Genomic DNA, 288358 nt, shown 5'->3' with positions numbered 1-288358 from the left:
TTGAGATTTACTGCTAATGTAAAGTGCCCCTATAAATAAAATGCATTATTATTATTAAAAATATATTATGGATAAATGTTTTTGTACATTTTATGGAAGTATGTATTTTAAACATTTATTTTAGTATTTTATGGTCACTAAACAATAAGCCTACAGAATTTCATTTTGTTAATAAAAAATGAACAGTTAACACCTGTGGTCTATAGTTTAATTATAAAAATACAGTGGACCCTTGACTTACGAACTCAATTTGTTCGCGACGGCTGGTTGTAACTCAAGTTGGTTGTAAGTCAAGACTATTTTTCCCATAAGAAATAATGGAAATACCCTTAATGTATTCCGAACCATCTACAGCAACACTTACTTAACTTTTTTTAATAGAAAAGGGTTATATAATGTGCATAATTTACCAAAAACACCAATAATTTTTCTAATGTACTAACCAAAAAGTTATAAAAAGTGCCTAGTCTACCAGAAACAATTTCATACTGTACTCACCATTTAAGTTGACATCTTTGGCTTGCAGGGAGGAAGGAGGAGGAGAATGAAATGGAAGGTGGTTATTATTTGGAAGGAGTTTCCTTATACAAATATTTTCTTTGTAAAATTGTCGAGATAGTGGATTTCGACATGCTGTACATATTAGCAAGATTGGTCACACGAACGCTACTCTCATATTTCCACACAATTTCCTTCTTCGTTTCGATTTGTGATTGCTTTCTTTACCTTAGTTACCTTCGCTTCCTTCCTTGGCAATTATCGAAATAAATTATATAAATAACTGCACTGACCGAAATTACGTCCACAAACACGTGTATCTGGGCTCCGACTGACGCTTACAAACACTCTCGGATGTTTGTTTACAATCGCACAAGCGGATACACGTGACCGCATTTGGGTCGTAACGCAAGATGTTGGTCGTAATTCAAAACAAAAATTTTGGTCGTAAAGCAAGTTGTTCGCATGTCAGGCCGGTCGTATATCAAGGGACGACTGTACACTTTAAAGTAGGACATAAAATACTGTTTTTCTGGTTATGCAGAAGATTAGTATAGAAAAAAATTTTAAAGGGTTAGATGGATATTGGACTCAGCTGATCAAGTACCATGAAATTGGTGTTGATCTTAAAAAGAAAAACCCTGATCAAAACATCCTTAGTTGAAGCGTCTTCTTCTTTCACATTAGTCAAATACAAAGATGAACTGCTTGCTTTCATGCTGCATACCACACCATATAAAATTGTATCTTTATTGCATCAAATATTTTTACAAAAGTCTTATCATATTTTGGCACTGTTAATAGTGTGTTTTCACTTTTTAGTTAAACTGAAATACTGTAGTTGCCTCGCTCTCTATGGGTTCATTCATTGCCTTAGTAAATCTTATTCTTTTAATTGCAGGTACACAGGACATTACTTCATAACAACTCTGCTTTATTCATTTTTCCTTGGCTGTTTTGGCGTGGATCGTTTCTGTTTGGGTCACACTGGAACAGCAGTTGGGAAGCTTCTTACACTAGGAGGCCTGGGAATCTGGTGGTTTGTGGATCTAATATTGTTGATCACAGGTGGGCTGATACCCAGTGATGGCAGTAATTGGTGCACATTCTATTAAACAAAAACTGAGCAGTTTGTTTCAGAATGAACCAATGGTTGAGGTGAGAAGTTTCCAAAATAGGTGACTAATATGAGGATGCACTATAGCCAGCATTAAAGACAACACACTGTTGAAATATAGCTGGTTGTACCCTAGTGGACCTGCATGCTGCTGAAAAAAATGGGAGAAAATTTTAAAAGTATTGTGTTGTCATGATGATGAAATTGTTGACCTTGAAAATAAACAGTTCGTCATCATTTGGCACACTTAACATCCCTATGCAGGAGGTATATAATTTTTCTTTCATTGTTTTACCTTGAGTATCGTCTTTTTCCAGCCTAATTTATAACTGATCATGTAATATTGCAGTCTGGGGTATAAGCAAAGGCCCTGTAGCCAAAGGCTCTACAGTTCATTAAACCAAAAGTACATGTCTCGCTGTACCCCTAGGGTACACAGTTGGCCTCTCTGTAATATATTAAGCTTGAAGTGTAAAAAAATCTTACATCTTTGTACATTGAAAAGTAAAACCTAATGCTTTCACAACAGTTTTGTGCCTTTGTACATATCTAGCAATAATGGTATTTCTCTTCAGTACTCTTTCAAAATCTGTATACAGTATATTATGTAATTGGTCTGCTTGTGCTCTTCTCTGCCAGGACACAGTTTTTACAGCACTTCTTAGTATCCCTTACCAGATCACTATCTTAGTGTTGTATCATTTAGGTTTTATTCCTTTTTTCCCATTAATTTGTCAAACGAAGTTTTGTTTGGGCATTTTTCAATTAGCAAACTGTTTTTATTAATCATTGTTCCCAATGTAACTAAATGAGCATAGTAATGGTGCTTTCAGAGCAACAAAAACCAGAGGCCTTTTCTTTTTGGCTGAAATGAAGGGATGGAAGCTTATGGATATTTATATTATAAGATAGAACCAATCTCTCTGTTTGAATTTTTTTTTTGTTTTTAGTGAATATTTTTTTCTTCATATATGTAAAGTGGTTATTTCTGCTGCAAGGAGTGGAATGAGATTTACATTGTTACTTTTTAGTCCTGTTTTGTTGTCTGTCTATAATTTTATTGAATATGCACAAGCAACTCCCCTTGTTTGTAAAAATAAATGACTTCTCAAAAGAAAAATCTTTGCTATTTTTAATCTTGTGTTTGGGGTGGCATTACTACACTAGTAACTTATCAACGGCTGCTGGAACTAAGGTTTGCTTGAAGACTCTCTGTGAGGTAATATGTTTCTAGACCTGGGTCAGTGTTCAATAGGATCAAGAAGTATGTTAAGGAAGCTTGGCATTTGGATGTGCAACTTGTTTGAACTTTCTATAAAAATACAATTTACACATGAGAGAAGAGAGACTATTCACTTCATTAAGCATTTTTGAAAATGATAGCTACAGTGAGTTCCATCCAAGGATTATTATTTTAAGATGTAAAGGTTTCTGCATCACATACGTGCCTTGAGAGTTCTGTTTTATATACTGTATCCGTTTTTGTGAAATAGTGCCTGGCTTGTTGTTCCCCTTAACGTGTACTGGTTTCATCGTGTACAGGATTCAGTATTTAACTGAAAGAACTTAGTTGGAAACGTTTTTTTATAATTTTGAAGATCTGGACTCCATTATTAAAAGTTATTCATCAGTAGTAAATATAAAGAAGGTGGGAACACCCTACATTGACCTTTTTCAGATGCAACTCGGGTAAATGTCATTTCTCTCTTTTTTAGTAAATTAGATTCAAAAGGTTGGTTGCTGCAGTTTAAGGTGGCCACTACTTAAGTTGGTGTGTACTTTTTTTGCATAGAACTTAATACTAAGACACTTTAGCATGCTAAAGTTCTTATGAAGTACAGCGTGTATTATGGTTGGAAGCTTCTGTTTCACTGGGAAAAGATACTGAAATCTTATCCTTCCATAGTAACAACACTAGTTTTTTATTTTTTTTAAACTAAAGTAGGACATTGTGAATTTAGATTTATGGCAACACATTAAAGCATGGCTGAAAAATATTTGCAAAGCTGAGTATAAAGTTTCTATTAAGGGAAATTCTAAATGTAGATAAAGTATAAGATAGAAGTATTTATAAAGCTTGTGTTTTTAGCATGTGACTTCATTTTTGAACGATGAATGATAATGAGCAGAAAAAATATCCATCGTGAGGTAAGGATAGAATAGGAAGACTTTATTATCCCAGTGAAAAAAAATATCAGAAGGCCTGCTTACATATAAATGTTATAAAAGTACAAAATGCTTCTCTGACCCGAGTTTCAAATGTGAGACAAACGTACAACTGACTCTTAAGATACTGTTATAGTGAAGCTAGAATCTTAACAATTTAAACACTGATATTTTTAGTATACAGTATTGGTAATCATTAGGTAGATAAGGCAATTGTAGAAATCAGCAGTTGAATTTGTTTTTATTTTTTCCGTCTTGGACTAAATGTTCAGGTCTGTGTTTAACACCTTTTTAAACTTCAGAGTCTCTTCCAAATGCACTGAATCGTGTGCTCTGAAAACACTCAGGCTTGAATTTTAGAGAATTTTGTTTTTGTGAATTTCCATTTTAAGAAATTTACTTAAAAATCTCATCATTTTACAGCCAGAGGGAATGGGAAGAACAAAAATATCTTCTGTTTTATTACATTCATCTTAACCTCTAATGTACTGCAGAAAATAAGCAACTTTAAAGGATGCATTTCTTTCTATGGTAACATTTCAAAAAACTGTATTAAAGTCCACATTTAGTTTGCAGATTTTTTGGACAGAGTTGCATACAAAATGCTAGTTTTATGAGCAGGTATGCCTTCATCACTCAATCAGGCACCCATATACAAAAAAATCAATGTTTTCAAGTCCTTGCCTTCCTTTATTCATTTATATTGAAAGCAGTCGGCTCCTCAAAGCTCCTCCTGGGCCATAACTGCTGGGCTGTCAGTGTTTTAATGATTAATCCACGTAAGGAGTTTGGTAGAAAAATGTCAATTATAAACTTTATTTTTCATGTAATACTAGATGTTTACAAGTAGAATACATGTGCTTTTCTTTTGAAGTTCTTTGCTTCCTTCTGATGCACAATGTTTCTTTCACTACCAACTCCATTTGGTCACCATATCTGTTACTATATTGTGTGTGACAAATATTTGAGGCACTAGCATGATTAACAAGGCAAAAGAATTGCTTTTAATCTATCTCGTCTGGGACAACTGTGAGTATAACGTCCTCATTCCCACGTCGCACCACCACAGCTAGAGTGCTGTCTGACTGCACTGCTTCACTGACATCTTCTGTAGTGGTAACAGGCTGGCTGTTGATGCTGATAATGACATCATGGTCCTTCATGCCAGCACTGTAAAGTGAAAACAAAAATGGTTATGGTTTCAAAATGCACAATGAATCTAGGAATTGTGTTCTCAGCTATTTTTATTGAAACTTCAACAGATGGCACACTTGTTTTCATCCTTTCCTCCTTTTTCACAACTTGGACCAGTGTGCTTCAAGGTGAAGGGTGCCACTTCTGCTTGAAGCACTATTCAGATTTATGTCTACAGTTGACTAACTCAGATAATAAGACAGTGTCCCCTGTCTTAGGGGTTTGCACATTTAACATAACTGCTCCCCCACTGTTTTATGATTTTTTTTTTTTAATCAAACCAAAGAATCTCTCTCTCTTTGGAAGGAAGTGCACCTCTCTGACATGCAGCTTATGAATTTCTTTATCTGATAAGTCAATGCATGTGAAGTGACACTCTTGCATAGCATCCAATTACTTACCAAAATTTTGTGCTTATGTGCACCCAAGGAACTAATGTTAAAATGTCATCTCCATTCTTTATAACCCAGTGTCATTACTAGCTTCCGGCACTATGCATCAGCTCTGCCTTACTGTGGTTTTAGTTTCCTTAAGTAGGCCCCTTACTGCATAGTGTAAGGCACATATTAAAAGGCTGGGTGACGCTTGCACTCCAAGGGACACTCTACTGTCAGACGTTAGCAATAGAAGACCACCTATAAATGAGTTAATGTTGGACTCCACAGTAAGGCCTGCAACCATCTTAGAGTTAACTGATTGCTAACTCTCAGCAGTTACTTAATTTGTGCTGACAATGAGACAATCGCCTCTTTTGCTAGCATAGTTCTACTCTTTGAGGTGTGAAACCTCAAACAAGACTGACGCCCTGGTGCTACCAGAAAGGAAATTATGTAGTTTCCTGCCAAATGAGAGGGTAGGGTTGTGAATGCACTATGGGTATGTCATTTCATAGTAGGGTCAAAAATGTCTTGATCCAGTACTATTAATTTACAGGGTATAGTATCATTTATGAGAAAACACTTAATAATTTTAGTTTTAGCAAGGTAGTATATATTGCAATGACAGAGTGGAACCGAATTAGATTCTATAAGGAAGAATGCTCGAGTATGATGAGCTGGACAAAGCCAGAGCCAGCCAGGGCACTGGATGAATACCAATAACTAGTACCAATAATTCTATAACTAGTTATAGACAAGAGTGTCCCTCCGTGACCATGAATTCTATATCATATTAAAGTGGTATCTTTAAGGGATGGTTGTCTGCTAGTCCATAAGAAGCTAGACAGCAGTGTTTGGTAGGGGACTCAAAAGGCAACAATACGATAATAAAATTAAAATGAGGACAATCCAAATCTGCCACAAACCACACATTTTTCACTTGGCAGTGTTTCAAGACAAAGTCTCCTCAGAAGAAGCTGCCATGGATTAATTTGACTTAAGTTCCAAAAAATAATACTTTATTTTATCAAAAAGTTTCGAACATAGATTTGTATTTGGTTAAGATAATGCATGGAAAATTAAGTATCATCCTGTATTATCTTAACTTAAAATGCTCATAAATACCTAACAAAAATAAACATACTACACATTTTTTATCTTGATAAGCTAAAATGCACTCTGCTCTGTGCACTTAATGCCCTAAGACATTACTCACTTCTCATTTGAAGCAGACTCGTATATAACTTCTCTCTTACAAGATGTGCTATGAATAAAAAAAAAAACACTTGCACTTACCAGGATATGTAAATCCACCAAAGGAATTCATTATTTATCTCTTTTATAATCAAAGACATTTTACTTATCGATTAAGCCTCTGTGTTCCTCTTACAACGCATCACTACTTTTTAAACCATGTTACACTTCTGCACCACTTTTACATTTATGGTTAGCCACAGTCAGCTATTGTAGCTATAGTCTTCCACCAATATACTGCCAACTCTTAAATGAAAAGTTTCTGTCCATGTCTATTCATAATTGAGGTGAAGTGAACTGGTACTATATAGCCTTCATTGTAGTTTAATGCCTAGTCAGAACCAGGATGGCAGGCTGCATGGGGTGCTATAAAACATGTTTACCACCTGTTCTGTCAAAACAGTAAATACAGTCTCTGAAAGGAACTACATACATTGCCCAATCACCAACATAGTATCACCATCAGACAAATGTCATGCAACAGAAGTATTTATTCCAGAGACACAAAATTAGGTGGAGAGTAACACAAATGACAAAAGTTAACATAAGCCAGCCACCCCAGCCGAGCAGGCGTCCGCAGATAACTTGGTCATAATATGTATGGACTTCTACTATGTCAATAGTTACCTGACCCTTGGGTCTTAGGACTGTAGGGACATTTGGATAAGTAGTGGGGGTTCTAGGAGTATGGAGTTCTAATGGGTGTTTTATGATCCAGAAAGTCATTCTAGAGACTGCCAAGGAAGTGGTCTCTGGTTGGCGCTTAAAAGCATGTTCTCTGTGGTCCTGTAATGAGCTTGGGCATTAGGAAGTGAGATAAGACAAGGATTTAACTGTTGGTAGAAAGTAAGAACAGTGGATTGTGGAAAGAGGACCAGGATGTGAAGTGAGAGTTGAACCAGTCACCCAATCTATTACACAAAGTGCCTGACCTGTGTTAGACAGAAACATAAACAGAGAGGTTTATTTTACTCTTTTGCCATTTTGTCTCTTCATGCCACTACCACTTTCATTTCAGGTTCTGGCATGGCTCAAAGTCACCCCCTCTGAATCAGAGCACACATACAGTATGTACAAAAGCAAATTTACATTTTTGCTGAAACTAAAAAGCAAGGTTATCAGCAGTAGGAAGAAACTGAAGCTGTAAAAGGAGTCCTTGCACTAAAGTAACTCCAGGATTCAAACCTGAGATGTAAAAGATGAAAAAGAACAATGGCACTCCACAAGACTTGTGCACTCTCACCCAGGCATCCTCACCTTGCAGCAGCAGTCCCTGGAATTACTTCAAATACATAAATGCCAGAGGTCACATCTGGAAAATCCTTATCACGATCCTTTAGTTCTCTGATTAAGCTGAAAGCAACAAAAATGGATAAAAGAAACTACAGGTCATAAGATTATATTTATTGTGGCTTTCCCTTCTTTTAAGGCCATTATTCAAACATCTACAACCTTCATATGTGTGTTTTTCTGTTTGTTTGAGAATATAACATTTATTAAATATGTAACCACATGATGTTTTAAAATCAGATAAACCACTGAAAACTCCCAGTCAGACAGTCTACCTAATCCAGGTGGGCTGATTACAACACATTCCTTTCTCCCACAGGCATTGTGAGGTAGCAGGGGTCTGTTACAGACCTGGCTCAGTCAGACTTGAATGTAAGAAGCAGACCTCATGGTGCTTGTAATGATGTTATTTCAGGACTTCATAACACATCAGCAATTCCATATAAAACCATTTATTAACTTGGTAAATTTGTTACCTCTGCATTTGGACTTTTTTAAATAGTGTAGAAATAATGCAGCTTTATTTAACAGAAGTCCATTAACAGACTGGAACACCATTGGGGTTTCAAATATTGTACCTGAAAATTTCCTCTCTTCAGTTTATTAAATGCAGAGGTTGCATTCTTCGTAATAAAATGGGCCTTATGTGTTGGAGTGTAACAAGTGCCTAATTCCTTTTCTTTCAACCAAATATTAGTATATAATGTATGTGTTAATCTGAAACTGGTAATTGAAAGTAAATATAGAAAAACTGAGTTTGTTCAGGTGTGAAATGAAACACTAAGGGCCACCAGGATAACAAAAATGGTGCAGTGATTGCAGACCATTATTCTTCACACAATCTGCAGCATCTCATGTTCGTAGATGTCCAGCAACTGCACTAAATGTTCTGTTAATTGAAGGAGCTATAAGGGGTAGCTCAGCACCAGAATTGGGCTATAAGGAATAAAGAGATGTCACTAAGTATGAAGTTGTATAAATCGAAAAACAAAGACAATAATATTATTGCCAAAGATGATTAAGGCCATAACTTTCTGATAGCCAGAAGTTATCTGTTCCACATTAAAAGTTTTAAGCTAAGCTGTCATTGCACCAGAAATGTATTGCAAATACCAAAAAATGGACTTGGTGTGTGTGTGTGTCCAATCATAAATGGGTGACTCTTCCATGGCTGGTTCTTGCTTTATTTCTGTTAATTCTGAGATCAGTTCAGGCTTTCTCTGACCTTAAAGTGTTTTAATTCATTCATTAAAAAGATTTTTGGGAGGACTGGCTCCCAGTGCTCCACTGACATCTCCCATATTTCCACCACTGCTTTACAAGTGTTTTAAGAAAAAGGAAAAGCATCTTTCTTTGAGAGAATAAAGTAAGTGTTATACCTACATATTCAATATATACTGTCAGAAATATTCCATGTGCCCTAATGTTTGTGAAATCTATGCGTCTTCAACATATCCTACTGCATATTGCTCATTTCATTCTCTGTAGAGTATGCTAATATGTCTGTTTTTTGTTTTTATTTATTAGTATCCTCTGTGTAAAGTGATTACTTCTGTCTGTGTTTAGTTAGCACAAAGATGGCATTTCCTATTGTGACCACACAATCAATCAGTTGGAAGTCGAAAGTTGAACAGTCAGGACTTACTGCGTTCTAAAGATGTTACACTCTAAAGATCTATGTACACAGCTGCACAGCTATAGTGGTTTTTCTGCTTCAGGTCTTGAACATTTTTAAGATATATGCATTCTTAAAGAAGAGAGAGTCTGTTTTTGCAATTACATCTCCTTACCAATGGCATAAATACTATTTGCCGTGCTAGACTACAGCAAGTAAAGCTTTTACAATAACACTCATCCCCAGAGACAATAACAACTATATAACTCAGAAGCACTTCAGAAGTTAGTCACTGGGAAATAAAAGAGCTGCTGCACATATTAGCGTTACCCGGAGGAGCAAAACAGATTCATATTAATTTTTGTTTTACTTTGGAGAAAGCTGAAGCATCCTCACACCCATGTATCTCTTTTTTGAAAGAGTCTTTCCTACAAAAGAAAAAGAAAAGCATGTTATGGAACTGAAATATGCATGCCATCACATTTCCAACATTTGGTTTGATCATATTTTTCATTCATGACTTGGCAGCTCTCTAACTCGGCTCACCTTTGATTTGCCTGTCATAAGATTCAGCCAGGAACTGTCGGATCTTATCCGCTGGGATTGCAAATGATATACCAGCTGTTACTTTCAAGGTATTGATACCAATGACTTCACCATCCTTCAAAATTAAAGCAAAAAGGCATATTATATTGTTGGATTCATATTCTTCTCACTAGAATCAAAGATGAAACAGTTATAGTAAAGAAGTTGTCTTGGTCTGGAAGGAAAAACAGGAAGCTGATGCATATGGTTCATATCAAAATTCAGGGTTCAAAGACCATGTGTGGCAAACTTACACAAGAATCTGTGCCACAAATTCCATGAAATCCCCAACTCCATGACTCTGAAGTTGGACTGTCTTAAGAGTATTACAATATAGCAAGACATACAAATTTCAAGTTCAGGGAGAAGCCTTTAAAGAAATGTTGAGTCAGTGCTTTAGTTTTCAAGTTCCAGAAAAGGTCACAAAACTTCTCAGATTTCTAATGAGGTTACTGTAGGCTAAAAACGTATTAATTCACTGTAACTATTTTTTAAGAGTTTCACTTAACTGGAAAGTATTTTTACTGACTTGTACTATTCATTACCAGCTAGCTGTTGACAGCTAGTAATACTGTATTTTCTTCTTGTGAGACATTCACCCTAATGTTGGTAAATTGACCATTGCATTACAAGCTGGTGAAGCTGGAGCTTATCTTGGCAGAAATATGCAGAAGGTAGGAATCCATGGAGGATGGCTCATCAGCTCACCTATACAACCAGTTTTGGGCTGTGAGGGAAAGAAGAGAATTCAGGAATGACTCGTACCAATGTGTGCAGAAGGTTCACCCTAAAGTGACTGGGTGGGTGACTGAACTCAGCTCCCTGAAGCTGTCAGTGAGCAGCACTAACCGCTGCAACCTTATCTGAAGCAGCATTTGTAATATACAGAGACACTGTCTGTTTTCCTAACAGAAGACTGTAACGTAACATTTTGTAATAGGACTAAAAGCAATGTAGCAACAGAAAATGTAATATTCCTTTTAATACTTGGTTCAGTTTATCCAAAATAATTTTAAAGGCAAAATGAGGGATGTGCCACTGCTCTAAAATTGCAAAAACAATTGTTAAAAGACACTTTCTCCAACTGTGTTACAATTGTTAAAAAAGTAGAATGGCTTGAAAATAGGCATCAGCCAAATATTGTATGTAATAATAATAATAATAAGTGTTCTATGAAAAGCCTCTCATTTTTCATTTTTTGTTTTAGCATAAACAGAATTGCAAGTCAGTTGGCTGTAAAGCACATGAGTTAAGGGATGGTGGGTAAATACACTGTCAAAAAACACATGAAAGGTACTTAAATTACTTTTTGCAGAAGAAACATTCCTTTTGATGCCTACATCAAAGGCCAAAATAAATTAGCCAATTTTAACAACATTTGGTACAAAACATATGTTGCATAACATATTTGTAGAAAAATTAGCATCTGAGTTTGGTTTTAGTGTTGTTATTCACAACACACTAAGGACCTCAGACTCCTTGGAATTTTATGTCTGCCACCAGTTTTAGAATGAACATTTATGCCTTTTATTGAACAGGCCCAGCTTACAACAGGTTGAGACATTCCTGTAAATCATCTTGCACATACTGTATGAAGTATGTTTTGTGAATAAATTGTTTCTGCCATTCAAATGTTAACATAATTTTGACTCACCCTGTAGTGCCTTCACTAAGATGTAAAGTGTGTGAAGCCCTGTGTGATTACTGGCTGAGATGTACAAGAGGGCACACTTGGCTGACTGGCATTTCCTTGTAAATGCCTAAGCATGTCATTTTCTGGTAATATTGCTGTAGCTGTGCCATGTGATTGGGAGCTAGTAATAAAGAATGATTATTGATAGGATTAAAACCATGACTCGAACTAACGCATCTGTTTTTGTAAGCCACTGAGGTGATGTTATGACAGTGTGTTTTTGATCATCATCCAGCTGAAACACAAAGTTCTTCCAAAGGTATAGCTTTCTGGCAGAAGGACTAAGGTTTTGATCCAGCCTTTCTTGGTACAGTATTGTGCCAAACTTACAACAGCCCTCACTAGACTGCCAACCCGTGTTACTGAAACACATCCCTAAAGCATGATACTATCTCCACTATTCTTTACAAACGGATGGTGTGACATGGCTTTCTTTACAATATTTGATAACATATTAAATACTGATTTACCTTTTTCTGCCATATAATTGATAAATAAAGCCTGCACTACAAGAAGACACAGTATTTTACTTTATCTACATCTTCTCCAGCTGTCTCACTGAGTTTTAATGCTCTCTTTTAACACTAGAGAGCGTGATTGTAATCCTCTCCATATCTTCCCACAGGAAAGGTGTAACAATTTCCTACCACTAGATGGTGCTGTTTTACTGAATATGTCACTGACACCCCTAAAGAGCTCAGTCGCATATTTTTCTTCCTTTTCAATTTGACTTTGAATCATTTTAATATCCTTTGTTCAAATGCATTGACATTGAACAACTATTAACAGTGTTTTACTCTTATGTAGGGCACAGTCATTTATACCAGGACAATTTAGAGTTTCTAATCCAACTCTACTGTATGTCTTGGGGATGTCTGAGCAATCCAGCATTTTCAGAAAAAAAATTACATGGGCATAGGGAGTACATTAACTAGGGAGATTTTAGATCTGGCGATCACTAATAAAATGATAAGTGTAATATGTATTTGATTGAACCTGGATAATTAGATATATGAATACAAGATAGAACAGATTTAATGTATGCCTCATTTTGAGACACTTGCTCTCTTGTATATGATGGAGCACATACACATCAACCAAAAAAAGTTGTTTTTGTAAAACACCAATCACAAATATCTAAAAAAAAAAGGTGTGATTTGATTATTATGGGTTAGATGTACTCTTACAACATTTGAATCCACCATGTATTTGTTATTTACTTGTAACTGTTCCAACAACATAAAATGCAGACCATTTTTCTAAACATTTTGAGCGATGATGATTAGGACATAATCAAAGAATTAAATTAGTCTGCCTTAAAACATTAAAAATGAAAAATGTGTGTTAATGATTTGTGTGGGAAAATGGGTAAATGGTACACTTTATGAACAAATGGGTCTATTAATTTTCTGAAAACAATATTCCATTAAGAGGTCATAGCCTACAGTCCATCTCCGCAGCCTTTCTTTTAATACAGGGACCATCCATTGATGGGATGTCAATCCACCTTCAGGCATAATATGTTGTCAACATGGCAAATTAGCATTACCTATTAATTTAACATGTAGATCTCTAAGGAACGAAAGAAAACTAAGGTACCTAAGGTAAAAAACAGGCAGTCAAGTCAGATGAAACTCCATGCACTTAATGAAAACCCCATGGATCACATCCTGAACCCGTGAGGAATAAGACAACAATACTAATCATTGGACCACCTTAAACTTAATTATAAATAAATAAAAGTATGGCTCTGCCATTCAAATTCCATTCTGACTTCATGGAGAAAACACATGACTGACATAGTGTATGGTATAAATAAAATAAGCATTTCATTAATTACCGGCAATATTTTGTTTTGGCACTAATGAAACTGTTATCTAAAACGGAGTCTTTTTAAATACAATCACAAGATTGGCTGGTAGTGGTTTACATTTATTTTAGCCAATAAAGTCAACCACATTTTTTTGCTGTACTCATTTTTTCATTATAGTTTCTTCACCTCCTTAGCTTAAATGTATAGGTGCTATTTTTTCACTCTATGAATTTAAAGGCCTTCACCCTCAATAAAACTTCAGATCAGGATTTTTTTCCATGCCTGTATCATAATAAGTGTTGGATAGGCTCTTCATATACTCTTACAAGTGGTGATGGTGATAGTTTACCTGGAAGGTTCAAAGACCTTTGAACTGAGCAATTTCTGTGGAAGTTTACTATTATATAACACACTAAATGCATTTCTCAAAAGTATCTGCACACATACATTTATAAAACAATTTAATTCAAAACTAACTGTAGGCTGTTTCTGCTTTTCACACTCAATATTACAAGTCACAAAAAATATACAGTATATCTAAAAGTAATGCTAAATAGTTTGACCATGTCTACAATAAATTTTGTATTTTGTATACATATGCATGCTCAAATGCTTGGCATCAAACACTTTTACAAATTTCATTTACCTTTCCTTTCATTCACTTTCTAAATCCGTTTCCTCCATTACAAGTTTGAGGTGCATAGACACATCTACGCAAGGCAGAATCCAACTCTCAAATGTCCATTACTACATTTTCTTAATACAATTATAGAGTCATAGCAGGTCACAGCCTACTCAAGCAGCGTTAAAGACAGGGTAGTTCTCAACTATGGACAGGAAACTAGTCAATCTCACTTGAACTGCATCCCAAAAACCTTTCAGTTTAGGCTAGTTGGCCACTCTAAAGTGGCCTTGTATTAGCACGTTTACCAAGATAGGCTGTTGTCACAATTAGTGAAGTAGTGTTGATCAATCAATAAATGAATGAATCAGTTATACTGAAAGAATAACTTTGGGAAAAGCAGTGAAATGCATAATATGATACCCAATCAAAAGCAATGCAAAAATATATTTTAAATCCATAAAAAAACTTCATTTGAACCACACTGAAGTCTCCACGTTTAGGAAGAGTAGTGTTAAAGCTTTGTTGATTTCAAGCTAGTATGCTTGAAGAGAGTGAGCACTGGCTTTTACTTGACAATGTACCACTGTATACTGCTCATGAGATAAAAACGAAATACTCTGTTCAAAGTGAAACAGATAAAAACAAGTACTATTCTTGATAAAAACTGCCTGCAGAACAACTTTGAGGAAATACTATAAATACTTAATATTTTTTATTTGTAAATATTTTCTATTTCCATTTTCAGGGTCCTTTGTCTCAGAGTCACAAGGATCAGAGAATACTGTAGCAACAACAGCCAAATGGCAGGTTTACAACTAGGCGAAATACTCACATGGTTTATCTGTAAACTATGCAATGCAGCAAGCAGAGAAATGCCACCTTAACATGAAAGAAACCTGCAAACTTTGCTAAACTTGTTAAGATCAGTAACTGTAAGGCAACATGAAACATAGCCACGCCACAAATCTGTCGTACTAACTGTAACTGCACAAATTTTAACTATAAAAAGTAAAACATAGTTATAAAATACTATTTATTTTAAGACTAAAACTCTTCCTACATTCATATGCTAGAGCTCCATTCTGACCTTGCCCTTTTCCATTTCTTCACAATGCCAACACCATAACAAAACAGCCAACTGTCATTTGCACTCATAAAAAATAATGTCAATCAGTTAATAAATTCTACACAAGAGATCTGATTAAATGTTTGTATTCTGGGTCATTTTAAGCAGTCGATAAGACAAACGCGAAAAATTCTAACAGCCTGCTGTTCCAACTGTTTATAACTGGTCACACAGCTGTTATCTCAGAGTAGCAAGCAAAAAGTAGTTGCAGTAAATGAGGAAACAATACATTTCTGGATATTTTTGTCATCTTCAAAATCTTGCAAATTTTTACACTGCACACTGTGTAAAGGCAGATTTGTAAATAAGTTTCTGAAGTGCTTGATGGTCATGAACACCTTCAGAGGTGCTAGAATGTATGCATTTCTTCATATTAAAAAGTGTTAATGGAGCACAATATTCCTAAGATTTAGAGGGCATTTGTGCTGACAGCCAGTCAGAACCAAGAATATTCATCAACCAAAAACAAAGGTCCTGTTACCACAGGTGTTTCACACTCTTCAGCGTTTACTGTATCTTTGGTCTTGTTTTCTACAGGGGCATGTAGTTTTAGACATCACTTTGGTTTTTTTTTTTGCAAGTTCTGATATATGTGGAGTACTGTATGTCTCTAGATCATTGGACAGCTGAGGAATTTTTGTATTGGTTTTTAATGGTTTTCAAAAATACTGCTAAAGTGCTAAAGACTGCAGAGGTACCAATAAATCCTCTTTTATAATTATCACAGTACCATGACAAGATATGACTACATAATCAAAATTAAATGCAGTATATGCTGACAAACCAATGTACACAGTTTTGATGCACTCTGAGCAGATGTTGTGCATCTTTAAAATTCTGCCATCCCATGCATTCAGCCTATAAAAATATCATACTAGGTATGCCGTCCAATCACTTTGTTTTGTCTCTTACTGGCATGTGTACAACATCACTTCCAGCAATGGGTACAAGGCAAAAGACAACCTAGATGGGGCACCTGTCCATCTCTGGGCACAGTCGAACATATTGTTTAGCTTAACATTAGAAAGCTTACTCAGATATGGCTGGTCTAGGTATAAAACACAAATGCTTGAACCTGTAGTGTAGTAGTACTAGCCACTGTGCCACAACAGAAGAACAACAAATGTATATGTAGAGTATTAGAAATAGAATTTGTGAAATGTTCTTCACTGACATCCATCCATCCATCCATTATCCAACCCGCTATATCCTAACTACAGGGTCACGGGGGTCTGCTGGAGCCAATCCCAGCCAACACAGGGCACAAGGCAGGAAACAAACCCTGGGCAGGGTGCCAGCCCACCGCAGGGCGCACACACACACACACACACACACACACACACACACTAGGGCCAGTTTAGAATCGCCAATGCACCTAACCTGCATGTCTTTGGACTGTAGGAGGAAACTGGAGTACCCGGGGGAAACCCATGCAGACACAGGGAGAACATGCAAACTCCACGCAGGGAGTTTCACTGATATGAGTTTCTAAAATACAGTTACTAATCACATAGAGTACAACATGTAAAATGTGAAAGAACAGTGTCAGATTTTGTATTTAAAAAAATACTGAATACTGCATAATGATTTCAACAGCTGAGACATAGTGAAACTGAGCATTTGGTATTTTCAGCAAGAATTTCCTTGGAGTAAATTAGGAACAATGTTCCTCAAGTTAAAACAAAGGACTTCAACTTTTATGATTTTTCTTTTGCTTCTGCCTTTTATGATCGCCACTATGAGATCCTACGGACTAAAGCCCTGACCAGAGATGGTGTCTGCCTACATACTTAAAACAGCTGGGATAGGCTCTGGCCCCTCACCTCTTTGACTCTGAATTGAATAGATCAGGCAGCTTCAAGAATGTTATACTCTGTTAAAATCTAAAATCTGGAGACAAGCTACAGGACAGACACTATGTCCACTGTGGAAGATTCACATACCCATGGCAGTATTCCTCTTCCACCTTTGACATGAAGCCACCTATAATGGCAAAGGTTAGATAGTACTTGAATTCATAAGAGCAACTAACTGCAAGTTGGGTTGGACAAAATAATTTTCTTTGCTATTATCAAAGGAGCAATGGTCACAGGGTAGAACAAAATAAGTTGCCAGAAATAATAATAAAATAAATAAAGGGAGCAAATAAGGTCTAGGTCAGGAAGCAAGCAGAAGGTCAGAAATCCAAAGAAGGCTGGAGCCCAAGCAAAACTGAAAGATATGAGCAGAAGTTATAAATGAAGTTAAAATCAGTAATTTCAAATATGAAGCAAAATGGGGAACTTGAAATGCTCACAGGAATTCAAAGCTGAGTAACATTTGTGAGACTTAGTGCCTATTTGAAGAGACCAAGCAGAAAGTCTCATTCCTCATTCATCACTTGATTGTCTCATTTGTATTGCCAGGCAACTGTGAACGAAAGGAGGGGAAAGAGAAATCACACGTGGAAGCCAGTGCATAAAACGTATTGGTGAAGAGAATGTAGTAAAAGGCATATTAATAAGCGTGGTCAACGATATGGCTTGACACCCAAGGTCCTGACTAGTTAAAAGGGTAAATAATCTGGAATGGTAGGTGAAAAGATTTAAGTTATTCTTACAGGTGATCATGAAGAAAGTCGGTAAGGGAATGCCTAATCTAAACAGAATGTGAACACAATATATTTGAGTAAATTAAATATTGTAGCTGGCTGTGATGCCCAGATTGCCTGCAGCTGGCACACTCCTAATGAACCCAGGTCATATCCAAGGATAGAGTAGTGCAGTAAGGACACATAACAACTGTGGTGCAAAGTGCACATTGTGCATTTATTCTGTAAGAAAAAAATTAAGGTCCAAATACTGCAGTACTTCTTCATAAATAAACAATACACAAAATCCAGTGCAAGGTGAGGAAGTTAAAATTCAGTTAAAATTACACAAAACAGAACCAGAATCACCTTTATATTTTGTCCAGTGCTCTCTTTCTTGTTTCACTCCATTCACCCATCAGCAGGTATACTCAGTGGGGCTGAGATTCTGGTGAAAGTGGTCCTCTTCAACTCCTGTTCCATACACCATCCCTCAGCGTCCAACAGGACAAGCTGAGCCTGACTATATCTTCCCTACTCTTCAGCATCTGCTGGATCCCTAGGAGCCACTCCTCAACTCCAGTCCCGGTAATGATCCCTCAGCGTCCAGCAGGACACGCTGAGCCTGACTCCATTTTCCTTATGCCTTGACATCCATGGGATTCCTAGGTGCCCCTCAATCACTCCTGCTCTTGACAGTGCAACATAAGTGATCTGGTCCACCCCAGGAGTGCCTCTCACTCAGCTACCCTTCAGGGTTTCTCCTGACCACTTTGTCGCCTTTTCTTGTCACTGACTCACAACCAATTCTGTCCTTTCTCTTTACCAAACTTTCTTGGTTTCTCAACATCCGCTTTTCTATTCATTCCCCCTTCTATCCTGATCATTTTTTTTTCTAATAGTGGATAAAGAACTCCTCAGATTTAGTCCTGGCTACATGTGGCTACACATTTTTCTTCCAAGCCATCTTCTATTTCCTCAATTAGAAGCCAATTATTGCTTTTAAAACAATTGTTGCTCAAGCAGCATGTCTGTGCTTCATTTTTTTCTAAACTAATTTTTAAGATTCCCAACCCTGAACTGCTTTTTCCAATGGCCTCTTGTTGCTTTAACCATCTTCCAATGTAAAATTACATATAAATGACATAGGAGAAAGCAGTTCACCATCTGTCTTAATCCCATTTACACTTGTGTCTGTTCATCATGAAGTATGCAAATTAATAAAATATTTGGACAGAAATGGAAGAACAAAAAGTGAAGAACAGAGAATTACTAATCAGCTCCAGTCTACAAATCATTTGGATGATATTATGAAAAGTGAAAACACAAAGAAAACTTAAAAGTTACATAAGTTTTGTTATCAGCAAGAATTGGTTTCTGATTAGGCAGCTTGGAAACAATCAATTCAGCCACTGGGGCCCTCCAGGACTGAAAGTGAGGTATCATGGAGTATAACATGTTTGGTATCTGAATGAAAACTTAAAGAAATAAAATACTGTAATGCTCCTTCCTAAAAACAAAGACATATTTTCATTGAAAAACTAAATTGCAGCTATTCTAGCTTTACTGCTGTCTTTTTCATAGTGATGGAATGAAAGCATTACATTTATAAAACACAACTGGGGTCCACTCAACATGTTAGGAAACTTTCTGTTAACTGTAACTTTTTGAAGAATTTTCCTTGCTGGGTTTGTTGTTTTTGTTCATACTATCAGTCAACCAGTGTGCACTTGATCTCAGGCTGACAGCACATCTTTCTTACATCACTTGTAGATGTTTGTATTTTAGGTCCATTGTGGTTTATTTGTGTGAACAGTAATTTGTCTTTATCATTTGCAATAAATTTATTGTGGTGACCTCTGCAGTTGTCCTCAGCATGGGCTATTGACAAAGATTTTCTCTGTTAAGTTTGTAACCACTTATTTATCCAAGTCCGATATCTTGTAGTTGTTTTTAAAAACCATTGTCACACAGAGATGAGTAGAGGGTATTCTTAGTGATTTTGTATTAATGGTAAATCCAGGTTCCAAAAGTTGAAGACCTGTAGTGTCACTTCTGCTTCCACATACAGTCAACCTTTTCTAGTGTGTAAACCACCTAAAGGCCATAACTACCTCTACTCCTCAGTCTGATGAATGGTCTTGTGCCTGGAAAGACATCTCATAACCTTTGCTATTGTTGTGATTTTTGTTTTTCTGCAAATTATATGGGGATTACCAGCTGATGAGCAAAATGTTTTATCTCTGTGTTGCTTTATATTTTACAGTGGCATAGCAGGCAGGGGCAGCACAGTGGCAGCATTGCTGCCTCGCAGTTAGGAGACCTGGGTTTGCTTCCCGGGTCCTCCCTGCGTGGAGTTTGCATGTTCTCCCCGTGTCTGCGTGGGTTTCCTCCGGGTGCTCTGGTTTACTCCCACAGTCCAAAGTCATGCAGGTTAGGTGCATTGCCGATCCTAAATTGTCCCTAGTGTGTGCTTGGTGTGTGGGTCTGTGTGTGTGCCCTGTGGTGGGCTGGCGACCTGCCCAGGGTTTGTTTCCTGCCTTGCACCCTGTGTTTGCTGGGATTGGCTCCAGCAGACCCTGTAGTTAGGATATAGCAAGTTGGATAATGGATGGACGGATAGCTGGCAGGATTTGGATCAGAAATGTCTGAGCTAACTGACCTCACCACGGTAGTCATAGCACTCATGGAACAACTGCAGACATACGGGTACAAGTTGGAAACCAACGGACTGACTTTGCAGAAGCAGAACCAAGATGAACTGCTCAGGAGGTACTATGGGGAGAAAGAGCTCTTGGCCTGTCACATGTCACATATTAATTCTATTAGACCTCAGTGCAGCATTTGACACTTGTCAGACATGACATTCTACTGTCCAGAATGGAGAACATGCTGGGTATCTCTGGCACTGCCTTCCAGTGGTTCAAGTCCTATCTGACTGATAGGCAAGAGTTTGTTAGTTTTGGCAACAGCAGATCCAGCTCAGCGCCAGTCACACAAGGATTTCCTCAGGGCTCTATCCTCGGCCCTCTTCTCTTCTGTATTTATATGCTTCCCCTTGGCCATATTATTCGTAGCTTTGGACTGGATTATCATTTTTATGCAGACGATACTCAACTTTATTTCAATGTTAAAAGTGGAACTTCATCAGAGCTTTCTTGGCTCACAACCTGCCTCAGTGAAATTAATACCTGGATGGAGCAGAATTCTTTAAAATTAAACTACAACAAAACTGACTTCCTGCAAATTGGAACTAAAGTGCAACTTAATAAAATGAGCTCCTTCCCAGTCCATCTTGGCGGTGATCTCATCAGACCTGCCTCTACTGCAATGAATCTTGGTGTCATTTTTGATTCTTCCCTTTCTTATTCCGCCCACATAAACCACATTAAGAAACTTTCTTACTTTCACCTCCGTAACATATCCCATGTTCGCTCCTTCCTCTCCTTTTCTAATGCTCAGAAACTGAAACTTGTCCATGCTTTTATCACATCCCCTATCGATTATTGTAACTCGCTGCTGGCAGGTGCCCCTTCTAATCTTATATCACAGCTCCAGCTTATTCAAAACTCGGCTGCAAGAGTCCTTACTCGAACCAGCAGCAGCGAGCACATAACACCCATCCTGCTCCGCCTTCACTGGCTTCTTGTGTCTTACAGAATCAAATATAAAATCCTACTAATAACCTATAAAGCCTTAAATGACCTTGCGCCAAATTACATCAGTGACCTTCTCCATCACTATGTGCCTGTCCGCCCACTAAGGTCCTCTGATTCTGGCAATCTTGTAGTGCCCCTCACTAATCTACACTCCATGGGTGACAGGGCCTTCAGCTGTATAGCGCCCAGACTCTGGAATGACCTACCGAAATTAATCAGGCCAGCTGGTTCCATGAATTCTTTTAAAAAACAACTCAAAACTCATCTGTTCAAGAAGGCTTTTAGCTGTACCTGACTTTATTACCCTTCTTTCAGTTAACCTCTATGTCATGTTGCTCATGTAACCTGTGTGTGTGTGTGTGCTAGACCATCAATTATGTTGTCTGTTAGGCTTTTTCTCTGAATTTACTGTCTTAATTTTCTTTATTTATTTATCTGGTTTGTATAATGCTTTATACTGTATACCCTGCCGTTCTATCTTAAACTCTGTGAAGTGCCTTGAGCATGGGAAAGGCGCTATATAAATAAAATGTATTATTATTATTATTATGTACTGATACCGTTACGGCCTAAGGATGACATCAAGGTCTTCCTGATACAGTGGAACCTTGGTTTGCGAGTGTTTTGCAAGACGATCTAAAATTTTTAATAAATTTTGACTTGATAAACGAGCGAGGTCTTGCAATACGAGTAGTACATATATGCTTTGCCTGCCGAGCATCACGTGATCACAACTGAACTGATGGTTCTTCTCTCTCTCATCTCGCTTCAGGATTGTGAGCAATCGTCTCTCATTCTCGGGCTCAGTCAGCGTGCCTCACTCATATAGTCAACATCTGTACGAGCGTATACTGTTCACTATATTATTGTGACCACGTGTGTGTGTTGTAACGTGTGAGTCCCTGTCTTACGCCCCAAAACACGAAGCTGAGCCTCAGTACTTTAGCGACACCAGCTTTATTCAGCTTGAAACAGGAACAGCACGGTTATTTATTGTAGCAGGATTTACCACTCTCCTGTACACAGACACAGCAGTCAGGCAAGGTTAGTGGCCAAGTAATACTGTGCCCTGCGCATTTATAATGTTCCTTGTATCACCCATCAATGGTAAGCACTTATAGCAAGTCCGCAATCTTTTCAGATTCGCTTTTACGGCGAACTGCTACAGCACTGGGAGCCTGCGGTTGCTTCGGGATGCTCATCCGCGTTGGGTGGAATCCCATAAGAGTTTAGAAACTCACTCACACCATCCATGATTCTTTTCAAAGGTAAAGTGCAAGTTAATTTGTTTTATGTATTTTTACTTTATATTTTGTATTAATCATTTTTATATGAATAGTTTTGGGTTGTGGAATGAATCATCTGAGTTTCCATTATTTCTTATGGGGAAATTCGCTTTGGGGCAACATGGTGGTGCAGTGGGTAGCGCAGCTGCCTCGCAGTAAGGAGACCTGGGTTCGCTTCCCGGGTCCTCCCTGCATGGAGTATGCATGTTCTCCCTGTGTCTGCGTGGGTTTCCTCCGGGTGCTCCGGTTTCCTCCCACAGTCCAAAGACATGCAGGTTAGGTGCACTGGCAATCCTAAATTGTCCCTAGTGTGTGCTTGTTATATGGGTGTGTGTGTGTGCACGCCCTGCGGTGGACTGACGCCCTGCCCGGGGTTTGTTTCCTGCCTTGCGCCCTGTGTTGGCTGAAATTGGCTCCAGCAGACCCCCATGACCCAGTAGTTGGGATATAGTGAGTTGGATAATGGATGGATGGAAATTCGCTTTGATATACGAGTGCTTTGGATTGCGAGCACGTTTCCGGAACAAATTATGCTCGCAAACCGAGGTTCCACTGTATTTGAGTAAACCATGGTTAAACACTACTAAAACATGAGAAAGTGTACTAAGACTTTGATGAACTCGCTGTGGCTGATTACAAACAGCTGAAGAACAAAGTATTTATCAGATATGGAGCCACGGTGGATCAACAAGAACACAACTCACATGACTTAGAAATTCGATTTTGAGCAGTCTTCAAGAGCCCAAGCATTTGACCTCTGGGGTAAGTTATCTCGATGGTCGAAGCCCTGAGGTGTACACTGCAGAAAAAGTCATCAAGATTGTCACCTGGAGTCTTCTGGAGACTCTTGCCTGAAAGGTGTACAAACAAAGGCGGAAAAACATGGACGGCTTAGTGGAGCCCCTAGTGACCATGCTTACTGAAATCCATAGAGATAAACTCAAAGACCTCTGAAGATCCCAGCTCTCTAACATGCCAATCGTACCGAGCTGACAAGACAGGAACATGAACTTAGGTCAAGATCGAAAGAAACATCCCCTCATCCATCATGCTATTACAAGTGTGGAGAACTGGGACAAATTGTACCACACTGCCTGTGACTTAGCACGCTGATGGACTGTGGATTGACCAAAGGAGTGATGTACTGTGTTATGGCTGTCAGCAACCCGCTCACGCTTCTGTGCATGGGTACAGATGTTGTTAATGGCTATAGAGTTACTGCTTTGATAAGATCCTGGCAGCAAAAAGTTTTCTGCAAAAGTGAACCCCTGGAGAGACCAGTCTTGTTTGTATCCAAGGGGGAACCCGATGGTATAGGTCCACCTCATTGTCATTATGTATTTAAAGGACACCTGGAAAAGGGCAGTGGCTATGATTCACGGTTCTTCATATTTGGTCATCCTTGGGCAGGACTGGTCAGACAAAAAATTTGGAAGAAATCAGTTTTTACCTATTGAAAACACAGGCCTCGCTATAGAAGAGGATTCCCCACCTCAGAATGCCCACACACCATGTCTTAATGTAAAGTGCGAAGTTGATGATATCCTGGCATCAACATCAACAACAACATTTATTTATATAGCACATTTTCATACAAAAAAGTAGCTCAAAGTGCTTTACATAATGAAGAAAAGAAAAATACAAGACAAAGTAAGAAATTAAAATATGACAACATTAGTTAACATAGAGTAAGAGTAAGGTCCGATGGCCAGGGAGGGCAGAAAAAACAAAAAAAAACTCCAGACGACTGGAGAAAAAAATAAAATCGGAACCTTCCAGTCACTACTGACTCTTTAACTCAGTTACACTTCAATTTAAGCTACTGCCAGCCATATTTATAAGAGAGCAGATCAATGATAAATCCTTTAAGTCTATACTACTAGCTCTATGTCACAGGGGCCATATTTCATAATTGAAAACGAAACCACTACACAGGTGGCCGAACATGAAAGTGAGGTCAAGAAGCTTCTATTTGTCTCGTGGACCTTCCGTTGGGAGGTTTGTGAGCTAGGACACTTCCACCTCTTAGGTGTCCATCTTTGAACTGACTAAATGGTAGAAAGAATCAAGCTTAGATTCTGTTGGCCACAGATCAATGAGAAGGTCCATCACTTTTGTATATCCTGCCTGGATTCTTAACTTCAACAGATTCCTTAGAAAGACCATGCTTCTTTTATTCCACTGTCCTTAATTGACATATCTTTTGAGTGGATCGGCACTGACAGCATCAGGCTGTTTGAACCTTCAGCTAGTGGACATAAATATATTCTGGTCCTCGTAGACAATGCTACACAGTATCGTGAGGCCATCCCAGGAAGGCTAATTCTAAAAACTCCTAAGCATATTTGCACAGGTAGGCATTCCTAAGTAAGTCTTGGCTGAGCAAGGAGTGTTTTTTACCTCAGATACATTCAGAGAAGTTGCTAAATTACTTAAGTCAAAACATTTGAAAACCTTGGTTTATCCTTTTATTCATTCTCAAACTGATGGATTAGAAGAGAAACCCTCAAAGAACTATTGAGAAAAGTAGTTATTGATGATGGGAGAGACTGGGATCAGCTCCTCCCTTTAGTCCTCTTTGCGAGCTTAGAAGTTGTAGAAAGAATGGAGTCCCCTCTTAGTTCCAACTTCACTCTGTCCTTTTCTGCCTCTTTTAAGAGACTTTAGTAACAATTTGATGCCTTGCCAGAAACAGGAGCTTGAAAAAGCTATCCTGTCTGTTAAAACTGCAGTTGATGATGAACAAGGTCAGACTGACTTTATTGCGGATGATGTTATTACTGAGCCAGGAGTGATTGTCACAGATCCCACCCAACGCTTCACAGAGGTAAAGAAAGCAGAAATGGAACTTGAAATTAATTGAATGCTACAGCTTGATGTGACTGACAAAGGTTTTTGTTCCTGGTCTAATCCAAATGTATTAAGCTAGACAGGAGTTGGCAGTTTTCCGGCGATTTCTGTTGACTTAACCAAGTCTTTCATTTTGATGTTCACCCCATGCAGTGATTGGACAAAGTCCTCACGCAGTTGGGCAAGGCTTGCTTCCTAATCACACTGAAAATTATGAAAATGTACAGGCAAATCCCCTTAATGGAAAAAAACATGCTTGGGACCCTTAGTGGTCACTGCCATTATCATATCTTTCCATCAAGTTTACATGGGGTTCCGACTACATTCCATCATCTGGTAGATAAATTCCTCTGACCCATAATGCCTACATTACTGCCTACCTGGATGACACCTTCATCATCTATTCCAGCACTTGGAAGGAACACATATTTTGCATGCGACAGCAGTCTTCCACACACTTTGTGACCTGAGCTTTGGATTAATCTGAAAAAAAGCTTTTTCGGATTGAAGGAAGTCAATTAATTGGACTACGTAGTGAAGCCACAGTGTTCTAAGGTTACTGCTATATTTAACTGGACGCCGTTCACAAACCAAGTGGCAAACTCAAGCTTTCATGGGTCTCGTTGGGTACTACTGTTGGTTTGTGCCTCACTTCTCTGAAAGATTAACTCTGAATACAGTAACAAATGTGCTCCGAATATGGTGACATGGGATTCTCAAGCTAACTTGACAGCAGCCCTTATGTCAGCATCACTTCTAATCTCTCTTGATGTCTCTTTGCCTTCTTTCCTTCAGACAAAGGCTGAGCCAAAGTATTGATGGTGTTGACCACCCCGTGTTGTACCTGAGCCAGAAACTGCTTGAATGCAAGACCAGGTATAAGGATGTGGAATGGGAAGTTTTGGCAATCAAATAGGCTATTCAGTAGCTAAGGTACTACCTGCTGGGGAGACAGTTCACCTTTGTAATGGACCATGTACCCTTGCAGTGGATGGAATTGCACAAGGAGTTCAATCCTCGGATAACCTGGTGGTTCTTGGACCTTTAGTCTTATAAGCATTGTTGGGGTTCCCAGGACACCAATGCCAATGCCCTTTCTCATTTTTGCAACCTCTCGGTTCAGGTCTCCCAATTTGATGGGTCTTGTTTCATTTCTACTCTAATTACCAATTTCTAATTATCAGAATGTTTCTGGAAAAGAATTATAATCTGTCAGTCTCTTAACTTTTTACAGTCTTTTTCAGACCATTATATTGAAAAGTTCCTTATAATGAAAAGGAACTGTTTAAGCATTTATTCTTTGTCTGCCCAGGTATTTCTCCGTCATTGTTAGACGACAATTGGTTAAGATAAAAATAATTCATTAATCGTTCAATATACTCCATTAGTCTTTATCTCACATAGTATGGTGTGCAACATTACAAGAGGAAGTAAAACAAAGTAACATATTAAACAGACTGAATACATTCGTGTGTAGGAAAAGTTATAACTGTAGTAGCCTTCATTCTAAAGTTAAAAAAAAGTAAAATGATGACTACTTCTAACTTCTGTGATGGCAAGCAAAGAACAACAGGCTATCCTTTTACAATCATATGTTTCAATATGGCAAAAGAAGCTTCTAAATAAATTGTTTAGAATGAAAACCAGTAACCAAAAGTATTTCAAGTGAGGAATACTGGCATAGTTCCCTGAAAAAATCTTTCATCATTAGGCATCTAGCCTTTAGTAAACATGAGATTTGTGTGAGTCTCTGACCAGCTTTAGTTTAAAAGACATATTGAACAACTTTTTTTTTCCTTTGGTATATGACTTGCTTTTGACACAATGCCATCAGAGTTTTATTTTCTGATGTTTGCACTTTGAAAAAAATGTAACTGTTGAACTGTGTTAAATGAACTTGGTTATCTCTCAATTAATCAAACTTATATAATACAGTATCTCAATCAATTTTATATAATGTTTTAAAGGCAAACAAAATAATGGCATTTGTAAACTGGAATACAATACAATATTAACATCCCTTAACTTTGAAACTGTAAATCACCAGGAATGTTAACAAGACAGAACAAAACTAAAAATCTGTGCACTCAGCAGTTAAAAGAAAAAAACTCACCAGGTTTACGAGGGGCCCTCCAGAATTTCCGTACTGAAATGAAAATGTTACATGTTAAGTGCGCAAATCACTCTGTGTGATGTAAACGTTCTCACAGTAATGAAATACTGCACATAAAAATAGTTTAAATGTTTATACATGCTGTGGGGAAACCTGCAGTTGTTGTGGAATTTAAAGTAGTTATTGAAAATAAGGAAAATTACTATTTTTATTAACAGTATTGCTTGTCTTTATCTGGATATTATGTGGATGAGTTTTAATTTGCCTACTTTCAGCTCTGGTGAAGCTGTCTCATAACTTGGGAGAACTTAAGCAAGCTTCACATTGTTTTTAGATTTTCATTTTGAAAAGCTTTTTACTTGTATTAAATTGAGATATGCAGACAACACTGTGGGCTCACATTAATGATGGCATCCGTCTGGATGTACTCCATGTCCGAGTCCTTCAGCCCCAACTCTTTGCCGCCCCGCTGAGTTGTGCTAACAATGCCTGTTGTAACTGTATTCTGCAGTGAGAAGGGGCTGCCAACGGCTACGACAAATTCTCCAGGGCGCAGGTCAGCTGAACGGCCTAGAAGTAGAACAGGCAGGGGACTCTTGACAGAAAGGAAAGAAAAAAAGAAAACAACATAATTACAAAGTTTGTAATCCAATGTGAAAAGAGAAGAAATTGATAAATGGTTTAATTTGATTCACATCTGCATTTAACCTGTCTATCTATTGTAGGGTTGTAGGAAAGCTTACCTTGGCTCTACTGATAAAAGACAAGAAACACTCCTAAGTTGACTACCAACTTATCATCATGCACACTTACACTCACAATGTAATAGACCAGTTTATAGTTACCAAATAACCAACTATGCATGTCTTTAGAAGAAAATACATATGGAAATAGCCAAATTTCAGTGACCAAGCCATGTGTCCCAAAAGATTTGAGGCCACAGTATAACAATATGCTTTGCTTCTGTGGTTTTCGGATTCAGGGTTGTTTAAGTGGTTATATGTTCATTAATGGCGGCCAGTTCCCCTTACTTATACATGGAACTCTTCCACACTGTGTTTTCCTAAATTGCTTAATAAAGTACATTTTAACTCACCAAAAATCTGCTTGTCAGTACCTGCCATTTATTAGTTCAATCATCAAGAGTAATTTATTGACAGCAGGCATCTTTCCCTGCAGTCATCATTTACCAGTTTTCATGGGCAGCTTAGATACCCTTCTACAGTCTGTTGACAGTTTTATTATCTTAGAGCAGTGTCTCTAAGTGTCTCTTAATTCTGGGATTGTCAGAAAGCTTGAACATGTTTAAGTAGTTAGGATTTTTTTTTAAATATTTGTGAAAATACACTCAGGAAACGTTAAGTTAGGCTTTCAGCTGTCTTTTTAAAATAATGAGCTACATATGTCTCAAGAGTGCTGCAGTGGAACATAGAGCACATCAAGGAGGGACAAAAGTGGTTTGGAATATTCCATAGCAACCCTTCCCTAAACCTGGACAGTCTAGTCAATAATTTATTTTTTCCTTGTCCTACTTTCAGCCAGCAAGTATACAGTACATTACAATTGGAGCAAAGATTTATTCTTGGTTTGACAGCATTTCAGAAGTTTTCATCAAGTTGACCTAATAAAGCAAGCATATGATATCTAACACAAACAAAATCACAAATTGTCTAATATATGGGAAAGTGAGAGATACCAGACAAGAGCTGGATGATTTTTGACCCAGTTAAACCACTAATCAGAATACTCTCGAAAATGTCACACATTAATGGATTTCTGGTCATTAGAGGGCATTTTGCCCTGTTTATCAGCAACTATTTGAGCAGCTAAATTTTGTCACTAACTGAGGATAAATTGAGGAAATGCTCATTATTTCAGGTCTTGTTTATTTGTGACTTCATGTGTGTGGAGGAACCAGAAAATGCTAACTGCATAAAAAGCTTTCATCTGTACCAATCTACCGAAACCAGTGTCAAGAATAACAGTCACTGAAGCATGGAGAGTGTTGTTAAATGTGTTTCTCAGCAACAAAATTAATTGTACCTTAAATAATCAAAATATTCAGTAATTAACAGGAAATTGCTACCCCAACCTTTTAATTTTTAGATGACCCCCTTGGACAGGGTGCAACTCTATCGCAGGACCTACTCATGCATATACCCACACTCACTCAAAATGGGACAAATTGGATTAATCAATTAACCTAATCTGTAAGTATTTGAGTTACAAGAAGAAAACATACAAATGCTGGGAGAATGAGGAAGCTCCAAATAGGTAGTGGCAACTACAGTTATGGGAGCTTGTGGCACAGCCTATAATGCTGCTATGAAACTTGAGGCAGAACTCTTTATCAATCTGATATTTAATACATATATTGGTAGTGCCAAATTGCAGAGGGACATTTACTGGGGCTGCTAAAACAACAAACATCATTACTAAAAATGTGCAAAAACACTAAATTTGTGGGGCTTGTTAGGTTTTTGAAGCCACACAAATTTACATTAGTACAACCAAAATGTGGCAAGCACAGTGAAAGCACACATAGCACATAAATGGTTAGGATGGAACTGGGAAATAGCCCTCCATTATAAGTATGTTACTGCAGATAGCCCAGCCCAGTGCCATGGCTAACTCCAGATGAGCCCTCGGGCATAAGCCATAGCAAACATCTGATTGCATATGTGATGTAACTGAAAACAGCATAACCATAACTGTTTTACTGGAATGCTAAAATAATAGATTGAACCTAAAATTAGTAGTTTCATTTCATAGTTAGAGCCTTAAAGTGCAGACATATAAAAATTACATAGATTTGGAAAATTAAAGCATCAGCAGTTTGTGACATTTTAAATTTGAATTCATTTAACTTGTCTATTACAACCTAGAACTTAGTAACTTTCCGTAAGTGTTATTAAGCAACAAGTATTTTCTACATGTACTGATGTATGTAAATATTAGTTTGAAAACAAAACAGCAGTAAAGAGTTTTTATGAGATGATGTATATAAAAGGATCCTGAATAATTTTAGTATTTATTACTTCTTGATGCACTGATATAATAATATTTGTGGTATTATTTTGTTAGTTTTAATTTAAGCAGTATTACTTTTCAATTACTGAATGCCAGTTAACACATTTGGTACGTGCGCACGTCAAGATACATCAGATAGCCCATGATGACCACATCCTTTTTTTTATCAAATCCCTGCTGAATTCCCCCCAAACGTATAAAGGTTGCAAGACTCTGGAAAAAGGAAATGTCTTGGAATTGAAAGAGAACATATTAAATTTTAGAATGAACCACTCAAAGATATGTACTCTGCCATGCATAGAAAAGTTTTCATCTTCCATCTCTCCCACACGACTTACATCTGTCTCAATTTTTATCAGAGCTATATCCAATTTCTGGTCCACATCTTTGACTTTGGCATTATACTGGGCTCCATTCTTCAACTCCACTTTAATTCTCTGCTTGTTTGAGAGCACATGAGCGTTTGTTACAATCCAGCCCTCCTCAGACACAATAAATCCAGAACCGCTTGACACTGGCACTTCACGGTTGCTGAATGGCAATCTAGGTAAGATAAAGGCAGACTTTAGTCCTGAAATATATGGTACAGGTGGTTAATGTGAATATGTATGTGTATACTCATATATTTCACATATGTAGAAGAAACTAAAGAAATTGGAAGATTAAACTTCTAATTGTTTATTAAGCTACATATTACCTTTGGATTACTTTCGAAAAAATGTAAAAGAGTTGGAATTGCCACTAGCACATTATGTCAATGACTTTGAAGCACATATTTAAAGAAATACTCCACCCTAAAATGATAATTGTTTCTATGTTACTTGACCCCTGTACTTCGTTGTGGTGGCAAAGAATTTTTTTAATTTCATGTTTTCATGCAGAACGGAGAGAAAGATGTTTATGGCTTAATAGAAGCCAATAATGACTGATGCTGTTCAACAGCAAATGATGTGAAATACAGTATGTCCATGAAAAAAAAAAAAAACTTCATGTTACTTGTCACATAATCCACATGTCCATTATGCAGTTGTATGCTCAAAACATGAAAAACACATTTTTTTGCCTAAATTATTTTAAATAGTTAATTCCAGAATTATTAAAAGACATCATAAACAGGAAACCTAAAGTCTCATGAAAGTCACTTTTTTGAATTGAAGACAGAACACTTTACCAAAGAATGATGGGGAGAAGCAGGTCTTCAATTCAAAAAGTCCTTCCCAAGAGGTTTTAGGTTTCCTGTTTACTGCTTCTTACCCAAACCTCACTTTAGGCAATCAGACCTCTCAGGGCATCTGCTTCTTGCTTAAGAGCAGAGACTTAAGTGGGAGATTCAGGACTAAGGATACTAAGAAAATATTAGCAGGGCTGTTTTAATTCACTAAATTAGTACATGAGTAGGGATTATGAAAGCGTACAAAAATACTGGTATGAGCGCAGAAAAGCAATTAAAGTTGCTAAACAGTACAGTGATACACTGGAGAATGGAGCAGGGTCTGCAGATGCTTAAGGATTACAAAGTAAAGCCTAATTGAATTACATACACTTTTTCTTTACAATACAAACTTAATGGATAATATTCCTTCTTTGATTGAGACAAGATAACACACTGTCTCCTTTGGAAATTTCTGCAAAACTCCATCTTTCTCTGTTTATGTGAATGATGTAAGGAATTTTTTTTCTTGAAAAGCAGAACATTATAAAGGCACACCAATCAATAAAACAAATAATAATAACATAACAGATACAATTTACTTCAAACAAAACAAAAGAAAAATAAGGAGAATTTTTAAATGAAACCAATATCCAAAAAGTATTAGGCCTAGATGGACTTCAAAGACACATTTTAAAAACCTATAGTGACCAGTTACCTGGCATTTTCAATAAAAACATTCATATCTCACTGAGCAAATCTGTATTAAAAAAATTATTCCCATGCCAAGGAAATAAAAACGGGACTATCTCAATGACTGCAGACAAGTCCTATGACACATTAAATGGAATATTCAGGATAGGTTTTTCTACCTTCACTCTGTATATTGTCATCATCAGTCTACAAATAATGTCATACACTTCATCCTTCATCTTGACATACTTGCGTAACACGAGCATCTGTGCCAGAATACTGCTTATACACTACACATCAGAATTTAAAACTATTGTACCATCAAGGCCAATCACCAGGCTCTAAGACTTCTAGCCACCCTCGACACTGGGATTTTGAATTTACTAAATGACTGACCTAAGCAACACTTCCTTGACAAAATAATGAGACAGCTTACAGAGATGATGTTTTCTTTCATATTCAGTAATATAAGGAGAACAAATCTCCCTTCATAACAGCAAAAATCAAGTTACAGTTGTTAGAATGCAGGAGGCAGCGTACAGTTCTTTTGACACTGGAAAAGAAGCTATGGAGAGGAAGGGGGAGAGCAGCTTTAAATTATTTTTTTAATATTGTATTGAATTTATTAAAAGCAAGTAACATTCCATACTGTCAAACTTGACAAAACTAAGTTCAAATAAACCCCCAACCATGTGAAAGACAGCAAGGCCAATAGCCAGACTAAAAATTTAAGTGCAGAAAAAAAGGGGGAGAAAATCCTTTTCCCAAGTTTAAATGGTAAATGGTAATTGGTTAAAATGTTATTGATTAGGTCCTGCCAGTTTTTAAAAATTGAACAGATCCTCTAAGTGAAAATTTGATTTTTTTTCCATTTTCAAATAGTATATAACATCAGTTGCCCACTGACTTAAAAGAGGTGAGTTAGGATTCTTCCCATTGAGCAAGATAAATCCACATGCCAATAGTGAAGTAAAGGCAATTACAGTTTGTTTGTCCTTCTCCACTTTAAGCCCATCTGGGAGTACACTAAGCACAGTTGTTAACAGATATGGGGAGATTGTGACACCAAGTCTGTCTGAAAGGCATTTAAAGATTTCGGTCTAGAATGATGTTAATTTGGTGCATGCCCAAAACATATGGCCCAATGAGGCTGGAGCTCGATTGCAATGTTCGCAGGTTATATCATGCCCTGGAAACATTTTGAACAATTTTAAACAAGGCAGATGTGCTCAATAAAAGATTTTAAGTTGAATAATTGTGTGCTTTGTACATAGGGAGCTCGAGTGAATTCTGTGCATGGCTACCTTCCATTCCTTTTCTGAAATGTTGAGTAAGAGATCCTTTTCCCACAGTACTGTGGAATACTTGAAAGGCAGGGACTTTAAAATGTTTTTATATATTGCAGAAATACTGTCTGAGTCCTCGATATTGATAGGTGGGAGGTGAGGAAAATTTGGCAGATTTTGTTTAGCAAAGTTTCAAATTTGAAGGTAGTGGAAGAATTGTGTTGATGGAAAATTAAATTTGGAGTGTAATTGTTCAATGTACATGTACAAATGAATATGTACAAATTTCTAAGCGATTTAATCCCATATGTTTTCCAAACATTAAAAACTGTGTATGTTTGAGAAGGTGTAAAAAGGTGGTTATCATGCAGATATGCCACAAATAAAAGCTGCTCTGTCTTAAAGTACTGCCTACATTGGTTCCATATTATGAGTGAATGAAGCACAATTGGGTTGTTAGTATATTGACAATAACTCATATTTACTGGGGTACAAAGCAAGAAATATAAAGAAGCACTGCAGGATTTTATTTCTATTGTGGACCAAGCCTATGTGTGTTCATCTATTTGTGTCAATGTTTAGGTTTTTATAGCTTGTATATTTTCAGCCCAGTAATAAAACTGAAAGTTAGGTAGAGCCATGCCACCTTCTGCCTTAGGTCTTTGTAGGGTTGCTCTTTGGATGCGTGGATATTTTGAGTTCCAAATAAATGAGGTTATGATTGAATTGAACTTCTTAAAAATGATTTGTTAATGTATATGGGAATGCTTTGAAATAGAAAAAGAAGCTTAGGAAGGATATTCATCTTGACAATGTTAATTCTTCCAGCTAAAGTGAGATGAAGGGTAGACCATCTATGCAAGTCTTGCTTTAGGTTTTCCATGCAGACAGCAAAATTTTGTTGATAAAAAGCTTTATGTTTACTTATGATGTTTACCCCTAGGTATTTAAACTGATCTGAGATGATAAAAGGGAAAGTGTCCAATCTAATATAATGTGCTAGAGAGTTCACTGAAAAGAGCACACTTTTATTAAAATTAATTTTAAGTCCAGAAATCTTTTGAAATTCTACTAGTACTGTAAGGACTGCTGGAACAGTATTTTGTGGATCTGATGTATATAGTACCATATTATCAGAAAATAGTGATATTTTCTGTTCAAGTCCTTCTTTGATAATCCTCTTTATCTCATAAGCATTTCAAAAGTGAACTGCCAGAGGCAGTGGTGATGGGGCATCCTTGTCTAGTACCACGTTCTAGTTTGAAGTAGTCTGCAATAATGTTGTTAATACAAACTGAAGCTTCTGGACTGATCCATGCACATATGTTCGGACCAAACCCAAATGTCTCCAATGTAGTGAAAAGGTAGTCCCATTCAACCATATCAAATGGTTTTTCTGCATCCAATGATAATAATATCGCTGGGGTGTTAGACTTTGTGAGTGAATATATTAAATTAAACAGGCATTGAAGATTGGAAGCTAAGTGTCTGCCTCTAATAAATCCAGCTTGGTCTTGTGATATTACCAAAGGAAGCACTTTATCAATCCTTCTGATAGAAACTTTGGAGGGTATCTTATCATTATTCAGATGTGAGATTGGTTTGTATGATTCACATTATAGTAAGTCCTTATTGTTCTTAAGAAAGACGGTAATTAATGCTTAGCAAAAAGTTTGAGGTACAATTTTATTGTCTCTGGCTTCTGTAAATGTTTGCTAATAAAAAGGGGGCTAACTTAATTGAAATATATTTTTATAAAACTCAGCATGGTAACCATCAAGGCCTGCTGCTTTCCCACTCTGAAGTGAGTTTATAGCATCTAGTAATTGGTTTATCTAATTCCTCTGCACTGAGAGTATCTAGTTGTGGTATCTGTAATGAATCAGTATTCTCTAAATGTGTGTATTATATGTTTATTGTCAATGATTTTGTCTCCGTCTATGTTGGTAATTACTGGTATTGCATTGCGAACTTCCCGTTTGTGGATTTGTTGAGCTAAGATTTTATTAGCCTTCTCTCCATGTTCATAGTAATTGTAAGAGCCAATCTTAGAAAGTTAAAGCTTTGAATTAAACTCATATTAGTGTTTGCTTAATTTCAATAGAATAGAAGTGTCTTTCATAGTCATAGACAATGGTATAGTGTCTTCCCCCTGTAAGTTAGTATGAGATAAAACTTTCTTGCTTTAATTAAGATAAAGTATGCTAATTGAGTCAGTTGTTGTTTAGAATAGGTCCAAGAACACAGAGACTTACTTAAAAGACCCATTTTCAGCTTAGAAATGGGATAGGCATACAGTTTTCTGATCGTTTTGAAATGGTTCAGAAACGTTTTGTGATTTGCAACGATTTGACATATAACAAGATTTAAGCTTTGAACAGAACTTTTCTTAACAAGAACTTTTCTTTTGTTTGCTATTTCAATTTTCTCTTTTTTGTGTTAACTGTTTTACTTTGAATTTTAATAAAAACTTTTCAGATATTTTGTCTGTGGAATCATTTCAGAGTGTCAGGCTTTTGTTGAATCCCATTTTTAATGCTAGAACTGCTAAATTTTGGTAATTTTGGGAAAATGCAGCTACAGTAATAATGTCGTGATTTGTTCCATTTCTCTTGTTGTCAAGAGGTTGAGTTCTGAATGCAAAGCCTGTCTTTTCCTATAAAGTGCTTCATTTGGAAAACTAATGTGTTCTTGATCTTCTTTGGTAATTTCACTGATTAATTCTGATGCTTTCTTGGTTTCAGATTTATTTTTGTGGGAGACATATATAAAAATAATTTAATCTTAAAAAAGTCTTCAGTGTTTCCCAGAGTATTACTGCAGAGACCTCTGAGGATGTATTTTTCTCTAAAAAAAACCTGCTTGGATATAAACTGTGTGCAGTTCTTGTCTGCTAATAAAAGTCGGTTAAGACTCCAGGTGCGAGATGAGTATGTGGGGCATAATGATTTGAGCTCCATGATCAAAGAGGCGTGGTCAGAGGTAACAGTAGCGTTATACTTGCAAGATTTAATCGTGCACAATAAATTGTTATCTATAAAGAGATAATCAGTAACAGTGATGTACTGGTGAGAAGAAGGAATATGCTCTTGAGTTTGGGTTGAGAAATCTCCAGAGGTCTGATAAGTTGTGATCAGTTACAAACTGTGTAATTGTTTTTGCAGTGTTACATGTCATCGCCCCTGTGGCATGAGACCTACCCAGGTCTAGGTTTAAAACACAATGAAAGTCTCCAGCCATTATAATTTTATGAGTGTTCAAATTAGGAATGGATGCAAATACCTATCACATATTGCCCTAAAGAATCAGATACTACATCTGATATTACAAAAGAAATTATTCTATGTATAAGAAATCTCACACCTCTAGTTTTCTTTGTTTATATGAAGTGGAATATTTGGTCAGTCTAATCTCTATGCAACCGAAACTGAATACTATTTTAGCATTTAGACCTGTTTGGTGAGAGAATACTTTCTTTCTTTTTAATTCTTGATTAAGATCTTTAGCATTCCAGCTCACAAAGTTAACTGTTTTTTCATGAAGACATTGCTTCTGAAATTTTGTTGTCATTTTGTAGTCTTACCTTAAGATAAGATAGCTTTGACCTTAATTCAGTTAGTAGTCTTAAATTAAGATTGTACATTGTTATATAAGATAGCTTTAACGTTAATTTCCCATTTTTCCAGGAGTTATTGCCATAAAGTCTATTGTTATGTTGGCACTTACAATTGTAAGGATTAAAAGGATAGGTCAGAAATAGCTCTTTCTCTCGCCACCCAGTCTTAAAATTTTTCAACATCACTGACTACCTGAAAAGGGCACACTGCATGTCAGCCATCAAAAAGGCCCACCAGTGTCTTTACTTCCTGAGATGTACAAGGAAAGCCCAAGTGTCTCAATTTATGCTCACCACCTTCAACAGGTGTACAGTGGAGTACAGTATCAATGGTTGTATAAAATATTGGAATGACATCTGTTCTGTTCAGGACTGCAAAACACTCCAGAGGGCGTTGAAGGTTGCACAGAATATTTATCAGTATTATCAAATTGGTCACCATGTATAGTCATTTTTTTTCTCTCCTCCATCCTAGCAAATGATATTATTTATTTGCAACTATGGTATACAGTAAGTAACTTTGATGTAATTAGTCCATTTTTTTTTGTCTAAAAAAGATACAAAGGTGTTTGAGAAAAAAACATATAGCAACACTTTTGGAAAAAAATCTGTATGTTTTCTTTAAAGGAAAAATTGAAACAAATTTTTATTTTGGCTTTTATGATATTTCTTCCTATGGACCCACCAAATCACTGAGAATAAAAGAATAAGAACAGAGCCTACCTTTAAAGGTCTTTCACCTATTACAGCATTTGTGCCAAATATGTGTGAGAAAAGATAAAACAGCAGCTAATATTCAGTGCTAGCATTGTTATAAAGACAGACAAAAATATTGTTCAATGAAATCAGATGCAGTATTTGAAAAACTCTTAAGACATGGTTCACAGACTACGAAATGTAAATTTTAACTGAAGTATCCATCCATCCATTTTCCAACCCGCTGAATCCAAACACAGGGTCACGGGGGTCTGCTGGAGCCAATCCCAGCCAACACAGGGCACAAGGCAGGAAACAATCCTGGGCAGGGTGCCAACCCACCGCAGTTAACTGAAGTAGATGCTATAAATAGTCTGATGGTAATATAACATTTACTAAACATATTCTCTATTAACTATATATTTACTGAATAATAAATGCGTATAACATATATTAATTGAACTAGATAACTGAGAAAAGACAATGCAAGATACAAAATGGACAGGAAAAGCAATGTAAGGAAGAAGAAAACTTTGTGAAGGAAAGAAGCACAGCTGTCTCCATAGGATTGACAGAACAAAGCAGAGATACACAAAGGGCTAACTTTATAGAAAATATAAGAAAAATGATGCTGAAATTAAACCAGAACAGAAACATCAATCAATATCTACAGAATAGTAAAATAATGAAAAATGAGAGTTCCTTAAATCATATATGTAATAGGGATACAACTCAAAACACAGTATGTAACTGATATTAAAAACAGTCCAGGAGCAAATAAGAACAAGGAAAAATTAGTTACAAGCTAAAAGTAGGGAGTGTCTGAAACGTAGTCAATCAATCTACAAGGCAGGTTTTCAAAATGTTGGAGAAAACACATCAAAAGAAAATTAAGACCAGCATTGAGGGAACATGAAAATCTAATACAATATATTTTAATCTTACTTAAAATCATATAAAGTATCAGCTATTCTATAGCATCACTCAAAAGGATTAAAATAATACACACAAAGGTGCTGCATTGAGGACACTAGATCTATTGCATCATCAATTCTAAAGTTAAGGGGGGGGGCTGAAATATCCCAAGAATTACCCAAGCTTTGCTACAGAAAATTTGCTTTTGTAAAATTAACTTGAAAAGTCCAAAATTGGTGCATTTCAGTCTGTATGTTGCCACAGGCTACTTATAAGCTACTTCACCTATCAACCTAAGCAGTAACCTTCTAGAGCAATGTACTTACAAAATCTGACACAACTTAAATGTAAATAATCATCCTAAAACACCGATCCATGATTCCTATTTGCTGTGCCCTTTCCAAAGACTGCGGTATCACCATCTGATTAATCTACAATGTCAGAGAAAGTCAGAAGCTGAGTAGAAAGCAATTGTAAAGACTGTCACCAATAAATTCATAGATGGCAGTGAACAATGGAGGATGATATTTGCTAACTTTTAATGTATGTTTTTAATGTAAGCTCATTTGAGAGACATTTATATTTTGACTTAATTTAAGCCTTTGGCAATGCATTTAAACCCTGGAGCATACATGGAGTCATGTTGTTATATTGATTTAGTTTTATGTTGCCACCTCTGTGTCTTTTATTATACTCCAGCTGGAGTATTAATAATAATAATAATAATAGTAGTAGTAGTTGGACTATAGTTGTATTTATTGTTCTAGTTTTGGTTTTAAGAAAAATTAAGCACTACAAATTCAAACTTGAAGCAAATAAAGCACATCAATCTTGATATTATTTCAAGCAGCATGAATATTTCCAAGTAGCCTACAATGCAATTTAACCAGTATTCAAAAACTGTGCTCCAGTCTGTATCAAAGATCAATGTTCCCAAATACAGTATGTCAGTTTTTAAAGCTTCATTTAATAAAATCATTACTGCAGATGAGGCTGTTTTATAATTAGCCTTAATGAAGTTGTTCCAAATATAAGGACTGTTAAACCCCTTTGAAGGACTGACTTTAATAGATAAAATTAACTGAACCCTATTTTGCCCAGATCAAGTGCTGTTTGCACTGCTTGTACAAGGCTATTGCATATTCTTTTCAGTTCAACACTTTGGGCAAAGCTGGCAAAGAAAACAAAACATAATAAAAATGTACCTCTAAATTTACAATGTTTCAATGTAAAGTAAATAAGTAAAGGAAAGAATCATTAAGAAAATTTTTTCCTTGATTTGTTAATTCACTGTTTAACACAGGCACTAAACTTATTTTTGATTAAATTTTAAACTGGTTATTAATCCATTTGCAAGTATATAAAGAGCTGACCTTAGACAGATATCTGGAAAATAATTTAAACAGTGCAAGAAATTAATCAAATTTGTTGCAAGGTAAGGGTAGGCTACATGATTAAAAGATGCCCCCACAGAACTGCAGTGTAAATAAAGCCAGACTTTTGATTTCATGTAGAAGCAGAAACCCAGGGATCAAAATGCAAACTATCTTATGGGTTGCATGTTTTTCATTGTAAATGCTGAAAATCGTGAGTGCATCTATTGTACACTTCAGAATGTTTTTTGGCATGGAAGATTTTTTTTTTTAAGTCTAGCATATGGTGGCTAGAAATGCAAGCAGACGCTTGAGTCAAGAATACTCTCATTTCTCCTCTGTTAGCTGCCCATGATAAAAGCTGTGTTGACACTCCTCCCTGGCAGCTGCTTTAGTGACATAAAAGTCTGTTTATTTGATTTTGTTTTGGATGAAGCTTTAATCCAGTTGGCAAGCATTTCAGCTGGGACCATTCTCTCCAAATAGAAACTGCTATTCAGACTCATGGTACCATCTGCTACTTTACTTTTTACTATTCAAAAACTTACAAAAACAGGGTTTTTTAGCCTCAGTATACACAGTGGCCTATAAAAATTATTCAGAATATTACATGTTTAATGCATAAAGAACTTGCTGAAGTACACTTACTTTTGTTGACAACTTTGTTACAAATAAATACATTTCAAAGTCTGTCTTTTGGTCTATGGTTAAAAACAGAAGCTGTCTACAGGAATTTACTAGGCTAACAGTGGCAGACAAGTTGTCAACTATGGGAATGTCTTCTTCACAAGCTAATCAGTATCTAGTTAAATCTTAATGAGAAACAATGATAAGTCACCGAACTAAAAAACACCACTGTGAGCACTGTGTATTAGCACTTGCTGCTTTCTAACTTTCAGCTAAATCTATATACGGCGACCATGAAAAAATGGACAATTACAGCTTCAATGAAAAAAGTGCTTGCATATCCTTCAGCACATGTTGTGATCCACCCTTACCTGCGAAATAGCTCCAGGTGCACCACAGCCAGGGCTATCTTGTCCACTACATCTGCAATAAAGTTGAACCTGTTTCGTAGGCTGTCTGGATTCTGAGGTCCTGGAAATGGGTAAGAGAGTACATGACCTGAATTAGCATGACAATCTGACACAGATTCAATTTAGAGATAAGTAGATAAGTTTAATGGACAGCTAACAGAAATTCAATGGGCTGCTTTGTGCATGGGAGATCGGTTTACATGTCATAGTTAAAATATGTAACAAGAAATATCTGTTCTCTATGTCTGCATTTATCCCAGGACTATTTTCAACAGAGTCATGTTTTTGCCACATAACTATGCAATAATTCTTGTGTGCCTCACATGGATGTAGAAACTAAGTATGTTTCTGGCACATAGGTCCCCTTATTTCGTGATACTGATTAAGAGGCAAACACACAACCAACAATCCATCCTCCCGTTGTCTAAACTGATTATACAATTAAGAGCTGAGCAGCCAGTGCTTAGCCAGGCAGCATTAGATGCAAGGTGGAAATTATTTTTCCACAATTAAGAAGTCCATCACAGAGTGTGGCCACTTGCTCAAACTTACTCATGCAAATGCCAGTTTAGAATTTCTAATCGACCTAACATGCAAGTTTTTGGGATGTAGGAGGAAAATCAGAGCACCCAAATGAAAACTGCACAGACATGGAAAGAACATGCAAATTCCAAGTAATTATGCTAACAGAAAGGGCTGAATAACTCCCGCGACTATACTTGGGCTTCATGAAAGTTACAAATGAATATATTGTGTGAAATAAGAAATGTGGAAAAGACATCCATTTTTTGTATTACCTCTAAGATGATGCACAGCCTCATGTATAAAATTAATATGAGTTGTATTGTGTTTTTGTATGGTCAATTTGAATTAACTTTAAGCACAAAACCTTCAGAACAAAAAATAAATCATTCTTTCAAAAAAAAAAATGGACAAAAATCCAGTTACCAATCCAGGAAGCTACTGTAAATTCCTCCCTACTCATCTGACCAGTTAGTAGATCAAGATTTTACTTGACATATCTAACTAAATCTAGCACTTGACAGACCACTGGTTTTGTCTAATTCAGTAGCTAGTGTCAAATTAAGTCTCAGTTGCAGACAAATCTGAGTGGTGGCTAAAATATTTGCTTTTTCTTTCAGCAATCAAAAGAGTATGTACCTTAGATTCATAGATAGATAGATAGATAGATAGATAGATAGATAGATTGATAGATAGATACTTTATTAATCCCAAGGGGAAATTCACATACACCAGCAGCAGCATATTGATAAAAAAAACAATATTAAATTAAAGAGTGATAAAAATACAGGTATAACAGACAATAACTTTGTATAATGTTAACTTTTACCCCAGAGTGGAATTGAAGAGTCGCATAGTGTGGGGGAGGAACGATCTCCTTAATCTCTCAGTGCAGCAGGACAGTGACAGCAGTCTGTTGCTGAAGCTGCTCCTCTGTCTGGAGATGATACTGTTTAGTGAATGCAGTGGATTCTCCATGATTGACAGGAGCCTGCTCAGTGCCCGTCGCTCTGCCACGGATGTCAAACTGTCCAGCTCCGTGCCTACAATAGAGCCTGCCTTCCTCACCAGTTTGTCCAGGCGTGAGGCGTCCCTCTTCTTTATGTTGCCTCCCCAGCACACCACCACGTACAAGAGGGCGCTTGCCACAACCGTCTGATAGAACATCTGCAGCATCTTATTGCAGATGTTGAAGGATGCCAGCCTTCTAAGGAAGTATAGTTAGCTCTGTCCTCTCTTGCACAGAGCATCAGTATTGGCAGTCCAGTCCAATTTATCATCCAGCTGCACTCCCAGGTATTTATAGGTCTGCACCCTCTGCACACAGTCACCTCTGATGATCACGGGGTCCACGACGGGCCTGGTCCTCCTAAAATCCACCACCAGCTCCTTGGTTTTGCTGGTGTTGAGTTGTAGGTGGTTTGAGTCGCACCATTTAACAAAGTCCTTGATTAGGTTCCTATACTCCTCCTCCTGCCCACTCCTGATGTGGCCCACGATAGCAGTGTCGTCAGCGTACTTTTGCACGTGGCAGGACTCCGAGTTGTATTGGAACGCACTCATTAACGCGCTGTACCTAATAGCAGTAAAAAGCAGTGTAAAGCATACCATTTTTCATATTCAGTCGCAATTAAATGGTGTTTGCCTTCTAAAAATTATTTGCTCTCCTTTATTGCAAAATCCATAGAATTTATAAAATATACATGGAAAGGAATAGCACATCAATGCTTTGATTGCAGGGGCTGCAAACATTAACTTTCAGAGTTTTCCTTTTCAGAATTATGCAAAAGTTTTATTTGTATTATTTCACTTATTTACAGCTTCTTAAAGTTTATTATTAACTCCTTATGGATGTTGATCTCAATTTAAAACATACACTTCTTAATCAGAAGCATTTTTTAAAGATAAGGATAGACAGTAAACATATGGTTTAATCCCAAGGTTGATCTCCTTTTATATGAAGAGGTGCATGTTCCCAATGTGTTCATTTGGAGTACTCTGAGAAACACTTAGTGACAATTAAATATCTAATGTAATTGAGTATCCCTTCTGATCAGCTGGTTTACTATCCAATCCTGGTACCTGGTTCTACTTTGTTCTTTGCATCTACTGCTATTAGAAGACCTTTGGCTCCTCATAATTCTTTAATAATTCTTTGCATTTATATAACGCTTTCTCACTACTTAAAGCGCTCAGCAACTCATGACACTGACCAAAACAAAACAGGCATAGAAAAGGGATTATCTATTGCATTACAGTTTTAACGTTTTCCTAGTTTATTTATACATCCTTCCATTCATTCATCCATTTGCAATAAAAATTTTGCAGATGACTGGAGAAATTTGAACTCAAGACTGGTGAAAGTGATCAGGGTATCCCAACACAAACAGGCACGAGACAAGAACCATTGTTTGACCAGGTATCAGTTCACAACAATGTTGCTGACTAACTCTCATATTTTTTGCATTTTCTGTTTTTAAAGTAACAACTATAACAACTGAGAAGACATGGAAATCGTATGCTATTTATCTGTGGGAATCTTTAGAGGTACTGTACTTCCCCTAACTGCCAGTGGGCAGCAGCATTTCCCTGCTACATTAAGGTTCTAGTACAGACATTTGAGACGAGCCATGTTTGCCAGAGATTCTGTGGCAATGTGGGTGACCCAGTCCAGAAGTGCTTCCTGGTGATCTGCAGAGGCATAAGTAGTACTCCTGAGAATTACCTTCAAAGGGCCTCAAATGTCTCAATCAGAGGAGCTTGGAGTCAGGAGTGGAGCAGAGGCAAGGTCTCACCTGATAAGAATGAGGAGGTCAGTATTTTTGGCACACAGGGAGGTAAGAAAGAATGTGTTTGTTATATTCTGTAGAATATAAGTAAAAAAAAATACAAAAAGGCCCAAAGGGCATAGATCTGTTGCTTTGTACTTTTTCCTCCTATGAAATAATTTATTCTTTGTTATTAAATTTCCCTTCCTAACCATAATCTGGTCTGCACTGGTATCTAATTTGGGCACAATGTTCAGCAAGTCAATTCTTTGACATTGAACATCTTTCATTGGTCTCCTATGCACCATGAAATTAAATAAATTGAATAAGGACTGGTTGATGAACTGCCTTGATTATTAGGGAGGGCTGTAACCATTCCTACTCACACAGGAAGAAAGAAACAAGCCAATTTACAAATCTTTAGTAGGCAAATCTCTCAACCTTCCCCAGTACCATTCTCTATTGCAAACAAGGCAGAATACTGGAGCCAAGTACTGACATAGCAAGCCACATTATATACAGTGCATCCAGAAAGTATTCACAGCGCATCACTTTTTCCACATTTTGTTATGTTACAGGCTTATTCCAAAATGGATTAAATTCATTTTTTTCCTCAGAATTCTACACACAACACCCCATAATGACAACGTGAAAAAAGTTTACTTGAGCTTTTTGCAAATTTATTAAAGATAAAAAAAAACTGAGAAAGCACATGTACATAAGTATTCACAGCCTTTGCGATGAAGTTCAAAATTGAGCTCAGGTGCATCCTGTTTCCCCTGATCATCCTTGAGATGTTTCTGCAGCTTAATTGGAGTCCACCTGTGGTAAATTCAGTTGAATTCAGTTGTGGTAAGTTCAGCTGGCAAACTCCAGGCGGGCTGCCATGTGCCTTTTACTAAGGAGTGGCCAGACGGAAGCCACTCCATAGTAAAAGACACATGGCAGCCCACCTGGAGTTTGCCAAAAGGCACCTGAAGGACTCTCAGACCATGAGAAAGAAAAGTCTCTGGTCTGATGAGACAAAGATTGAACTCTTTGGTGTGAATGCCAGGCGTCACGTTTGGAGGAAACCTGGCACCATCCCTACAGTGAAGCATGGTGGTGACAGCATCATCCATCCATCCATCCATTGTCTCCCGCTTATCCGAGGTCGGGTCGCGGGGGCAGCAGCTTGAGCAGAGATGCCCAGACTTCCCTCTCCCCGGCCACTTCTTCTAGCTCTTCCGGGAGAATCCCAAGGCGTTCCCAGGCTAGTCGAGAGACATAGTCCCTCCAGCGTGTCCTGGGTCTTCCCCGGGGCCTCCTCCCGGTTGGACGTGCCTGGAACACCTCACCAGGGAGGCGTCCAGGAGGCATCCTGATCAGATGCCCGAGCCACCTCATCTGACTCCTCTCGACGCGGAGGAGCAGCGGCTCTACTCTGAGCCCCTCCCGGATGACTGAGCTTCTCACCCTATCTTTAAGGGAAAGCCCAGACACCCTGCGGAGGAAACTCATTTCAGCCGCTTGTATTCACGATCTCGTTCTTTCGGTCACTACCCATAGCTCATGACCATAGGTGAGGGTAGGAACATAGATCGACTGGTAAATTGAGAGCTTCGCCTTGCGGCTCAGCTCCTTTTTCACCACGACAGACCGATGCAACGCCCGCATTACTGCGGATGCCGCACCGATCCGCCTGTTGATCTCACGCTCCATTCTTCCCTCACTCGTGAACAAGACCCCGAGATACTTGAACTCCTCCACTTGGGGCAGGATCTCGCTACCAACCCTGAGAGGGCACTCCACCCTTTTCCGGTTGAGGACCATGAGGTCGGGTGCAGTGTGAGTTGGGTGGTGGCCGAAGGCGGGGACCTTGGCGGTCCGATCCTCGGCTACAGAAACTGGCAGCATCATGCTGATGGGAAAGATGACTGCAGCAATGTACAGAGACATCCTGGATGAAAACCTGCTCCAGAGCGCTCTTGATCTCAGACTGGGGCGACGGTTCATCTTTAAGCAGGACAATGACCCTAAGCACACAGCCAAGATATCAAAGGAGTGGCTTCAGGACAACTCTGTGAATGTCCTTGAGTGGTCCAGCCAGAGCCCAGACTTGACATCTCTGGAGAGATCTTAAAATGGCTGTGCATCGACGCTTCCCATCCAACCTGATGGAGCTTGAGAGGTGCTGCAAAGAGGAATGGGTGAAACTGGCCAAAGATAGGTGTGCCAAGCTTGTGGCATCATATTCAAAAAGACTTGAGGCTGTAATTGCTGCCAAAGGTGCATCAACAAAGTATTGAGCAAAGGCTGTGAATACTTATGTACATGTGATTTCTCAGTTTTTTTATCTTTAATAAATTTGCAAAAACCTCAAGTAAACTTTTTTCACGTTGTCATTATGGGGTGTTGTGTGCAGAATTCTGAGGAAAAAAATGAATTTAATCCATTTTGGAATAAGGCTGTAACATAACAAAAGGTGGAAAAAGTGATGCGCTGTGAATACTTTCTGGATGCACTGTAGCATCACCACTGTTTCCTTCTCTCTCATTTTGTCCCTTAAACAACATTCACTGCACCAAGGGCTGCACTTGCCTATGACACATGTCTTAAGACCTGTAGGAAAAACAGGCTTATGCTTGGGAGGGTCACACATGAAGTACTTTCTGTAGGCTTTTCCTGAGGGCTACAACAGTATTACCTGAAGAATGTGCAGGATGTGTACAGGCACATCGGAAGCCCGAAAGCACAGACCATCTGCTTAGCCTCCTACTTTTCCATGTTTTTCTGTTTTTCAAAATACCAAGTTTTGTATGTAAATTCTGCAGCACTGAAAAAATATCTGCTTGCAACAAAGTGTAGATTACAAGGCTTGCTAGTTTAGTTTTGTTTTATTGTGCATTCAGTCCATCAACCAATGTTCCATTTACCACTTTTCAAGTTAATTCTATCACAAACTACTTTAAAGTAAATACTATTGTGTAATTTATTCCACAGGTGAATTAGATGGCTTAAGGTTGTACAGTGAAAAGCAGTGGCGACTGACCCTGGACAAAGGTGTCTAAGCTACACTCCGTTCCAATTCTGAAATCATTCCATGAGTCAATTTCAGGTTCAGGAATGCCCTCTATAAATATTTTGACAGTGCACCCAGAGCACCCACTAAAAGTCCCAGATACTTCTGTAGTTCTGATACCCAATTTAATATTAAAAACCATAACCTGTATTAATAGCCAGGAGTGGGCAATATGTTCCCTAAAAGAGCAGCTTACTGCTAAACAGTAGTTAGGCTGAGTCCTACATATCTGACAGCTTTATCTGGCAATTGTCTTGTACCCAAAGAGTAGTAACTCCCAGGGAATGATATCTACAGTATTCACAGCTAAAGTACCAGAATTGCAATGTGTAATGTAATTCCTATTATGTCCTTCATTGTAAAATATTGTACTTGTGCCATAGTGAGCTCTAAGTATTAAAACTTTCGCTAAACCAAAAAAAAAGAAAAAAAGAAACACATTATTCAGAACCTTTACCCATTCTGACAGATCCTCTCAAGATCTGTCATACCAAATGAAGACTGTCAGCACACAGTTATTTTCATATCTCTCTAGAAATGTTTGATTTGGTTTTAGTCTAGGATGTGGCTTAGCCACTCTGAGACATTTGCAAAGTTGTCCATATGCCACTCTTATGTTGATTCTGCTTTGTACTTAAGGTTATTATCCTATTGGAAGGTGAACCAGTCTGATGTCCAGAGTGCTCTGGAGCTGGTTTTAGTTAAGGATATATCTGTACTTTGCTCTGTTCAACCCTCTCGCAACTGTGACTAGTCTCCCAATCCCTACTGCTGAAAAACAACCCAGCAGCATGATTTTGCCACCACCATGGTTTACCACTGAAAGGGTTTTGTACAGGTGATGACAGGTGCTTTGTTTCTCTGCTTTAACACCAGACAGTTCAATCTTGGCTTCATCAGACAAGAGAATCATTCACTCGCTTATTTTCGATACATCAATATTTACAAGTAAAAAGCCCGATTACAATAGAAAAACTTTGAAATTTGGTGACATTACACAAAAAAGAAACTTAGCTGATTCTTGTTTTTTATTTGTGGAACATTTTTGTATTTGTTGATATTTATTAATATTATGCTAACCTATATGCTCTTCACTGCGCTGAGAGCATGCTTTTTGCAAATGAAGAACATAGCAGAAGTGATTGATGGGCCACATGAATAAGACCATAACCAATAGGCAGTGTCCTACAAAGAAAAAAAGAGACGTCATCACTTTGTGAAATGGAAACAGAAAGTTTGACAAAGTTCTAAAAAGATGCAAACCTTAAAGGTTAGCAAGCTTTGTTGTTTGCTGTTGATTATCGGCACTCTTAGATGTGTACCAGCTATCATCTTGGTTTTCTGTTCTGCTCTGTTGATGGTGTTGCAAACTCAAAACTAGTAACACTGATCTTAGATAGTGGTGCTTGGATTTCTAATGGGGGAATGCTCCTTGCTCTTCGCTCTTAATATTAATACATCAGTGTAACATATAGGGTTGTCAGCACCTATTTACATCCACTTCAAGCACTGCTTTGTACATACATTCACATCTGTGAACTTCAAATGGGAACTACATACAACTGACAAAAACACAAAAAGAAATATTGTACTTGAGTGAATGGCATTAACAAATGAAAATCTTATACATCTAAAAATAATAATAGGAATATATACTTGAATTTAATAATTATTCCTACTGATGATTCATTTTAATTCAAAGGTATACAACTTCCTGTAAAATTGTGTTTATAATGAACATGAACAAAAGCCAAGTCACTAGGAAAAGAAGAAATGTTTTACCCATGGACAATTTTGTATAGCTGGTCCAAGAGTAAGCAGCTCCAGTGACCTAATAATAATATTATTATTACTTATTATTTGACTGATGCCTTTGTCCAGGGAAAAATACAACATATGAGATACAACTGAATACATTTCTTTTGTTTCTGAATTGGAGTACAGCAGGTGAAACGAGTTGCTCATGGTCACAGAGTGTCAGATACAATAGCAGGATTCGAATCCACAACCTTATAGTTTGAAATCCTAGGTCCAAAGCCTTAACCACTACAACAAACTGCCTGCCAATATTAGCCCTTGGTAAAAAAAAAACAAAAAAAACTACAAATTATATGTGTTTTCTTACTATAAGGAACTTTTATAGTATTTCCACAGCAGGAACTCGGCCATTTGTAGTTCCTGGTACATTTTTTTAGCCCCTACTGCATGGTATGTTATTTTTTGTTCAACCATGAATCATAGTACGTGAGGTTTGGGCAATGAATTGTGCTGATTGGTCGACCACATTTATTTTAAAGTCTGAATTTCATTTACAGCATTAATGAATGTATGTTTGATGAATAACATTAACTTTACCTTTTTTTGCTTATGGCTTATTACTGCCTCAGAATCTTGAATCTCTGCAATCCAACATATTCTCTTTTGCACTCTAGCTTTCCTTTTTTTCAATTCCGTCGACTAATTCCTTAATTCGATTCTTTGAAATAGCAATAAATGCATTTGCAACTAACATACAGCAGAAGAACTATCAACACCTCATTTTCCATTGTTTTGGTGGTACTGCTATGTATTGAAATGATGTCAACAGTTTAACCTGCAATCTTTGCACATCACATATTTTGCATAAAGGTTACAGTTCCCATTGAGCAGTGGGAATGCAACAAACAAATGTGGCCAGGGACCAAAAGAGACCCAGGACCTGCATCATACAGGAATTTATTGTCTCCTGGTTTCACTGAGATGCTAGAAACATTTTTTTGGGGATTTAAGTCCATGCTGATTAGCAGCATGGGGGTTCTAGAATATTGTTTGATAACATATGCATTATGGTCACTAGAGGGTGTTTCGGACCTTCAAACCACACACACAGCCATGTTGGGAACAGTCTGGGGTTCATATTTATATTAAAACCTTTACAGTTTCACAATCACTGTTACAATTACAATTCCAAGGTTCCTCCCCCACTCCTCCCAAGCAAGTTTTTTTCACCACCTTTCAATTCTGACTCCTTGAAGGAGGTGAGGCAGACTCTTTTATGCTGGCCTGGGAGTACTTCTGGTCCCACCACAGTGCCCTCAGGAAGCACTTCTGGGTCAGGAAGAACCTCAATGAAGAGGGGGAGCCCCCAAGAGGGCTGCCTTTCTAAACTCTGCATCTCATGCAACTCCTGGGTTTCCAAACTGGGGCCATGCCAGAGGAGCACTGCCACCTATGATGCTGGGGGATTAATTGTTTTTGACAGGCAGCCTGCCCCAGTCAACCCATTATTTCTTCTCCCTTACTGGGAAAGGGAACAGGAACCATCCTGGCCAATGTGTGCATCTAACCATATCGTCCTTCCATAATGACCCATCAGTCAGGTAAGGAAATACTCCAGCTCAGTCGGGACACAGTCCATCCATTACATCCCACACAGCATGCTTCAGATACCTCGTTCCACCTCATCCCAAAAGTGACCTATTGGTTTGGAGGCCACTTGAGTAAACTAAAGACATGTTGGCAGAATTAGCTTGAGATTATGTGTACTTTGTGACACATCTGCTGGAGATATAATTTTAAAAAAAGGGCAGCCTGTGGCTATAAATGAATGTACATGGTCAGCAACAATGCTTAGGTATTCAAATCGCACAGAGCTGGCATTAATAGGCCTAATTAGTGCAAAGAAAGCACTCCTCACACCACTGTGCTACCACCATGAACTTGTATTGCAAGGCCAAATAGATCTAGGTTTGAGCTGTTTATACCATCTGCATGCTGCAACAGAAAGCAACATTCATCAGATTGGACAATATTTTTCCAAACTTTAATCATTTCATTTTGTTGATCATGTGTCCACTGTAGCCTCATTTTCCTGTTCTTAGCTGCCAGAAGTGGAGCCTAGTATGGTACTCTGCTACAGGCCACACAGCTCAGAATATGATTCTTAATTTGTTCAGAGATGTTACTCTGCACATTGAGTATACAGGACCTATCTTAGAGCTTAAGTAAGTCTAGTCATGCTCCTTTGCCCAAAGAACAGTCAATCACTTTTATTTATCACACTATTCTCTATAAACTACAGAGACAGTACTGCATGAAAAATCTGGGATACAACAGGAGGTACTGTAGGTGACAGGCCCTAGGCTGATGGGCCCAGAGAATGTTACTCTGCTTTTTCGTCCATCTGCTTCCCAGATGGCGCAGGGTGGGATAAACGTTGGTGGGCGGACGAAGTGTGTCCATGGCATGATGGCAGAACAAGCTCTGGATAGAGCAAGGCTCACCTGGGTCTTTTCTTCGGCTCCAGACAACACTCGGAGGACGAGGCCCTGGACGAGCTCCCCGGCGCGCTGATCCTTTGCGGAGGAACAAGGAAACCTCCCGGCAGCAGGTAAGGGGGTGGAGGGGGTGTGTCGATTCCCCGCCGATAAGAGAGCAGAGGCGGTGATGACGAACCTTCACCCCGAACTCAATGAATACCCGAGGGGGCCAGTGTGGGATCCACACAGCCTCGATGGCTCGCGGTCGGCAGGTGAGGACAAGGGCAGCCCGAGTCCACCGCCGACCAACAATACTAACTTTTCATTGACTGTACCGGAGGTGGAAGCCGTCCTCCTACCCCTGCAGTCCATTGCTAAAGTTTTCCAGGTCCTGCAGGAGACGAAGGAGGGTCTAGAGAAGAAGCTCGGTGCGGCGTTGGAGGCCATTACTGAGTGCCTTCAGAAAAAAATGTGGAAAAAGTGATGCGCTGTGAATACTTTCCGGATGCACTGTATGTATATATATATATATATATATATATATATTTATACACTAGCCGTGTAAACCCATGTTGTAAAAAGCACAGGGATTAGAAACTATTGAAATCGTCAGAAAATAAACTGAAATGTAGAGATGTCAGGTAATTGAAAGGAACTACTTTGGGCAACTCTCTCCTAGGATAATTTGATTTGCCAACATGCTCGCATCACTTGTGCATTAGCGGCGAGAGGAAAAGTAAAAGGGATACCGGTTTGCTGATGTTTGTGGCTAAGCGACTTTGTCTTTCTTCTGAGGTTTCGTTTTGTAGACGTGCTTGCCTCACTTATGTATTAGTGGTGGGAGGAAAAGTAAAAGGGATATCGTTTTGCCGATATTAGCGTGCTGGCCTCACTTGTGTTATTAGTGGCTACGCGAGTTATCTGATTCCTCGGAGGCAGAGCCCTTACCCTGGCTCCACCTCTCACTTCCGGGCTGGACAGACACGCACACATCCACGTGTGGATGTTTATATATAAGATATATACATATATATGTATTTTGGATATATAAAAATATATATACTTTTATATTTTATATATACATATATACAAATCCACACTCAACATACACATGAATATATATGTATTGTGGCAGATGGCCAGGACCTGTGCCCGGCTGGGAAGGCCTAGAAGGACCAGGAGAGGACAGCCACCCTGGACCACAAGAGGGCAGCCACCCTGGTCTGTATGGGGGCAACGGGAACCGAGCATGGAAGCTCAACCCTATTGGGGCCCGTGGCCACCACAGAGGGGCGCCCGGAGAATTGGAGAGCCCTGGATGTCAGCACTTCTGCCACACCTGCCAGAACGAATTCAAGGGACACCCAGAGTGCTTCCAGGTGCTCATGCGGCACTTCCGCCACACCAGGAAGTACCGCCAGAAGACCCTCACGGAGCACCTGGAGTACATCCGGGTGGCTATAAAAGAGGCGGCCTCCCTCAAGTTGATGAGCCGGAGTCTGGAGGAAGGAGGCAACGCTTGAGAGGAGAGTTGGAAAGGCGGCAGAAGGAAGTCCAACTGAGAGAGAGAGAGGGACTTTTGAAGGATGTTTGGTGCAGGGGCACTGTGTTGTGTGCGGGACTTACAGTCATGGCCAAAATTATCGTCACCCCTGGAATTTTCCCAGAAAATGCACCATTTCTCCCAGATAATTGTTGCAATTACAAATGTTTTGGTATAAACATGTTTATTTCCTTTATGTGCATTGGAACAACACAAAAAAACAGAGAAAAAAAGCCAAATCTGACATCATTTCACACAAAACTCAAAAACCGGGCTGGACAAAATTATTGGCACCCTCAACTTAATATTTGGTTGCACACCCTTTGGAAAAAATAACTGAAATCAAGTGCTTCCTATAACCATCAACAAGCTTGTTACACTTCTCAACTGGAATTTCCGACCACTCTTCTTTTGCAAACTGCTCAAGGTCTCTCAGATTTGAAGGGTGTCTTCTCCCAACAGCAATTATGAGATCTCTCCATAAGTGTTCAATTGGATTTAGATCCGGACTCATTGCTGGCCACTTCAGAACTCTCCAGTGCTTTGTCTTCAACCATTTCTGGGTGCTTTTAGAGGTATGTTTAGGGTCATTGTCCTGCTGGAACACCCATGACCTCTGACGCAGACCCAGCTTTCTGACACTGGGCCCTACATTGCGTCCCAATATCTTTTGGTAGTCTTCAGATTTCATGATGCCTTGTACACAGTCAAGGCATCTAGTGCCAGAGGCAGCAAAACATCCCCAAAACATCTTAGAACCTCTACCATGTTTGACTGAAGGTACTGTGTTCTTTTCTTCGTAGGCCTCATTCCATTTTCTGTAAACAGTAGAATGATGAGCTTTACCAAAAAGCTCTACCTTGGTCTCATCTGTCCACAAGACGTTCACCCAGAAGGATTTTGGCTTCCTCAAGTAAATTTTGGCAAACTCCAGTCTGGCTTTTTTATGTTTCTGTGTCAGCAGTGGTGGAGTCCTCCTGGCTCTCCTGCCATAGCGTTTCATTTCGTTCAGATGTCGACGGATAGTTCAAGCTGACACTGTTGCACCCTGAATCTGCAGAACAGCTTGAATATGTTTTGAAGTTGATTGGGGCTGTTTATCCACCATTCGGACTATCCTTCGTTGCAGTCTTTTATCAATTTTTCTCTTCCGTCCACGTCTAGGGAGATTAGCTACAGTGCCATGTGTTGTGAACTTCTTGATTATGTTGTGCACAGTGGACAAAGGAACATGAAGATCTCTGGAGATGGACTTGTAGCCTTGAGGTTGTTGATATTTTTCCACAATTTTTGTTCTCAAGTCCTCAGACAATTCTCTGCTCTTCTTTCTGTTCTCCATGCTTAGTGTGGCACACTCAGACACACAACAGAAAGGTTGAGTCAACTTTTCTCCATTTTAACTGGCTTCAGGTGTGATTGCTATATTGACAGCACCTGTTTGTTGCCACAGGTGAGTTCAAACGAGCATCATATGCTTGAAATAAAACGATTTACCCACAATTTTGGAAAGGAGCCAATAATTATGTCCGGCCTATTTTTGGAGTTCTGTGTGACATGATGTCAGATTTGACTTTTTTTCTCTGCTTTTTTGTGTTGTTCCAATGCACATAAAGGAAATAAACATGTGTATACCAAAACATTTGTAATTGCAACAATTTTCTGGGAGAAATGGTGCATTTTCTGGGAAAATTCCAGGGGTGTCGATAATTTCGGTGTGTGTTGTCGTGTGTTGTGGAACATTCTGTGTCCAACTGTCTGTGTCCGGGCCAACCTCCACTATAAATATATATATATATATATATATATATATATATATATATATATATATAGTGGCAGATTGCCGGGGTCATTACCTGGCCGGGATGCCTAAAAGGTCCGGAAGGCGGCAGGAATAGCTTCCGGGCCATGAGGGGGCAACCGCCCTGGAGCAGGAGAGGACCACGGGAGAAGAACAAAAAGCTTTTGGCCTGTTGGGACCCATGGCCACTGCCAGGGGGCGCCTCAAGCCTCGTAGGACTCGAAAATAGTTATTTCCGCCACATTTGGCAAGATGGCAGAGGAACCTGCCAGGGATGCCCGGAGTGCTTCTGGTGCAAAGGGCAGCACTTCTGCCACACCAGGAAGTGCTGCCGGATGGACGTCATCAGACACCTGGAGCACATCCGGGCAGGGATAAAAGGCGCCGCCTTCCTACAGTCTGGGAGCCAGAGTCGGGAGTGGGAGCAGGACGAAACTCCCAGGTGGAGAATAGAGGCGGCCAAGGACTGAGAAACAGATTTATTGGGGTGATTATTGCTGAGTGCATTGTGTGTAGTGTTGGGACTGTGTTTATTAATGTTAAATAAACGTGTGCTTTTTATAAAGATGTGGTTTCTGACTGGTGGTGTCCGGGCAAGTCTCACAATATATACAGTATATATATATATATATATATATATATATATATATATACTGTAATCCCTCGCTATATCACGCTTCGACTTTCGCGGCTTCACTCTATCACGGATTTTATATGTAAGCATATCTAAATATATAACGCGGATTTTTCGCTGCTTCGCGGGTTTCTGCGGACAATGGGTCTTTTTACTTCTGGTACATGCTTCCTCAGTTGGTCTGCCCAGTTGATTTCATACAAGGGACGCTATTGGCGGATGACTGAGAAGCTACCTAATCAGAGCACACAGTTAAAGTTCCTGTGTGCTGATTGGCTCAGCGACGGAGTGCTGCATTAACCAGAAAGTCTCATCTCACTCATTCAGCATTAACGTGCTCCTGCTACTGCTTCAGGGGCCGTGTCCAAGCGCCAACAGAAGATGGAAATGATTGCAGAAAAGGTAAAAGTTTTGGATATGCTGAAGGAAGGGAACAGCTACACCACTGCAGGACACCATTACGGCATCAATGAGTCCACGATTCTTTTTATTTAAAAAGGAGGAAAAGCATATAAGATCTACAGCCGCAGTGTCCTTTAACCAGGGCGCAAAACGAGTTGCAAGTGGATGTGATAAGGCAGTAGTCTGGATGGAATCTGCTTTAGGGATTTGGATTGAAGACTGATGAAAGAAGAATGACGGCAGTGCTACACAGCCGCCTGAAGAGGCTCCTTTAGAAGAGCTGTAACGCTCTCCTTTGTTGTGCAGTAAAATTAAACTCATCGTTATCGGACAAGTCGTCGTGTCATTGTTGGTGAGTAACCATAATTAATTATCTACGTACAGTACTTATTACATGTACATAGTTTAGTGTCACTGTACACACATTTTACTGTATACAATTTTTCTTGCATTGTACGTATTTATTGCTGGTGGCCTGTCTGTCGTAATGGCTGTAACATATGTGATATCGGAGATGCTCGATATCTTTAAAATAATATTTAGGTTTTACTGTATATGAACTGTGTTTACATACATAATTTCAACGAATCTTACCTAATATCTAAGAGAATACAAAGGGTTTATGCTGTATAATTGTGCGGGAAATGTTTATAATAGTGTGGGAGAGTTTATAAGGGCTTAAATATATAAAAATAACCATATGAACATATGGTTTCTACTTCGCGGATTTTCACCTTTCGCGGGGGGTTCTGGAACGCAACCCCTGCGATGGAGAAGGGATTACTGTATATATATATATATATATATATATACATATACTGTATATATACATACATACATACTGTACATACAGTACATACAGTGCATCCGGAAAGTATTCACAGTGCATCACTTTTTCCACATTTTGTTATGTTACAGGCTTATTCCAAAATGATTTAAATTCATTTTTTTCCTCAGAATTCTACACACAACATCCCATAATGACGTGAAAAAAGTTTACTTGAGATTTTGGCAAATTTATTAGAAATAAAAAAATTGAGAAAGCACATGTAAATAAGTATTCACAGCCTTGGCCATTAAGCTCAAAATTGAGCTCAGGTGCATCCTGTTTCCCCTGATCATCTTTGAGATGTTTCTGCAGCTTAATTGGAGTCCACCTATGGTAAATTCAGTTGATTGGACATGATTTGGAAAGGCACACACCTGTCTATATAAGGTCCCACAGTTGACAGTTCATGTCAGAGCACAAACCAAGCATGAAGTCAAAGGAATTGTCTGTAGACCTCCGAGACAGGATTGTCTCGAGGCACAAATCTGGGGAAGGTTACAGAAAAATTTCTGCAGCTTTGAAGGTCCCAATGAGCACAGTGGCCTCCATTATCCGTAAGTGGAAGAAGTTTGAAACCACCAGGACTCTTCCTAGAGCTGGCCGGCCATCTAAACTGAGCGATCGGGGGAGAAGGGAGGTGATCAAGAACCTGATGGTCACTCTGTCAGAGCTCCAGAGGTTCCTCTTTGGAGAGAGCAGAACCTTCCAGAAGGACAACCATCTCTGCAGCAATCCACCAATCAGGTCTGTATGGTAGAGTGGCCAGACGGAAGCCACTCCTTAGTAAAAGGCACATGGCAGCCCACCTGGAGTTTGCCAAAAGGCACTTGAAGGACTCTCAGACCATGAGAAAGAAAATTCTCTGGTCTGATGAGACAAAGATTGAACTCTTTGGTGTGAATGCCAGGCATCACATTTGGAGAAAACCAGGCACTGCTTATCACCAGGCCAATACCATCCCTACAGTGAAGCATGGTGGTGGCAGCATAATGCTGTGGGGATGTTTTTCAATGGCAGGGACTGGGAGACTAGTCAGGATAAAGTGAAAGATGACTGCAGCAATGTACAGAGACATCCTGGATGAAAACCTGCTCCAGAGCGCTCTTGACCTCAGACTGGGGCGACGGTTCATCTTTCAGCAGGACAGCGACCCTAAGCACACAGCCAAGATATCAAAGGAGTGGCTTCAGGACAACTCTGTGAATGTCCTTGAGTGGCCCAGCCAGAGCCCAGACTTGAATCTGATTGAACAACGCTGGAGAGATCTGAAAATGGCTGTGCATCGACGCTTCCCATCCAACCTGATGGAGCTTGAGAGGTGCTGCAAAGATGAATGGGCGAAACTGGCCAAGGATAGGTGTGCCAAGATTGTGGCATCATATTCAAAAAGACTTGAGGCTGTAATTGCTGCCAAAGCTGCATCGACAAAGTATTGAGCAAAGACTGTGAAAACTTAAGTACATGTGATTTCTCAGTTTTTTTATTTTTAATAAATTTGCAAAAATGTCAAGTAAACTTTTTTCACGTTGTCATTATGGGGTGTTGTGTGCAGAATTCTGAGGAAAAAAATGAATTTAATCCATTTTGGAATAAGGCTGTAACATAGCAAAATGTGGAAAAAGTGATGCGCTGTGAATACTTTCCGGATGCACTGTATATATAATATATATATATATATATATATATATATATATATATATATATATATATATATATATATATATACAGTATATGCATTTCATATATATCATTTTTTCATTTCTCTTGTATCATCTTTACCTTTCTGTTATGTTTCCTGTCATCCTTAATGAAGAATAAGAAAAACGTGCGTAACACTACCATGGAACAGGCCAAATTTCTCATCTGTCAAAAAACACTGGAGGTGTCCATTTGATATCTATATATTAGTTTAATATACAAAACTAATGGACAATGTGCTTATTCAGTTGTATTTGTAATTATATTAGATTTATTAGATGCAAAGCATAGTGTTTCAAAATGAAAATACATTTGCCCGTTTCCCTTCAAAATTCTGCTAGTACTTTATGACATTATACCTAACCTCATCATTAATTAAGAAATGTATATTATATACATTATATGCATAATCAGTGTGCAAACTGTCCAGATTTCTTCATCAGTAAAAAAACAAGAACAAATATATATAACATTTTAAGCTGCATTTCTAGATATGTGTTAAAGTATACACTTTAACACTTTGGGTGTACTCTGAATATGATCGAAATTTCTACATTTACTTTATATCAGAATTACTTTGTAGCCCCGTTTTGTGGTTTGTTTACAGCCATACGACATGCGTTTCAGAACAGGTCATCCACCTGAAGCCAAGCATGTTTGGGCCCAGTCAATACCTGGATGGTAGACCAGCTAGGAAAAGCTTAGGTTGCTGCTAGAACAGGTGTTGGTGAGACCAGAAGCGGGCACTTACCTTGTGGTCTGTATTTGAATCCCAATACCCCAGTGCACAGACGGGGGCACTGTGCTATAAATATGGCGCCATCCTATGGATGAGACATAAAACTGAGGTCCTGACTCCCTGTGGTCATTAAAGATCCCTGGGCATCTGTCGAAAAGAGTAGGGTTTATCCCGATGTCATGGCTAAATAGCTCTACATGGTCTAGTGATTCCGGCCCCCTAATCATTCCCTGAATCTAATTGGTTATCTTTTTCTCACTACTTCACTACCTAATAGTTAACAAGTAAGCCCGCGATTCGCTAGCGAATCGGAAATCCAAGAATGGCAATCAGTTTCTGTTCTGTCCGATATCTGGATGGATGACATATCATGGAGGGTTGGGTGTGTCTGGGGAAATGTCATTTAATTACATAAGCATATCTGTACTAACGCGGTTTCGTTTTGTGGAGACGTGATTCCGTTGCCTTTGCTGACACCGACTGCTGACAGAGTGGAGCACAGCAAGTTTAGTGTACAGGTTGTGGTGTTCGTGTGGTAGCCACTGAGTCTGGGAAGCTGCTGCGTTAGAGTCTGTGACCGTTATGTGATCTATATTACTGGCACAGTGGATTAGAGCAAGTGTAGCTCACAGGTTGTGTTGTTTGGGCGCCAACTACTGACTCTGGGAAGCCGCTGCGTTTTGGGAAGCCGCTGCGTTTGACTCTGGGGCGGGCGCCAAGGCGCATTACGTTGTGTCATTTGGGCGCCACCTACTGACTGTGGGAAGCCGCCGCATTTTGGGAAGTTTCTGCGTTTGACTCTGGGGCGGGTGCCGCCACGTTTTGGGATGCCGCTGTGTTTGACTCTGGACTCTGGGGCGGGCGCCAAACTGAATGACCGTTATGTGATCTACATTACTGGCACAGTGGATTAGAGCAAGTCTAGTTTACAGGTGGTGTTGTTTGGGCGCTTACAGGTTGTGTTGTTTGGGAGCCACCTACTGACTCTGGGAATCTGCCGCGTTTTGGGAAGCCGCTGCGTTTGACTGTACAGGTTGTGTTGTTTGGGCGCTCAGAGGTTGTGTTGTTCGGGCGCCACCTACTGACTCTGGGAAGCCACTGCGTTTTAGAAAGCCGCTGCGTTTGACTCTGGACTCTGGGGCAGGCGCCAAGGCCGCAGTGCGCATGCGCCTCGGTGTGTCCGCCGTGCATATATTAACTGTGGTTTAGTAAGATAGATATGTGGTGAGCGTACTGGCACAATAATGGCTGCTGTTGCATCAACCAGGTGGGTGCTGCACATTGATGGTGGTTGAAGTGGTTCCCCTTTGTCTATGCGCTTTGTCTAGTGAGAAAAGCACTATATAAAGTATCAAGTACCTAAACATTTTTCTGAATAAATAACAGAAATGTCTATTGTACCATACAGTTAAAAAAGAAAAAAACTCAACTCTGTAGAGTGGTTAAAAATACAATAAATTGGTATTATATTTACATTAGTGATGCATGAAGATACTGACCACACCCTTTGTATGCCTCTCAGGCAAAAATTTCTAAGAAGACATAACCACATTTTTCTGAAACTTTAACCAGCACTGAGAAATTGTGTTTTACAACCACTAGGCATCACATGTCTTTTACACCCCTTTAACTGTCAAAAGATTGTGCTTTGCACTGCAGCCAACTAGACTTCTTTCACACCCACATTGTACACACTCTTAGCTCACTATAAAGCTTTGAACCCTTGTGGCTGTTGCTTTTCCTTCTGTTAAGTGGTACTCTTAATTATTGCTAAAAGCTCTTTGTTTAAGCCAAATTTCATTCTGTCACTTCTGTTAACAATAAATGAACATGGTTTTTCTTTGCTTCACACAGGAAATCAGATCTGGGATTTGCATAGTTTTATATATAAATATTGTACACACCACAAAACTTCTCCAACATAAAGCACATTCTTGAAAAAAAGTTAAATCGATAACAAACCGAGAATAACCTAATGGTTATTAGGTTATCTTTTATGATCCATGTGTAATTAACTGCTATATTCATTTAGGCTGTCAGTAAGGCAATAGCTCCACTCCTTAAAATCTTCTGAAATACTCAAACTGCTGATGACTCCTACACAAGACGCTACACGCTGGATAGCTTAGGATGACTGACAACTTTAAAATGGTCTCTTACAAGTTAATGTTATCCCATGGCTTGCCACCAGTTAAGCAAATGTATGAACAAGACATACACGATACATGATTTACTTATAGACTTTGCTAGCCCTACTGTACATCTACCTACAAAAAGCTGAGATTAAAAAAAGAAAGCAAAAATGAACTCAAGGCCCTGTCATCTAAAAAAAAAGAAAATATACTGTATGTGGAAGTATTTATTGTGCTGGATATGCATCATTCTTTTTTGAACAGAGTAATAAGTGAGCTTTTTGTATTACTGTATTAGCTTTTTGAATATCATTAAATTAAACAGTATGGCCATTTACTCTGAAAAGCAAAGCATATGAAACTTTAAATGCATTTCCCATAACTTGTCCATGTTAACCTATATTAAACTATGAGTTTAACCAATTCTAGAAAGACCAGTGAGAAAAGTACTTTGGATAGAGAGAAAGAGAGAGAAAGACTAGGTAGGTTTATAGAACTGCCAAAATTTTAACTTTTTATTTCACATTTTATTTAACCTAGTCAGTTCTTCTATTTTGTGAACCCACTGGCTCCATATCAGGTTCAGCAGGAACCTCTCCTGTCTTATTTCATTCCATACATTTTATAAAAGTAGACATGTTGTCTTGAATATACAGTATACAAGTAACAAATCACTGAAGTGCATGCTTCATTGGTGGCTACTTTGACTTCTGCTGCATACCTGGGCAAATACAATAATGCATATTGTAAATGGGCTGTTACATTAAAATAAGTGAGAGGCAGTCATAGGTGTAGAATCTTTAGAAGTCTATTAAAAGAGTGGGTATACATTTTACATACACCTATGCTTTTAAAGACTTGATAAACAGTTTTATGAAATTTGCAAACACAAAACACACAGTGTTGGAAATTTCTGAGATTGATGAGGGCAGAGGGTGAAGCCAAGCCTTCTAATAAAATGAAATGTTCAGATAAAAGCAAGGAACCAAGCTGTTAGACTGGACTTGAGGACCACTATCTTTAATGAGGGTGGGACCTTACTTAGCAGTGCTACTTCATAGTTCCAGAAATCTCGTGTGAAATCTTAGCTTCTATCTGATATTTATGTGCTCCCCTGGCTTGCTTGGGTTTTTACCAGGAGCTCTGGTTTGTTTTTTTCTCTTTTGTAAAAAAAGTACATATGTAAGCATGCTGTCCCATCTGAGATTGTTCCTGTTTTAGTCCTGATGCTGCAGGGATAGACCTCTAACACAGTATTGAAAAAAGTGGGTTCAGGTGGATAAAGGGATGCTTTTCATGAAAAATACAATATGCATATTCTCAGAGTAACATTGGTTAAGTACATGCCACCCTACTTTAAGTAACAATTAAATTCGGTTTCACTATGAACACAAAAATGAAACACTTGTTGATTTTTCCAAAATCCTGTACACTTGTTTTATCTTCTTTATATATTCATGTTGTAAATTTAAGATTATCTTCTCCTCAAACTGAGAATTCAGATAAATAGTTAAACCACCTGTAACAGTTCAGAGTCAGTGGGATGCCTTGCTCTAAAAGGGTTAACCTGTCTGAATTATTCAGGTGCTTGCGTTGTATAGGGTGTGTATGGAATGGCATGTGCAGCTGGCTCTATATGGTCATGTGTTCCCTGCAGCAAACTCTGCATAATTCCCACAGCTCTCACTGGTTAACTGTGACTACTCATAAAGAGGTACACAAGGTCCCATTCTAGTCTTTACTGATATAAACACTTCCAAGTACAGAAAAGGCTAAATTTTAACAGTCAATGTGTTCCATTAATCAAGAAGAGTAAATGACTCCGGTAAATAAAGAAAGAAAAAATAAATGTAGCTCTAAAATCTGTAAATAGAGGATCATGAGTACATTTAAATCTTGACTCTACAAGTGTGCTGAAAGACACTCTACCACAATAAATGAACCCAGCACAGAAAAGATAAAACATTTTTATTCTGGCACAAGCTGTGTTTTATGTTTAACTTTTGTATTTATTTTTGGATTATGAACCAACATAAGTCAAAGAAAGTATTTCAAAGAAAAAGATTGTCTGGAATAAGATCTATACATCATTTTATTTTCAATCCTTTCTTAGACTTTTTTGACCCACTTTGAACTTACAATACTATCGTCACATATTGCATATTGAATACCCACACAAAATACTACATAGAACTTTCAAGATTTTAGATTTGTTAAACAGAACCTGCCCGATTTTCCTCATCTCGTACCCTCCACCATGCTGAAAAAATATTGCTCAATTTCGAGGACTTAGACACCATTTCTGCAATATATAAAATTTTATTAAGAGTCCCTTCCTTTCAAAGATCCAAGAGGACAATGGGAAAAAGATCTCTTAATTAATATATCAGAAAAGGAGTGGAAGGTAGCAATGCAGAGAATTCACTCGAGCTCCATATGCGCAAAGCATAGAATTATTCAACTCAAAATTATATATCGAGCTCACCTATCTCGCTTAAAACTGTCCAAAATGTTTCCAGGGCAAGAGCCAACCTGCGAACGCTGCAACCAAGCTCCTGCCTCACTGGGTCACATATTTTGGGCCTGCACCAAATTAACATCATTTTGGAACAAAATTTTAAGTGCCTTTCAGACAGCCTTGGTGTCACAATCCCTGCTAATCCATTAATAGCTGTGTTTGGTGTTCTTCCAGATAGATTTGAAGTGGAGAAGGACAAGCATGTGATGAATGTGATTGAAGAATGTGATTGCATTCACTACAATTTTGGCACGCAGACTTATTTTGTTAAATTGGAAGAATCCTGACTCTCCTCTTATAAGTCAGTGGGAAACCGATGTTTTATATTATTTGAAATTGGAAAAAATCTAATTCTCAGTTAGAGGATCTATACAGAATTTTTTCAAAACCTGGCAGGATCTAAACAATAATATTTTAGAATAAGAAGAAATAATTATTTCCGCATTTCTTTTCCTTCTCCATTTATCTTTTTTGCCCTATTAAACTCAACAATTTAGGTATGTTTACAAGCCTTAAGTATTACTCCTTTGGCCATGCTATCCTTCTCAGGGGTGGGGTTTGATTTGTTTTCAATCCTATTTTTTGTAAAAATTGATCTATTTGTATGGAATGATTACAATAAAATTAATAAAAAAAAAAAAGATTTTTGATCTGTACTAAAATGGCATTTTTAGGACTGAATTTATCATCTTGTTTCTGTTCGGGTCATAAAGTAACAAAATACTAACTCGATTAATGCTGTGTTGAAGGAGAGTAAACAGACAGATAGTTAAACCATTATGTTTCAGCTCAGTAAAGTGTCCTGGTTGAGACCAGCTGGAAAGTCAATTCAAACTTTACTTATGTAGTGCTTCCATTATAAGTTCTATCACAAACAGTTTTACATTCATGTCACACAACAGTGAACATTAGCAGCAGGGAAAAGAAAACAGAATAGTATGGCACTTTTAAAGTAGGATACAATAATCAAGAAATATAGAATAAAATATAGAAAATGGATTTGAATATGGGGATCTAAACAAGTTGTGTACTGGTTTTCAGGTTCAGTTTAAATCAAGAAATATATTTAAGACTATTAAATACAGACTATTAAACTAGTCTGTTTCAGTGACCTGCTAAATCCCTAGAAAAGAATTGGGTGACAGATTTTTCAAGTTCAGATAAACTTTCACTTGCCTTTTTTTGAAACTCCAATAGTTTACTTTTCCTATAATATATGAAAACTTTTGTCTTATTTTCCTCTCATTTGTATCCAGCTGGCCTTAGTTCACGCTTTTCTACATCACTATCTGCTTATAGTATATTACCAAATTTAAAAGCCTTCACAACTAAAGGCCAACCAATTTCCAGTCAATCAGATATATGAATGTCCAAATGTAACAATTTAGTGTCTAGTATTTCAAAATTGCACATTCTGTAGATTACTGCATTTGTGTTGTGCTATAAAACTCCAAATTAATTCTATACATTTGTCTGCTATATTTGAAAGTAAACTTAATGCACTTTACGTAATCCATAAGTTTTATGTTGTTTGTTTATAGCTGAGGATACATTTAAGTAATCATTTTGATCCCGAATTCATATTTTAGTGCTTATATCCTCTGCTTACAGTACATTCACCTACAAGTGTGTGTGATCTGCAAGTCATTTTGAGCAAAAAAAATGAAAAATTTAAGATCCACTACAAAGGAAGCTAAGTCTGTTGCAAGAACAAATTACAGTACAGCTCTAGTGAACAGTATTGCTTTATTTATTTTATGATTGCTTGTTAACTGTAAAATTTTCTTTTACAAGGCTGTGTGATACATCTTACTGTTGAATACATTCTGAGACCAATTTAGATGTAATTATAATATTATAATTATAATAGATTTATAAGAGTTATTTAAAAGACCTTTTTATCTTATGTGACTTGAAAATCACAGAGGCATGAATACAAATATAAGGATCAAACTATAGGTAAAGTACTACTCTATCACAGTTAGGAGAGTATGTGAAAATATACTGTATGTAAAACCATGTGTAAAATGATGCATTCACTGTACAAGTGGTGCTGACACATTCCTTACACTGCTATTGTGAAATTCACTAGATGTGGTTTCATCAGGGAAGAAAGAGAGCAATTGTTTCCTCAACTCTTAATCTTTGTCTTTGGCCTCTTTTACAAGAGGAACAAAAATATTTTTAACTACTTAAATAATATTCAGTCACAAACAATCAGTCCAAATATACTGCAGTTTAAATCAGCTCTTAAATGTTGCCCTGTAAATAGATGATGCAAAGACGTTTATCTAAAAGTAATGGTAAGCATTCACAAGTTCTCCTCTGGAAAAGTAGTGAAATTCCATTCCTTCATACTTCAATTGATCTTCAATAAAAGCAGTTTAGTGTACTCCATAAATAAGACTTTAACATTGTTTTTGAGTAGAGTGCCATTTTCCGACATAATTGAATTGATGAATCACACTAAGGAGTGACTGAGACATATTTTCCTTATCTAGCTCCAGCTAAACTCAGTGATATGAGTAAAATGTAAACTGTAGGCCTTTTTAACTCCTTGGAACTCTGCTGACCGCTTAGTTTTCTAATTATTTAATACATATACACGAAAATATCACAATTTTGAACTATACACATTTTCATTATTTTCACTGTGCCAATCTACTAGCATTCACATGTTGTGTGCAATAATTTTAATGCTTTAATTATTTCAAAGAATGTAGACAGTACCATGGCAGCAACTGGTTTAGTGACTAAGACTGACTATAAATTTGTTTAAGGTTACACATTTAACTGTAGTAGTTTCAGCTGTCCCCAGTGCCTCATTAGAATACTAAGTAGCATAGGACATGGATGAGGCGTTGAGTCTTTCCTCTTCTTTTATAATATTCCTGCTCAGGAAACAACAAACCCAAAATCTTCGAGTACTTAGTTTCCTTAGGTCACTCTCTGTAGATCTCTTTATCTGTTACTCTATTGTGACATTTAAAATACAGTATTGTATTCAAATTCTATCATGTGTTTTGAGTTTTTAGTTTTTTTGGGGTCTGTATGGGTTTTTGACAGTGTACTCCAAATGTTCTTCCAATTCCTAAAGATGTGTGTGTTAGGTCAACTGGGCATTCTAAATGGGGCTATCACAAGAGATTTTGGGAGTGTGTGCATTGTCATGTAATGGTGCTCAGTCAATGTTTGTTTACACTTAATGCTGTAAGTACAGACTAAAGCCCAAGTAATTTTAAAGTAAGGATGTTTGAGAATGAATGGAAATAGGTGACTGTGAGGTAATAAAAAGCTATACAAGCCCAAAGAAGAATATGCTTAGTAAGATTAACTGCAGAAATAGATAACCCCAAGGGCTGATTTTTTAAAATTTGATCTTATTTATTAGGAACACTACCCAAGACAATTTCTAAAGCATTTTCTCAGAATATTATGCCAACATTGCTTTGAAAGCTCATAAAGTGCCAGTAGGTCAGAATCTAAAGTTGCTAAAAGTAAGAATCATTCCTTTGGGCCCCTTCATCAGACGGCCAGTCAGCATTACTTTTTTATCCCCCTTACATACCAGCTTATTAAGTCAAGCTAAATCTTGTCAAGATGACGGCTGCCTGTGTGAGTGCCGTTTGCCTGCTGACCTTCATTCTTTCTTGATATGTGCTATAGCTCAGGGCAACCTTATCTCTTGAATACTGACAGTGCCCTCAGCAAGCATTTGTGCATTAATAAGCCTCTACTGTATTTTGCTACATCCTAATAGAAAGCACAATTACTCATTACTTTTTAAAGCAGTGGTTCCCAAACTTGGTCCTGAAAACCCACAAACCAGATTCACAATCAGTGATAATAATTGAAAATAACTGATCTTATTTAAATCACTAGCCTTTATCTCTCTTCTCTAATTCTTTATGCAGAAAAGCACATTAGTATGACTTTTACATTTATAAGGCATTTAGAAATATTTCTATTTTTGCTATAACTTTAAACACTTGAGTCTCTTTTGATGTTTCCTACTGTTTTTCTGTGTAGTTTGCTCTCTTCATTGTATCCTAATAATGACTATTAAAAACAAGCAGGGAAACCGCATGAATGGCAACAGGCTGCAACTACTTCAGCGTCAGACACACTAATTAGTAAATAATGGATCAGATAACCAGAACACCTGAAAAAGCTGAATGAAAATCAGGACGAAAATATTGTTAAAAAGTTAAAAAAAATATTATAATAATAATAATAATAATAATAATAAATATCAAACTACACTGGCCACAAAACAAATAAACTGTGAAATAACTGATCACTTAATTAGGCTAAGAATCCAATTAATTCAATTAAAAACTGAAGCTGATTGGAACGAAAACCTTCAGCCACAGTGGGTCCCCAGGAGCAAGTCTGGGAACCACTGTCCTAAAGTGAAGTGGAATGTGCAAAACAGTTTGTTTACAAACTACATACAGAGTGGATCTGATATCGTCAAGTTTTAGTTGTTACTGGAAACACATCAAAGTTGTCATTCTAGGATAGTGACCTTTAACCAATCAGCTTTAAGTTCAGCCTTTGACTTCATGAAGCAGAAACTGTATGAAAAGTCATGCAAAAACCCTAAATTGTACAAAAAAGACCCTTCCTTTTTCATTTCCAAAATGAATAAAAATCTGTTATTATTTAAATTCTGAAGGTAAGCAGATTTTTGTGAAATCATGTGCCTTCAAGAATACAGTCTCTGATCTATGATATTACAGGTTAGCTTTAAACCTGATTGCTTGAATGTGCATGCCTATTCTGGAATGAAAATGTTGATGTTATTCATGGAAAAAACAAAAAAAAACCATATCAGATCGACCATACACATAGCATAGCAACAGCCATTTAAAAAAAGTGCTTGTCTTCTCATCTGAAAATATTCAACTACATGTTTATCTGTATGAACTACATTCTATTTCTTCAAATCACCAAGCCACTGCATGCTAGAATCAGATAAAACAAAAGGTGTTTTGTCATGTCAGGTACACATAGGGGGGTGTTCTGACACTAAAAGGAATCATGCAACTAAAACAGGACCATGGCTCAGTGATTCTTTACTTGTACCACAATGGGGCCAACCATCAAAGTAATCTGAATTTAGACAAGGCCAAGATAATTTAAATTGTCAAAAAGTACTAAGACAAGTCTTGTGATAAATGTATTTTATGATCTGCCAAAACATGATCCTTTTCCTTTCTTTCTTTTTTAACTTTGAATGTATGGAATATGACATAAATTAACCTGACAGATTTTTACACTGTTCTCTACATCAATGACTTCTTTACCATTAAAGATTGTTGTGCCCAGTGTGTAAAATACCCAATAGTTATCAGGAGGTTGTGCTAGTCCTCCAGTGTATTATGATGGTGCCTTTTATTACATTTATTTGAGTCTACTGCCCAAGATAAAATTAATTTTGACATCTTGTTAGACATTTTCGGACACCAATCAATAATACAATATATTTTGTGATCAGAATCATCTCTGCCATTTTGGAGATAGTTGTGTTGTCAGTCACTTCGATGATGTGATCTGTCTCCTCCTGATGTATCATGGGAAACACTGTAACAGCAATGACCATGCAACTATCCCCAAAATGGTGGCAAAAATGTAAGTACTATATTATATACTTTTCAGAGAAGCCTCTGAGAAAATGTCAAAATAAATTTTATCTTTGACAGGAGAAGTAAAAAATGTAATAAAATGTGCATTAATAATGTGCATTAGCGCTGCTGCCTCGCAGTTAGGAAACCTGGATTCGCTTCCTGGGTCCTCCCTGCGTGGAGTCTGCATTTTCTCCCTGTGTCTGCGTGGGTTTCCTCCGGGCGCTCCTGTTTCCTCCCACAGTCCAAAGACATGCAGGTTAGGTGGATTGGCGATTCTAAATTGGCCCTAGTGTGTGCTTGGTGTGTCCTGTGGTGGGTTGGCACCCTGCCCGGGATTGGTTCCTGCCTTGTGCCCTGTGTTGGCTAGGATTGGCTCCAGCAGACCCCCTTGACCCTGTGTTCAGATTCAGCGGGTTGGAAAATGGATGGATGGATGGATAATGTGCATTAATAGTGTTGGTTGTAAACTGTAATCTTTGATACTATTAAACAGATAATAAATTAGCCATTAAGAATCAGTTATGATATGCATATCCTAAGTAGACAAATCATTATCATTCATTGATATGCAGTCTGCAATCTAAAACTATGACTACTTTACTACTGATCCGCATCAATTTGAGCTCTTACTTTTCATCAGACACATGCACTTAGATATTGTGAATGCAACCTTAAAATGGTTATTTCATCATGTAGATTAAGGTACTTGTGTGCTGTGAATTAATTTGCCACCCTTCCACAGACCAGTACTGCAGCTCAACTTAGAAGCATGGAAGGCAGAAATAGGTACTTTTGAGGGTAAAGCACTGTTTTCCTACAACATGAAACCACAATAGTATCGGCAAGTTCCATGACTTTCTACTATTCTGTGATGCACTCACTGCTGAATACCACCCAGTTTGCGAGGAGCTATCTGCTGCGGTACTTTCTCACAATACTAGCAATAAGCAGTAAGTGATTTACAGCTGCATAACATATTTTTAAAACTTATTTTGATTGTAAGTCTAATTATAAAATTATATGTGATAAAATAATGACCAGCCTAACCATCCATTTACTTTTTGTCTCAAAATGCACTAACCCCAGGCTGATTAACCTTAAATCAAAATGAATGAAATAAGTGATCATGATATAGTACTTTGTGTATGAATCCTCAGATACAAATCATTCACTACTTATTATGATTTTTTTTTCTCTGTAATGACCCATTTCAGGTCAACTAAAAGTCATTCCACCTTATAGTGTAAGCTGCTATAAAAGACCCAAGTTTCCATCTACAGTACATCTTTAGAGGCTCAATTCCCATATTTAATTTGTATCACTCATACAGGTTCTGGCAAGATTGGCCAAATAAATTTCCTGCCACTGACAAGCATTCCAAGAGTCCAAGTATTAAACTAATACAAAATTAAGATATACAAAACATTTTCTAGCAGATTTTGTCTTTTCCAACCATGCATAAGGCTGTGACTAAGAATTTACTCATACACCAAAGATATTGACACAGATGTTTTTATTTTGGTAACAGTGAGTGCTCCAAATTTGAAAATCAAAGTGTATTGCCAGAGTTATAAAAATATTAATGTTATATAGACAGATGATCACAAATGTAATACTTAGTGAAACATTTTCCTTTTATCAACAATATCAGAGAAAATAACATTTTATATAGGTTTTTAGTAGAGTTTATTAATATGCACAAATATGTTGTAAGAGAATTTAAGCCCAGAATGACAGAGAGGAGTATCAGCACTTGGAAGCAAGGCCCTCAGAAGCCATATGTGCACAACTGTGTCTAAGAAATGGTATTTGGCTAATGAAAGTTTAACTTACCCTTGAACTTGAGGGTTGGCTCAGTTAAGAATAGATTTAGATATGTATTTTATGCAGCTATATATTTTAAAAACAGAGTCTAATAAAAATACAAAGTTCTAGCAAACTAATTCATTACTGCACTTTAATATTGTACCTACAATATTTAACAAAATGGAAGACAACATTGCTTACTATTGTACTGTAGATATAACATTAAACAATTAAAAACATAATATCAGTTAAATGTAGGAATACAGCAAATAATTGTTTAGCTTAAAAATTAGCAGCTACAAGGGTTTCCCTGTAATTGAGAAACACTGGTCAGACAATTTTCTTTTAAAAGTCTCGTACATCTGATTAATTAAATGAGAATTAATAACAACTCCCCCTTGAATCTAGTATTATATTAAGTAGATTCGTAAGATGGATAGATGGATGGATAGATGGGAGGATGATTAAATACAGCTAAATTTCAAGTATTAAAATGAGAAACTAGCATGGAGGAATAGTCAAGAAATAACTCAGCACTACTATCCATCCATCCATCCATTTCCCAACCCGCTGAATCCGAACACAGGGTCACGGGGGTCTGCTGGAGCCAATCCCAGCCAACACAGGGCACAAGGCAGGAAACAATCCTGGGCAGGGTGCCAACCCACCGCAGACTCAGCACTACTATGACTCTACATACTATTTCAGCCTTTGGCCTCTAGGAGTTGATGACTGTCATTATCCTATGATCTTTCATGAGCCTAAATTGAACTAAACAGGTTTTAAAATAGAAGGCTGGATAACACCTTATACTATACCATTTTCTAAGCCCACCTAATCATGAGCAGGGTCATGTGGGGCTAGATATCATAGGGAGCAGTAAAGGAACAACCCTCTGGACAGGGCACCAGTTCATCACAGGGAAAAACACTCATACACCACACACCCACCAGGGCCAATTTAGCATCACCAATCCACCTGAACTGCATATCTTTGGACTGTGGGAGAAAACCCAAACAGAAAAGGAGAAAATATGCAAACTCCAGGACACGAACCCTGATCTCCATACTACAAGGTGGCTGAGCTACCACTGTGCCAGGCATAATGTCCTATTCATTGTCATTCTGTGTGCTCCTGCAAATAAAAATCATCAGAAAGAGACATATGGTTCTAGGGGCCGCAAAGCTCATTTTGCGTGTTCTACTGGTTTACATCTCAACTAAAACTATCAAAACTATCCAATAATTATATACACCTTATTAAATGTTCAGGGAAATAAAGCTGATACTCAAATGATCACACCACTACTGCTAATCTAGGAAGCCTGTCGTGTGTTCCTTTACAGTATGTCTTTTCTATTAATTACAAATTTAATACATTTTAGTTAATAATAAAAACTCAAACTGGGTACATGAATGTGTTTCTTTTTGAATATGCTCTATAATAAAAATAAGGGGGGCGGCACGGTGGCACAGTGGGTAGCGCTGCTGCCTCGCAGTTGGGAGACCTGGGGACCTGGGTTCACTTCCCGGGTCCTCCCTGCGTGGAGTTTGCATGTTCTCCCCGTGTCTGTGTGGGTTTCCTCCGGGCGCTCCGGTTTCCTCCCACAGTCCAAAGACATGCAGGTTAGGTGGATTGGTGATTCTACATTGGCCCTAGTGTGTGCTTGGTGTGTGAGTGTGTTTGTGTGTGTCCTGCGGTGGGTTGGCACCCTGCCCGGGATTGGTTCCTGCCTTGTGCCCTGTGTTGGCTGGGATTGGCTCCAGCAGACCCCCGTGACCCTGTGTTTGGATTCAGCGGGTTGGATAATGGATGGATGGATAAAAATAAGGGTGTGTGGTAACACAAGTAATTAAGCTTTCATCTTTATTTTGCCAGAGTTCTGCCAATTTCTTACATTCGATACAATTGTCCCTTGGCTTACAAGCATCTTCAGTAATCATAAGTGACATTTATCCTAATAAGCAGTAGACCAGTGTTAGAGTTACCAAAATGAATATGGCAAAAGAAAAACCTTTGAGATTTATCTTTTCACATGAACGCTGTGCTAGCATTGATTTGTGTCCGATGATTTGGGTGGAAAAATATTTATTTAAAAAATGTGCACATACAAGGGGGGCACACTGATGGAAAAACATATTTATATGAAGTCCCTAATAAGGACAGAACAGCTGAATACCTTCCTGGATTCCTAATATACAGCTCCTGAAATCATACCAGTGCTTAAAAAGAAAAAAAAACTCCAGTTTAATGAGGAAAGAAGGAGGTAGAAGTCTACTTTCATAAAGGTTCAAAGATACTTAGATCTGGAGATTGGATATAAAAACAAGACTGAACGATGACTCACTAGACCATACTTTTTCAATTGCTCAGGCATCTAGTTTTTGCAGTTGTTTGGCACATTTATATCCAGTTATGTATCTTTGTGCCTTGGTCATGGATATAAGTGGTTTCCAAATAGCAACCTTGACACAAATTCCACCTTTGTGAATCTCACAATACATAGTACTTGTTGAGACTAGGTCACTATCCTGTGAAGTGTCAGTCTGCCCCCCTTCAGTGAGTTTCAGTTTACTAATATTGTTTCCCTTTGCTGATTCAGTTTGACCATGTTTGGCATAAGATTCCAATATTTCTTCCCATGAAAAAACTCTAGCTGATTTGCCTGCAACTTGTGTATCATCTAATTGGCCTCTTTCAGTTGCTTCAAGTTGTTTTGAAAACTCCCAAATCTAATTGGTACTTGTCAAGACCTTTTTTACAGATGATATGTGCTGCTAATTGTCAATCAACCTATTGAATCACCATTGCAGGTTCATTTATAACTGTGAAAAGTGATTACATCATGTGGTTTAAGTACTTCAAAGTTTAACTCTTTTTTTTTAATATGGCGTTTCCATAATATTATCCTTCCCTTGTATGTTGCACTGCAAATGTTAAAGAACTAGCTATAATGGAAATAAATACAAATAAATATAATATTGAGGATTAATGGTTTATAAATTCAAAGGTTCAGCTTGAACTTTGGATTTCTGGTCTCAGTTGGGTCTGTGACCTGAAGGTGCAACTTGAGAAAGAACACCATGAACCTCCTTTGAAGTAAACATGGAGCTTATGCTATGTGACCACCTGGAGGCACGCCAGCTCCCCAAACACCCAGCACAACAGACACAGACAAGTCCCCAGCACAGCACAATCCTTTTATTCAGTGGGAAACGTTTCCCAGGTTTTGCACCAGCACTAAGCACAGTATAGGGAAGCACAATACAGCACTTTTCTTCTTCCTTCTGTCTTCCGCCTCCATTCTTCCTCAGGCAAGCATCATCATCTCCCTCCCAACTCTGGCTCCCTGAATGGAGTGAGGTGGCTCCTTTTATAGAGCACCTGTAAGTGCCCCAGGTCTCCCGTAATTTCCTCCCAGCAGCACTTCTGGGTGTAGCTGTGTGATGATGCGGGTTGCAGTTCATGCTGCCATCTCCGTTTTGGGAGCGCTTGAACCCGACACCGTTGTTAATGTTACCGGATGAGCTGATCAGTGAAGACACAAGGAAGCAAGGGGATGGTGCATAAAGGTGCAAATGTGCTTTCATTAAACAACAACGAAATCACAGTGTTCAAAATAAATTGTGCAGTGCTTCAAATAAATAAATAATCCAATAAAACCAGTGAAAAGGAGGAAATTAAAATCCCTTAAATAAATCCATAAAAACAAGGTTAAAAACAATAGCTGGAAGCAGTCTTTTAAAACACAAAGCCCGGTGCATTCTTCTACTGGTGACTCCCCTGGTTCTTCCATCCAGGCTATGCACCAAGGGAGTCACCCTACCTACAGCTGTCCTTTACGTCTGGTTGCCTTTCAGTCCCTGGCTCCGTCAGACCAAGACTTTGGTTCCCCAACGGCCAGGACGCTCATGCTGGGGTTCACTCTCCTAAGCCTTCCTGGCTCCCGCTGCCTTACGCGGTGAGTCAGCCACCTTCTGGGTCACTCCAGCTCCCTGGTCGCTCAGGTGGAGCAACCGCTTTCTTCAGCTCCACCGAGTGTCAGTCAAACACTCTTTCCAGGGGGCACTCCCTCCAGCTGCCTGATCTAACTAACGAACCTGCCTTCACCCACTTGCATGCACTGGCTTTTTCCTTCCTGCCGCCTTCTTCTCCCTTAATTTCCGTTCACTTTCTTTATTTCTCCTCCCCTATGCACTCGCGCGCTACTACTATATATATAATGGGGACGTGACTCAGGTGTGGCGATTAGCAGCTCCCAGCATCAATTACGGATGCAGACGACTTCTCACCTGTGCACTTAAGCGAGGACCACCCCCATCACAAAGAGCCCGGGAACCGCTCCCCCTGTATAAGCCGCAAGTGTGGTGATTATCTATTTAAAACTGGGCTTTTTCATCTAAGCTGTGGACCCGATATACCACAAGCTGAAGTGATACAATAAAGGGCTCCACAGTTCTCCATGCTAACCCTGACGGTGACCACGGGCCCCTGCATTGCTGAGCTTCCAATCTCCAAACCCGTGGTATTGTTCTAAGCCAGGAGAACTGCCTTCTGACATTTCAGGGGAACTAATGCTACATGCAAGCTCTCCCCTGGTCCTTCCCTTATGAAGGCGTTTCAGCCAGGTAGATGCCCCAGCTGTCCATTACATAAGCAGGCTAAGCAATCTCTTGGGGCCTCATGCCTAGTGGGGTCTCCCACCAACACACAATGCAGTGAGAGCCTCAAAATAGATATTTACCCTATAACTGTCATTAACTAATTTGCAGTCCCTACTGCATGTGTACTATTTTCATGCAGTTATAAACTGCATTATATTTTATGACTCTGCACAATTTTTCAATGGATATGTGTCATTTTATAAGATTACGTGAAACTTAAGTCTTAGTTTGGGATCACAATGATGTGGAGTTTGTGTTTATCAACAAATAGGTCATTAAAGTTTTGCTTTGAAAGTTAACAACTTTTGACGATTACAAACAATGTTTTCACGGGGACAGTTTCATACCAGTTTAATTAGGATGGTGCAAAATGAACAATACAGTGTGTCCGTGAACTTTATAATCAGAGTATAATAGCTACAGGAGCAATAAATTCTTCTTTATCTAATCAGATCAAATACTGAAATTTACATGTGCTGTAAATTGTTTGTGTATGTAAGGTACAGACTGATCAACACTATAAAATGTGATGTAGTATATGCCAGCGTAACAATAGTGTGCATGCACCGAGTGGAGGAGTGAAATCTGGGTAGTGATAAGGGTTCCATCAAAAACTAAGATTCCTAATAAACAATCTTAGATGCATTTTACATGCAGATAATGATCATGGAGTGAAAAAGTCATGTAAATGCTTCTGACTGCTTCTGTGATCATTTATTTTTTACCAAGTACAAAGTAAACTTGTTGTTGCAAGCACAGTTTTACCTGCTAAAATATAATAAGACAAAACTGGGTAAAAAAAGTATTTTTTTATCAAAATCCTCACAGAACTAGATGAGGTCCAGATAATTCTTCTCCATCACAACAGGCACACACTTTCTGTTTTGTTTTGGCAAACCAAAAGGCAGACTTTACATGCAATCGTGTGGGCTGTATCTCTTTTATTTCTTTAAACAATGAATTTTGGTACTCCATCAATGTACTGTGATTTGAGCGCAAACAGTTCAGCACAAACAAACAAATTGTACACTACAGGGAGAAACCTTTGATTTTAGCTATGGTAGAAAGAAGTGTAGCTTTTAAATGCTAGTAATGGTGAAAATACTTGCATAATATTACACCATGTTACATGTTGTGAAGTGGGAGGAGTGTCATACCTTCATAATTTGAATTTTCTTTACTAACAGCAACAGGGAAATGCTTTAATGGCTCTTTCATAAAGATATAACTATAATGCATTCCATTAGTCAAAAGAAAGTAAGAAAGTTTCCTATGTAATGTGTCCTGTTGACATTGGCCCATCTTGTAGCCCTGAATAGGATGCCATAGTCTAGGTAAATAAAGAATGGAGAGAATAATGCAGACATTTTTTCCATCCAAAATTTCTAAAAAAAATCACTTTGAGAATGGCCACATCTTGTGTTATACTTAGAGATGAAGTTGATCATAAGTCATTTGAAGATTGTACTGGAAAAACTGTGTTTAATTTCATGTAAGATGTATAAACGTAAAGAATTATTCAAATTCAATTCAGGCCATTTTCAATTTTTTTATGTAGTTCAGTTACACATAGCAGATGTTTTGAGGTTAATTTTATTCTGAATGCTAGTTGCCTATTAAACAAATCGTTATTTTGGATAGAACAACATGTAGTTTCTAATGGCTATGAGTCATTAGAGGACTAGCTGACCAAGTAATTAGTATTAGTGAACTGTAAATAAACTACTATAGCTTACCTTTTGCTATTTTTTTTAAATTTATAATCATCAGCAGGGTCAATATGCACTTCAAATGCATTTGTGGCTTTCTTTTTTAATTAAAAGTATGTTACGTATAAACTAATAAAAGTTAATTTTTCTAGGTTTGACTTTCATATTTTTCCATGTACTGTTATATGATTTACAGCTTTTCCTTTAGCTTTTATGTGCAGACAAAATCTTAGTAACATTCAAATTTTGAGGCTGCTCATTAACCATGACTCTAACTCGAATGTAAAGGGCTACAGGTGTACTTTCAGTGAACAAAGTGTCATACAAATACAACTTAAATGCAAAAAAACTGCAGGGTTTTTTGTGTTTGGTACACTGTATTAATCCCTAAGGGGATCTTTTTTTGTACACACTAACGTATATAATTTTGCTTCACAGTTATAAACTCTGTTTGCTGTTTATTATGTACATCTATTAGGACAGCTTTTTGCATTTTTCAAAAAGAAATATTAATACACCCTGAACTGAGTGGAGTTTCACACTTTAAAATGAACGTCACACCTGGATTAATTTACGAGGCTGAGGTTGGCTACTTATTCGCCAGCTACTGTACTTATTCAAATCTTCCGTTCCACCTTAAAATCTCATTAATTTGAGCTAAATTGTAATTTGGTGTTTATCTAGGTTCAAATAGTAAAGTAATAATTAAAAACGATATAAATCAATCCCTTTATTTTATAGTTTATCCTCTTCAAGAACGCGGGGTTTTAAAGATATTATACCTAAACTATGCTTTAGGCTTCGAACAGAGTTGAACATTTCCGCTCCTTTACTGAACACACTGACCCATCGTTTGCTTTCTAGGATGGAATCTTCATGTTTAGCAACTGAAGCCCAGCCCCTCGAGGCTCAGCCAAGTAGTACTCACCCGAATCGCACCGGCTCTTCTGGATGAGGAGAACGGGCGGTGTGTTGTTCAGCTGTGCCCTCTTGTTCTCCGCCCTCAAGCGGCATAAGTTCGGGTATGTCCGCCCGTCGCTGCCGCACACCGGCTCGTTGGAGTGGCACACGCACGTGCCCCGATGTCGGCGCTTGCCAGGCGGGTAAACGCAGCGCAGACCGTCACCGCATACTCCGGCGCCGCGCCCGCCGCACAGGTCTCCCTCTCCCGCGCCGCAGATGTCACAACAGCCGCAGTCGTCCTTCACCTCCCCGTAGTAGCAGTGCTCGGGAAGTGGAGGACAGCGTGCCGTGTCACAAATTTGTGGACAGGGCGTCTGACGCTTTCGGACCCGATGAGCTTCGGGTAGGACCGCTGGATGCAGGAGGATGACCAGGAGGAGCTGCTGAAGAACTGTGAGCGAGCGTGGCATCATTCTGCGGGAAAGGTGAGCATGAACTGTTTGTTCCGCAGTTTCCAGGGATGGGACAGCGTAGCCAGGGAGAGAAATTTCGAAGACGAAAAGCACCTGTTTGTTGATTGACAAGAACCGGCACCACAAATAGTTTTCGACGATTGCTTTATTCGAAAGATGCTTCGTTGCTTGCTATAGTTCTCGTTCAGTACATACGTAGCCCCCTCTTGTCTCACTCGACCAGTCCTGTTAGCGTGAGCGTTCTGTGGTGGGAGGGATGAAGAAGGAAGCGTGTAAGAAGGAGGTGCGGACCTCGGGCGAGGGTCCTACAGTCGTATTCTATCGTTTTATTCGCGAGTGATCTAATTCATTAAGTTTCAGTTGCGTATTCCTTCAATACTAAGAAATTCTAATTAACACATAGCAAGTCCGTATTCTGTATATAGAGCCTTTCGTTTTAATGTTCACCATGTAAAACCTGGAAATGTTTTACTTGGACTAAACAACTGTACGTAGGTTTCAGGGAAGCAAATTCAACAAAACAAGACTATACATGAGAAAACCTATAGGCTACAAAAAAGCGAAGTTTGTCAAAACCTGTTAATCTGCTTTTTGCAGTCAAAAATGAGGAAAGGAGACTACTAAATATTCAGAAATAGTATTTCTGTTGAACTTTTAATTTTTGTTTTGCATTTCACCCATTAATTAGGATGGTAAAACATCTTAATACATGTGGCAAATACAGTGATTTAGAAAGCGTTCAGACCCCTTTACTTTCTTTACACATTGTGTTGAAGATTTAATTTTAAATAGATAAATTTACCATTTTTGCCCATTAATATACAATCTATAACCTAACATGATAAAGTGAAAACGTTATCTAAAAGGTTTACATATTTATTAGAAGTCAAAAACTGAAATCTCTTGTTCAAATAAGTATTCAGACCCTTAATTTATTTGTAAATACCCCTTTGGCAACAATTACTGTCTTCTTGGTAAGTGTCTGCAAGCTTTACATAAATGGATTTGGGTAATTTATCCTGTTGTTCCTGGGAGATCTTTTCAAGTTCCATTAGATTGGATGGGAAGCATCTGTAAACTGCCATCTGCAGGTCTCTCCACACGTTGCATGGGGTTTTAGTATGAGCTTTGGCTGTCCACTCAAGGGCAGTCAGAGACTTGTCCAAAAGCCATTCCAATGTTGTCTTGGCTGTATGCTTTGGGTCATTGTCATGCTGAAATGTAAACTGTTGTCCAAGTCTGAGGTTGTGTGCGCTCTGGAGCAGGTTTTTTTTCATAGACCCTTCTATATTTGGTTACATTTCTCAGTCCCTCAATTCTGCCTAGTCACCCTGTCCCTGCCACTGAGAAGGACCCCATAACATGATGCTGCCATTAATATGCTTTTCACCTTAGGGATAGTATTAGGGTGATTAGCACTGCCTGGTCTTCAGCAGACACAATACTTGGAATTCTGTCCGAAGAGTTCAGTTTTTGTCTCATCAGACCAGAGAATCTTTTTCCTCATGCTCTTAGAGTCCTTTAAACTGTCCTAGCCAAACTACCATAACTGCTTGATTGATGCAGTGATGATGAGATGGTTATCCTTCTGACAGGTTCTCCCATCTCTTCAAAAGATCTGTTAGAGTGACCACTGGGTTCTTGGTCATATCCCTGACCGAGGCCCTTCTTGCCTTGTTGCTGAATTGTGGGACCTTATGTACACAGGCATGTTCCTTTCTAAACATTGTTTGGCACAGGTGGGCACCAATTACACTCTAGACATATCTCATGTATAATTAAAGCAAACAGTATGCACCTGACCACAACATGGAGTGCCACAGCAACAGGTCTGAATACTTCTATAAATGAGACATTTAGTTTTTGATTTTTAATAAATTTGCAAATCTCAAAACATGTTTTAACTTTGTCATTATGGGTTATTGAGGGTCGATTGATGGGCAAAAATGGTAAATATTTCCATGTAAATTAAATATCTAATACAATGAAGTGTGCATAAAGTGAAGGAGTCTGAATACTTCCTGAATCCACTGTAACATGAAAAGGTATTTTTTCACCTTGCACCATGCTCTGTAGATCTAGTTATTAATGACATACAACATTTGCTTCAATAAAATGTCTTTTATCCTGAAGGATGCAACAAGATAATTGTGAAAAATTCCTATAGTATTACAAAAATATCATTCTGATAGCATTTTATAATTAAAATTTTTTAATAATAAATGTATCCAGACTTTTTATACTTATATTCATTATATACTGTGTTTGTATGTAAGGAACTATCTATTCTTGTCAAGGAGTTTGTTTTCTAGCCTCATCCAATCTCTCCTTTGCAGTATACTAATGGGTTAAACTTTCTGTAGACTTAAAGAACTCAACTGTATTTCAACCTGACATGTCTCTTAGTGTAAATAACTGCTTGATATCCCTACGTTCTTTTCTAATCCTTGCTCAAAAGTGATTTCTAATAGTCATGTTTTCTTCTATCTCAAGAATCGTGGACAGGGTTTTCATTTTGTTTCCCAAGTTGTTATCCTTTCATCAAAGATCATATTTATTTGTTGAGAAGGCTTGTTCAGAGAAAACTGCAACTGCAACCATCCATTCCTTGCGGAACCCACTTTATCTGCTCAGTAGATTGGATTTAGTCATCATAATCTTCATTCAAATACACACATACTGACACTCAAACAGGACTATTCTGGATCTTTCAGTTAATTAAAAATGAATGTCTTTGAGTATGTAGGAGGAAAACCAGACTACCTAAAGGAAAACCCATTTAGACTCAAGGAGAGCATCCATAGTCCTTCCTGACAACAATCAGGTGCAGGGTTTAAACCCAGAACACTGCATTACCATGCTGCTTGAAAATCATAAAGACAAACCTTTTTATTCTTAAGAAATTTGTAATGACATCTGTTTGGTACACCTAAGTTATCTAAGTAATGGTTCTTCTTTCTTCTTCTTTCGGCTGCTCCTGTTAGGGGTTGCCACAGTGGATCATCTTCTTCCATATCTTTCTGTTCTCTGCATCTTGCTCTGTTACACCCATCACCTGCATGTCCTCTCACACCACATCCATAAACCTTCGCTTAGGCCTGTGACGATGCGGGTTCAATACATGCTCCCATCATCTGTCCGGGAGCCCTTGAACCCTACACCGTCGGTAATGTTACTGATGAGCTTATCAGTGAGGCACAACATAGCAAGGGGATGGTGCAAAAGTGCAAGGTGCTTTTATTTAAGACAATCAACAAAACAAGGTGTTCAAAATAAAGTGCAGTGCCTTCCAAACAGTCTTCATTAAATAAATAATCCAATAAAACCAGAATTGAAAAGTGGAGGTTAAAAACAATAGAAAAATCTTCTAAAAACAACGAGGTTAAAATAGCACAGGAAGCAATCCTTTAAAAACACAAAGCCCAGTGTCTTCTTTTACCATGGCGGCTCCCCTGCTACACCCATCTGGGCTACTCAACAGGAGAGTCACCTACCTGCAGGAACAGCTGCCTTTTACTCTGGTCCGGTAGCCATCTGATCCCTGGCTACGTTGGGCTCCAAACCGGACCGAGACTTGGGTTATTTCCCCAGCGGCCAAGGCGCACACGCTTGGGCTAAACCAGCCCAAAGCCTCCTCGACTCCTGCTCCTTTCGACAGTCAGTCGTCTCCTCTACTGGTTCACTCCAGCTCTTCAATCGCTTAGCTGGAGCGACCGCTTCCTTCAGCCCCACTGAGTGTCGGCCAAACACTCCCCTCGTGGGCGCACCTCCCAGCTGCCTGCTTTCTCTCATTCGAGCCTGCTCTTGCTCGTTTGCTTTCCCACACCGGCTTTCTCTCTCCACTTACTGCTTCGCGCTCTCCAGCAACCTCCGGCTTTCTTTTTTCCTTTCTCATTTTCTTTTTTTTCTGTAGCCGACTCGCGCTTCTATATATCGAGAGGGCATAGCAGCTGCGGCAAATTAGCAGTCCCAGGAACAATCACGGATGGGGGCAGTCTCTCACTTGTGCACTTAGGTGAGAAATGCCCACATCGCAAATTACTATGAGAACTGCTGCAGCCACACAACCACCACTCCCCCTAGCTAAGCCGCGAGCGCGGTGATTATTTATTAAAAATGGCCTTTAATGGGAGCTGGGGACCCACTATACCACAAGGCCTTCCTCTTTTCCTCTTCCCTGGCAGCTCTATCCTTAGCATCCTTCTCCCAATATACCCAGTATCTCTCCGCTGCACATGTCCAAACCAATGCCATCTTGCCTCTTTCACTTTGTCTCCCAACCGTCCAACTTGAGCTGACCCTCTAATGTACTCATTTCTAATCCTATCCATCCTCGTCACACCCAATGCAAATCTTAGCATCTTTAACTCTGCCACCTCCAGCTCTGTCTCCTGCTTTCTGGTCAGTGCCACCGTCTCCAACCCATATAACATAGCTGGTCTCACTACCGTCCTATAGAATTTCCCTTTCACTCTTGCTGATACCCGTCTGTCACAAATTACTCCTGACACTCTTCTCCACCCATTCCAACCTGCCTGCACTCTCTTTTTCACCTCTCTTCCACAATCCCCATTATTCTGTACTGTTGATCCCAAGTATTTAAACTCATCCACCTTCACCAACTCTACTCCCTGCACCCTCACCATTCCACTGACCTCCCTTTCATTTACACACATGTATTCTGTCTTGTTCCTACTGACCTTCATTACTCTCCTTTCTAGAGCATATCTCCACCTCTCCAGGGTCTCCTCAACCTGCTCCCTACTATCTCTACAGATCACAATGTCATCAGCAAACATCATAGTCCACGGGGACTCCTGTCTAATCTCATCTGTCAACCTGTCCATCACCATTGCAAATAAGAAAGGGCTCAGAGCTGATCCCTGATGTAATCCCACCTCCAACTTGAATGCATCCATCACTCCTACCGCAGACCTCACCACTGTCACACTTTCCTCGTACATATCCTGTACAACTCTTATGTACTTCTCTGCCACTCCCAACTTCCTCATATAATACCACAGCTCCTCTTGAGGCACCCTGTCATGTGCTTTCTCCAGGTCCACAAAGACGCAATGCAACTCCTTCTGGCCTTCTCTAAACTTCTCCATCAATTTCCTCAGAGCAAACATTGCATCTGTGGTGCTCTTTCTTGGCATGAATCCATACTGCTTGCTCACTAATCATCACCTCACTTCTTAACCTAGCTTCCACTACTCTTTCCCATACCTTCATGCTGTGGCTCATCAATTTTATCCCCCTGTAGTTACTGCAGTCCTGCACATCTCCCTTACTCTTAAATATCGGCACCTGTACACTTCTCCACTCCTCAGGCATCCTCTCACTTTCCAAGATTCCATTAAACAATCTGGTTAAAAACTCCACTGCCATCTCTCCTAAACACCTCCATGCTTCCATAGGGATGTCATCTGGACCAATGGCCTTTCCATTTTTCATCCTCTTCATAGCTGTCCTTACTTCCTCCTTGCTAATCTGTTGCACTTCCTGATTCACTATCTCCACATCATCCAACCTCTTCACTCTCTCATTTTCATTCATCAGCCTCTCAAAGTACACTTTCCATCTGCTCAACACACTCTCCTCACTTGTGAGTACATTTCCATCTTTATCCTTTATCACCCTAACCTGCTGCACATCTTTCCCAGCTCGGTCCCTCTGTCTAGCCAATCGGTACAGGTCCTTTTCTTCCTCTTTAGTGTCCAACCTCTCATACAACTCATCATACGCATTTTCTTTAGCCTTCACCACCTGTCTCTTCACCTTGCGCCTTATCTCCTTGTACTCTTGTCTACTTTCTGCATCTCTCACTATCCCACTTCTTTGCCATCCTCTTCCTCTGCATACTCTCCTGTATTTCCTCATTCCACCACCAGGTTTCCTTTTCCTCCTTCCTCTTTCCAGATGTCACACCAAGCACCCTTCTTGCTGTCACCCTTACTACATCTGCTGTAGTTTCCCAGCTGTCTGGTAACTCTTCACTGCCACCCAGTGCCTGTCTCACCTCCTCCCTAAACTCAGCCTTTTTCAACTTTCACCATTTGATCCTCCAATCACCACTTTCTGTCCCTTGGGTACACTGTTCATCACTTCATCCAACTCACTCCAAAAATCTTCTTTCTCACCCACTGCACACCCAACCTGCGGTGCATATGCACTAACAACTTTCATCATCACATCTCCAATTTCCAGCTTCATAATCATTACTCTGCCTGACACTCTTTTCACCTCCAAAACACTCTTGACATACTGTTCCTTCAGAATAACTCCTACCCCATTTCTCCTCCCATCCACACCATGATAGAACAATTTGAATCCACCTCCGATCCACCTGGCCTTACTCCCTTTTCATTTAGTCTCTTTCATGCACAATATATCAACATTTCTTCTCTCCATCATATTGGCTAACTCTCTCCCCATATCAGTCATACTGTCAACATTCAAAGTTCCTACCCTCAGTTCCATTCTCTTTACTTTCCTCCTCTCCTCCTGACTCCGGACACGTCTTCCCCCCTCTTCTTCTCCTTCTTCTTCTTCAGCCAACAGTAGCCCAATTTCCACCAGTACCCTGTTGGCTAACAGTACTGGTGGCGGTCGTTGTTAACTTGGGGCTCGATCGATCCGGTATGGGAATTTGTATTGTTGTCCGCATATTGATTTGGCAAAATTTTACACCAGATGCCCTTCCTGACATAACCCTCCCCATTTATCCAGGCTTGGGACCAGCACGAAGAAACACACTGGTTTGTGCATCCCCTGTGGCTGGGTTTATCTAAGTAATGGTTAATGGTAGCATTAAGACATGAAAATTAAAGAAGCTACACTAGTTGTTAAAAATATTCTCATTCCAAATATCCTTGGGAATTCTATTTTCAAGCATTTGTCATACAAGAAACTACTGATAGTGTGGTTTCATGCTTAAAGAAATAGAATTGCTCTTCATATACTTAAGTTGAGCACAACATGGTGAGCTAATTTTGAAGAGTTCTGTTATCTTTTTGTAATGGTGTTAACGTGATTCGGCTTGTTAGAACCCAAACAGCAATACAGGACTGTATAATGTAGATGGGCTTTTCATTTTTATTATTAAAATTTTCTACTGCTAAGACAGGTCTTGCTTTGTCTGTAGCTTGCCTGCCTGTGACAACAGTTGGTTTAGTCTTTTGAGGATGATTGCTTCTGCAAGCAATTTCTTGCCTGTTTACTCTATAAAGTAAAAAAAAAAACGCCCTCCACCTCCACCCCAACTATTACAGATTTAAAAAAATATATATTTGTACAGCAGCCTTATAGTATCCATAAAGACATTAAAAATATTTGTTCTCCATCTGCAAGAAGTCTCCTGGAGGCATTTCAAGTTTAATGAAGGCCAACCTAAAATCAGGACTATTAAATAATTTTATCAGAACACACACACATCTACCTGTACAGTATGTGTGTCAGGTTCACTTTTGCAGTCAGAAAGAATCGTTGGTAACCCAACTTACCATGTGTTTGTTAATAAGTTGTTTTAATATATGGAAGAAAAAACAAGTGGTACACAATTCATGCCCACATTTGTATCAGAAAATAAAACATATATTGTATAGCAATTGAAATTTTTAAAACAAGAGGTTTAAGAATTAACCACCTACTTACTGGTACAGTATCTTCCAGTTACTGCAAGACGTTGCCCACTAATTAAACAATTGTTTGAAATGAAGTCAATGACTACAATTACAGTAGATACTGCTCTTAATTTCACAAAGAAGTTAAAGTTGAGCTGCCAGGCATTTGTTAGCCTGCTGACAGAAAGTGATTTCATTAATTTAACAGCTCATTTTATAGCAAAGATTGACCCAATTTAAGAAACTGGTTGAATCAGGATATGTAACCATTAAGGTAATCCAGGTTTATATAAATAATGAGTATTTTTAAAAAAGAAAAAAAAACATTTGTTTTTCCTAAGTCCTAAATACACTTATCACTTAAAAGACACTATATTTCTTTCTTTGTAACCATTAAGCTCTATCTGATGTTCGTTGCCAGTAGTCATCTACGTAGACCATACCAGACTTGTATATATTTTTCAGCACTCTTCAGTTCCTTCTAGGGAATTACCAGAACAACCAAAATATTTACTAAAGTCCTTCCTATATATTCATTCATCTTATGCCTCTTTTCAGTTTAATTTGCAATGGCGCGGAGTATGGGGATGTGGGAGGAATCCTTGCTAGATGTTCATCCCATCAATATAGAACAGTAGTATCTTTACATTGCAGTTTTTACAACCTGTTTAAGTTCATACCCATTCATGGAAAGTGAACTTAATGACCCTGATGAGGATACTAATTTCAGACACGTGTACCTGTGGTCATATTCCTTTGTTTACTACCCAAAAATAGTTAACATATACTGATTAATATTTACAATATTTATGACCAAGAGCTTAGCTCCTGCTTAATCACCGTTTAATATCCATCAGCCAGTCTCATCGTAATGATCATGCTCAAAACTCCAAAATTACATAAATTACTGCAGTTGTGGCAGTATCTATACGTAAATAACCTTATATTGGAATGTGTTATATCTCCTTCCAAATAACATTTATTTTTATAGCACATTTTCATACAAACAACATAGCTCAAAGTACTTTATAAGATGTCAAAGAGTAGTGGCATGCAAATAAAAACACGTTATTTAAGAATAATAATGCACAAATAGTATACAAAAATAATTAATGCACATATAGATAAGAAAGATATATAATTAAGAGAGATAGAGTCCTTAAATAGAGAATTGTTTTTTTTAAGTCTCTAAAACATGGTAAGATGATAAGGTTAGCTGGCCAGGGTGGACAGAAAATTTTTTTTAAAAACTCAAGATAAGCTGGTGAATAAAACTGAATCTGTAGGGGTTCCAAGCCAAAAGACCACCCAGTCCCCACTGGGTATTTTTTGTTTTGTTTTTTTAAGGCTACATCTTAGAAGATTTGACACAGTGGATCTCATTGGAGGTCGAGGTGTCCACTTTCATTCAAACATCACAGGTGGCTGCACAGGACTTTGATCAGGTGCTGGTGGCATATAACGCCACCACAGAAGAACCAGAAAAGAAAACAGAGAACAGTACAGATTAATAAATATTGCAGGTTCATTAAAGAGTATGTTAATTCTATGCATATCTAGTTTATTAAGGGTAGAACTAAAATGTAGTTACGAAAAGGCCAAATTAATAAAATGTGATTTTTATACATGTTTTAAAATGATCCAGTGTTAGCCTATTGTATCTCTATTGGTAAATTATTCAAGATTTTTGGTGCATGTCAGTAAAAAGCTGCCTCACCACTTCTTTTATGCTTGTCTCTTGGAATAATAAGCAGACCGCTATTAGAAGATCTAAGCTTATAACTTGGAATAAAGGGGGTTAGACACTCCAAAATATAGGAAGCAGCATGATTATTTAAAGCTTTATATATCATTAGTAGTATTTTAAAGTCAGTTTGAAAGGACATGGGTAAACAATGTAACAGCACTAAAACTGGTGCAATGTGCTCAAATTTTCGTTTTTTGGGTAAGATTTTCTCTTTTTGCTACTGCATACACTTCACACGGCTTCAAAAACAGAATAAAGTAATACATGTTGAAGTTAGGTTAACACAGAAGAATAACCTCTTTTGCAAATAGGGATGCAACTCTCATAAGCCTAAGTTGAAATGCACAAAACATATATGGTGCCTTGTTAATTTTTCCATGATAGCTGAATGCAGAAGAAATGTAAGACTCCCTCTTGAAGGAGAGTTACACAGATGTTAAGCATAGTTCTCATTCTTTAAGTGCAGATGTTGAATGTCATGCAACAGTGGCCCTGGAATACAATACTTACAATACTTCCCAAATTTAAAATCCTGGTACTTTGCCTGTGAGTATTCAGTTATAAGTGGTAAACATTCAGACTTTTAAGAAATAATGTGTAGTGATTTTAGTTGGTTTAAATTTATTTAGACTGAGAAGACAATATTTAGAATTCAGAATTTCATAGTCAAATTAAGAAAAGAATTTGCACGGTAAATTTAAAAACCAAAAAGTTATTTCTGGAATAAATTTTGGCAGTGTTTTTGCACAGATTTGTGAGTTAGTTCAATAATACCACAGAGGAGATATGAGTTTTAAATACTTGTTGCTCTTCAAAATTACCGTTGTGGCATAGCAGTCAGTGTCAATTATGGAACATGTACATTGCATTGTGCTTACTATTATGAAAGCATAATTACCAAAAATGTATCACCAGTGCCTTACAGACAAGTGCTCATGCAAAATAAAAATATAAAAGGCACATTTAAAACAATAAAGTTTATTAAAACAGGTCCTGACACAAACTATCCTATCCAAGAATCCATCTAAGAGTAAAGTTTTGATGTACTGCTCCATGAAAAAACTGTTAGCCTCTTAACTCTTACTGAGTCTAAAGTTGAGTATCCTGTCCAAGGAGTTCTAGGGAGTAGCAATACACACAACATGGTGCTTTTTTTAATATGACATTCAAAGGAATTATGACTGCTTTGAAAAGGCATGCTAATCAAGACACCCAACACCATTCAATACCTTAAGCTAACACAATATTTTTCAGCTTCCAATTATTTCCACAACCACCAATATTATTTAGGTACCTAAATGGTCCCAGCTCTGCCAGACACCTCTGCCACTGGCTTCCCTAAAAAACAGCATGTCTGCTATGTACAAAAAATCCTCTGTAGCTATTATGAAGATGAGATTTAAACTTATTCTGAAAGAACAAATTCACTGGACTTCCCAGGACCTCATTACCAGTCTGTTCTGTTTGCCTAAGCTCTAGTATCTTGCTCAGCATAAAAGAAATATTCTGCACTCTAAAATTTTGTTTTCGAGGAAGTTAAAGTCTGTCTTGGTCTGTCCCAGACATACTTCTCCCATGACTGATATTGCAGCTGGCCCACACCTTTAACCTTGACAGTAGTGAGCCATTTGCAGCCCCATTTGGATATACCTAAGTAGGCCAATGGAGTGTCACTAGAATCTAATTTTTGAATTAATTTTAGAGCAGGGGTCCCCAACTAGTGTCATTCTAACCCTTTTCTTAATTAGTGACCTGTTTTTGCTGCTAATTAACTTCTTTTGAATTCATTTTAATTGACTTGCTTTTTTAAAATTTGTTCCTCTGAATTGCTTAATTTCCTTCCTTAAATGGCACCTAAACAGAAATGAAATGTGAAGTTAGTGAGCCAACAGAAGACCAACTACGTCAGGGCCTGAAACTCCAACCAATTTTGCTCCAACCAGTCAATTAATTGGGCTCTAACTCTTGTTGTTAATTAAACCTGTTCCTTAATTCCATGTCTCGTTGCTGCTCTCATTGTGCAATAACATATATTTTATAAATTATTGATTTTCTCTTTTCTAAGAGCACTGTTAAAATGTTTTGTGGACCTGAGCAGATCAGCATTCCTGAGACCTTCACCCTTCTTTATTTTCAGATATTGTATGATTGACAGTGTTGTCATGTTTTGGTTCATTTTGTATCTCATTATTGTTTGGCAGATAATTAAGGAAAAACAAACAATTAAGGTGTCTGAGTCTTCAAGAGCAAGTCAAATAAAATTAATTCAAAAGAAGTTAATTAGCAGCAAAAACAGGTCACTAATTAAGAAAAGGGTTAGAATGAAAACCTGTAGCCACTGGTGCCCTCTAGGACTGGAGTTGGGGACCCCTGTTTTAGAGCAACCTATTAAGAGCACATTACCCAGAACATGATAAGATGTTATGCTGTTTAGGCTTTTAAAGCCAAGGAACAAATCATTATTCTATGAAGTGTAAAACCAATAATACATTTTACTAAATTTCTTTAACTAAAAAAAAATGTAAATAATTCCATAGTAGAAAGTGCAACAAAGGTTTCCATTGTATTAAGTCATTATTGATTATATACAGTACCTTAATTTGCTTATACTAGCTATTATGGAATGAAATCAATGGGCATAAATAATAAGTTCAGGAAAAGGTTGTAACAATAATAATATTGTGTACTAGACATGTTACAAGAACTTATACTTCTGTACTAAGTCAACAATTCATACATCATCAGTAGTACTAAGCTAAGGTTAGTACCACACTCATGTCTGACTGCAAGCAGACTACCATCACATGAGAAAAATATTAGGAATAACTATGTGTGAAAATGGCTGTCAGTAGCAATGCTACAGTACTGCAAAACATCCCATTTTCCGAAAAGAAAAACAGCAGAAGCTAGACCAGGAAAACATCTACTTTAAGGGGGAAGTAGATATACAAAATTTGCTGCAGGACTCTGTAACAGCACCGGTAAGAGTACTTCGTAATGTATTAAATATGATTTAAAAACCTTTCATACAATCAAGTCAAACTTATACAACAAAAAATGTCATAGTCAGACTAGAGGGAAAAAAAGAAAACACCAGGAAGTAAAGAAGGCATTGTCCAAAAGTGACAAAACCTAACAAAACAGAATTCAACTCCCGCCCAATGTATTTTTTTTTATTATTATGCAGGATGTGACTTGAAGGGGGCACTCCAGCTCCCAAACCCAACAAAGACAGACACAGGAACAAGTTCAGCACAACACACGGTGTTTATTTCATGGAAATAACTTGGTTAAAAAAGTTAATTTTTCACCACGTTAAGGCTTTATGCAGGCTTCCACACTATAGCTCTTTTATAAAATCAGATTGCAAACAGAAGCCAAAATTTACTTGTGTGGTGACAAAACGTTGCTGTCTCTAAATACTATCCAAAATACACATATTGCATTATTTTTGCTTGAGATGAAAGCTGTTTATTTTTTTATAGGCAACTACAGTATATCGTACCCCATATGCTCTGTACATTTCGTATGGCTAAGTGCTAAACTACAGTATTGGCTTAGGTTATAGCTTATTGAAATGTTCCTACCTTTTGGTCAAGGTTCAACACATCATAATGTTTTTTTAAACCATTATTTAGAGATAACTGGTTTGTCACCGCACAAGTAAATTTTGGCTTCTGTTTGCACTCTGATTTTATTAAAGAGCTATAATGTGGAAGCCTGAAGAAAGCCTCAATGTGGTGAAAGGTTAACTTTTTTAACCAAGTAGATATATTATTTTTTTACCCTTCCTAACCATTTTCTCTTTGGATTTACAACATGTCATACTTAGAACTTAACTTGCATCATTTTAAAGTCTGGTACATTATCCCAAAATGGAAAATTCAGAAACTCAAGTTTAAAATTCTAATGTTTTCCATGCTGATGTATTCACATTAGTGAACAAACACTGTAATTGCTCAACATGATCATAGTAGATAACAGTGTGACAGTTAAATAATATAGGGTGGTCCAGATCTAATTATGCAACTTTTAATGCAATGCAGGAAAACAAAGCAAGACAAAAGAATTGTTTGAAATATCTTGTAATAAACGAAAATGTACTTACATTGAATTAATTCACTGATTTTCCACGTAATGTCCCACTTGTCCTCCATTCAGTTGTAAATTCTCTATGTAATAAGCTTAATAAGTTATTGCGTAATGAAAATTGCATAATTAGATCTGGACCACCCAGTACAATCAGTTAGTCGGCATTGTTTTATTCATATGTTCATTTGTTTTTTTCACAGTGCTTGTAGGATTTTGCATTGAAAGCTATGCACTAGAAAATTCCCTGTATTTAGATATTAATGAATATCAATACTAGTTTACTTAAGTCAGTTTGGTGACTGTTTGAAAGCTATAACATCATTTTAAAACTGTTGTTATTGTTAGCATGTATATACTTTATACTGTATTACAGAATAAAAGGTTAATATTGTTCACTTGAATAATTGAGATACTTTTGATTAAACATATAGCTTCTTGAAGGGTGCCTGCCAAACATTTATTTATTCATACAAAGTTTTTAAATTAAGTAGTCTGATGAATAGGATTTCTGTTTTTGCTATGGTATCAGTGGGTACTGAGTATAGTGAAACTGCACTGGTAATGGCATTGACTGCAAAAATTCTGGTAGTGTGGCATTTCTACTGTATGCAATAATATTACAGATGCACAGCGAGACTAACAAGGCTTTAGTGTAACAAGCAATTAACTGACTGGCAATGTACATGTTAAGGTAACTGCCACACTGGTAAAGATCCAATTCACTTTTACACAATCCTAGGAAAGAAATAACTATCGCGTGTGGTGCTGAAATTCAAATAGTAATTAATACAACCCTAAATGAAGTTATATCATATCACCCTTTTATTCAATTCAATTTCTTCATCCCTTTGGCAGTATAATTAGACTTTAAGGCAAGATAGTGCAACATCAAGATTACACTATATTAACATTTTTGAATATTGTTAGAAACTCAAATGTAACTCTGGGCAAAAATATGGCTCAGTTAGCATATGACTATAGTTGTCTCTGAGAAAGATCTTAAGTACAGTAGTTGCTGTCAAAATACAAGTGGTTAGAGTACAAGGACACTGCCCTTGGTTTAATGATACCAATCATGCTGTTAAATTAGATTGTCAAATTGTAGAGTGTTGGTGAATAACAGCAAAATTACAAGTCTTATGAAATGCATGGACATATTGGGCAGAAGATATGTCACAAGTAGATTTCATTGTATTGGAGTTTTTTGATGTATTATTTTCTCGATATTATTTAATTTTAATGTTTTCATTTTTAATTTTCCATCACCATTTTCTTATTGTTTTTAAACATGGATGCTACCATTTTTTGTCTTTTGTTGTTAATAACAGTGCCCCTGTCGTAAGCACATGGCTCCCGAAAATACAGCATGTGGTGTTACCACACCTAGCATATAAAACTGTTACATTATAGCCAGATTTCCATCATTCCCTTAAGTGTGTTTTCTTTTAATTTAATGTTTTTAAATATTTTGCCAATATTATTATTGTTTTTGTTTTCTTTTCTCTATATATTTACTTAATTGATATTTGTTTAAATTATTGTCCGTCTTATTGAATTTTATGTTTATTAATGTTATATTACTGTCCTATGTCTATTTTTTTTTTTTTTAATTTTTATTGAATTTATTAAAAGCATATATTCAATCCATACAATAAAGTCAAACTTAACAAAACTAAAACTAAAATCAAATCAACCCCCACCCATGAGAAAGAGAGGACAGCCAACAACCAGAGAAAAACTTAAAAGTAGTGAAATGAAAAAGGAGTCTTTTCCCCCAATATAAGTGCTTATTCAAAAATGTTATTGATTAAGTCCTGCCAGGTTTTAAAAAAGTTTTGAACAGATCCTCTAAGTGAGAATTAGATTTTTTCCAATTTCAAATAGTATATAACATCAGTTACCCACTGACTTAGAAGAGGTGGGTTAGGATTCTTCCAGTTGAACGAGATAAGCCTGCGTGCTAGTAGTAAAGTAAAATCAATTACAGTTTGCTTGTCCTTCTCCACTTTAAGCCCATCTGGGAGTACACCAAACTCAACTGTTAATAGATTAAGAGGGATTGTGACACCAAGGCTTTCTCATAGGCATTTAAATATTTTTGTCCAAAATTATGTTAATTTGGTACATGGACAAAACATGTGACCCAATGAAGATGGGGCTCAATTGCAACTTTTGCAGGTTGGATCTTGACCTGGAAACATCCTGGACAATTTCAAACGAGAGAGATGTGCTTGATAAAAGATTTTAAGTTGAATAATTGAATGTTTTGAACGTATGGAGCTAGAGTGAATTCCGTGCATGGCTGCCTTCCACTCCATTTCTGAAATGTTGAGTAAGAGATCCTTTTCCCACGTTACTCTAGGATCTCTAAAAAGAAGGGACTTTAAGTTGTTTTTATATATTATATAGAAATGCTGTCCCCAAGACTGATCAATATCTCTTCTGGAATAGAAATATGTAGGAGGTGAGGAAAACTGGGAAGATTTAATTTAGCAAAGTTTCTAATTTGGAGATAGTGGAAAAATTGTGTTGATGAGAGATTACATTTGGACTATAATTGTTCATAGGATGCAAAGACATTATTTATATATACCTCTCTAAATGATTTAATCCTATACATTTTCCAAACATTAAAAACTGTAAGTTCGAGAGGGTAGAAAAAGGTGGTTATCATGTGGAGGTGCCACAGATAAGATATTCTTGAACTTAAAGTGCTTCCTACATTGATTCCATATTCTGAATAAATGAAGGACAAATGGTTGTCAGTATATTGGCGATACCTTGTATTTACTGGAGTTCAAAGCAAGGAATATAAAGCAGTGCTGCAGGATTTCATTTCTATTACAGACCAATCTAGTGTGTGTTCATCTATTTGTGTCAATGTCCAGGTTTTTATAGCTTGTATGTTTGCCACCAAGTAATAAAACTGAAAATTAGTTAGAGCCAAGCCACCTACTAATTTAGGTCATTGTAGGGTCACGTTTGGAATGCGTGGATTTTTCGAATTCCAAATAAATGAGGTTATGATTGAATCTAATTTCTTAAAAAAAGATTTTTTTAATGTGGGGATGTTTTGAAATAGGAACAGAAGCTTAGGGAGGATTATTCATCTTCACAATGTTAGTTCTTCCTGCTAAAGTAAGATGGAGGGTAGACCATCTATGCACGTGTTGTTTAATTTTATCCATGCAAAATTGAGTTTTATATTTATTTGTGATGTTTACCCCAAGGCATTTAAACTGATCTGCAATGATAAAAGGGAAGGTGTCCAATCTAATGTTGTTTGCTAGGAAAGAGCACATTTTTGTTCAAATTAATTTTAAGTCCAGATATCATTTTAAATTCTGTTAGGGCTGTAGGCACAGAATTTTGTGGGTCTGAAATATACAGTACCATATCATCTGCATATAGTGATATTTTCTGTTCAAGTCCTTCTCTGAAAATCCCCTTTATCTCTGATGCATTTCAAAAGTGAACAGCCAATGGCTGAAAGGCGATTGCAAACACAAGTGGTGACAAGGGGCATCCTTGTCTAGTACCGCGTTCTGGACTGGTATACAGTAGTTTCATCTATGCACATATGTTCAGACCAAACCCAAATTTATGCAAAGTGGTGAAATGGTATTCCCATTCAACCATATCAAATGCTTTTTCTGCATCCAAAGATAATATGATCTCTGGAGTGTTAGACTTCATGGGTGAATACAAGGTGAGATACAAAAATAACTGGACTGGGCTTGGGGCTGTCCTGGAAAACCCTCTGGAGGTCAGCCGAACGTGAATCATAGAACTATATCCCCTTCTACCCTATACTATAGCCCTCTCAAACCACTGACCAGCTAGGTGTATCCTGTGAATAGTCCAGTCAGTATTTGTACAACAATTGCTACACAAGTTGCCACAATAATGTCAATTGAAAAAATCGAACAGAGAATATACTTCAAATTTCTCGTGAAATTGAACAAAACGGCCACATAAAATTATTAAATGATAAAAACAGTGTATGGTGATAACAGTTTGTCTTGCACACAAGTTTCTGAGTGGCACAAACGTTTCAAGGAAGGACAAGAAAATGTGGAAGACATTCAACACCCAGGTCACCCACACTTGTCTTGGACAGGTGAAAACATCAAAATGGTGAATCAGATTGTTCGAAATGATCGTACACCTTTTTCCGTAAAGCAGTTTTTGACTGACAAAAACATTCCTGTCCTCAATCATCCTCCCTAATCGCCCGATTTAGCTCCCTGTGATTTTTACTTGTTCCCGAAAATCAAAAGTGACCTGAAGGGAACACATTTTTCTTCAATGGATGAAGTGAAGACAGAAACGGCAAGCCTGTTGAAGAGCCTCAAGCAAGAAGACTTCCAGCACTGTTTTAATCAATGGCAGATACGTGTGAAGCGGTATAGAGATCGGAAGGGGGAGTATATAGAGGGTGACAATGTTTAGAATGCTGTACTTCATCAATAATTTTTTTTTTTTTTACTAATCCAGTTATTTTTGTGTCTCACCTAGTATATTACATTAAATAGACATCAAAAATTGAAGCCAAATGTCTACCTTTAATAAATCTGGCTTGGTCTTGTGATATTACTGAAGGGAGCACTTTCTCAATCCTACTAGTTAGGGCTTTGGAGAACATCGTAACATCATTATTCAGAAGTGAGATCCGTCTCTATGATGCACATTGTAGTAAGTCCTTATTTTTCTTAGGAAAAATGGTAATTAATGCATGGCAAAGAGTTTGAGGTAGAATTTTTTTGTCTCTGGTTTCTATAAATGTTGCTAATAAGAGGGGAGCTAACTTAACTGAAAATGTTTTATAAAATTCAAAAGGGTAGCCATCAGGACCTACTGCTTTCCCACACTGAAGTGAGTTTATAGCGTCTAGTAATTCTGATAATGTGCACTTAAGAGTATCTAGCTGTGGTATCCAAATGTAGTGCATTAGATTCTGTCTTGTGTTCTTTAAACTGAGTAGAATATAAGTACCTATAGTAGTCCTTAAATGTGTGCATTCTATTTTCATGGCCAATAATTTTATCTCCATCTGTGTTGGTGATTACTGATATTGCATTGCGAACTTCCTGCTTATGGATTTTTTGAGCTAAGATCTTTTTAGCCTTCTCTTCGTGTTCGTAGTAATGATGTCTTGATTTAAAAATAAGTTGTTCCGTTTCTTTTGTTTTCAAGAGGTTGATTGCAAAGCCTGCCTTTTCCTAAAAAGCGCCTCATTTGGAGACCTGGCATGTTCTTGATCTATTCTGGTAATTTCACTGATTTAACTCTGATGCCTTCTTGGTTTCTTATTTATTTTTTTGAGAAAGATATGAGATAATTTGTCCTCTTAAAAAAGCCTTCAGAGTTTCACAGAGTATTCCTGCAGAAACCTCAGAGCATGCATTTGTCTCTAAAAAAGAATCAATTTGCTTGGATATAATTTCTGTACAGTTCTTGTCAGCTAATGACAGGGGGTTAAGTCACCAGCTGCGATATGAGTATGTGGGTAATAGTGATGTGAGCTCCATGATCAAGAGAGGCATGGTCAGAAATAACAATAGCGTCGTATTTGCAAGATTTGATCGTGGGCAAGAAATTGTTAACTATAAAGAAATAATCAATTCTTTAGTAACAATGATGTACTGGTGAGAAGAAGGAATACGCTGTTAAGTATGGATTTAGAAATCTCCATGAGCCTGATAAGTTATGATCAAGTAAAAACTGTGTAATTATTTTTGCAGTGTTAGATGTTGTCACCCCTGTAACTGAAGACCTATCTAGGTCTGGATTTAAGACATTATTAAAGTCTCCAACCATTATAATTTTATGAGTGTTCAATTTAGGAATGCATGCAGATACGTTTTTGATGAAATCTCTGTCATCCACATTGGTTGCATAGATATTTATCAAAAACAATTTACAATTAAATAAATTACCCATCACATATTGCCCTTCAGGATCTGATACTACATCTAATACTACAAATGAAATTGTTCTGCGAGTTAAGATACACCTCTAGTTTTCTTTGTATAGCTGGATTGGAATATTTGGCCAGTCCTGTCTCTTTACAACCGAGTCTGATCCTTGCTTAATAAGTGGGTCTCCTGTAAAAACACTATCTTGGCATTTAGACCTGTTAGGTGAGAGAAACCATTCTTCCTCTTGAGTTCATGATTGAGACCTTTGACATTCCAGCTCACAAAGTTTAGTCTTTTGTCATACAGACATTGCTTCTTAAATTAAGGTTGTACATTGTTACATATGATAGCTTTAGTCTTAAATAACAATATTGCAAGCAGTTATGTTGTGTTGGCACTTACAATTGTGGGGATGAAAAGGATAGATCAGAAATAGTTTGCTCTCTTTCTCTTCTCCCCCAAATCCCCTGTTCCCATTTTGCCTCCCCAGGTGAGACTAGACCACACTTTAGAAAGTCCCCGTCCTCTGACATGCCTACAGACAGAGCACTTCCAGAATAAAGCAAGCCCCCAAGCAGTGGTGTAGAAGGTGTAGAAGGAATACAGATATCTATTGCCAGTACAACCCAAATACTATAAGCCTAGAATATGATCTTAAACAGTCTTGAGAGAATAAACCCAGGGTATAATGTTAAACAGTACCCATGGAGATGCAGATAACGTATAATAGTACACTCCTAATACAATAAACCAAGGGCGTGATGTTAAACAGTCCCGTTTGGAAAATATATATGCAAATATATATACAGGTCAAATTCCGTTACAACAAAGTGCCAGGGACGTGAAAAATATTTTGTGGTAATGAAAATTTCGTAGTACAGTAATCCCTCCTCCATCGCGGGGGTTGCGTTCCAGAGCCACCCGCGAAATAAGAAAATCCGCGAAGTAGAAACCATATGTTTATATGGTTATTTTTATATTGTCATGCTTGGGTCACAGATTTGCGCAGAAACACAGGAGGTTGTACAGAGACAGGAACGTTATTCAAACACTGCAAACAAACATTTGTCTCTTTTTCAAAAGTTTAAACTGTGCTCCATGACAAGACAGAGATGACAGTTCCGTCTCACAATTAAAAGAATGCAAACATATCTTCCTCTTCAAAGGAGTGCGCGTCAGGAGCACAAAATGTCAGAAAGACAGAGGAAAGCAAACAAATCAATAGGGCTGTTTGGCTTTTAAGTATGCGAAGCACTGCGGCACAAAGCTGTTGAAGGCGGCAGCTCACACCCCCTCCGTCAGGAGCAGACAAACAGAGAGAGAGACAGAGAAAAACAAACAAGCAAAAATCAATACATGCCCTTCGAGCTTTTAAGTATGCGAAGCACCATGCAGCATGTCGCTTCAGGAAGCAACTGCACAGAAGGTAACAACATGAAGATAATCTTTCAGCATTTTTAGACGAGCGTCCGTATCGTCTAGGTGTGCGAACAGCCCCCCTGCTCAATCCCCCTACATCAGGATCAGAGAAAGTCAGCGCAAGAGAGAGAGAGAGAAAAGTAAGTTGGGTTTCTTCTCAGCCATCTGCCAATCGCGTCCCTTATATGAAATCAACTGGGCAAACCAACTGAGGAAGCATGTACCAGAAATTAAAAGACCCATTGTCCGCAGAAATCCGCAAACCAGCAAAAAATCCGCGATATATATTTAAATATGCTTACATATAAAATCCACGATAGAGTGAAGCCGCGAAAGGCGAAGCGCGATATAGCGAGGGATCACTGTAATGACATTCTGTATTTGTCATTATAATGCTTTCTTTAACTTGTGTCCAGGCATTTGCAATCATTTCAGTAGCTACTTTCACGTTAATTTTCATCTCCTCCTGTCTACAAGTTATGTTGATGAGAATTTTTCTCAGTATTTCCTTGTGATAATACACTTTTAGGGTGCGAATGATACCCAAATCCAATGGCTGAAGCACTGCTGTGCAATTGGGTGGGATGAACTCAACGCGAACATTATCTAAATCTGGAAGCATGCTGTGGGCCAGCACAGTTATCAATCAGAAGCAGAATCTTCCTTTTCTTCTTCTTCTTCATATTGTGAGATTTCTGAACTCTTTTGGGACCCCCCAATGGCTGAAGTTCATCCTGCAGCGCGATTGCCGTGTCTGTGAAAGATTGCTTGTCTATTGCCGGGGAAACTGCAGGCTCACAGAAAAGCAGCGGAGCGCTATGGAAGCAAATCCAAGCTAATCGTGGTCGCACTATAAGCGCCTGTCATCGATGGCTTGATGTAAGGAACATTATAAATGCAGGGAACAGTATTACTTGGCCACTAATCTGGCCACGGCCCTGCTTGACTGCTGTGGCTGTGTATAGGAGAGTGGCAGATCCCGCTACAATACATAACCATGCTGTTCCTGTTTCAAGCTGAATACGGCTGGTTTGCTAAAGTACTGAAACTCAGCCTCGTGTTTTGGGGTGCAAGATAGTGACTCACGTGTCACAATATCCTTGTGAAGTTGTCGCAGCCAGTTTCCCAAAATGTCTTGCGTCATCAAAGCTCGTTGGTTTGCTTTATACTCGCAGGGAAGGAATGTAACAGGCTTAAAACACTGAGGATTGGTTGACTTGCCAATGATGAGAGGAATAACTTTGTGGCTGCCAGCTGAATTACAGCAAAGTAGAGCTGCCAACCTTTGTTTAGATTTTTTTCCTCCTCTCCATGGATCACCTTTGAGTGCCAAAGTGCGATGTGGTTGCAGCTGGTAGAAGATTTCAGTCTCTTCAGCATTGTAGATGTCTTCAGGCTCATAAGCTGAAATGATTTTCCTGATTTCACCTGCACACCATTCATCTGCTTTTTCAATTGGAACTGCAGATTCTTCTCCACAGATTGCCTTGGCTGCAATTCCAAAATGATCCCGAAATAGAATTAGCCAACCCCAGCTGGCAGTAAAATCTTCGTGGGCCAAGGAAACAGACAGTGACTTTGGTTTTTCTTGAATGAGTGGCCCACTAATAGGAATGTTTCTTGAACGAGAATCACTGAACCACATAAAAACTGCTTTTCTGATGTCTTCAAATGCAGCAGTTTGCATACGTTTACGCTGAGGCCCAAGGTTTGCAACCCAAGATTTTTCTTCTATTTTTGCTCAGTCCAATGAATCATCTGGGATCAACAAGGTCTTCTGGCCCGATTCACTTGCTTTTTCGCACCCACTTTCCCTCTCAGATTGAGGTGATGCTGTAGTGTCAGGTCCCAGCAGATCCATTATTTCGCCTGTCTGTTCCAGGTCAGTCTCTGCCTGGATGTTTCTTGAACTTGAGGCCTGTTTAGACTTAGATCTGCTATGTTTATAATATATATATTTATTCATTTTGTTGTGTGCACTGGTCTTTCCATATTAAGCTTAAGCGGGCGCGGCCCCCTCATGCGACAGCTATGGGACTGCCTCGTCCCTGTTTAAGAAGTTAATAGGCTGTAAGCTGGGGCATTGACTGTTGTTTATGTTTTTTCAGCTCATTTTTTGATTCCAATGTTTGTAACTACTTGTTTTTGTTCAATGTTTGGATTGTAGCTTTTGGTTTGCCTATTTTTGACTCCTTTGACTCTTGTTTTGTTTCTTTTCATATGTTTTGTAATAAAATATTAAAATAACAAAGGAATATTGTTTTGTTATTGTGTGCCAAGTTTGTTTTGTAGTTCCTTTCTTCCTTTTTGAGAATTATGAGTTCTGCTTCTTTTAGTGTGCTTTTTGAGATTTTGAAATTCAGACCATTTATTTTGAAAACAAAAAAATTGGTTATTAACAAAAAATTGTAAACCCACTTAATCCTGTAGTCAATCGGTACAGCACTGGACACAGTAGGACACAATGTCAGCCCATTACAGGGCTTACATGCTGAATGGAGTGAATTCAGCATTGCCAGTTAAACTAACCTGCACATCAGAATGAGGCAGGAAAACTGGAGTAATCGAGAGAAAGCCCACAAGGACACAGAGAAAATATGTAAACTCCACACAGCAATTTCTGTACATGGGATTTGAGCCGAGAATGCTGGATCCATGAGGCAGCAGTAACACCCACCACAATACCATGCAACAAAAAATGTAATCTAGGCTCAAATGTGCTAAAAAGTATACACCATAGCTCTACCCCAACCTTATTCTTTACAACTCACATGTAAAGTTAGTTTCAGTCTATCTTTTACACTGTTTTATTGAAGCAGCATTAATTAATTTAGTCAATTACATTGTATTATCATACAATGGTGGAAACGGTACATAAATTAATGTTATTAGATATAAAAGCTGCTTTGACATCACAACAAACTTTACATTTTCCAGACTTGAAAAATAATATTATTCATTTTCATTCATATGCAGATGGTACTCAACTGTACCTTTTCTTCAGATCAAATTGCATTTCTTCTGTTGTGTCCTTTGATAATTGTATCAGTGACTTAAAACATTGGTTGAGTGATAACTACTTGTCTTTGAAGAGAAAAAATATTAATTGGAAGGAATGATATATAGACAGCAATAAGGTTTTGTCACTTTTGAAACTGGTAAGTCTAAAAATCAGTGTTAGGGAATCAGCATACAGTTTACGCATTAACTTTTGCACCAGTCTTTACTCTTGCATGCTTTTTACAACACTAACCAAATCCGTAAAAATCTAATTTTTTTTTTAATTTAGAGTATACATGAAAAATAATTCATGCATTATTTTTATTAGAATATAATACTGTAATGTGTTACTCATAGGGTGTTCATATTGTTCTGTTTGTAGCTTTGAGGTAGGTCAAGGGTGCTGCTGAACAGGATAGGATAACTGTGTAATACAGAATAATTCCAGGTAAGTTTAAGGTTGATTTCAGAATCCTCATGTTTATATATGGTATAAAACTTTAAATGTCCATTTAATAAAACTTCTCAGTGCATATGTGTTCTGGTGTGGAGAATCTTCAGTTTTTCAACTGCAACCTTATATATTCAATATTAATAATTTTGCTCAAACAAACCAGGATGAACTGAATTTACAGGACTTACAGGCATTGCACTGTTTTGTATTACACTAATTTATGCATTTGTTCTAGTCAGCTTCTTTTTCAGTTACTTTATTACCTAGGCATGGGAAAATAACAGAGAACCTGTTTTATTAATTTATAAGTAAATGCACGCTATAAGACTAGAAATTATCAAATCAGTTTACAGCTTGGGAAAGGAAGGAGTGTGGAGGTACAGGTCATTCAACATCAGAGAACTTAGCAACTGAAATGTGTTCAATGTCAAATAACATGAAACACCACAAGAAGAGGAAGAAAACCAATGATAGAAGGGCGACATCAGCGATGAAGAGATGTGAGATCATCTGATTTGTACTTCAGAAGCATAACTATGAACAACACCGATCACTAAACCAAAAGCCAGCCAGAACATCCATCCCTTGACACTTCTTCTTTTCAATAAGCTTTTCTATGACTGTTTATATCCAGATGTGCTATATTTCATTTTCTATTTCATATTGTGATACGTTAATAAATACCACATTGCTTTTATACCATATTTTTTTGTCTTTTTTCGAGAGTGATTGAAATAATAAATGGGTACCAAGTGTAAGATTGATGGCAACTGTCATATTCACAGGGTTTATCAAGGCTACTGAGGTCACTCCTCAATAATTAGAACAACTGTGGTAAAAGCCGGACATACTGTAGTTTGGTTAGTAAGTAGCATATAACCAAAAGGGTTGTGCTTTTCTGTGTGTTGCAACAACACCCGTATGTTTGTTAAACCTGGCCATTCTGAATCTCAATACCGAGAATCTTATAAAGAATATTGTGCATTGACTGGCAATTGGCATCACTCAAGATTTGTCTGGATGGGATCTTTGTGTGTATATGTGTGTATACCTCTGTGTGTATGTTAATCTACAAGGGCAAGAGTAGATGAACCCAATAAATGTTCCTTGTAAGTCTCACAAATTTCACAGTAATACAATATGTAATGATGCTTATATTTTGTATTGGGCACACTCCCTATAAAATTACAAGATGATTTTATCTTTCAATATTGCTTCTCCAAAACACATACAAAGATTAAAATAAGACTAAACATTTGAATATTAGAAGAAAAATAGCTTAACCCTAACCCTAACAAAGTGCTATGGCATATACAACAACAATTTATTTCTTGTATAACCCAAAATCACACAAGAAATGCCTCAATGGGCTTTAACAGGCCCAGTTTTTTGACAGCCTCCCAGCCTTGACTCCATATTATCAGAATCACAGTCTCTGGTATAATGTGAACGTGAGTAAGATTCTTGTCTTTAGCAGAGGAGCTGGCTCTTCATCCGTGTTGATATGGGGAAACGGACTAAGGGCTGGATGGCAGCAATCAGATTTTTGACAATTGTGATTGACAGACCAACACCAAAACAGTAGCCTGTGGTAGTCACTCTTTTTTTATCATGGTATACATCCATCCATTTTCCAACCCGCTGAATCCGAACACAGGGTCACGGGGGTCTGCTGGAGCCAATCCCAGCCAACACAGGGCACAAGGCAGGAAACAATCCTGGGCAGGGTGCCAACCCACTGCAGCATGGTATACATATTTTTAGAAAATAATTTCAATTAACGGCAGTATTACACAACCTCTCCTTTTTCCCTTTCTTTCTTTCTGTAACCAAAACACTCTGGCATGTTCACGAGTATTGTATATACAGGATTTTGTGCTTGATTTCTCCTCTTGATGTTTGTTTTATAGCTCTTGTATTCCTAGTACAAACCAAAATGCTGCATGCTTATGTGTATGGGTAAATTTAAGCTAAAGCTTGTGTAAAATACATAAAGTATATACTCGAGTATAAGCCAACCCGAATATAAGCCAGAGGTACCTAATTTTACCTACAAAAAACTGGAAAAAACTTATTGACTCGAGTATAAGCATAGGGTGGGAAATGCAGCAGCTACTGGTAAGTTTCAATAATCAAAATAAATACCAACAAAATTACCATACATTAATTGAGGCATCAGTAGGTTAAATGTTTTTGAGTATTTATTTCAAAGAAAAACAGTAAACTAGCTCTGTAAGTGGAGAAGAGGGTCAACAAAAACAATATGGTATCTCTCTCTCTCTCTCTCGCGTGTGCATTGTGTGTGTGTGTGTCTCTTGTGCTCTCTCTCTCTCTCTCGCTTGCTGCACAGGGAATGCACAGGGAGAGACTGAACACGTGCGGAAATCATCGGCGTGCACAAACCGAAAGGGAAACTGGCTTGTTCATATACCGGGGCAGCAGGACCTGACTCGAATATAAGCCGAGGGTGACGTTTTTCAGCACATTTTGGATGCTGAAAAACTCGGCTTATATTCGAGTATATACGGTAAATAAAGGAAATATTCCATGTGTGTTTACATAACCATTTAAATCATAAAGTACAGTGTCATTAATTACAACATTTACTACAAGTATACAGTACATTACAGTCTCAATATGCTGGCCTTCTAAAGTTTCCAGGGAAAAATAAAACTACTATAGGAGACAGAGCCTTTAGCAACAAAGCCATAAAGCTGTAGAATGACCTGTCAATTTATGTAAAGAGTGCCTCATCAGACTCAGTATTTTTATTGAGGGTGAAGAATTGTACCCTGATTAAAGCTACTGATTAATTGTTCGTATTTCAACAAAATCTGTTAGTGGTTTCCCTGAAAATAAAAACTTGGCAATTATTATGAACTTGCTGGCATCTTGCTACAGCACTTGGTGCCACTTCTGTCTAGATTGTCAAGCTTCTAGTACTGCCCATGGAAAGTGCCAGCAAATACAGTAATCCCATGCATGTTGTGTTTCTTTTTTTTTCTTACTAATAAATTTTCCAAACTAAATAAATAATAGCTTCCCCTTTAACCATCTTTCTCAGCATCCTATTGGCTTTGTGCCTGTGCCTATTCTTGCATTTAATAGCACTCTACAGTTTTCTGTGTTTTTTGGAATTATGTTATTTGTGACTTTTACTAACTGGGGTCTAAACATGTTCATGCCCTAATGAGTGAGCCTGTAACTTTTATAATATTCAGGGAAATAAATGAAAAAAAAAAACAATTTCCAAACACACATTCAGGGGAGCCAGTCTCAAAGGCATTGGGTGCAAAGCAAGAAACAACTTTGGACAGGACACTAGTCTACTGTCTACTTAAGGGCACACACAATCAAGCATAACCAATTTGGAACAGCAAATTCACATAATGTGCAGTTCTGTAGGAGAAAATCCATGGAGACACAAAGAGAATGTTCAAGCTCCACAAAGTGACCTGGCTACAATGACATTCATTTAGCAAGCCCATGATGGAAGAGCTAAAATTGAACTTCATAAAACTGTTTAAGCCTGTTGCATTTGCTCCTTCAATACAATGTAATTTATTTTTGTATAGCCCATAATCACACAAGAAGTGCCGCAATGGGCTTTAACAGGCCCTGCCTCTTGAAAGCCCCCCAGCCTTGACTCTCTAAGAAGACAAGGAAAAACTCCCCCCCAAAAAAACCCTAGTACGGAAAAAAATGGAAGAAACCTTGGGAAAGGCAGTTCAAAGAGAGACCCCTTTCTAGGTAGGTTGGGCGTGCAGTGGGTGTCCAAGAGAAGGGGGTCAATAAAATACACAGAACAAAACACAAGTAATCCTCAATACAGTATAACAGTAAAATAGAAATATTACAAGTACAGAGCAGAATTTAACAGTAGATGATATCACATAATTTGATTTGGATTTGTTTAGAGTCCTGGAGACCTCATCCATCAAGCTGCCTCCCCCAGTTGACCATTCTGCAGCTGAGATAGCGCTGGGCCAGCCAATTGGATGAAGGGACCCCTCTACCCAATGATTCCTGTGATCATCCATCAGGGATGACTTTACCTTAGGCAGGCAAAACAACTTGGCAGGTGGGCAGTAGCACCTAGTGCCACATTTGAGTACCAAGAAGAGAAACAGAATAGGTGAGGGTTAGTAACAAATTATAACTATCATATTACTTATGTTTTAGTGCTAATGACTAACAACAGAAATGCAGTCTGTACAGTTAATCAGCAGCTCTAGTCAGGATATGCTAAACTGAAGTAGTGAGTCTTCAGCCGGGATTTAAAAGCTGAGACCGAAGGGGCATCTCTTATAGTAGCAGGCAGACCATTTCACAGTTTAGTGGCCCTGTAACTAAAAGCTTGACCTCCCACTGTTATTTTATTAATCCATGGAATCATAAGCAGACCGGCATCTTGAGATCTTAATGTGCGCTCAGGTTTGTAAGTCATGATAAGTTCAGACAAGTAAGCTGGACTTTGGCCATTTAATGCTTTATATGTTAAAAGAAGGATTTTGAAATCTGCCCCAAACTTAACTGGGAGCCAGTGTAAGGATTTAAGAACTGGAGTTATGTGTTCATATTTTCTTGTTCCTATAATAATTCTTGCAGCAGCATTTTGGATTAACTGGAAGCTGTATAAAGAACAATTTGAACATCCAGTGAACACCACATTGCAGTAGTCAATCCTACTAGAAATAAATGCATGAATTAATTTCTCAGAATCCTGCTTATTTAGAAAGCGCCTTAATTTCCTAACATTTTTAAGATGGAAGAAACATGATTTGGACAACTTTGTAATATGCGCTTTAAATGACATGCTAGAGTCAAAGATAACTCCTAGATTTTGGGCTGATTCAGTGAAATTAATGGGGATTCCAACTGAGTTAAATGATGACAAAATATTGTTGTGATTAGTGTTATTCCCTCCAATAATTAACATCTCTGTTTTATCTGTATTTAAAGACATGTAGTTCTCATCCATCCACTCCTTTAATTCATTAACATAACTAATTAAAGACAACATTGGAGAAACTTCATTTGATCTAAAAGAAAGGTATAACTAGGTGTCATCTGCATACGAATGAAAATTAACATTATGTTTCCTAATGAGAGATCCCAGGGGAGGCATGTAAAGTGAAAATAGTAAAGGTCCCAGTACTGAGCCCTGTGGGACACCATATCTCACTTCTGTGTATAATGATGGAGTACTGTCAGCACATTTCTCTATGTATTGGAATTGATTTGATAAATAAGAACTAAACCAAGCAAGCACAGTGCCTGTAAGCCCAACATAATTTTGTAGCCTATGCAGTAAAATAGAATGGTTGATGGTGTCAAATGCTGCACTTAAGTCTAAAAAACATAATTACAGTGGAGTTTCCTTCATCAGAGGATATCAGAATGTCATTTACAACACGCATTAGTGCCATTTCTGTACTATGACCAGTGCAGAAACCAGACTGGAATTTCTCAAATAAATTGAAATGTGTAGGGTGTGACTGAAGCTGATTGGTGACTATTTTTTCTAGTATTTTAGAGAGAAAGGGTAAATTTGAAATGGGTCTAGGGAACAAGTAGTGGGCTTCATTTTAGAAATTAAAGTTAAGACTTCCTGCTCAGTTACAGGATTAAAATTTCTAAAGTGCTCCATGCAATGCAAGCTAGTATGTTGTTTGTACTGTGATGCTGAGGGCTGGGATCTTATAGTTTTACTTTTCTCATTAAAGAAGTTCATGAAGTATGTACTGCTAATATCTGTTGGTATTTTGCTCTGTAGATCTGAATTCCCATTTGTTAATTTAACCACTGTTCTAAACAGTACCCAAGGATTTATATTATTATTATCTATTATTGTAGAATAGTATTCTGCGTGAGCTTTAAAGAGAGCTTTTTATATTTTTAACATTCTCTATCCATGCAATTTGAAAGACATGTAGCTTTGTTGTTCTCCATCTGCGCTCCAGTTTTTGACACTCTAATTTAAGAGCTTGAGTGTTTTCATTAAACCAGGGTGGGTTTCAATGTGCTTTGATCACTTCTGTTCACTGTTTGTTTAAATGATGGCATGTCAGCCCTGGCATCCAGGTTTCATGATTTGTTTCCAAAAACCTTATAGCACATTTATTTAGTAATTAAGTCGTTTTAGAAGGATATGTCTTGGCAATTTTTTTACCTTGATTTCTGATTAACACTTTGAATTTTGGTATTTTTATATAATGATGTCTTTGGATTAGACTCCTGCTTTTCTTGTAAATGTTTAAGAGAATGGGAATGGAACAAGAGCATGAATAGACTCGGGTTCCCTGTCACCCTGAACTGAAGCAGGATTGAAAACCTGAGATTTAAATTAGCAAGCAGAAAGTATTTTTTTAGTTATATGCTGTGAAAAGTTATACAAATTGCCAAACAAACAGACCTCAGTATGTGTGTCTCGGGAATTGCAGATCTGACATTGTGGTCAGCAACACAGGAGCGCCGCAGGGGACTGTACTTTCTCCGGTCCTATTCAGCCTATATACATCGGACTTCCAATATAACTCAGAGTCCTGCCACGTGCAAAAGTTTGCTGACGACACTGCTATCGTGGGCTGCATCAGGAGTGGGCAGGAGGAGGAGTATAGAAACCTCATCAAAGACTTTGTTAAATGGTGCGACTTAAACCACCTACAACTGAACACCAGCAAAACCAAGGAACTGGTGGTGGATTTTAGGAGACCCAGGCCCCTCATGGACCCCGTGATCATCAGAGGTGACTGTGTGCAGAGGTGCAGACCTATAAATACCTAGGAGTGCAGCTGGACGATAAATTAGACTGGACTGCCAATACTGATTCTCTGTGCAAGAAAGGACAGAGCCGCCTGTACTTCCTTAGAAGACTGGCATCCTTCAACATCTGCAGTAAGATGCTGCAGAGGTTCTATCAGATGGTTGTGGCGAGTGCCCTCTTCTACGCAGTGGTGTGCTGGGGAGGCAGCATTAAGAAGAAGGATGCCTCACGCCTGGACAAACTGGTGAGGAAGGCAGGCTCTATTGTTGGCATAGAGCTGGACGGTCTGACATCCGTAGCAGAGCAACGGGCACTCAGCAGGCTCCTATCAATTATGGAGAATCCACTACATCCATTAAACAGTGTCATCTCCAGACAGAGGAGCAGTTTCAGTGACAGACTGCTGTCACTGTCCTGCTCCACTGACAGACTGAGAAGATCATTCCTCCCCCAAACTATGCGACTCTTCAATTCCACCAGAGGGGGTAAACGTTGAACATTATTCAAGTTATTGTCTGTTTTTTTATGTGCATTTTTTTTTTATTTTTTTTTTTTATTACTCTTTAATTTAATATTTTTGCTGCTGGAATATGTGAATTTCCCCCTGGGATTAATAAAGTATCTATCTATCTATCTATCTATCTATTTTGATTTGAAACATTGCTCAGATAAGAATACAGTGGTATTCTGCTGTTGTGGGGTACAAAATCTGTACATTTTGGTTTATATATCCATTATATTTTGTTCAAGACAAAACAACAGATGAACTACATTCTGGACAAATCAAAGCATGTCTTTTTTCTCAGTTATACCTTCATATTGACAGCCAGCCAATCAGAATATCTATCAATCACATCTTGCAAAACCCCCGGTACAATTTTAGAATAAATATGTCTCGTCTGAGGAGTGAGTAGAGAAGTAAGGAGTAAGGAAGCAGGGAGGAAAAAGAATGAACGAAGATGTCACTGGTCGTCACAAAAGCATCATGAACATCGATTGCTAAATCAAACGCCATCCTGGGACATTCATCCTTGTCATTTGTAACTTTTCCGTAAGCTTTTTCTAAAGACTATACAGTATATATCCAGACTTTCCTATCAGTACCTATTTTCAATTATTCTTTGTTCCAATGGCATTATTATTCTTGTAATAAATACCATGCTGCTTTTAACTTTCTATGCTTTGTCTTAATGTCTAGAGTGATTGAAGTAATAAGTTAGATTTCTTTGAGCACCTAGTGCAGCCAGAGATTTGCCATTACCTCTGTGCTGCAAGGTTTATTAAGGCTGCGAGTGAGAGCTCCACTCAATAGTAGACAGGCTGTGTTATTCTTAAAGCACTTGTGTGGTTTAAAGTGCTAAAGGTTAATCAGCATGTGTGTGTCATTCATGGGGCACTGTTGTGGTTAGGGTCTGTGTATATGCGTATAGCTATGTATGTGTGTGTTCATCTTAAAGTGCAACAGTAGACCAACCCGATAACAAACATTTACCCTTGACGAAAAAACAGGTAAAGGGTAAGTAGAGGGAAATACTACGATAATAGAGCTGCGTATGACTTCTGACCCATATTTCACTACGTTCTTAATACCTGGGCATTGTTGTGTATGGCGCTGACCTAGAGAACTCTAAACCGATTTGTTAAGATTTATACTTTATTTCTTTTGTAAGAACTAATCAATGCTTAATGATATTTTGATAATGAGGTCACCACATGTTTTATACTGAGGGACTTTTTTCAATTTGAAAATGCCCATGTCTACAGTGCTTATTTGGTTAACCACTTGTCTGATCAGACGTAAACCCCATCAAGCCCTCTCTGTCTGCTTAGACTGTTTTACATTTCGGTCAGGTAGGTGTTAGACGACTGACATTCATGTGGAGCATTCAGATCATGGTTTTCATGCCTTCTCACAACCTTATCAAGGGTCAGTATTAAAAGAAATCCCTGAAATGTAGTTAGAAAGCAAAGCCATTGAAGGATCACCTAAGAGCAGGACACTTTGATGTACTTTAAATGAGAAAACAGTTGGTAAGACTGGAGGAAATCATTTATGTGTGATTTGTGAGAAAACAGTTGGTAAGACTGGAGGAAATCATTTATGTGTGATTTGTAAGACCCCCTGCCCTTTCCTAGACATAAATCTCTTTGCGCTTCATTTGACTGAACTGTGCTCCCAGCTTAAGTGCCATTACTGATTTAAAGCTCTTAAGCTCTGCAGTAGTCAGCACAGACTCTGAAGTCAAGGCCTGGAAATCCCTTAAAGTTTTTTAAAATTTTATTTCTGCAAGGAAAAAAGCAAAGAAATAACAAAATGATTTCCAGGTCACACATAAATCCTCACAAAAGTATTTTACTAACTTTAGTAATGTTTTTTTTTTTCACGCTGTTTTCCAGAGTGGCGAGTAAGGTACTTGAATCACAACCTCAGGGAGTGAAGAGTTTGTGAGGGGATTCATATTTCTTCTCTCTAGACCCTTATTACAGCTGGATTTGGTTTTAAGGGAGCAGGGGGGATGCATAAAGTGTAAGAGGCCCTGCTTCACTCAATTTAGAATTTCACCTGGAGACTAGACATATATCTTTTCTGACAGAATGCAAGAAGAGGGCAATTTGATTCCATGTTGCTGACTCATTTCATGGAATGTGTTGGTTGTGAGTTTGTTTTTGTCAACTGAAGTCAAACAAATCTGTTCAGCTGTAACTTTCTGTGACCAACCAGTGCTTATTCTTAAGTTCACTCAGCTACAGTGATTAGAAAAAGTAATCACCCCTTGGAGGATTTTAAATTTTATTATTACACAGTATAGAATCTTAGTGAATGCAATTTGGCTTCTTTGACACTAATCAATAGAAAAAGTCTCTTTTAACGCCAAGGTCAAAACAGATGTCTGAAAAATGGTCTAAATTAATTACAATTATACAACACAAAATAATCACAGAAGAATGCATCCTCTTCATGTCAGAATTTAGTAGCATCTTTGGCAACAATGACACCCTTGAGTCTATGTGGTCAGGTCTCTGTCAGCTTTGCACATCTAGGCACTGCACCTTTTCCTCATTTTTGTTTGCAAAGCTGCTCAAGCTCTGTCAGGATGCATGAAAATCATGGTAAACGGCCTTTCTCAAGTCCAGCCACATGTTCCCAATTGGATTTAGATCTGGACTCTGACTTAGCCACTCCAGGAAATTAACATTGTTGTCTTTAAGACATTCCTGTGTAGCTTTGGCTTTATACTTGGAGTTGTTGCCTTGATGGAAAACAAATCTTCTCCTGAGGTGCAGGTTTCTGGTTTGCCTCCAGAATTTCCCTGTATTTTGCCGAATTCATTTTACCCTCTGCTCTCACAAGCCTTCCAGGTGTTGTTGCAAAGAAGCATTCCCATAGCACTATGCTGCCATCATCATGCTTCATAGTGGGGATGGTGTGTTTTTAATAATTTGCAATGTTCAAACATGGCATTTAGTCTGATGGCCAAAGCACTCCATTTGGTCCCCTCAGACAAAAGAGCCTTCTTCCAGCTGACGTTACAGTCTCCCAAGTGCCATCTGGCAAACTTCAGCTGAGATGTTGTGCTTTTTTTTTTTTTTTACAGTTGCTTTCTCTTCTCCACTACCATAAAGCTGCAACTGATGAAGCAACTGAAGCTTCTTAGTATTGTTTCACTGCTGGTTAAAGTAATACTCCACTCAAATTTTATGTTTTTTATATTATTTACCCCATGTGGATTGCAGTGATAGCAGAAAAAAAATCTTTTAATCTCTTATTTTCACGCAGAGGGATACATTTCTGATGTAATAAGGGTCTACGGTGACCAGAGCTGGACAACAGCAAACAATATCAAAAAGTCCATGACAAAAATCTCATGTTGCTCATGTAACATAATCCACATGTCAAGTTGTGCACTCTTATGTTCTAAACATTCCAAACACATTTATTTTTTAATAAAAATATTGTTAAATAAACCACTTCAAGAAACGACTCTTGTGAATAAAAAAAGGAACATGTTCAGTTTCCAACAAGCTTTTGAATTAAAGATCTTTAACAGCTAACTTTGTGTAATATCAACAAAAAGTGTGCACTGAGAGACATGTAAAACTAAAAATTAAAAGTTAAAGAAAAGTGAATCAAAATTTTATCAGTAAGAAATTATGTGCCTCAGACTTATGCATATTGGTAAAGCTTCAACAAGCAGAGGGTCAGTTCACTTGTGCCGGTTCACAGACTGACAATAAATAATACAAAGGTATTTCAGTTGTGGATAGGAATATAAATGTAATGACAAGATGAGGGTGTGCAATTCAAATGTTCAGTCTTCTTTGAGTGTGGTGCTTTTGCATTCATGAGAGGATTAATAAAGTTTATCTAATCAAATTTTTTGTTTGGTATGTTGTGAACATACAACTAGATAACTTGAAATGGATTTTGTGATATTAGTAATGTGAAATTTTTTCATGGACTTTTTGATATTATTTGCTGTTCACCAACATTGATGAAAATAGACCCCTAAATATATCAGAAACCCTGCTATCTCCATTCTGCATAAAAACATGAGATTACATTTTTCTCAGCCATTGCTACAAACCAGATGGGGTAAGTAACATACTGAAAATATTTTTGGGTGGAGTACTCTTTTAAGGGAAAAAAAGAAACAAGTTAGTCAATTAAAATTTAAACAAAAGGAAGTATTTTCAATTAGCAGCAGTAATTGGTTGCTAATAAAAAATGGGACTAGAATGAAAACCTTCAACAATTGTAGATCTCCAGGATCTGATTTTGACACCCTTTCACTATATGAATAATAATAGCACAAGATTCCTGGGTTGATAGTAGTGAGTGATCTTCATAAGCTACAGTGATCAGTGTGTTGATTGTCCAGTAGTACTTTTGAAATAAATTTGAAGTGACAAAGAATCACTTACCAAACCACTGCTGTGTGCATTCTCCATGTCTAAGAGCAAAAGCAATGTTTTCATCAGTAAGATCACATGGTTAAGGATGAGGAAATATCACCCTTGGCCTATATATAAACAGGCTTTTGACAATTCATATCATATTCAAAGTGTACGGGAATAGCAGACTAAAGCGCCACTCATACAGTGGAACCAAGTTGCTGATTTATGCTTAGACTGAAAATACTAGTGAACAAAAGTGTGAAGTTGAATTAAATGGGAGAAATACATATCACCTTGGGAAGCAGGATTGAAATCTAAAGTTAAACTTTAATTTTGTTACTATAAAGTCTGAACTGTCAGTCTTTTTTTATTAAAAAGGACTTTTTTTCTGGATTGACTGGTAGTGAATGCATCCATAATAACAGGGTGACCTGTTATTAGTGGGTACTATAAAGGGATTGTGCTGCAGTCATTATATAATGGTGATGGTTATGGACAGCAAGAATGTCAGAACTGTGGAAAACTGAAAAAGAGCCCCAGTGTTCCCATCATTAACACAATTGTACATTTGAGGTAATGTTTGCTGAGTTTAGAAATATATTTAAATGTGTTTTTGTGGGGGGCAGTTAGGCAGTTATGGTTACTGTTGTCCTTCTGTTGTTTATTTGTTTGATTTGTATGAGCGTCAATAAATCTAATTCCATTAAGCTAATATTTTTATGGCAGTTAAGGATAAGAATGGTTGAAGTCTAAAGATGTGTTTATGTAAGACTAAAAGGGTACATAAAGTATAAATATAACTGTGAATCAAAGCACTGTTGATTTACATTTTTCAAAAAGTACGGAATGCTACAGATGACAGCAGCACAGTGTATCTGAAGGCTGCATTGCAGGTCAGCTTGTATTTTAATTTTTGCCTCAGAAATAAAAGCTGGAAATAAAGCAAGAAGTGTTGTTTCAATTCTTTAATATGTATACAATAATTGCATTTACAACATTGAGAAATCATTTGAATTTAATATGTGCCCGTTGTATACTTGTTTTTTCTAAAAGCTGCAATATTCTTGTTGAAAATCAAATAAGCCAAAATCTTTCATTTTATAGTGGTGCCACTTCTGTAGTCCTCTGGGTTTGAATGGTACAAAGTAAATCTTGTTGCTAAGTACAACTTGAGCTTAAAAAACCCTGTGCACCTAGAAAGAGAAAGAAAGATCAGGAAGATGGATAGGTGCAGTTGCATTTCTGACCAGCAGATGGCACTGCATCCCTATGATCTGATGAATTTTTATTTCTGCAGAGGCATTTGCTAGTTTCTGTCACAATAGTTTGTGTTTCCGGTTCATTATGAATATAAAGTCCCATTTTCATGAGAAGACACAGGTCTTGAGAGTGACTGGACATTCAAGGATTACTTACTGTACAAGACTAAAATGGGCAGAGGAGTTTCAAAATGATTGCTGCTGTTACATTGATTACCCTTTAGAAGGAAGCATTCTTTTAAGATGGCTGGATTATGATTGTGATTTTTTTTGTGCATTCCACACAGAAAATCCTGTATTTTATGACACTTGTTTCATATGTTTTTCATTTCTGTTAATATGAAGCATTACCTCATTTTATTTTCTAGTTTTCATCCTTGCTAACCAGTCGATGGGCTTACTCTTTATTGTTGTGCTTCAGTCGGGGATCTCATTACCTCTTACTTTCACATGCATGGATATTATTTAACATAGTAAACGGTGGTGGCAATGAGACTAAGGATCTGTGCTCGTATTTGGAAGGTTGCCAGTTCAAATCCTATTTCTGCCAGAAGGGATTCTACTCCATTGGGCCCTTGAGCAAGCCCCTTAACCTGGGGCGTTGTACTATGGCTGCTCCTAAGTCATGTGAAAAAAAAATTTCACAGGATTTCAAAGGATTAATACAGTGTACCAAATTTCTAATTTGGACAGCAAAACAACCATTTTACAAGTTCACTTTTCACATAAAATAATTTCAGGGCTGCAGCACATGATGTAAGACAAGAACCAGCAGTAAATGTGATGCCACCCTTTTACAAGACGTATATACATACTCAAAATGGGTCAATTTACAGTCATCAGTCAATCTAACTTACATGTATGTGCTTGGAATGAGAGAGGAAAGCATAGCAAACTTACATGTAAATGTAAACATGAATCTTACTCACATTACATTTCCAACAACATCACTAGCAAACGTGCCACTTATTACTGAGATAGTTTATGGAAAAAAGTGAAACCTCAATTTTCCAACTCTTTTGTCCAAGTCTGTAGGTCAGATTATTATGTCCAGCTGATGCTTTGTCTCCTCATTCAGAAGCCCAATCCTCCTGCCTTAAATGCAGACCTTTTCTAATGAAATGGCTTTTGTCACCTGACATTGTAAAATATGTATTACTGCCCCACATTGTATTACATGAAGGTCAATTTATTCCATCCATTAACTTTTTTGATCCTTTCCATCTGAATAATTTGGAATAAAAATTGGTTACAAATCAATATGCTTGCAAAAGAATGTAGTCTACAATAAAGCCGATCCTTCAATATAATTTTCTTCTGTGTAAAGCTGATGTGAAATACATATGGAAAGCAATGAGTGTATAGCCTTAACCACTGATTGCAGCAAGAGCAACCCATATTTGTACCTTTGTTGTAAACCTTAAAAAAGTAAAGGCACGTATCCTTATTTTTTCCAATCTGACAGTGCTGGAAAACAGCAAATTTAATTAGTTAAACCATGATATGAATTAAAAGTAAAATTTGGCTCTGATTAAGAAATTGGTTGGAATTAATACTGTCTGGAGACTGGCACAATGAGAACAGTGAAGATGAAGGTGTAGGAGGAACATGACTATAAGCTCTAGTGCGTGGCTTGCCACCTGACTTGATTATTTAAGCATTTTGGTAAATATAAGTGGATCTTGGGGATTCATGGACCACAATTCAGCACAAAAGAGACTGATGATGTATGAATTCTGTGGACAATCCACTGCCAAGTTTAATGAAACTGGGATTCTGAGTCACAAAGATAGGATGCTAACATGTCGCAGCATTGCCGCCAGCTTGACAAACTAATAAGTAACTGCCAACTTGTTAACAGTTTGCTCATCACACTGACAGTGTCTCCACCTGATATTCTAAGGTGTAATATAACTTTAATGAACACTTATCTTAAAGACAGCTATTGTGCCTTCAATAGCAAAAATGTTTTTTTCATGTATATTTTTAATTGCTATTCAGCCAGAGCTGCTGAGGAGGAGAAATGATGTAATAACGTGGAGTAATATAATACTTGGCTTATCAATAGGTAGTCCTATGACCAGCAGATCATAAATGTTTCTTGTTCTTCTTAAGGAGACTACCACTAATTAAAGGCACACAACTAACCTTTTTATGTTAATGCTGAACATAAGCAGATAACTGAAGTGGGGGAATTTGAATGTAAACATCCAAATTGCTGCAGCCCAATATGGGAAGCAACCGAGACCTAAATGTCTGATTAAAAGGAAGCAGTGACACATTTGAAATGGTTGCTTTAAATCCTGCTGCTGGTTCTCTTTGTAACCCTGAGCATGTCAAAGCAAAGTACAGAATGATTATTAAAAGGCACTCTGAATGTGGAATTTTGCCTGTATTCTGTAGTTTTGCTGTTGATCATATTATTATGCAGGCAGGCATCACCAGTGATATGTCACTACAAAATGATGCTTGTCAGCTGGTGGTGACCTGCCACTAACAATCATAGCAGCTTGTGTGACTCCATGATGGTTATAATAAAACTGCCACTTGCAGTTGGGCCGAGCCATGAGCAGAGGTAGAATTTGTAGAGGCACAGACAACTGATAAAATGCAGATGTTAACAACAAGCAAAGAACACTGACGAATTTGTCTACAGGAAGGTGGAAACACTGAACTCTATTAGCCTTGTAGAGTTAGAAGTTGCTTAGTTTTCTTGTGATTTATTGTACTGTTCTTATGTTCCACCTTGTTCACCTCTTATCGACGTCTTTTCTGGAAAGATGTTTTTTGTAGGTGTCATCCAGTCATATGCTGTGAGATGTATAACAAATCTAGTGCAGTCAGCAGTGGCTCACCTCAGACTTTTTGAGAAATCCTGGTTTCAGACACAAACAAAGTCCAAATTTCCTTCACATAAATTTTAGAATATTCACATTAATAGCAAACTGCCAAGCTGTATCAACGTAGGAGTAAAACTATTCTGGCACAAATACCAATTTTAAAATTTGAATTATTGCTTAGCTAGTGAATTGTCCCAGCCAGCCTTGGATGCCAAATACTGAAAAAATGTGCTCATTTTCTTCCTGTTTTCCAGTTAAGTCACCTGACAACACATACAAAAAAGAGGAGACAGCATACTTTCTGGGAAAAGAAGGCCAAAACTTGATGAGAAGTGCTATATTATTTCATTATATCACCTTGCTTCATCAGTGAATAGTTTTTGTCACTCCACTGTTGCACTGGGATGACTGGCAGGCTGAACTGGGAGATTCTAGTGCAAAACTATCTGTAAGCAGGAACACAAAGGAATCAATGTGCCCCAAATGATGGTCTTTTTACTTTCATCACTTTGGTGAGGGATCTCTGGAGCTGGGCATTAGTACGATTCTACTGTGCTAAAAGTTGAGTGCAGTTCAAACATAAAAAAACTATGCTTTGCCTCTTGGAGGCTCTGTGGTGTTTCACAGTTACACATCTGTGGTTCTCATGCCATCAGCATCCAATGTTGAAGGAAACATGGTACCGCTGCACTCCCCAGGCTGGGAATAGTGCCGTCTGCGCTTGCCTTGAGACTCCACATCCTGAGTGCTTTGGAGGGGCAAAGAGCTGAACTGTCCAGTCACTTCTTCAAGGATTGTGTTCCCTGGTGTACCAATGGTTTTTGATGGGGTGATGGGTGTCCAGGGCTGCCAAGAGGAGGCAGTTGAAGTAGACTTAACCATCTGGCTCTTTTTTTCCTCTCCTGTTTGTTTACTGAAGTTCTGGGGTCTGTATCTGTGCAATGATAAGGTGCGGCTAAATGACTCCTGTAAAACCAAAAACAGTATTATCCAAACCTTAAAGAGGAAATTGCATACACAAGAAACAAAGAATATATGTGCTTTTTAGAGTCCACAGCACAGGAGTGTTTTCTATTCAGCAACTTGGGCAAAGCATAACCTATAAGAAACAGGTAAGTCACAGGAAAATGGTACTAATAGCTGTTAGGGACATGGTAATTTCAGAGAAAATTGTATGGTAAAAGTATCATAAAAAATTGCAGATCAATTTATGCTCAGGGCACATAAATAAATTTATTAATATAAAACATCAACAAAAACTACGTAAGCATTCAGCATTTACATAGCACTCATTCATCATCAACCACTGCAGAGATGTAGGATAATCAAATTAATAGTAAACGTAGGATCTATAATCTTTATCTATTCATCCACCCATTTTTTACCCTGCTAATCCAGTTCAGGATCATGGGGAGCCAGTGGCTATCCTTCTGGCATTGGATGCAAGGTAGGGACCAACCTTGAATGAGGCAGCAGGTTATCACAGGGCACCCTCATATATATATAAACTCCCAATATCACTTAGACGGAGCCAAATTAGAGTTAACAACTCTTGGAATGGAGAGCTGACCTCCAGAAACCTTAGATGAAACCTAGCACAAATTGCATTACAAGAAGATCTGGCCAGAGATTAGCAAAACAAAAAACACCAATTAATATCATTTCTGGCAAGCAAACCTTTTAGTTGAAATTTCAGATAAAAAATGTAACTCAGCTATTGACAAGATACATTGCACATCAATTTTTGCAAAGAATGCTGTAATTCAACTAAAACATCATACACACATGCACATATTTTGAGTTAAGTTATCAAAAATGTACCAGATCAGGACCCTAAATGTGAGCGATTTCTTGTGTCACAAACTTAGCTTTGTCATAAGTTTTAAAATGCTCCGATACTCAAACTATTTCTCTCTCTGTCAGTTTAATGGACATTTCCCAAGTTTATCCAGGTTGTCTTGTAGCCCTGCATATATTGAAGGTCCGGGTGCAGAATTGTTAATGGCTCAGTACCCATCCTGACAGCAACTTCCTTTAGTCACCTTTTATAACACAAAGGAACAGTGACCTTAATCTGAACAAACATCATATGGGTAAAAAATCTTTCTCCACCTGTCAGCAGTATTCAGAGTATAACTGGAATTTTTTTGCTATCTTATGCTGCTTTGCTCATTAATCACCCTATCTTATTTAACTAGAAAAATCCTAATACACCCACTATAACACAGTGGGAAATGGATACCCTATTCCAGGGGTAGGCAATGTCGGTCCTGGTGAGCCGCAGTGGCTACAGGTTTTTGTTCCAACCCAGTTCCTTAACGAGAACTCAATTGTTGCTGATGAAGCATATATTGCTTAAGTGACATTTTGATGCTTCATTTTAGTGGTCTTGCTTGTTAAGGTTCTCCAACCTTAATTGCTTATTTCAATCTTAAACTGCTGCATTCAGTGTTTTAATTGCTCCTTATTAGCAATAAGATGTAAAAGACAAAACAGCCAGCAGTTCTCCAGCTAGCTTTTTTCCAATTACATCTGTGTGTGTTCATCATGCACTGTTTGATTTAATAAAACACTTAATAGAAAAATGTGACAGACTGAAAATGATCTGTTTTAGGCTTCAAATCATTTGGATGATATCCTTGGAAAGGAAAAAAAATCTAAGATATAAGAGCCTTACATTGCACAGAGTAACAAGCCATAAAATTAAATAAGGTCTGAGATTGGCAATGATTGGTTTCTAATTAAGCAATTGGGTTGGAATGAAAACCTGTAGCCACTGCGGCTCACCAGGACCGACATTGCCTACCCCTGCCCTATTCAGTTTAAATCTGAGCAACTGGCAAAAGATTCTTTAGAATTTGGCAAGAGCTTATTCATGTATTAATGTTGTCCTTAAGTTAGTCTTGCTGGGCCTCTGTGAACTTTTCAGATGTTTCAGTATCTTTGAGTGACAACTACATAGTAGGATATCTGATTTCAGAACTCTCCAAGAAAACTGGGAGTGGTGTTTAAGTTGAATTTGATATGAAAGATGGCATTACTTAAATTATGCTTACTTGTTCAGTAATGCTTACTGTAGTGTAACTTTATAAAGCTGAAAGATAGGAAAAAAAGTCATTTCTGAAAAATAAACCTGCAAGTCTGAGTTAAGTTGATTTAAGCCAACCACTCACCCACGACCTTCCAGGCCTTCTAAAATATTGTACGACACATGCTTGGGCATGTAGCTATAGTAGACAGTGAAGAAATTGAAAACTGGATGGCTACATTTTAAAATACCTCACAAATGAATTCATAATATTCAAAAAATAGTTTAATAATTTATAACCATAAAATAGTTAAGTTAAACTTAGCAATTTTTGTTTTTATTTGTTTATTCCTTCTGGACTGGATCATTATATGTATCCATTGTTGCTATATTACATCTCTTCCTCCCCAGTGACCCTAACCCAATAGAATTGTGTGTAGAAAACAGACAGATGGAAGGAAGAATTTTCAGGGTAATTTTTAGATCCATTCTCAATAAAATACTCTCACATGATAACAATTTTTTCCGTCAGATTACTACTGAATTTTGTTGTAGTTTTAATTTAAAATTTGGCAAATTACAACTTATAAATTTGCACAGAGGGTTTTTAATATTATAAGATCATTATTTACTCCACAATGAACCTGAACTTTCATACTACATTTCATTTACTAGCATGAGCTGATTCATTGGGTAATCTGCTCATGTTTGGCCTTTCACACAGGGGTTTCTAGATTCTGTGCCATTTTTCTTGCTTTCAGCTCTATCATGTAAGCAGCAGTTCCAATTTCTATACACAGACTGTCAGCTAGTCCTTAATTGCTTCATATAAGAAGATGTTTAAAGCCTACTAAAACGTCTCCTCAAGCAAACTGGCAGTTTGACTGATTAAAATAGTCAATGTGATTGTCATACTCTATCCTGGGAAACCTATGTGGCTGCAGGTTTTTATAACAACCAATTTCACAGTCATTTTAATTTCCAAATTATTTAATTTAATTGGTAGTCTTTTTATTTGTTCTTCTCTTATTCTGCATTCAGAAGAGCAGCATGATTATAAGGAATTAGGAACTTTTTGTATTTTACTATAGCTTTAATGCTTTTTTGTTGTTTTCCTACTAATTTGTATTTTTTTATTTAGTCTGCTCCCCTAATTGTATCCTAACAATGACAATTAACAACCAGCAAAGCAGACACTCACCAAACCACATTCAATGCTGCAGAAAGCATAAACTACTTAAGCATTAGGCCCCCTAATGTACTCATTAGTAAGTAATGGATTATACAGTATAATCAGAACACTTGTAAAAGCAGAATGAAAAACCTAATGATGAAAATCCCAAAAACCAAGTTAAAAAAAGCTATAAATTATCCAGTGTAAGATACATACTGTACATGCTTGGTACATTCTAATAAAATTCACCAAACATAGTTTTGTAATTTCTACATTTACCCTAAAACTCAGAAACTGGAAAATAACAGCTTGTTTAATTAGTCAAATTAAAACCACAAACTGGTTGAAACAAAACCTTTTGCCATAAGACTATTTGTATGGAATACCAGCAGTAATAAAGGATCCCAAACACTGATTCTAAAACGTGGAACATAGTTAAGCATTGACACTAACACATCATATACATCACCCTCCCCATCCTCACTACTCACCTTCACAGGACCACGGAACTGCTGCAGTGCTGTACTGATAGCCTTGATCCAGCTGTGCATGTCTTCAGGACTATCTGCCTGCCATAGGAAACATGAAACATCCTCAGTTTCTTTATTCACCTCCTACCTTTTGCCACTAACTTCTCCCAGACTGAGTCACAGATCTCCTGCTCAATGGATTTGATTTTTACTTATCTTCAAATTAAATGCATTGTGATATTTTCTTACTGTCAGATACACTGAATAATTTTAAAACAGTTTGTCTGACTAATATACATACATAAACATCCATTTATTTAGATAATGTCAATTAAATTATCAAAACAGCAAAAATCATAATCGTAGTATTTATTAATGCATATACTCCAATGCTTTAAGGAGCTTTGAGGGGTGTGCCTATTCTTTTGGCTGGTGTGAGGTACCAAACGTTGAAGGTTAAATCTAGAACCAGGTCTGAGGTTCTTTTGTGTCTATGGTATTTATGATTTTGGCACAGCTTCAAAACACATGGATTACTTGGCCAAAACCAACTTGTTCCATTAAATACTGAATCTCTCAAATTCTCAGCATTTGGTGCCTCCTATTTCTTTCTATATGAGAACCTACGTTACTATCAATATTTGAAATGACAATTCTAAAGATACAAAAAAAAAACAAAAAAAACTAAGGACAGTCTATAAATTTCAACTGTGTACTTTTAATTATGAATATCTGCTAATGCATGTGAACTGTGACTTGTGTCAGATAATAATCTGAACAATAAGCTAATCACAAAGAAAAAAATAACCTTACCCACATCTGCATTTGACCTGGTTTAACAATGTGCATAAAAAGTACAGTAGACAGCTGTGGTAATCATGAAAATTGTGTTCACGTGGCTTTTTGTAAGCTGAGCATTGCTCTTATTTGATGTAGCTATATATATGGCATGCCTATCTACATTAATATAATTAAGTAAACAGTTTTTCCCCCTTTTTTTTTTGTATGGTTCTTGGCCCAGGTATCCCAGCAGATATTTGTATCTGGGACTTGAGGCATCCTACATAGAAGCTATTTCTCAGTTTCTACAATGCTATTTCACCACAAAGATGTGACTATATCTGCATGGGAATACTTATTGTATTAGTTCCCTGATGGGTTGTCTGTTAGATTTTCTGGAGCAACAAGATGGTTTACTTATTCATGCTTTCCTTCAGCTTGTTGCTGTTTTATTATGCATATTATCAGGAATATGTTAACTTTAATTTTTAAACTATTATTTTTATTTCTTTTGTTCATATTGTTATCTTTTTCATATTTTATTTGTTGCTTTTCTATGGGTTCAACTATTTTGTGGAGTATTTTACATGAGTACCACTATGTTATTATGGCAATAACCTCATTGGCTAGTCAAATGGTTTAAAACTTGTGATGTCACTACTGAAAAAACTATTATTTAGAGTTTCCTTGATTGTGATTAAGGGAGGATTTACAACTTATGATTTTGGTTTGTATTTTGGTTATCATTTGTGGAATGAGCTTTAAATGCCTTTTTGAATATTGTCTTCATTTGCCCCTTGAAACTACAAGATTGCTCTGTCACTATTTACACTCAAATATACAAACAAAATCATAATATGTATCACCTTAATGCAGAAAGGAAACCACCTTTATCATGTATGGATGTGAAATTGGCAGGTTGAGTCACTTCTTCTGATAAGACATGTATATACATCTCAACATCTACTGAATGATGCCTGGCCAGTAGATTATTCTGATTGTTCTTTCTGTGAAGATGTGCTTCTTGGCTTCCATGTTGATTGCATTTCCCCTTAATTTCCACTGGTGTCCTTAACTACAAGACTCACCATTTAACAGAAGGTATTTTGCTGGATCATCTTTATCTACTGTAAGCCTTTAAGATAGAAGGATTGCTTCCCCATTTAGTTACTTCTCTTCTAGACTAAACAAGTTCAGATTAAAGTATGCCATTTAGTTCATGGATACATTTTGGTTGCTCTTTTCTGCATGACATCATGTTTTGTTTCAGTTTGTTTTTGTTTTTTTTGATCGTGGCACTGAGACTTGTACACTTCAAATGCAGTCTCACCAATGTGTTACAGAAATTAGTCAGAGCTTAGTATCTCTTTAATTAGTACTTAATAAGTTTTACAATACAGTAGCACATTTTGAAAGATGAGTGTTATTGTACAGCCAGAGTTATTACATAAGCTCAAGTATATTATTTGGCTATTTTATCTTTTTGCTACTCTTTACATATAAACTTTCATTTTATGTTATTTTTGTTTGTGTTTTGTCTTTGTATCTATGTATTCAATATAATAGTTTTTATTGATACTGTATTGTTTATTAATTTTGCTGTTGTGTTTTATGTTAAGTATATATTTAATTTTACATTTTTTTCCCTGTCTTTGGTATGTAGAACCTAAGGAGATGGGGGGTTGCCCTAATTAGGCATTTGGGGTAATTGCCACTGCAGTGCTTAAGCTTAAGATGAAAAGAGATCTTCAGCAGAGCATCTTTGTTTTTGGATTTCTGTAATTTTTGATTTTTCATGACTGGATTTACTGCCTTTTGACCTATGCAGTTGTTTAAGGTACTGTTCATATTTATGTGATTTTTTTCATATTATTTTTTTCCCTCTTTCCTTTGGATATTTGCCCCATTTTTGGGCCTGGGCACACAGTAAGCCTGCCTTTTGAATTTGAGACTAGCCTGGCTGCTGTCATGAATCCTACTTTTTGGGCCCAGTTTTCCCTAAAAATGCAGGTCTACATTTAACACTAGAATCCCTGAAGCCTACGAAAAAACTCGTAACCCCGGGCCACCTTAAATTCCTTTGCACCTCTCCATTAGCGTTTTTTGTTTTGTAAATATGTCGATCAGCACAAGCAGCCTTCTATCCCATCCCCCCCACCACCACAGCTCAACTCGGGGGGAAAAACGTTCTCTCACCTCAAGTCTTGTTTATCTGGGTGTGAGGTGCCTGGAGTTGTATAGGGTAAATAATATATCGTTACTTGGAACACATGCGTTTCATGTGTGTTTCATGTCTACAATGATCTATGTAAATGTAGGATGACAGGAAATGTGAGAAATGCAGGAAATGTTGAGCACATGCCTAAAATAGAAACCTTTTTCATGTTATAGTACTAACGACAAAACTTTGACATGAATTGTATAATGTGTAAAGACTGAAGTCCAAATATCAAATAAACACTTTTACAAAAGGTACACATATAACAAAACGAGTGCACTTTTATTCAAGAATATAACCAAAGAAAAAGAAATCAGGTAAGGGTACAATGCTGACACAACCACTTGGGTGGTGCATTGGTAAGAACTGCTGACTCGTAATCAAGAGGTCGTGGGTTTGATTCTGGCCGCTTCTCAGACTTACTGTTTTGAGTAGTGAGCTGCTTTTATTGTTACTATTGTACAATAAAAAAACATACATTTGATTTGAGTCTGTAACAGCCAGTGTAAATTTATGGTACTTGTAAAGGTTAACGTTTTTTTTTTTTATTCAGTTTTATTCTCTCAGTCACGTTCACACTCCCCCCGATCTGACACTGCTGTTTTCAAATAAAGACGTGCTATAACAGAGGTGTACTCAGATGAGGATGAGGGTTCTACATTGGAGAAAGAGAACAGAAGCACTCCCCACAAGAAATGCCCACTCACACATAAGAACAATGCAGCTGCATTAGGTGTAAGTGCAAAGCATGGCACTGTTTGGATGCAGCAAGAGGTCGAGCGTCATCCTGCCAGTCAGTCTGCCACACATATGTCCTTTCACGAAAAAGCAGAGCTTATATATAAAAGTAAAATAACATTTGTATTTTTACTATTATGCTTTGCATAATAGGACAGTGGTAAGACATAATGGTTTTTAAATTACTCTGATCAATTTATTTGTCTTCTGGTGAATTAAAGCCACACTTGTAGCTTTCTTGTTATCAGGTAACTGCCTGATATTATGAACTTAACAATATGTTGATTGACAGTTTGTATATAATGTGCTTAACCTCTCTGAGTTCCACTTTTGAAATCGCACAAATGTTGCATCAGGCCTAGTACTAAAGAGCTATTCTTACTCCTGCTTTAAAATATGTAAACACTGAATTCATTTTTACTGCTAAATAAGGCATAATATGTATTTCATGTTCTGTAAAAAAAAACATTGTGAAATATTTCTCTAACTTATTTACAATGTCCCAAATTATACAATTTATTGATGGAAAGGTAAGGTCACAGAGTGAGTTACAGTTTAGGTATGTGGGCATACTAAGGCTTCCACCTTGTATGTTATTGGTGCTAGGGCATTAGACCCCAGAATGTGCTTAATAGAGATAGTAGCTTAAGACTCACTTTCTGCATTCATAAAAGGAAATGCATGGAAATGAGCCTCATTTTGTATTACTTTGAGATTAGGATATTCACTCCTATTTTGTTTTGTACTGATGCACCTCACGTTTATGTTTATCTTTTATCACACTGGTATTTCTGTCAAGCAGATGTTCCATCCATCCATCCATTATCCAACCTGCTATATCCTAATACAGGGTCACGAGTGTCTGCTGGAGCCAATCCCAGCCAACACAGGGTGCAAGGGAGGAACAAATCCCAGGCAGGGCACCAGCCCACCGCAGGACACACACACGCACACACCCCCACACACCAAGCACACAATAGGGACAATTTAGGATCGCCAATCCACCTAACCTGCATGTCTTTGGACTGTGGGAGGAAACCCACGCAGACACGGGGAGAACATGCAAACTCCACACAGGGAGAACCCGGGGAGCAAATCCGGGTCCCCTTACTGCGAGGCAGCAGCGCTACCACTGTGCCACCATGCCACCCCAAGAAGAAGCTAATACTAAGAAATACGAGTGTAACATGTTTCATTTTTGTGGTTAGTGAGTCTGAAATTTATCCTGATTCCTACTTTTGTGGTGACACTTGCTATGAACCAGCTGTGTTTGTGTTTCTCCCTTTCTCTGCCAGCATTTTTGTTTATCAGAAATAAACCATTGCTCAAGTAAAAGTGGAGTGGAGTCAATGTTACAATAAAAACTATTACGTTTAGCATAATAAATGAAGCAATGTTTCAAAAGATGCTCATTACATACAAATGTAGTTGGTCTGCAATATAAATGGCACTGCTATTCTAAATAAACTAAAGTATCTGAACCAAGTACGTCTACATGCAATGGAAGATTCAGAGGTTATGCAAAGATAAAAATGTGGCCATTTTTAGATAGATAGATAGATAGATAGATAGATAGATAGATAGATAGATAGATAGATAGATAGATAGATAGATAGATAGATAGATAGATAGATAGATAGATAGATAGATAGATAGATAGATAGATAGATAGATAGATAGATAGATAGATAGATAGATAGATAGATAGATAGATAGATAGATAGATAGATAGATAGATAGATACTTTATCAATCCCAAGGGGAAATTCACAATTCACAGTTTTCATATCAACTACGAAAAGAAATGTTCAAAGAAATTTAAAAGACAAAAGAAATGATGATTGCAATTAAACACTGCATCTATTTTTGGATCTGCAACATCATAACAAGAGCCACTAAAAACCTGGACTGCTGCCCAGAGCACACTACATTACCGTACTCCCACTTCACCTGTTAGGCACAAACACTTTAGAGGGTGCTCAATGGTGACAAATAAACAAAGAAGCCCACAAGCAAGTCCAAGCCCTACTTTCTGCCTCTTACTATACACTCTGAAAGTTAATGGTAAAGAATCCACAGCTGCTGATGCTTTTGTACATTTGTGCCCTGTCAACATCAGGAGTCCCTGGAGAACACGCCAGATGTTATTATGATTCGCAAAAGAGTAAAAAAAGAAAGTAGCCGTTAAATGAGATGTTATGAATTCACACTTGGCTAGTAAAGCATTTCAATATGTTTTTCAGAAACATAACCAACACAATAAAGTGTCAAACACAAATGGATGTAAGCTGTTTGGATAAGCACATGTGCCCTATTTAGCATTATGTGTAACCATGAATGGAAATGGGCCAAAACATGTCAAAATGCAATTCTAGGAACATATTCTCAAACCACAATCCACTTTTTTTAACATTCTAAACAGTCACCAGTGATGACAAAATCAGATCTGAGTGTTTTGTTAATATACACACCTTCAGCTGATTGATCTTTTATTTGTGGCTTGTGTACATATGAAGTATTTGACTGAGTGTCAGATCAGTTTTTTTTAATAATTCTCTCATCGCTCAATTTTAAGTTCACAATTGTGAACAGCTTTAACCAATCAAAGTGCCTCTGATCGCAAGGTGGAAACTGAGGCTAGAATGCCAGTCGATCACATTGCATGCTTACCCACACTCACTCTTACTAAATCAGTTTTGAGTTTCCAATAAGTCTAGTATGCATGTGTTTTGGAAGGTGTAAGAAAATCAAAATAACTAGAAATCCTACACACATACTGTGAGAATGAGCAAAATTCACACAGATATCAAGCCTGTCATTGGAGCCTAGATACAGCTCTGTGTCTCCACAGTTGTCAGACACCTTTCCTCATTGGCTTCCAAAGTCTGTTTTCGTACAAAGTCCTACTTGTGTAACACTAAAAGCTAAGCAGTCTGTTATGTCAGGCAACTAAAAAGACTAATATTTTATCTAGTTTTGACTGAGGAAAGGTAAGGTAAATGAAACCATCTCTGATATTGAAGAGGGGCAGAGAGTAGTAATATTTTTTATAAAACAATCCATCCATTTTCTGATCCTGCTTATTCCATAGTATTGTGGTGCCAGAGTCTGTCCTAGAAGGACTGGTATAAGACCAACCACAGATAGGGAGCTAATCCATCACAGGGTATGCTTAGGCACACTCCCACACTCACTCATACCAGTTCAGACAATTTGGGTTATTGTAGGAAAATGAAGAAAACCCTTGAAACCTTGGTTAGAATGGGCACAGTTCAGAAATGCAGTGACTGATCAGGGATTCTGGACCTGGAGCTATGAGACAGGAGTACTAACAATAGTGCCAAGGCACAGGGCTAATCTATTTTAAAACTGACAGTAAGAAACGTTGAATTCTGGGACCTGTAGTTCTCATCTAGAATAGGAGGTTTCTTTACGCCCTTGGGCTCACACTGTTGGGACCTTTGTCTATTGTAAAGAATTTGTTTTTTAGCATGTCATTTAAAACACGTGTGCAGGAAATATAGTTTATTAATAGAAAGTGTTAGAAACAGGTGCAAAATGCAGTTACAAACTGAACTCCTCAGTCTCCCATATGTAACATAAATTAGAGAGGAAAATCTGTGAAATCTATCAATCTATTAATTGAACATGCAGACCATTGATAACAAAATGAACTAAAATAGGAAGTGTGGCCAAACATTAGTGAATTCTCCTAATGAATATTAATTTGATACTTCTGAAAAGGGCTTTGTCTGACTGTCAAAGCTATCCATGATCAATTTTAATAAAGAAATCCAAAGTGTGTGCAATATGGTCATTAAGATGCATACAATGGTAATACAGAACTGAAAAGTGTATAATTCACCAGTACTGTATACTGTATGTTCCCATGCCCTGCTTTTCACTTTTTGCTTACCTTCATAAAAATAAACATTCAGTTGCTTTGTAAGCCATGTGTGCACTGCCTTCTTCAACTTTTGGGATTCAATATTGAATTGGTATGGGTAGCAGCATGAAGATTGGGCTGTCAAGCAATAACAGAAACACCCTAAGGTGTTTGCCCTCAGAGTGAACACCACACCTCTGGTTTCAGCTTATCATTTGACATGACACAACAATATACACTGATTGTTGTTTGACCTTTAACTTAATTATAATGCCTGCAGAATACTGCTCGCTCCTATAAAGTTTGGTGGCTTGTCTAAATACAGATATAGCTGGTTAAGCCTCAGGCACTAGGTTACCACTAGCACTTAAATGCAGGCAGTGAATTGTGAAAAAACAACCTTTGCACTGAGAGAGAGATGACTCAGTGTAAGTAGGCAAAAAGTCAGGAAATCCAGAGCTTAATCAGGAACAGGCAGGATTCAGTACAAAAAGTATGCAAGAAAACTTGCACAAGGGCAAGGAAAAATTGTACTTGAACAAGGAACAAAACATCAACATAAAAAGTCAAAAGAGCTAGAAGTACTCTTAGAACATGCTTTAACAATCTCCTTAACTGGCTCTAAAAACCTTAGTGTATAGAAAAATAAAGCAACATCTTAAAGAATACTAATTATGTAAAAGAAACTTCCAGATAACTATAGTGAAAATCTGTGTTGCTCTTATGAATATGATATGCCTAGCAGTAACTTATCCCCTAAATACCGAGACAGTTGAACTTACCAGGACTAACAAATTATGTTTTTAAATTTTGGAAAACTATGCTTGTGAGTGAATTCAGCACTTCGGCTAAAATAAAACACATGTACTGTATAATACGTTCAGTTGATTGAATCCTTTATCTCAATTTCATTTTGTGTTTATAGCAAATCACATTAGATAGGAGGCTATCCCAGAAAAAATGCACTCCCAAGTACATTATCTGATAATGTGATTATATGTTTCTATGGAAGTCATAGAATAATTTGTGCACATCACTGATTCTCTATAACTGACTTTCATTTTTTACATTCATTTAAAGTGTAATTCCCATCTTCATAATCAAAAGACCATGAAAACAAATCCAGTAATATAAACAGAATCATCATAATAATTTTTGCTAAGCCTAAAAACACTCTTTTGTTTCTTTTTTTCATAGTATTCAAAGGCAGACTTGAAAACCTTCTATAAAAAGTTCTGAAAAAGTTTATATTCTTACAAGTATAAAACAAACCGAAATTTCGTATATATGTCTAAATCACACATTGCTCAAAACAAAATCTGTTCTTACGTCCAGATCTGACAAAATGTAGGTTTACAGTACTGCATGATTTCAATTTAGACAAAACTCTGTCAGCCTTTAGATGCTTTTGCGATTTTTTTTGTGTAACAAATCTTGTGCAAATATAAAAGTGAAAACAATATTACTATTAAAATCTATCCATATGTATGTGTGACTTCCTGGTATGATGGAGACTGTCAGCTGTTCTTGACAGACAAAGCAATAAATCTCTAGCTACCTTTGTGCAGTGTTGTTCTCTGTGTCTGCACGCTGCATGTGTTTGCAGCTCAGAGAATAGCCAGGTCTAGCCATAAGCAAATTGTGGAAATACAAAAGCAAAATATAAAATGTTAATTTTTAATCAACAAAGGCCAGCAGGACATCACAACACACCATGCGAGTGCTTGCCACAAAAACTCATGTTATATGAATACAGTGCACAAACACATAAGTTACTCATTTTATTTAATATTTTTGTTAAGGTGTTGGATGGTATCAAAAAAACAAGCTCACTGCATGCTGAAAACCTTTGAAAACTCAGTTGTTTGGATATTTGACTTAAATGCAAATTTCAGTATGTACTGTATATGTAATGTGTAATTTCAGCCTGACAGTTCCTTACAGCATCTAGGTGACGCAAAGACCTCTCTATTGATTTTCTGTGCTTTTTTGTTTTTGCACAAATAGATCATCACTGAAATGAATATAACTCAGCTGATACTTGGGCTGCCATGCCATATGATTAGTTACAAGTTATGTGTTCTGATATGCCAATTTCAAAATCACTGTTAGATGACTAACTTCGTTTTCATCAACAATTTGTATCAGAACAAAGAATCTCTACTTTGTGGATTTTTGGGGAGTGGGTTATTCTCAATGCACTTATGATGTACAGTAATCCCTCGCTATATCGCGCTTCACCTTTCGCGGCTTCACTCCATCGCGGATTTTTATATGTAAGCATATTTAAATATATATCGCAGATTTTTTTGCTGGTTCGCGGATTTCTGCGGACAATGGGTCTTTTAATTTCTGGTACATGCTTCCTCAGTTTGGTTTGCCCAGTTGATTTCATACAAGGAACGCTATTGGTGGATGGCTGAGAAGCTACCCAACTTACTTTTCTCTCTCTCTCTGGCGCTGACTCTCTCTGATCCTGACGTAGGGGGTGTGAGCAGGGGGGCTGTTCGCACACCTAGACAATACGGACGCTCGTCTAAAAATGCTGAAAGATTATCTTCACGTTGCTACCTGCTGTGTGCAGCTGCTTCCTGAAACGACATGCTGCAAAGTGCTTCGCATACTTAAAAGCTCAAAGGGCACGTATTGATTTTTCTCTGTCTCTCTCTCTCTCTGCTCCTGACGGAGGGGGTGTGAGCTGCCGCCTTCAACAGCTTTGTGCCGCGGTGCTTCGCATACTTAAAAGCCAAACAGCCCTATTGATTTGTTTGCTTCACTCCTTTGAAGAGGAAGATATGTTTGCATTCTTTTAATTGTGAGACGGAACTGTCATCTCTGTCTTGTCATGGAGCACAGTTTAAACTTTTGAAAAAGAGACAAATGTTTGTTTGCAGTGTTTGAATAACGTTCCTGTCTCTCTACAACCTCCTGTGTTTCTGCGCAAATCTGTGACCCAAGCATGACAATATAAAAATAACCATATAAACATATGGTTTCTACTTCGCGGATTTTCTTATTTCGCGGGTGGCTCTGGAACGCAACCCCCCGCGATGGAGGAGGGATTACTGTAGTTGTGTGAAAACACCATCAGTGTTGCTGTTCTTTCTCATACTGTGTTCAGAAATTATACCCATTATACCCACTGTCTCTGGCTTGCACACACTTAGTCAGCTGGTATGTCCCTTACTGCTTTAAAGAGGATCATCTCCATATATTATATTGTGACAGGTTGAGTAGTTTTCTTAGATACCTAATAAAATGGCCACTTGTATCTCTACATCAGAAATTCATTCACATGTCTGCTGGGGTCTGTCTGAAGTATTCTTAATGCCACAATACTGTGGTAATTTGTAGGGGAAATAGAATCTGAGTATGTAGTGGTTGCAACCTGAAATGAAGAGTATAAAAGAGGCTGAAATCAACAATCAAAAATGTGTCAGTCTGTCAGCTTTATTTCAGTGTGTATACTTGAAGGATAAATGCGTCCTTCTTTTCACTTCTGTAAAAAATAAAATCAACACCTTTTCTGACATTCCATATTTCCTGTCCAGTAAATGTTATGCCACTTTCATTTTCTTTTTATACAGGTTAAGAATGCATATGCATAATGCAATTTTTAGTTATTTTTAAGTGTGACTTCATTTAAGGTGCATCAAAGCCAGAAACGCAGTGGTAAATTTTAAACAGGATCTGAAGTACATGCTTTTATTAAAAGTCTGGTGAAGTACTGTTTCAGTCTCAAATACCATTAAACATCTGGTATTTATTAGTAGTTTAGGATGAAACAGAAAAGCATATTATGTCAGTCTATGTTTTTTTGTACCAGTTTGTGACTGAATGAATGTCAACGGGAATTTCTTTGTTAAGAGTATTTTTTCCATGTGAGCATTTTATATAACTGATTTCTCTGTACTACATGTACAAGATAAACAAAGTTTCTGTTTTTATTTTATATTTACTCCATGATCATGTACTGAAAAAAACAATTCTTCCAAAACAGATATAGGGTCACAGCTATTTTTTCTAGTAGGTCTCAAAATGCCTACTAGAAAGTCCTATGTTCTATATTATAAATGCTTATGTTTTCAGCTGACAGTACTGTATGAGCTAATAATAGGTTGTCTCCAATTGGAGAAACTATTCAAATAGAGCTTTGTTAAAATAATCTAAAACAAATTAAAACATGCAAAAATGCTTAGTTACAGGGCAGAATCATGCCACTGTTTTCATTCAGATGAGAGCTTTGTGTTCTTCACAAATGCCAGTTTTAAATCTTATTTTAGCAAGTCAAACACTACATACATTTTCCCACACTTAAAGTGTGGTCAGCAGTATCAAGTCTCTATTTCATTTACAGCACCACACCAGTACATACTGTAGTTCTAAACACATTGCAACAGTGTGACTCGATTTGGTTGAGATGGGCCAGCAGTTTCCAGTAAATCACATCTCTATAGAACCCTACTATATCCAGTGTTTTTCACTGTGAAAGATTCATCTATCTGTTCATTAATTTTCTATGTCACTTATGCAACTGAAGGTCACAGGGAGTCAGTCCTTCCCTTGACAGCACTGAGAGCTGTAGGGCATTACACCAGTGCACAACACACACACATGCACCCATACTCAATCAACTTAACACATACTATATGCTGCTGGTCTGTCTGAGGAACACCAGAGAATTCTGAAGAAAATCAATATAGACATTTAGACAGCATGTCCTAGGCTTAGACTCTGAAGTTGTGAAGACGCAGTGTATAGTGCCAACTATAAAATATGACACATAAAATAAAGAATGACTGATTAAAGATGAACCAGGTAAGCCAAGTGTCTGAATACCCAAGAGCAAAATCTCTCGCCCCTCTTCTTTTTGTGTAATTTTTTTGTCTCCTACAAACATTTTTTCACCATACTTGATTGGTTGTGGAATTTCTGAAGTGAAATTTGCTATCTGCTGCTCCTTCAGCCAGCCCTACAATAACAGAAAGTGGCAGGAAGTGGGCGTATAAGCCCAGGCCGAACAGCCAGTCAACACCTTTCAATATATAGAAATATATAACTTTCTATATATCCTTGTTAAAGTGTACATGAACAGTACACACACTAATTTACTTCAAACAACTATAGGTTCTTTGCTCAAATTATGTTTTCTTGTCTAGGTTCTTCTGCAAGTCTGCTTCCAGTTTGCCACTGTGTCTGTTTCTTTTTTTTCTAATAATGAAGAATTTTATCCATTGAAGCAGCTGTTTGTTTTACTATGAAATTTTAATGTTTTAATTATGACATAAAAAGGTAGATGAATGCCATACTAGAGAGACAGACTGCTAGATGCTATTTTGCATTCTTATGTAGAGAAAAGAATATTACAATGAATCTACAGTGTACCACTGGTCAAGACCAAATATAAGCAACCTGACTAACAAGTCACCAAATGAACAGAAAGGTAGCCAAATGACAATGAAATTTGTTTCTTGAGACATATGATATGTTCAGCATTTCTGTGGCAATTCAGGATACAGCCACCTTCACTCCTTTTCAGAATTCTGGATTTACAACCTGCTGGCTACCCCGTCCTACACAGATATAATGTCACCAATAGTTTCCACAGCCTACTTGCCTGTGAGCAGAATTTCTACTTACTAGCATTTTAATCAAGCATATTATTCTTTTATTTTTTCTTTGTTTTTGTATTTTTGAAATAATAATTTCAGTAATAATTTAATTTGAGTATTTATAAATATGGTACATTCTGGTTTACTTCCACTTAATATTCCCTAATAAATTTTAGTTTCTTTATCTTTTTTGTACCCTGTTCTATTCCAGTTGTCTGTTTTGCTAGGAGTATTTATGATGATTAGTCACTATCTTTATCTCAGAAACGTATCGGCTCACTGTTGACAGGGGGAATCTTGTGTTTTGGACATACCAAGCTTCATGGCAGGTTACAGGCCAGGGTCTCTGAAATGTTTGATCTTAGCCTTATTTAGAGAAATAAGGTATGGTAGTGGAAGGGAACCAAGAGTTAGTCACATTCACCTTATTCTTTGCTCATATTACTATTTTGAGGCATTGCCTGTTACACTACTGTTTGTGGGGTTTAGCAGCTGAAACGTTTTGGTGGTATGGTGACAAGACAAAATGTTGAATTTCATTAAAGTTAAAAATTGAAAAAGATATTATTAGTTTGTCATGTTATTATTCTGTTTGAGAAGAAAATTAACACTAAAACACATATAATATTGACAATTTCTTTTGTAAGCAGAAACATTAAAGGTCTTACACACAAACTTAACAGGAAAAAAGCACTTTCACATTTTAACATTTTAAAATGTAATATACTTTTTAAGTAGGAGACCCAATTAAAAAGTGAGGCCCCAAAACAAGTTTTTTAACCCTAAGTATGTTAAGAGAGACCAGGGGCCTCATGTATAATGCCGTGCGTAGAATTCACACTATAACATGACGTATGGACAAAAGCGGAAATGTACATGCGCACAAAAAAATCCAGATGCATAAATATATGCGTTTGCCAATTTCCGCGTTCTTCCGCTACATAAATCCCGGTCAGCGTGAAAAGTAACACACGTCCCTGCTGTCCCGCCCCAACTCCTCCCAGAATTACACCTCTTTGAATATGCAAATCAATACAAATAGCCCTTAAACTCAGCCTTCTGTGAAAAGACAATGGCAAAAGCGCAGGGGAAAATTGAAGAATTTCAGCGAATACCAAGTGGAGGCAAGGAAAAACTTACTATTTGGTGGTTTAAACAGTGGTATAAACAACAAAAGGAAGTTGATCGAGTGACATAGAGTGTCGGAGTAACTCAAAAGTTCAAGTTCACAAAGTGGCACAGTGCCCGAAATAAAAAAGAAGCCGTCAGATATCAAAGTCACCGTGAAAAGGTGAGTCGTAGCCCACCGTCTGAGTGTCATATGAAAGCTTATTAGGGTACAGAGAAAAAAAATAGGCACACAGTGGGGAAAAAAGCACGAAATGTCAACTTTAATCTCGAAATTTCCTCTTTAATCACGTAGTTTATTTTGTCATTAAAGTAGAACATCATAAACTTCATCTTAAAATCATTTAATTTACTAGTTTCTCAAATCCCATCGTAACTAAAGTAGCACGTTAAATGCTTTGTTTTGTATTTGATCTTCTATGTGCACTACCTGCTTCTTAAATGGGCTTTCTCTTCCTCTTCCAGGACACAGAATCCATTACATTCGTAATATTACAGCTCTCTGAATAATTAAAATACTGAGATGTATACGTGATATCATTTTCATAATGATAGGAGTTAAAGCATGTTATTAAACATGGGAACACGGTGGCACAGTGATAGTGGCGATTGTTCTTGCCTCCTGCAAGATGCTAGCTGCGCCATGCGTGACCTTCGATGAAATAATTTATTGCAGAAGTACTGTCTCTTTCAAACATACTAACCCCCAATTCCTGTCCTTTCTTTTCTTTCTTCAAGTAACCAATCGCCACACAATCATCTCTGTAATAGATGTTAGAACGCCGATTCTTCAAAACTTTTAAGGAACATTGAAATGTCTTCGTAGTACATGTTTAATTATTCTATCCATCCGTCCGCAGTGTCACGCCAGCCCCAGCAAGAATACAGCGCGAGGCAGGAATAATCAGGACGCCAGCGACACCATGTCCTCACATGTTTAATCAGTAACAATATAGATTATTTAAATGATGTTAACATTTTGTCTGTATATTTTGATGCATTTCATCTTAAAAATGATATCAGCATCATATGTAAATACATGCTTTATAAAGTGGAGCAGGTTGTACAATATTATAACTGTATCGCAAGTTTACAGTGAGGTAATTGTACTTGTAAGTACAAACAGTTCTATAAGGAGCACTTGATGGATTGATTGAGTGCGTTCATAGTTCTTGGGATGAAACTGTTTCTGAACCGCGAGGTCCGTACAGGAAAGGCTCTGAAGCATTTGGCAGATGAGAGCAGTTCAAATAGTGAATGGCTGAGGCAGCATGTGCTTGATTCTATATACCGATAATTCTCTTTCCGATCAGCTGCTCCAAGTGGTGCAGTGAGAGTAACAACGCTAAAGCAGCTATGGTATTTGGAATAGTTTGGCCATTCCGTGGACAAGAAATATTGTTACAGGTTAATTATAATCAGATGCCTTAAACTAATAAACAATATGAGGTTAATTTCAGTGCATTTATAAAGCCGCGTCAGGGATGTGGATCTGAACAAGAAAGGGAAACCACACTGGAATAGTAGCACTGCTTTGACGCTGGGTGCCGCCAGTTTGAAAATCGAACTTGCATACGCCGGGGTTTGAGCTAGCGTGAAAATGTATGTGGCTTTACGCCAAGTTTAGGTTTTATACATCGCGACTTGAGCGTGGAAATGGGCTTACGCAACATTTTTGTGTGTACACACAGTTTCTACATGAGGCCCCAGATGAGTTGCCATTTTGTTTCAAAATCAACCCCTTAAAAATTCTGTTGAGATGAAAGGTTCTGTATTATGGTGGTAGGGAAACTGAAACTAAATAAATTCTGGCTGATATAATCCAAGAGTAGATAATCAACATTTTACTGCTTTAAGTTTTTGCACTAGTTCCCAACATAAGTTTAAAATGCAGGAGGTCACCAGAATTAATTAATGAAATTTCTAAGACTGTTGAAAATATGCCCAGCTCTGCACTCTAAAAAATGTTACTACTGTTAGAAATAAAACATTTGACCAAAAGAGAAACAACACATGTAATTTTAAACCTGCATCATACAGAAAAGACTAATGAGATTTTACTTCAGCAAATATACAGAAATAAAGTACAGAATGAAATTGCATTTAACAATTTCTTGGAACTAAGCTTAGCATACACAAAGAAATAACTAGCATGTTTAAGGAATACTGTATGACTTTATATGTATTGGAATGTAGTGAGGGGGAGGCTTATACCAATGATTTCTCTGATAAACAGCAAATACATCAGCTCAACACATTGTGCAAAATCCAAGATATTTTAAATTCCTCACAAAGCAGGGCAGCTGAAGTCCACACAACTACCTGACAGAATTATACACAAAGCTGTCTGTTAAATTAACTCTGTTAGTTGTTATGTATTTTAAGGAATCTAGGGAATATAACTTTTCCAGAAACATTAGACCAGACATCAGTTACTGTTTTTCAGAAGAAAATTTGACACCTCTTTGATTGTGCATCCTTATAGATCAATCTCTCTTCTGAACAAGATGTTAAAATCCCCAAAAAAGTTAAATTAAATGAAATGGGAACATGCTCCCTTTTATAATATTACAAGGTCAAACTACATTTATTGAATGCAGATAGCTATTATCTAACCTTCACCAGTTGTTAAGTGAAAAACAGTATATACCCCCTATAATATCTGAGCTTCAGGAGGAATAAAAGCCTTTCAAAGAGTTCAATGGATATTTGCTTATTTTATTATTGAAATTCAGTTCAAACATAACAGGAGTATTTGGATGAAATTATTATACTCCACTCCAGAATCCTCTGCTCATATATTAAAACCCTGACTATCGATCTCCAAAGATGGCCATCTTTTCAACTTACTGTACTTTGGTCAACATAAATTCTCTTACTAAATGAATTTCCTTAAGGTCATATATCTTTTTAATAATAATAATAAATAATAAATTTTATTTATATTGCACTTTATATTTTAGCAATCCCAAAGTGCTTTTTCAAAGTATCCAACATATATTAACAAATCCTTTCTTTTCATAACTTTTATTATTTAGAATACAAAAAGACCCTGTATAAAAAATGAATACTCTGCAAGGCCTTAAAGCATAGCAGACATAGCAGTATAATAATTATATGTTCTAATAATTATATATTCCAGCCTTATTTAAACTACACAGCATTTAATTTATGAAATTCACTAGGCATCCTGGCATTTATTGACTTCCATAATGACAAATTGCCTGTATCCTTTAAATAACTAACTTCAAATATAATCTTTGATTCTATGAACAATTTAGAAAATGATAAAAGAAATCTGCCCAATTTACGTTTCTTCATTCAGCATCTATAATAGCTAGTAATGACTCGATACAGGTAGTATTTCCAGACAATCATCTTATTTCAGGGACTGATCCCTAGATGACCTTAGGCAACGATGGGAACAGTGCCTTTCAATTAGAATCTGAGATAAGGAGTGGCATGGATCTGTGAACAAGATACATTTCTCTTCACCTGTGCAAAGCATGGTGTAAATAGCTAAAACGTATAAATCGCACATACTTATCTCGACTAATTATCTAAAATTTATCTAGCACAAGATCCTTATTGTGAACAGTATCACCTACCACTAGCCTTGCTTGTTTTGGAATGCTCTACATTTAGAAAAAAGTACTTGCTTATGTTTCAGATAAAAAATATTCTTAATCCTTTAAGAGCGTTACTTTCAGTAACACTAGATGGAGTAACATTATGCAATGAAAAATCTGTTGTGATATCCTGCAGTACATAGTGATAACTTATTTTATTCTGCTGCAAGAATAACCAACCAACCAATACACCAAGGTTATTATAGTTTTTCCTTTTTATATTAGTTTTTATTTCTATATTTTTTCTGACCTTGCTTGGAAATTCAGTTTAGTTTTAGTTTTCCTTCATCGTGTATTTTTAGTTTTAGTTTAGTTTTTATTTCACAAAGACATTTCTATTTTATTTTTATATATATTAGTTTCAGTTTTAGTTTTAGTAATTATGGCATGGAGCGCCTACGTAGTTAGTTTTGTGTCACAATCAGACAGAACTGTACACTTAACAGATTTGGATATGAGTTTAATGTTAGTGGAAGCTTACTACACTGCCTTGTTTATTATCTGGTTTTGTTTTTGTCTGATAAAAACAAGCATAATCAAATCTAGACACTGAATATGAACAATTTTACACAATTTTATAATTTTTAAAATATATTCTCATGAAAATCACAGGGGCTTTGGAAGAACAGGGCTCCTAGACTTGAATGAGTGTGCAGACCCCACCTAGCTGTACTGAGGGAAACAAAGAACAACAAGTATGTAGTATCAAGGTTAGGGGCAGTGAGTCTTGAATAGACCACCATAAAGGACAGTAAACCCATAAGCAGAGCAAGAGCAGGTAATAGGAGTACAGACAGGCATAAAACAACAGAGACTGCGTCTGAAATTAAGAACAATATATACAGTACATTATCTAAACCTGTTTATCCAGAGTAGGATTGAAGGAAATCTGGAGCCTACCGCAGCAGGTTTGGATGCAAGGCAGGAAAAATCCCTGGTATGCAATATGTATGATAAGGCTGATGTTAAGAACAAAAATATGATATTTCAACTATCTATTTTGAGAGAGAGAGAAAAACATTGAAAAAAGGGAGACAAATATTTTAAAATATAATTCTGCTAATGGATTACTTTCACAGTATCAGGTATTTTGAGTTGTGAATATGAACTAAAAAAGATAAATTAATAAATATGGAATAAATACAAAAAAAACCCATTAGTATGTTTGGTTTTTCATCAGTTGTCAGACTCTACCTTTGTTTGTATCGCTTCGTTGTTAAACGATGTTTTTAAAGCAAAAGTGATTGGTTAGCAACAATATGCTGATCTTGTATGATGGACCTAGTCAGTCTCTCGATCAGTGCCGTTTTATTTTCAAAAACCAGGAGTGCTCTCCCCTCGACTTTCTTGTATACTCAGATATGGGGATGGATATTTGAGGAGTAAACCGCAAGACAATGATTATATTTTTATATTATGTACATTAAGGAACCATCAACAACAAATCAAATTAATAATATATTGAACAAATATTATACTGCGGTGGGCTGGCGCCCTGCCTGGGGTTTGTTTCCTGCCTTGCACCCTGTGTTGGCTGGGATTAGCTCCAGCAGACCCCCGTGACCCTGTAGTTAGGATATAGCGGCTAGGATAATGGATAGATGGACAATTATTATAAAAGTAAAGTTGAATAAATCGGACTCTGCAGCTGTATAAATAAAAAAAAAAATTAAGTATTTGTTCAGGTAAAGTACCACTTCCGGTTGATGGATTGGCCCAAAAGTTAATACAGATCTATAATTGTGGTGTAACAACCACATGCCGAATTTCATCCATCTTATCTAGTTGTGTTTTTGAATTATTGTGTTTACACACACACAAACACACACACATACACGCGCGCCGCGTACACGCACAATTCCAAAAACAGTATTGTTGGACACTGGTTAGTCTATAACGTCAAGATTCATCAAAATATCGAGGTCGAATTTTTTCATGATTACTATACTTTCTCATACACTTCGTATATGAGAAAGTAAAAAACGATTTCTCCTGTGCGAAGTGGCAGGTGAATTGCTGTCAACAAAAAGCAGACACCTGAGAAATAAACTGGAACGCTACTCACTCGTGATTTTTTTTGTCCATATGGTAAACGTTTTGTTGACCAGCAAATTCTGATTTCAGCCGTTTGAATTACATCTTGATATACAACGAGCACAAAGAAAGGCGACACGCAAATCGCTTTCTATTTCTCACGCTTTACACACCCGCACTCAGCTTGCTCTGTCACCGCAAATGCTGTGTGAACAGCCACCCTCCGTCACCAGCCGCCATTCACTGGATGAATATATGTGGGCGGCCCGTGGTGGATGACTTTCTGTTTTAGAGAAAACTTAGAAGGGTTAAAGACCAACGGCAAGAATATTCATTCAAAAACTAAAAATATTTTAGTAAATTATTGTTTTATTTCAGTCAGTCTTTCCAGCTACTTTAATAGTTTCGTTTAGTTTTAGTTTTTCATTTCGGTTGTTAATTATTTTATTTCAGTTTACGAAAATGTTTTTTAATAATAGTTTCAGTTTTGATTTTAGTTTTCGTTAACTATAATAACCTTGCAATACACAATGGCAAAATTATGTAAATTTTTTATTTTATCTAATATTAGAAAAAATAAAATAATCCCAGACAAGGAAAAGTCCAAAGCTTTTCCATAGTTTGACAGAATTAATTCATTAATCCTATTCTAAAATAAACACATAGGGTCTTGGCTTAGCCTTTCTTCCGACTCAAGATATATATATGAAAAAGTACTTTACATTATAATCTCTGTTCATATAGCTCTCTGAATTAGAAAGGTGTTGAGGCTGACTTAATTAAATTTAATTTGAAACAAAAATGTTTGGAATGATTTAATGTAGTAATTTTCTTATTGTAATATGATTAACAACATCAATAAAATGTAAAAAATAATTATAATAATTAGGCATGTTATTCAGTGATTATAAAGTTAATTTCAGTAAAAAATAGCAAATGCAAAACTTCACAAGAACTAGACTTGTAGCACATTATACTATAGCATGCTGTCTGCTTTCAGTAATTAACACTTCAATTTCTGCATGAACTTCAGATTTCTTAGCACTCCTAAACTTACGATAGGGATAACAAAATTCTCAAGGCTGCATTACCCTCATTTACAGAGAATATCTTCAGTCTACATCTGGTTCATCTTTTAAAATTCCAGGTTATGTGAATATTAAAGCTGAAATCCAGGCAAATCATGTAAGAGACATTTTCACATGTTTTAACTAATATTTTTCAAGGTCAGAAAAATTGACCACTTTTACAAATAATAATTAAAAATAAAACATTTTCTAAATGGCACCTTGTACAATAGTATCACTATGCACTTCCAGTGCTCTTACCTGAATGTAGAATACTCTGGAGCTTGTAATTATTTCAAAGAGGTTGTCCCTTGTTAAGAAATCACTGCAAAAAGAAGAAAATTCAACCTTGTCTCTTAGGTACATCTCTGCTACATACACCATCAAATATAACAGGCTGTGCTGTATGACTGAACTCTTTTAAAAAAGTTTTATTTCTGAATAGCAATATTTTAACACTTAGCACTTCAGGTAACCAAGTTATTTAACAAATGATTCATTCCTGTGTTTTGCATTTACTGAAGAGTAGAAAAAAGGATAATTGTGTCCAACAGTGAAAAATGTTGGGAGTCAATCATATTATAGTTAAACAGATGAACTATTAGAAAAAAACAACTCACCCAGATTTAACAAGACACTCATGAACCTTTTGTACATCCTTTAAAGGAACTGAACGAAGTGGATCCTTGTCCTAATAAAAAAAAAAAAAACATTAATTTTCTCTTTAATTGTGCCTGGAAATCCCCTGATCTATAGTTGCTATGTGGTAACCATGCTGCTAACTGATAGCTGAAAACATTATGCTTTATGTATAAACTATCATTTAACTAATGAAGGGAATGGAGTGAGAGCAATAGAATTGAAAACACACACAGAGTTTGGGTCTTTAAAAAGCTGATTAGAGTGAGCACTTGGTGTGGAGAACCATGTATAACTGCAGAATAAAGGGACACTCCGGTTACATCATTTGATAAATTAATTTTTCATGTCTTAAATATCACAAATATGGCATATTTATACAAAAAAGTTCCGTTAACTTATTTCATTCATACTGACAGGATAGGCTCCAGTCCCCATGACTCTGAACTGGATTACAAGAATAATGCTAAACAGAGATGACTAACAAAACCCAGAGTGAGAATTAACCAATACAAAGCATACTGTCCATGCCCATCAGTACTCCAGTTCTTGGTAAATTACAGCTATTAGCTTTGGCCATATTCTGAATAATACTGCAACTGTGCTATGTTTGCAAAGTGCTCATGAAACACTCTTGCATTTTGTATTTGTTCAAAGGTATGATGTCCTAATGGAAGTTAGAAGTAGGACCTGACGGCAAGAGAAACTTCCCCCGTTTCTGAGTGTTTCTGATCCCAGTGAGTACCTGGATAATTTCCCTAGTCCACTCACTAATCCTCACTACAAGTGATGGCCCAGTTTGGTAACTGATCTGACATATCTCACCTCCCAACATATATATTTGGCAGTTCACCTCAGCAAAATACTGTCATTCTATATAACTTCATAGGATAGAAAAATTTATTGCAGCTGTCTCTATAGGTGCTGGCTGAAAGCATATTTGTATCTGATGAATTGATTGTTGTACATGACATTCACAAGTTGCAAGAAAATTACAATGAAGTGGAATGATTTTCTTGCAGCTGAGGACTTTCTCTAAACCTCCTCTCAGAAATGTACATTCTTTTTATTTATAGGGGAAGGAGTCATATTTGGAAAATTTAGAGGGAATTATCAGGCTGGTCTTTTTGACTGACATCACATGTGTCATCTGAACAAAATCTCTGAAGCGTCCAAGTAATGTGTTACATGGGATATAAGCATTACAAAAACAACATCAAAGTCTTTATAAAATTGAGTGAAGTGACCACATACTGTAAAACCCACATTGGGGAAGTGTTACATTTGCTAATGGACAAGCTCAAATTGAGATTCTAGGATGTGATAGAGTGAGAGTAGTTTTTAAGTTTTATTAATAACACCTTTTCTGTGACTGTGTCCCCCCTGACTGCAATCACCAGTCAGCTCTGACCTGTTAAGTGTACTGCACTGGAAAGTAAAATTATTGGCCATCAAATAAATGCCTACAGAAGATGAGTTAGCTACATCAAATCAAATCAAATTTTGTCCCATACAAATTATACATACAGTACAACTGTATCGCAATGCTTAGTTGCTAAACTCCAATGACTGTGTCTTTAAGAAGAATATAAAGGACAATAAAAATAATACATGGCTTTATAAATATCAAAAACCATTAACAGAATTATAAATATGTGATAAATAATAACTGAATAATTACCTTAATAATTTAAAGTAAGAGAGTTATGAATAGGGCACCTTTTAATTCTAGACACTTTTCTTATTCAAGATGTGAGTGGACTGTGGGAAAAACCTCCTCCTCAATGTCTTTGACCTAGTGTTTAGGTTGTGGTAGCGTTTATGTGACCACAGCAAAAAAAGAGGCCATTGTTGGAATGGCTGGTGTAGTGGATAATTGTCTTTGCCTTGGTCCAAAATCACTTGGTATAGATGTCTTGGAAATTTGAGAGTGCACACTCAGTGATGTGTTCAGTTGTCTGCACCGTTCTCTGCAGAGCTTTGCAGTCCTGCTGTGTGCTTCTCCCAAACCAGGGGACAAAACAGATTAACCAATGTACATGTGGAATGACTAGAAAAAACTGCCACAAATAACTACAAATACAAATGTATGGCTATCAACCATATTCTACTGGTGTATGTCATCATTAAGGTAAACCTATTTATTTTAGCTGATATTTTGGTTAAAGGTCATTTATGTTGGTTTCCTCAGTGTGGCTCTCTATTTTATTGTCTCCTGCCAATGTGGTTCTTGTGGAAAAAAAATAAAACTGTCAGAACCACTGAGTCAAGACTCTGCACTATACATCACAAGACTGTTTTATTTAGGTCATACCAGGAACTCACTGTATTAACCTCTGGAATTCACTTAAACTTCTTGTCCTCTAATTCCAACATTTGTGCCATTGTGAATTACACAAAATAAAATTTTAAAATTAATATAAATAACACTTTTTTAGTAGATAAAATATGTTTTATTTCAATACCTAAACACAGAATTGCAAAGAAACACAGCATTTTGTTAGTCATGTTATGCAAAGAAGTAAAGGCTATGCTTGGCCAATTTCAAGACAGGTGACACTGTGTTTTCTTCACATTTGAATGACTCATTTATATATACATATTTAGCCACATTTTGCATGGTAATAATTATTTCAGATTGTTTTCATTAATTTAAGTACATTTTTACATGCAGTGTGTGAATATCTGTGCATTTCACATTAGCAGATTCCATTCTCTATGTGTGGCTTTGAGTTTGAAAGTATTGTTGGTAGAATACAAAGCCACACTGACTAGAAAATCTACCTTACTTACCGTTTCACATTTGAAGTAATTCACAGAGGTCTCATCTAGTGTAAAGAATCTTCTCTTCCAGTTTTTTCTCTGTGAACCACATTTAAGAATGGTTAGTTTCTGAAAGTCTTTATGAAATCAAACACATTTCAACATCTAATGTTTCACAGCCCTTACTATTCAATATTGACATTAACCAGAAAGACTGCTTTATATTTCCATAATAAGAAACAGCAAAAATGGGGCAAAGCCTTATTTAACAGTTCTCTAGTTGAAGCCTACTGAAAGTCATTCAACTTATAGCGCCTCATGTGTAATAGGGCATTACTGTCACGTGTACAGAGCACGGAGAAATTTTTATTGGTATGTGCTACAACATGCAGTATGCTCCCATTCTCTGGTGTGAATATACATATCTTACCTCAAAACATGCTGTCTTCATTACCTGAAATAGCTGCGTATACTGGCTGCTCCACTGCCTATCATAAAATGTTTCACTCTTAGTTACTACCACAATGTCAGTTTCTTCCTACATACACTTGTGTGGCCAGTTTAGGTGCTTTACTCAAATACAGCAAGTATGTTACACTTCAGAATGGTTTTCTTTATGTAGATATTAATTAATCTGTACTGTGCATACTGTCTGTAGCTTTCATATTGATTCGCTTGGCAGTAGCAAATAAAGCAGCTACCTGAAAGCAGACACTGTCAAAATTTGTTACAGATACACTCACCACATTCCCCCTGTTTAACACAGTATCCACTTTTGATGACACCAGGTCGGCTAGGACTAGAGAAAGGGATGTGGCTCTGACAGCGTTTAAGGCCAGTATGGACTGGTAAAGGTTCTCGTCCCTCAGCCTCCTCATCTTCATTCTGTGGACAAAAACACACACAAATACATGAGGTTTATTTGTGTCATGTACTGTGTGAGTTCCAAGACATGCTCCCATCATCCACCTATGAACACCAATACATGTATTATTGAATAAAGATACATTTACTAAATTAACAAAACTTATCATTCGTAATTAATTTTCTTGAGGAATATGTTCTCTTTCAGGACAAAGACATGCTGTTAAATGAATTGCGGATTTTAAATTACAAATGTCTGCATTATGGTGGACTGATTGGATGTGCCACATGTTCTTATCCTGCAGAGGAAAACCCTATATGGAAACTGGATTGACAGATTAATTTTTGGCACATTTTGTTCATTTGATGATGAAGCTTGGCATGGTGAGGGTCACTCATTAATGTGTTCCTTTTCTATGCAAATGATTTGTTTACTTTGTTTTTGTGGGTCAGAGCCTGTCCCAGCAATACTGGGCACAAGGAATAAACCAGCCTAGGATAAGGGTCTAGACCATTAAGGTGGAGTAACACTAACACACACTGATTTAGATTTTTTTATTAATGTAATTTGTGTATCTTTTGTGGTGTTGGAGGAACCAGAGAATGTGAAAACCTCACAACAACTGTGTCTGTGCTAGAATTGGAATATAGAATCGAAGAGGTATCAGGCTTCAGTGGGCCAAATCATTATCTAATGAATCAATTGAAACATCTGTATCAATATTTTTCACAAAAAATTTAGCATAGGAGCCACTGTCTAACCCAATACTAATGGATCGTAAGTGAGAATGTGTACAACATAGACACACATCACTACAATTTGTGCACCTGAAAGCATGTCTTCAGACTGTTAGGGACAATATACTGGGACAATATCTAAACCATATTCTATCTAAACCATACAATAAACTGGATTTCAGTTTGGATTACGACAATTCAACGTATTGTTGTACATTATAGTACAAATGAATAATATTTGTTGTTAGTACTACTGGTACAATGACAATAAAATATACAGTATGCTAGAACAAATGAGCAGACACAAACTTATTAACAAGAATAAATAAATAAAAAACAGAAAGTAATATGTAATTGCTTTAAAGTAAAAATAAGTTAATAACTATCAGATATCCATATTACTACACGAGAATGGTAAACCGGATATGGACATAGGGACCTGCCCGTGGACGCAGGAGACATAGTGCGCAGGCACACAAAGCCCCCCCGCCCCAGAGCAAAACGGGAGAGACTACAAACCATCTGACATGCCGCAAGCAGGATAAAGCGAGGTCAGAAACAAAAGACAGAGTAGGAAACAAAGTAAAACGTCATAAAGAGGTTAAAGAACGGGGACAAACACATGGAGAGCAGGTTACAGATGATGAAAACTGGAATGCAACAGCTTAAAAAAACCTAGGCACGAAACACATGCACAGCGAGGGACAGAATATAAAGGCGGAAACAACGACAGTTAAACGTCCACACCACACAGCGGAGGCAGACCCAGAAGGTGCAGGCGCCTACATCGCGCGTCGGAAGGCGCGGGAAAGTACGAAAAGCAAAGGCGCCTACACAGCATGGTGAAACCCGACATAATACAGAAGGCGCAGGTGTTGCCACCATATTGTGAGTGGCACTAATGCGTAGTGAAGGCGCAGGCGTCACCGCCATATTGTGCGTGGCACTACTGCTGAGTGAAGTTAGGAATAATGTGCTGCTTGGTGTGCCACACAAACCCCCCCACAGACTACGGAGTCCATAGAGACTACGAACGACATAACCACACAAACAACAGGAGTCAGCGCCCAACCCCAGAGTAAAACGGGACAGAATACGGAGTCGAGAAAGGTTCATAAATCAAAACCCGACATAATACGCCACCCCAGAGTAAAATGGGACAGACTACGGAGTCCAGAAAGGGTCACAAATCAATTGGAGTACGGAAAGCGCAAGATAGTACGCAAACACACTACACAGCATGATCCACGCACATCTAATAACCCGCAAGCAAAAACACGATATAGTACAGAAACCCCACAAATACGGACTCCACAACATATTTGAATCACATTACAGTGATACAATATTAACAGTGCAACCACACAAAACACAGGCACAACACCTGATGGGCAATAAGAATAAACGGACCTCCGTATTAAAGGTTCGTCATCCTCACACGTGAAAACTATACAAGCATAAGTGAATCATCACATTACAGTCATACATTATTAACAATTCAACCACAGAAAACGCTACGTATTAACAGTAAGTGCAATCCATTATCCATATTACTAACGCTAAACAAGGAAGAACTAATGGAGTTACGCTCACGGCTCCAAAACAATAGACCAGATACCACTGTTAACGCAACGGGCTATATTATGTCCAAAGAATATTGATGTTGATCACATAAATAACCAAGTCATTGCATTACTTCCTGGAGAAAGCCGCCTCTTTCTAAGTACTGACAAAGTTGATTCTGAAGACGAGATTGAACATCTTAATTTCCCTTTAGAATATCTGAACACTATTAACCCAGCCGGATTACCACAACACAATCTTAACCTTAAAATCGGAACAATTGTCATGCTATTAAGAAACCTTAATACTAAACAAGGTTTATGCAACGGTACACGTTTAGTCATCAACACCATGACAGACAATGTTATTGAAGCAAAAATACTTACAGGATCACATCCTAACAATACTGTTGTAATTCCTAGAATTGACCTTACAAGTTCTGCTCTTGAATTACCATTTACACTTGGGCGACGCCAATTTCCCATTAAACCTGCATTTGCCATGACTATCAACAAATCCCAAGGACAGACCATGGACAAAGTTGGCATATGCCTCTCTGAGCGCGTATTTGGACATGGACAACTTTATGTAGCCTTCTCATGAGTTCGGCGTTCATCTGACATTAAAGTTAAAGTTATAAATACCGTACTCCAAACCAAGGAAAACTCATTCAAGGACAACAAACCATCTTTACTACAAATATTGTATATAAAGAGATATTCCAATAAATCGTTGTGATTTACCATACAATACGTTCTTTACTTCCTATATGCATCATCTACACCAGGGGTCTGCAACCTTCACTATGAAAAGAGCCATTTTGCCCCCTCTTCTCCAAAGAAAAATAGTCTGGAGCCGCAAAACATAACACAGCTGATAAACTTTTAAAAGTTTAATCTTTTTTAAGATTTTACATGTTACAACCACGGAATACAACAAACAGAAGTGCAGTGTGCATGTGTAGGGCTACTTTGAAAATAAATTAAACTGAACTATGCAGGCCTATTTGGGTCCTTCCTATACCTGTGTAAAATTAAAATAAAAACTAGCCCACTTTAATATAAATAAAACATTTAGCTGTAGCTTAGCAGCTTTAAAAAAGTAAACATAAAATTCCATTTCAGTGTGCTGAATCAACTGAAGCACCTGAACATACAAAAAAACCTACATCAGCTCCGGGTCCGAAATGAATGTGTTTTGTTTTTCTGAAAAATAATAGCTTATTAAATGCTATTGTTGTCACCTGTTTAAAGTGACTTCTGTTTCTGAAGTTCGCTGCTGATCATCTCTATGTCGGGGCTGTACAATGTGACTTTGACCTTCACACAGGACTGCAGGCTCTCATGTGTGAGGCGGGAGCGATATTTGGACTTTATGAAGTTCATGCTTGAGAAAACTTGCTCACTTAAGTATGTTGAGCCAAAGATGGACAGGACTCCAAATGCATATTTTTTCATGTTCATATACGTTTCGGGAATGGCACTCCATGTGTCGAAAACAAATTTGTCGGGTTTGGGGAGGGTTTTAAATATCACTCCATTTGTGCTCTTTAGCGAGAGTAGCCTTCTGACGGGTGACTTCTTCAAGATCCGCTGTCAGGCATTTGAACTTGGACACCCATTAATCTTTATCTGCTATGTCGTCCAGTTAAATTTCTAGATCGGGCTTAATTACTCCTGTGAATGCGGATGTGTTCAGCAGGGATGGGTCGACGTCCAGGGGTGTGACAGGGAAGGAGAGAGTGGTTTTTTCCTTTCTGAACTCACTGAATCTTTCTCTAAATGCAGCTTGCATTTTCTGAACAATTTCCCCGTTTGTTTTTAAAGTCGGAGAATAGATGCTCTGATATTTTTATGAACGATTCTTTCATGTATTCTCCGTCTGTGAACGGCTTACCCCTCCTTACGATCTCTTGAGCTGCCACAAAACTAGCGGCTGTAGTTGACTGTGTAGAAGTGATCCATTTTTTTGAAAGTATGTTTGCTCTGTTCACTTTCCGTGCAGTTCCGAAATTGCTCTCTTTCGCTCATCTTTTCGCTTATTTTCAGTGAATGCTGAGAGCTTGTTTTGAAAATGTCTTTCAACGTTACATTTTTTGTTGTTCGATAATTTATCGCCACATATTAAGCCACACCGGTAAGCCAGCGTCGTTGGCGGTGAAGGCAAATGCTTCTGTCCACGCAGAATTAAACTCTCTAAATTAGATGTTAAAATGTATAACAGTAGTAGTAGTAGTAAATAAACATATATATATATATATATATATATATAAATACAAGTTAAATTAAGAAATTGCCATCATTCATTTTCATGGTTTTTATTTTTTTGTCAAGGCCAAAGGGAGCCACTACAAGGAGGCTGAAGAGCCGCATGTGGCTCCAGAGCCGCGGGTTGCCGACCCCTGATCTACACCTTTACACTCTAATGTATCTCATGCATACATCAAACAATTTCGCGTTTTCCCAACACCAGGGGTTGGCGAGCGAAGCGAGCAGGGGGCGGAGCCCCCTAGTAAACATACAACATAATATCATTCAGAACAAGTAACAGTAAGACAATACAAGTAATTAAGGTATGGGACAGTCAGTAAATGAATTAGTAGTGCAGATAGTCAATCCAGTACTTACATGATGAAATCTTGGATCACAAGTCAAGCAGAAGACTATATGTGAGTTAAACATTTTAATTGCCAGGGGGTAAAAACTGTTTTGGAGTATGCTGATACATCATTAAAAGCTACTGCCTATTTGATGTTGTTAAACAGTTTGATACTGAGGTATGTGGGGTCTGAGATCCAGTGTTAAAGTGGACACATTTTAACTACATGCTGCTGGGCCTTATGGTATGGCATAGTGCAGTTGCCACAACAGACTATGATGTAACTAAGAAAGCTTCATACTCAAAAAGACAGGAAAAAATAAAAACAACAAAAGAAAACTTTACATCCCTTTGCATTTCATGAGACCCACTTAGTGCTACCTTTCAAAATTGCACTCCCTGCTGTTCTCACCCAGCTGTGATCCTCTGTCTGACAAATGTGCACAGTAGATCTGCACATCCTGTGCTGCTCTCCCATGCAGCTGGGCCAGAAGTTAAGATGAAAGCAGGTTACTGTCTTCTTTACCGTTAAGTTTCAGTTCACTGGGTTATCAGTTTCCTTTGCTGACTAACATGTTAACTTCTCACTTGTACCTGCACAGTAGTCTTCCAATTGTGCATTTCCTTATTTTACTCAATAAGACAGTTTGTAAATTCTCACTTTATGTTGTATTGCTTTGTTTAAAGTGAAAAAGTATGAGTTTTCTTTCTGGAAAAACAATTTACATATCAATGCAGTTTTATGCAATGTGCAACAAGTTTGTCTTGAGTGCCACTGTAAGGCAAAGCAAGATCAGTAAGCATCTCACCAGATGTTCTTATCAATTGGAAATGGCATGTTTTGTACCATGGTGATAGTGATAATCCTGAAAGGAAACGCTGTAGGCAAGCAAAATCCCTTTACCCCATTCTGGCATGTTGTTGTTTTAGTCTGGAGTAAATTGGCAAGGTAGACAGATAAAAATGCACAAACCTGCAAAAGTGATTATTTTATTCTTTTCAGGTATCTGAACAGATACTGACATTGACTCAGAAACAGGAAGCATGACAATACCTTAGAAGAAAATATGGAACAAAACAAAAACAGAAAAACGAATAATACATAGTTTAATGAGAAAAGGAACCATAGAAGAACAGGTGAAAGAAGCAATATAGTATGTGGGAAGTTACTTGGCAAGACATATGAAATACTGTATATAAATCTAACCAGAATTTTAAAGAGGTATAGCAAAAATAATTTGAATTATACTGGCTGGCTGTTGTCTTAACTTGATACTGAAAAGAAAGATTTTGGCTACCCAAAAAATTGGATTAAGCAGGTTTACTAAATGAGCCACTGGAGCTACATAAAAGAGAGTAGGACAAATATATGGTAAAAGCGAAAGAAAAATTGATTTAAATTATCCAGCTTTTAAAAATATTAAATAATGTTAAAAGAAACAGAACACAGAGATTTTAAAAAATACAGTATGGTAGAGGATTGATCATTGGACTGGATGATGGAGATATAATGTAAACCCTAAAGCAAAAGTGATGAGACAAAAGTATAGGCAAAGGAACAGCAAGGCCAATGGAATAATAAATAAACAATACATTTTAGCCAAAGAAAAAGTAGTACACTCTTTGCACCCCCTCTGATAATACAAAAGTATTTAGTTATTACAATAAAAAAGAAAGCAAAAAAGGGAGCTATATTGATCATAATATGTTAAAAAAAGGGCTGGGAATCAATTAAAAAAAATAACTAATTAATGGAATTAATCATAAAGAATCACATCTAACATTAAAACATGCAATCATAAAATAAATACATATACTATAAAGTAAATACACACTGAATCCCAAAATTAATGTAATGTAGTATCAGCACAAAGGAATTTTTAAAAACCTAATGGCATAGTTTAAACTTAAACAATAATCTGAAACCTGACCTTTTAACAAAATACTACTTCAGAAAGTACAACCTGAACTTGAAAGCCTTCCTAAAAGAAAAGTTGAAAAGAAGGCAATAAGAAAATGAGGCAAATGTATTAATTCTCAGATTGCCATAGTATATGAGACACAGACATGTCAAAGTAAAATTAAATGATCAAAAACGACTGTAGAGTTTGAAGACTGAATTAACTGAAATAAGCACTTAAATGGCCATACATTAAAACTTGTGTTAGAACTCCGCAAATGCCATCCTCAATTGATTATCACCATCAATGACTTTATAATAATACTCTACACAAGTGTTTTTCAACTGGTGCACAATGAGAGCTACCCAGGTGTACCATATAGGACCGCCTGTATGAGCGGACAAAGGAATGAAGCAGCTGGGAAAATGCGCCCAAAGTGCTCATTAAGTATTGTGTCTTTGAATGCCAACCTCCAAGATGCTTTTCTTTTTTTTTTTTTTGCCGGTGTCTCTGATAGTCCTGCCCATTTGGACAGTTTAGAAATTGTTTAGATGTAATACTTTTATGATAGGTACAATCGTGGTGTGCCTTGGAAATTTTTTGGTTACAAAAAGTGTGCCACCACACAAAAATGGTTGGAAAATACTGCTCTACCTATACCTTTGCTCGTAGCACTCTAAAAATGTTTGCCGTAGCTGCCATACTGCTTTAAAACTGACACCATGGTGCATGGACCAAACTACTGTATACCAGTCCAGAACCTTCAGTTTGTATTAACATTATTTCAGACTAGGGCGGCACGATGGCACAGAGGGTAGCGCTGCTGCCTTGCAGTTAGGAGACCCGAGTTTGCTTCCCGGGTCCTCCCTGCGTGGAGTTTGCATGTTCTCCCCATGTCTGTGTGGGCTTCCTCCGGGTACTCCAGTTTCCTCCCACAGTCCAAAGACATGCAGGTTAGGTGCATTGGCGATTCTAAATTGTCCCTAGTGTGTGCTTGGTGTGTGTGTGTGCACGCCCTGTGGTGGGCTGGCGCCCTGCCAGGGTTCGTTTCCTGCCTTGCGCCCTGTGTTGGCTGGGATTGGCTCCAGCAGACCCCTGTGACCCTGTAGTTAGGATATAGTGGGTTGGATAATGGATGGATGGATGGATTTCAGACTACTGCAAACTAGAACGTGGTACTAGACAAGGATGCCCTTTGTCACCACTGCTTTTTGCAATCGCCATTGAGCCACTGGCAGTTCACTGTGTGATGGATTGCCGGCTTCGTATTCCAGCCCTCACCCCCAGGCCGCCAGGAGGAGCTCTCCCAACAGCATGGACGTGCCCCGAATTCCAGCAGGGCCTCATGGACTATGTAGTTTTTATACACAGCCCTGCTGGATACCTTGGGGACCACTGGAAGTCACTGTCAGGAGGCCCGTGGACTCATATGTGCCCTATAACCTGGAAGTACGTCCTGGTCACGTGAACAGGAGAGATGACGTACTTCCAGGTTGAAGAAAAAGGACTTCTACCCTGACCCGGAAGGAATAAGGACTTGTGGGTAATGGAACAGGAACACCTCCGGGTCAGGGGGTATAAAAGACTCTGGGAAAGCCCAGTACACTGAGCTGAGCTGGGAGGTAGGGTGGCTAAGTGTCTGGGAGCGGAGGAGAGAGTATTATTGTTGATTGGTTTATTATATGAGTAGTGTGGAGTGGAGGGTGCTTGGTGCACTGTATAATAAGAAAATAAAGACGTCTTGGACTTTTACCTGGTGTTTGGAGTGGTACCTGAGGGTTCAAGAGGTGGATCGATACCTCTACTGCTACAACTGTCAAAAAGCTTATGAGATAAAGGGGATCAGCAGAGAAGGACTTGAACAGAAAATTTCACTATATACAGATAATATGGTACTATATACATCAGATCCACAAAATACTATGCCTGCAGTCCTAACACCACTAACAGAATTTCAGAAGATTTCTGATCTCAGAATTAATTTGAATAAAAGTGTTCTCTTTCCGTGAACTCTCAAGCACACAATGTCTGATTGGACACCTTCTCTTTTACCATCGCAGATCAGTTTAAATACCTAGGAGTAAACATCACAAGTAAACATAAAGCTATTTATCAACAAAATTTTGCTCTCTGTATGGAAAAAATTAAGCAAGAATTGCATAAATGGTCTACCCTCCATCTCACTTTAGCTGAAAGAATTAACACTGTCAAGATGAATATCCTTAGTAAGCTTCTTTTTCTATTTCAAAACACTCCAATATACATCAGTAAATCATTTTTTAAGAAGTTAGATTCAACCATAACCTCATTTATTTGGAATTCAAATCATACACATATCCAAAGGGTGACCCTACAAAAAGGCCTAAGGCAGAAGGTCGCATGGCTCTACCTAACTTTCAAATTTATTACTGGGCAGCAAATATACAAGCTATAAAAACCAAGACAAACAAATGAACATACACAGGCTTGGTCCGCAATAGAGATAAAATCCTGCAGTACTTCTTTATATTCCTTGCTTTGTACCCCAGTAAGTACAATTTATCGCCAATATACTAACAACCCAATTGTGCTTCATTCACTTAGAATATGGAACCAATGTAGGAAGTACTTCAAGACAACGAAGCTTCTATCTGTGGCACCTCTGCACAATAACCACCTTTTACACCCTCTTAAACGTACACAGTTTTTAATGTCTGGAAAACATTTGGGATTAAATCACTGTACATAGACAATACCTTTGCTTCCTACAAACAATTACACTCCAAATTTAACTTTCCAGCAGCACATTTCTTTCACTACCTCCAAATTAGAAACTTTGTTAAACAAAATTTGCCCAATTTTCCTCACCTCCCACCAACCTCTATTCCGGAAAAAATATTTATCTGTCTTGAGAACTCAGAAACCATTTCTGCAATATATAAAAACCTTTTAAAGTCCCTCCCTTTCAAAGATCCCAGAGTACAGGGGGAAAAGGATCTCTTACTCAACATTTTAGAAAAGGAGTGGAAGGCAGCCATGCACAGAATTCACTCTAGCTCCACATTCGCAAAGCATACAATTATTCAACTTAAAATTACATATCGAGCGCATCTGTCTCGTTTAAAATTGTCCAAAAAGTTTCCAAGGCAAGATCCAACCTGTGAACTCTGCAATCAAGCTCCAGCCTCACTAGGTTACACGTTTTGGCCCTGCACCAAAATAACATCATTTTGGACCACAATCTTTAAATGCCTTTCAGACAGCCTTGGTGTCACAATCCCTCCTAATCCACTAACAGCTGTGTTTGGTCTACTTCCAGATGGGCTTAAAGTGGAGAAGAACAAACAAACTGTAATTGCCTTTACTTCACTTTTGGAACGTAGACTTATCTTGTTCAACTGAAATAATCCAATTCACCTCTTTTAAGTCAGTGGATAACTGATGTTTTATATTATTTGAAATTGGAATAAATCAAACTCTCACTTAGAGAATCCATATAAAACCTCTTCAAAACCTGGCAGGATCTAATCAAAAACATTTTAGAATAAGCCTTTAAATTGAGGAAGTAGATTCTCTTCCTTTTTTTTATTCTATTTATTTTTATGTATTTACATATCTATTTATTTGTTTATCCTACTATTAAAGTTTTATTCTGTTGGCCTAGGTCTTTTTCTCTGGGGTCAGGGTTGATTAGTTTCTAACCTAGTTTTGTAAAACTTGACTTGCTTGTACAGAATGCTATTTGATTTTAATAAGTCTAATGAAATTTAAAAAAAAAACTGGACACCTTGGATTACTTATTGATTCTTTGCATAAATTAGCAAAATTACTGCAAACTACAATAATGAGTAGGTATAATTAGAATAGGCATACTCATTACACTTCTATTTCGAAGAAGTTTGTCATTATACAGTATTAGGTCAGTAAGCACTGTGAGTTACCTAGTAGACTGGCAAGTTAAATACAGAGATACTAGAGACTTATTTTGGTTTTAATTCCAGTCAAAGAAAACGTGTTTTGCACATATATGATATGACATTGATTCAATCTTCTTACAGAAACATGACATTAAAAAAGAAAAGAAAGAGCGTATTATTTATCTTTGCTACTTTGTTTTTGTATTGCTGCAGGACTACCATAAACCCCCTTCCTCCCACCACCTTGCACCTATGTCGGTATGTATGACTCAAGGAAATGAATACTAGTACCATGTACTGACATGTGACAAGGTGTTGTGAAAAGTTTAATTTGAAACTTTTAAATAAAATTTTATTTCTAAAACTTTTTAAAGGTAGTATATACAGTTAGGTCCATAAATATTTGGACAGAGACAGCTTTTTTCTAATTTTGGTTCTGTACATTACCACTATGAATTTTAAATGAAACAACTCTGATGCAGTTGAAGTGCAGAATTTCAGCTTTAATTCAGTGGGGTGAACAAAACGATTGCATAAAAATGTGAGGCAACTAAAGCATTTTTTTAACACAATCCCTTCATTTCAGGGGCTCAAAAGTAATTGGACAATTGACTCAAAGGCTATTTCATGGGCAGGTGTGGGCAAGTCTGTCGTTATGTCATTATCAATTAAGCAGATAAAAGGCCTGGAGTTGATTTGAGGTTTGGTGCTTGCATGTGGATGATTTTGCTGTGAACAGACAACATGCGGTCAAAGGAGTTCCCCATGCAGGTGAAAGAAGCCATCCTTAAGCAACGAAAACAGAAAAAACCCATCTGAGAAATTGCTACAATATTACGAGTGGCAAAATCTACAGTTTGGTACATCCTGAGAAAGAAAGCAAGTACTGATAAACTCAGCAATGCAAAAAGACTTGGACGTCCACGGAAGACAACAGTGGTGGATGATCGCAGAATCATTTCCATGGTGAAGAGAAACCCCTTCACAACAGCCAACCAAGTGAACAACACTCTCCAGGGGGTAGGCGTATCGAAATCCATTTCTACCATAAAGAGAAGACTGCAGGAAAGTAAATACAGAGGATGCACTGCAAGGTGCAAGTCACTCATAAGCCTCAAGAATAGAAAGACTACATTGGACTTTGCTAAAGAACATCTAAAAAATCCAGCACAGTTCTGGAAAAAACATTCTTTGAACAGATGAAACCAAGATCAACCTCTACCAGAATGATGGCAAGAAAAAAGTATAGAGAAGGCGTGGAGCAGCTCATTATCCAAAGCATACCACATCATCTGTAAAACACGGTGGAGGCAGTGTGATGGCTTGGGCATGCATGGCTGCCAGTGGCACTGGGACACTAGTGTTTATTGATGAAGTGACACTGGACAGAAGCAGCCGAATGAATTCTGAGGTGTTCAGAGACATACTGCTCAAATCCAGCTAAATGCAGTCAAATTGATTAGGCGGCGTTTCATGATACAGATGCACAATGACCCAAAACATCCAGCCAAAGCAACCCAGGAGTTTATTAAAGCAGAGAAGTGTAAAATTCTTGAATGGCCAAGTCAGTCACCTGATCTTAACCCAACTGAGCATGCATTTCACTTGTTGAAGACTAAACTTCGGACAGAAAGGCCCACAAACAAACAGCAACTGAAAGCCGCTGCAGTAAAGGCCTGGCAGAGCAGTAAAAAGAAGGAAACCCAGCATCTGGTGATGTCCAAGAGTTTAAGACTTCAGGCTGTCATTATATTCAGGTCAGAAAGAATGATCCAGCAGAGGATCATTAAGTTTGTGTAGTTTTGTGAATGTTGCTTTTTCTTTGGATTTACTGTTCTTTTGTGATTTATTTTCTTCTGCCAATGGATCTTACTTTCAGATTGTGTATTGGACTTATTTGCCTCAAGTTGGTTTTTTTGTGCATTTTTTCTTATTTTTCAATTTTTTTCTTAATACTAGAATCGGATTTATAAAGACTCATGTTTGTATGGTCTCTCTCACCCAAGAGAGTTTAATTTATTTAAGAACTTTGATTGTATTTTGATCTGTTAAACCCAGTTCCCTAATTTGGGCCTAAACAGGCCATATCTTATAGGTATTAGTTGGGAGCAGGTTTGTCTTGTGATTCATTTTGGAGGCCTAACAGCCTCATTTGCCATGCCTGAAACTTCTTTCACAACATGGAAAGAATGAAAAACCCAAAAAAAAACATAAACTAGACAAAGGAAAGGAAGAAGGGGAACTTTCTGCAAAACTACTGGTGCTACAATACAGTAGCATCGCACTTACTGGATTAATTGGTGTGTGAACCACCACACCTCCGACAATTTCTGTCTTGTAGGCCACTTGCTGCTTCTTTGGTTGAGATGACACGGCAACTGTTTTCACTTCTGTGCATGCAGGGGTTTGATTTACTTTAGGGACCTGAAAAAGAGCATAGACAACAACATGAAGAGAAGGAAGGGCTGCATGCTTATCCATAACTGATTCTATGTACTTTTTTTGCCCTTCTCCTGAACCCATGTCACCAATACTGTCTTTAGTGTTAGTAGTGAGACATGAGCATTGGGCTGGGAAATATGGCAAAAAAAAAAAACATGATTTTTCAAAAATGACAACAATTTATTTAAATACTTTATCATAACACTTTGAACTATTCTTGGGGAAAACAGCCACATTTTGCAAACTGAAAACACAACTGTATCTTTCCTAGAAATTCAAATATATTTTTATTGTCAATAAGAAAAGATGCAAACTAAGACTTTTCTGTACTTTTTTGTGTAATTTGTTTTTACATTTACAGCTCTTGTTCTTCTTCACTGTGGTCACCACAAGGCCTTTCACATCAGTTACAGGGACCCCCCCTTGAGTTTTCCTTATAACGTTTTTCTTTATTGCAGCCCTCTCTGCTCTTCTCCATATGTTCCTCATACGTCACTTTTTTGATAAATGTTTTCTTAAAAGGAACGTTTAGCTTGCAGAGTACATAAGTCAGCATCTTCCATCTACTATAAATACAGGTAGGGCTGGCCCTAACAATTTTAGGGACCAAAGGCAAGGCTTTGCCATGTGGCCCTGACTAGAAAAAATGTTTTGTGATATTTACATATTTCATCAAGTTAGTCTACCTTTGAAGTATGGCTGAAAAGAAGCTATAAAGCAGATGTCCAAAGAAGGCAACGGCATCTTTTGAGCTTCTGGTTGCATCTACTACCACTAAAATTCTTGAGCTTTTTTGCAGCAGTCTGGCCTACACACCTTTGTGCCCCCTGCCTCCATGTCGACACCGTTGTCATTCTTCATGATTGCTCTCTGCAAAAGGAATATTTAGTTCTTCAAGTCTGTCCAGGGCAAGAGCAGACTAAATTTCTCCTACTGTCACTGTAGCTGGAAGTATCCTTTCAAGTTCTCTTTAATCAGGATGCTTCCTCTAGTATTTTAATTCTTAAAAATTAGTGTCATTTGTTTCTTCATTGCTAACATCAGGTGTACAATCTAAAATAGTGGTAGTTATATTTCGACTGCTTGATGTCACTCACTATAAGCTTAAGTGCCTTGCCACTTTCAATGTGTTCAGTATGTTTGTTCATAAATGCCTTTGAAGCAAACATTGATGATCAGACTCATAGAAGAGGGAATGTGAAAAGCCAACTACTACAGAAAATGCAACAGATTTCACATACTGTATATTGAGGTGGTTAATTATCTTTTTTGTATTATTATTATTTTTTTTTAGATGAGAACAAGTATTAGCAGTCCTAGCCCTGTTTTGTTTATCACATGCAAAGAGTCATCTCTCGTGGGATTTCCAGTTGATTATTTAGTTAAATAATTTGCAGACCAGTACTCTTTTGTGCAGAGTGAGATGCTGCTTTTCTTATGGAATATTCTGTGGTGTAGAGAATCCCTCATGTGGAGGTTCACCTCTGTTATAGCATATCTTTATTTGAAAACAGGCAGTGTCAGATTGGGGAAGAAGTGGTGAACGTGACTGAGAGAATAAAACTGACCAAAAAAAAAACACTAAACATTTACAAGTACCATAAATTTATACCAGCTGTTACAGACTCAAATAAAATGTATGTTTTATTCTAAAATAGTAACAATAAGAGCAGCTCACTATCAAAACCGTAGATTCTAGAGAAGTGCCCAGAATCAAACCGGCAACTACTTGATTATGAGGTCAGCAGTTCTTCCTGCGTGCACCACCCCAAGCAGTCGTGTCAGTGTTGTACCCTAACCTGATTTCTTTTTCTTCAGTTATATTCTTGAAAAAAAAACGCACTTGTTTTGTTATACGTGTACCTTTTCTGAAAGTGTTTATTTGATATTTGGACTTCAGTCTTTACACATTATACACTCTATGTCACAAATTTTGTCATTAGTACTACTAACATGAAAAAAGTTTGTTTTAGGTAATGTGTTCAATATTCCTGGCCTTCATTTCCTGTCATCCTACATTTACATAGATTGTTGTAGACCACGGAACACACATGAAATGCATGTGTTCTAAATGATGATATATTATTTACCCAATACAACTCCAGGCGCCTCACACACAGATAAACAGACTTTAGCTGGAGAGAACATTTTCCTCCTGAGTTAAGCTGCGGCAGTGTATGAGATGGATAGCAGGCTACTTGCTGCTTGTTGCTGATCAACACATTGCAAAAAAAAGACACTAATGGAGAGGTGCAAAAGAAATTTAAGGTGGCCTAGGATTAGAGTTTTTTTGTAGGCTTCAGGGGATTCTAGTGACTTAAACAATCAAGTTAATCACCTTGGTAATCTAACAGAGTTGCAATCTGAGGTCTGACAAGTAGATAACACAAATGAGCATCATGGACCTATTATTTTGCCTGTGATCCATGTGTTAATGTATTTCTTTAATGTCCCCCAAAAAATTACATAAGCAAATACATTAAAATACTGAATAAGCAGTATCCCCTACCGTCCACTAATGTACCTAACAACTCGCTTGTCACAAGATTCCAGCTATTCCCATGTTAATTACTTGTTTTCTATGTCAATTATACTAGTTAGTTAGAGAGTTTCTTTAGTTAACTGCTTAGTCCCATGAATTCAGCATTAGGTATGAAGTGCTCTCCTATCTGAAACTGCTCAGTGACTATTTAATCTATGGTGTGCCGGGGCTTGGATTTGAATCACAGATCTCTGGAGCTGTAAGACTCAAGAATAAACTAATGGGCTATCAAGCCTGTTTATATCGCAGAGCGCACATTCTGCTCTCCAGCATAATCATAAAATAATCCCTTTCAAATGGTCACAGCTAAGATACAAAGTAAAGCTCTAGGAAAATGATGCTTTTAAGTTATTTTTATTTAATTCTGGGTACACTCTCACACACAAAACAATGAAAGAGTCCCCTGGAAACGCACATTGTTTTTGTATAGACTGTCAGTTATCTGTAATTCTATTTAATTGAGCAGGAGTATTTTTGTTGAGCAGGAAAGTCTATCCTCTTGGTTAACTTCAACATTTCACAGGACATGGCCACTATTTTACAACTTTGGGGAAATTCTTTGGTATTGAAGCTCCTTAAATCAGGTAAGGATACCATATTCCAGAAAATCAGATACTAATTAACTAAAATGCATTTACCTCATCTCTATTAGTTACAATGAGAAAAGCGCTTTGCATTTTCTCTTATATGACCTCATATTTTCTCCAAAGTCACAGACCTTTCCCAACATCTTCAGATCAGTTTCAGCCTGCTAGATGCTTCTTAACGACTGCATTTTCTAGAAAAGTTATTTCATTTCCCTCTTGTTTATCCTCCTCAGCTTTTCATCACATATAAGATCCAGATTTAATTAATTTTTTTTAATGAATTAATTTATTTATTTCTATAGTAAACTATGTATATTTATATCTTGCCACAAAGAGGAAGGCTATCTAAAGCAGCTTTCCTACCTTGAATAATTGCACTAAGGCTCAAAAATTAAAAAAATAAAATCTAATTAATAGTAATTAAATTCAAGGGATGGAGTGAACATGGGAGAAATCACCATAGTAAATAAACAGCAGCACAATAAAAAGCCTACAACCTCTCTGAACTTAACTGTGCAAGATATTGATCTCTGACTACCTGGTGAAGCAGCTTTTCCACTTTTCCACCAAAACAGCAACAAGCATTCCCTTTCTCACCTGCCATCTGTCCTTACATAAAGTTATTCTCCAGCAAGTGGGCTTACCTTGAGGACAACATGGGAGGTACATAATACTGGGAGATGTATTGTGTAAATTATTTTCAATGAAGAAAAATTGCGGCCTTCTAACAAGAATAAAACTATTTCTTTCTCAAAGGCAAAAAATGATGTCAGTGGCTTCACACAAAAGCACGTTACACAAGCCATGGCAGCACCAGCTCCACTGTTCACAGGAGGAAATTACTCACTGACCTTGCTGCTAAAATAGAATCAGACAGATAAGATTACTTCATGTCTCAGAGCTCATAGAACGTTACAAGTGCTTTGGCATGAACACTTTTCCAGTAAAGAGTCTGCATAACCAGGCAAATGGGGGTATCTGCTTGGTGCCAGTGTATCCTCATATTTCTCCAATGCCACTGACTTCCACTCTGACAAGTGGCAGAACTAGATACACAGTGACTTCACTTCTTGGGTCAGGTAATAGACAAATGTACACACAGAAGCTGAAGTGGCTGTTCAACTGCACTGAGCACTATAGCAGAAGCTAGTCTTCATTGGGACATCAAGGCTGGTTGTTGGGCACACCTATACATACAACCCCAATTATGAGCAAATATAGAATTGCCAATTAATTTAACAGTTGCATCTTTAGAATCTGTGAAAACCATTAGGGCGGGGGGGTTTGGGGGGGAGTATGTAGCCAAGACTGTGGAGTTGTAAAAGGAGGAGGAGGTTGGAAGCATAGGCTGATAGCGCATTGCTGCACTCGCCACACAATGAACTACCTGGATTGGGACCCAAGTGTAGCACGTGACACCTCAGCACCACACTGGAGCAGTGTGAAGTTTTGTACGGTGGTCTGGTGTGCCAATCCTGCCACCAACTCCCAAGTTTTCCCTGTAGGTTGGAAGCAGTAGTACATGTTTAGTATGACTGTTGCACAATAAAAAATAAATATCAGTCAAAAGAAAGCAGGTAGGTTGAACATCTTAAATAACATAATATTTTTAATATGAAATTTAGAAGCAATTGGTTGTATTGAGTCCTTGGGTTAAACTAGACAATGTAGCATTTTAAAAATTAAAAGATAAATTTTCTTCAACATGCTACAGATTAAACAATATGGTTCATAATTTAGTTTTTCACATTAACTAACATTTTTCCTGAGTTTCAGGAGCCTGAGGCATTTGCATTTAATTGATAAAAAGCAACTCCAGCATCAAGTCAGTTTCTCAGGAAGTCTGCTGACTTGCATAAAACCAGAATCAAAAGCCTGATCAAAGCATGTCACAGCAGGCCTGTTGTCACTGATGCAGCTACAGTATCTTTTCTTGCAAAGACAGTCAATTATGTTTAATTTGGAAGTCTAACAGATGTGCTAATGGTCCTCAAACACTTATTTATATATTCAGGCAACCTTAACTGGAATTGCACACAGAGTTTCTTTGGTTACAGTAGCATACAATCAAATCATTTTTCTGAGACCTCTGTACGTCTCTGCTCAGTAAAAAAATGTAGGTAAAATATGCATTTATAAAATTAAAACAGACTCTTTTAGTCTTGAAAGGTATGTGGGCATTCAATGTGTTGCAACAGAGATACATAAATTTGTATTGCAGGTTTCTTAATACTACCTTATCCTGGCATTCTTAGACACAAGTCAATAAACAGACTTAGATGGGAAGCAAGTCTACCCACACAGCAAACTCACAAATACATCCACACTCAGGTTCTATCGGGACAATTTAGAGGAATCAAATAACCTAACAAGTATGACACTAGGAGGAAATTGGGCAAACCCAAACTTAACAGTCTAATGTGCAGTGAACAAAATAAATCCCCCTTAGATGAAATCATTTCATGTATCTAGGCCCTTTGCTAAAAACGTTGGGCAAGTCTGTAGTTATGATCCCCAAGTGAGACCACCTTCACGCACTACATTTTTATTATTATCAAACCAGATTTAAGACTGGTATATATTTCCTTTCAGATCTATCTGTTATGATAAAAAATGTTGTGAGGATTTTTCAGGTAAGGAAGACAGGTTTTGAGTTATGGTAGTTGTAACAGATGTAACATCTGCATTTGATATGAGAGGACGTGTGCATCAGTGAGGTTTGTGTCACATAGCTTCTCTCTGGCCTCTCACTTTGACACTTAGTGAATCATTTTATGAGGTGCATCTTGTTTGTTGTTTGTAGTTTCAGTTGCATCAACTCTCCAGGGCCAAAAAAAATCTCTAGGAACCTGACTCCTGTGCAGTTTTGACTGTGTGAAAGACAGATGGTGAAGATGCAAGATGAAAGCTATAAACTTACTTCCGTTGTTAAATGAAAATCACTAAGTGTGCGTGGTAAGAGAAGCAGATACAAGCAACCGCCTTTTTTTTTGGTGCTGTCTGACACACGAACACTTGTATAATTCATACCCCCACACCACCAGGTGTTTCTCGTATGAAATGGAATTAATTATTAATTAGAGGTATGAAGGAAATGGCTATGCAGAATGGCCTGGGAGACATTAAAGCATGTGGCAATGCAAGCTCAACAAAGGGCAAAAAATTAACAGTGTACAATTTTTAAGGCCATACGCAAAAAAAAAAAAAAAAAAAGTCGGCAAACAGTAAGACTGGTAGACTAGATTTCACTCTATAAACATGATACAGACTTACAAACTAAAATAACCTGCAACAAAAATGTCTACATCAGCCCAAGTGAACACCATCTGAGGAGTGGGCACATCCTCCTTCCTTTGATGTCAGACTGTACTGGTTCCCAAAGAAAAAATCAATATACAGTAATCCCTCGCTATATCGCGCTTCGCCTTTCGCGGCTTCACTCCATCGCGGATTTTATATGTAAGCATATTTAAATATATATCGCGGATTTTTCGCTGCTTCGCGGGTTTCTGAGGACAATGGGTCTTTTAATTTCTGGTACATGCTTCCTCAGTTGGTTTTGCCCAGTTGATTTCATACAAGGGACGCTATTAGCAGATGGCTGAGAAGCTACCCAACTTACTGTTCTTTCTCTCTCTCTTGCGCTGACTATCTGTGATCCTGACGTAGGGGGGTTGTGAGCAGGGGGGCTGTTTTGCACACCTAGACGATACGGACGCTCGTCTAAAAATGCTGAAAGATTATCTTCCACGTTGCTACCTTCTGTGTGCAGCTTTTAAGTATGCTGCACGGTGCTTCGCATACTTAAAAGCTCAAAGGGGCACGTATTGATTTTTTTATCTGTCTCTCTCTATCTCTCTCTAACTCTCTCTGTCTCTCTCTGCTCCTGACGGAGGGGGTGTGAGCTGCGCCTTCAACAGCTTTGTGCGCGGGTGCTTCGCATACTTACAAGTGCTCCTTTGAAGAGGAAGATATGTTTGCATTCTTTTAATTGTGAGACTGAACTGTCATCTCTGTCTTGTCATGGAGCACAGTTTAAACTTTTGAAAAAGAGACAAATGTTTGTTTGCAGTGTTTTGAATAACGTTCCTGTCTCTCTACAACCTCCTGTGTTTCTGCGCAAATCTGTGACCCCAAGCATGACAATATAAAAATAACCACATAAACATATGGTTTCTACTTCGCCGGATTTTCTTATTTCGCGGGTGGCTCTGGAACGCAACCCCCGCGATGGAGGAGGGGATTACTGTATCACACTATGAAAATTACAGATACAGATATATAGGTGCACTCACTTCCTAATAATCCTTAACTCTTTTAGGGCTAATTTTTTTTTTCTTTCTTTTCTCCCAGGGCATTAATATTTTTCTAAAAATTAACTGTTTTTTAAAAAGAACACAAAGCAATGGTTAACATATCAAATCAACACAAAATACTTACTTTTGACAAATGTTACTGTCTTGCATGTTGTATGAGCCTGCATACTATATGATTTCACATACTATGAGTTCACATATATATCACGTACATGTTACACAGTAAAGTCCTGCAAAGTATGATATCGCTCAAAGCAGCCAATTGCATGCATTGCCACATTGCACTGCTTACAATATGTGTTGCACTGGTGCTTCCTTTTCAATTGTCTGTTGCTGTACTTTCTCACATATATTGTTAGTGTGTACTGTAGAGAGACAAGTCATGCATTTGACATCATGCCATGCCACTGCCACTGCCACCAAGTTTTCCACCCGCATGAAAACCGTATTGTCACGTCTTTTCATCTTCAGCCTGTCTGGCTTCAACTGTGAAGGCATGTGTCTCCTGTTCACCCTCACTGTGCCACAAGCTCCAATTCCCCTGCTCTGTAGCTCCATGAACAATTCTGGGCATGTATAAAAATTGTCCATGTACACAACATAACCGAAATGTTCATAGCCCTGAAGCAGCTCCAGTACAACCTGACTTGTCAAGGGACAGTTCTCTCTTTGAAAGAAATACTTTCCTGTATATGTAATCACATTCAGGCAGAAATCAGTGCTTCTGCCAGTACAAAATCCTTAATGCCATACTTTGTGGGCTTGTCTGGCATATACTAGCAAAAAAAAAGGCGTCCCTTGTATTTTATCATAGATTCATGCACAGACAAATCACGGCCAGGCTGATAAAATTGTTTACATGTATATGTTGGTTCCACAATGTCAAGCAGGGCTGAACTTTATACATGGGCTTATAGCCTGGCTCACGCCTTTGGGATTTGCTTCTGGTTATTACAGAAGTGAATAAAACTTTTCAGGAGCACGTACCCATCATGCAAGCATAAACCTGTCCAAAGCCACCAGGGGACAAAGCACATTTGGACCAATGCTCCCTGAAGTTATATTACTAGTTTAGTCCCATCTCTAATTTGGAATGCCACAAAGCCCTTCATCTCGTCTTTTGTTGTTGGATTCCAGTTGAAAAACGAGAATGCGGTGCAAGCGCAGCCCGCGATTCAAAAAATTGCTCTGCATACCTGTTTGTCTCTTCTGACAGTAGCTGAAAAGCAGCCTCAGGGAAAAACATCCTGAAGTAGTCCCAGCGGCTGGTAATCTGTCGTATCCAACAGCAAGCCATGCTGTCTTTTGAAGTCTGGTAGCCAGTTTGGCTCCCACGGATCAATGTCTGGGTATTCCTCCCACATGAACCTTTCGGTAGGTGCATCAGCTGCATGAATGCGCTCAGCTGGCAGCCAATCAGCTGGGGTGGCATCAGCTGGTGTGTGATCAGCTGATGCCAGTTCCTCACTCTCTTGCTTGATTTCCTGATCACTGTCAACAAAATCAGATTCTGAAAAATCCGAGTCCGACTCAGCGATAATGCGCCTCTAACCCCTCCTGTCCACAAAAGTCGACATCCGCCCTAAAACAGTTAATATACTGTACTAACAGAAACAATACCTATATTTCTTGAATGAATGGTGTCGGCCAAATGAAAAGTGTATGTAAATCCTTGATCTTTGGCAAGCAAGTGACCCAAGGATGCCCTTTAATTGGTTGCTTTCAGGTTTTTTCCAGAGACCTCCACTCTCAGCACACCGGAAACACCCACAATAATTGGTAGCGAATTAGCATTGTTTTTGGCTTTTTTAAACTCATGTGATTGGACAATTGTCAACACACTATTTCATGTTCACATTAATGGTTTAATTGGTTGCTTTCAGGTTTTTCCAGAGACTCCACTCTCAGCACACCGGAAACACCCACAATAATTGGTAGCGAATTAGCATTGTTTTTGGCTTTTTTAAACTCATGTGATTGGACAATTGTCAACACACTATTTCATGTTCACATTTAATGGTTCACAGATGACACCCACCATTTATCGTAACTACAGATGAGCGAACACAACTTTAGGGAGATAGCAACTTCAAGTCAAACTTCAGAAATCAAACAAAATTCGGTTATTTCTTTAATTAAACACCCCATTCAAAAACCATTCACTTGAAGAAAAAAAGAAGATAAATGAGCTTGGACCGGACCAACCTGACTTAAGAATTAAGCAGCATGCAGGTGTTTAAGGGCTTCGTTTATATTTCACTCTCAGAACGCGTACGCACCCCGCATCATGGCTGCCACGTGTTCTCAGCCGTTCATTTGATGCGTCCTCTGAGCAGGTCCTCAGAAATTAACACGACGCGTGCGCGAGTTGCAGTACCAGCAAAAAGTCGGGGGGCACCAGTGAGCTAAAAAGTTGGAATGTGATGTCAGAGTCTCTGTTTACTATCTACATGTGACAGAAAGCCGCTTTGCGGATCCTACGAGATCGGTGTGCGTGCTTCGATGTTTGATAAATGGTTTCGATGTGGTGAAGCAAAATGCCGACATACAGATGTATTCGTGGTGCTTTTATATTCAAGCGTCACATATTTCCGATCGTAATGACACAATACATTTTTAAAAGTCTCACATACCGTCTTCTGTGCCGTCTTTTTTTTTTCTAGGGCTTCCTCTGGTCCTGACAGCAGCAGATCACCAGCAATAGATCGCCACACTGAGCACATTAAATGTATGATATTCCAGACTCTCTGCACATTTAGAAACCTTAGATTTATATTTGATATCACTTTCATGATGAAAAGCATTAAAGTATGTATATTACATTTTACAGATAAATCGGTAATTTCGTATAAATAATGAATACTGTTAATAATTACACACATGGGGGTGACACAGTGGCGGAGCGTTAGCGCTGCTGTCTTGCAGGGAGTCACGTCGCTGATATTCCCTGCCTGGAGTTTACATGGAGTTTCCTGCAGGGTTTCCTCAGTGTGCTCCAGTTTCCTTCCAAAGATATGCAGATTTGGGGATTTGGTGCCGCTAAAATTACACTAGTGTATGCGTGTGCTTGTATTCACCTTGCGATGAGCTGAGGCCTCGTCCAGGGATTCTTTCTCACGTCGTGCCCAATGCTTGCTGGAATGGACACATCCCTGGATTTAATAAATAAACATCCTTTTCAGAGATGTTGCGGTAAGGTGTCATCGTAATTTAATGGGTGTTCTAGGCAATTCACAACACAGAGAAGCTGAATATGTTCTCACCGTGATAATATCTCGCACTGCCACCTGCCAGATTCCTCCAGATTTACGTAAAGTACATGCGCAAGTATAAACACCACAACACTTGCGTAGCAGGAGCGTCCGCTGCAGCATGCATCACGTCGCATGAAGTATAAATCCGGCCTAAGGAGGAACTTACAGGCTGACTTTTTCCCACACAAGCTCTGCAGGTCTGAGGAGGGTAGGTCTACCTGGAGAAGCTGGCATAAAAGCAGATCTACGATCGCCATGTTAGAGCACTTCGAATGTGTCTCCTGGCTGCTAGAGTCCATCTGCCCTGGTGTGTGGTCACCAGCGAGCCTTACAGGGATGGTGGATAATGGACATATAAGTTGCCTCTGAGGCAGAAAAGGACAAACAAAGTGCTCTTTAAGTGCCATGCCTGTGGACACTGATCTCAGAACTCCTTTTTAATAGGCTTCTCCAATAGTCCCAACCCTTTAGGCAGTTGAGCAAGTGAATGAAGTATACTGTATATGTGTCTGTTGTTAGTGAAACAGTGGTGTGCCTTGGGATGATTCTGGTTACAAAATGATCTAGAAAATAGTATGACGCTTAATCGCTTAGTATAATCAGAAACTAATGGATACATTTTTAGGCCTGAAGGAAAGGAGGGTAAAATGTATGCACTAGGAAATATACAGTCATGGCCAAAATTATCGGCACCCCTGGAATTTTCCTTGAAAATGCACCGTTTCTCCCAGAAAATTGTTGCAATTACAAATGTTTTGGTATACACGTTTATTTCCTTTATGTGCATTGGAACAACACAAAAAAAACAGAGAAAAAAAAGCCAAATCTGACATCATTTCACACAGAACTCAAAAACCGGGCTGGACAAAATTATTGGCACCCTCTACTTAATATTTGGTTGCACGCCCTTTGGAAAAAATAACTGAAATCAAGTGCTTCCTATAACCATCAACAAGCTTGTTACACCTCTCGACTGGAATTTCCGACCACCTTTCTTTTGCAAACTGCTCAAGGTTTCTCAGATTTGAAGGGCGCCTTCTCCCAACAGCAATTTTGAGATCTCTCCATAAGTGTTCAATCGGATTTAGATCCAGACTCATTGCTGATCACTTCAGAACTCTCCAGTGCTTTGTTTTCAACCATTTCTGAGTGCTTTTAGAGGTATGTTTGGGGTCATTGTCCTGCTGGAACACCCATGACCTCTGACACAGACCCAGCTTTCTGACACTGGGCCCTACATTGCGCCCCTATATCTTTTGGTAGTCTTCAGATTTCATGATGCCTTGTACACAGTCAAGGCATCTAGTGCCAGAGGCAGCAAAACATCCCCAAAACATCTTAGAACCTCCACCATGTTTGACTGTAGGTACTGTGTTCTTTTCTTCGTAGGCCTCATTCCGTTTTCTGTAAAACAGTAGAATGATGAGCTTTACCAAAAGCTCTACCTTGGTCTCATCTGTCCACAAGACGTTCGCCAGAAGGATTTTGGCTTCCTCAAGTACATTTTGGCAAACTCCAGTCTGGCTTTTTTATGTTTCTGTGTCAGCAGTGGGGTCCTCCTGGCTCTCCTGCCATAGCGTTTCATTTCGTTCAGATGTCGACAGATAGTTCAAGCTGACACTGTTGCACCCTGAGTCTGCAGAACAGCTTGAATATGTTTTGAAGTTGATTGGGGCTGTTTATCCACCATTCGGACTATCCTTCGTTGCAGTCTTTTATCAATTTTTCTCTTCCGTCCACGTCCAGGGAGATTAGCTACAGTGCCATGTGTTGTGAACTTCTTGATTATGTTGCGCACAGTGGACAAAGGAACATGAAGATCTCTGGAGATGGACTTGTATCCTTGAGATTGTTGATATTTTTCCACAATTTTTGTTCTCGAGTCCTCAGACAATTCTCTGCTCTTCTTTCTGTTCTCCATGCTAAGTGTGGCACACTCAGACATACAACAGAAAGGTTGAGTCAACTTTTCCTCCATCTTAACTGGCTTCAGGTTTGATTGCTATATTGCCAGCACCTGTTTCTTGCCACAGATGAGTTCAAACAAGCATCATATGCTTGAAATAAAACGATTTACTCACAATTTTGAAAGGATGCCAATAATTTTGTCCGGCCCATTTTTGGAGTTCTGTGTGACATGATGTCAGATTTGGCTTTTTTTCTCATTTCTTTGTGTTGTTCCAATGCACATAAAGGAAATAAACATGTGTATACCAAAACATTTGTAATTGCAATAATTTTCTGGGAGAAATGGTGCATTTTCTGGGAAAATTCCAGGGGTGCCGATAATTTCGGCCATGACTGTAGGTATTGTGATCATAAAGGCAGAAGAAGATTTAGGTTGGGTGGGTATAGTACAAGACAGGTTGGGGAACAAGTTATGTTTTAAGATGTGGGGGGTCTGTGGATCTTACAATATGAATTTGTGCCTTGGTGAGGTAAACCTAGCAAATTTGCATAACACCGGCTGACTGGCAGCAAGTGTAGAATAAAATTACGGTGGGAATGACTCTGTGGGGGTGGTAAATGATAAACTGGGATGCAAGACTTGAGAAAAATCAGAGGACTATTTATTGTATGATGTTGATTTATGGAGTACACTGGAAATGGCCAAGGACTGTGCATTCTGTTAGCAGAGGCAGAATAAGATCTGGATTGGACTTATGCTATGGATGTATTATAGGACAGACGGAAGCCCACGTTATTGAAAGATTATGGAGGTGGGGATGCGGACATTATGGTGTGGGTTTTGGCAGAATGGGGAAATGAGCAAGTTGGCAGAGCACTGGGCAATTTAAAGACAGGTATAGTATAAAATTTGAGTGGCAGGTGCACCTGTTCCCTTCTATATCTATAGGGAATGTTATGGGAAGAATAAGGGGACGTCCTGCGGTGGGTTGGCACCCTGCCAGGATTGGTTCCCTGCCTTGTGCCCTGTGTTGGCTGGGATTGGCTCCGGCAGACCCCCGTGACCCTGTGTTCGGATTCAGCGGGTTGGAAAATGGATGGATGGATGGAATAAGGGGACTGCGGATGTCACAGAGTGAAGTTTTGGAGCACAGTAAAAATGGGAAAGCTGGCCAAGATGTGAATTGACATTATGATGAGGACCACAAGAGTATGTGGAATGACAAGATAGTTAGATATGAAAGGCACTATATAATAAATAGATGAGAAAGGCACTATTTAATAGATAGATAGATAGATAGATAGATAGATAGATAGATAGATAGATAGATAGATAGATAGATAGATAGATAAGATAGATAGATAGATAGATAGATAGATAGATAGATAGATAGATAGAAACTGAAGTGAGAAACCTGCCAAAATGCAAAGAACCTACAAATGATATCCAATAGTACAGTGAACATTACCTGAATATCCATCTTCTTGAGATGGATTATTCTTGGGTGTAAATAGGATGTCTAGCAGTTTTTCCAGCACTATTAATCTTAGTGCCATAATTCAGGCATTAACTATAGTACTAAAGTGTTCTGTACTCAACTTAAAAATGTCACTGTCAATTACAAGCTAACTTCCACTACTGCCAAACAATTCTGTATACTGAATGTACCTTCATTTTTGTGAGCTGTTTTGGTAAAAGCATCTGCTGAATAATAATAATAATAATAACATTATTATTATTATTATACATCTTGGAGTACTGAGGGCTATTTCTTGGGCTTATTATAGCTAATGTACCAAGTTGGCCTCATCTGACTGAGATCTCCAATGCAGAGTAGAGTGTAAAGAAGCAAGGACAAGAGTCAGCATCTCCAAATTTAAGGTCATAGTACTCTACTAAAAAAGCATGACAACATTCTTCAGGACAGGGGGAAGAGAGCAGTTGTCACAAGTGAGGTTTGTTCATGGGACAGAGTAGAGGGGACAGTTACTCTGACCAACTGTTACAGCAGTAACAGAACTGCTAGTATTATGTTGGATGACAAGAGTAAAGTGTAATCTATATTTATGGACGAAGCCTTCAGTGTATTTATTCAGTTATGTTGCTATCATCATTTAGATGATCAGTAACTAAATAATGAAACTGGTAATACAAGTCTCTATAATCTTCTCAGATCATTTGTTCATTATAAGTTGTATTGACAATAAAAGTAAGAGAAATATAGAAGATGTAAAAAGACTTCATCGGGTAGTGCTGAGAAAACCACCTATAACTGAACACTACCACGATAAATGTGTTGGAAATGGGCTTCCTGAGAACCCCTGGAATCAGCCACCATAAATAACAGGAGAGAAGGTGAAGCTGAGGCAGACTTATAAATAGACATTCTAGTAGTACATAAATTGCCAAAGCAACTTCTGTTGTGTAGAGCCATCATACCCAACCTTACCTTAGTAATACTTGTAACAGGTACATTGGATAGGGAAAATATCCTTATATATAATATGCTACCGCTACCGTGGCTGTTCGTTTGTCTGTCCAGGATTTTAAATCACCTGTAGCTCACAAACCGTTTGACCTACTGACCTGAAATTTGGTACACATATACTACGTGACATCTACTATTCACTTTCGGGCTGATGATTGACCTCCAAGGTTATTCCTCTTTTTGTTGTTATTTTATTTTATTGTACAATCAACTCTCGGCAGTGGGCAGTCAAGAGGTGCATGCGTATGGGCGCCATTCTCATTCCCTACCACCTTCGCCGTTACTTCCCCTCCTCTTCATATCTTAAATCATTCTTGAGGCAGATTGAAGACTTAAGTTAGGTTAGGTTAGGTTTCTTTATTTAGTCATGTTTACACAGGAAAACATGAAATTTGCCTTCTCAGTTGCATCTAATAACAGGTAACAGACAGAATGAAATAAAACAGACAAATAGAAATAAGAAAGGTTAAGGTAAGGCAGTTAGATAAAACATATTTATACCAAAAAAAAAAAAAAGGTAACAGGATATATATCAAAACCATAAACATTATCTCCGATATTTCTTATTGAAAAGTTGTATGGCACTAGGAAGAAAGGAGTTTCTGGAGCGATTTGTGTGGGTTTTTCAAAGCAACTATCCTTCCTGATTTACTGAAGTTTAGTTCTACATGTAATGGATGTCTGTCATCAGTTGAGATGATTTCCAGTTTCTTTAGCATTGCCCTCTGACACACACTAGTCAAATCATCTACATCAGCCCCAATAACTTTAGCTGCATACTTCATAATCTGCTGGAGCTTTTTTGAGTTTTGGTTTGTCAGACTATTAAACCAGGCAATGAAACTGAAAGTGATCACGGACTGGATCATACTATGATAGAAGGACAACATGAGGTCCTTGTCTACTTTAAATAGTTTGAGTTTATGGAGGAGAAATAAGCGCTGGTTGCATTTAGAAAATAATTTTTTTGTATTTGTATTCCAGTTAAGATTGTTATCTAGGTGAGTTCCTAAGTATTTATATTCATTCACTATTTCTACCTCCTCTCCCAGAACTACAATAGGTGAACATACAGATTTCTGTCTCTTAAAATCAAATATCATTTCTTTGGTCTTTTTTACATTCAGAGTGAGAGAGTTTTTATTGCACCAGTTTACCATACAGTCCACTTGATTTAGATAGTGGCTTTCATCCTCCCCAGATATGCATCCTATGATCATGGTGTCATCCGCATACTTAATAATGGAGCAGTGGTCATTGTTCTGTCTCATGTCACTTGTGTACAGAGTAAACAGTAATGGTGATAAGACACACCCCTGTGGACTTCCTGTGTTTGAATGAAGAGCTTTTGAAAAAGTGTCCTGAACTTTAACTGTCTGTGAACGATTTAAAAGAAAATTCTGAATCCATAGTGTGATAAAAGGGTTTACATTCATACTGTTTAATTTCCCAATCAGTATATGAGGCTGTATAGTATTGAACGCTGAAGAAAAATCCAAAAATAGTGCTCTGACATATGAACCAGGCTGATCAAGAAAGGTATAGATTTGATGTAAGATAACAAGCAGAGCATCTTCCACACTTCTGTTTGCACAATAAGCAAATTGATTGTTGTCTTGAAAAGACTTTGTCTCTGTCATTAAAATGTTTTTCACCAAGTGTTCAAAGCATTTCATTGGAATAGATGTAAGTGCCACTGGTCTGTAATCATTTAAACAGCTTGGCCTAGAAACCTTAGATACAGGGGTAATGATTGATTGTTTCCACAGATTTGGTACAATACCACAGGTCAGAGACCAGTTAAAAAGCAAATGAAAAACTGGGGAGATCTGCTTAGAGCAAGACTTTAAGAGCCGACCTGATATGCCGTCTGGTCCCACTGCACTGTTTGTTTTGGCCTTCCGCAAGCCTTTTTCCACTTCAGTTAAACTGAACCCAATCACAGCAGAATACCTGGTGTTTTTAAAAAGCATCTCCTTTATTTCTGTATTTTGGGTGCTGAAATCACTTGTTTCAAATCTGGCATAAAAGTTATTCAGTTCATCAGCTAAAATCTTGTGGTCTTTGTCAGCTGGAAAATCCACATTCATTTTAGGGCCCAGCCCTGTAATTGTTTTTAGTCCCTTCCAGACCTGCTTTGGATTGTTATCATTGAACCACCTCTTGATTTTTTCCCCATACATCTTTTTATTTTGTTTAATTAACCTGTTAATCCTTTGCTGTAAAATTCGCTTATCTTCTAACTTATTTTCTTGATGTGCATGTTGCTTTTGCAATAGTAATGCTTTAACCTCTTTAGTGATCCATGGCTTACTGTTTGGGTACACCTTGACAGATTTTTTTCTTAATGATCATAGACTCACAGAATTGAATATATTCACTGACAGTATAGGTGGCCTCATTCAGTGACTGTGAGGATGTCAGCAGATCCCAATTTGTACTGGAGAAGCATTCCTGCAGTTCCTCTACACTTTCCTTGCACCAGTTTTGTGTTGTTCGTATGGCTGGTTTTTTCTTGTTTCAGTTTCTGTTTGTACTTCGGGAGAAGATGAACAACGATGTGGTCAGACGCACCCAGGGCTGCTCTGAGATGCGATATGTAGGCATTAGGGACATTTCCATAGCACTTGTCCAGAGTTTTGTCCCCTCTAGTGTTAATATTCACATATTGATGATAATTTGGTAATACTGACTCCAGACTGCATAAATTAAAATCACCCATCACAAGCTTAAAAGAACCAGGTGATTTGGTTTTTAGATTATGAGCAGTTTCAAGAGTTGATTCAGCTGCAGCTCCCACATCAGCATGCGGCGGAATGTAAACGACTGTCACAAATAACTGATTAAACTCCCGTGGTAGATAGTATGGGGCGAAGTCCGACGGTGAGTAATTCAATATTTGGCGTGCTTTTTCAGTGATATTCCTGCACCACCTTTTGTTAATGTAAAGGCAGACCCCACCACCCCGTCTGCTTACCAGAAGCTGGATTTCTGTCTTGCCGTACGCAAACAAATCCATCTATTTCGACTGCTGTATCCAAGTCTGTATTCTTAAACCAGGTCTCTGTAAAGCACATCAGACAGCTTTCACGGTACTCGTGGAGATATCGCGCAGATGCTCTCAGCTCGTCCAGTTTATTTCGCAAGGACTGTGCGTTGCTCATGATGATGGTTGGCAAAGGTGTTTTAAAACTTCTCTGTCTCAGACGTACACGTAGTCCACCTCTTTTTCCTCGCTTTCTGGGTTTCAAAGATTTTAATTCGTCCGGTATATTAGTAGTACATGGGGGGTAACTGGTAGCTGGTCTCATAGATAGCAACGCATCCCTGCTGTAAATGAACAGCGCCGGCCACACACCTGGGATTTCCTGCGCAGGTAGTGCGTTAGTGTCCCGTTGGATTCCAAAGGCGATAACGATCAAAAATAAGAAACTTTCGCAAATGTTGTTAAGCATTTTATAGAAATAACTACTTGCAGACTAGTAAAAACAAAAAGAAAACAAAAAGAAAACAATTTTACACGATTTAAGAACAAAAAAAACAAGTACAAAACACGGAGAGATGCACTGAGAGGTCTGCTACAGAGCAGCGACCAGTGCCAGCTTAAGTGAAAAATTCAAGAAAACATACTAATCATTGCAAAACAAACACTGACTTAATCAGTTTTAACGCGAAAAGATGCCGACGAAAGAAGAGAAGAAGTGGGCCACTAGGGTGGAAAAAAGAAGTGTTATCAACCTCTGAGCAAACTAATGCATGAATGCTAAATGTACAGAGAAAGAATAAGAAGATTATAAGTGAACTGTATTCACTGCACGTTATTGTGCAGTGCGCCGTTACTGGTCTTCTACCGGTATATTATAATAACTTTATTATTACTTTGTTTGTTTAGTTCTAGGTCTTACAATAGTTTACTGTTTTGCATTGCATGTTTTTATGTTCTACCAAATTTTGGTTTATGGAGTAGATTTCTCTTTGGTGATCAAAAAATTACATCTATGTAAAGTATATGTCAATTGATCAAAAATGAGCCCCTTTTACAGGACAACAGGACAGTCTGGGAAGATCTTGAAATATAGAAGCATCTACTCTAGATTGATAGGAGCCAGCTCATTATGCTGTGCCTATCCAGTGGGGATATCAAATAGAAATATCCCACTAGAAGTTTATTTGGTGAGAAGGGAGCAGTCCCAAAGGTAATATTGAAAGGAATGCATATTTTAGTTGGACTGGGGTCCCTTCAGGAATTCCTCTATGTAGCATAGACAACTGCAGCCCTACTAAATGTGTTATCACTATAGCTCTCTCCAGAAAAAGTTGCATTGCAAATAAAGTGAGACTAATATTTACTTTAGCCTTTGATCTCAACCTGCATCTCATTAATCCCTGCTGGTCACACCCTGAACCTTCTAGAAGACTACACTGATTTAGATTAATGAGTGCACAAGACAAGAATTCCTTGTATAGAAATGTTAGTTTTATTCATAAAACATTTAAAAGTTTCCAGAATCTTGAACATTTTGATACTGTTATTTTAGTTTTCATATTAAAATTTTGCCTCTTTACCTTTCAGAAAAGCTGTTATGTTACCCTTAGCTAACTCTTCTCTGCAATTTGGACTCCAGTTTGGATGTGACTGAAACACTAGCAACCTCTACACATTATTTTTATGTTTCATTCTCATCTGAGCCTACACTTAAGAATCTTTCAGTTAGGGCTTCGTTTTAAAAATCTATAAATCTACCTCAGGTTGACAGTGTTAAAATGATGGCAATATTCAAATAAGGATGTTTTCCAAAATGACTAAAAGAATCTTAATATCACATGAATTTCCTCTATTGTGGCAAATCTAAATGAGTTTTATGTGAAACACAAAACAACACAACACTGTGAAACACAAAAAAAATTGTTGTGTTTCTGACTGTATAATCAAACAGAAGCAATTAGACTACTAAGACTCTGTAAAATGGCCTCAGTTAAAAAATGAGTATCAAGTCACTGCAGATATAGTAAGAAAAGAATGCAAGTACGAAGATCAATGAGCTTTGACAAACAAGTGATAAAAAAGTGGTAAATTGACACAAAAGAAAATATTGCAAAGAAGTATGAAGTATTCAACAGCCTTGTAACTAAAACAATCAAGCCTATTTTACAAGCTAAAGCCAGCCATGACTATGGTAATTCATGAAAAACTAGACTTGAGAAGGGAGTAGGCATAACACATCACAGTCAGTCTATATCTTCAGAAGTAAGAAAAAAACTTTTAATGAAAACAAACTAAAGTCAAACCTGAGAACAAATGTGTAACAGCCACAAATATGGTTGAAAGTTTTGCACTCAAAAAAAACCTGTGCCAAAAGTGTGATGAAACATCAAAAAAGTGTCTATTGGAGAGTAAATACTGCATGCTAAAGAAGTGATCTGAAACTAGGAAAAGCAGGTTAGCACAAGGCTGTGATTTTTGGAAGTGGGCTAAGCAAAACAGATGAATACCATCACCAGTTATTACTGCATATACTGGGGAATGTCAAACACAGAAATGTTGTCCCCTTATCTATGAAAATGGGAACACAGATTAGATTTATTAGACAGGAACCCTCAAATGTTTACTGAAATCAGTCTTTGATAAAGAAAATAAAGAACCACGTTTAGAGCAGGGAGGTTCTGCTTTTTATTACTCAGACCTTTACATGTTAAAAAAATAAACTATAGTTTAGACCAGAAGTTGTGTTGTGTTGAGCACGGTAGTAGCATAAAGGCTAAATTGTTAATATTAGAAACTCAGCAACATTTAATATCAGTGACAGAAAAGAATAGAAAATGTACACTTATAGCCTGATTTGGGTTTCTATAAACAGACAAAAGGGCAGTTTGTAGCTTTTGAAAGATTCCGTGCTGAGCCAAAAAGTCAGTCAGTCAGTCATTCTCCAACCCGCTATATCCTAACACAGGGTCACGGGGGTCTGCTGGAGACAATCCCAGCCAGCACAGGGCACAATACAGGAACAAACCGCGGGCAAGATGCCAGCCCACCACACAGCCAAAAAGTGTTTATTATTATTTGCTGTTCGAGATTCCTAGTATAGAAGAGTTTAAAGGAGAGGTGAAAAAGGGGACAGTATTTCCCCAATTGACTTTGGTTGGGAATTCTTCTGTCGCATTGTAGATGTTATGAGACATGCCCGGACACCACTAGACTGACACCACATCTTTACCAAAAAGCACACGTTTATTTTTCTTTTTACACAGTCCTGCACAGCACACTGTGCTCCCAGCACCTCTCACCCCTACTCCGGGCTTCTCTTTAAATGTCCGTGGGCCGCCTTTCCTCTCTCCACGGGAGCCTCGTCCTGCTCCCACTCCCGACTCTAGCTCCCCGAGTGTAGGGAGGCGGCCCCTTTTATTCTCACCTGGACGTGCTCCAGGTGCCTGATGACATTCTTCCAGCAGCACTTCCTGGTGTGGCGGAAGTGCTGCCCTTGCACCCAGAAACACTCCGGGCATTCCTGGAAGGCTCCTCATCCATTTTCCCGGGTGTGGTGGAAGTGAAGGCCTCCCAGGCTCTCTGAGGCTCGGGGCGCCCCCTGGCGGTGGCCACGGGCCCCAATAGGCTTGAGCCTCTTGGCTTCTCTCCTGTGGTCCTCTCCCGTGGTCCTCTCCCGATCCAGGGTGGTTGCCCCCTTGTGGCCCGGAGGACAAATACATGGTCCTTCCAGGAATCCCGACTGGGTCTGTCCCCCAGCCGTTTGTGACAATGTAGATGTTATCATCAGTTGGATGCTACTTAATGCCTCAGTAATGCTAACATGCAAACAGATGTACTGCAATATGACCTAAATCTTTTTGAGTATCATGAAAATAATATTTTGCAAATAATTTGGTAGGTTGCTTATTTACCTAGTACATATGCTAATAGCATGAACGTGTCAGCATTTATCAGCAAAAGAAAGAAAAGTAGAAACACAATGTTGGCCCTTCATCACTATTACTAAATGCACAGTAAATCTAGAAGGATGGCTTATATTGCAAAGGGTTTATACTATGTGGGTGGCACAAAGTGAAGAGCTTGCAAATGCTTCCATATTTGCTTATTTCTCATTACTGTATACATCCAGCAGTAAAGTTTCAGGTATAACAGGATAACAGGGTGGTGGTGGAAACTATAAGGCAGTACATATCCTGGATAAGATATCACTAACAGGCTGGCACACCATGCTAAGATGTCCTTGGCCAGGGGAGCACTATAAAAGAAAAATAATCTCTCAGCAGTGTTATTCTGCTGCTGTGGTTTACTCAGAGGATATTATTAATTATAGTATTTTTAGGAGCTCTATGAAAGTAGAACTGACCCAGAAAGTGTGTCCTGGCAGGCTAAAGTAACATCAGATGTACTCCCATGACTTGCCTTATAAGGGCACCACCTCCTCATGCAGATAACCTTAAAGGTGGAAGAGAAAAAGATCCAAAGGCTTTTCTGGGGAAGAGCGACAGGCGACCAGTGTATTGAGGGAGAGGAGGAATGAGGGATAATAAGGAATATTTTAGTGATACACTTGGGTAGATAGCCCATGCAAGAATATGAAAGCCAAGAGTGTTATACAATAGACTTTTGTTACTTTATTTTCATTTGTATCGTGTTAGTTCCCACCGTGCCTTGTATATTTTATGCCAATTATGCAAAACCCTTTGCAAGACATTGCTGATGACTTTTTGGTACAGGGTCAGCGCTAAAGCACCGCCATCTTGTGACACAGATTGCAATAAATAGTATAATGCTAGATGGCTTTCTTTTTACTTCTTGTTATACATTTTGTTTTTGGTGCTTACATGCATAATTTCTGTTTTGACTGCTGCACAAGCTTTAATTTTTGGACAGACGTACAGTGTCACTGATTGCTCATTTCATGCTAATATTATATGTCTATACTGCTGGGGGGCACCTTTGTCAGCCTTTCCCTGTCTCTTGGCACATTTCAATATTAACTTACTGACTGCTGTTTAAAATCCTTGAAGGCAACCACTTCTTGTGTGAACTCGTCTTACAATACACTTATTAAAATAATAAAAATCTCATCCCTGGGGTCATTTATCTAACCGAAAAGCAGGAAAAAATGCAGCATGTGATTTAAATCATATGAAGGGCAGCTGGCAGATCTGAGCATCATGTGAATATGCAAACAAATTATAAACTCCACTGCAGCGCTGGCAAAAATGTAAAATCAAGATGCAGGTTTAAAATTAGAGAGCTCCAGTAATCATTCAGTATATATTAGTTCTCAATGGATGCCACTAAGTAAAGCCCTACCATTACTTCACAAAAAAGAAACAAACATGCTGTAGCTTATATCAGCCTAATTCCAACTAGAATTTCAGGTAGTGACCTAGACTTTATGGTTTAATTACTAGTTATTTTTTGTAATTTTGATTAATTTCATTAGCATTTAAAGAAAAGCCAAGCAAAACTGGCTAACACGGTACAACACCCTAGTACTATTTGCATTTAAGATTACTATTTTTTACAGTTTCTTTAATGACATAATTTCACAGCCATCTTGGAATTTGGTTTCACAACTGCAGCCATTTTATATGATGTAATCACATCAGATCTATTTAGATGGCAGTGTGCTTCACTGGGTTTCCAAGATTTTGGAGAAAAACAAATCAAACACACTGAGGATTGCTAAAGAAAAGTTAAAGTTAGGGAAATATTTCATTAGTTATGATTAGGAGCTAATGCTAGTTAATTTTTTTTAATTTAATTTTTTAATTCTATACTTGTTTTTTGTGATCAATTTTGTTCTCTGAGTTATGTCTTCTAGTCAGACTAATACTGTCTAATTCCAGTCCTTGATGCCAAATTTGAGATTTTATGTTTATGACTGGCCACTATAAAATCTTGGAACAGAGCAAATATAAGTAACCACAAGATGAAAAGGGTTTTTTTCTGAGATCAAGCAGCTGAAAAAAGATCTCAAGGTTCAACAGAAGCAACTAAATAAGCTCACTGCTTCTGTATAGCAGCTGTTTATACAATTTAATAATTTACAGACTAGGCTGGTCTCAGCTCCTGTGCTGCAGGCAGCTGCTCCATATTGCAAGCTAACTATTCCCCATCCAACACCAAGTAGTTGTTGAGGTTTACTTAACTAGTATAGACTGTCATTTAACAATCAAACTCCCACTTATGAAACCAATCATCTGATCAAACTGATCAATGACAGCTTTTATTGTTTCATTGTCTGTTAAGCTACCCTCAGAATGCCCACCTGCTGTAAAAATATCTCTCAAGGAATTTATAACAATCTTTGATCATCCTCAACACTGAGGAGCTGCCACTAATCATCAGTTAAATTGCCACCAAGGAAATAAACCTATGGGTGAAAATATAATTATTTTTAAGGCCATGGCTTCTGAAATGGGTTCAGATGAATCATATCTAATTTCTGAGTCCTGTAATGGCCACTCACTGGAGTTAAACGATAAAATGGATGGTGATTATATTAGTAATTGTTTAGAGGACGTTATTACAATAGAATTAAAGCTGGGCATCAAGATGTAAAATTTTTTACACATAAAATAGATCAGGCAGTAAAGGATGTCCATATCCCAATGGAACTGAGAAAAATGGAGGCTCATTTTCAGGAACACAAGAGGAGAGCACTACAAGATCTAAACTTTTGTTGTGGAGGTGACAGACACAGTACTAATGCATACAAATTTTTTATAGGTTGGTAGGCTGTACACTTGTAGTTAATGCAATCTAACAGTTTAAATATATCAGTGAGAATAAATAAAAGAGTTATTGTCTTGGTGAAGATAAGATTCTGGAGCAGCTGAGAAATTCATCAGTTTGTGTCTGGTTAAGCAAATGCAAATACTACCAATTTCAATAAAATATACATTAGGTATTTACTGTATTGATGGTGGCCATATTGTAGAGAAAATTTTTGGAAAATATTAGACACCTTTTTTAACTATACACATTAAGGTTCTGTATAAATAATGTTTCATTTTTTTCTGTTTTCGAATGCAACATACCACATTTCACCATGAACTACCCTTGGCTTCAGTGACACAATCTCATTTTTGCTAATTAATAGGTACTTTGCCAATTATACAACAGAGAGTTCTTTTTGAACCTGTTATTTTTTTATCACAGAGCTACTACCCATTTCAAAGTTCTGTCAATGATACCTTCTGAGACATTTCGGGTATATTTGTGTAAGTCTATGTAGATGATAGTTTAATACTTTAACAGCTCAAAATATTTAGATACTCATGTTTGAGTGGTTCTTTCTAGATGATATACTAATAACAAAAAAAAAAATATACAGAAAATGTGTGTGATTCATAAATCACCCATTTTGTTTCTTGGTTATAAAAGCACTAATACTGGTTTGACTATGGATGAGTCACATTTAAAGGCAGTTTTGGAATTGGAAAGACATACTTAAATTAAACAGGTTTAATGTTTAGTGAGTTTTGCTAACGTGTTCTGCTGGACAAATGAAGAAAAAGAATCCTTTCTAAGGTCAAAAGAAGCTATTACTGCTGCCTGTATACTCAAGATACCCTGATAATTCAATCTGTTTATCCTTAAAATAATAAAAATAATCCATTTTATTTCTATAGCACCTTTCCTATGCTCAAAGCACTCCACAAATATTTAAAAGGGTACAAAAAGAATAACAACAAAAAGATCATATTAGTAACACTGGATACAAAACATTTAAGCACCAAAAGGTAGATTCACATATAAAACACAAAATTATGAATTAGAACAAGAAATACTGTTTTGTCTTGGTAGAGTACTATATTTCTCTACTTTCCCCTATTGTATTATTAATATGTAGCCTTTGTCAGAACGCCTCAACTCTCACAGACTTACCACTGTTTATAAGATGTTATAGTATACTAGCCAACCCACGGCGTAGCATACGCTGCATAATTATGTATTGATGGGTGAACACTTCCTGAAAGACACAGTTGTCCAAATGGGGTGGGTTTGAGGATACGACTGTAAGTGAATGCAAAGATGGAACTCTGGAGAGAGGGCGGGAAAGCGGGCCCGAGAGGTTTTGGGTCCTAACCGTCCAACGATGGGTCGGCACAACCGGTAATGATCCTTCCGCAGGTTCACCTACGGAACCCGTGTTAGGACATTAACATCCTCTAGATAGGCAAGTTCGATCGTCTGACGCCCATTCCGCCCCTGCCATTCTAGTCTACCGATTTCTTAAGTCATCTCTTAGTCATTGTTCAGTACGCACTGCCTGTTCATGTGTCCGCCCCCAACTCCTCACCTGAATTGCTTTCGTCTGTGTACAGTCCACATGCACTTGTGAGTCACGTTGACTGTTCATTTTCCACACAACGCCTCAGTCGTATGCAGCCCCCAACTCCTCACCTGAATTGCTTTCGTCTGTGTACAGTCCACATGCACTTGTGAGTCACGTTGACTGTTCATTTTCCACACACCGCCTCAGTCGTATGCACCTGTGAGCCACGTTCAGGCCGGGTGAGGTTTCCCATGTTGAGTCAAATTAAGCCAAAGGCTCCACACCTGGTGGTGCCCTTCCATCAATTCCTTTAAGTTTGAGCTTTGCAACCATACGCTACAGTTCACATGCACCTGTGAGCCACATTCGGGCCGGGTGAGGTTTCCCATGGTGAGTCAAATTAAACCACAGGCTCCACACCTGGTGGTGCCCTTCTGTCAATTCCTTTCAGTTTCAGCTTTGCAACCATACTCCCCCCAGAACCCAACGACTTTGGTTACCCGGTTGGCTGCCCAGCGGAAATAACGCCGCCGGATCGCCAGTTGGCATCGTGTATGGTCGGAACTACGACAGTATGTGATCTTCTTCGAACCTCCGACTTTCGTTCTTGATTAATGAACACATTCTTAGCAAATGCTTTCGCTCTCGCGCCATGGTCAGCTGTTTAGTGAATTGTTGGTAGGCGGGGCTCTGTGAGTTGGCGGGCGTGGCCGCCTTGCGTGTGTCTTGCTTGCCATGGACTTAGTGAATTACATATAGATAACTTCTTCCCACCTTCCCTTCTACATCTATAAGCTCAGGCAATTAGGTGTAGTAAAACACAAGCAAGAGTTAAATTACAATTTAAACAATGTATTATTGGTAATATTCATAAATAATAACAATATGCAAAGTACATTTCAATATTGGCAACCATACAACCTGATTAAATGGTGATGTGTAGTTCAGACAGCACACAGACTTGTTAGTTAATTAAAAATGTCTCTAGTTCATTTGTGGTCAGCTTTCAGCCACATATCTGTTCAATATGGCTGCCGAGCTATGCTCTCCATTGTGTTGTCCTTTCAGTTCATCAGTTTGGTAAGAGATGCTTCTTCATCAGATGTTAGTAAGAGAGAGAGTGAAGTTAACCAAGCAAATTTTATAGATGTTCTGTCCAACCCCTACAGCCAGTAGGGCGTCATGGTACTTAAAGGTTTCTGACACAAGCCAATTCCAAACAGCCATACTTCAGACCAATGGGTAAATAGAACATCTTAACACCTGCCCACAAACCATATGTTAAGGTAAAGCTTGGCAGTTAGGCAGCCTGGCTTTCTTGCGGGGGTTGAAGGGAGAGACTTTAGAGAAACATTAGCTTGTTTCAGGCACTTCCTCCCCAACTCTGTCATAAAATTCAAAGAAACTCAGTCATAAAGGGGGGGGGGGGGTAAACATGAATGCTTCTCACTAATGTAACACTAAATTACATTGCTTTGCCTGACATATAAATAAAGATATACAAAATATTTATCAAGTTATATGCAAAATCTTACATCAAAACAAATACCATACAAGAATAAAAAAATACAAAAACACAATAACAGTCCCATAAACAAATTGCATACTTTGTGTAAGGTTATATATATGAATATCAATGTAAAAACTAAATCATCCACAAGAATGACTGTCTAAGAAAGAGAATTTAACTGGGTTCATAGGTCAGATCACTTAAAAAACGACCCTTGTATTGTGGATGATAAAAAATGACGAGTAGGATAGGAAAGACTTATTTTAGAGTTTATAACCAAACACTCAAAGAACAATGGATATTCTTTGATATTTAGATAAGATCTAATAATTCCAGCCACACTGCCACCACAACATTAGAAGTAAGCTGGTGCAGATTAACAGAACTAGACAAAGTCACCTTATTTGGAGAGACAAAGTCAGTATATATTTGCAGTGTTTCAGTTAAGATTAATATGCAAAGCAGTCCATAATGAATTTGTACAGTATTCGTGCTTCATTTTTTGATGGACCTTGATTTAAGCAAAACAGTGTTAGTGGTAGAAAGATTTTTGCGCACAGATCCATATTGAAGATTTATTTCAATACAGTGTACAAGAGCGGAGGAAGATGCACACAGATAGATTATATCCTATGCAGAAGAGTTGATCTGAAGGAGATTGAAGACTGCAAAGTGGTGGCAGGGGAATGTGTAGTTAAGCAGCATAGGATGGTGGTCTGTAGGATGACGCTGGAGATCAAGAAGAAGAAAAGAGTGAGGGCAGAGCCAAGGATCAAATGGTGGAAGTTGAAAAAGGAAGACTGCAAGGTTGACTTTAGGGAGGAGGTGAGAAAGGCACTGGGTGGCAGTGAAGAGTTACCAGACAGCTGGGAAACTACAGCAGATGTAGTAAGGGTGACAGCAAGAAGGGTGCTTGGCGTGACATCTGGAAAGAGGAAGGAGGAAAAGGAAACCTGGTGGTGGAATGAGGAAATACAGGAGAGTATACAGAGGAAGAGGATGGCAAAGAAGAAGTGGGATAGTCAGAGAGATGCAGAAAGTAGACAAGATTACAAGGAAATAAGACGCAAGGTGAAGAGAGAGGTGGCGAAGGCTAAAGAAAAGGCATATGATGAGTTGTATGAGAAGTTGGACACTAAGGAGGAAGAAAAGGACCTGTACCGATTGGCTAGACAGAGGGACCGAGCTGGGAAAGATGTGCAGCAGGTTAGGGTGATAAAGGATAAAGATAGAAACATACTCACAAGCCAGGAGATTGTGTTGAGCAGATGGAAAGTGTCCTTTGAGAGGCTGATGAATGAAGAGAACGAGAGAGAGAAGAGGTTGGATGATGTGGAGATAGTGAATCAGGAAGTGCAACGGATTAGCAAGGAGGAAGTAAGGACAGCTATGAAGAGGATCAAAAATGGAAAGGCCGTTGGTCCAGATGACATACCTATGGAAGCATGGAGGTGTTTAGGAGAGATGGCAGTGGAGTTTTTAACCAGATTGTTTAATGGAATCTTGGAAAGTTAGAGGATGCCTGAGGAGTGGAGAAGAAGTGTACAGGTGCCGATATTTAAGAACAAGGGGGATGTGCAGGACTGCAGTAACTGCAGGGGAATAAAATTGATGAGCCACAGCATGAAGTTATGGGAAAGAGTAGTGGAAGCTAGGTTAAGAAGTGAGGTGATGATTAGTGAGCAGCAGTATGGTTCATGCCAGGAAAGAGCACCACAGATGCAATGTTTGCTCTGAGGATGTTGATGGAGAAGTTTACAGAAGGCTAGAAGGAGTTGCATTGCGTCTTTGTGGACCTGGAGAAGGTATATGACAGGGTGCATCGAGAGGAGCTGTGGTATTGTATGAGGAAGTCTGAGTGGCAGAGAAGTACGTAAGAGGTGTACAGGATATGCACGAGGGAAGTGTGACAGTGGTGACGTCTGCGGTAGGAGTGATGGATGCATTCAACTTGGAGGTGGGATTACATCAGGGATCAGTTCTAAGCCCTTTCTTATTTGCAATGGTGATGGACAGGTTGACAGACGAGATTAGACAGGAGTCCCCATGGACTATGATGTTTGCTGGTGACATTGTGATCTGTAGCGATAGTAGGGAGCAGGTTGAAGAGACCCTGGAGAGAGCAGTTATTCTCTAGAGAGGAGAGGAATGAAGGTCAGTAGGAGCAAGACAGAATACCATCCATCCATCCATCCATCCATCCATCCTCTTCCGCTTATCCGAGGTCGGGTCGCGGGGGCAGCAGCTTGAGCAGAGATGCCCAGACTTCCCTCTCCCCGGCCACTTCTTCTAGCTCTTCCGGGAGAATCCCAAGGCGTTCCCAGGCCAGCCGAGAGACATAGTCCCTCCAGTGTGTCCTGAGTCTTCCCCGGGGCCTCCTCCCGGTTAGACGTGCCCGGAACACCTCACCAAGGAGGCGTCCAGGAGGCATCCTGAACAGATGCCCGAGCCACCTCATCTGACTCCTCTCGATGCGGAGGAGCAGCGGCTCTACTCTGAGCCCCTCCCGGATGACTGAGCTTCTCACCCTATCTTTAAGGGAAAGCCCAGACACCCTGCGGAGGAAACTCATTTCAGCTGCTTGTATTCGCGATCACGTTCTTTCGGTCACTACCCATAGCTCATGACCATAGGTGAGGGTAGGAACATAGATCAACTGGTAAATTGAGAGCTTCGCCTTGCAGCTCAGCTCGTTTTTCACCACGACAGACCGATGCACAGCCCGCATTACTGCGGATGCCGCACCGATCCGCCTGTCAATCTCACGCTCCATTCTTCCCTCACTTGTGAACAAGATCCCGAGATACTTGAACTCCTCCACTTTGGGCAGGATCTCGCTACCAACCCTGAGAGGGCACTCCACCCTTTTCCGGCTGAGGACCATGGTCTCGGATTTGGAGGTGCTGATTCCCATCCCAGCCGTTTCACACTCGGCTGCGAACCGATCCAGAGACAACTGAAGATCACAGCTTGATGAAGCAAACAGGACAACATCATCTGCAAAAAGCAGTGACCCAATCCTGAGTCCACCAAACCGGACCCCCTCAATGCCCTGGCTGCGCCTAGAAATTCTGTCCATAAAAGTTATGAACAGAATCGGTGACAAAGGGCAGCCCTGGCGGAGTCCAACTCTCACTGGAAACGGGTTTGACTTATTGCCGGCAATGCGGACCAAGCTCTGACACTGATCATACAGGGACCGAACAGCCCTTATCAGGGGGTCCGGTACCCCATACCCTTGGAGTACACCCCACAGGATTCCCCAAGGGACACGGTCGAATGCCTTTTCCAAGTTCACAAAACACATGTAGACTGGTTGGGCAAACTCCCATGCACCCTCCAAGACCCTGCTAAGGATGTAGAGCTGGTCCACTGTTCCGCGACCAGGCTCGACTATCCAACGGACCCTCCTCTCCAGGACCCCCGAATAGACTTTTCCAGGGAGGCTGAGGAGTGTGATCCCTCTGTAGTTGGAACACACCCTCCGGTCCACCACCCCGGTCTGCCAATCCAGAGGCTCTCTCCCTGATGTCCATGCATTGTTGCAGAGGCGTTGTCAACCAAGACAGTCCTACAACATCCAGAGCCTTGAGGAACTCCGGGCGTATCTCATCCACCCCCGGGGGCCTGCCACCAAGGAGATTTTTGACCACCTCGGTGACCTCAGTCCCAGAGATGGGGGAGCCCACCTCTGAGTCCCCAGGCTCTGCTTCCTCATTGAAAGGCATGTTAGTGGGATTGAGGAGGTCTTCGAAGTACTCCCCCCACCGACTCCCAACGTCCCGAGTCAAGGTCAGCAGCGCACCATCCCCAGCATATACAGTGTTGACACTGCACTGCTTCCCCTTCCTGAGACGCCGGATGGTGGACCAGAATCTCCTCGAAGCCATCCGAAAGTCGTTCTCCATGGTCTCCCCAAACTCCTCCCACGCCCGAGTTTTTGCCTCAGCAACCACCAAAGCCGCATTCCGCTTGGCCTGCCAGTACCTATCAGCTGCCTCCAGAGTCCCACAGGACAAAAGGGTCCTGTAGGACTCCTTCTTCAGCTTGACAGCATCTCTCACCGCCGGTGTCCACCAACGGGTTCGGGGATTGCCGCCATGACAGGCACCGACTACCTTACGGCCACAGCTCCGGTCAGCTGCCTCAACAATAGAGGCACGGAACATGGCCCATTCGGACTCAATGTCTCCCACCTCCCTCGAGATGAGGTCAAAGTTCTGCCGGAGGTGGGAGTTGAAGCTACTTCTGACAGGGGGCTCTGCCAGACGTTCCCAGCAGACCCTCACATGTTTGGACCTACCAGGCCTGACCGGCATCCTCCCCCACCATCGAAGCCAACTCACCACCAGGTGGTGATCAGTTGACAGCTCCGCCCCTCTCTTCACCCGAGTGTCCAAGACATGTGGCCGCAAGTCCGACAACACGACCACAAAGTCGATCATTGAACTGCGGCCTAGGGTGTCCTGGTGCCAAGTGCACATATGAACACCCCTATGCTTGAACATGGTGTTCGTTATGGACAATCCGTGACGAGCACATAAGTCCAATAACAAAACACCGCTCGGGTTCAGATCAGGGGGGCCATTCCTCCCAATCACGCCCTTCCGGGTCTCACTGTCATTGCCCACGTGAGCATTGAAGTCTCCCAGCAGAACAATGGGAGACCCCAAAAGGTATGCCCTCTAGCACACCCTCCAGGGACTCCAAAAAGGGTGGGTATTCCAAACTGCTGTTCGGCGCATACACACAAACAACAGTTAGGACCCGTCCCCCCACCCAAAGGCGGAGGGAGGCTACCCTCTCGTCCACCGGGGTAAACCCCAATGAACAGGCTCCAAGTCGGGGGGCAATAAGTATACCCACACCCGCTCGGCGCCTCTCACCGGGGGCAACTCCAGAGTGATAGAGAGTCCAGTCCCTCTCAAGGAGATTGGTTCCAGAGTCCAAGCTGTGCGTCGAGGTGAGTCCGACTACATCTAGCCGGAACCTCTCAACCTCGCGCACTAGCTCAGGCTCCTTCCCCTTCAGAGAGGTGACATTCCACGTACCAACAGCCAGCTTCTGTAGCCGAGGATCGGACCGCCAAGGTCCCCGCCTTCGGCCACCACCCAACTCACACTGCACCCGACCTCCTTGGCCCCTCCCTTAGGTGGTGAGCCCATGGGAAGGGGGACCCACGTTGCCTTTTCGGGCTGTGCCCGGCCGAGCCCCATGGGTGCAGGCCCGGCCACCAGGCGCTCGCCATCGAGCCCCACCTCCAGGCCTGGCTCCAGAGGGGGGCCCCAGTGAGCCACGTCCGGGCAAGGGAAAACGCCGTCCAAAGTTTTCAAAGACAGAATACATGTGTGTAAATGAGAGGGAGGTCAGTGGAATGGTGAGGATGCAGGGAATAGAGTTGGTGAAGGTGGATGAGTTTAAATACTTGGGATCAACAGTACAGAGTAATGGGGATTGTGGAAGAGAGGTGAAAAAGAGAGTGCAGGCAGGGTGTAATGGATGGAGAAGAGTGTCAGGAGTAATTTGTGACAGACGGGTATCAGCAAGAGTGAAAGGGAAGGTCTACAGGAAGGTAGTGAGACCAACTATGTTATATGGGTTCGAGACGATGGCACTGACCAGAAAACAGGAGACAGAGCTGGAGGTAGCAGAGTTAAAGATGCTAAGATTTGCACTGGGTGTGACAAGGATGGATAGGATTAGAAATGAGTACATTAGAGGGTCAGCTCAAGTTGGACGGTTGGGAGACAAAGTCAGAGAGGCGAGATTGCATTGGTTTGGACATGTGCAGAGGAGAGATGCTGGGTATATTGGGAGAAGGATGGTAAATATAGAGCTGCCAGGGAAGAGGAAAAGAGGAAGGCCTAAGCGAAGGTTTATGGATGTAGTGAGAGAGGACATGCAGGTGATGGGTGTAACAGAGCAAGATGCAGAGGACAGAAAGATATGGAAGAAGATGATTCGTTGTGGCAATCCCTAACGGGAGCAGCCGAAAGAAGAAGAAGATTTCAATACAGTGTAGGTTTAGCAGACTGACGCTACTGTGGTGAAAACTCTGAGCTAGATGGTGTAGTTTAGAACAAACAATACAATACCATACAGGTATTGGTAAAAAAACATGAGCTCTCATGGTAGAGGTATGGGTCAAATTCTGCTCTGAAGTGTAAGTGAAGTGTCTGTCTAGTCTGACAGTGATTATCAAACTGCAGATCTGCATTTTCAGGAAAAAATATATTTTAATTGGTGTTTAAAACACTCCAAATCTGCTATGTTCCTCAGACAACATTTACATCTTGTCACATCATAGGTCTGTTGTTTCTACCTAATGCTAGTTCTTTACACCCTTCATGTACCCTTCTACTGGCCTTTCAGCCCAAGTAGGAATGGAGGCCATACACCAGCTACATGATGCAAGAGTCACATCCATCCTTAAAGGCCAATTTAAGGATGTAATTGGAGGACACTAATACATTGCCGAACAGGCAAAGGTCAGTCTAAAAATAAACACAAAATTATATCAATAGAAAATACTATGCTGTATTTTGGTTAAGGCAGAGAGATTTAGATCAAAGATCAATCAAAACCAAAATCTAAACTATTAGAATAAAGTTAAAGTCAATGGAAAAAATAATACGGTCTGATGTCTGACATTGCATCTAGATCATTCGCTATGTGCAACTAAATATACTAATCACTCAAAGTCTGCACTGGCAGAAAATGGGTGTCACTTTCCATTACATACCACACATATACAGGTGAATTCTAAATTTTCTGACAACAGACAATACAATAGATAGATACAACAGAAATTCTTTGATATTCATTATGTAGTCCTAGTAAGTCAGTCTACTTCCAAATTCATTACAGCTCAGTTGGAAATTTTCTCCATCTAAATGACTAGAGTGCACCTCAGCAGACCACTGACCTCTAAGTATGAATGATCAAACTTCAACTCAATCAAAAGAATCATTGAGCTCATTGTCTGAAATGTAAGCCAACATGTTACTAAGCACCCAGTGTAAATGATCACACTAAAGCAAAGGAAATAACAGCATTAATAATATTAAAATTATAAAGTGCAACTCAGTAACACACTATTTTCTTCCTCAGAATAAATAGTTTTCAGTCTAACAAATTTAACTATATCCAATTTGAATTAGTAAAATGACCCACGTCAGTCATACTATTCCTAATATAAATGACTCCTGTTCAATCCAGAAGATTATGCTTTCTTCCAATCTCGATGACTAGAGTTCATCTATGTAAATGACACCATTCCATGTTATACCCGTTAAAATGCAACTGAGGACATCACTCTGTTCCGATTTATAATAAAACAGTGTAGTTTAGCAAGTTTCCATAATCTGAATGAAGAATGTATGCCACAGGAGTACTTTAAAGCATTACCGTAATCTTGGTAGCTCGGTTCAGTGCATCTACCCACTCCTGCAGGTCCTTTTTGTCATTGGCTTGAAGAAAATATCGTCTGGACAGAGCATTAATCACTGTTATCAAGAAAAAGAGAGCTTCAGTTACATATTTCACTGGAAAAACTGAATTACTTCTCAAACCTTGGTTTGGTACCTCCAAGAACATGCAAAAAAGTACCAAATGTTATTATCAATGAAAACACATGTCATTTATCTCAGCACTTTGGAACATTAGGTGGCCAGTTCATACCCAATTGTACTGGACTAACCAGTGACAGATTGCTTTTCAGAAATAGCCATAGTGCAGTGTGAGAACAAACTACTCAAAATATGAAAAGATATCAATTTTTCCTCAACCCAAAGGCTCAGCACGATTCAAATGATGAGCACTTTCCCTTTTCTAATAATTAAGTTTTGCCATACAAAATAATGCATTATCTGACAAAAGTGGAAGTTATGGAAGTTCCTGCTGGAATTCCAAAAGAATATGGTGCCTTAATGGTGCTTTTTGTGGTTCCATTAAATTTCCTTTGGACACATACTTGGCAAGAATGAGGCCAAGCTTCTTTCTTTCATCTTGCTTTCTTGTCAAAAGTGTTTATATTTTTGGATGTCTGCTCACATGTATGCATGTGTGTTTAAATGCTGAGCAAGAGTTTGTTACAGACACAGTTAGATTTACTCACCAAAACAGAATTCTGCCTTTGGCTTCTGTTTAGCTGTTGCCTCACTGACCTAAAGAAAACAGGATAAAAAGTCAGTATAGCTTTGTTACTCAATGAATTTACAAGGATTTGGATAGAAGGAGAGATAGAAATCTCCAGAACAAATCCTACCTTGGAGATGTATGTCAGCTGAAGGCATCCTGCAGGTTCAGTGCCACTGGGGAGATTCTGAAACACAGCGGAGACAGAGAGATGATTACATTTCTATTTTCTTGTGTGAACTGCACTCTTCAAATGGTCAAAGCAAACACCTGTCATGAACAATGCAATGTTTTTATACAGAGAAAGGTCAGCATGGCTAAATTTATGGTGAGGTAGAGATTATTTTAGGAACCGAGGAAAATGAGTAGTCAGGACATATGTAAGATGGAACCCAATAGTAAAAGAAATTAGTAACCCAAACCAAATGGAGGAATAAGAAGTCAATATTAAAGCCAAAGAAGGAACAAAACCAAAAGAGCAAAAAAAAAAAAAAAAAAAAACAATGAAAGGTGTAAGGGATGTAGATTTCCTCAGCTTTTATCTCCTTTATTTAAAAAAAATGCACACTGAATTGTATGCATCTTGGCCTTATGAGGATGGCAGGTATGAATTTAAATGTACATATCCATGCTCAAGTGCACTTGCTAAAGCTCCCACAAAACATGCCATCTCTGCTAGTATACATCGTCAACCTAGTTTAATTGTATTTCTCCAATCTAAATTTGTCCAGCATATTGTCACTTGTTAGTCTATGTTGCTTTGAACAAGGTGCCCAAGGCATCTCAAATTCTTTCCTCCTTGGAATGCAATTGATGGATTACCTCTCTTCCCTTCTCTCCTTGACTGCTATCCTACACAATGCATCTTTCAAAGTTCTTTGCCGATGCTTCCTCAATTTGCTGCACTGTATTTAACTTCTATCCTTTATAGAAACCCTTCCTTTATCATGAAATATCCTTTACAACCTTTAGTTTTTGCCTACACTGTTCACGCCCACATAAAATTAGTAACAGCTGAGAACGTCTGATATCTGGATAAACAGAGGCTATTGGTGAAGCTTAGTCTTTTCTTTGCATTTGTTTTCAGCATTCAAAGCTAATGTGAGCATCTTTCTTCTTTGTTCTTATGGTGGCTGTACCACAACTAACTGATTCAGATGATAGTGGTTAAACTTTGATGGCCTCAGTATACACCTTGAGACTTCATGTATTAAAAATCAAAGACTTATTGCATGCAGCACTACTTCTGTAGCTATTACTTTTACCTGCCTTCACAAAGGATGGCACGGTGGCGCAGTGGTAGCGCTGCTGCCTCGCAGTTAGGAGACCCGGGTTCGCTTCCCGGGTCCACCCTGCGTGGAGTTTGCATGTTCTCCCCGTGTCTGCGTGGGTTTCCTCCGGGCGCTCCGGTTTCCTCCCACAGTCCAAAGACATGCAGGTTAGGTGGATTGGCGATTCTAAATTGGCCCTAGTGTGTGCTTGGTGTGTGGGTGTGTTTGTGTGTGTCCTGCGGTGGGTTGGCACCCTGCCCGGGATTGTTTCCTGCCTTGTGCCCTGTGTTGGCTGGGATTGGCTCCAGCAGACCCCCGTGACCCTGTGTTCGGATTCAGCGGGTTAGAAAATGGATGGATGGATGCCTTCACAAATGAATAGAATTTCAAATATTTTAACATTTTTCCAAATTGCTATCAAATATCTGATAAAGTTTAATATACTGCCATAATCTATCAAGTAACTAAAGAACTAAAAAAACATGCTATGAAAATACTGCACAATACATAAATTTACACTATATAAAACACTAAATTTCACATTATATAATCAATGAAACACAAATAAGTAACGCTGGATGTCGAAGACAGAAAAAAACTGTGATATGATTACAATTGCCCCTTTCAGCTAGGAGGACCTTTTAAGCTTTTCTGAGCCCAGCACACTTCAATCTTTTACAGCATGGCTTTTACAGCATGGTATGGCTCAAATATTTTATGAAACTGTTGGGTCATCACCCCTTTAGAGTTCTCAAGAATACTGTAAGCCTTTGAGAAGGAACCATCTCATTCATGGTTTCCTATGTTTTTATAACTTTAGCCCTTGAGGTGCTGGGTACAATTACAAGACATACTGCTACTTGGTAGAGCTGTTCCTCCTGCACAGACATTACATGTGTCAGTATTGCCATCACAATCTTTTCTTTCCTCTGATCATCCCTGTTCCTGCCCCATGCTACCTTTTCCTACCTGCCAACCCTTCATCCACTAATGTAATGTTTTTAAATGATTTCCAAAGAAAAGTCATATAAAAAAAATCACACAGATGTTGTACACAACCAAGTAAAATGGTAGAAGCATTATTTTTATAGCGTCTTTATTATGAATACTGGTACTAAAGTGCTTTACAAACACATTTTTTAATATTCATGGAGTAGACGCCATATTTGGTTAAAGGACTTGCTCAGTCAAGTGTGAGTACTGAACATATAACATTTATAGTCCAACTCTTCTTCCATGCTGCCTTGTATCCTTTCTGGTAAGCTCATGTCAAAAGATATGCAAAAAATTATATCTAATGATGGTATGCACAAATATACTGCAGTAATACATGGAAAAAGACAGGACATATGAAAAGGAAAAAACATTTTAAATAACTCAAGATACACTGGACACATGTCACCAGGCAAAACAAAGTTGTTTCAAGTATACTGCCTGAAGTGTGCAAATATTCTTGCAATATTTTCATTGGTAATATATTTTGCCATGAGGTCTTTACTTAACTGAGAACAATGTACTTACATTGTTGTAAATGGCATTTATTCCAGAAACACTAAGAGAAACTTGTAAAATATCCCCAGTTCTGGGTTATATTGTGTGTACAGTACTGTACTTTCCAGCCAACTGTATTTTTTTCATTTTTTATAGTTTTTCTTCCTTATATACGATTATAAGCAAAGTAGGCAGTAAATCACATGATCCAGAATCTCTGTCTGAGCAGACTTATTTCTTTTATATTCTGCAGTTTGACATTACAGAAGTGAGACTATGTATATGCATAACACACCTGTGACTTAGGATATCTACTTATATTTGCATCTCTATTTACATAGATAAGAATTTTATGATGGTACATTCTTGTAGTATTACGTTTGCTTCTGGAGACTGGTTTGAATCCCAGTATAATCATTACTTGTGTGGAGTCTGCACACAGCAAACAACACACAGCACATATGTGAGTGGCAGATGAGCAAATGGCATGTAATCTTTAGTTATAAGGACATTAATGCAGTAAATCGAGTTTGATGACCAATTCTAGATGAGTCTATTGGCATAAGCAATAACAAATGTTTGACCAATTATGTGCAGTACCTTGAACACAACAGAAAAATGGTTTATTTTACTAAAATTGTGAAATAATGGATTCATTTTCAACTGATTCTGATTTCACAAGGTTAACCTTGAAGTGAATGTAAACATAAAAATAAACTGAATGATCTAAACAATTAAAGAGTCATTAGTTTGTAATATTTAAAAATTTAATCAGCTGTACTAAATGTTAAGTCTTCAGTAAATGTTAGTAAGTCTTCAGTAAATTAACCTGCTAATATGTGTATCATGTACTAATACAAGCATACAGTATATCTCAAAAACATGCCATAAAAATGGCAAAGTGACTTGATGGCAAACTTGATCTTAAAAGTGTGTTGTGGCAGAAGAAGGTCTAAAGAGTTTTTGAAAACGGGATGTTGTAAATGAAAGAATCCAGAATAAATTCACTGTGACACAGACAAATTATTTTTTTGATTTTTATTTGGCTATTATTGATTGTAAACTATACTTATTACTTATAACTACTGCCTCTGCTTAGTCTTCACTGTTTCTCTGTGTTTTGTGGGATTAAATACAAAAATCCTGTTGCTACGTTAAAAAGCTTTAACTTGGCCTTGCACCAGACTACATCAACAACATAAGAACCTGAAGCTAAGCATGTTTGGGCCAGGCCATTACTTGGATGGGAGACCAACCAGGAAAGGCTTGAGTGCTGCTGGAAGACATGTTAGTGATGCCAGCAGAGGGTACTTACCCTGTGGTCTGAATGTGGATCCCAATACCGCAGTGAAGTGACAGGGACACTATGCTGAAAAATGATGCTGGCCTTCGGATGTGACGTAAAATCGAGGTCCTGACTCTCTGTGGTTATAAAAGATCCCTGGGCATCCTTGGTAAAGTTTAGGGTGTGTCACAATGTTTTGGCCATATTGTCCACCATGGCCTTGTCCTTCTGCTCCCATAACCATCCACTGTCCCTAACTAGCTAACTATTTCTCACCCCTTAACCACCTAACAGCTAATATGTGGTGAGTGTACTGGCACAAAATGGCTGCCGTTGCATCATTCAGGTGGATGCTGCACATTAGTGGTGGTTGAAGTGACTCCCCACTCTTTACGTAAAGTTCTTTAAGTAGTGGGAAAAATGCTATATAAATGTAAAGAATTATTATTATTATATATATAATTCACTAAGTCCATGGCAGGCAAGACGCACGCAAGACAGCCACGCCCACCAACTCACAGAGCCCCGCCCACCAACAATTCACTAAACAGCCGACCATGGCGCGAGAGCGAAAGCATTTGCCAAGAATGTGTTCATTAATCAAGAACGAAAGTCGGAGGTTCGAAGAAGATCACATACCGTCGTAGTTCTGACCATACACGATGCCGACTGGCGATCCGGTGGCGTTATTCCCATGATCCGCTGGGCAGCCAACCAGGTAACCAAAGTCTTTGGTTTCCGGGGGGAGTATGGTTGCAAAGCTGAAACTGAAAGGAATTGACGGAAGGGCACCACCAAGTGTGGAGCCTGTGGCTTAATTTGACTCAACACGGGAAACCTCACCCGGCCCGAACGTGGCTCACAGGTGCATGTGAACTGTAGCATATTGTTGCAAAGCTGAAACTTAAAGGAATTGATGGAAGGACACCACCAGGTGTGGAGCCTTTGGCTTAATTGGACTCAACACGGGAAACCTCACCCGGCCTGAACGTGGCTCACAGCTGCATGCGACTGAGGCGGTGTGTGGAAAATGAACAGTCAACGTGACTCACAAGTGCATGTGGACTGTACACATTCGAAAGCAATTTAGGTGAGGAGTTGGGGGCGGACACATGAGCAGGCAGTGCGTACTGAACGATGACTAAGAGATGACTTAAGAAATCGGCAGACTAGAATGGCGGGTGCGGAATGGGCGTCAGACGATCGAACTTGCCTATCTAGAGGATGTAAATGTCCTAACACGGGTTCCGTAGGTGAACCTGTGGAAGGATCATTACCGGTTGTGCCGACATGTCGTTGGACAGTTAGGACCCAAAACCTCTCGGGCCCGCTTCCCCGCCCTCTCTCCAGAGTTCCATCTTTGCAATCACTTACAGTCGTATCCTCAAACCCACCCCATTTGGACAACTGTGTCCTTCAGGAAGTGTTCACATATCAATACATAAAGTAATTATGCGGCGTATGCTACGGGTTGGCTAGTTATTATTATTAACATAAGAACTTAAGAAATTTAAGAAAAAAGAGGAGACCATTCAGTCCATCAAGCCCATTTGTTTAGCTAATAGCTAAGCTATCTGAATTTTTCATCCAGATTCTTTTTAAAGGTTGTCAAGCTTTCTGCTTCACCTACATGTCTTGAAAGTTTGTTCCTAATTTCCACTGATGTCCTTGAGTATGTGATTCATCCTTAAGCTGAAAGAATGTTGCTGGATCTAATTTATCAATGCCTTGGATTAGGTCCCCAAGCAGTCTGCTCTGCTTGAGAAGTGATTCCTGGCTTCAGTTTTAATTGCACTGATGTCCTCAAGTATGTGATAAATCAATAAATCTTACATCAATAAACTGTCAACACTTTTTCACTAATGCTGTAATTTTTTCCATGCTTCCAACTAACCTATGCTCCATGGGTGATAGTGTCATGACCAGCCAGCCCCTAGAAAATGAATAATGAATTTTCTGATGGATAGAAATATGAGACGCATGGAGATCAAAAGAAAAGAAACTATATTTGATGCCAGAAACCAACAGGCTCTAACACTACCCAGAAAAGGAAACTAAACAAACGTCCAGCACAGAGTACACACCAGCTTGTTTAATGTATTGTACTTGACCCTGTGCAGTAAGCATGGGAACCACTCTTTTTCACTAACATTTAATCGGTACAAACTAGTGTTGTATTGATACTAAAATTTTGACTTTGGTACCAATATCAGCTCTCAAACCTCAGTACCAATACTAAAATGATACTGAAGCAAATGGAGGAGAACTCTTCCACCATCTGGGACCCAGCTGCTTTGTTTTTACAAACTGCATACTGTACATGCCCGACGCACTGCTCCGCCACATCCAACTGCCACATTAGCCACTTTGCTGAGCACGCTGCTACACAGATAATCATAATGAATAGCAGTTCCCCCTTGAACTACATATGATATACATATATCATAATGTCTCCACGTTGAAGTTTAAAGTGGGCTAATATATGCATATGATATCATGATGCCGGTTCCTTCGCAGTTGCCCTAGCACTCATTTACGCATAGTGTAACACTGAGCTTCACTCTTGGAGTTTAAAGTGTGGAAATATTCAAATATTGCTATGCTTAGTGCAGGTATAATACAGTTTTTAAAATTTGATATTTCAGTACTTTGTAAGTACCAGTACATCACTCACCACAAACAAACGTCACAGTGCAAAAAAATATTTAAAACAAAAAAGTCAGAAGCATAAAAACAAAAGATGTTCAAAACAGAAGTATTGTGCCTTTTTCAGATTAGTTGAAGATCTATAAGACTACAACCTTGTGATGTCAAGATACAGAAGAGATGTTGTTTTGATGGATTTTATGGACACTTAACTGGATAAAAGGGCCTGAGGAAAAAAGGGGAAAGAGAAAAATGACCAAGAGATGGGAAGTTTAAAAAGACGCAAGCACAAATGTAACAAAATGCTCCTCACACTGACTTGTATTATTTGCCCCTACCTAGGAGTAGGTGATTACCTCAAAAATCAAAATTACTGTATACAGTGATCCCTCGCTATATCGCGCTTCGCCTTTCGCGGCTTCACTCCATCGCGGATTTTATATGTAAGCATATTTAAATATATATCGCGGATTTTTCGCTGCTTCGCGGGTTTCTGCGGACAATAGGTCTTTTAATTTCTGGTACATGCTTCCTCAGTTGGTTTGCCCAGTTGATTTCATACAAGGGACGCTATTGGCAGATGGCTGAAAAGCTATCCAGCTAACTTTCTCTCTCTCTCTCTCTCTCTTGCGCTGACGTAGGGGGGTGTGAGCAGGGGGGCTGTGTGCAGCTGCTTCCTGAAGGACAGGCTGCACGGAGCTTCGCATACTTAAAAGCTCAAAGGGCACGTATTGATTTTTTTTATCTGTCTCTCGCTATCTCTCTCTCTCTCTCTCTCTCTCTCTCTCTCTTCCTGCTCCTGACAGAGGGGGTGTGAGCTGCCGCCTTCAACAGCTTTGTACCGGCGGTGCTTCGCATACTTAAAAGCCGTATTGATTTTTTTTTTGACTGCTTGCTTTGCACTCCTTTGAAAAGGAAGATATGTTTGCATTCTTTTAATTGTGAGACAGAACTGTCATCTCTGTCTTGTCATGGAGCACAGTTTAAACTTTTGAAAAAGAGACAAATGTTTGTTTGCAGTGTTTGAATAACGTTCCTGTCTCTCTACAACCTCCTGTGTTTCTGCGCAAATCTGTGACCCAAGCATGACATTCTAAAAATAACCATATAAACGTATGGTTTCTACTTCGCGGATTTTCCTACTTCGCGGGTGGCTCTGGAACGCAACCCCCGCGATGGAGGAGGGATTACTGTAATTAACAGTTCTTTCTGATTATACCAGATATTGGTATAATACATTTGTATATGTCTTGTATAAGATTGAAACACATTTTATTAACAAATTAACAACATTGGTTCTGAAGTGCAGTGTGCAAAAACAAATCAAACGTTTTATAACGTTTGCTTTATGACTTATGAATTTTTCAGTTTGTTTTTGTAATTCCCATTTGCTTTATGTTTTCTTATTTTTTTATGTTGTCAGTTTGTTTTAGTGTTTTTTGATTTGCATTTGGCATATACATATTTTTGGTTTCAAAATTTGTTTTGGCATTTCCAAATTGTTTTTATCTCATTTTTTTATGTTTCACATTTGATTTTGTGTTTTCTGATTTGTTTTTGCATTTCCAAAGTATTTTTTTGTTTTATGATTTGTTTGTGCATATTCAACTTATTTTTGTTTTTTTTAATTTGTTTCTGTGTTTCCAGTTTGTATTTGTGTTTTATAATTTGTTTTTGCAATTCCATTTTGTTTTTGTGTTTTCTGATTTGTTTTTGTGTATTCAATTAATTTTTCAATTTTATAATATCTTTCAGTGTTTACAATTTGTTTTTGCCTTTTCTGATTTGCTTTTTACATTTCCAACTTGTTTTTTATGTTTTCTGATTTGTTTTTGCATTATTGTGACAACAATATCACATGACTGACAGTGGGCATAGTAATGCAACAATCACTATCTATGGTACAGTGTTGAAAGTTCAAGACTACTTATTCTCTTATTTATACGTCCATTTTCTCAAAAAATGAAGGCAGTCACTATAATTAATGGAGTGGATTTTGGGACCCTGGAACATATTTTTTCAATGTAAGTCATTATAGCCTCTCATGGCCACATAAGTGCACCCCACTAGACAGCAGTCATTCAGGCAATTGTATGGTTTACCTAGGCACAGTGATACCACAGACAACAGAAGTGAAAATTTGAAGATTTCTGTAAATATAATTATTTTGAATGAAACGTGTTTCATACTAAATAATTCTAATGTAAAAAAGCAATATTTTGATATTACAATACAAGGTAACATTTCTCTTCAGAATAAAGTTCTAGTTCACATGACATAAGATTTCTGATTTAGTCAGGAATCTCAGTACTTGCATGGTGTTGTACTGGTATGCCAAATCTGCTTTTTCAGCAAGGATGACAAAAATTCATAAAATGGAAATATCATCATCATCATTTTTCTCCTTTTCTGCTGAAGTCTGAAGTGACAATAGGCTAAGCTGGGCCTTCTACAGATGATTTTACTGATGGCAATGTCTAGTATGATGATACTATAGCACCCAAAAGCAGTCAACATGGCTTTTTCAATAGTGTTTAATTTCATGTTGTATTATAAGCATGCTATTACCCAGGAAGTGCACAGATTGGGTGGGGCTCTTTCTGCTGTGCATCATTTAATATTGACTTTATTGTTTATGTAACCCATATTTAAACACATGCTTTAGTGTATACCACACTTAAGCAGTCTGGACCCACTGGACCAATAATTCAAGAGGAAAATCTGAAGTGATTTTGAAAGGTTCTGCTTTAATATGTGAAATGTTCCACTGAGTGTATTGATTGCAACCACAATTTTTACACAATACTTTATATTCTAAAATGCACCAGACCACTTTAACATGCATTATTATTGGCTAAGCTACAGTAACCTATTTTCTGAAAGATCCTCATAGACTGAAGAACTTCAAGAGAAATTTTAAATATAAATTCAAAGCTTCACTTCAGTTTGGCTTCCGCTTTCATATTGGGATCTGAGAATACATGACACAGGTGCACACACAGCAATATTTGACATTACACAGCTCTTACCCACACTAAAAATTTATATAATTTTCTGTATGAAAGCATTTATAGCAAAGTACAGTATATGTAAGTCAGGCTGCACTGTGATACAATGTTCTGTGAAACCTTTAATTATGTATTACGTACTGTAGCAGAAATGTTTGGGTTTTTTTAGCACAGTTATCTGTGTGAAGCCTGTAATCTGTTGCATAACAAATTTTTCCTTAAGGTAACAAAAACATAAAATATTGTGCATACTCAATGCCAACAAAGTATTAGATACATCATGTGTGCTATTTTGCAGGAGAAAAACTAACAAGTAATTTTGACATTTTTCAATGTCTATTTTACCTATCAAGATCTTCATCTCACATTTTGATTAAAAACAAAAGTGTGACTCATGAACATAACTTTAGACCCCTACCAAAATAAATTCAAGAAAGATAATTTTTTACTTTTTTGATAATATAAACTAACCGACACAGTGAATCATATAACCTGTTAGTACAAATTTCATAAATCATTTAATTCCCAAATATCTACAAGCATGGAATATTTTAAGATTTTTAATTAAACTTTGCGTACTAAAAAAATAAATAAAACTGATATATTGTAAGTGTGCAATGCCAATTCTATGTGCCACCACAAAACAAAAAACACTATAAAATGTATGGCAGGGCCATGAGAATGGTAGCACATCACAAGAAAAAATAATGAAAACTTAAAATACAGTACTTTAAAAGAAAAAAATATTTAAAATCACTGTTGCTGATTTTTTCATCCCAACCTCATTTAATAGAAACTCTAAATCACCAGACCTTGATAGCTACACCTCATGCCAAACATTCTGCTTAGCCTGATGCTTACCTGTGGATTGTCCATGTACCAGAAGAGAAAGTTTTCCTGCGTGTCCAGGAGAAAATAGCGCCTCTGGAACTTATTGCTACTATCATTTTCTTCAATATCCAAAAAGCCACAAGTGCGATTGTGTCGATCTACATAAGGCATTCCCAACACTCTCTGTTAACCTGTCAATAAAAGACAAAATAAAAGATAGCCTAATAAGTCTAACTTCCTGTAGTTATATACAAAATCCTAATCATAATAGTAACATTATCAATAATAATAGAGAATGTTTGTTTTTATATAGCCATCATAACCTGTTCTAACTTCACATTTGTTAGCTGATATCATTCAAATCACTTTATGTTGATGGTGGCATTAACCACATCTGTCTTGTGTGACACTCTCCACTGAGTTTTTGGCATGGTATGACAAAGGAATTGATCTAGACAGAAAAAGCTTGTAAAAAATGACAGCAATATTGCTAGTGATAAGAATTCAACAAAGTAAAACAAGCATCTTGAATATGTGTACAAATTGCACCAAAGATGAGGAGTTATGTATTTGTTCCAAAAAACAGTAAGTAGCAATGCTAAGCTCAGAATCCATTAAATAAAGAAAAAAATCCTGTATTTGTGTACTAGTCATATGTTATGGGATTTGTTCTAAATTAAAACATTTTGGGTCAAACACATTTGCTCATCTATCAGATAGCACAGGTTTGACAACAATACCAAATCCTTTTACAATTATTTTTGGAGTTATATCAAATGGGATTAGATTATCTAGCAATGAATTCACAGTGATCAAATATTATATTTTTTTTTTGCCAACTGTTTTTTTGCCTAAGTGGAGGAGTCATAATGCGTTATTCTGTGGGAAAATAATATACAGTGATACCTTGCGATACAAGTTTAATTTGTTCCGTGACCGAGCTCTTAAGTCAAAATGCTTGTATCTCAAATTAATTTTCCCCATTGAAATTAATTGAAATGAGATTAATTCGTGCCAGCCCCCAAAAAACCACCCCACTTTTTTGTTAAATGTTTTCAACATAAGAAAAATGTATTTATAATGAACAAATATTGTATACAAACAAAATAAAACCTAATACATAAAAGAGAATCTAAAGAAATAAACAGATTTTGGCAAAGCCGATTAGCGTATTGTAATGTTTTTTTTCTTTCACTTCACTTTTGCTTAACTTAATTTTCTTTTTCACTAGTTTTTTTCTTTTTTGCCACACTTTCATCACTTTCATTCGCAGGGCGTTTCAATAGAAACCTATCCAAGGAGCTTTGTTTAGTCCTCCCCTTTAGAATGTTTCTGAAATGAGTTAGGCAAGTGTCATTATATAGCGGCGCTGCAAGTTCAGTTTCATTTCAGTAAAGTCAGGCGTTAGGCAAGTGTAATTAAATAGCAGCGCTGCAAGTTCAGTTTCATTTCAATAAAGTCAGGCATTAGGCAAGTGTCATTAAATAGCGCAGCTGCAAGTTCAGTTTTTTTTCAATAAAGTCAGGCATTCGGCAAGTGTCATTAAATATCGCCACTGTATGATCAGTTGTAATTTTTTCAGGGCGTTTCTTTTCTTTAAAGTTCGAAACTTTTTCCCACATTGCAAACACTTCCTTTATCTCACTTTAAGAGATAAACTCCTCCGCGATACCGATCTCCTGCAGAACCTCCGTATGTTGCTGCGTATGTAGTTCTGTCAACTCCTCTGTCGTCAGTTCCTCGGAATGTGTGGGGACAAGCTCTTTGATGGCTCGTATTTCGAATTTTGGCTCGTAACTCAAGACAAAAAATAGACCTAGTGACGGCTCGTATCTCAAAAAACTTGTACATTGGGGCACTTGTATCTCAAGGTCTCACTGTATTATCAAAAATTAGAAAACTCATGTTTCATTGCATACATAGTTTTTTTTAGAAAATCGCAAAGGTATTCAAAAATGAATATGCTCAGCTGCTGCAGAGGTTTCTATTTAACTGTAATGTAAAGGATTCTTCACACTGAGCAAGGGTGGGATAGCAAGTGTTGATTCTGAGTACTGCATCACTCTATCTTTAAGTTGCATTGATGCATTTATGATTGAAATATATTTTTTTATATAGCAGTGTGTGTTTGATTGTTTTTTTATAATAAAATTATATGTCTTGGTAAATATTTACAAATATATAAATATACTGGCTAACAAAAGTTTGAAATCACTTAAAAATGTTCAAGTTTTTGATAGAAATTGATACTGTTTAACAAGGTACAATGAAATTAATTTAAAAATATAGCCTATGACATTTACTAAAAGTCAAATGGCCATTACTTCCTGAAATTATTTATTTTTGACATATTCCTGCAGAGCCACATTTTCAGCAGTCATTATTCCACTGTCCTAATTGTAAACTCTCCGAGCACATCCTTGAAAAATAATGTTTAAATACTAATTGGTTAACAAAGAAACCTTTGTAATTGTGTTAGCATAGCTGAAAAATGTTACTGTATTTTGTTCAAAACAAAACGTTATTTGTCTTTCCTTGGGTCACAAAGTACTTGCATTCATTAAAGCTGAATTCTGGGTTTAGAAATGGCAGAATCAAAACATCTTTCTCAAGAAACACTGTTGTTTTGGAGAATGAAGAACCTGTAGTTTGAGAAACAGACACCTTACAAGTTCTCGGCTAATTGCTTCTTTAAATACACATCACATATCAGTGTCATCTGTAACAGTAAAAAGATGACTCTGGGATACTGGCCATAATACTATTTTCCAGCCATCCACCATCCAATTTTTGTGTTCCTTTGCCTATTTTAACCTTTTCCTTTTATTTGTCAGTTGCAGATAATACATTTTCTTAGAAACTCTGTCTCGAAGGGCACACTCCTGGAGTCGTGTTTTTACTGTTGTGGATGACACAGATGTTTGGTTTGTATTTAATAAAGAAGCCAACTGAAGACCAGTAAGGAATTAAACTTTAGGAATGTTAGTATATTGCATCCCAAGAAAAGACGGTTTACTTGTATTATTGAATAGAATAACAGGTTTCAACAGTGCTAATGCAATTGCAAGGGTTCTGTAATTACCAATTAGGTAATTAGGTAAACATGACTAATTAAGGATGAGATAAGAGAAACTTACCATTAGGACAATAAAGGAATGACTGCTGAAAATGGGGCATGGAGAGTAATACATTATAAATCAGTCATTCAAGCAGTAACTGCCATTTGCAACAATAGTAATCTCTTTAAATGTCTTTAATTTTTAAGCTGATTTAATTTTACCTTGATAAAATAAAGTATACATTTCTGTCAAAAAAACTTACGTGAAATTACAAACTTCTGACAACTAGTGTATATATACTGTATATTTTTTATATACTGCATAAAATTACTCTGTTTTTTTATTATGTTTTGTGTTTTTGTTACACCTCTGTTTTATAGTATACCTGTAATAACTGTATAGCACACTTCTCTTGCAAGTGGAAGTGTGCTTAACTAGAAATGGCTGAACTGAATTATAGAATTGTCAGGCCATTATTATCACATATACTGAAGATAGTGAAATTCTTATTTGCATGTATTAACCAACAATGAACATGTCACCCCTTTCCACCACTATAATTATTAATTTAACAAATGGTCTGAAATGGATTATTGTGGGATTGTGCATACATAAGTGGACCCTTTGACAGACTGGCATCCAGTCCAGTTACAATTTCAGACCATTCCTTCCAGCTTGGTTTCCGTTTCTTATGGCCTTTAAATGGAAGTAGAAGCTTTAGAGAACAGATGGATGTTTGGATACATTGTTAATCAATACAGGGCATCTTTTATTCCCTCTAATATTAAAAAAATATTTTGACAGAAAAACATTTTCCATTAGTATTTTATTCAGTTTTTCATATGTTTATGCTTTATCTTAAAAGTCAAACTGCGCTAACCAGATAGCAAACCCAAAAACCATCTGATCATCTTCATGTTGTTTTTGAAAGTGACATTATATATTGGATCTCCAGCACATTGGATTTTAAAGTTAAATAAAATTAATATGACCTTAAAGATAGTTGTAACTACATGGTCTGACTGTTATGTAATGGAGGTTCATTTATTTATTCTGTTGCCTACTACAACTGACTTGCCCAGTTTGGTAAAAATGCAGCTGGAGATATAAACAAATATATACCACCTTTCTATAGTGAAATCATCCCAAGCTGCTTTAGCAGTACAGGGCTAAACTCACTGTCCACTTTATTTGGTCCACAAACAGAACTCATATTCAAACAGTCATTTATTTGGCGGCAACTCAGAATGTATATAGCATGCACACGTGGACAAGACATTTATTTGTTGTTTGAACAAAATTAGAATGAGTAAGACACATAATCTTAACAACTTTGACAACAGTATGATTGCTGGTGTTATACATAGTGAATTCTGCATGTCAGAAACAACTGCCCTCCATGGGATTTTCACACACTACTGTCTCTAGAACTTACAGAAAATGGCCAAACAGAAAAGCCACAATTAATGAAAAAATAGTACTTTGCAAAAGTGGCATGCATAAGGAGATTTGAGAGGACAAAATACTTTAATCTTTTAAGTAGATATGCTTATGATCACACCTAGTTTCACTCCTGTCAGCTATGAACAGGTAAATTAGGCTACAGTGGGTGTATGATGATCAATAATAGAGAAATGATAATGGGAAAATATGTAAATCTTAATTTCTGCTACAGCATGAAGATTCTGTATTCAGAATTTGGAATAAACAGCATAAATTCATTGGATCCATCTGTACTTGTGTTAACAACTCTGTCTAGTGATGTAGTGTTAACAGTGTGAGGAATATTTTCTTAACACACACCTATTTATCTATCTACCTATCTATTAATGCTAATTCAGCATCATTTATAATTCCAAAACATACCTAAACATTGTTGCTGCCCATATGCATTACTTTAAGGCCACTGTCTATCCTTTTTAAATGGATTATGTCACTGAATCTTGGAAAAGTGCCACTGTACGTTGGCAGATCACCACAACACAAAGCATTTATTATTTCAAATTAGTTCCATCATCCTCATGACTATGTCTTCAATTTAATTAAATTACCTGCACAGTCTGAGATCTCAATCCAATACAGCACCTTTGGGATGATGTCTACTGTGGGGTTTGGCCAATAACTGTGCAGGGCCTGCATGCTATGGTTAAGTTAGCATGGAAGAAAATCCATCAGGAATTTTTAAAGCAACTTCCTGATCCATGTTTTAAAGAATTCAGTCTCATCTGGGAGCAAAAGGGGGATTTAGCCAAAACTGGCCACAAAGTGTTCGTTACACCTGTTTACATATTTTCTTTCACAATCAGAGCACCAACAGATAAAGTGATTGAACTCAGAATCATGCACTGGCAGACTTCTGATTTACAGCCCAACTTAGCAAATATCCAAAATTCCCAATATACGAGTTCTAAACACTCTGTCACTTTTAAATTCAATTAGATTGATTCATGTCCCCATTATTATTGAAATGATTTGTTTGACTAGGATATACCAATGAAGAGTTTCTATTCCTACTCAAAGTATACAGGATTTACATATCAGTGCATTAGTTTTTACAGATTCATATACATGAGAGAAACACTTGTGTGTTGTGGTAAACTTTTGGCTACAATGACCAGCTGTAGAAGAACAGACAAAATATTGTCTAAACAATCGTTTCAATGTTCCTTATACAACCCTATCATTACAATCCACACAGGAACACCTATCATACCCTTATTAAAGTGATATGCATGAGACTCTAAAGTAGGCAGTATGTGTAGAACACTGTAAGGATTACATGCCCCCCACCACCAACAACTTTTGCAAGTGTTCTCCAAGCCACCATCATATACTGTAAAAGCAGCCAAAAATTATAAATGCAGCGCTGAAATGTTTCATAAGCAGGCAACTTCCTGTAGCACGCGAAAGCCTTCACTTTCTATTTGTGTTTCAGTGTCAGCTGGAAGAAGTGGCATGCAGCTTATGTTGCAATCTAATGCCGCAAAACTGGCTTTTTTACTGGTCTTTAAACATGAGGCGACAAGCACACCTAACCAGACATATCACCTTTGAAGTCTCCTGACACAAACTATTTCACCTCCTACACTCTACCAATGAAAAAGGCATCTTGAGAAAATTTTTCACACATTACCTACTTGACCGAGTATGATCATGTGGTCTTTCAATGTGATTCTTTGTGAGAGCCTCACTTACTAATCATAGATCTACAAGTAGAAGGAAAGGGATGAACAACAAATATATAAAGTACTCACTCAGACAAGAGCTGTAAGTAAAAAAAAAATGTTAATAGTTGCCCTGCCATACAGTAGCCAATATAAAAATCAGACAGTCATGTCAGTTAAGACCAATTATACGAAAAAGTGAGCATTGCCCCATTTTGTATGGCATTTCATGACATACAGTATAAGGCCTTCTCTGTGAAAAGGAAGACTTAACAGAAATACAGAGCTAGTTTCCCTGCCCCACCAGCATTCCTTTTAAATTGCTGTTCTGCTAACATTTGGCCAGCTTACTTTCTGAGTTTCAACAGATAACAAGATGTTAATCAAGGATAAGTTCATGTATTTTCAGTGACTTCTTCAGACAAAAAGGCCCTTGAAAGGACAATTAATCTTTAAACCTGTAACCGCAAGCTGAATCCTCTTCACTATGATTAATAAAATAATCTACCCATAAGCAGGTATTGGATGTGTAACTGGAAGGGAACCTCATCCAATATCCAGAAACTATACATTTCCTTAAAATTAGGTGCATATACTGTATCTCATCTCTCTCTTTGGAGCAGGAAGCTGACACGCTGTTTTGGGAGCAAGATACTTTATGCTTTGGTACTGAAAGCTACTATTAGTACATTCTTGGATCTTTCACCCTGAACTAGCTCTGTGACTCTGTACCAGTGAATGAGCCCTCTGTGGATAAGGAAACAATGCTTTAGGAATGGAACGTGCCTACAGAATCAGGCCAGAATAAGCCATGATATTTCAAACTAGGTAGAAGGAGGTATGGCAAACAGTTTAACAGTGAACAGAGTAAGACACCACATCACAGACCATGTGGCAGAGTCAAAAAGTACACTCTGTCACAAGCAGTTCAAGTTTTCCACTTGAACCTGAAGTAATAACATGCAGTAACACACAGCATCAGACATTACCTTATAGTTTTGACATCATAAAACTGTTTATCTGGTCCAAAATAAATCAGAACTCTAAGTAGCTAGGAAACAGCCAACTTCAGACATGCTTTCTTATGTTACTGTGTAACAAGCTTATGATTTACTGTGTTAGGAAAACTTCTAGCATTTACAAGGTTGCAATTCATTTGAAGATAAAAGTCTTATATCACAGACTAACTGTCTAGCACTCTCTCAGTTGTGTCTGTGCATTAAAAGCAAGCGCAAGTTGAGTGTGACCTCATGCTAAAATTGCAAAAGTGAAACACTACATAAAAGGGCATGTAAAATAAAGAAAATTCAGTAAACCCTTTAAATGAACATACAGAAGCCAGCTACTTCAATGTTACATCTTTGGCTACCTCATCTGACTTGAGTCCCATCTTTTATGTTGATACATAAACATTTATTGTACTTTTATAATCTTTGCGAATATCAATAGATTGTAATATTCAGTTTCTTAAAACTAGTTTGTTTCAGTTACCCTGATATTAGTCTAACATCAAGAAACCCCACCAAGAGAAAGGCAAGGAAAAATACAGAAGTCTTGTCACATTGTCTAATTTATTATTGGCACTACCAAAGGCAAAACTGAAAATTGATTGATTCACATTAGTCAATACATGCATCTTCTCCCTCACATTTTCCTACACTGTATATAAACAAAAAAGCCACTAATGTATAAATCAACCCAGAGTAAGACAGAGATGGTGGCACCACTGCAAGTGACAGCCAAACCAAATTATATCACCAAAGTATATATTAGCCAGCAGAAGAAAGAAAAAGTCAAAAGAACATGAAGGTAATTAACCCAATAAAGATCAGATAATATAAAAAGGAAACAGTCATCCCACTTCAAAGAAGCTCACGTAAAAGGAAAAAATTCTAAGCAGTAGAGATCAGCCAAAATCATCCAGCCCCCACAGGGTAGATAAGATGGAGTAAGAAGAAGACAGTCACACCAATACAGAGAAGCTAACATTAAGGGGGGAATCAAGTTAATTTTATCAATATATGAAAGATAAGGCTACCTGTGTACAGCTAGTGAAGAAGATTTTCCTCACCAATACAGATCAGCTGGAGTAAGAAGTCACCACGGTACAGCTCAGTCGATATAAAAGGAGATTATCACCTGATTTCAGAGCAGTAAAAGTAAAAAGAAATTATTTACCCCAGTATAGATTGTCCAGCATTGGAAGGAAACTATCACACTTGTATAAGGCAGACATAACAGTATACAAATAGGACACAAATCCCAATTTAAATCAGCACAAATCCCAGTTTAAATCAGCTAATATAAATAAACTAGCAAAATACCCGCACTTCGCAGCGGAGAAGTAGTGTGTTAAAAGAAGTTATGAAAAAGAAAACATTTTAAAAATAACATAACATGATTGTCAATGTAATTGTCGTAGGCTCATTTTAGTATTGACAGTGAATTTGATGATTGTAAAGAGATTAATTTATGATTGTAAATGTTCTGTAAGAGAAATGCACATTTTTAGGATGTAAGGATCTCTTTGTAAACGACGTTTGCAGTTCTGCCCTCGGTTTGTAAAATGACCAAGCTGTCTGGTGAGCTTACTCTTGAGAATGCAGCGTATAGTTGGCCAAGCAATCTTGTGTCAAGTGTCTTGTGTCAGAGTCTGGCCCTGTGACTTACTTATTGTCATAGCGAAGCAGACCCTTACTGGAAACTGGAGGCGTTTGAATTGGAATGGGAGGTCAGAGGGTATGAGAGGGATGTGAGGAATAAATACAGTCCCCCCTGAGCCAGTTCCAGTGAAGACAGTTGCCTCAATGAGGTTCTTGTGCAGAGATTTGATCTGAAGCCTGGTGCCGTTACAAAGTTTTGGTGGTTGTAAGTTTCGTAGTAAAGCAGTGGGTTTCGTAGAAGCGGGTGAGTAGGCACATGAGCGTGGGATGTTGTTAATGTATATAGGCAGGGAGCCAACCACGTGGTAGGTAGGTGGACAGCGGACATGCGGAAAAAGAAGGGGGACCAGGGGCGGCCCTTGTGCGTCTCTGCCGTGAAATAAATCTTCTGTTAACGTAAATAAGGAATGAAACCGCCAAAAGGAAAGGTCAGTTCTGAAAGTTCCTTACAGCATAATGATGAGAACCGCAAAAAAGAAGACATTATTTTTGAAAGTTCATTATGGGGCACAGCACGAAATGAAACATACTTAACGTTTGTAAGTACAGTGTAAAGGATTAGTATGTGAAATTTAGGCTTCCTACGTATATTGGAAGTTGCACAAATAGTGAGGAGGGTTTTCCTCTATCTACATATACAGTTTAGGGGGTACACCCATTTCCACCCCTTGGGTGTTGCAATAGGACATGAAACATACCTAACTTTTGTAAGTACACTGCAAGGAATGAGCACGCGAAATTTCAGCTTCCCACCTATATGGAAAGTGGGAGAATTAGTGATGTGTGAGTGGGGGCTTTGCCTTCTATATGTACAGATGGACAGTAATCTTAGTTTAGAGCAGCCAGTACGTTACAAAAAAAAGCCATCCTTGAACAAATCAGACAAAGTAAGAATATAATGGTTCCAGTTCATATCATCAAGTATGAAATCAAGAGGAGATAAGATCCAAGAGTCTTACACCCAATACAGATCAACCACAGTAAGAAACAGACAGTCACCCTACTTCAGGCAGGCAATAAAGGAAAGAAACAGTGGTGTTACATCAGAGATAGTCACTCTATTTCATTTAAGCAAAGATAAAAAGGGCACATTCATTTCATTTCAGAGAAGCCAGTGTAAGGAGACAGACACCTCACTGCAGGTAAGACAATTCATGAACAAGTCACCATATTACAAATCACTCAATGTAAAAAAAAAGTCAATCACTCTACAACAAATAAGCCAAATGTCCAGCCACCACAGTCACTAGCCAAATGCACAGGAAGAGGATATTCAGAAATTACAAATCATGGTATAAAAAGGGAAAGTCTCTCCTTCCCAATCTAGCAAAATCTATTTTAAAACAGCTAATTTTGTGTAACTCGTGACATATCTATAGGGCCAACTGTCTTAATGTGATGCCTGAAATTTGGAATTCAGCCGCACAGTGACAAATAAAGCATAAGAGTGAACACCAAAACAAGCAGTAGATTTCTTCTTATACGAAGAGGATACACCTCATTCATATTCATCCAATTTACAGTCACAGATTTATTGAAAATTTACATCTACAGTACATGATTTGGAAGAAATCCAGCATACCTAGAAGAAACTTATCTGAAAAATCACTTAACTGATAAATAAAAAATATTACAAATCAGTCAGTGTAAAAAGAAGTCAATCACTCTACAACAGATGAGCCAAATGGACAGCTGTCACAGTCATCAGTCAAATGCACAGGAAGGGGACATTCATATAATACAAAGTATAGTATTATACTTATATACACAGTATAAAAAGAGACAGTATCTCCTTCCCAATCTAGGAAAATCCTGGTTAAAACACCTAATGTTGTGTAACTCGGGACGTATCTAGAAGGTCTACTGTCATAATGTGATGACCAAAATCTGGAACACAGCTGTGCAGTGACAAACAAAGCATAAGAGTGAACAATAAAATAGGCAGTAGATTTCTTCTTATATAAAGTTTGAGCAACAAGTGATATTGTATGTTTCTCCACTATGATATACAGCAGAATGTTGGGCTATAAAAGTAAATAATTTGCAGTAAAGGGTTGTTTTAAAATACGTTACACAGTGCTTACAAATTTTAATAGATACTGGAGGTGGAAAATAGAATTTAAAAGAAACCTGTGCCTCTCTAGAGCAACTAGATAGCTGAAAATAAAGGACATTGCTGTGTTTAATTTATGATGAAGATGGAAGACATTTTTATGAGTCCATAAAGTAACATAAATGGGCAAGTGACCCTAACTGACCCACAAAGACTGGTACGCCACTGTGTACTGTTTATGATGATTTCCGATTAACCTTATATATTATGAGAACCAGGGGTTGAAGGGAATTGCATCACAAAGAAGCATGTCACATGACTTCTCTCACCCTCTTAGCAAATACCATTCTGCACTGGACACTGAAGCTCTAAGAGAGAAGCACTAGTATGCGTTTTGGCCCACTCTGGGGACACTGCCTTCCACTTCCACTATCAAGCCACTATATTGTACGTGCCAAACTTCTCCAGTCTGTCTGGTGATCTTATCTTACAAATATAAAATTGTGCCCTTTGCCCTGAAATCAATGAGGAAAAGGTAACAAAGGGGTCAGTGAGTGAAAGACACTACCACCTGACATATCAAAGTTCTTTGGGGAAGTTCTGCATTCCACAATGCTGCTACATTCCAGTCGAAGGAAGTTAAAGACTGTCTTACTGCAAACTGACGTGAACCACAGGAAATTGTGCTTCTTTGAATAAACAGCATACAGAACTGAGCATTTTCCGTTTTTGCAGTTCATGGGTCTGTCAAGATGCAGTAACGCAGGACAGCATCTAAAGTCCATGAACATCTTGATAGGCAGGCTTAGTAGTTTACAACTTCAAGGCTATCCATGATTATTCCTTTAAAATGGCAACCCTATAAAAGCTCTAGAGTATATCAAACAATTGCCTTTGAAGGCTGTCAATTTCTACAGCACTAATGCATTTAGAATAATGAGTATCCAGCATTTATATGACATTAGAGAACCATTTTTAAACATGGTTAAGCTGTGTAACTCTGTACCCTGACAGAAATAGTGGGTGATAGGATTTATCTATGCCAATTCCTGATTCTGACGGGCATTGTTTCCTAGTGTTTTAGTTGTTGAAGGATTAGTCTGCAAGCAACTCAAGATACAAATCTGCCTAGGCTGCCAGATTTAAGGAAAAATAACCCATCACTGTCACTCTTTTTTCTATCACAGGGTGCAGGAACCTTATCCTGCAAGAACAAACACCCTGGGTGACCTGTCAGGCCATAATAGGAAATCCTCATTCATATTCATCGAATTTACAGTCACAGATATATTGAAAATGTATATCTACATGATTTGGAGTGTATCCCGAAAAAATGCATGTAAAAAATCTTCACTTACTTTTGAAACTCACAAACAAAAAAATATCAATCACTATGAATTATCAGTCAGCTAAGATAAGATATGTTGGCTTGACTGATGAACAAACAAGTAATCCAAACCAAGGTGCACAGAAAAAGCTCAAATCTTGCCTTCCTCTAGAACCAATTGGTGGATGTCAACTGTTAGAAAAGTCATTACAGGAAAAAAGAGGTGTGCTGTCAAATGATAGTTGTGAGTTATGTAGATCTACAGAAGGCCAGTAAGCATGCAGCTGCATCAGTGGATGAAGCAGCAAAGCAAAATCCCATGTGTGGGAAAAGTTCAGAAAAGGTATACAGAATGATTTTTTAGCTGCAGCAAACATGTTTTGGCAAACCATTTAATGACTCAGCAGGTACAAGTGAAACATCAACCAGGTCGTTCATAGAAAGGGTGGATAAAAATCAAACTTGTATTCAAATATCACAAAGGTGTAGAAGCAAAAATCTGAGGTACTCCTAAACCTAATGGAGATGCCTTTTTCAAATAATAGGCAGTGCAGGAAGCACCCAGTGAGGATAGGGTAATTTCTATAATTAAAGCTTCACTGTGGCATGGCAACAGTGGCAAATGAGATCCAGCAGGAATATGATACTGCATGAAATGTATGAATAATACCTTGGGGTTTGCAGACTGGATTGATGATTTCCACTTCTAAAAAGAGATTGTGGGCCAGTTATTGAAGGATTATAAATCTCCCACACAGAAAATTCTATACTAGATTACTATAATGAAGACTTTGTCAGAAGTTCAAATAGCACTGGCCCTGGAACAGTGGACCAACATTTTGTTTTTGCATGAGGATTTGAGGCAGTGTGGTTTTTATCTATTTTAATAGACTTCTAGGACTGCACAACCTGGTGTATTTTGCGTGAGGTGCTACAAGAGTATCAGGCTCTATATCCACTGATGCATTCCACTAGTTCACTGTGTGTGTGAAGCAAGAGTTGTACCGTGTACTTACTATTAGGAATTGTGTTTTTTGTATCATCTAGTAGTCATAATTTTTATGGACAAGATTTTAAGGCGATAATTGAGAAATATCCTGTCTGTGCACTGGAGGGTTACATTTTTGCTGTTTTCTGAAGATGTTGTCCTCATGGCCCTATTAGACTATGATCCCCAACATGTGGTGAAGTGGTCTGCAACAAAATATGAAGATTTTGGCTTAAGAATCAGCATCTCCAAATATAAGGTCATGGTTCCCTCCCAGAATAGAGTAGCTTCCTCCCTACAGATAACAGGGTAGTAGAGTTCCTCTGGGCTTTGTTCATGAGTAAGGGTTGCGACAATTAAAGGACTAACAAATTAGTACACTACTGACAGTTTTGTGAGCACTACACTGGACTGTGGTGGTAAAGTGGGATTTAAGACTGCCTACTTAACACTAGAATTTCCAGAGTCTACAAAAAAACTCGTAGATCCGGCCCACCTTAAAACCGTTCCCACCTCTCCGCCAGCGTCTTTTGTCTTCTAAATGTGCTGATTAAGATGAGCATCAAGCAGCCGACTATTCCATCCCCCACCGTCGCAGAACGTTCACTAAGTTTTCCCCGCTCATGCCTTGTTTGATTATCTGGGAGTGACTGAACTGCTGGAGTTTTAGAGTGGAAATAATAGATCGCTATTTGGAACACATGCATTTCATGTGTGTTCCGTTTCTACAGCAATCTGTGTAAACATATTTTAAAACAGAAACGTTTTTCATATTTTAGAAGTAAATGACAAAATGTAGGCATAAACTATATAATGTATGAAGCCTGAAGTCCAAAGATCAAGTAAACACTTTCACAAAAGGTTCAAGGAATAGACAACAGCTTCATTGGCATAGCGGTAAGATTTGCTGACTTGTAATCAAGAGTCCCTGGTTCGATCCCCACTCACTCCTATATTTGCCGTTTCACACATACATTTGGTTTGCGTCTATAACACATGGTGTGCATTTATAGGACTTGTAAAAGTTAACTTTTTTTTAACTTTTATTCTCTCTAAATCACAATCACAATACATACTACTGCCCCCCCAACCCAGGGATCTGACGCTGTTATTTTTTATTTGAAACGGAACAACAGGAGATGTGAGTGGTGTTTTGAGACAATGGAACTGGGCATTCTCTCATCTGGAGGGATTAAAGCGGACACACAAACGCTGGTGAATCTGCCTTCTTCGTATCTCACCGTTACTTGATTTTTTTTTTAACCAGTTTTATTGAGTGTTCCTGTTCATGCTGAATTAGTGTGCACCTTATGGTGTATGATGTCAAAAAAAAAAACAACAACACAGACGTAGGTATATATGATATTTGGAATTATTCATTTTATGACCTGTATAGTACATTTTGGAAAACTTTGTGGCACGAATGCAACATTATTCATATTATTCATATTCATTTGTATAACATCTTGTGGTTTGTAATCAGTGACTGTGTGTTTTTTTTCCCCGATCTTGCCAGTCCCCACATGTTGCTGTATGCTGTTTCTTTTGTACTCCAGGACATGCAGAGGATATAATAGTACAGAGCAGTAAGTTCAGCGCTATATGCAATCATCAGATTCAAATGTTAACTGTTCACACACACGCAAGGATCGTCTTTCCTACATTTACAACGTGTGTACCTGTTACAATGTACACGCTTCTCTCTATGCTGTGGTTTGTATTACACACCTAAAAGAAAGAGACAATATATGTGAAAACATCATCGCATTAATGCAATATTATTTGAAAACGAACAGCGTCAGATCGGGTGTGGATCTATGCTGGCGCTATTACTTAAAGAAAAAAAAGATCAACACGCGCGTTGATCCTGCAGCACTGAATAAGCTCACGTGCTCTAACACCCCCCCTCCCCCCGATCTGACTCTAAGTAACAGCGCAAGTACAGACGCAAACCAAGTGTGATCAACAGTCCCTGGTTCGATCCCCACTCACTCCTATATTTGCCATTTTCAGTAGTAAGCTGCTGTTATTGTTAATATTATACAGTACACACATACACTTGGTTTGCGTCTGTACTTGCGCTGTTACTTAGAGTCAGATCGGGGGGGGAATGTAATGTTAAGAGCGCGTGAGCTTATCCAGTGCAGCAGGATCAACGCACATGTTGATCTTTTTTTTCTTTCAGTACATGTGCCTTCCCTGTTTATTTATATATCTAGTGACTTTTTTGCCTGTCTGTCTATTACGCAGTGCTCTGTCTGTCTGTGTGTTATGGATCTTAAAAATAACAGTTATAAGGAGACTTGTTCATGTTAATTGCAGTCTCAATTGTTAAAAAGTATTTTAAAAGGAGCATCCCACATGAAAATATAACGATCTCATTAACTGACAGTGCATACCAATTTATAAATTTTATATCCGTTTGAGGTTAAAAAGAAAAAAAAAAACACTTTTTCCTCAACGAGTAACTGAACTGAGGTCTCTGAGAGACAGTAAGCCTGCTCCACTCTGAGACAGTAAATCTTACTGCTACGCCACAGAAGCTGTTGTATTGTGCTTGAACCTTTTGTGAAAGTGTTTATTTGATGTTTGGACTTCATGCTTCACACATTCTATAGTTTATGCCTACATTTTGTAACATTTATTACTAAAATATGAAAAAGTTTCTGTTTTAACAATGTGTTTACACAGATTACTGTAGAAACGGAACATAAATGAAATGCGTGTGTTCCAAATAACGATCTATTATTTCCACTATAAAACTCCACTTCACTCCCAGATAATCAATCAAGGCATGAGCTGAGAGATGCTCGTGCACGTTCTAAGTCGGTGAGGGGATAGAATAGCCAGCTGCTTGCAGTTTGTTTTTATCAGCACATTTAGAGGACAAAGGACGCTGGCGGAGAGGTGCGAATGGTTTTAAGGTAGGCCGGATCTACGAGTTTTTTCGTAGACTCTGGTAATTCTAGTGTTAAGGCTCCCTCTCCATGATAGCTTGAGGAACTCGGTACAAGAGGACCTCAGAGTAGAAGTGCTGCTTCTTAGGATTGAGAGGAGCCAGTTAAAGTGGATTAGAAATTTAGTCAGGCTGCATTTTGAGAAAACACCCTGCAGTAAACACTGTACACAGTGTATACTTTTTTACCTCTCAGCTGGCCTGGTATCCAGAAGTACCTGGAAACTGTTGCATGGGATAAAGTGGCTTGGTTTGTCCATTACCACATGCATCAAGACAAGATCATATAGAATTAAATTCCAAGCAAGCCCTTCCTTGATATTTCTGGCAAAAGACATTATGAGGGAAGAAGGAGTAGAAGTAATAAAATGCAAAATACTGTCATGTTAATGTACATTCATTGTACAATGTGACTGCGTGCTGGAGGCCTAAATCAAATTAATTCATATTCTGCTAATGTCAATTCGTGGAGAGGCAAAAATATGGTAGTGTCTCAAGGATATATATGAAAATGAATGAGACAGTGGGCAAGGGCACATATGTAGCTTTCTTGTGTTTTTTATGTGTAATGTTACTGTAATGATAATTAAAGGTATGGTGTAATTAATGAATATAGAGTTGTAGTTATGAAATTGTAATAAGCCTTCTTAATGCAAACTATGTGAAACTCCTCTAAAGTGACCAACAGCTGGAATTAACAGCTTTAAAATAATTCAAATAATTAATCTTCTGTAAAAAAAAAAAACTCAAAGGTACAAAAAGAAGTGTATTTGTTCTTAGCTTTTCTCCACATAGAGTGTGGGGTGTGAACTGTATACCTTGTACAGGGTACATGCTACTTGCAGGAAGACAAGCTACACAAATAGATTTCTCTTTGCAAGCATTTTATGCACCTCATGCATAAGGTATTTTCAAAGGTGCTTTAGTACCTTCTTGCTGCTCTGTTCCCCCTCTCTGCAATGTTTCCTCCATTACAGGTTACAATACACCTGCTCTTTCTGTTAAGCATTACATACTTCCCATTCTTAAAAATCAGAATGCACATTTTTTGGAAGATTACAAGTGGTCTGGAAATCAAGATAAAAGTAATAAAATATGGCAGAGTTGTTTCAGGTCTGTAATTATTTACAAGTGCTACTGGTTTTGCACTTTCTCCCATAGGAAATTTCATTTCCTACATCTAAATTGTTTCAGACATGAGATGTCACCTAGTATAGAAGCATTTTAAACATTTCTGCTAGTATTAAGTTACAAGCTAGTTATAACCTTTAAGAATAAAAATCTTATTTTGGTGTAAATGTGCTTTTCAGGAGGACAGGGAGGTTGGGATTAACACCTAAAACTCCATTTTTGCAAAATGCATAGGGTTCTTGGATTTCTTTTTGAAGGTAATGGCAAATTTCAAGGCAGTGTGTCCGTAACAGTCAGGATGCTTGTTCAAATTCCTCCACTATTTTATTATTTGACCACAAACTAATGTCAGACTGCAGGTATGTACTGTATGTATGTAGGCTTTGGGAGACTGCTTTTGTTTTCTCTTACTGTAGGAAAGGTAAACCATTACTTCATATTATTATATCATGGTGGCACTGTGGATATTGTTACTTCTTTACAGGAGTTTAAACACCAGTGAATTATCTCTATACCTTCTTGCTTTTTTTCCAGGCATTCCAGTTTTCCACCTACATCCTAAAGGTTACTTTAATACATAACCATATAGTGGCCCAGTATGTATGAATGAGTGAGTGAGTTAGTCCTGCAGTGAACTAGCACCCAATACAAGAGTAGTTCCCATGTCATGTCAGAAGTGGATTCAGTCCCCAGCAGCACTGAACTGGATTATTTAAACTTGTAAATGAATAGATGGATGGATATTATCTTATGTTAAAATAGGTAATTGATTCCTGGCTAGTTCACTGTATTGGTGAGGGGTTTGCATGTTCTACTTGTGTTCCTGTGTTTTTCTTTGGACACTTTGGTTTTCCCTGCATCACTAAGACATTCTGTATGTGGTAATTAGGTTGATTTAAAAGTCTACTCTTGATGTGAGTGAGTGTGTGACCTGCAATAAAATAAGATCATCCAGTACTGGTTCCTCCTTGTCGTCCATTCTCCAACTCCACATGAACACATAATGGAAAAAGGTGTTTCATAAAATGGACATAATGAACAAAATTATAGAATTTATTTCCTGGTAAGAGCTTTGTTACTTTGCCTCTTTTCATCTGTATCTTATTTCTTCATTTTATTGACTTGTGCTATTGCTTTGTGGATGAGCGTTCACATTGCGCTCCTCAGCAAGAAAAGTGCAAATTTTTATTGCAGAATGAGCCTAAGACAATTTTGTGTCATCTATCTTTTGAACTCACTTGCATCCTGTTTTCAGAAAAAGCATGTGGGTAGTAGTCAGTTTAACATTAACATCATTTCTTAAGAAAGAAAGAAAGAAAGAAAGAAAGAAAGAAAGAAAGAAAGAAAGAAAGAAAGAAAGAAAGAAAGAAAGAAAGAAAGAAAGTGTTTCAAGCCAACCTTTTGTAAAACTCTTTATGCACACTCGTAGAACACCAAATCCTCAGGCAGTCAAACTTCAGAGTTTGTTTAATATGAGCTACTGTATAGTTTTTCTGTGCATATTATCAAATAGAATACTTTCAAAATGTCAAATATCCTTCATGGTCTTGGGCTTCCTGCAAATTCTGAGGGGACACAGTACACTATGATTAACATAAAAGAATGTGTTCCATTACCAAGATAAGGCACTGATTTGTAGACTGTAAATATAGCTGTATCAGTGACGCTGTTTAGAGCTATCTAAGCCCTAAGGCAGAAAGTTTCCCTCTTTCTTCTACAATAAATGATTTTCCCATCAAGTATGTCTAGTTGTGTCTCATAAAATATAAACAGTAACCAAAAAATTGTAGCTAACAAACTCTCATTTGTACTTTGTTTACATAACACACTTGAAGAATTCACATATTAGTAAGCTGTATGCCCTGCCAATTCCAGATGTAAGAACAGCAGATTACATGAACACAACAATAGTATTATTATTAATAATCTGTTTTTAAGAAATTTGACTTATGGCATTTTCTGTGTTCAATATCTTGTTCAGGTTTCAAACGAACAAAAGCTGCCTTTCTCATCTTTGAGCCTACAGAGCCCTTAGGAGATTTAGTTAATTTCATATTAAAAATGTACAAGAGGAGTAAAAGCCTCTGGTGTCATGCAGCATTTTCATTAAATGAGCCATGGGACAAAAATGACTACCAATGCTTTTTTTTCTTGCATTTGTTTACAACTGATTAAAATGTTTAATTTAGTCCTATGTATGCATGTATCTGTTTTGCTATTTATCAGTCCATCTTTTTATGTAACACTCTCCTATCCTTTAAGTAATATTGTGTGTATACACACCCACGCTTATGTATAAATAGGGCTTTTATTTGACATACTGTATTTAAGAAAAAGACCAACCTACAACCAATCAATTAAGACTTAATGATTAAAACTAGTGAAACTCTTTCAATATCTGTTTGTGTTTCTGCAGGCTCACTTCAAGAACTTTTGCATATTACAAATGTGGGAGGACAGGTCAGGAGTCAGATAAGCCCAAAGGATTTTTTACCCAGCACTACACATTCATTCTCTTCATACTCAGACTTATTAATAAAAAGGGATTCAGCCAAAGCATTAAATTGATATGAATTTTAAATATGCAGCATATACTGTGTACATAAATAAATATATATATATATATAGTGTATTTATGTGTGCATTACATGCGAGTGTGTTTGTGCATATGTGACCGCAGACCCTTTTTAAATTCCCTCACAATCACTGATTATACCATGCATTACATTATACTATAGAATGTGCAACAAGACTGTGATTAAATAAACTTTAGTTTTCTCAAGACCACTGAGCCCCAGAGTTTTATTTTCTACAGAATCTCATTAGCCTGAAGTTTTTTTATTAACCTTCCAATGCTAGTTGCTTTTAGTTTACTATACTTAGTTATTTTCTCATAATTAGGCATATTAAGAATCTAAATATAATTTTTCTAATTAAAAAGAATACAATGATACAGTGCATGTGTGTAGGTAACAGACTGGTAATTCATCAAGGTTCAGTTCCTACTCACTCACAACTTCAATTAAGGAGATTTAGGAAATGGATGCATTGATTGCGTTTTTGTGTTTAGTTGTTTGGTGTTTTGTGTTTCCTTGTAAGTCATTGGTTTATCTTAGCTACATCTATAAAGACCTGAACTCATCTTCTGTAAAATATTCAACACCGATTATATTGATCTGTTAAAAAAGTGTTCAGTTCTGGCCATCCGACAAATATCAAGTATAATCTTAAAAATAACTGTTCTAAAATGGCACTTTACTGGGCTTTGTGGTTTCTTGTAGGACCACTGCCTGACAAGAACTTTTATTTTGAGAAGGATTCTTTGTATATGAAAATGGTTATCTGGGTTTCAAAATGCCTCCTAATATGTGGACAGAACAGAAATATATAGTATATAATAGGCTACCTAGCAGGATACAACAGATCAAGAAAATCTGATTTTACCGTGCATTATTGTAAGCTGCAAGACTCCTTTTAAAATCAGAAACCAATTGGTATTTCACAAATCTTTTACCATCTATTCATAATTCTTTATGAAACTTGTTACAGGCCTCAATAATAAAGATTCTTGCCTGAACCTTTATGTGAATGAGAACCAAAAATGTTGAGTCCTTGGCATCACTCTGAAAAACCACTATGGCTTTATTTTTATGAGTGCATAGTTTATGTGTTACTTTGATCACCTTGAAGTAATAAGTGTAGATAGATAGATAGATAGATAGATAGATAGATAGATAGATAGATAGATAGATAGATAGATAGATAGATAGATAGATAGATAGATAGATAGATAGACTTGACTCCTGGTGAAGTTCATGGCTAATCTGTCAGGAGCTTCCTAACCCCAGCAACAGTAACCAAACCAGGTTGGAGAAGTTTGTTACAACTGGTCCACGACAAGGTAGGCACAGTTTGTTCCCTGCCTACCATTACACTTTGGGAACAACCAGAGATGAGACATGAATATGACCTAACCAGCTGAGATACAGACTGTACCTTGGCCAGGCTGTATCATTAATATCTACCATGTGTAATGAAGAAATACATCATCCAGGTGTGGGCAAAAGTAGGTTTACAGTTGTTTGTAAACAGCTTTATTAACTGTATTAACTTAAAAGAATGTCTCAACGGCACAGTGCACTTAGGTACCATCTCACAAAGGTTCAAATTGCCAACCTTTATTATTTACACATTCTTGTAGTCTACTTGCTAATAACAATAAGATCAAAAAGACAAATAATACAAATAAATAATACAATAATTAATAAATAATTATACAAGAATAAACTGTGTTTTGCATACTCACTTCTGTAAACTTGCTTTTACCCAACCCTTTATATATATATCAAAAACACATACAAACACACACACACACATACTGTATATATGCATCTTACAACTTGGTAGCCATGTCAAACTAACAGCATGTCAGGGATCCAACAAGTACTCTGAACTAGTATTCAGTGTAAAACAAATGCAAAAGGCGCTATATACAATATGTGGGTGGTATATACTCGTTTTCTTGAACGTGTTCATTTTCAGTTAAGTACTTTAACTCTAGCCATAATTACACTGTCGCTCTCATAATTACGAACTTTGTTACTTTTAATAATTTTCTGCGTAGCAACCGAGTTCCTTCCTTGCCTTTTCTGCTTTGCTTTACCTTGAGTCCCTCGTGTATTATGAAGACTTTTTCTCCTCTTTTCTTGACCGAAGTTCTCGATATGTAACGTGAACCTTGAGCGTGTGTTTTTATCTTCAGCACTTCTCCTTCTATAGCCCTTTTTATCATACAAAACCCGTGCCAGACCTTTTCCTCTACCCGTTCTTATTTGCGTTTTTATCTCGCGCCCTTCTTTCCCCTTCTCCCGGCTGCTCAGATTTACGCGCCTCGCAGGGTAGACCCCCGCTCGAATTCCTTGAAATAAAAATTACTCGCTCAGTTTGTGTTGTTTCGCCCGACGCCGACGAACGGTACCGATCAGAAGATAATGAATGGCGAATATAATTAATAATTACTCCAATGTATTGATTTGCCCTCTGGAGCCTTTAAGTAAGAACGGTTCTCCTGATTCAGTCGAGTATTCACCTGCAGGGGTGAGTTTATTTTTAGAGAGAACTGTAAGAAGAGGGCCAGGCAGCCGGCCGCACGTCTGCATTTATTCAGGTGAGCTTCGCGAGCGCCTCGCTGCACCCCTGCCACACCCACCTGCCTGGACTCAAACTCCTAGACGTTCACTCACCCTCTGGCAGTCTCGGGGGTCGTTGTCGGTGCCTAAGGGGAGCGGTGATATACTCCTGTCCCGTGCCGGCTGAGCCGGGAGCGGCGTGTATGCTCTGAAACCCTCGCTTCTTTGGTTGCACACTTTTTTTTTCTCATGCGCATATTTTCCGGTTAACTTGCTGCAGATTAGACTAAACCAACCCCGGATGTGAGATAGAGCGTTATGCTTGAAAAAAGGAACCAAAGCTCTACTGTCCGCGCGTGCTGTTCAGCCTGCTGTCACTGCGCGTAGCGCATGTCGCTGACATTCGGAGTGACACATGAGGTCTACTTGAAGTCACACTGCAAATGCGTTACAGCCAGCAGTTACTGGACACAATTGAAAGGGCAAGAGTGTGTGACAGGGTCTGATCAAATATGTGTGAGATTAGAGTGCTGAGAGCTTACACACACTGTGTGTCCTAGTATTTGTAAAGATCTTACCGAGGGTTTTAAATGATAACTGACTTTTTTAAGTGTAAGAGCATTCAGATAATTCGTTTGTCATCAATCAGCATAACCATGGCAACCATCTTAGGCCATGGGTTTGAACTTACTATGTGGAGATGTCTGTAGACACACCTTCCCTCCAGCACACATACACACGTCTTCAAACTGAATAAATCCTTAACATGTTGAAAGACCATTTAGTTCCAGGCTTAGCAGTTTGAGTAACAATACAATTCTCCCAATAACATATTCACTCGGTTTTTAAAAGCCATCAGGTTCTGACTGCATGAGTGGCGAGTTTTTTTCTAGTTTCCCACAGTCTTGTGTGAAATACCTGTATGACGATTAACATTGAGGATTTCTTCCCTGTGTGTTCCTCTGGTATACTCAAGTATCATAGTGTATACATCTGTTTCTGAGCCAGCTCCATCTTGAACCTGGTCACAGCCAACCACAGCCTAGCATGGCCAAAACATAACACATTCATCATGCTTATTCACACTTACTGCAAATCCACACATAGCAAGTCAGGTTAGATTTAACCATTATTTCAAGTTCATGAAGTTGAACTGCGGGTGGATACCTGTGTCAGCAGAGGCTGAATATACAAATTACACACAGAAGGCCTTCCAGAAATGAAATGGCATTGAAGTGCTGTAAGACAGCAAAATGACCTGCTGACTACTATGCCTTCCATATGTTTAGGTTGGGGAATGAATCTATAATCTATAATTTGAACAGATGCAAAGGTGTTAGTATAACATCACCACTTCCAGAACCTTGCAAAATAACCAAAGACTAGTCCACCTATAGATAAGACATCTATCTATTTAAAATTTGCAGTGCAGTGGCTTTTAAATTGTAGAATGTAATATACTTTTGTTAATGATCAGTATACAGCTTCTGCATTAAAGGCTAATGGGGCAAAGCTGTGCCAGTTTCTATGCAAATTAAGTAATAAGCTTCCCTTGGTAAATTAATGTACCATGTTGTACCATGTTATATGTATATGTTGTATAATGTACCATGTTATATGTTCATAACAATTCTCAGCTTTGTCTTCTTAAGCATTATTTCCAATTATTTTATAATATGCTCAAAAATAATTGCTTATCTATAAAAATGTTCTATTTGAAATTGTCTTCATCCTGGGTGCCGACTGATAGTGCTGGGCTAATTGGACCTGCTGTTTTCTCACTCTACCCTTGGGTGTGTTTGCACACATGTAACGTAAATTTTCAAGTTTAGCAATGGGGCTTGAAGGTCATCATCCGCATTCAATTGAGAATTGCCTGTTGTTTTTGTTTTTTTTTGAGACCATGCAACACACAGAAGTGAAGAATGTAAAAAGTCCACTGCCATTTTCTCCCTTAAAGGTAGTCAGAGTAATTTTGAAAAAAAAGCACCCCTATCTGGAATGTACTGTTTCCAAAATGCTGCATGTTGATTCTTACCTACTGCAGAGGAGGACCAGGCTAAATTTGAGCAAATTAGAAAATGTATACATGGCGTAAGATTCAGGTGCATTCAGTGACTTAGATAACTTAAAACGTTTGAAGCAGTGAGTCATATTCAAAAATTGCGATGATAATTGATTTGAATTATATGCATTAGTAGACTACATTAAAAACATGTTTTTTAACAATACTTTACAATATCATGTAGCTAAACATGTAACCAAAATAGACTTGTTTTGGTTCAGTAGCTTTCACCTACAGCAGATTGCAGTTCAAGTGATGTAAAAATGGCTTTTATTGATGTTCTATTGTTAATTGTTGGTTGTGGAGGGTCTGTGAATAACTAGTTCAAATTTCTTAAACATAATATTTTTGAAAGATGTTAGAATTTGTTTAACTCTCAAGATAACATTTTTGGCTGCTTTGGGCATTGGAGAGTAGGACTGGAATTTTGCTGATAGACTGTAATATCAGAGAAATACAGAATCATTGTAATGTGCAGATAATGCAGCCAAGAGGTTGTTTTTAGTGTAAGGTACTGTAAATACTGCATATATACAGAATTTGTTTACTCTATGCTTTCAGTGCAGCACTTACATAATTTAATTCCTCTTAACTTTCATTTCTAGGTAAGTGACATTTGATAACTTTGTTCATTGTTTTGCCATCAGGAGAAACTGTCAGACAAATTAAAGAGGAAAGTATACAAAATATGCAAGACAAAGTAACCCCTCTCAATTTAAATTTGAAATAGTAAAGTAATGCATAACTGAAATTGTACAGAATGTTTTATTGTTTAAAGATAACAAGTTCACCAATACTTTTCAAAGGGAGCTTTTGAAATGTCAAACGTTTGTACAGCATGCTGTATTTATAATATCTCAACAAAAATATTTGTATTTTTATCCAAATCAATTTAATTTTAATATCAGTGTAGGGATCAGTTTAGTAATTGAGAATTTCAGCTGGATAACAGAGTGAAAGACACTTAATTTTATAAGGTTCAGGACTCAAATTTCTGCATATTTGGTAGTAGCAGACAAGCCACTACTATCAGGTTTTGTAGTCTGATTAGCACTATTCCACTGTTGTGTGAATTTTTATTTGTTTGCCTCTCTTTTTACACTCACTCACATATAATGCCATGTTCCTAGTATTTCTGAGTCTTTTTTGTTACTTGATCCATGCTAACATCTTGCTTGGAGAACCTGTGTTTTTCCCTTTGTTGCTTTTCATGTGAGTTTTGTCTGACTGTTTTGTGATGTTGTTTAGTGCTTTCATGGTAATTTAGCAGATGATTTCTATCTATCCAGCTGACCCCCATAACAGTGAGTTTGGCAGTATGCATGAATATGTGTGCATTACAGCAGATGGGCACATGTCTTGTGCCTAATGCCTCCCATGTTTTTCTATACACAGTACAATAATTTTTGTTTTTAGTAATCAAGTGCTTGCATTTTAATCGACTTGCTGAAAGTCAAGCGTGGGGATTCAAATGATGATTTTGTTTTTTACAATCTAGTACTTTATCAACTGGCCGCTAAGTTACAATTTGGAAAAGACACCTTTTTTATTGTAAAACCTCATGCAAGAGAAGGAAAATTAATGCATAAGAGTCAAGTGCAGTCTGGACTGAGGGAATTGCTTCAGTTATTTAGGGCTTCAGCAAAAATTAGTGAAATGGGGAAGCATTGTGGTGTTGTACAAAAATAACAGTTCAAGGCCCCTAGTGGATTGGGGACTCAATCATGTATAGCAGCCTTGTCTAAAATATTATTATGAAATTTTTTTTATAATGTACAGTGTTTGTCATGTAGTGCTGGTTGGTTGTAACACAGTGGACACAGCAAAGAACTTTTTGAACTAAACAGCAGTGTACTTTTGTTATAAAATAAAAGAGTCGTGCTATTACCCTAAAATCCTGGTGGCCCTGTGGTGGATAAAGGTTAAAAAAAGTAATAGACCTACTTCTTCCATTACACGGTTGCTAGAAGCACATCTTTAGAGTGTGTTTTGGCAGCAGTGAGCACAAAGAGCTAGACTATTCTGGTATAGCACTGCAGTCCAAAACAGGGGACAGGTTTTGAGCGACCAATAAACCTATTATTTGCAACTTTGGGACGTGAGAGTAAACTGATCTAGAATACTAGGAGAACATCCACACTGTCACAATGATAAGGAGAAAACTTCGTACAGAATTTCTGTTAGGCATAACCCCTTTGCCACTGCATTACTTTAATTAGACTGATACAGGTGGCACAGTGGTAGTGCTGCTGCTTTGCAGTAAGAAGACTGTGGATTCGCTTCCCGGGTCCTCCCTGTGTGGAGAGCGCTTTGAGTAGTGAGAAAAGTGCTATATAAATGTAAAAAAAAATAATTATACCAATAATACAAATTCAATATATGGTCATTTCCCTTTTTATATTCTATATGGAACCTTGTACTTTAAGCTTTGCATTTATATTTGTGAAAGTTTCTTATTAATAAGTTATTTTTGTTCAACAAATGTGGTTATTCACAGATAATTAAATAACTAATATCTAGTTTTATGAATCATCAGTCCAAATGGTGTAGTCCACTACAACATTTCTGTATTGATATGATGACAGATACAAGGTATGTCTCTGAAATGTAACATAACAATAGTGTGATATGATTTTTAATTCACACCATACTGTTCTCAAATTCTGTTATTCTGGCTGAAGATTGCTGGGATCTGGGGGCTGGGGCTTATTACAGCAACACCGACCCCAAGGCAGAAAGCAGCAATGGACAAGACACCAACCCATCTAGGGCCCCACTTACATAGGGGTCAATTGGGGTTCTCTACAGTAGTTAACCTAACCTGCATGACTTTGGTGATATCGGAGGAATACTGATGCAGATGTTTGGAGAACATGTATACTCCATATGGACAATGACTGGGCAGAGTATTCAGACCCAGGAGGCTGTATCCACGGAACCTCCATGCCTTCCATTTTTTCATTTAGGAAAATATTAGATATTTTCATTTCAAATCATTTTTATATTATAATAACAATCAATAACATTTCAATAATATATAAAAATATGAAAAAATGGATAATAATCAAGATAAAGCTGAAAATTGTGTTGCTACAGTCTTTTAAAACTACTTCTCAGAGTATTTTCATTCTCCTAGCATAACCAGACAGTGAGACACATAATGATTTTGGACTCAACAGTATTATGGTGTAAGGTCAAACACCACTGCTTAGTTACTGTATAAGTCTGAACAACTTTGTTCACAAAATTTCATTCAGGGCATAATCAGGAATAAGAATAGATATTAAATAAGCTCACCTGTTTACAGGCAAAAATAAATTAACTAATAATCACTACAGTGGCACAATTTTCATTGAGTTGATGCCTTTAAGTAAAATCCATCCATCCATCCTTTTTCCAACCCGCTGAATCCAAACACAGGGTCACAGGGGTCTGCTGGAGCCAATCCCAGCCAACACAGGGCGCAAGGCAGGAACCAGTCCCAGGCAGGGCGCCAACCCACCGCAGGATACACAAACACCAAGGCCAATTTAGAATCGCCAGTCCACCTAACCTGCATGGCTTTGGACTGTGGGAGGAAACCAGAGCACCTGGAAGAAACCCATGCAGACACGGGGAGAACATGAAAACTCCACACAGAGAGGACCCAGGAAGAGATCCCTGGTCTGCTTACTGCGAGGCAGCAGCGCTACCACTGTGCCACCGTGCCGCCCTGCCTTTAAGTAAAATCAATTGAAAATGCTTATTAAGTACAGCATTTCCACATTTGTTGCACTGTAAGTGTCACAGAGCAACTTAATGATGAGTACCAGATTTTGGGTCAAAACACCATAACACTTAATTGGTGTTATGACTTGTTGGTGATGTTAAGGGTTTCTCTCTCTCTCTGGTCATTAGTGTTAGTTGATAGTGCAGATGGAGACTTGGAGAAAAATAAATCTTGTTGGACAGAAAGTTAAGTTCAGGTACAGACAGAGAGAGAGCTGCTGAAGAGGAAATATGACACTATGATTAGTGAAGCTGTAGGCTTTGACTCAGACTAGAACCACCTACATCCACCACCACACCACCTGAATCTGGTACTGAAAACAGACAGATAGATGGAGACATCGGCACACCTTGAGGCAGGGCTTCAACAAGTGGATGTCAAATCGGCAGTGTGGTGATCTACCACATGAGCATCAGGTAGCCTGTTAAAGGCTCGTCTAAGTGGATATCATGGTAAGGGCTCAAAACGTGTATTAGATCAACACCAGAAAACCCACGATTCTCGAAAGAATCGCAAATCCAAGAATGGCAATCACTTTCTGTTCTCTCCAATATTTGGAGGGAAGAAAAATCATGGAGGGTGGGTGCATCCTGGGAAAGTTTTCATTTAATTAAATAAATATATTTGTACTAAAGTGGTTTCTTTTTGGAGCCATGACTCATCTGGTTCTGGTGTTTCAGAAGTACGTTGTAGGCGCCTACGTTCATTGTTTTTATCCATGCAGTCTTGTTTTTGTTTTTCTATGGCTGTGTCGTTAGCTAGAAGTCGTTTGCTGATGGTGGCTGATTCGTGTGCTGAAGTGACCATGGTGGCGGATCCGGGCTTGGAGGGCTACATTACTAAACAAAGGTGGTATATGCGGTGGTGTGAGCGGTTGTGTTCGGGCGGCGGTTGTACAGTGTACGGCTTGCTTGTGGCCTCTGGCATCTGTGCATATATACAACCTGGCATGCACGCTTTACCTCAAGTTTAGTTTACAGGTCGTGCTGTGTTGTTTGGGCGCCACCTACTGACTCTGGGAAGCCGCTGGGTTTGACTCAAGGGCGCTGAGGCGCAGTGCAAGTACGCGTTCGGTGCTTCTTCCTTGTATATATACTAACATCACTAAACAAAGGTTGTATATGCGGTGGTGTTCGCGTTCGGGCGGCGGTTGTGTTGTGACGTGAAGTTTAGTTTACAGGTTGTGTTGTGTTGTTTGGGTGCCACCTACTGACCCTGGAAGCCACTGGGTTTGACTCTGGGGTGCTGAGGCGCAGTGCACGTGCACTGTCGGTGCTTCTGGCCTCTGCAATCCTTCCATATATACAAACATTACTAAACGGAGGTTGTATATGCAGTGGTGTGTGCGTTCGCGTTTGGGCGGCGGTTGTATTGTGACCTGAAGTTTAGTTTACAGGTTGTGTTGTGTTGTTTGGGCACCACCTATTGACTCTGGGAAGCTGCTGGGTTTGACTATGGGGCGCTGAGGCACAGTGCACGTGCGCTGTCGCTGCGTCTGGCATTCGTGCATATATACAACCTTCGTTTAGTAATATAGATGAGCTTTTAGTTTATGCATGTGATTTATCAAACAGATTATACTTTTTAAACCGTATCATTGCCCACATTTTCTTGCAACTGAACCCCTCTTAAAAGTGAGGAATAAAGCCCAATCTCTGCATGTTAGAATTCACTATGCACATTCAGATAAAGCTTAGTGTAGTGTGAAGGTTTTTTAGCATTTGGAAACATCTGCTTTTTGATTTAAGGCAAGTCTAGGCTTGCTATTCCTCTTCACAGCCAGGCCTAAACATGCCGGTAATGGAACTACAGTAAATAGACTCTTATTTAAAATCATGTGATTTTTTTTATTTTCTCTGCAATTCAATGCATATGATATCTCCAGACTGACACTGAGATCATTTTTTTCTGTGACACTGTATAAATAGTGATGTGTAGTTGCTAAAAGGAAGTCTTCAAAAGGGGGTACTTTCACAAAAGAGTCACAAGAGAAAGAAAAAATCTCACCAATGCCCCACCCCCACTACAGCTTTGCTCAACTTAAGGAGGTGACGTGGATGGTGGATGTGTAACTGTCAAGGTGGCAAGCTGTTAACCAAGATAAGCTCGCCAAAGAGTTTATACAGCCTCACCAGGACCATTTCTGTTAGGTAGCTGTTATAAGAAATCAATACAGAATGATGAAAAAGCAAAGCCCTCCTGGACTGTGAGTGTATTAAGTGACTGGAGGTAGTCACCTCAAAGCAGTTTTTGAGCACAGTTCCATATAACATTGACTTGATTCTGGTGCTATTTAAAGACATTCCAGACACGTCAAATCTACCAATATTATGCCAAAATTTTAAAAGGCAATAACGGAAGAAATCCTGAAATATACATTGGTGATCCTAAATTGTCCCTAGCGTGTGCTTAGTGTGTGGGGGTGTGTGTATGCCTTGCGGGTTTGCGGGTGTGTGCCCGGGATTTGTTCCTGCCTTGCGCCCTGTGCTGGCTGGGATTGGCTCCAGCAGACCCCCGTGACCCTGTGTTAGGATATAGCGGGTTGGATAATGACTGACTGTCTGACTGACAACAGTGGACAGCAGTAATCATTCAAAGGAACAGTCATTTTAGATTAAGACAAGGGATCTACAAGATTCATAAAATGAAGGAATCCAATCATTGTGAAATTGTAATAAATCAATATTTCATATCAACCATCACATTGCTTCAGCTGTTTATGATGTGGTGAACTGTAAGAATACAGAATGCTTGGCAGTCCATGAATAAGTTTAAGCTCCTACATGTCAAGGTTCAAATGCAAACTGAATAGCCATCATTTCAGTGCCACACAATATAACCAGATGACAGATGTGTTTAGCTGGTCATTCCTGTTATGAGTTCTTAGAAAATGTGGCCAGAGATAGGATGGAGGAATTTATACTGAGGGAGGGCGAGGGAAAGGAATTGCAAGTATTCCATGTCATTGCATACATCAGAACACCAAGTGCATTCCATTTTTCTTGTGCAACTTGCGGAAGTGATTTTACATCAGGATTACTTGATAATTTGTGATAAATTAGCACATCTGTTAATTCTGTAGCCTCAAACGTTTAGTGTCTTAGGCTTGAATACTGTCTTGGACTCATTCTACATGTAGTTTGCATATTCTTTGTGTGCATTATATTAACTCTAGAACTCTGAATTTGGCCCAGATTGGTGTATGAGTTTGCTCTGTAGCAGTCTGACTCTTCTTTCTAGGTTTTGTTTATGACTTGCACATAATATTGTTGAGATGAACATTTATTTCCCCTCAGCCTGAATTAAACATGTGGGTAAGAAAATGGATGGATATATTGTCTGTACCAGCTGTACAACCCAACAAAGACAGGTTGAAATCTAAGTAATCAATTTAGACCTTTAATATCTGCAGTGCACCAAGCAATGCATCAATCCATCCATCCATCCATCCATTTTCCAACCCGCTGAATCTGAACACAGGGTCACGGGGGTCTGCTGGAGCCAATCCCAGCCAACACAGGGCACAAGGCAGGAACCAATCCCAGGCAGGGTGCCAACCCACCGCAGGACACACACAAACACACCCACACACCAAGCACACACTAGGGCCAATTTAGAATCGCCAATCCACCTAACCTGCATGTCTTTGGACTGTGGGAGGAAACCGGAGCGCCCGGAGGAAACCCACGCAGACACGGGGAGAACATGCAAACTCCACGCAGGGAGGACCCGGGAAGCGAACCCAGGTCCCCAGGTCTTCCAACTGCAGCGCTACGCACTGCGCCACCGTGCCGCCCCCAAGCAATGCATGTGTCTGTTATATGCCATTTGGTATGGGATTCGTAAAAGCAGTGTTAATGTTTGTGATGTGCCATCTATTGGAATGAGAAATGCAAAGCATTTCATTACTAAAAATGTTTCTGACGAGCCATGTTTTGGAATGACAGAAACATAGCAACTGGATGAACACACAGACACATATGTTTTATTAAGTGGGTTTTTGATTACACTCTTCCTTACAGTGGTTTAATGGTACATCAGTGGGGGGAATCTGTCACAAGGATCCCTTCACACTGGGTGGCACTTCCTTAACATGTCATTCCCATTTGGCTCCTGGGATGCAAACTCCAGTATGTATTACTCATAATTTGTGGGAAGTAACCATGACAGACAGTTCTCCTTAGCCTTAAACAACTAACTGGCATTCTGGCTATGACGCTCAATTTAAGGCCCACTACAATTGAATGGTTTATCTTGTGCATACATTAGGAAAGGAGTAGTTAAAATATATTCAGATGATGGCAAGAAAGTCTTAGAGCCAGAAATGTGGTGTCTATGAACAAGTTTGTTGTTTTGTCTCCTGTTTGGTATATATCTTTTACTCCTTTTCTTTATGTCCTTGGAATTGCTCAATCATATCTTATGAATTAAGAATTAAACATGTGTCACTCTCACCCATATACTGTACAGTAACTCTGATGCTGATGTGATCAGTTGTTGTGTACACAGATAAACACCTGAAAATTACTAAGATAAACGCTCTTTTGTTATTTTGCGAAAACATGGCTATGCTATTTTCCAGATGTGCTTTATCAGCTGTGGTTCCTAAATTTAGCTCTGGGTGTCCACTGTGGCTGTGAGTTGTTTATTCTAACTTCTCAATCAGTGCATCATTCTTACTTTTAATTGACCTAATTTTTGGCTGAGTTGTTCTTTTTAATTCTCTTATTCTAAGAAATTGTGAAACATTTCTATATTTCCAAAACATTAAAAACTTAAGCTTCATTTGCCATTTTCTTTTTAATTCAGCTTAGTTTATAGAGTTTACTGCCTTAATTGTATTCAAATGCTGACCACACTGAATTCTTAAAGGAGTAATTGCTTCAGTACCAGTGTAACTTTTCTACTCATTTGTAAGAAACATTTTTAAATAAGCTGCTAAGTGAAATAACAGTGCTAAAGGGGCAAATGCCTGTGTGTTTTCTGCCTTCTGCTAATCATCTGAATTAAGATAAAATTAATGCAGCATACTCTACAAGAAAGGTACATTTAAAAGAAAATTGAATAAGGATACATTTAAAGCTATGGCGAATAACATATTTGTAAATTTCTTAAAAAATATTTATAGGCCAGATAAGCTAAAGTCAGTTAAAGTAAGAATGATGCACTGATTGTAAGATTGCTTGGAGTAAAAACTTGCAGTCTTGTGGTTGACATACAGCATTTCAGTTTGTAACATACAAGGTTTATGAAAGATGTCAAAAAGGCATGGAAGATATTATAAAGGTGTAATTATTAAAAAGGTCTGTCAGCTGTATAGAAGTTATATTTGATGTCATTCATTTCCAGGGACTGGTTTTGATTTTGCTTTTTCTGGTGTGTGAAGGTCTCTTATTGTCTGTGTCTCTTATTGTGTCTTATTGTCTGTGTTTGATTTTTTCTGTCAGACACACAAGCAGGTTAAGTTAAAGGGTGGTTCTAAAATCTCAGAGAATAAGTGAATGAATGTCATACAACAAGGGGCAAGACAGAACTGAACCCAGCTCATGCACACATTCGTTCCCACTCATACTGGTTCAATTTAGAGTTCCCCTTTTATCAAACAGAAGTACTTAACAGGCTTACCTGAGCAAAATCAATTTAGATATAAGGAGAATATGCAATATGAACACATATACCGTCTGTAAAGAAAAATGCACCCAGGATTATGAAGTGGTACTAACCAATATGTCATCTACTTTTATTTATGTAAATAGCTATTTATTCTCACCTGAAGTCATGACTCTGGGACCAGCACAACTTGCTGGATGCGTAAGCCCCCCAAACGCAAATTCTACCTGTTGATCTGGTGCTAGAAAAGGTGTGTCTGTGTGGTTTAAACTTTATAGCATTAAAATCTGTCATAGATTGTTTTTTTCAGCATTTCAAAGAAAATTAAAGCAAATCTTTATTATTTATATCACATTCCATAATGAACACAATCTCAAAGTGCATAATAAAACAATCTAACCTTGCCTTTTTCAGTGTCAGATGGCTGTTTCATGGTCCAGACATTTTCATTGCATCTTTTCCTATTTTTATAGATACAAAGTGAGACAATTTGCTTTTTTTTCCACAGATTCATTCATTGTTACTTAGATGTTATATCAAATATGTTCACAAGCAGTTGACCTCCCTAAAAGATACGCCAAGACCTGACTAGAACTGTCATAGGTGTGTCACTTTTAGGTTTGAAAACTCCAACATGAAAAAAGCCTTCTAATAAATCTATAGTGCATCAATCCCAAGTAAGCAGGTTACTTATGCTTCTCGTTTATTACTACACTAATTAATGAGTAACCTGTTATATGGCATAGTAGGGAAACTACAGTAACTAGAGAAAACTCTACCAGTACACAAAAAGAACATGCAAATTCCACAAAGACTATGATAGGGAATTTAAAACTTGAGCTGTGGGGCAGCTATGCTAACCACTATGACACTAAATTAAACAGAATCCATCCATCCATCCATTGTCCAACGCGCTGAATCCGAACACAGGGTCACAGGGGTCTGCTGGAGCCAATCCCAGCCAAAACAGGGCACAAGGCAGGGAACCAATCCTGGGCAGGGTGCCAACCCACCGCAGGACACACACAAACACACCCACACACCAAGCACACACTAGAGCCAATGTAGAATCGCCAATCCACCTAACCTGCATGTCTTTGGACTGTGGGAGAAAACCGGAGCGCCCGGAGGAAATCCACGCAGACACGGGGAGAACATGCAAACTCCACGCAGGGAGGACCCGGGAAGCGAACCCAGGTCCCCAGATCTCCCAACTGCGAGGCAGCAGCGCTACCCACTGCGCCACCGTGCCGCCCATTAAACAGAATGCATTTTATAAATAAATATTTTGCAAAACTGGCTTTCTCATCTGAAAACATCTGAATTAGTGTTATTTCCAAGAAACTGGGTACAAAGATACACTCTATTAAGGTCATATTGCCAAAAAAAGAAGATACATTGCATATTTTTAAAGTGTAGCTTGGTAGAAACATATGTTACCCTTCTACTAGAATGGAAGGGAAAAAGCAGATCCTAACTCCGAACCAAGAATGGTATTGCTGTAAATGTGGATTAGTAAAGAAGAGAGGTTACTTTAGAAGATCCTCAAATAGCTATCAGTCTGTTTTCTGATTTTATCCAGTTCAAGGTCTCAGGTAGCCAGTGCCAAACAAAGCAGGGCACACCATTTACCTTCACTTGGTCAATTTATACTTGCCAGTTAACCTAACCTGCAAGTCTTTAGGCTGAGAGGTAAACAGCAGTGCACGTAGCAAAGCTGTAAATATCTGACATTAACTGTTTGAAAACAGGCTGAATGACTGATGTAGGACTGTTGCCCTCTTAAACCTTCTTTTGAAAAAGAATAACATATTCCTTGGAAGCCACAAAAAATACAGCTTTGAAACATGCAACAGTACAAAAGAACAAACAGTAAGAATCCATTAACCAATTTTCAAAACAATTAGCAGTCAAGTGGAGATGGAAGCAGTCCTGGCAGCATCAGGCTCAAGGAAGGAGCTAACCCTGGAAGGGACTAAGGATAGGGCTTGTCTAAAATTCTTAGACTGACAAAAATGTATGACATTGTATCCTGGAGCTGACTGAGAGAATAAAGAAAACTAAAAATGTGGTCCAGACACAAAAAGTGTTTAAAATAAGCAAATAACAGACCTCCACCATTACTTGGGTGCATCTGGTTAAGGCAGACCTCAAAAACAGCAACAGAAATCACACTGCAGGATTCAAAAATACATTGAAATATATGCTGCTATCATAAATGTATGCATATCTCTGTTTAATTGATTCTTTCTTTAGATTTTGCAAATGGAAACAGTCATAGACAGTTTAAAAACTGACAAGCTGAGTGAAACAATGTCTTCCGATGCTCACCTAGTTAGCTTCCTGTGGTTTGCATGTCGCTCTTCCTGGGTTATTATGTGAGTGTATGAAGTTTCCATGTGGCCTGCTGTGTCCGCTAGTGCCACCCACTTTTCGGTTGTGAGGACGCGCCCACAGGATTGGCTTGAGCATTTCCTATAACTTGAAGTTGCTTGCATGCTATCACCATTCCCAGGCCTGTAGAAGTCAGAACTAATTGCAGAAGTGAAGCTTCCTTTTTAAACAAAAATAAAATAAAAAAGCAGTGTTTTGAGAGGCTTCATGTGACACACTAAAACATTGTTCTACAAACATACTCTGATTTGATAGCTTTGATCTATAGGAATGTTTGTGAAGGCATGAAAAGTTTGACAGTATCACAGCTACTAAAAACACATTTTTAGAAAATAGAATTAGTACTTTCCAGACTAAGGAGCACAGTGGCACAGTAGTTAACACTACAGCATCATAAATGTAAAGCTGTTTTGTAATCCTGGCTTGGTCATTATGTATACTTTGCATGCTCTCCCCTTGTTCATGTATGTTTTCATTAGTTACTCTGATTTTCGTGCCAAAGACTTGCATATTGCATTAACTGTCAAATATAAGATAGCCACACATAGGCCCATATATGGGCAATCAGAAATGGACTGATTTCTTGTCCAGGGTTAGGTTCTGCCTTGTTATTGATGCTGCCAAGATAGACTTCAGGATCACACGAATCAACATTTACTTATGTATACTTAGGTTTTACTAATGAATGTACAGTATGAAATCTCCAGATTTCTAAATCTGCACTCTAGTGTACAACAGCTGTTATGGTTCGTTTTCTTGCTTACACTAGTCCACTAATAGATTTCATTAACTTAATAATTTTACTGCATAGAACTTTTCCACTTTTTAAAATAGTGAAGCCGTAAAGGTAAATATAGAGAAGCATCATATCATTTTTCCAGAGAAGTCCATAGAGAAAATTGCACAAAGTTGGAAGAAGATTCTAGCTCATTGTGATTTATATTTTCTCCTGTCTCTAAATAAATAGTACATCTGGCCAGTGTTGTGTGGGAGAAGAGATGGGCTTCTTGATTTTTCAATGGAAAGTATGCTTGTCAATTTACAGAATAAGTGACAATACATGGTGCATTAACAAAAGCAATTGAGGTCAGTGTCTCATGGTGGATAATTTTCCCAAGGTTTTTTGTCTTTTTGTATGGAAAAATGGGCTTGAGTAGTTTGCTCATTGCTTGGCTTTTTTAAAGAAATACTTCTGTGATTTTTGGGCTCTTTTAAAAAGATAAAAAATACAAAGTATATATAAAGTAGTGATCATTTTTAATTGAAAACTGAGAAATTTACATAAAGATGTGCTTCTTTGATGATAAAATGGTACATGTTACATGTTAGCATAAAATAATGCATCCTCTTACTGTATGCAAAAAGTTAGGTGAAGTCAATTTTCTTTGAGAGCCACAAGGTTTTTGTGCAAAGTTTCAGTGAGTTTTAATTTGAAAGTCGTAGTTGGTATGCAGTCCCCTTCAATTTTAACTCTAAGGAATAAGAGTTAATTGCAAAAGTCGTGCAAGTTTAAAGAACTTAGCAGCACCGTGCTTAAAACTGTTCCATGTTGGCAGGTTTCAACAACTGCATAATAATCGGGTGTTTTACATGGACATGGTTTCACAGCTTGTTTTTCATGTGTGTTTGTAATATCTGCTACACAGAGCAGTTTTACCAGTCTAGGTGGTTTCACAGCTAAGTAGGCTATTTTTGAACCCTTGTCATGAAAAGAGTAGCTTGGATAAGAAAACTGTTTTAACGTAGTGTTATCGATATTCTTATCATTATTATAAATAAATTATTTAATATACAGTATTTATAATCTAGTGTACAGTATGTTAAACTGACTTTAGAAACATTTAATGAAGTATCATAGAATTATAGATATACAGTGCCATGAGTAAATTTTTGCCCCTTTTCTGATTTAATCCATCCATCCATTTTCCAACCCGCTGAATCCGAACACAGGGTCACGGGGGTCTGCTGGAGCCAATCCCAGCCAACACAGGGCACAAGGCAGGAAACAATCCTGGGCAGGGTGCCAACCCACCGCAGAACACACACAAACACACCCACACACCAAGCACACACTAGGGCCAATTTAGAATCGCCAATCCACCTAACCTGCATGTCTTTGGACTGTGGGAGGAAACCGGAGCGCCCGGAGGAAACCCACGCAGACACGGGGAGAACATGCAAACTCCACGCAGGGAGGACCCGGGAATCGAACCCAGGTCCCCAGATCTCCCAACTGCGAGGCAGCAGCGCTACCCACTGCGCCACCGTGCCGCCCCTGATTTAATCTTATATTGCAATTTTTAACTAATGCTTTCTGTTCTTCAAGCAAAATTCAACATTAAATGAAGAGCAGCTGGTTGAACAAATAACATATTTTTTAACTTTTCTTTATTTCAAAAAAATGTTGAATTTGCTTAATGAACTAGATAATATACTTAATTATTAAGCTACATTCCAGTTTGTACTATAATTACTACAGTTAATCAAATTTATTTTCCACTGTCTTGAAGGAATCCCTCTTTGCACAACCAGTAAACATGTTTCATGTTGCTTATTGTAAAGTCGTGCTATATTTGTTAATGTATCTTGATTTAGAAGACAGTTATAATGGCACTGACAAGTTGCATCACCTGGAAATGACTTCATTGCTAAGTCAGGAGCAGTATGAGTTTGCATTCCATGATTCAAATAAGCTGCTTCAGAGCCAGCTACATGGAAGCTTTTAAAAATGACACTCCAGAACCAGTCAAACAATCTGTAGCTACTATGGCTGAGCAACTCATCCTTCTAAGGACAGTTAGCTACCTAAAAGAGCAATGAAAAGAGCATTAGTTTATTTGGTCAGCTCTGGCAAGCACTGCATAGTGCAACAATATTATTCCATAATTTGAAGACTTCAGCCTTATATTTTCATATTTCCTACACTGAATTAGACACAAATCACGGTATTTGCTGCTAGATCTACCCATGCTTATCACCCAGGTTACATTAAAATCATCCTTTATCCTTTTCTTTATAAGTGTTAATCTCATATCCTGTCTCTAAAAGTTTCTAATTGCTGAGGCCTAAGAACTCAGCTTCTTCAGTAGCTTGACTACCAAGTGCTTGCTCACAAACTCTAAGACATGTAAAGCTTAGTTGGACTCTTATTTTGGATTGCTTTTTTTCTAAACACCATTCATTTTTATGGGTATCCCTATTCAAAGAGCAAGGTTGTGATCACTATAGATCATATTTTTTCATGCAATCACTATTTTTCCTTTGCAGACTTGAATTTGAACCTAGAAAGGTGGTTGAAATTTCATGGTTTGTTGTATCCATTCATGGTTTGTATTGTATCCAATAACTTTTTTTAAGGGTGCAAGACACAATAACCTTAGGTAAAAGACAATGTCTATCCGTAAAATAAGTGTGATTTCATGATGTTGGATTATTTTAACCAAGGCCATTTTACCATTCTTTGTTTGCCTTTGCTCTCTAGAAACCAAGTTACCTGAACTATTCTACAACATTTCTGTAATTATTTACTGCACTAATACTAATCTTTCTGATCATAAAATAGGTTGTTACAATAGGAATTGACAAGAAGAATTCATAATTAATTGCGGAAATATGGTATTTGAGGGTTCACAGACACACACACACAGACACACATCCATCATTGAGATATACCCGAGATTGATATTTTTGATGAATTTAAAGCTTTTGCTCCTCCCCCATAGACGATTGGTTATGGTGGGGAAGGGCACAAAGCAAAAATATATGCAAAGAATTGTTATGTGTCCTGATTCAGCTGGTGTCTTGAGCAAAGTCCAAATATACAACTGTAATCATACTTCTACATCTTTAGCTGAGGGTGCTGAATCACCTGAGTTTTTTCTAGCAATAATAGGTACAAAGCCTTTGACACAATGGGTAGATTTAATGCTTCCCATAATTGACTAAAGCTTTTTGTTATGTTTATTGGAATCCTATGTAATTTCCTGGGAAATGACTAGCATCAGTGAATTGCAAGTGTTTACAATATTCTGGATGCAATCCAAATGCTGTTGCACAATAAACTGTGAGCTTGATGACTTTGCATATACATCATTACTTGCTTACTGTGATACTTTCTTCTTTAAACCTAAATAAAAAAGAAACACCCCAAACATCAACATATGTGACTCTTGACGTGAAAGACTGCAAGGCTCTCTTGATGACTTCAATTTGCGCATTAATTGAAAAATAACTTGTTGCTTTGTTCAACCTGTATTTGTATGTATTTATAAGATGCAGTTTGTATATCTAACACTTCTACTTTATGTGCCTATTCCTGTACACCAGGATTTGAACACTGTAATCTAACAGAACTACAGAAACATTTTATGGTATTGTATTATCTGTTCTGACTTTAGACTCAAGGTGCTCATGAGTTGCATGCTCACCGTAACTGAGCTAAAAACAAGGAGACGTTAATGAAAACAGTATTACATATTATGGGAACAACCAGTGACATATATTGGCAGTGAGCACATAATCAAAATTAAAAAATTGTCAATTTAAGAAGTAAGTCACATCAGTTGATTCTTAATAAACACTCCTTCTTTGCAGATTTGTTATCCTGTGATTAGATTGTAATTAGCAATGACAAATATTGTTGCTCTATATATTATCTATAGTTTATTTAAGAGTTATGTTCCACAAAAACCTTGCATAAAGTGAAATTGTTTAAACCTATAGAATGGGTTGTCTGAAACAGTATTAAATGCATTTTAATCATAAAAATGAATGATTGCAGAAATTTACCATAAATTGTATATGCAACATTATTGTCACTTGCAGTATGTTTCATAATAAATTCTTTTATTCTTCTGTTTATCATGATACCAGAGAGTGGTAACATGTTGTATGTTGGTCAGAAACAAATAAGAATTTCACTGTACTCTATAGTCATGGCAATATTAATATTACTATTGCAGCTACAGTAGATCACTCAGATTTCAAACTTGCCCTACACTCTTAAGAATAAAGGTGCCAGAGTGCTGGTTCAGAGTGATGCCATAGGGAAACCGTTTTTGGTTCCCAAAATACACATCCACATTACAGTTCAAAAAAGAACTTTTATTTATTTAGATCTGTAACAGGCTCCATACAGTAAATAACTATGAATAGATGGTTACAGATTTGTGAAATACCAATTGGTCTTGATTTTAAAAGGACTCTCACTTCATAACACAGGCTAAATCCAGGTTTCTTAAATCTGTTAATGTCCTGCTAGGTAGCCTACCATACATTAAAATATTTTTGAGTTTTTTTCTACATATTAAGGTGTTTTTCAATGCACAAAGAGCCAACTTTTATGCAAAGAACTCTTTTCCAGAATGAAATGGTTGTTTATCAAGCAATAGTTCTAAGGGAAAACACACAACCCTGTAAAGAACCATAAAGTGCCAAAGAACTATTAGTTTTAAGATTGTAGGGTTGATGATACTTCACCTGCATTTGTGTGAAGTATTTCCAGATTTATTTTTTAAGTTAAGGAGTCCTTTTTCCATTTATTTTGGGTGTAGATGTTGAGAAATATGTTGTATCTGTAAAAATAGTGACAGCTACAGCAGGAACATTATACTAAAGTAGCAAGTGCATAACTAAAAAACAGAATGATGCTGAGACTTGAGGTGAGCTCTGGCAAGAAAAGGAGTTTGTGGTTTAAACAGCAGGTCTTGACATTTTGTGGGAATTTGCTCTAGAAACATCACAAAAAACTATTATTCTTTTTGTAGTATAGAATAAAAAGTATTGTAGCATAACTAGAATTTTTATTTTTTGACAGATTTTACATATTAGCAGCATCCCTGAACATGAGTTAAATATTTTGGTAGTGAAGTCTGTCTCGATATCTCAGGCCCTCATGACTTGAGAACCAATCACAATCAAATATGGCAGTATTTCTATAATCCTTCAATGTGAGATCCCCACTAATTCTGAAAAGTTTAAATTGCATAGCAGAATATTTTTAAACCTGTTTAATCCAATCAGACTTGAGGGGACAATAACCTATCACAGCACTTTTGGGCACAAGGCAGAAACTAAAACTGAGATGTTTTACTTCTGCTTACTTTTCCTAAAATATTTCAAACCAAACAATGAGAACTATACAGATTCTCTGCTTCTGCTGGTTCTAGCCGGTACTCTTACTACAGAATTCTTTAAACAAATAATTCATCCAACTCCACCCCTCCACTTCTGTACTGCAACACACAATGCCTTTAGTGTTTGACAAGTGTTTTATTTGCTTTTTCACTTCCACCTGCTAATCAAAGATTCAAGCTGACTTGCCAGGCCTGTTTCCTTTTAGACAGAGCTGTTGTCACACTCAAGGTTTTGCTTCAATAAACCGTGAAACACAAGTTAATTAAAGTCATGTTGCATTGGTCTATTTTTGGATCTACATATTTGCAAGTATGTTTAGCCTAAATGTTATCTGAAAAATAGATTGGTTCCTGACAGAGTGTATATGGACCTTAAAACAGTGCAACTTTATCCAAGAAAACTGCTCAAATGATAAGCTTTTGGAGAATAAAACTCATTACTTAATATATTGTAAGAGTACTGTAGATGTCTTGTGGTTTGGGCAGAGCTTCAAAGCTTCAGAATCTAGATTTGAATCCCAGCCACTATGTATGTTTACACATTCTCTTCATGTATGAATGGTTTTCATCCTATATTCCATAAAATTGCAGGTTAATTTAAATGGTAATTTTAAATTGACCTGGCAGAAGTTAGGGTGGGCATGTGGAAGGATTGCCAGTCCACTGAAAAGTGTGCTTATTCACAGTTAGTTTCAGCGTTGCGCCCAATTAGGTCAGGATACAATTAGGCTCTCATGGACCCAGAAAAAGTTTAGTCTTAGTTTACCTTTATTGCGTACAAGTGGAAATTTGTTTTGATCCAGTCAGCAACATACTAAAGCACATTCCTACATACAAAAAATTAAAAATTGATGACGTGTGTATATGCATAAAACAAAATTTTATAATAGTTTGAATTTGTCTATTTAAAAATTTTATTACAGTCAGTATAAAACTATTTCTACTACTACTTGTTTTAAATTTTGGCAGTAAGTATTGCCTCCCAGAAGGTAAAATATGGAAAAAAATTATTCAAGCAGTGTGTCTGGTCCTTTACAATGTTAACTGCTTTTCTTTTTGCTGTTTTTATGCAATTCTTGAAGCCCAAGTTGTGATTATCCACAGAAGTAGACCCCAAAAGGATAATTATCCTAAGTTTGTTTTTTTCTGTCATAGATGGTCCCGGGCGGCACGGTGGCGCAGTGGTAGCGCTGCTGCCTCGCAGTTAGGAGACCCGGGTTCGCTTCCCGGGTCCACCCTGCGTGGAGTTTGCATGTTCTCCCCGTGTCTGCATGGGTGTCCTCCGGGCGCTCCGGTTTCCTCCCACAGTCCAAAGACATGCAGGTTAGGTGGATTGGTGATTCTAAATTGGCCCTAGTGTGTGCTTGGTGTGTGAGTGTGTTTGTGTGTGTCCTGCGGTGGGTTGGCACCCTGCCCAGGATTGGTTCCCTGCCTTGTGCCCTGTGTTGGCTGGGATTGGCTCCAGCAGACCCCCGTGACCCTGTGTTCGGATTCAGCGGGTTGGAAAATGGATGGATGGATAGATGGTCCCCTAAACCAGGCCAAGTCAGTATATTCTCGATATATATACAGTAATAGTATAATGTATCATAGTGTCCCTAGGAGGATATTTGAAGTGTTCATTTTCCTTACTCTTCTTAATAAATAGCTGTAATGTTGACATTTGTTATAGATGTGTTGCATGTTTTAATTAAATTTCAAGCTGTTATCTAATATGGTTTTATAGGTATTTACAGTTACTAACTCTCTAAAACTTGTTCTCCTTTGAGGACCAGTGGTTCCACTGGTTCAGCATTCTTCCCAAAGTCATTGAACAGCTCTTTTGTCTTCTTCACATTTAGTTGGAGGTTCTACTCCTGGCACCACCTCTGCAAATTCTTAGTCTCTTCCTCAAAATCTACGAGATTGTTAGGCCAGGTTTATACTTCATGCAACACGATGCATGCTCCAGCGGACGCTACTGCTATGCAAGCGATGTAGTGTTTATACAGTACTTGCGCGCGTACTTTACGCAAATCTGGAAGAATCCACTAGGTGGCAGTGTGAGATATTATCACGGTGAGAACAGGTTCAGCTTCGCTGTATTGTGAACTGCCTGAAACACCCATTAAATTCCGATGACACCTTGCCGCAATATCTCTGAAAAGGATGTTTAATGATTAATTCCATCAATCCAGGGATGTGCCCATTCCAGCTAGCATTAGGCACGAGGCAGAAACAATCCCTGGACAGGACATCAGCTCATTGCAAGGTGATTAAAAGAATACACTGGCGTCATTTTAGTGTCACCAAATCTGCATATCTTTGGAAGGAAACCGGAGCACACTGTGGAAACCCAGCAGGAAAACAAACTCCAGGCAGGGAACACCAGCGACGTGACTTCCTGCGAGGCAGACCATGCCGTCACATCATGTATAATTATTATCAGTATTCATTATTTAAATGAAGTTATCGACTTATCTGTAAAATGTAATATACATACTTTAATGTGTTTCATCGTGAAAGTGATATCAAGTGTAAATCTAAGGATTCTAAATGTGCAGAGAGCTGGAATGTCATAAATGTAATGTGTTCTGTGTGGCGATTACTGCTGTCAGGTCAGGAGGAAGCCCTAGAAGCACATACTGTAGCTATTAACGACTGGGTCGGTTTTAAGATGACGGTTACGACGGTCTACTTTAATCATAAAGTAAACTGCAAGGTTAAAGTGGACATTTGGAGATTAAAGTCAAACCGTCCACTTTAATCACAAAATATACCTTTTCACTATGTCCTAAATTTTTTTCTCTGTGGCTCAAATACACTGCCATAAATTCTGATACTGTAGTTAAGGTGCAAAAAAAAAGACGGCACAGAAGATGGTATGTGAGACCTTTAAAATGTATCGTGTCATTACGATGGCTAATATGCGACGTTTGAATACAAAAGCACCATGAATGCATCTGTACAGTATGTCGGCATTTTGCTTCACCACATCGAACCATTCATCAAGCATCGAAGCACGCACATAGATACCGGAGGATCCTCAAAGCGGCTTTTTGTCACATATAGATAGTAAACAGAGGCTCTGATGTCACATTCTGACTTTTATCACACTGCGCCCCCCGACTTTTTGCTGGTAATGCAACTCGCTCACGCGTCACATTAATTTCTGAGGACGTGCTCAGAGGACGCATCAAATGAACACTGGGAACGCATGGCAGCCATGATGCGTGCGCGTATACATTCTGAGCGTAAAAATGTGCCCATAGAGGTGTCAATCAATGCTGTGTAATCTGCAAACTTGACAGCTAAACAATTGCTATCAGAACCTCTCAAGCTATTAGTATAGAAAGAGAAGAGTATAGGGATGATCATAGGAAAAATATAAAAATGTATATAGTAATCGGAATGAACACGTATAGAAGATGGATAGATGGATAGACCTTAGTGTGCAGTTAATGCTATTTTGCAACCTTACATTTGACTTAAAAATGTATTTAAAATGAATGGATTAATGTATTGTTGTCAAAGATTTTAACACGACTTTTATTTTCTCTAGTTCCTGTTATTGCTGTTGCTTTTTTACCTTTGAAGGTGGCACAGTGGTTAGTGTTGTTACCTCACAGCTGTTTTATTGTTTATAGCTTTATTCACTGAGTGCAGCCCCAAAGTTCTTTAATAAATCCATCCATCCATTTTCCAACCCGCTGAATCCGAACACAGGGTCACGGGGGTCTGCTGGAGCCAATCCCAGCCAACACAGGGCACAAGGCAGGAACCAATCCCGGGCAGGGTGCCAACCCACCGCAGGACACACACAAACACATCCACACACCAAGCATACACTAGGGCCAATTTAGAATCGCCAATCCACCTAACTTGCATGTCTTTGGACTGTGGGAGGAAACCGGAGCGCCCGGAGGAAACCCACGCAGACACGGGGAGAACATGCAAACTCCACGCAGGGAGGACCCGGGAAGCGAACCCAGGTCCCCAGATCTCCCAACTGCGAGGCAGCAGCGCTACCCACTGCACCACCGTGCCGCCCTCTTTAATAAATTCACAAGTAAAATATAATTACAGCATAACCAAAAACTACAGAATACACACACTTGAAGATAGGTTTGCTTAAATACACAGTAAAACAAGGAAAAGCTTTGAGTACTGAGAAAAGCGCTATATAAATGTAATGAATTATTATTATTATTAAGGAAGGAGTGAAAAACATAAAATCCAGTAGGCAGCATTTCTAGAGAAAATAAACATGTGAGTGTCCATGGTCAGTTATAACAGATAAAGTCAATAATAAAGTCAGATGCCATTCCATTCATGGAGACCAGCTGTCCATACATACTGTCAAGTGCATTCTATAGTACTGTGCCATTCAGTATGAGGACAAAATCTCTTGTTTCATTCCAACGCTCCCATCATCTCAGGGGTTTTTCCTATGAGCTGAAAACATTTGAAGTAGTGGAGATGCACCAAATGCCACAGCAGGACACAGAGAAAAGAAATAAAATAGAGGCAGGATAGTACTAGTCCATAATTGCTGTAATGCTTATATATTTATACAAACGACTATCAATACACACAGCTAATCAGCAGCTCTAATCAGTTTATGCTATTCTAAAGTAGTGAGTCTTTAGACTTGATTTAAAAGCTGAAACTGAAGGGGCATCTCTTTTATAAGCATGTAGATCATTGCACAACTTTGGAGCCCTGTAGTTAACACTAGAATCCCTAAAGCCAACAAAAAAATGTGTAATCCTGGGCCACCTTAAATTCCTTCACACCCGAAGAAATTTAAGGTGGTCCGGGATTATGACTTTTTTCGTAGGCTTAAGAGGTTCTAGTGTTAAAAACTAAACTTCCCACTGCTGTTTTGTTAATCCTTGTAATCTTTAGTACACCGGCATCTTGAGATCTTTAATGGGCACTCTAGGGTGTGTTTAAGAATAAGATTGCATAGGCAAACAGGACTTTTGTCATTTGCAGTTTTATATGCATGGGTGATTTTGAAGTCAGCTCTAAATTTATCTATAATCCAGTATAACAATTTACGAAGAAGAGTAATCTGGTCATATGCTCTAGTAGCATGCTGTAACAGCATTTTAAAATAACTGAAGGTTACATACAGAACTCTTTGAACAGCCAGTGAACAACTTACTCATTAATTTCTCAGTATAATTCATATTTAGAAATTGTCTTAATTTTCCAATATTTTTAAGATTAGAAAAAGCAGGTTTTAGATGGTGTTTTAAAAGACTGATGTCAAACGTAATGCCTAAATTCTATGTTGACTCAGTAAAATGAATGTTTAGTGTTAACACGTGAGAGGATATTGTTGCAGTCTGCATTTTTTGCTCAAGCTCCCAGCTCTGTCACAGCCTGCCTGTGTTTGCAGGTTCTTCCCATGTCTGTGTGGATTTTTTTTTGTTTACACTCATTTTCTTTGAAATGTGAAAGTTAGTTTAATTGGTGAAAATAACATGGTCTGGTATGAATGTGATAATGAGGGTGTCCTATGATAGACTGGTTCTTGCTTTGCACCTGAAACATCTGGGATACTCTGCAATATAAAAAGATGAATGGATGGACTTTGAGGCACACTGGCATACATTTCCGCATCACAGCTCCTGAGACTTGGGTTTAAATTCCCACTATGCCCACATGGAATATCTCCTGGTACTCTGATTTTCTATTGAAAAACTGGCATGGTGGGTTAACTAATGACTGGTTTACCGAATTGTCTCTGTTTCACTTCCATTCACATCTATGTACTCATCATCAAGTAATTTAGTAATTGACTGTTTACAAGAAATGACCACATAAGCAAAAGCTGTTTAAAAGAGCAATCTTTTCCTAGCAATATCTCGCTAAGTAGACTCTGTTTGGGTGTTGCTCCCTGTCAGTTTTTGATTTGTGCCTCAGTACTGTAACTGCTGCAATGAATGCCATCTTTCCATGGCCATGTAATAGGATTTGATCATTAGGTATAAACAATAACATACTTAGCCAAGATTGTGCTGTGCATAGTGCAGACAGTGCAGGCAGTGCTGAAGTGCACAACATAAACATTTCTTTGTACTCTGGTCTTGTCCGGACAAATTTTTCTAAACAAAATAAAGATAGGAATCTCTACAGGAGGCTGCACTAATGTGCTCTGACCCTTGCCTGGACAGCCTATGCCCAGAAATTGCCCTGGGTGCTCTCCATTCTGTGTAAGGCATCCAAAGTTTTCTGTTTAAAGCAACTGAGCAAGCAGATGGTGTCAATTTAATTTTTGGTTCAGAATGCAGGAAACTGAGATAAATGCACCCCTCGTAAGAAAGAACATGGAGCAACTCATTATGAAGAAGTAGCAAAGTTAGGTACACTAACATTTAAGATTAAAGTACACGTATTCTAGAACCAGCCTGTCTTGAAAAAAATGTCTCCTAATTGCTGTACAGGTTACTGCTTTTAGCCTTCTCTGTCTCTATTGTAAATAATATGGACTACAATCCTATGAGGAAAAGGACATTTAGCTAGTACAGTGATAAACAGTAAGGTATGTACAGACCTTAAGCAGTATATGCATGATGGATTAGGCATTTATCATGTATTCTGTACTTTACTGGTGTATATTGTCACAAGAATGAGTCAGAGACATCATAAAGAGTTGGGGCAGCCACCCGTATAATATGCTCGGCTGCAAAATTGCTTTTTTTTGTACACGATGTGTATAGTTCAGAGTCCAGAACAGAACTACCTTTACTGAGGCAAAATGGAAGTTTTAAAGGCCTGGAAAGGAAATGGCGTCAACGTTGCAGGAACTGGGAGTGGCATCCTCGTGTCCGGAAGTGATGTCATCCTTGGGGCCGGCAAGAGACAGGATTTCCCGGGAAAGGTCTGCAAGGGACTGAGAGAGATAGTCAGTACACTCCGCCGCCCCCCGGCCTGGCGTAGAATTAGTAGTGTTTAGGCCCTTCAGCTGTTTCCCATGCGCACGTGTGTGACAATATATATATACTGTTTCTATATATATATATATATATATATATATATATATATATATATATATATATATATATATATATATATATATATATATATATATATATGTATATATATATTGGTATTTATGTGCCACACAATCTAGCCACAGTGCCCTTATTTACACAATAGCTCTGTTATCTCTGAGAGAACTCATCCACTATAAGCCACAGGCACACTGTCATCCACTGAACAGTGACTTATGACTGGGGCAGGTGATGAGCAACTTTCATAGCTTCCATTCACCAATCTCCAGGCCTCAAGACAAAAGTATCAGACATCGGTAATCCCTTGCAGAATTTAATTCAGTTCAAAATTGACGATGTTACCTGTAACTATGACTGAGCCCAGCATACAGTATGTACACAGCAACTAATACAGCTGCACACACTCCACCAATTTCAAGGCTGCATTTGAGGCCTATGGCAAGCTGATGAATTTCTTTCCATTTCTTTGTACTTCTTGTTCTGTATATCAAGTCACAGGTGGGAGACCTCCCTGGAAGGGTGGATTAGCTCTTGGCCAGAGCAGGGGTGGATCCAGTTATCATTGTGCATTTTAGAACAAATGACATACATAAGGATAGTCTGACAGTTTTGCAATCCACATTTAAAGAGTTAGGTGCCAGGCTAAGGAGCAGAATTGACAAGGTAGTCTTCCCAGATGTTCTGCCTGTGCCACACACCAGCCCCGGTAAGATTGAGCAAATTAGAAGGCTTAATGAGTGGCACAAATCTTGGTGCAGGATAGAAGGATATAGGTTTATGGGGCATTGGAACTCCTTTTGGAACAAATGGGACCTGTTCCACCATGACAGGTTACATCTGAACCAGAGGGGCACCAACGTATTGGGAGTCATTTGAGTAGGTTAGTCAAGGATTGTTTAAAGAAGGAAATGGGAGGGCAGGGAGTTTAGGACAGGTCAGGTTTAGAACTGCACATGGAGAAACAAACAATAGTGTAAAAAGAAAAATGCATAGTAAAGTAAATTCTAACCCATCCTTTAAATGTAAATTGAAAATTTCTTTCCTTAATGCTAGAAGTATAAACAAATAAAACAAGTGAGCTGGAGTTGAATGCAGAGGATCATAATTATGATATTATAGTAATAACAGAAACCTGTCTAAATAACAATGTTGGGGATGACTATAACATAGAGAGATGTACATTTTTAGGAAGGATAGACAGAACAGAAAAGGAGGTCGGGCTGCTCTTTATGTCAAACAGAATTTAAATGTAATTCCTCTTCAGTTTAATGATGAGCCCCATTGTAGTGAGGACATGTGGTTTCACCTGGAAAATATTATGTAAGGGAACCTTATTTTAGGAGTGTGTTATAGAGACTGCCCAATGCAGACAGTAATTTCAACACTACATCTTTTTACTAATATTAAAAGGCAAGTTTACAGGGGGATATATTACAGTCATTGGGGACTTTAACTATCCGAATATTAACTGGGATAACCTTGCAAATAGTGGAGCACAAAAGCAGGAGTTTTTAGAAGTTATCAGTGACTATTTTTAACACAATATGTTAAAGCACCAAGGCAGAATGAAGCCTGTCTAAATTTAGTATTTTATAATAATCAGGATAGACCTGAGCATGTAGAGGTGATTGAACCACTAGGATCAAGAGACCATAATATAATACAATTCTCAGTGTTTTGTAAGAGTGCAGATGCAAAGACTAAGACTGTTAAGATTAACTTTGGTAGGGCAAATTTTGAGCAAATACAGTAATGTCTAAGGAGGATAAACTGGGATACGCTTTTAAGTGTGAAGACAGCTGAGGAGCAGTGGAACAAGTTTAAAAATGTTTTAAATTGTACATACCTAAATTTGTAATTAATAGGACATTTTAGAAAAACTCCACAGTGGGTTAATAAAGAGTTAAAAATAGAAGCTGCAAAGAAAAAAAAAACCAGCTGTATAAGGCATATAAGACTAATACCTCCAATGTGAATCATAGGGTGTATGAGAACATGAAGGCAACCACTATGCAGGATATTAGGGAGAACAAAAGACAGTTGTAGAGGAATATAGCAGATAAGGTGAAAGAACAGCCAAAGAGATTCTTTCAATATTTTAGTAGTGAAGGGTCAGTGAAGGATGAGGTGAAGTGCATCAGAAATAGTAAAGGGGAATTACAATTACAAAAATACAGACAGTGAAATAGTGGATGCTCTAAATGAGCATTATTCTACTAAGGAGATACTGATTGATTTGGAAATTGTAGAGAAAGAAGTACTACTCAGATTAAATTGGCTGATATCAAACAAATCTCCAGGACCAGATAATATTTACCCTCAAGTTCTTAAGGAGGTTAGCAAGTACATATATAAGCCCTTGACATGTATTTTTAGGAAAATCACTATACAGTGGGTAAATTATGAAGGATTGCAAAAAGGCAAATATCCTGTTATATGAAAGTGTGATTGGGCAGATCCAAGCAACTACAGACCAGTAAGCTTAATTTGCATCACAGGAAAATTAATGGATGGAATTGTCTCGATGCATGCTCAATAATCCAGGTAAGGAAATTCTAGAAAGTTGATTCAGTTCATCTGGATATAGTACTTTTCCAGGGAGATACATTACATCACTAATCCAAGTGACTTCTTCAGTCTCGAGTTCCTCAGTGGAGACTGAGGAAGTCACTTGGATGAGTGATGTAACGTATCTCCCTGGAAAAGAACTATGTCCAGATGAACTGAATCAACTTTCTAGAATGGATGGAATTATTAAGGATATGATTGAGCAGCACATGGCAAGTACAGGAGTTTTTCTGAACAGTTAGCATGGGTTCAGAAAATGGAGGTCATGCTTTACCAACCTTCTGGAATTTTCTGATGAAGCAGCAAAAGGATATGATTAAAGTAGATCTTATGATATTATTTATCTTGTTTTTCTGAAAGCATTTGATATGGTGCCACATGAGAGGTTTGGCAACATAAAAGAAGTGGGAGTTCAGAGTGATGTTTGTAGATGGGTGCAGAATTGGCTCAGACACAGGAAGCAGAAAGCGATGGTGAGAGAAACCTTATCAGAATTGGCTGATGTTAAGAGTGGTGTGCTGAAGGGGTTGGTGCTTGGAATAGGAATATAAGTAGCAAGCTGGTTAAGTTTTCAGATGATACCAAGATAGGTGGATGGCAGATAATCTGAAATCCATTAAATCATTACAGAGGGACTAGGACAGCATACAGGCTTGGACAGATTTGTGGCAGATGAAGTTTAATGTCAGTAAATGTAAAGTGTTACACATGAAAAGTAAAAATGTTACGTTTCAATACACAATGGGAGGTCTGAAAATCAAGAGCACACCTTATGAGAAGGATTTAGGAGTCATAGTGGACTCTATGCTATCAACTTCCAGACAGTGTTCAGTAGCCAATGTTAGGTTATATAGCATGATGACAAGTCCAAGGAGGTTATGCTCAACCTTTATAATTTACTGGTGAGGCCTCATCTGGAGTACTGTGTTCAGTTTTGGTCTCCAGGCTATAAAAAGGACATAGCAGTGTTTGAAAAGGTCCAGAGAAGAGTGACTAGGCTCATTCCAGGATTACAGGGACTGAATTATGAAGAAAGATTAAAATTTCTGAGCCTTTTCAGTTGAAGTGTTTAAAATAATGAAGAGAGAATTAGTACAGTGAATCGAGACTGTTATTTTAAAAGTGTTTTTAAGCGCTTAACAAATAAAAATGGTATGGTATGGTAAGAACAAGGGGACACAGTTGGAAACTTGTTGAAGGGTAAATTTCACACAAACATTAGAAAGTTTTTCTTTACACAGAGAACCACAGACACTAGGAACAAGCTGCAAGTAGCATGGTACACAGTAAGACTTCAGGAACTTTCAAAACTAGACTTAATTTTTTTAGAAGACTTAAGTGGATAGGACTGGCAAGCTTTTTTGGGCTGAAATGCTTGTCCTTATCTTGATTGCTTTAATGTTCTGAAAGGTGTAGTAAATGCTTGGAATGTGCTGGTCAAGAAAATTTTTACTTTAGGACAGAAACAAATGAAGAACATTTCAGTTTACTTCACAGGTGTCTGTGTTTTGTAGATAACAATTCACCTGTTACTTTGTGCAGGAGAAGTCCTTTTTGAAAATAAAGCTGAACCAATAGAGAGACTTCACTTTAGCTGTAAAAACGTCGTTTGACAATCAAGCAATACAAGCCTCCTAAAATTACTGAGTTGGCAGTGTCTCTGCAGAACTACAGGTAAAATGTACTGGTAAATTCAAAAAAGTGAACAGAGACTGCAAACTGGTGAAAAACCAAACCTGCCAAGTTGTTTTTTTATTTATGTTTTTTTTTTAATTGATATTTTTTATAACTTTACATTCACAGCTGAAAATAAGATAATATTGTCAAAAAAATTTGGTGGCATAATAATATTTTAAAATATATCCCTTCCCTTTTCAATCACTCTCTCTCAAAATAGACAGTTGAAGGATCATAATCTGTTTGTTTTTGTCATATATATATATTGTGAGATTTGCCCGGACACCACCAGTCGGAAACCACATCTTTATCAATTCCACACATTTATTATTCATAAATAAACACAGTCCCAACCAAGGTTATTATAGTTTTGCCTTTTTATATTAGTTTTTATTTCTATATTTTTTCTGATCTTACTTGGAAATTCAGTTTAGTTTTAGTTTTCCTTCATCGTGTATTTTTAGTTTTAGTTTAGTTTTTATTTCACAAAGACATTTCTATTTTATTTTTATATATATTAGTTTCAGTTTTAGTTTTAGTAATTATGGCATGGAGCGCCTACGGAGTTAGTTTTGTGTCACAATCAGACAGAACTGTACACTTAACAGATTTGGATACACGTTTAATGTTAGTGGAAGCTTACTACACTGCCTGGTTTACTATCTGGTTTTGTTTTTGTCTGATAAAAACAAGCATAATCAAACTAGACACTGAATATGAACAATTTTACACAATTTTATAATTTTTAAAATATTTTCTCATGAAAATCACAGGGGCTTAGGAAGAACAGGGCTCTTAGACTTGAATGAGTGTGCAGACCCCACCTAGCTGTATTGAGGGAAACAAAGAACAACAAGCATTAGTGTCAAGGTTAGGGACAGCGAGTCTTGAACAGACCACCATAAAGGACAGTAAACCGATAATGAGCAGAGTAAGAGCAGGTAATAGGAGTACGGACAGGCATAAAGCAACAGAGACAGCGTCTGAGATTAAGAACAACATATACCTTACCTAAACCTGTTTATCCAGAGTAGGATTGCAGGAAATCTGGAGCCTACCGCAGCAGGTTTGGATTGAAAGCAGGATAAATCCCTGGTATGCAATATGTATGATATGGCTGATGTTAAGAACAAAAAGAATATGATATTTCAACTATCTATTTTGAGAGAGAAAAACATTGAAAAAAGGGAGACAAATATTTTAAAATATAATTCTGCTAATGGATTAGATTCACAATATCAGGTATTTTGAGTTGTGAATATGAACTAAAAAAGATAAATTAATAAATATGGAATAAATACAAAAACCCATTAGTATGTTTAGTTTTTCATCACTTGTCAGACTCTCTACCTTTGTTTGTATCGCTTCGTTGTTAAACAATGTTTTTAAAGCAAAAGTAATTGGTCAGCAACAATATGCTGATCTTGTACGATGACCTAGTCAGTCTCTCGATCAGTGTCGTTTTATTATCAAAAACCGGGAGTGGACTCCCCTCAGCTTTCTTGTATGCTCAGATATGGGGATGGATATTTGAGGAGTAAACCGCAAGACAATGATTATTTTTATATTATGTACATTAAGGAACCATCAACAACAAATCAAATTAATTATATATTGAACAATTATTATAAAAGTAAAGTTGAAAAAATCATACTCGTTTTTTTTTTCATACAGCTGCAGAGTCTGTGTTCAGGTAAAGTACCACTTCCGGGTGATGGATTTGGCCCAAAAGTTAATACAGATCTATAATTGTGGTGTAACATCCACATGGCGAATTTCATCCATCTATCTAGTTGAGTTTTTGAGTTATTGTGTTTATACACACAGGCAGACACAGACATGCATGCGTGCGTGTACACACACAATTCCAAAAAACAGTATTGTTGGACACTTGTTAGTCTATAACGTCAAGACTCATCAAAATATCGAAGTCGAATTTTTTCATGATTACTATACTTCGTATATGAGAAAGTAAAAACGATTTCTCCTGTGCAAAGTGGCAGGTGAATTGCTGTTAACAAAAAGCAGACACCTGAGAAATAAACTGAAACATTACTCACTCGTGATTTTTCTGTCCATATGGTAAACGTTTTGTTGACCAGCACATTCTGATTTCAGCCATTTGAATTACATCTTGATGATACAACAAGCACAAAGAAAGGCGGCATGGAAATCGCTTTCTATTTCTCACGCTTTACGCACTCGCACTCAGCTTGCTCTGTCACCGCAAATGCTGTGTGAACAGCCGCCCTCAGTCACCAGCCGCCGTTCACTGGATGAATATATGCGGGCGGCACGTGGTGGATGACTTTCTGTTTTAGAGTTAAAACTTACAAGGGTTAAAGACTAACGGCAAGAATATTAATTCAAAAACGAAAACTAAAAATATTTTAGTAAATTATTATTTTATTTCAGTTAGTCTTTCCAGCTACTTTAATAGTTTTGTTTAGTTTTAGTTTTTCATTTTGGTTTTGTTAATTATTTTATTTCAGTTTACGAAAATGTTTTTTTAATAATAGTTTCAGTTTTGATTTTAGTTTTCGTTAACTATAATAACCTTGGTCCCAACACTACACACAATGCACTCAGCAATAATCACCCCAATAAGTCTGTTTCTCAGTCCTTGACCGCCTCTATTCTCCTCCTGGGAGCTTCATCCTGCTCCCACTCCCGACTCTGGCTCTCCAACTGTAGGAAGGCGGCGCCTTTTATCCCTGCTCGGATGTGCTCCAGGTGTCTGATGACGTCCATCCAGCAGCACTTCCTGGTGTGGCGTAAGTGCTGCCCTTTGCCCCGGAAGCACTCTGGGCGCCACTGGCAGGTTCCTCCGCCATCTTGCCGAGTGTGGCGGAAGTAACTGATTTCCAAGTCCTACGAGGCTTGAGGCGCCCCCTGGCGGTGGCCACGGGTCCCAACAGGCCAGAAGCTCTTTGTTCTTCTCTCGTGGTCCTCTCCTGCTCCAGGGCGGTTGCCCCCTCGTGGCCCGGAAACTATTCCTGCCACCTTCCGGTCATTTTAGGCATCCCGGCCAGGAAATGACCCCGGCAATCTGCCACAAATATATATATATATATATATATATATATAGCCACAGCTGGCGGAGGCTATGGAGGTACAAGTAGCTCCACCCAAAGGGGAATGGAAACCTCGGAGGGGGTGCCGAAAGAGTGGGCCCCGGGGTGCCAGACTGGACCCTGGGCTTCAAGAGTAGGACCCACTTCGGGGATGAGCTGCCCTCGCGGGATGATTAGTTCCACCCAATGGGTCTTCACTGGTGGTGGGGCAGTGTCGCAGGTGGCTGGCGGGGCAACCTGGCCAGGACGCCCTGGAGGACCAGAAGAGGGCTTACGCCTTCCCCAGACCACGTGGGGGTGGCCTCCCTGGCGGCTATGGGGACCACGAGTAAAGAGCTTTTAAGCTCAACCCTGTAGGGGCCCATGGTCACCGCCAGAGGGCACCCCGGATCGGGGACACCCAGAGTGTTTCCGGGTGCGCAGCCAGCACTTCCGCCACACTGGGGAGTGCCGGTGGAAGATTGCCGGGAAGCACCTGGAGCATATCCGGGTGATTATAAAAGGGGCCGCTTCCCTCCGTTCATTGGCTTGGGTTGGGAGTGGAGAAGGACGGAGCTCGGGAGGAGAGGCAAGGAGGCGGCCTGAAGAGTAAGGCATTTGTGTTGTGGTCTGGACTTTGGGGGACTTTGGGGGCTTGTGTGCACAACTGTAAATATGGAGAAGGTGAATAAACGTGTGTTGGGTGACTTTAACGTGTCCGCCTGTCTGTGTCCGGGTCAATATCCACAATATATATATATCCATATTACTAACCAAGAATGGTAAACCGGATGGCATGGACCCAGGTACACGGCGGTGGACGCAGGAGACGTACTGCGCAGGCGCCGACTGCGCGCGTCTCATAAACCACCAGCGAAGTGTGATCCACCATGCACGAAGGAGTCACCGCTCAAAAACGAAAGAGCTCATGACATGAATGAGAAATGAAGCAACAACGCACCCATACCGACACGGACACACAAAAAAGAGGATTCTGTGCTGCAGCCCAGATTCAAACGGAAGAGGCTACGGAGGCCCCACAGGTCCATAAAGACAGAACGGAAGGCGCAGGCGTCACCGCCATAATGTGAGTGGCACTACTGCGGAGTGAACTTAGGAATAATGTGCTGCTTGGGATTGTACAAACCGCTGATGGCTTTACACCAAATTCAAACACTATACAGCTCAATGATACAAACACGAGCCCGCCTGGATAAGATCAATGAACGCAGGCGCCTACAACGTGCGTCTGACACTGCGGAAGCAAAGCAGGCATGTGTCCAAAACAAACGACCTCGACTGACAATATACAAACACGCTCAAAAACGAACAAGCTCGACTAATGTATTTCAGGATACCCAACGCCGGGGGTAGGCGAGCGATAGGTTGTAACATTCCTGCAGTCCTGTTCTGGATAGCAAGATTTAGAAATGGATGGATGAATGAATTGCTATCTATACATATAAAAGGCAAAGCTCTCACTGACTCATCACTAATTCTCCCACTTTCCATAAAGATGGGAAGCTGAAATTTCGCATGCTCATTCCTTGCAGTATACTTACAAAAGTTAGGTATGTTTCATGTCCTATTGCAACACCCAAGGGGGGTGTAGCTGCGTTTTCCCAAAGTTTCTAAAATTCTGCAGCTCCAACTCAAAAAAAAAAGGGATTCAGCAAAGGCCTGACGTGCAGAAATGATTCCACAGACAAAATATCTTCGTTTTTAAAAGTTTAGTTAAATTTTAAAGTAAAACAGTTCACACAAAAAAGAAAATTAAAATAGCAAAAAAAAGGAAAAAATTATAATAAGAAAAATGTAGTTCTAAGGTTAATCTTGTTTCAACTTAAATCGTTATTAATTACTTAAAATTTCTGAACCATTTCAAAACGGTCAGAAAACTGTATGCTTATCCCATTTCTAACTTAAAATGGGTTTATCAAGTCCCTTTTTACTGGGACCTGTTCTAAACAACAACTAGAGCTAATAAACTCACTGTTTCTCAGTTATAGTAAGAAGATTCTATATCTTGCTAACTTATAGGGGGAAAAGACTATACCATTGTCTAGGAGTATGGAAGAACTTATATTCTATTCAAATAAAGCAAACATTAATATAAGTTTAACTCAAAACTTTAACTTTCTAAGATTGGCTCTTACATTTCCGGCCCCTAATTGACTATGCAGGAGCGGAGACAATTACTATACTTTACTTCAATATGAGCCAGTTAACTTTATATTAACTATTGTTTTCAAATCACTAGCAATAACACTGCAAACAAACATTTTAAAAATGTCATATTTCAAACATTGGCTGTTTCTTGGAGCAGGCACAGTTTGTTCACGGGTCTGTCGAGTGTGCTGGTTTTGGTCTGCACACAAACTCTTCTGACTGCACCTTTGGCATCTGGCATTGTCTTTATGACTCGACCCATTACCCAAGAATTGCGAGGTGTAGCTTTATCTACAATTAAAACAACATCCCCTGGTTCAAAATTTCTTCTTGGTGAAAGCCATTTTTGACGTTCTTGAAGTATTGGCAAATACTCTTTAGTCCATCTTTTCCAAAACAAATCAGCCATGTATTGAATTTGTTTCCAGCGTCTTCTTGGGTATGGTTCATTTTCTGAAACGAGTTCGGGTGGTAATTTAGGTTTTGTCTTCAGTAACAACAAGTGATTGGGTGTGAGTGGTTCCAAATCATTTGGGTCATCTGATGTCTTTGTAAGGGGTCTGTTATTGAGTATTGATTCCACTCTACACATCATTGTAGGAAGGTTTTCATCATCAAGTGTTTGTTGGTTTAGTGTTGAATTTAAGATCTTTCTTATGCTCCTTATTTGTCTTTCCCACACTCCACCTTGATGAGAAGCTGATGGTGGATTGAAAATCCATTTGATTTGTTCTTGCATCATAGCGTTGCTGATTTTTTTGTGTTCCAATTTTTTAATAGCTTCTCGTAGCTCTCTTTCTGCTCCAACAAAATTTGTTCCAATGTCTGAGCACATGATTTTAACTTGTCCTCTTCTATTGGTAAATCGGAGTATGGCTTGGATACAAGAATCAGTGTCTAAGCTATGTGCGATCTCTATGTGCGCAGCTCTGGTTGTTAAAAATGTGAAGATTACTCCGTACCTCTTGACTAGGCTTCTTCCTCTTTTGATTAGGAAGGGTTCAAAATAATCGACTTCAACATTTGTAAACGGTGGTTGGTTTGGTGCTAGGCGATCTTCTGGCAAATCTGCCATTTTTTGCTCACCTACTCTGCATTGTATCTTCTGCACGTTGTGCACTTTGAAATTATTTTTCTGATAGCTGAATTTGCTTGAGGTATCCAGTATTTTTGATGTAGCTGTGCGAGCACATAGTTGCGCCCACAATGTCCAATTCGTTTATGAATGTGTTGCAATATGAGAGAAGCAACATATGAATGCTTGTGTAGAATTGCAGGATGTTTAGCTTCTTCGGGCATTGCAGCTTTGCAGAGTCTTCCTCCAACTCTCAGTATTCCATTTTGTATGATCGGGTCAAGTTTATAGATTTGACTGTTCTTTTTAACACAAGTCTTTTTCTTTAAAGCCTTTAATTCTTCTGGAAATTCTTGTTGTTGACTGAGGCGGATAAGCTCTGTTTCGGCTTTAACTAAATCGTCTAGAGTAATTGGATTTGTTTTTAAAGTCAATTTATACTTTTTCTTGTGCTTTGCAATGAGTGATTTTTGTTCTTCTGGATTACTTTTAGTCTGACTGACTTCTAGTTGGAATGTTCTTCTTTCATTTATTAGGTTCAGCATTAAGTCTTTAAACTTGAGGAACCAAGCCACTGCTTTCTTCAAGCAATGCCATTCTGAAAAATAGGTGATTAGTTTGTTGATGGGCTCAGTTGCTTCCTCTATTTTTGTCATGTTAACTGCACAAGTTTTATCTTCTGGATCATCTTCAATGAGTGAATTGTTCGGTTGATCTGGTCTTTTTGGCCACTCCTTTTCAGGCTTCAATAGGAAACTTGGGCCTTGTGACCATGTGGTGCCTTTGAGAAAGTTTTCTATGCTTAGCCCTCTGGATGCTTGATCAGCTGGGTTAAGAGCAGATGTGACATATCTCCACTGTGAAGGTTGTGAATGATCGCTGATCACGGAGATTCTGTTGGCAACAAAGGTCTTGAACCGAGTGCTTTCATTTGAAATGTATTTTAGCACTGTGGTGCTGTCAGTCCAAAATGTAGATTCTTCTAACGGCATTTGAAGCTCACCTTTAAGTATTTTGTCCATTTTAATTGCCACAATGGCTGCTGTCAGCTCCAATCTTGGAATCGTGACCTGTTTCAATGGTGCAACTCTTGACTTGCCCATCAGGAATGAACAATGCTTTTTTCCCTCTTCGTTGGTTAAGACAAGGTAAGTGACAGTGCCATATCCATCTTCACTAGCATCTGCAAAATGGTGCATTTGTGCTGTCTTTATGGTTCCAAACCCAGTAGGTTTGAAGCATCTGTTCACTTTATAGTCTGTAAGTAACTGCAAATCCTCCATCCACTTTTTCCATTTCTGAATGTGTTTGACTTCTACTTCTTCATCCCACCCAAACTTCTCTTTGCATAAGTCTCTTAGAATAAGCTTTGCTGGCAGTAAGGCGGGTGCTAGAAAACCAAGTGGACCATAAACTGAGCTAACAACAGACAGAATACCACACCTTGTAGCGGGCTTGTTTTGTAACTTAATCTGAAATTTGAAACTGTCCGTTTCTGTGCACCACTGGACACCCAGGGCATGCTCTGTGGGAAGGAGACTATGGCTCAAGTCTAAGTCCTTTTGTTCATGAGCTCTGTCTTCTTCAGGTATAGACAATAAAACTTCTCTGTTGTTACTCACCCACTTAGACAAATGAAATCCTCCTTTGAGGCATAGAGCTTGGAGGTCCTTTGCCAGCTTTATTGCCTTTTCTTCTGATGTCACTGACCTTAAACAGTCATCCACATAGAAGTTATTGAGAATGGTGTTAACAGCTTCTAATTTCACTGGAGTTCTGCTTAGACATTGCCATGATAACAGCTCAAATGACTGACAGCTGATTCTCTTGTCAGCAACAAACGTCACAATAGGAACGTTCCAACAAAGCAGATACTTCCTTATAGCGAGGCTTCAAAGACTCAGGCAAAAGCCAAACCGATCATCCACAAAGTCATTATAATATCACAGTCTTTTAAAATCTTCTCAAGTTCAGGTGCGGCGACCTTGCTTTCATTATGATAACGCAGAGACATACAAGGGCCGCCCCTGGTCCCCCTTACTTTTTCCGCACGGCTGTTGTCTGCACACCTACCACATGGTTTGCTCCCTGCCTATATACATGAATGACATCCTGCGCTCATGTGCCTCCTTATTCGCTTCCTTACTTTCCTCAACTGTTCGTCTCGCTCACTGCTCCCTTCTTCTTTACTTCACCGCTTCAAGCCTGTTATTGTTCGCCTTGCTTCACGTCTTCCTGCTGGTGACTCCTGCCTTTTCATTTAGTTTCATCACACTCTTAATCCTCTAAGCATGCCTCTACTTTTGAAGGTCGGTGCACCAATTATGTTACTACGAAACTTACAACCACCAAAACTTTGTAACGGCACCAGGCTTCAGATCAAATCTCTGCACAAAAACCTCATTGAGGCAACTGTCTTCACTGAAACTGGCTCAGGGAAGACTGTATTTATTCCTGTCATCCCTCTCATACCTTCTGACCTCCCATTCCAATTCAAACGCAACAGTAAGGGTCTGCTTCACTATGACAATAAATAAGTTACAGGGCCAGACTCTAAAAAAGGTTGGCATTAACTTGACACAAGATTGCTTCTCACATGGCCAACTGTGCGTTGCATGCTCAAGAGTAAGCTCAGCAGACAGCTTGGTCCGTTTACAAACCGAGGGCAGAACTGCAAACGTAATTTACAAAGCGATCCTTACTTCCTAAAAATGTGCATTTCTCATACACAACATTTACAATCATAAATTAAACTCTTTACAATCATCAAATTCACTGTCAATACTAAAATAAGCCTACATCAATTACATTGACAATCATGTTACGTTATTTTTAAAATGTTTCCTTTTCTTTTTCATAACTTCTTTAACACACTTCTTCTCCGCTGCGAAGCACGGGTATTTTGCTAGTATGGTATATATTGCTCATAATCTTAAATGCTGTTTCTGTCATTTCTGTCATTTTGTGGCTGTCCATACTAGTATTGCCTGCTCTTATTCTTTGCTTATTACGTGCTTGCTGTTTTTGTGCATTGGCTATTTAAGTGTCAGCTACCCCTAACTCATTACATGACCTACTTGTTTCTTTCTGTTTCCCTCAACAAAACTGATTCAAACCAAAAGGTCCCTACCTCCTAAGCACCTACCTGTGCCAAAACTCTCTCCATTAGAACACAATACCATTTATTTTGTGATATTTGATAATTTATTGGGCCTGCAGGTGGCAAAAGTCTGTTTATAAACTTTATGTAACTGAGATGGCATCAGAGATCACATGGTCAGTAGAAAACAAAATGGGAGTTTTTGAATACAGCATTAAAGACGTCAATTAGAAGCACATCGTCTTGGAGCAGTATATGTTGTGTACTGTAGACATTAAGAGTAAGAACACAACAAACCTTAAAATTCACCTACAGAGGCAACACAAATTGGACTATGACTTGTGTATTGGGAAAGAGAATGAAAAGCATCATATAATAAAAGCACACATTTGTTCAGCACAAATGATGAAAAAACAGAAAATATTTAAAAATTATAAAATTGTATATTATATAAAATTGTTCATATTCATTATCTGGTTTTGTTTTTGCTTGTTTGAACAGGACACACCTGTAAGCTTCTACTAACATTAAACTAATCCCATTAAGTGTACAGTTCTATTTGATTGTAGCACAAAACTAAAATCCATAATAACTATTTTTTTAATTTATTTTATTTTAAGAAAATAACATTGAATACAATCAAATTGAACTAATACAATACAATAAATAACTTCATAGTGAAACTAGAAAACAAAAATATCAGCAGGATAAGCAGGAACAAAAAAATGACAAAATCTAACCACAATAACTCTTTAACCATATCATAATTACTAAAATGAAAACATAAACATAAAACACACTGAATGTGTTGCTATATATTGCCTTTGATTCTTGTAAGTCTAAGCATTATCCTCTGATGAAGACCCCTGATAGGGGTTGAAAGCTCAGGAATAAAAACTATTTTATGACACGTGATTCGTTTTTTCTCCCTTCGTGGATCTCCAACTGCAAATATATATATATATATATATATATATATATATATATATATATATATATATATATATATATATATATATACAGTAATCCCTCCTCCATCGCGGGGGTTGCGTTCCAGAGCCACCCACGAAATAGGAAAATCCGCGAAGTAGAAACCATATGTTTATATGGTTATTTTTAGAATGTCATGCTTGGGTCACAGATTTGCGCAGAAACACAGGAGGTTGTAGAGAGACAGGAACGTTATTCAAACACTGCAAACAAACATTTGTCTCTTTTTCAAAAGTTTAAACTGTGCTCCATGACAAGACAGAGATGACAGTTCTGTCTCACAATTAAAAGAATGCAAACATATCTTCCTTTTCAAAGGAGTGCGCGTCAGGAGAGAGAGAACAAAGCAAGCAGTCAAAAAAAAAAATCAATAGGGCTTTTTGGCTTTTAAGTATGCGAAGCACCGCCGGTACAAAGCTGTTGAAGGCGGCAGCTCACACCCCCTCGTGTCAGGAGCAGGAAGAGAGAGAGAGAGAGCCACAGAAAAACAAAGTCAAAAATCAATACGTGCCCTTTGAGCTTTTAAGTATGCGAAGCACCGTGCAGCATGTCCTTCAGAAAGCAGCTGCACACAGCCCCCCTGCTCACACCCCCCCTACGTCAGCGCAAGAGAGAGAGAGAGAGAGAGAAAGTAAGTTGGGTAGCTTCTCAGCCATCTGCCAATAGCGTCCCTTGTATGAAATCAACTGGGCAAACCAACTGAGGAAGCATGTACCAGAAATTAAAAGACCCCATTGTCCGCAGAAACCCGCGAAGCAGCGAAAAATCCGCGATATATATTTAAATATGCTTACATATAAAATCCGCGATGGAGTGAAGCCGCGAAAGGCGAAGCGCGATATAGCGAGGGATCACTGTGTGTGTGTATATATATATATATATATATATATATATATATATATATATATATATATATATATATATATATATATATATATATATATATAGTCAAATGATGCAAAGGACTCCATGTAAAGGTTGGGGTAGCAAATAGAAAAAAACAACAATATCTCTTTACAGAGCTGAGTCCACAAGTGAACTGATTTGAAAACACACAAACTGGCATTTTGAAATCTGATTAGAGGAAGTGATGTCAACGGACCAGAACCGGAAGTTATGTAATTGATGCCAGGACTTGAAGTCACGTCATCAGGCCCTGGAACCAGAAGTGACATCATCATGACCGGAAACTTGAAATGTCGTCATTGAGCCCAGGCTGAATTTCCTGTAGTTGGTCTGCAGAAGAAAGAGAGAAAGGATCAGTGCACTCTACCACCCCCCCATCCGGCATGGTACTACACACTTATGAGCCTTTTAGCTGCCTCCAATGCGCACATGTGTGACACAGCCATCCTGTCAGCACAGACCTATCAGTTCAGGCATTCCCAACCAAGAGGTCGTGAACCCGAGGAAGAGCATCGGCTTTGACCTGGAGAGAGCCCTGTCAAGGAGTAAATGAAAACTTGTATGGCTGCAGGTCAAGAAACCACCTTGTGACATGTGGGTTCAGCTCCATGTGTAAGGCCATCTACTGTAAAGGTGCATGATCCGTAATTAAGGTGAACTAACAGCCCAAGAAATAATACCTCAGCTGTGTAATCACCCATTTGATGGCCAAGGCTTCCTGTTCCACTGCTGCAAACCTGGTTTCCCAGTCCAACAGTTTCCAGCTGAGGAACATGACAGGCTGTTCAACACTGTCAACACTTTGGCTCAGCACAGCACCAAGACCTGTGTCTGAAGTGTCTGTCTGGAGGAGGAAAGGTAAAGAGAAGTTAGGAGCTTTCAATACTTGTGCTGATCTAAGAGCCTGCATCATGTCACTAAATGCAGTTTCTGCATTAACATTCCACACCACATTATTTGGGGCCCTCTTCTTTGTTAAGTCAGTCAAGGGTGACAATCTCTCAAAAAATTGGGACACAAACCAGCGGTAGTAGCCTGTTAAGCTGAGAAAGACTTAGATTTGCCTCTTGGTCTTTGGACAGGGCCATTTCAATATTCCATCTGCTTTGGCCTCACAAGGTAATCTAAATATCTGGCTTAATTTAACCCAAAGAAGCATTCCAGATAGGCAGCACTATAGGAGCTATGAGGACGGCGCACTTTATCCACCAGATGCTGGAAGGTCGTGGGTGCCCCATGTAACCCAAATGGAAAGATGTGATACTGCCAGGGCCCACTAGGGGTGCTAAATACAGTCTTAGCTTTCACAGCGTCTATTAAAGGAATCTACCATTGCCCTTTTGTCAGGTCAAATGTGGTCAAGAACTCGGCCTGTCCTATCCACTCAGGAAGGTCGTCCACTCGTGGCATTGGATCAGCATTGAATTGTGAGACTTAATTAAGCCAACAGAAGTCATTGCAAAACTTCAAACCCCCATCATGTTTTGGGACCAAGATAATAGGGCTGGACCAGGGACTAGGACTTTTCTCTATAACACCTAGTTCCAGCATGAGTTTGATCTCTAATTTCACTTCAGCTCCCTTTACCTCAGGAAGTCGGTTCGGGTGTTCTCAAATAATGACCCCAGGTTCTGTCACGATGTCATATTTTGTGAGCAAAGAGTGAGCAGGGCTGGCCGCAGGAGGGATCGGGTTCCCAATCCTTCCATAGTTTTAGCAGGTTGACATGATACACCCATTTGCTCATTTGACAATTGGGTTGTATCACCAAATAATCAACAAGCCCTTTCCTCTCCTCAACTTCATAAGGGCTTTCCCAATGGGCCCGTAATTTGGAGTGGGAGTTGGAAACAAGGGCCATGACACAATCTCCCTTTCAAATCTATCAGGTTGTGTGATATATTTTAATATATTTTGTGGAGAGGAGGGCCTCTTCCTCCCAACCTTCCTTCAGAATATCTAATTTGCCCCGGGGAATGCCGTCCATATAACTATTCAAATGGTGAAAAAACCTGTAGAGGCTTGTGGAACTTCTCAATACCAAAAATGACGAGAGGGAGGAGCTGATCTCAGTTACTCCCATCCTTGCTGACCACCTTGTGTAGCATCTGTTTGATGGTCTGGTTAAACAACTCCACTAGAAAATCGGTTTGAGGATGATATACCAACGTCTTTAAATGCTTTATCTTAAGTAACTTGGCGGTTTTTCTGAATGTCTCTGAGGTAAAGGGCGTTCCTTGGTCTGTCAGGACTTCCTTAGGGATGCCGCTCACACAACGACCCCTACTAATTGCTATGCAATGGCTTTAGAAGTAGCTGTATGCAGAAGGACAGCTTCAGAATATTGGGTAGCATAATCAACTAGGACTAATACAGTATATATTTGTGTCCTCTAGACAAGGGCTCTAGGGGTTTGACTAGTTCGAACACAATATGTTCAAAGGGGATATCAATAAGGGGAATGGAAACTAGAGGAGCACAGCCGCTCCTATTATTTTGACGCAATTGACATTCTGGGCAGGACATGCAAAAGCAATAAACCTCTTCATTAATTCCCAGCCAATACAATCTAAACTTGATATGCTCAAAGGTTTTTTCTGTGCCTAAATTAGTACCCAGGAGGTGGGTGTATGCTAATTCACAGACCTGCTACCGGAAAGGACAGTGGGACTAATAACAGGGACCATATTTCCCCCTCGTGCTCTGCTACCCAATAAAGAAGGCTATTATTTAAGACAAAGTGAGAGCCCTGTGGCACAGGATGTTGAGTACAGTGGCTATCAAATAGAACTACTGTATTTTTTGCAAATTTAACACTAGAATCCCTGAAGCTTACGAAAAAACATGTGATGTTGGTCCACCTTAACTTCATTCGCACCTCATCATCGTCTTTGTTTTGCAAATGTGTCAATCAACACTGGCAGCAAGCAGCCTGGTCACTCATCCCCCACCGAGGCAATTGAAGTCAAATGAGACACTGAAGTCTCTTTATCTTTCAGTAAGGTGTCTGGATTTGTATAGGTTAAAAATATATGTTGTTTATACATAAAAATACATACATTTCCAAATCTGGGTAAATATAGGATGACAGGAAATGCGAGGCAAGAAATGCTGAACACATAACTAAAACAGAAAGTTTTTTCTTGTTATAGTAATAATGGCAAAATTCTGACATGAAGTGTATAATGTGTGAAGACTAAAGTCCAAATATCAAATAAACACTTTCACAGCAGGTATAACAAAACAAGTGAGCTTTTATTCAAGAATATAATCAAAGAAAAAGAAATTACTCAATTTATATGTTGCGATCAATGAGTAAAAACCCAAGCCCAAATATCAATCGACAGAAAGCCAACATGTCTGCTTGGCTGGTGTAGAGGTAAGAATTGCTGCTTCATAATCAAGAGGTTGCATGTGCAAGCCTGGGCTCTTGATTAGTGAGCTGCTTTTAATTATTACTATTATAAAATAAAAACATACATTTGATTTGAGTCTATAATACCGGAGTAATTTACCCAGATCTTTGTAGACACGGAACACACATGAATTTATTATTATTTACCCTATACAATTCCAGACATCTCACACCCAGATAAACAGACTTGAGCTGAAAGAAATTTGTGTCCAACTTCAGCTGCATCGGTGGGGGGTTGGATGGAGTAGCAGGTTGCTTGCGCTGATTGACACATTTGCAAAACAAAGACACTAATGAAGAGATGTGAAGGAATTTAAGGTGGCCTGGCATTACAACTTTTTTCGTAGGCTTCAGGGATTCTAGTGCTAATGGAATTGTCATTCCATTGTTGCCTTTTAAAAGAAGCCGGTGTCTGCTTAAGCTGGAAGTGCAGTTCTGAGAGAGGGTCTGCACCAACCTCAATGGGCTTGGCTACACCCCAGGCTGCCACAGGGCCTGGGGATGATATTTAATTTTGTGACGTCCTGGGAATCGCCATGTCACACTGCGTGGCCATGTCTCCTCTCTCAGCTGGCAGTATACATGGCGTGGAGGCAGCTTGGGACATACTTTCTCCGTCCATTACTAGGCCCAAAAGTTGTTTAGAAATTGGTGGTGTTAAACCACTTTTACTATTAGACTAGTCTCGCTACAGTATTACTGGGAATGGAGGGTTTTGGAGGACCGCTAGTGTTAATTTTCTTAGCGATCCATCGTTGTTGATGAAGCATGAGACAGATGTGTACCAGCGGGTATCTCTGTAAACGCAAGTCAGACTGGTCTTGACCTTTAGCCACTTCCACTTGTTAGGAATGAAAGGATGCTACATCATTTGAAAATGATCAACATACAGAGGGCTGAATTCAAAGACACCCCAAAAATCAAAGTGAAAAAATGATGCAGCAGGCTATTCCATTTTGCTGAAATTTCATTGCAGCAACTCAAAATTGTACTCCACATGCTTGTATGCATGCCTGACAACATTGGGGCATGCTCCTAATGAGATGACGGATGGTATCCTGGGGGATCTCCTCCCACACCTAGACCAGAGCATCACTGAGCTCCTGGATAGTCTGCGGTGCAACTTGGCGGTGTTGGATGGACCAAAACATAATGTCCCAGAGGTGTTCTATTGTATTTAGGACAGGCAAGCGTGGGGGCCAGGCAATGGTATCGATTCCTTCATCCTCCAGGAACTGCCTGCATACTCTCACCACATGAGACCAGATATTGTCATGCACCAGGAGGAACTCAGGATCCACTGCACTAGCATAGGGTCTGGCAATGGGTCCAAGGATTTCATCCCAATATCTAATGGCAGTCAAGGTGCCATTGTCTAGCCTATAGAGATCTATGCGTCCCTCCATGGATATGCCTCCTCAGACCATCACTGTTCCACCACCAAACCGTTCATGCTGAATGATGTTACAGGCAGCATAACATTATCCACGACTTCTCCAGACCCATTCATGTCTATCAAATGTGCTCAGGGTGAACCTGCACTCATCTGTGAAAAGCACAGGGCCCCAGTGGTGGACCTGCCAATTCTGGTATTCTATGGCAAATGCCAATCGAGCTCCATGGCGCCAAGCAATGAGCACAAGGCCCACTAGGAAACGTCGGGCCCTGAGGCCACCCTCATGAAGTCTGTTTCTGATTGTTTGGTCAGAGACATTCACACCAGTGGCAGTGCTGGAGGTAATTTTTTAGGGCTCTGGCAGTGCTCATCCTGTTCCCCCTTGCCCAAAGGAGCAGATACTAGTCCTGCTGATGGTTAAGGACCTTCTACGGCCCTGTCCAGCTCTCCTAGAGTAACTGCCTGTCTCATGGAAACTACTCCATGCCCTTGAGACTGTGCTGGGAGACACAGCAAACCTTCTGGCAATGGCACATACTGATGTCCCATCCTGGAAAAGTTGGACTACCTGGGCAACCTCTGTAGGGTCCAAGTATCGCCTCATGCTACGCAGTAGTGACAGTGACCGTAGCCAATTGCAAAACTAGTGAAAAAACAGTCAGAAAAGATGAGGAGGGAAAAATATCAGTGGCCTCCACCTGTTAAACCATTCCTGTTTTGGGGTGGTCTCATTGTTGCCCCTCTAGTGTACCTGTTATTAATTTCATTAACACCAAAGCAGCTGAAACCGATTAACAACCCCCTCTGCTACTTAACTGACCAGATCAATATCCCAGAAGTTTCATTGACTTGATGCTATACTCTGATTAAAAAGTGTTCCTTTAATTTTGCAAAAATAGCATCAATGGATGCCCTATTGTTAGTTGTTGTTTATGGAGGGACAATGGCAAATTGTAGTTCATATCTCTTAAACAACAAACTTTTGAAAAAAGTACTTAATGGAGAGTTCAAATCTATATTGAAGTCTCAAGCTAAAACTGTTGGCTGCAATGAACCTTGATAGATAGCAGGGTTTTGTGGCACTTGTAATAAATTGCATTGTCAGAAAAATGTTGAATTATTATAATATACATATAATGAAGTCGCCAGGATGTTTTCAGTCTAACAGGTCATACTTATTTTATGTATACATGACAGATTACAGAGCCACTCTTCAAGAAATTCCTCTGTCATCCATTTGTGAATATACAAGTTGAAATAATAAGATAAATCTGAAGCAGTAAATAATTCAGTAATATGAGTCACACAGAATGTTTCTCTGTTTTAGAACAAAATTTCACAAAATTTGATATTTTCCAACACAATTGATTCACTGGAAGCTGAACTGTTTCATGCGAACAGACAGACAAACAGACATGATGAAGACATGGTGCTTTTCAAATTACATGTGAATGCACCTAATAAAAAGTAATGTTCATGTGGTCATCATTAATTACCATAATCTATGTCTATTAAATGTTAAAAATGCCAATTGCATTTTTAACTCATATTATTCAATTTTGTGCTATCTGGCCTGAGAAATGAAAAAATATTTTTTGTAGCACTATAATATACCTCCATCTGTTGTTGAACCTGCTTAATCCAGTACAGGGTCTTGTGAAGCAGGGGTTTCCTGACTATATCAGATTAAAGTTCAGCATGGTCTTGAATAGCCTGCATTTTGGTTGTCTTGTGACACATTAAACAAACGGGACACATTTAGTAAAGCATGTGCTCAGCTGTAAGGTTCAAAGGCCAAAGTTATAACCAAAATGTTGACTTATCTTGCTAGACAAAGTATTTCAAATGGAATTTTACCATCAGCTAACTTATACTTGTCTCTCAGAGCCAATGACTTCCTGTCCATCTCCATTTTGCGCAGTGTGCTAGCCTTTTTAAACCTTAGGAAACTGTTCAGTAGACATTATGTAATGTCTTTGGAAGCCACTGTTGTATAGTTTCAGCTCTTGAAAGAAGCTGTGAAATTTACCATGTACGTGCTGATTTTTTTTTTTTTATTTTTTTTTTTTACAGACTACACTCGGCACTACCTTCCTCTTTTTATGGATCATGTTTGTAGCAAATTTTCTGCTAAGTAGTACAGTACAATAGAAAGGAGCAAGTTATATACAGTTTTATGTTTTGGATATTTCCTTACCGTAGTGAGTTTTCTTTATCTTTTGAACAATGAACTATAATGAATTAATTCTCACTACTACCAGTAATACGTTACACCATCTTGAATTCTTTTAATTTGTTTTCAGAAAATTTTTTAAAAATGCATCAGACTTGAAGCAATCTATATAGCAATAAAAATTGTATCCCTTAATTTTCAGACTAGAAAATATGCATCATATTTGGACAGAAAAATATCTTAACCTTCCAACTTTTAAAATAAAAGTTGTGTATTTCACACAGTACTCAAAGCTAGATATATGTTATTATTCTGATGCCATGCTATGCTAAAACAAATAACTAAAGTGGTTGTTTCACTTTTATCAGTGTTTTAACAGTTGCCCTAATGTCTGTCTGCCAGCATATTTTGAGCCTTACTGAAGCTTTATTGAAATGCTCGTACTGTATTGGACAGCAAGGTGGCACAGTGGTAGTGCTGCTGCCTCACAGTAAAGAGACCAGTGTTCACATCCTGGGTCTCACTGTGTGGAGTTACCATGTTCTCCCTTTGTCTGCATGGGTTTCTTCTGACTGTCCAAAGACATGCAAGTTAAGTGAATTGGCGATGCTAAATTGACACTAGTGTGTGTTTGACACGAGGGTATGGATGTGTTTGCCCTGTGATAGGCTGGCGCTCTTCCCAGGGTTTGTTCCTGCCTTGTGTCTTATTCTACCTGGGATAGGCTCCAGCACCCCCTCAGCCCTAGTCTGGACTAAGTGGGTAAGAGAATGACATGACATAGAGTATTTTAAACAGGCTGGCATGGTGGTGCAGTCCCAGTGCAGTGTCACTGAGTATTGTAATGTGTGGGTCACAGACTTGCACGAGGGAAAAGGAGGTGAGTCCAGGCTTCTAAGAAAATCAGCTTTATTGTTGTGCAGGCAGGAACATTCTCAATGCATTTATCCAAATGGGAGCTGTGACTTAAGCAGACACAGCACACAAGCAATGACATTGGTGGTCGTCCTGCATTAGCTCCCTTCTCAGATTAAAAGAACAGATAGCATTCCTGCACAAGAGAGAAGACAGAAAGAGAGCAAGAGTAGGTCAGTGGCCAGTATTAAATGTTCCCCGCATCAACCATCAGGCAACAGACACATTACTTGGTGAGCCTGCAAACTTGCAGTTGAACTAGCAGCAGACAACCACCCCTGTCTATTTTAACAGAGTTTCAGTTCACAGCATAGTTGGGGGGTGGTAAGCACCAGTTGGGGGAAGCCAAGGGTGATGGGATCTCACATGTTTTTTTTTTTTCATTTTGCAAAGAGGTGTTGATTGAATTCAACTCTAAATTTGCCCAGTGTGCATGAATTTGCCCTGGACATGCATATTATCCAGTATATTGATAAAAACTGCAAGGTTCAAGAGTTTTAACATGGACAGCGAATAGAGATATCTGAAATTTTATATTGTTAGCCCAAAGGTGTAGTAGAAATCAACATCTTAATTAAAGAAAGAAACTTATCTTCTAACAAGACAAGTCTGATAAAAAAACATTTGAGTCAATAATTGGCATGAAAAAACCTGTTCATTGCACCATTTATTCTCTTGCAGCACCATACTAAAGAGGGAACATCCTTCACTACAGTCTGTTACAGAATGATTATTATTGATAACTGAATTTACATAACTATAGATTAATACTTACATGTCATACTCAGATTGGTTAAAATACATAAGGCGTTGAGCATAGAGCACAACCAGCCTAAATAAAATTATTTGTCCATTATGTCCTTGTTCTTCAATATCTCTTATTACATCAGCATGCTCCTGGTACATTCTTGTCTTTGTTGACCTTTATCTGGTTTCCTGATATGCCTGAACAGGTTTCTGACATTTATCAACCCTTTTATACTTCTAAGATGGATGGTATATTTTAATATGGAAAGCATATCAAAACACTTTATCCTAAATGACCCCCCAAGTCTAATTTTTCTTCCACAAAGGTTTACAAAGTCTGCCCGCGTTTGCAGGAAAACTTGTTTTCTGCCTCACAAACAAATTACTCTATCTCTAAATACTTAATTGATTTGCAAGGAGACCATGTGAGAGCAAAGTCCGCCTACATGGCAAAGAAAGCATGTTTTGTTTTGCATTTTGAAATGATATTCACCATACACAACCTCTCTGTTGATTCAAATGACGCTGAGTGCACATTTTGCTTCAATGCGGAAAAAGATCTCCAATCAATATGGCTCCCAGTCTAACAACAGGTGTTTATGACAGCAATTTTTAAAAGCCTTAGGGGCGGGGCAGTTTGACTGCTGCGTAGGTAAATATAATAGATGACCATAACTGGAACACCAATGCCTGGATTAGGCTAGATGCATTTTTATATTAAGCCATTAGCACTTTTTACATTTTATTATTTTGGCTTGCACAAGGAAAGCGCAAGGAAAAGAACCAGGGAAAGTTGGAAAAATGCAATTTTAGGTCGGGGACTAATGTTATTTTTGTTATGAAACAAATGTTGAAAAATCTTTTCAAAAAGGAAAAATCTTCTTTACCCATTTCTAGATCTGGATAAATGTTTTACAGGGTGCTGTTAGAGGTGGTTAGGTAGACAGTAAGAATATTAGGCATGGACAATGCTTAGCGTCTGCCATGGTGTCCATGTGTGAGGAAACATGAACAGTGGTCAGGACAGTAGATTGGAATAGTGAATGGTTTAAGGTGAAGGTAAAGGTGGTTGCTTTCATGATAGTAACATAGGTGGAAGCTCATTTATGCAGTGGATTTCACACTGATTGCCAAAAATAAATTGAAATTGAAGAAGATACTGAAATAGATAGCTAGTTTGCAAGCTAAAGGATTTAGGGTGAACATGGACAAGACCAAGGGGATTGTGGGAGTACTTTACAGGAAGCAAGTATGACCTTTGTCTGTAGACATTTTGTGAGATTGATGCAGGATGCTGATGTAGTAAATATATATTTAGATATTGGCAACAGAGTTGTTTTACAGAAAGTAAGGATGTTCTGCTACTTAGGTGACGTGCAGGGTGCAGATGAAGATGCACAGCAACGATTAACAAGTGAGACGTGTGCATGGACAAATTTATGATCAGGGTGACTTGACTGCACACCCTGGTATCCTGTTCACAAAGGGGCCTTAGCATATGCAAGAAAAAAATATGCCTAATAACAGTAAAAGTCCAAGGTCCTCACTGATAGTACAGGCGCTCACCGCAACCTACTATCCAACAGACATCCCTACCTCACATAGATCCTCATGAAAACAAACCTGTGCAATCAAACCTAAATTAAAAAAAACTTTTAAAAAAATGAGGCATTATAGGCAAGATAAGGTTTCTAATAGGTAATTTTGTATGAGAGTGTACATTTGCTGTTTTTCCATGCAATCAAAAATTGAAAAAGCCAAAATGGGTGGTCATTCAAAACAGGAGCTGCCCAGTGGTGCAGCAAAAAGAAAAATTAAAAAAGAGAGAGAAGTAAAAGGCACCATTTTGCCAAAACTATACTTGATTTGAATAAGTTGTACATACCACTTGTAGAAGCTTCAGTAGTCCTATAGCAGCGACATTAATATGAAAACAATGCAAAAGACAGCGAAATCCACCAACCAACACCAAACTTGATCAAAGGAATCCCCACTGTACATGCTTTTATATTTTCTTTAGTGCACAAATATGAACCCAAAACCTTCAGTGTCATACACCTTTTTACCACAAAGTGCATAGTCCTTTCAAAAGCGTTTAATCCATGTTTGTTAACTGCTTTACCAGAAGAAGGCAGGTTTATTGCAGTAGATTTGAGGCTGCTGTCAATTCATTTGCTACATTCATTGTAATACACTATTGAACAAATAAGCAGACTGGTGAAAGATTCAAGCCCAGGACATTAGTTTTGTGAGGCAGCTGTGCTAACCACTGTAACACTATGCCATTCTTGACTACAGTAAATGAAAAAACTACCAGGTAAACCACATGCCATTTGAAGAAAGAATCCCCAAAGACAGGGACAAAGGTGTTTTTCACACTGTTTTATCAAGATAAAAAGCAACAGATCTCTTTTTTCAAGAAATCAAAGATACCATTAATGGCATGTTTTTGTTAACATGATATTTGTCTCTTTTATCTGAAGCCTACTTCACTCAAATGACTTATTTAGGCTCTTAAATACAGGTGACTGTCTTGCACCGAAACCTGTTAGTGTCCACTTTGAGGGGTTGAGAGGGCACTGGATGGGGAGTTTCAAACATAAGCAGATTCACTGTTAATTTACACACAAGGTATTGGGAGGGCTATAAAGCATTTCTTCATGATGTTTCAAGTTAAGAAAATTCTCAGCTTTCCCACTATGCTGGTTAATCTAGTGTATGAACATTTACAAATATTTTTTGTCAAGCCACTTTCTTCAGCATGCATTCTTTGTCACCCAGAAGTAATTAATGTCCTAAGCATCTAGAAAAGACACCTGATTCAGGAATACTCTGTTTAACGATACTCCATTTTGGTTCTCCTTCAAAGGCGAATTAGATTACCCGAACTTGGCAAAATTCAGATAATCAAATCAAACACTATAAGCATACATACCCATCTATCCACATTCACACTCTTGTTTTTGCTGGTTTGTGTCAGACTTTCAAAGGTGTCAACTCCTTACACTCATATCGAGATGCCTGCCAATCTAACAGCTTTGTCTTTGGAGTGACTTTGAAAGTCCATATTAGCTTTATATAGGCAAGAACAGAATTGTGATCCAAATACCGCATGATAATTATGCTATCCACAGCAATGATGTGCTGCTCACTTGCAACCTTAATTTAGAAACTTTTGCTGTGTAGGAATTTCAAAAACAGCTACCATTATAAAAGGACTGGTTTGGGACAGGGGATGACATTCTGAGAGCTGTTTAAGACAGATGAGCTTCTTTGCCAAGGCTGAAATGCAAAATACAAGGACAACATTGTTTCAAATTGTCAGAGATGAATTGGGTGCTTCTTGCACAATGCCTGGGGCATGTAATACAAATCAGTGGGAAGCCATCTCTTTCTTCCACATACCAAGGCACGAGCAAATGTAAGAGTCATTTATCTCATCAGAGACACCACGTATCAGAAAGTAATGTTGTCACCACAAGGTGCCTAAATTTTAGTTCACCTCCTAGACAGGTTGCTTTCTGTGTGATGTTTGCATATTTTGTGTGTGTTTCATTTTTGGATTTATTATTATTAACCATGTATTAATTTTTTTTTGTTTCATATTTCATTTTTTATCACACTTTGATTTCTATTCCCAGCCCAATGACATGCAGTCAGCTTGAATGCTATTCTGTGTTGGCCTAATATGGGGGAATTAGTATCCCATAAACTGGCAGTTAGAGTTTGCTCCACTCTGGTGGCTGGTGCTGCTGTTATGGATTCTGATCCTTTCTGATCCAATACTAAAAGAGTGAGGGTGTTCGTGCCACTGTTTTGCAGTTCCAGATATCTGATTTCTGGAACTGTCTATGTCAATACATATATTGACATATACAATACAAATATACAATATGTCAATGTCTATGAAAACTTAGCACTGTATCTTGTACCTGTGTGTGCTCTCTCCAGATAATCTTTTTTCCTCTAACACCTCAAAAAAAGGAATGACGGCTTAACTAATGACTTTCAATTATCTTTAAATATCTATATTCTTAATGTAGCTCTCCTAAAAGAGTACACACTTTAACACAAAAATGTGCATTTAATATAAAGAATATAGCTGTTCCAGCTATCAAAAAATATGGCTATTTGACAGTAAATACGGTATAAAAAATAATTCCAGTTAACAGAATTCTTAGAGAAAATAAACCTGTAGGAAGTCCACTTGCCTCTTGGAAGAAGAATATTCTCAGTTTTGATAACGTAGTCAACTGGAAACCCTCTAACTTTTTAAGCCTTCTGCTGTTTCTGTAGCACATTCCAAAATCCATAACTACAGAATAGTTTGAGATGTGGTGCCTTCTTATTAACAATTGATGCCTCTTATTTCAAATTACTGTAAACTGGCCCCACATTAATACATTTAGTGAGAGTGGGTGTTCTTTGATGAACCATCGTCCAAACCAAGTTGGATTTCTGTCTTTTGTTTGGTGCTGCCAGAACAGGCTTTGGTTCCCTGCAACACTAAATTGGAGAATGTTAATCCATTTAATAATTTTTATTTTATTTTTGAAAATTAGAACATTACAGCAACATCCTACTCAATCAAAATGTTCATTCACTTAATCTAGGAGTTGGAGCATTCCATTGGACACATGGCAAGAACCAAAGCTGAGTGGGTTCCGTAAATGACGGTTTGGATGTTTCTGTTGTAAAATAAATCAAAGGAAACAAAGTGTTGGGGTCCCTGAAGAAGTCCTTTTCAAAGCCCCAAATGTCCTTAAGGGTAATAATAAAGAAAAAAAAACAAAATTGGTGTGACACACCAGGTTCAATTTCTCAAGGGCTTCTCTATGTCAGGAGTTCCATCCTTTCTGGAAGCTGGTTCGCGAATGAACGCTAACTTCTGGAGTGACATCTGGTTATATACCTTCCAAACCTGAAGAGGCTGAGCTTGGAACAAGGGAGTGAAAGTAATTTCAGGCATAGTCATCTTCCTGTGATTTCTCCTCCATTTTGGATAAGAAGATAGATGCATGGTTAGTGGCTGCTTTACACCCTCAAAATTGCCCTCATATTTCCTTTGTCCAGCACCCATGAGGCACTTCTGAGGCTTGAATGAATTACAGTTATCATTCATGATGTGTTTTCCATTGCTGGCTGGTAAAGGACAATGAGCAGTAGCTCCCATGTGCCTTTTACAACACAAAGTGTTTGTTATTTTCTTCTATCTAAGCTTAACTGTCTTCCTAGGCTGCTTTTCTTAAGGTTTCCGTTGTTGACAAGCACCAAAAAATGATTTTGAAATTATGCC

General features: G+C 38.2%; 3 protein-coding genes across 3 annotated transcripts in view; 1 reads left to right on the top strand and 2 right to left on the bottom strand.

Annotated features, from left to right (window-relative positions):
* tm2d2 (TM2 domain containing 2) overlaps nt 1-2716 on the top strand; it is a 7963-nt gene extending 5247 nt beyond the window's left edge. The window contains exon 4 of the mRNA XM_028803533.2: nt 1400-2716. Coding sequence (XP_028659366.1) covers nt 1400-1613 — 214 coding nt within the window. The 3' untranslated portion in view covers nt 1614-2716. The remainder of the gene's footprint in view (nt 1-1399) is intronic.
* Nucleotides 2717-4015: 1299 nt separating this feature from the next.
* Nucleotides 4016-80118, bottom strand: htra4 (HtrA serine peptidase 4). The gene is made up of 9 exons (XM_028803509.2): nt 79246-80118; nt 41588-41687; nt 31199-31403; nt 28231-28425; nt 27831-27863; nt 10058-10172; nt 9882-9939; nt 7864-7959; nt 4016-4951 (listed from the first exon to the last, which is right to left on the bottom strand). Exons 1-9 carry the CDS (start codon nt 79691-79693, stop codon nt 4786-4788), a joined length of 1416 nt encoding a protein of 471 aa, XP_028659342.1. The 5' UTR covers nt 79694-80118; the 3' UTR covers nt 4016-4785.
* Nucleotides 80119-116565: 36447 nt separating this feature from the next.
* plekha2 (pleckstrin homology domain containing A2) lies at nt 116566-232258 on the bottom strand. The gene is made up of 13 exons (XM_051922790.1): nt 232017-232258; nt 209463-209623; nt 199031-199087; nt 198881-198929; nt 198172-198269; nt 162727-162861; nt 149621-149762; nt 148908-149014; nt 146096-146166; nt 145737-145800; nt 124406-124483; nt 118486-120678; nt 116566-118291 (listed from the first exon to the last, which is right to left on the bottom strand). The coding sequence occupies exons 2-12, from the start codon at nt 209601-209603 to the stop codon at nt 120340-120342; spliced, it is 1281 nt and encodes a 426-aa protein (XP_051778750.1). The 5' UTR covers nt 209604-209623; nt 232017-232258; the 3' UTR covers nt 116566-118291; nt 118486-120339.
* Between the last annotated feature and the right edge of the window lie 56100 nt (nt 232259-288358).

This window comes from Erpetoichthys calabaricus, chromosome 1 (assembly GCF_900747795.2).
Source record: "Erpetoichthys calabaricus chromosome 1, fErpCal1.3, whole genome shotgun sequence".
Lineage (NCBI taxonomy): Eukaryota > Metazoa > Chordata > Cladistia > Polypteriformes > Polypteridae > Erpetoichthys > Erpetoichthys calabaricus.
The sequence above is the reverse complement of the archived record's forward strand: the minus strand, read 5'-3'. Positions and strand labels throughout refer to the sequence as shown.

What these genes read in the sequence shown, in the direction of transcription:
- htra4 (XM_028803509.2), bottom strand. Translation starts at nt 79,693, where the DNA reads ATGATGCCACGCTCGCTCACAGTTCTTCAGCAGCTCCTCCTGGTCATC. An exon ending in GAAGAGCCGGTGCGATTCGG is followed by an intron (nt 41,688 to 79,245) that starts GTGAGTACTACT and finishes ACCCATTTCCAG; the next exon opens with GACCTCAGAATCCAGACAGC. An exon ending in TTATGACAGGCAAATCAAAG is followed by an intron (nt 9,940 to 10,057) that starts GTGAGCCGAGTT and finishes TTTCTTTTGTAG; the next exon opens with GAAAGACTCTTTCAAAAAAG.
- plekha2 (XM_051922790.1), bottom strand. Translation starts at nt 209,603, where the DNA reads ATGCCTTATGTAGATCGACACAATCGCACTTGTGGCTTTTTGGATATT. An exon ending in TTCACACACCAATTAATCCA is followed by an intron (nt 149,763 to 162,726) that starts GTAAGTGCGATG and finishes TTTTGTCCACAG; the next exon opens with AATGAAGATGAGGAGGCTGA. An exon ending in GAGTGTCTTGTTAAATCTGG is followed by an intron (nt 145,801 to 146,095) that starts GTGAGTTGTTTT and finishes TTCTTTTTGCAG; the next exon opens with TGATTTCTTAACAAGGGACA.